Source organism: Chlamydotis macqueenii, chromosome 3 (assembly GCF_036417535.1).
Source record: "Chlamydotis macqueenii isolate bChlMac1 chromosome 3, bChlMac1.mat, whole genome shotgun sequence".
NCBI classification, from domain to species: domain Eukaryota; kingdom Metazoa; phylum Chordata; class Aves; order Otidiformes; family Otididae; genus Chlamydotis; species Chlamydotis macqueenii.
The window spans coordinates 99,269,766-99,558,123 of NC_141558.1; the positions used below are offsets into that span (position 1 = coordinate 99,269,766).

At 40.0% G+C, this 288,358-nt stretch overlaps 5 protein-coding genes across 8 annotated transcripts; 3 read left to right on the plus strand and 2 right to left on the minus strand.

Moving 5' to 3' along the window:
- Positions 1-60,126: 60,126 nt before the first annotated feature.
- On the minus strand, positions 60,127-77,458 carry ERMARD (ER membrane associated RNA degradation). Its single transcript, XM_010120736.2, has 17 exons — positions 77,290-77,458; positions 76,016-76,155; positions 75,061-75,162; positions 73,201-73,290; positions 72,006-72,103; positions 71,285-71,421; positions 69,882-69,996; positions 69,198-69,300; positions 68,714-68,743; positions 68,134-68,202; positions 67,157-67,327; positions 65,551-65,634; positions 64,635-64,714; positions 63,698-63,826; positions 61,990-62,199; positions 61,119-61,232; positions 60,127-60,648 (listed from the first exon to the last, which is right to left on the minus strand). Exons 1-17 carry the CDS (start codon positions 77,456-77,458, stop codon positions 60,489-60,491), a joined length of 2,001 nt encoding a protein of 666 aa, XP_010119038.2. The 3' UTR covers positions 60,127-60,488.
- A 2,354-nt stretch (positions 77,459-79,812) lies between these two features.
- DYNLT2 (dynein light chain Tctex-type 2) lies at positions 79,813-86,566 on the plus strand. The gene is made up of 4 exons (XM_086745259.1): positions 79,813-79,899; positions 83,532-83,738; positions 84,588-84,746; positions 86,079-86,566. Exons 1-4 carry the CDS (start codon positions 79,813-79,815, stop codon positions 86,187-86,189), a joined length of 564 nt encoding a protein of 187 aa, XP_086601385.1. The 3' UTR covers positions 86,190-86,566.
- Positions 86,567-87,537: 971 nt separating this feature from the next.
- PHF10 (PHD finger protein 10) lies at positions 87,538-108,287 on the plus strand. Of its 3 annotated transcripts, none has more exons than XM_086743303.1 (12): positions 87,661-88,185; positions 90,949-91,055; positions 91,616-91,746; positions 92,547-92,630; positions 94,045-94,178; positions 94,272-94,421; positions 95,608-95,717; positions 97,282-97,435; positions 99,924-100,079; positions 104,834-104,942; positions 105,224-105,412; positions 106,894-108,287. In XM_086743303.1, the coding sequence occupies exons 1-12, from the start codon at positions 87,676-87,678 to the stop codon at positions 106,977-106,979; spliced, it is 1,920 nt and encodes a 639-aa protein (XP_086599429.1). In that variant the 5' UTR covers positions 87,661-87,675; the 3' UTR covers positions 106,980-108,287. The 3 variants fall into 3 exon arrangements, with proteins under 3 accessions (XP_086599430.1, XP_086599429.1, XP_086599431.1); XM_086743305.1 differs by having other exon boundaries at positions 88,056-88,185; positions 92,553-92,630; XM_086743304.1 differs by lacking the exon at positions 99,924-100,079 and having other exon boundaries at positions 87,538-88,185.
- On the minus strand, positions 107,956-110,836 carry C3H6orf120 (chromosome 3 C6orf120 homolog). 2 transcript variants are annotated; one of them, XM_086743306.1, is made up of 3 exons: positions 110,589-110,836; positions 110,001-110,049; positions 107,956-108,910 (listed from the first exon to the last, which is right to left on the minus strand). In XM_086743306.1, exon 3 carries the CDS (start codon positions 108,861-108,863, stop codon positions 108,306-108,308), a length of 558 nt encoding a protein of 185 aa, XP_086599432.1. In that variant the 5' UTR covers positions 108,864-108,910; positions 110,001-110,049; positions 110,589-110,836; the 3' UTR covers positions 107,956-108,305. The 2 variants fall into 2 exon arrangements, with proteins under 2 accessions (XP_086599432.1, XP_086599433.1); XM_086743307.1 differs by lacking the exon at positions 110,001-110,049.
- Positions 110,837-115,683: 4,847 nt separating this feature from the next.
- On the plus strand, positions 115,684-187,988 carry WDR27 (WD repeat domain 27). The gene is made up of 24 exons (XM_086744622.1): positions 115,684-115,890; positions 117,244-117,385; positions 119,481-119,605; positions 120,080-120,193; positions 122,139-122,190; positions 123,007-123,080; positions 123,971-124,085; positions 125,403-125,535; positions 127,706-127,809; positions 128,242-128,309; positions 130,418-130,551; positions 132,278-132,354; positions 133,922-134,000; positions 134,538-134,609; positions 135,848-135,951; positions 137,706-137,795; positions 142,097-142,218; positions 142,814-142,947; positions 150,968-151,065; positions 151,369-151,490; positions 156,846-156,943; positions 168,898-169,000; positions 180,672-180,770; positions 187,902-187,988. The coding sequence occupies exons 1-24, from the start codon at positions 115,708-115,710 to the stop codon at positions 187,986-187,988; spliced, it is 2,529 nt and encodes an 842-aa protein (XP_086600748.1). The 5' UTR covers positions 115,684-115,707.
- Positions 187,989-288,358: the final 100,370 nt, after the last annotated feature.

Consider the following 288,358-nt stretch of genomic DNA (forward strand, 5'->3'; position numbering starts at 1 on the left):
TGTGAAACCTTTATGTCTCTTTAACTACTTTGTCTGAGGCAAAGTTAAAATCATTGTTTCTTTGATAGAGTAAGGAAGCCATGACTAGGCTATATATACCCATGTCTGTATTTATCCCCAATCAGGGAAGAATTTAACCACAGAGCTTGTGGCTAGTGTCCTGGGTACTGAGAGATGTCAAGCACTTGCTGTATTATCTCCTGGCATTTTTTTTTTCTTTTTGTGCAATATATATGTTTTCTTTTGGAAAACATGTAATGGATGTGTTACATAGCATCTTTTATTGCTTCTTTTAAATCATCATCTTTTTTTAATAGCAGCAGCTGCTGAGGTTTTATTTGTGATCTGAGTGAAAACCCAGTAGGCCCACCTTTTTGATCTGTTTCTAAAACTCAGGAAACAGGAATCTTTACAGAGGGCAGTGGCTGATTGTATTTTAATAATTACTATTTTACTATTAGTGAAAACTAGCAACAAGGCTATCCTTTCTGTGTGTACGAACTGCTGTTATGAGCAGTAGCTGCTCTCCTCCAGCAGCAGAGACTAGGGGAAAGGCTGGTGACCAAACCTGTCCTACAGAACCAGCTTGCCAGGTGCAGGCATTTTCCAGCTGGATGTAGGTGAGGCATGTATTGACTAAAAGGTTTGGGGTGCCTGGGAAGCAGTTTGTACCACAGCTGCCGAGAAACAACTGCCTTGCTTTGTGGCTCTTATAGAGGATGAATTGTTTGATCCTGGTTCTGGAGATACTGAAAGGAGCTGACAGGGCTTTGCCAGAGGACCTTTTCCCTTAGGTGCCTGGGGAAGCGTGAATATATTGCACTAAACCCAGCAGTATATTAAAGACAAAGTATTAAAATGGTAGTGGGAAGGAATTACAAAGAGATTGTGTTAACCTTTCCATTGAGAAGGTCTTCCTTCGGTTCCTGAACCCTGATGCTAAGGCTAGTAGCCAGCCTGTCACGCTTGCGTTGGGGGTTTCTGGACAACGACACCAATTATTGCCTCTAGAAATGGAAAGGAGCCAGAAATGGTGTTACTACACAGCTTGCTCTAAAATACTACTAGCAGATTCTAAATATAAAGTAGGAAAATGCAAACTACTTGCCAGGCAATTAGGCTGCAGCTAAAAGTTACCCTCTGTTGTCATCACAAAGGTAATTTTCTCTAGCTTTCAATGAAGTCTCTGCTACCAACCTAGTAACTTCCCAGCTTGCCTGTTAGATGCAAATGGCTGCCCTTGAACTCCTGTCTGACTGCCTGGGGTTGGATATCATGCTGCCATGTGCCTTGGCGAGGACATTGCCCCAGATTTGCACTCATGTCTAGCTTTGAATGCAGCGCTCCTGATCACAAGGTTCGAGGTGGATTCCTACTTCTGCTCCTTGAAGGACATTAAAGTCTGACCAGTTTAGCCACAGAAATCTACCCTTGGCTGAACTGCATTTGGTGTGTCTTATTCTTTTTTGGTTTTTTTTTTTCAAAACTATGATTCTCTAAACAAGTCAACATCGTCTGGGAACGGCTGCAAACACCAACATTTTTTAATTATATGCACACATAATAGTGAACAAAGATTTGTCAGTGATCCTCCCGTTGGCACATCTCTACTCAAAAGAAACGTCTGTCTTTTAACCATACCCCTCTAAGCCTTTCTTTTATGAGGCATCCTGTTATGCAAGACCTTGGCTGCGATCCAGACCATATTGGGCCCCTTTTAAGCATCCCTTTTACAACCTATCCTTTACAGTAACACACCAGTCCCTTGTTTCCCAACAACAACTTTCTGTACAGAAAGCTTTCAGCCCCAAAGAAGCCTTTAGACCCAGCAGTTGTGTGATTTTCACCATAAATAACAGCTCTTATTAATCAGCAGCATTAATCTATAAAGGCATTATTCCAAAAACTATCAGCTTTTCAGAATTTGCTGAGAATGTTACAAGAATAGTAACACCTAGAAAATCCTTTGGATTTAATTAATGTTGCATTTATTTTAGGTTGTAAAGTTCAGAGCTGTTAAGATTTTCTCAGTCGTCACTTCTGTTGACCTAGAGGACACAGTGTATATATTAGACATCTACTGATCTCCAGAGAAATTCTCCTGAACTAATCACTGAGCCCGTTGTGGGCTTATTTCATAAAGACTTAAGAACTGAGAATGTTGAGATCTCGGTATCCTGTTACACACTCGCCTCGCGCTGCCATCTGGTTAACAAGCCACTACTCGGGAAAGTAATTCGTCTATCTGTAGGTCTCCATGAAGAAGGCAAAGAGAACAAATTTCTGAATGAAGTACAAAATCAGATGGTTACTTAGGATATAGAAGAAATCAGAAAAAAGAAGACACCATCCAAGACTCAAATCTCTTGCTGTAGATGGAAAAGTAAAATTTAGCAGCCTAGTTAAGAAACATGTCTGTCCTGTAGACAGAATACCACCTGTTCATTACAGAGCCGCCCACCTCTAAATAGTGTGAATGAGTTTTAAACTGTTAATATTTTGATTTTTCAAGTCTTTAATTTAATTTTGTAAGCATAATGCAGTAATAGGTGCATACGGACGCTTTCCTAGGGAAATTACAGTTGCTGTCTTCCAATTTATTACTCAAATATAGGCCTGGAGGAGAAGATATTTTGGCAGAAGGGTAAAATATCACTGGCTGTTTTTGTTATCATAAGTATAAAGGTCAAATGAGTAGATTTTATGCCTGGGCTGGTAAATTTTCAGGCCAATTTGAAAGCTGAATTACTGTACCTAGTACAGAAATTGCTTACTGAACCATACTAGCCACAGTCCCTGGTGGGAATTTGGAGGAGTCTGTGTTTGAAAGACTGGGAAATAAACCATAATGGATTATTAGCAGCAAGTGGGTTACAGTGACAAGCAGAATCGCAATCTGCTACCACATTCTCAATCCTGTGACACAAAAAAGAGTTCTTTGGTCTGACTTTTATTAGAGTTATGCCAGTATAATTTGGAGATGATAAGTTGGATGGGAAAGCAGAATCAGAATCCAAACCTGACATTCCTGCTGCATACATGGAGAGCTACAGAAGTAGGTTATGAATCACATCGATGCATGTACACCCTTGCTGTATCTTCAGCGTTGTCCAGACCAGAATGTCTCTTAGGTTTGCTTTGCCTCGCTGAACTTTAGACCTTTGTCTCTCCATACACTGGGCCAAAGGAAGTTGGTAGAGGAACCTCCACTGTCTTTAAAATGTACATCTCACTGCTAAGGGCCATTGATTCTGCTTTTGGGATAACCTCAGAATGAAACAAAGGAGTGAGACACAGCTCTGTGTAACAAGAAAAATTGGGCACTGTTTGTACCTGCATTGTGCAACTTCAGGACCTCTTGCGGTCCTCTCCAGACTCTCTCTCCAGCCTCCCCAACTATGTGAAGTTTCATTAATTTGTAAGGCTAGTCTTGTCTGGCTAATGTATTTGTGAACAGTTTTCAAGCCAGATTATTAAATATATTTTTGGAAGAGAGTGGGACTAGAAAGAGGGGAAGGGCATTTTTCCTATTAGTTCTTCACCTGAGGCTATCATTGCACAAACATGATTGGAAAAAAAACAAGAGTAAGCGAACACATTACTTCAGCGGGGCTTTAATTCCTTTGCTGTCAGGTATTAATTTAAGCCACAACTAAAACAATAGGCTGTTGGGCGCCATTGGTGCAGCCGAAAGCCTGGTGCACATGACTTTTCCACTGGAATGCTTTCAAGGTCTTTTTCCTCTTCCTATCCAAGCTGCGAAACCTTTATGCAAACGGTCTTAGTCACAATTAGATTACATCAAAGAATGTTTGTCTTGGTTTCAAGCCGGCTTGGGCTAAAACCAAGATAAATTGCAAATTGGCTAAAACCACCAATAAACACCCACTTTTTCTGGTCATTACAGATGAGGAATGTACAGTGCCTTCAGGTCTTATATTTCCACCGCCCTATCCTGTCCTTAGTCAGCAATTTGTTAGGTAATTGGAAAACAAAGTTCAATAGACTGTCTCAGAGTGGGTGGGGATTTTTTCTTTCCCCTTTTGGCTTTTGTGCGTCACAGAGTATTTACAAAGGAATCAGCTCACAACTGGACCCGTGTAAAACCAGCCACATGGGAAGCACAAAGAGAGGAGGCAACCCTCAGTTCATAATCCTCGAAGACCAGTAAAACTTAATATGACAAATGACAAGGGAGGGCAAACCTTTTCTGCCTCCTGCTCTTCCTCCATATTCACAGCTGAGGAAAATAAAGAGATCCCAAGTGAGCTTGTCCTCCTCCCTTGCTAATGTAAAGCTGCCACCCTCAAAATTGTCTATAGGCTAGAAAATGTAGACAGGGATCATTTCAGCAGTCACTAAAATAGAGATGCCTCTGGAGGGACACGCCATGAGACAGCACAGGAACGCTCCAGGTGGGAACCCCTGAAGGCTGGTGAGAGTGGAGTTAAACACCCCGCAACTGGTCAAGGAGGGATGTGAAGAATAGCTTTACGTTAACACAACTGTTTTCCACAGGCCTTGCTGTGAGATAGGTAGTGAATTTGGGAGTCAGGACTGACTTTGTGCCCCGTAAACTGGAAATGAATAGTCGCTGATGGTGTAACTGTTTCTGGAGGCTGAAGGGGGCTGTGCAATCTCACCGTGTTAGGGCTGTGCTGTTCAGCTTTCTCAGCACCATGCCAATTTTGCTACGTAAGTTTTAGATCTGTATAGCTCAGTAGACACTCATGGAGTTATTCTGGACTTATAACATTACTTTTTAAAAGAGGTGGCCAGAAAAAACAAATATGATCCACAAAAAAATGTTGAAAGTACAAAAATACTCTTGGCTAGATATTCACCATGAGGAATATTTACTCCTTGACATTTATATTGGCCAGTCAGCCCAAAATAGACTGTTTTCCCAGAAAACAATTCCATGAAGGTACATTTTTGGAGGCATATTTTTCAGACTCTTTCCCTTCAGTATTCCTGCAAGGGCTCAAGGTGGCTGCCATGGTTGCTAATGCCGTGCTGAAACCTCTGTCATTTAATGGCTGGATGGCATAAAGGCTCCACAGAAAATTTTAATGGCTGGACGTTCAGGATGTCAGACAGTAGTTTCAGCTGTGTGCTGCCATATGCAACCAATTAATATACTGCTCTGGAATGCAGAACAATCATAATTATCACTTAGTCCAAACTGAATGAGAAAAGTGTGGCTGATGGTCAGCTTCCCAGGTATCTGCAACTGTCTGCTTCCTCACCTTTCCTTTCCAAGTATTCTTCACCTCAGGTCCATGTCCTTCACACCAGAAGTTCCCCTTGGTTTTCATTTTTCACCCACTGCCATTCTTTTGATAGCAGAAAGATTATTCTAAAGAATAATGCAATCCTCTGCAGTCAGAGCAGAGGTCTGACAACTGGTCCCTCAGTTAGGATGGAAATTACAGTCCTAAATGTGAAATAAAGAAATCCAGCTTTCGGCAGATATATGTGTAACTACAGTTTCATCTTGCATTAATAGTAACTGATAACCTAAAGGTCACTTTGGACATTTCATGGTGGATTTTTTCTAAGAGGGTCTGGTTTAGATGGTGAAGTGATGCTGAGTTCAGTGTGGTAGAAAATGGCTCACACTGATCCCAGAAGTAACTCTTCCAGTAACTGTGCTGATATTGGTATACGGCATGTCACCAGAGACCAATCAAAAATGCAATATGTCAAAAAATCTCCCAAACCACTTTTTGAACAAACCCATGAAATATAATTCCATCAGACTGATTGGACACGAGTAGTGTACTGTGAGCGTTGCACTAATCTGTATTGCCCCATTTAGAACCACTGTTCACCATGTGTCCCGGTGTCTCGGCCACCTCCAACTCTGCAGAGGCAACAGCAAAAGAAAGCTGACTGAGGAGGATAGTTAGTGCTTTTTCAAGCAGAAAAGAGTCATTAGGTGGGCTTGGTGCTGCAGCCAGGTTGGGAGACTGTCTCTCAGGTGTGAAAACACAGATGTAGTCTAAGGTATGGATACGTCTACTTGATGTGATATAAAAGCTGATAGGTAACCAATCCCAGTGCATTATTTTCTAATTCAAGAAAAAGTTTTCAAATTAATTCAGTGCCTTCCACGACTTTGAAGGCCCATGTAATTTACTAACCTTGTAGGCATTTTCTCCAAAAGCTTGAAGTCCTAGAAAAAGCAAAGTATCACTCTAAAAAATACAACTGACATTAAAGAAAACAATTGTTGCTATGATGAAGTGTTCTGTTTCTAAAGGAGGCTGGCAAATGCTTCTTCCCTGATGCTTTGATAACGAAGTAGAAATTAAGATTTTCAAAAAGTATGGGTACTTGAGGGTGAGTTGCGTCTGTGTGTCAAATTCATGTGTAATTTTAGGCCTGATTTTCAGAAATGCTGGGAAATGCCCCTCTGAAATACAAGTCGTCTAACGCTGTTGAAAATCTCAGCCAGAGTTCAGATCCAAACATAGTTACAAATTTCAGGAGTTATTAAGTCAGTGGTCTGTTTTTTATCCTTCACAATTATTGTGATGACTTATGAGGTTAGGATCTGTTTCCAGATTTCCCGAAAGTGTGTGACAGTTTTGATCTGGCATGTCCTAAGGCCATGTGCCCATTTAAATCACTTACTTGACTGAAAAGCATGGAATAAAATAACATACTATCTTTTAAAGAAAAAGGCATCAGCAAGCTACTGCAGCCTACATACGTATACAATTGCCAACCAGCAAAATGGTTTCAGACTCACAGACAAGGCAATCTGAAGGGTTTGTTACGATCATTTAGTAAGAAATTTCACAGAGCTCTCCAGAGTGAAAATTTTTTACATTAATTTCTACATCGGACCCATAGCTTCTGTTGCACAAATGTTTTCTGATGGCAACGTGTCATCAAGTGGTCTGGGGCCAGGACACAAGCCCTGTGGACAAGGGGTTTCTGGCTCTGTTGTGCTCTGCCTGCCCTTACCTTCTACGTGCGACATAGCAGGGCATGCCTTCCTTTCCCATATCTGCAGTGCACAGCGGTCTCATTCTGTGATCATACGCTTATTTAGGGTGAAAGACAAACAAATGCATGCCTGGTATCAACTAATGATATCACGACCCATGCTAATGGGTCGTGCTGTTGATCTCATCCAATAGAACAGCTCGAGTCAGGTCACGTACAGCAGTCCCCCATTTTGTAACTGTTCGGCTAACCTGGTTAAGGCTGATGGGGCATAGGAAGGTTGTTGGTGGCTGGGTCTCCTGCTTGTAGCAAGGTCAGCTGGTCAGCCCTCCATTTCCTCTCTGTGACTCTGTCTGGGATTTTCTGGATGGTACTCTTGCCTGGAAATGCCTTGATGAGGATATTCAAGAATGTCAAGAATTCAAGATGGGGAGAAACAAACTCTCCTTGTCCTCTCTTTAGGTCATAATCCGAAGCCTACTGCAGTGGCAAGGTTTCTTCTGACCTTTCATCAGTCAAGGGTTTAACTACATATATAAAACACAAGCTGTGTGGAGTCTTTTTGTGATAGTCTCCTAACTGTGGGATGTCCCCGTCTGCAGAATGAAAACCAGCCTCAGTAAGAGATGGATATGCTCAGTAAGACAAAGAAAACAAAACAGATCTAGTGAACATAGGACACATCATATCAGAGACAAAGACATAAGACAGAAAATAATTCTATTAAAAAAAAGTTGAACGAAAAATTTTCTGAAACATCATACTTTTAGTGTACCTGATTTCTCTCTCCCCATGAAACAGATCAATGAACCAATCAGCTCTTCCAATCTCATGGATTAAGTTTTGAGGGAAGGATTTTCAGTAGAGTTGAAAATTAAGTTCGGAGTATGCAACTATATTCAAATTTAAGCATGGAGCACAGTCAGTGAGCTACCAGGATGGTCCAGAAAAATGAACAGTGATTCAATGCTGTGTTTGAGGATGTTGTGGGAGAACTCTGCATTACTTTTTTCATACAGAAACGTTAGTCTTTCCTATATCCAGCCAGTAGCATCTGTTGTTGGAAGCAGAGTGAACTCTACCAGGGAGTGTTTGCAGGACTCCCAGGTCCTCTGTCTCCTGCAAGTTTGACCTGCATGCTGTTTTAACCCAAGTGCAACCGAGGAAGGAGAAGAGAATGATCCAAGCGCTTTCCCTCCCACCTCTGCGTTACATCCAGCAGGGCTGTGACAGCAGCTAAAGAGGCAGCTACCGTTAATGCCACACCATTAATATCACACCAAACAGCACGGTCAGAAAGGGAGAGGTGATGTGGAAATGCCTACAGCGGTGGCTGTAGGAAGGCACCCAAGATTGAATTCCTGGCAGACTTGGGTGTTTTTACAATTTTCTTGCAGGTTGCCAGGGGTTTTAGTTTTTTTGTTTTCCTTCCTTTTTTTTTTTTTTTTTTTGGCAGCACACACATTCTGCAGAGTGATTTCTTGTTCCTCTCCCTCACTTCCCTGCACACTCATGCATCACCGCACAATTTTTCTGCCTTGCTTGGCAGTGTGATGGGGAGAGAAGGTGCGGGGGGCAGACAAGTCGCTGCTTGTGACCCGACAGTGTGGCAGCCGTTGCGGCTGGTGGGGAGCAGAGGGAAGGTTCTCAACGGAGTCATTGCCGAAGTCAGTTTTAATCAATTTAATTGTTAATGTTCGAGGGAGAGAGGGAGGAAGCAGACAACAGACTAGCACGGTGGGGTTAATGGAAAGAGAAGTGATAAAATATAACCTTACAGCCTGCTGTGCAGCCAGTCTCTGAGAGATTAGAAAGTTATCAAGCGAGAGAACAATTAAACTGATTTGTAATTAACTGTGCAGAGAGTAAAATCAGCAGAGTTAATGGGACGCAAAATGCCGCTTGCTGGGTTTGTCCCCAGAAAAGGTTTCGGTCCCTAACTCTTTTCCCCTGTACCCCTTAGCAATCCAAAAGAGGTGGCAAGGGGGTCCAGGGCGAGCTCTCCCTGGGTGCTGTGGGCTTGCTGCAAGCCCATGGCCACACTAGGCATGCTGCCTGGCGCTGAAGAGGAACTGCGGGGAGAGGGAGGCAATTATCCCTGATGCTTTATGCAGCTGCATAAATACTCACCACAGGCCTGGCAGGCATGCGGCCATGACCCGCAGGCGAGGGCAGGCAGGGAGGAGGCAGTGAGCCCCTGTCCCCAACACCCGTGTGTGCAGGCAGAGCCGGCTGGCTGGGCAACTTCGCTCCAAGCAGCCGCCACACAGACGTGGGCTGAGAAACGGCAAAGCCCTGACAATGACCCGGCGGGAGCTGTGTGGACATGGGCAGCATAACACGGATGGATGGCCGGCAGCTGCCAAGGATGGGTCTCCTTGCTCCAGCCCTGGAAAGGCTCCTTGCTGCTCCTGTTCCTTCATGGTCACGTCCCTCAGGCCTCACGCTTGCGGCTGAGCTTGTTGGAACAGCCATGTTGTGCTTGCTTGTGAAAACATTAGTTTCTCCAGCTTAATGTAGATTCAAGAATAACCCTGCTCAGAAAGTAATGCCTCCTCTTGGAGGAGATGTGTGTCTCAGGATGAACCTTGGCTTGCTTTAACCCAGCTCCCATCCAGGCCAAAAATCCCCTAACTCAAGGCTACCAGAGCATTTAACTGAGCGAGTCATCCTGTCTTTGGTTATAAACTAAAACATCACTCGCAGCTTGTTTACTTTGTAGCGTGGATAAAACCTAAACCCCTAAATGCTACCAGTGTGTTCCTGCCTTGCCGTAATTAGTGGGGTGAAGTCACCGCAACCACGCGGCGGCTCTGCGGCGTGACTCTGCTCCCCGGGGCACGCACCACGTGTGTGGTGCTAACCACCACGACCGTCTGTGGGGAAGATGTGCCATTAATTTCAAGCTTCCCACTTATCTCTGTGCTGGTGGTGATGTGCAGCTGGCTCACACGGCTACATGGGCCACAGAGGCGGAGGAAAGTCCCCAGGCAGGGGTACAGGCAGGAGAGATGGGCTCGCCTCCAGCGATTCACATGGGTGAGAAACCCACCTCACCCAGAGGCTCAGCAGCCCTCTATTTCTGCAGGTTGCATGCCTGTGTTTTGCTCTCTTTTGGGCACAGTGTGGGGTTTTTTTTGTTTAGAGCAATTTATTGCTCTAAAGCTGCAAGCAGGCTAAGAAAATACAGGGTGAACCTTTTTTTCCTTTTTGCAATAATAATGTAACATGGAAGGAAGCAAGGGAAGAAACAAAAGAGAAGAGAGGGAAGTAAGGGGACAGTTAAAATAAATACAGAGGGGGAAGTTAATGAACTTGCTCCATCTAATAAACAGTTTCCTTTTCCCTCCCTGTGAACACTGATGTTTCATCAGCCCGCACCAGTGACATTTTCCTGGTATCGCTGCTTGGGCCACCGAAGAGCAAGGTCCATCCAGCATGTACCACTTGAGCGATGGAGTCGGGGCTTTCGCCCTGCCTTGGCAACGCTGGAGGCAGAGGGGCTACTTAGAGGAAGGAGTGGGGAAGTCAGTCTCTGTGGCCCAGACAAACCCCGGTCTCTTCTCAGTGTGCCAACAGGGACAGCAACTAATGCCAAGGGGGGTGGTAGCTTTAATGATGCGGACACCTGTTCTCCGAGAAATGGCCTCAGCTCTATTTGGCACGAGTCGCTGCTGAGGCTCCTCAGCCACAAATTGCTTTTCCATAAAGGCAAAGCAGCTTTGTTTATAAACTGCTGTAGATAGGCTGGAGTTTTCACGATGAGAGCACAGAAGCAACAGTCATTACAGCCATATAAATGAGTTTATTTATTCAGGAAGAGCACATCTGCCAGGCTGTCGTGAGGTAATCTGCTGCCGCTAGAGCCCACAATTAATGGCTGCTGGGGGGACAAATGAGATGAGAGAGCGACTCGCCCCTGGGGAAGGGAGAGATCCACTGGCTTCACAGGGGGACCCCCGAGGTGGTGAGGGTCTCGCCAGGGACTGCCCGAGGAGTTGGGGCGGCAGAACTGGCCCTGACCCTAATTCAGGCATGCAGGGCAGGAGCTCGCTCGAAAGAGGAAGGGGCTGGGAACGCAGCGGTAGTGGCTCCACTCCAAAATGAGCAGCCTGGAGGGTAGGGCTGTCCCTGTTTATTCTGCTGGACTCTAAAACAACAAGTAAGAATAAATCTGGGCTGGAAACAGAGGGTGGATTCAAAACTCAGATTTCAGATCCAGACTGTAAAATTGGTATCCTTCAGAGGCTGTTCGGATCCAGAGCTTTGACTCGATTCACCAAAAAAGTTGGAACTCTTTCTTGCCTCTATATCAGTTTCTTGGCTCTGATTTTGGGGTGGGAGTGAGTGCAAAAGAGGTGTTAATCCAAGAGTTTGTTTTGGACTCTTGCTCAGCTGGAAATGAATACCCTGCCTGTGGCAGAGCTCCTGCGGGCAAGTTGCAGGCGATTAGTCGGCTGTCATGTATTTGACCCAATGAGGCCTGAAGAATTCATTTGCAATGCCACAGACCTGGTCAAATGCTGAAACATGAAGGACAGATGGAAATAACTGTAAAATGCTGTAAGCTGGCATGTCACCAACACTTCACAGCCTTTGTATCAACTGCCAGCAGTAGCAGAAAAAGGCATAAACAGGAAAAGCAAAAACCTAGAAGACCTCAGTTATAGGAGGCAATGCTGAGAGAGGTTGTGAGTTATTCTGCACAGACAGGTCTGTGATCTTTCGAATGGCTGGAGAAACGTGACAAAATAAGAGGATGTCACATGCAAAGACCAGACGAAATCCCTCCGTCCTTTCCCTTCCACCTCCAGGGTGAAGTAGACGTGACTGGCAGGCCCAGCTGATGCTGCTGCTGCTTGTCTGGTCCCATCCAATGGTCCTGACAGATGTTTTAATCTACTGTTTGAAGAATGACTTCTGCACAGCTCTGCTGTTCAAACATCTGTTTCTGTTTAGATAGACAGAGGCATTTCAGACTGCACTGGCCATGCCACACACTGGGAATTGTTTAAACGGCAACCCAAGTTGCTTACATTACTCAGTTACAGCATGAGGAGGATTTACTGCAGCAAACCTTGACATATTTTTAAGCTCTGTAAAATAGATCATTCACGAAAAGGGAACAGTTTTGCTTCCTAAATACATCCTTTAAAGAAGTGGGTATTTACAGTTATAAACCCATAAAGGCATCTCTGAAAAGCCAGGGCTTTTCTACTTGCATCCCTGTTCCCATATCAAGGGAATAAATGCTTGGTTAGTCATGATTTCACTGTCCTTGGTTTGCCTAGCTTTTGTAGCTGAGCGTGTGTGTGTTTTTGCTGTACCACCTCTTGCCCTACTCTTGTCAACACCTTCTGATTACTCCTACTCCAAACCACCCGTGACACATTGCATGTCAGGAGATTTCTGTGCTGAGCTTCCCAGTTTCTCTGTGGAGAGGAATAAGAAGCAGTTACATTTCAGACGATGATAGTGAGAGCTCAATATCACTAAGCCAGTAAAATCTAAAGGACTTTCTGCATTCTTAGGTTTTGTGTACCTACCATACTACTCTTGAAATTAAAGAAGATGTTATCACCTCTCTTCTTTTCCTCTGACTTGCCTAGTTGTTCAAGCCTCAAACTACAAAGCACATGGCAAGACTGGATTTTCAACTGGTCAATAATCGCTGTATATCACATGTAAGGAATATCCCAACTGCTGGCCATCAAGTGGGAGCAGCCATCATCCAGCCCTTTGCCTGCATTCTTGTAACAGGTGGAGCACTTCATTAATGCATTTGGCTGATTTTCAATGGGGAAATATTTCCCTGGGGTTCTGGATTTAAAAATAGCAGAAATCGGAGCTTTGTCTGCAAAGTCATAGAAGGAGCACAATGTGAGCTTTTGCCTCTTTTGTCCTACTGGGAATTACTGGGACAAAACCACATGCTGAAGGATTATGGTGCTTGTTTTCTTTAGCATCATTCCCCCTTCTCTGTGACTTTTCAGATTTGTGAGCTGAGGAGCTGAGATAGAAGTCTCCCTGGTTAGCTTTTCTTTTCTAGTTGTAGGCTCCATTAACAAGCACCTCTCAAAATCAAACATACAACAATACTTTTGTTCTTAAACAGTTTCTATTCTCTGTCAACAAAATAATAGGTTAAAAGGAAGCCCTTATATAAACATGAACACGCTGGTTCGTGGCTGGCTGTGTTTCTGTGCACGAATGGTATTTCTCTGCTATGCGATACTCAAGGGGTTCATTTTCCTTTATGGGTTTGGTTATATGGCTCAGCTTCGTCAAAGTCCTTAGCTACTTGTAAGCCCGTAAATAATCCTAAGCCGGACAAACAGCTAACCTTCCTTAAATTAGATGTGTTCCAATATGCTCCTCATTTGGGTCCTGCAGTAATTAGCCTGGAAACAGCGAATAGCCAGTTGCATTGAGCTGAACTTTTCTTTCAAAGTGCCAAAAACAATCAAAGAGACTAATGATGTTTCCTGAGATCCACCTGTTGCTCAGTTTCCCTTCAATTAAGCAACAAAGGGGAGGTGCGGGAACCGCTTCTTGTTATAAACACAAATTAGTATTCGGACAAATGGGGCTGGGAAGAGAAAGGCAAAGGCAAGGCGAAACAATGAGAGAAAAGCCGCCTCTGCTTTATCACGGGCTAGCCATGCACGGGGGTGCTCAGGAAGAAGCACATTCCGATGTGGCATGAAGGCTGGAAGAACAATGCGGTCCTTCCTCAATAAGGCATTTGAACAGGCTAAATGATCCCTCTGGAGATTATATGGAAGTGAAATACATCAAAATAGGAAAGGAGGAAGAAACACATTTCTGCCTTGATGAGGCACAGCCCACATTTTGCTGAGACATGATAATGGACTTCTAGTAAAAACACCAAGGCGCAGATGAAAGTGTTTTGGGGGGCAATTGCCAGCCTGTGCCCAATGCTGTGTGAATGTGCCATGGGGGCACTAAGCGTTTGGCCATCTGTCTCTGCTGGGGCTGCACTCCTGGCTACCTCCACGTCCTTTTCCTCCATCCTGCAGTTCCTTGGCAGTGTTCCCTTCTCCCTTGCCTTATTCCAGGTGTCTTTAACATCTATGATCAAAACACGTGTTTAAGGAGCTGCAGTGAAGCTATTACTTTAATGTCTGTAGGCACAAAGCAGAAGAGGAGATGACATTCATTAGTCATTCATTTGCAGAAGGCTCAGTGCTGTAGTTCTGACACACTACTGACTATTTTCCTCAGTCTTCCTGATAACACTTTCACATTGCTGCAAACAACCCTGTTGAGAAGAATTGTGAGTGCATCCTGAACTGCAGGAGACCCGTGTCTGCAGAGCGGCAGGTGGCTCTGCATTCCCCCTGCACAGGGTGCTGCATGCAGCATGCTCTTGTCCCTGCCCCTACATGTCCTCATCTAGTCTGGAAGGAAACCCAGGCATATACTTCTTCCCACCTGATGACTGAGGCACCACTTCCATGCTGTACACCTAGCCCCAAGGTATCAGCACAGCCTGGATGACCCATCCTGACACTTGCCCAAAGGTGTTATTTGGGGTATATTTCATATCACATGGTCATATGACTTCCAGATTCAGGTGACATACAGACATTGTTATGCAAAATAACTAGAGGCTGGTGGAAAGACCATCTTCCCATCACTGCTTAACAAGACCCCTGTGACAGAGGCTGTCTGTTGGGAACCAAACATGCTCAAGAGAGGAGATCACAAAATGTCCCAGACGTTTTGTAACTTCAGGTTATCTACATACTGTTCAAAACATCCCTTCTTCTCCTCCAAGGATCACATTGTCCCAGCACTGGGAGAGACACCACAGCCAGGTACTTTCCCAACAGATCATGTAAGAGCAAGTAAATGACTCTTCAGGAGGAGGATATTCTGCTTTCAATTAAGTTAATTGTGATGGCGCCTATACTTGTGAAGCATTCAGCGTTATTTAGCAGATGCCTTTCGTGGTGATGTCCATTTAGGCAACTTTATCCCTGCTTTGACATGAAACAAATTGCTGTCTAGGTGAACATTCAATCAGAAGGAAAAGAAAGAAATCCAACCCTGTCTTGAAAAGCACTAAGGAATGTGCAGGCCAGTGTAATTTGGGTATATCCATATAGGGCTCAGCTGGGGTGGGTATGGAGGTGACAGAGATCTGGTGGAGAGGGATACTGGGGTTATTTTGAGCTGGGATAAAGTAATGTGGAACAAAATCTGCTTACAACCACAGTTCTGGCATCACATTGCCCAGGGAGTAATTTTTCTTTATGTGTATTGTTTGTGTGTTTGCATTCATTTGCATCTTCAGACTGCACAAAAACCATTCATGCCACTCTCAGAGCCTGCTGGCATGGTGTTTTCACACAGCCTGTACAGAATGGGCCAACTTCTACTCTGATGTTACAGCAACTTGTGAAGTTCTTTTCTTCAGAAGTAAAACTTAATTTAAAAATGATGTTTTCTTGATGAAATGCTCTTCAGGACGATTCCCTATTTTACATGAAGGTAGGAGACCACAGAACTATTGCTACAGAAAAAAAAAGATAAAGCTTCAGAATAGATCACATTTATAAGCATATGAAAAAATATCATAGAATCATACAATAGTTTGGGTTGGAAGGGACCTTTAAAGTCCAACCCCCCTGCAAGGAGCAGGGATGTCTCCAACCAGATCAGGTTGCTCAGAGCCCCATCCAACATGGCCTTGAATGTTTCCAGGGGTGGGGCATCCACCACCTCTCTGGACAAACTGTTACAGGGTTTCACCACCCTCATTTAAAAAAAAAAAATTTCTGATGTCTAGTCTGAATCTCCCTCCCGCTATTTTAAAACCTTGTCCTTTCACAACAGGCCCTGCTGAAGAGTTTTTCCCCATCTTTCCTATAAGCCTACATTTATAGAAAATTTTAATACCTTTGACAAATACCCATGACTTCAACTCTCATGTTTGTTGACTTTTTTAATGTACACATATACTAACAGTGTTTTCTTCAGAGAGAAAAAGCGTCTGAGATAGATAGTTCATTCTGCCAAACATTCCCTAAATGATTTATATAATATTAGCATGTGATTAGGAACTAACTGCCTTTAAAGTCACAGTGTAACACCTTCACTTTTTTTTTATTTTTAAATGCTGTATAGTGTGTGGCAGTGAATTGTGAGCACTGGGTTGAGTTTGAGGCTTGGTGCCTGTTGTCTGGAACGAAGATCTTCATGTAGAGGGAATCTGTGATTTCAGCAATATGTCCTGCTGACCTTTGCTTGGGAAGCAATGTGAATCTTTTGCCTAGATACATACGTACATATTTAACTCTGTGGTGTTACAGAAGATGTTTATCCTTACTGCTTGCTGGAGTCAGAGGAGAGGAGCTATCTGCTAAGGGAGACCACAGCAGGTCTGTGAGATGCACAGTCCTTCGTGGGGCCGGAGCAGGAAGTGCTTAGCTGTGCCTCACACAGTCTTAAATCCCGTATGTACTCACAAAAGCCAAAAAGGTATGTATGTCTGGGACTGGGGAAATGGGAACCTTCCAACCTTCTCATTTTACCTTGGCTCAGTTTGACGTTATTTCTACCCAAGTAAAAGCAACAGCTGATTATATATAATAAAGATAAATGCTACATTGCAGTACTGTGTTTATTAAATCACTGCATTTGTAGGGGAGTTCCTTGGCATTGTTTGTCCGTGATATAAATATTTTAAGTCTCTGTCGGTAAGTGAGGCTGGTGTGTGTATATTACATAGTGTGCTCTCTTATCCGGTTAAGAAAAGCAACAGATGCAAATTGTCCAAACAAACATTTTGTTTCTCCCCACAGCTGGCCTGATTGTCATCAGTCCTTCCAGCCTCAGGCTCCTTTTCTGCTCCGGGTTGAACATGTTACTTTTACAGGTGTGGACTGCACTGGTGAGGGACAATCCGAGCTGTGGATTTCCCCCTTTCCTCACTGCTCAGATCGTCTCCCGCAAATTCAGCCCACTGCTCCACCAGAAAGTCAAGGCTGCATCCATCTGCAGTCCTCCACTACAGCCCATTTTTCTTGTCCTGTCCACAGTCAATATCAAGAAGAGTTTATTTCCTTCCTCTCTGCAGCAGCCACTTACATAGCTGCAGTCATGTTACTGCATCTCCTCTTAGTCCTCTCTTTATTCTAAACAACCTCAGTTCTTACAGCTTTCCATTATAGGTTAGAGTTTTGAACTTTCTCATCACTTTTCCATGGACTGTTTCCAGTTGGTCCACATCCCTCTTGAAGTGTGGTGCCGCAGCCTGGACACAAGATTCCAGCTGAGACCTTCAAGCACAGAGGAGTTACTTTGCTTGCCTTATTATGTTCAGCACTCCTGTTGCACAGCGTATTTCACATTGCAAAATTACCCACTACGAAGGGGAAAGCAGGTTTTGTCTGTGTCAGAAACTACCATTTCCTTTCAGAAAGCCAAAAGAAGATCACAATAGCTGCATCTGAACCAAATTGTAGTCGTCTACTATGGCTTACTTTAGGGTCCTGAGCACTTCATAACTCTTAACAAGCCACTTTCTGATGAAACTAGGATGTGAGATTGGCAGTTGGGTCTTATCCTTCTCTAGAGTGACTTGGTAGCATTTATGAGTGCCTCCTCAGTTTAGAGAGAGGAACCAATGATAAAGCTGCAAAGAAAAATCAAGGCTGCCAAAATGACTGGTGAGAGAGGAGGGAGACGGCCATAGTGAGTGGTGGGGTCAAAGCAGCTACCGGCAAAGGACATCCTATTCCTGAAACGCACTTAAGGAAACATAAATTTCACTCAGCACCAAAAGAAATCCCTAAAAAAGGGTTGTTTCTGATCTTGGCCACCATTGCACAGAAATGATCACAGGAAATAAATGTGTTAGAGTTAGAGAAAGTCCCACTAGAGACTGATGTAGAATCCAGTAGTACTGACAGATGTGTTTCCACATCCCAGTTGTGTCCAGGTCCACAGAACAGATTTGAGGTCATCAACAGAGGAAAAAATTCCTTGGTCTGGATGAATTTAGGCATCTGAATGAAATGCATGCAGGGATAGCCAAGAAAAGTGGGATGGACCCACATTTTTAATGGACAAGTAAAGATGAGTGAAAATAGATCATTGGCATATGATACTGAAAAAAACCTGTTAGAGTAAGCATGCTCTGTGTGAAAGACGAGGCTAACACACAGGCTGTAAGACCAGGAGCATCGCTGGTGGGTAGCAGCTGGGGGCTCAGGGTCTGGGGTGCAGGTGCCCAACGAAGGGGTCGGTTCTTCAACTCAGAATCAGCTCCTGCAGCATCCCCAGCATTATTGCATCCCCAGTGCATATGGTGTTGCTTCATTTTAATTGTGCTATTTCTTTAACAAACTAAAAGGCACCCGAAGTACTTTTGTGCAAAGATGAAGAAGTGAACCTTATTTAAACTGCAAAAGGTAGCTGCTTCTCTAGCTGCTGAAAACGTGTTTTCTCCTTCATGATCCAAGCAATTAAGAATGTCCCTTATAAAAATATAGAACTTCAATTGCACCATTTTTCACCATCTTATGTTCTTAGAAAGGAAATTATTTTGGTAAAAAGCCAGATGTCACACTTATGTGCAGTTACAAACTAGAACTATTTTATGTTGCAAGAGTGATTAAGAAAGATATTCGGCAGTGGCAAGTGCAGTTAGAATCCCAGATGGATTCAAGAGTTGTCAAAGGAGTGTCCCAGGATCACTTTACTTCATTCATTCTGATTTTTATTAAATAAATCATGCTGCACAGGAGACACTCTGAAGTACTGTGAAAGATCTTTGTGCTGCTTCAATATAAAAAAATCTAAATTGGATAAGCCTGTACAAGATAGTGGAATGGTTCATATAAGATGCAAACAAGAGCTGCAACTTCATTACTGTAACTAAGGCAATCAACACGGGCTGAAAGGTTTTGCCTAACTACTCAACTTTCAGACATCAAAGTTTAAGTAGCCAAGCAGATGTATTTTAAGCAACTGCTCAGATTTAACCAGCAATGGTGAAAATGTTGCTAAAATTAGTAATTAATTTCCCTGGTTTTATCATGTAATTTTGACTGAAGAAATCACTATGACACATACTGAGGGGTTTAAAACTGTTTCCTTTTGCATTTTACCATCTCATCATTTTCTGAAGGGAAGGTTTGCAACCAGCAGGAGACCCTGCTTTGTTTCTTTGGCTGGGTTATACTCTGCAAAAACCCACCTGGAGTATAGACACTAAAACCTTTTCTTCCTGCCTCATGAGGACAGGAACATTATGGCTATATTTGGAATAACATGCTTCTGAAGTTTTCAGACTAACAGTTTCCAAAGTGCGCATACCAACCAGGGTCTCAAATCAGTCTCAAATCCTGGAAGGCAGCAGTGTGGAGGGGTGGTGACGGGTACCCTGTGCGTACAACAGTGCCTGCAGAACTCCTGGGGCCAGTATCCTAGAAACAAAGAATTAAAAAAAAAAAAAAAAACAAACTGTGAAACTCTAGCAAAATCAGGATGCTGGTCACCCGTTCCCAGAGTATATTTTCCAGCAGGTGCACTGTTCAGTAGATTAGAGAAAGTAAGACTAAAAAATAAACTTGAAAAGAAATATTTCCTTGGAAGGGGTAAAAAAGCTAATCCATCGCAACTTAAGCTTGAAATATTTCCTTGGAAGGGGTAAAAAAGCTAATCCATCGCAACTTAAGCTTCCTTTTGAGAGTGAGAAAACCACCAGTGATTAATATTCCAGCACAAGGTCACATGACAGCATCTCTACAGTAAGACTTACCATATGTATAATAACATGTTGTCATTTGTCAGCCCCTGAGGTAACCTGGCGGCTTTTGTTACTCATGCTTTTGGCAGTCATTGTGCTTCCTCTGAATTTTTGCCATTAAAAAAGAGAGAAAAAAACCCCAGAACGTGACATTAAAAATATAGAGGTATGTTAGAAATGGATATTATGATGTTTTAATTGTGCTCATCATCCCAACTATTAAAAGCACTTTGGATATAGCGGCTGTGCTCAGCATTTGCTCCATGGTGGCTTGCTGTGCAAAGCTTTTAAAAATCTTTCTGCAGGTGGCAACGTGACTGCATTGGTGAGAAGTAAGTGACTGCTTTGGGGAAAACCTCTGTGAAATGTGTACCTGTGTGTTATCACTTCTCTTTTTGCAGATTGCACTGGACCTGAGCAATGCACAATATTAATGCAAAAGCTTCATACACCGTAAGCCGCAAAAGCTGCGCTATATTAACAGTCTAAACGGTGCTACGGCTCATTCCCTGGTCCTGAGGTGGGCTAATGCGGTGTTACAAAGTCCATGCAGCTAAACTCTCTAATTGCCAAAAGCTGCCGGTGGCATCTGAGCTGCCTGTTGGGAATGGCCTGTGTCCCCCGCCAAGCCCTGTGCTGTGCCCGGGACCTATCTGTCACTCCTGGCTGGACCAGGCCAATGCCTTGCCAGGAGACACGCTAAATATTTATCAGTATCAGTGGCTGTGTTCCAGTGGACCTGCACCCCAAATTGTTTGATTTACTGGTACAGATGCAGCCAAAATATCCCAAACCCTAATTTAGTTACCATTGTGACCTGGCAGCGTTGGGCATATGCGGGGATGGAAAGCCTGGGAGGGATCGCAGCACTGGTCCTCAGGAGCAGGCTGGTGTGAGGCATTGCCCTCCCTGTGGGAATGGCCATGGGAGTAGATGCTAAGTTAAATGAAATGCTAGCATAGGAGAAAGAAAAATGGGGGAGGCTGGAAAGAGAGTGAGGAAGGGGTGGGCAGGGTGGGCAGAGTGGACAGTTTGAGGGAATTAGGATGAGAGGGGAGAGCAGAAAGGGCATAGAGGCAAATCATTCCGTGATGCTGGAGAGTGGTAGGAAAGTGGAACAACAAAGCGAAGGAGGACAAGTAACAAATATACAGCAAAATGCCAGGAGACTTCAGGGTGTTACTACCTGCTCCATTAATTCCAATGGCCTTCTGCAAAGGTCCTGCTTGCTTTGACTTTCAGTGTGATCCAGTTAGAAGTATGTTACTAGATCCATTTTAACAGCTACTTTTTCGCATCATTTTCAGGTCAGGCTGCCACTGTACCAAGTCCCACGCAGAGATAGGAGCTGAGGCGGGAGGAGGGAAGAGTTGTAAGGCGAGACTGGGAAGTCAGCCTCATGTGTGGGAATATAGCTGCAGTCCTCTTGTTTGGTAAATAATTCTCCTATGAAAAGTCAGTTTAGTCTTCGGATGACTGCCTTCTTTTGTGTTGTTTCTCAATCCATGACACATTTCCTACTGATATTGCTGGTAAAATTGTTCTTTACTTGACAGAAGATATAATGTTTAACAAACACTCTGCATTTTGTATATTAGTTTCCTGTTCTTCAGCTGATTTTATCCCCAACCTATGTCAACTTAAAAGTGATAGCTGAGCATAGGTCCACAGCTGATGTTCCGATGTCCAGAGTGAATTCCCATATGCTGCTCTTGGCTGCCAACACAACCCACGTGGAGAGTGCTGCAAGAGGGAGCCCAGCCCATGCCTGTGGCACAGAGATGGAAGTTTTGCTCTCATCCTCACCTCGAGCAGGATTTGGCATGGTGTAACGGTCTGGGCATTTGCCAGAAGGCCAGAGGAGAGGCGTCCCATGTGCAGCTTGGCAGGGGTGTGAGGGCAGTTCGTCTCAGCTCCCAGCGCTCTGATGTTTCGCTTAAACGCTTTAGGGCAGGGATGGTGCTGGACAGGAAAGCTCCACTCTTGAACAAGAACTCTAGTGGACAATATCATTAATCTCTTTTTTAATTTACACTGAATTTATTTTTTGCACACGTTACAGTATTTCCTGGCACAGCCTTAAACATGTGGAAATAATGATTGTGGAAGATTTACATGCTTTTTAACTTTGTCGGCTAAATCAAACCAGCCACAGTTTCTGCACCCATTTCGAAACCTCCTGTCACCTGTGCCAGCGGGATTCTTCAAGCTTTTATCTGAAAAAGAGAGACAGAGCAAAGGTGTGATATGATCAGGCCTCTGCCCAAAGCTGCAATAGTTGGAAATGTAAATAATCTGCTTCTAGTCTCATCCTCTGAGCAGTGTTGGCATTAATCAAGCAGGTTGCGTATGCTGGAAATATCTTAGAGCTAGTTTTATTCTGTTTCGCGTCTCGCTGAGCTGCCTGCCTTGGGAAAGTTAAATACCATGCAGAACTGCCCTTCTTGTTCCCAGGAAAGTTTTGCGTTAGTGGTATCCAGTGTAGCACATCTTACAGGGCATTTTCCAGGAATGGATGTTGTTCTTGGAGGATGGCTTATTAACAAGCAGAAAGCAGCCCGATAAATTTTGCATTCACGTAAATCAACATAGCATTGCAACAGATGGGGTCTGTTTAGGTTTGGCTTTTTTTAACGGCACGAGGAAGAGTTCTCAACTGAACTGCATTAGATGATCCATCAGCAAGAGGGTTCAATCGAAAGGACTGAAAGGGGTGGGGGGGGGGAAATCCCATTCATTTACAGCCACAGCCATCCAAGTTAAAGCCTCTCTCGCCTGACAGCAGCAAGTGGCAAACTTAGGGAAGCAATGGGTCATGGGAAAGGTCCCATTAGATCAGTGGGAGCACACACTAAACAAATACAGCCACATGGATGCACACATTTAAATACTGCCCAAGGGAATATGTAGACATATGTTCAGTGTGGCTGAGAGAAACAGGCTCTAGGCCTCCAGAAAGCTATGTTTGAAGAAAAAAAAAATTCCATCAATCAGTCCCTGGGCCCTGTGAAGTACGAAGATGAAAACTGCAAAGGAAACATGTGCTGGGCTCTCTCCACCAGCTGCCCCATTAAGCAGTGCTGCTCTGCCGTACTGCTCTGGAGACCCCGCAACTTCGATTCCAGCCTCCCTTTGAGCCCGGATGAGAGAGAGGAAGGGAGGAGAAAAGACAGAATTAAAAAAATAGCATCGTTTAGCTTCTTCTGTGACCCATTTTTTTTTTTTGACAGTGATAATGAAATTTACTTTTTATTCTGGTCTGTCCTTTCGAGGGAGCTGACTGAAGCTTATGTGGTAATAGAAATGCTATTAGCACAGCAAAGCAGGCAAAAAAGAAAAGGCAGACACAAACTCGAACATGATAATCTGACTGTGCCAACTCAACTGGCACCGGCCGGGGCTTTGTGATGCCATCTGCAGCGATGCTGTCACTGGGGCATTTCCCTGCTTAGGAAAATAAGATCAAATCAAAGTATAAGAAACAACTCTTCATCCCATAGCCCTGTGCCACTTGCAGATGTTAATTTAAGAGTTGACCATGCTTCCTTGCTTCACGTCGCTCAGGCACTCTGCCCCAGTGTGTACACAAAGCTTCCTCCGGGGTCTGCCCATGGGGCAGGCAGGGTGGGGTGGTTGTGTCCAGGGGGAAGAGGGAAGTGGTGGCTGTGCCCACGGGGCAGGCAGGACAGGGTGGCCATTACCGGGGGGTGGAGGGATTGGGTGGCAGTGTCCGTGGGTAGGTTCTGGGCTCAGCTGTGGGGTGCAGACCTTGCTTATTCCCGTGATGATGTGTCAGGGTGCCTTGGTTGGGAATAACCCTAAATGACTGAACCCTCTAGTTCTGTATCCTCCCCGGTGCTTGTACAAAAGCCATAGAAAGGACCTGGGATGTATCGGCATCAGCTTTTAGCAGTAGTTTCAAGGGAGCTGCCTTGCAGTCAGGACACTTTGTTCTTCCCTGGCCTTGCTACCCAAACTGGGCTCAGGATTTGGTTTTTTAATTTATGCCAGGCAGGGACACCACTACTGCAACAGGATTTGCAGGATTATGTCTGAGGATGCTGCAGCCCCTGGACACTTTGAAGGCTGTCCTCTTGCTTAAGGGAGCACCCACCCCTGTGTGCCTGGGGGTATCTTCCCTAAGAAATGGAGCACGCTGCCCTCTCTTTCCAGACCAGCCTTCCTGGTGGGTGTGCACTGTGTCCTTCAAGAGTAACTACCCACAACAGGGCAAGGTCTGGGTTTGGGCAAAGCTGGCTCCTGGGGCCGTGCAGTGTTAGAAGCAGCAAAGTGACCATGGACCTACTGCCTAATTTGTCCCTGCCAGAGCCCTGGGAGTGCTGCTGGCCCGAAGGATTCCTGCTGAGGCAGGGCTGCGGAGAGATTTCCTTTTTGTGGCATGTAGAAAGAAAAAACCCTAACCTTATGTGAATAGCCTACAAGCCTTCAGCACTCTCAGAAAGTTGTGGGGAGCTGTGTTGTAGGGGTTTTCCAACAGGCTCAGCCCACAGCATTGCAATGCTACTATGGGCACTGACAAAATTACACTTAACCTCCACAGGAACCTTTCCTTGCTGAGAGAACGTGCTCTGTGCTGTGGGACCATCAGGTACAAAGGCCAGATTTCTACCTTTACTAAGTAGGAGCTTGTAAGGGACACAGAAGGAATTGCTTGTAAGGGAAGGCATTGCCAATGACAGAAAAATACAGGATATATTGATATCTCAAAAGATTTCCTCCCCTCCTTCCCCCACCCTGGCCCCAGCTATTTAGAGGCAGGGAACCTGCAGAACTGCGGGCACCCCAGGAGCGTCGTGCTGGGGGGACGCAGAGAGAGACAGCCCCAGTGCCTGCTACAGTGCCGGATACCCATCTGCTTGCTTTGGGAGATACTAAACCCCCAGCCTAAGATTTCCCACTACTTGACATTTTCCATCTGAAAGACAAGAGCTTATCTATTGAGAAGAAGAAATATGCAGACATTCACTAGGCTGCAAGCTGGAATACGTAGCTCGCGTCCACTACACACTTACCAAAAATTTAAAATAACTAACTTAATTAAAATATATCTATCTATCTATCTCAATATATGCTTAGAAAACTGCTCACAGGTAATTATCACTCCCATTACACACACAAGAGCGCTCCCCCCTCCTTGTCTCCCCATGCTCACAGCCCTTCATGCACAACAAAGACAGAGGCAGAAGCCTGCATTTCATGTCCCTTTTGACCTACAACATGGATCTGTTCCAATCTAGCAGGTAATTAAGTGATGAGGCATCTTTTTAATCCACATTTTATGTTCACAATCAGGTCTTTGGGGTATTGATATAATTAAATCATGTGATCCCCTATAATGAAATCCTTAATTAGGGAAAATATAATTAATCTGGGTTTCTTAAAAACTGAATGTCACAGTGCTTAAGTGTGTTTTTCTTTTAAACATGCACAGCATTTTCTTTTAAACATGCACAGCAATCAGGCTAAATCTCCTGCTGATGCTTTGCTCAATTTTCTGTTTGAAACAGCACTATCTATATTTATAAGTTTAAATGGAACAAAAGGATTTGAAACTAATTTTTAAATATAGCTTTTAAAATTAGCTCTTACTGCAAGATTATCAGATTCCAGATACTTTAGTCTGCAGAACAGGAAAAACCTACCCAAGCTGAGACCTGCGTTCAGCAAATCTCACGCTCATAGCATTTACGCTTCCAATCCTGAAATACTGAAACTGTGACATATTTTTTGCTTCTTTGTTTGCTTTTTAGCATTAAAGCATTTCTTTATAAAAGTTGCCATCAGGCCTTTGCTGCCAGTCCCTGCTGTGGGGGCTCTGGGCTGGTGGTGACACCGGGACTCCTGTTTGTCCAAGCAAGACATCTTATACTGGTTGAGGCACGAATGAAGAAGGAATGGTGGAATGGAGAAGGCAGCAATCCTAATGCCTTAGCTTGTGTCTGAAACTGGTGAAAAACAGTGTTTCAAATAAAAAATATAATTTTATGCTATGGTTGTGTGGAAAGAAAAGAAAGCTTTCTCTGTTTCTACTGCAGCAAAATCAGCAGTAGCACCTTTGGTACTGAACGATATAAAAAAAATCTGTTCTGTTTTAGTTTGATAGGCAGTGAAATGCACTCTCTTTTAAAATAATTTGTTTATAACTACAAATGCTTTGCCACTTTAAGACAGCGTTTGCCTGGTTGGTTGGGTACAAGTCAATCTGTTGAGAGGACAAACACCACATCTTAGACTTGCCATTGACATTCCCTGAGGAACTGAGCTTGTTAGAAGCTCTTTATCAGTGATAGCTTTTCAGGGCCCACATTCTTCCTGGCTTCTGAAGACAAGTATAGAAAATCTTTGCATTATTTCTGGAAATAACTAACTCTTTAAGAGAGCACAAGCTGCTGACCAATCTCCTGAAGGAAGCAAGTGAATCCCAAACTGGTGGTTGATGCTGATGCTCCAAGCAACATTTGAATTTTAGGATTAATTTTGCAGGAAATCATTTACAGTTCCAAAAAACAACAAACTTCTCAAGACACATGATTTTACCCATAATCACTTTCTGACTGAAACTTGCAGTGAGATTGGCATTTCTTCTATGGCTCGTCCCTGCCAGCCTTCTCCCACAGATGGGAGATCTGGTTTTCCATTGACCTTGTCCAAAACTCCTGCACTCTCCACTTCCTTACTGTGTGGCTGGTCGTTGTTAGCATTTCTTAAAGTGCATTTGTTAATGAGTGGTGTTGAAGCTTACTCCTAACACCTAATAACCTTCCCAAGGCAGCTATAGTGAGTCAGGTTCACCAGATGTCTCTCTGAGCTTCAGCTTCTCCTTGACAATGTAAATATAGAACAGTATCTATCTAAGGTGCTTTCATGTTCATGTTTCGGTTCAGATCTGTAGTGCAATTATGAAGTGGATTTTGTGGTTGTCCCCATTTACCACACTTCAGTTTGCACTTCACACTTCAGAGAGCAGTCCCAGAGATCCCAATTTGGATTTCTTTAGTGTAAAACTAAACAAAAAGTTATATTGCAAGAGCACAATCTAATTTGCTCTGATGACTAGTGGACATTCATAAAATCATAGAATGGTTTGTGTTGGAAGCCATTTTTAAAGGCCATTTAGTCCAGCCCCCCTGCAAGGAGCAGGGACATCTCCAACCAGATCAGGTTGCTCAGAGCCCTGTCCAACCTGACCTCGCATGTTTCCAGGGATGGGGCATTCAGTCCATGGGATTGGATGAAGGCTAGAGTCAAGAAACTCCAAAGCACATATATGGTAGAGGTCGGGTCCTCAGCACCAGCTACCTTTGTCTGTTGGTGCACTTGAGGAGATGCCTCCACGATTCCTGGGCAGGTTGAAACTGCAGCCAGCGCTTCCTCCCAGCCCTGAAATCCCATGCCATCGCTGCAGCAGGACCGCCTGGGTGGGACAGGGCTGCTGCAGAACCTCCCGCAGTAATCACAGACGTGGCAAAAGGATGCTCAGGAATGGGGAGCAAGCCACGCTCATGGGAGTTTGGCAGCATGTACCTAGAAATCTTGAGTGAGGAGGAAGGAGTGCAATCCCAGCACCACGGCATAGTTTCCTGCCTGGCAACTGCAGTACTTGCAGCAAAACCACTGGCAGCTGTGGTTTAGTCTCTGGACCACAGGAAAAAAAAAACCTGTTGTGGTTATATCTGCCTCTTACCACATTGCATCACGTCTGTGGTGCAGTATGAGAGGGAAAAGTGACTTCTCTGCAGCTACCAGCATGGAAACAGGCAGGTGATGCCAGCCTTACTTTAGCACTGGCTTTCAATGGAGGCAAGCAGCGCTACAGGGCAGCCAAGGCTTTGTCCATCTTACGGCTTCTGTGGTACTGAACATCGGCAAGCTCTGGAAACCACGGCCACAGGTCGGCCACGCAGCCCACGCAGCCCTTCCCATTTGGCAGCCCTTATTTCTCAGTAAGACCAGAGCCCCGGTGGGTCACTGCTACTGGTGTCATTGTAAATTAGGACGCAAAATGCAGAGAGTAAGAGGAGGTCAGAGCCAGCTTGTTTGGACTCATATGATCAAAATTGGGTCCCTTCCATGACGGTCTTGCTCTTGTCATGTTGTGTGCTGGAAATAGAAAAGAAAAAAATTTCAGTGGACAGATTAGGTAAACAGTAGCATTGCTGATAATATGTGGTGGTTGCAGTGTACCCCAAACTGAGCAAGCAGTGCAGTGCCGCTTTTCAGAATTTTTTTCTCAGAAAGTGAAAAACCACATCCTCACCTGGTCAACACACTCATCACAGCCATTGAAAACACTTATTTCAAATGCTTCTGAGGTCTCTGTTGGGGTAATGAGCCTGGCTTTGGGCTCTGAAGGCAGATACTAGAAGCCCGGCCAAAAAGATGAAGTTCGGAAACCATGAAAGGCTGCAAGGAGAGGCTGGCAGAACTGGGTCTGCCTTGCCAGGGAGGAGAGAGAGTAAAACAGGCTACAGGGAGCCTATCCCAGAGTATTTAATGAATATGATCAGCTAGCCCTGATCTCCACTGAGGGTATGACAAGATTAACTCATTATGAAGTAACAAAGGAGATATAAGTAATGCAGAGGGAAAACATAATCATTAAAAAGGTATCTCAGCCTCTTTGGTTTGGTACAGTGATTGGTTACATCATTGGAGCGGGGTAGCTTGTGAGACCAAAATCCTCGTCACTAGTGTTTAAGCAGAGGGTTGGGCAAAGCCATGGTCTCAGAGGAGCAGAAGCCGTCCCCTACCAGGAGCCAGGCTACCGGGGTCCCAGGGGTCCTTCCAGCCACCGTTTCTGTAGGTCCCTCCATGAGTGATCTGGAAAGGAATAGGAAGTCTGTCTGAGTTTTTAGCACAAGATTCTTATTTTCCTACTGATTAAGAAAGCAGCAGTCAGGAATTGTGGCAGTTATTAACAAATGTAATGAAAACTAACAGCCAAAGTGGACGCATTTGGATTATTGTTTTTCATCAGTACTGTATTTCAGCAAACAACAAAATTTACAAATTTTTGTTGTCATGAAAAATGGTGTTGAGATAGTAATCTCTGATAAATTATATATGCAATCATGTGTTAAATTAAAACGCTTCCATGCATACAGTGTTGTTTGTCTATCTTACTGTAGTTGTTTGTGTTTAGTAAGAGGCAATTTGAAGGCTGTTTATCTTCAGATCTGATTTGCAGCCTGAAAAGAGCCAAAAAGGAAACCTTCCCATGGCTTTGCATCAGCTTAGGTAATCGAGTATAAAAGATAGTAAGTTAACTAAATGATTCAGCATGTTTCTCTGCTCCAAAAAGAGCATTTTTAGCTGATGATACCAAAAAGAAATGGTTCCAATGCTTCTCTTTGCATTCTACTTTCCTCAGAAAACAAGTTTCCTCAGCATTAGGGAAACTTGTTTTCACCCAGCAACACTGTTCACTGTGGTTTTTCTAAGGTGCTCACCTGCAGATTAATGGAGTAGCTATCTTTTTTTTAAAAAAAAAAAAAAAAAAAGAGATGTTTTAATGATTAACAAAGTACAAAATTAATTTTTTTTTCTGTTGACTGCTTTATGACTTCTCTCATTTCTGAGGAGGATTTTAAGCTTCATCACTTTTAGAGATGTTTTATGCTTCTCCCAAAGCAAGAAAATCAACTTTATTGTCCTCACTCTTGTGTACATTTTGTCCTGATTTCAGCTTAATGAAACACCATGTCAGAGCAACGCTTAGACCACATACAAGTGTTTCACAACAGCAGCATCCTCCACACAAAGATCAAAATAGAGCCTCTTGTTGTTTGCACATTTGAAGATCATAGAGAAATGAGTAATCTTTTTTCCCCAGTCAGCATTGTCTCTCTTTAGTACCATGAGATGAAAAGTGAATTAAATACCCAACAAGCTCAAGTGAGCATGACTCCTAATGTTCGTTTTTATGACACTGAATTGCTGCTGATGCACATGATTTTCCCAGAGAGCGTGTGTCCCCCTAGACTGCTGTTTAACAGCAGGCCCCTAACTGATGCTTCTATTGAATCAATACTTAAAGCATAGTTTTTACACTTAAATTCTGTGCAAAAACTTGTTGCAAAATGTTAGCTGCTAAAGCACTTCTAATACCAGGCTTCCCATTGCACCCTCGAGCTTCTTCAGCAACTAGAGAATAATGGAAACTTTGCAGACTGTCAGCTATTTGTTGGATAACTGTCACATGCTTCAGAAAGATGTATTGTCAAGAGTTGTCATCTCAGGATAAATGTTTAACAAGAAGGCGCGTTTGTTTAGTAAAACAATTGAAGACTTGAAAATGGAGCCCTCTCATAATACACCAAAAGCATGGTGTCTCACAGGACCTCACCCACCAGATTTGCTTCTCTATACGTGTGTCCCACGCACAGCAGTCTCAAGTCTTATGAAGTTTTTTTTTTTCTCAGGCCTTAGTTTGATGCAACTTGCAGATATTATTTTTTCAACTACTCAGAATTTGCTTACTTAACCATTTGCTTTTTTGCATGTTTATGGCTTGAAGCTGTAATATCCACACTGCTCCTTTTCTTCAAACATTTGCTTCCAACTCTTTACACTCTGTGTGATGCTCTTTAGTGGCTTCTCCGTACGTTCCATTCTCACAAACCAGCTTCACATTTAATTAAATGTACATCTTTTTTGCATCTAAACATCAAACTTTTATTGACAAGTTTGTTTTGGCAGGGAGAGAGCATAGTGGAGGAAAGCTAATTACAAATTGTTTCTTAAGCCAAAAAAAAAAAAAAAAAAAGCCACTACAGTCCACCAGTGAGCCTTCTAGTGAGGAAGAGCAGATGGGAAGGGGATTGCTTCAACACAAAGCACAGAATATCTTTATACTGAGTAGCATTTATACTTATCTGTCCCCTGGAGCATTCATAGTAACAGATGATGTTACAGCACACTCACTCATCTTTTCCTGCCAACAGCCTTCTCATCTAAGCAGTGAAGAAACTTCAAGGAGTATATAGCTGAACAGAGGATATTGTAGGGGCTCATCTGGTTATAGAGAAGACAGAACATAGATTATCTGAAAGCTTCAAGGAACATGTCCCTTCCTGTTTTCTCTTCTCCCATTTTCTGATTACACCCTCTTTCCCTCTGTGTTTCTTTTAGCTTATGGACTTTTCCATTCCAGGGAAAAAACACCAGTTAATTTGGTGGGCTCAGAGCTATCCCTGTCAAGAAAGCTGCTATGCCCAAAGCATCTTCCAACACCCAAACAGCTCTACCTTTAAGCATCACATTTTTTCCAAGAGCCCTGCAAATAAATAACTTCTATTCTTTGGCGAGCTTGCAAGCTCTGGTCCCACATCCTCTGCTCTCCCATCTTGTCTCGCAAAGCCTTCATGACCCAATACGTTCCTCAAACATGCAGACCTCTTTCCTTATTACTAAAGCCAGCAACCTTGTGTTCTGCTCATTACACAAAGATAATATCACAGATAAAAAACACATAAATCTTGCTTGCTTGTGCAATAGAATCATAGAATGGTTAGGGTTGGAAGGGACCTTCAAAGGTCATCTAGTCCAACCCCCCCGCAAGGAGCAGGGACATCCCCAACTAGATCAGGTTGCTCAGAGCCTCATCCAGCCTGGCCTTGAACGTTTCCAGGGATGGGGCTTCCACCACCTCTCTGGGCAACCTGTTCCAGTGTTCTATAACTCACATTGTAAAAAATTTTTTCCTATTTTCCAATCTAAATCTACCCCCCACTATTTTAAAACCATTACTCCTTGTCTTATTGCAACAGGCCCTACTGAACAGCTTCTCCCCATATCTTTCTTGTAGGCCTCCTTGAGGTACTGGAAGACCGCTATCAGGTCTCCCCAGAGCCTCCTCTTCTCCAGGCTGAACAGCCCCAACTCTCTCAGCATGTCCTCATAAGAGAGGTGCTCCAGCCCTTTTATCATCTTCGTGGCCCTCCTCTGGACCTTCTCCAACTGGTCCATGTCCTTCTTGTGTTGGGGGCTCCAGAACTGGACACAGTACTCCAGGTGGGGTCTCACCAGGGCAGAGTAGAGGGGGAGAATCACCTCCCTCAACCTGCTGGCCACACTCCTCTTGATGCAGCCCAGGATGCGGTTGGCCTTCAGGGCCGCAAGGGCGCATTGCCGGCTCATGTTGAGCTTCTCATCCACCAGCACTCCCAAGTCACTCTCCTCGGGGCTGCTCTCAATCCATTCTCCACCCATTACCCCAACAAAATTCTCTTTGCTCCCCAAGACTGGGGAGTCTGCCTGTCCCTTATTTCTCTGCACCTGTCCAATTAGCACCTCATTAAGACACACACCTGCAGTGGCTTTACTTCCACCCAGCGCACCATAACCATTAACTCTCTATGGTATGTTGCATGAATTATATCCCCTGCTTCAAAGCCACTGGGACATTTTTCTTGCTGGTTTTTTAGCTGTCAATGGAGAATTAGCCTGATCTGTGACTCTCACTGTAATAAATACACTGTAACCCAAATTCACACCCAAGTAACACTAGAAATTTGTGCTGGTGGGTGTCAGCCTGGCACTATGGGCTGTTTTGTGGGTTGTGTGTATCTCCAACACAACCTGTCCCAGTGCCAGCATGGCTGGAAAGGAGTTACGTCGCGTGGAGGACAAAGACACCAGCACCTCTAGGTAGAGCAACATGAAATTTCTTTTCCTTTGAATTATTTTCTATAAAGCAGCACTATTTTAAATTCACAGACAATAGGAAAGGACTTGAATGATTAATCTCACAGGAAAAAAAATAATGAAGATATTCTCTCTGTACTGCTAGGACATGTAAGTAGAGTTGTCTCTGATCTTTATTTTGTTTTATGTTTTTCTGGTATAGCCTCTGAGAGGCAACAGCCAAGGGAATTTGTAACAGTGGAAGCTGTGCCAGATCACATCACAGCTGACATCGCACCTCCAGCAGCGGCCTCCCGCTAGATGCTCCAGGCAAAGACAACAACAGAAAGCTCCAACCCAAACCTTGCTCCCGGTGGGCAGTCCCTCATCCTTCAGCCGCAAAAATACCAGGATCACAAAGAAATCAAGGGCACCACTAAATAAAACTGTATGAGGACTCAGCTGATTGAAATTCTTAATAAAACTCCTGGTGTCTTTCACGAAATAAGCTTAGGCTCAGCTCCCAGTGAACTGAAGTGGGCTTCTGAATGCCTCCCAAGGCATTCATGGAGCACATATCACTCTTTCTAAGCTACCTGTGGGAGAAGTTTGTTTTTAAACCTTCTGGCAATTGATCTGTGCCCTAGAGCAAGTTCAGTTTATTGTGCAGATGAACACACGATTTCCTGCTCTTCTTTTACTAGGATCCATTCCCCAAAAAATTAACTGCCTGTTGGATTATTTTGCCCCCAATGTAGAGAATTTCACAGGCTGACCATCACTGTATGAACAAGCCTTTCTTCATTTTGGGCTTAAATTTTTCTCCCCATTTATTTAGCATGATGTTATAATTGCAAAAAAAAAAAAAATCTCTAAAAGGAATGAACTAGCCTTTCCTCCATGTTTCTTAACTATCCCACAGATATTTTTTGATAAATGGAATTGAAATAAGCTCAAGATTTTCACAGGTTTATCTTCTATTAAAGTTGTTTTCTGATCAAAGGTATTCATAGTTTATAAGCCAGCACCACTGTGATTATCCTGCCTGATCTTCCCTGTTACACAGCATGTAAAAGTCCTCTGAATCAAGTAAAGCATCTCTTTTTTGGGGGGATGGGGGAAGAGATGAGGAAATTCTGATGTGATTTAAAAGTCTCCAGTGATACAGACTCCATCACAGCCCTCAGTAAGTAATTTCAGGGATTCATTATCCTCTGTTACAAATCTGCCCTTTATTTCTAGCTTGCATCTGCCTAATTTCAACTTCTTGCTTTAGATTTTGTTATACTTTGGCAGACAGAGGACTGTTGCACTGCTAGATTTCCTTTCCCAGGGTAGGTGTTTGGGCAGGGCAGGGAGCCCTTTCTGTTACACTGGAGATAGACGTGTTTCCCCATTTTTTTACTCAAGCTTGTAGCTCTGCCCAGCTCCCTTCCCTGAAGCTTGCTCTTCTTTACTTACCTCCCTTGCAAACTTTGCTCTCTGCCAATCTTTGTACATAACAGGTCTTCTATTTTTCTTCCAAATCACTGATAAAAGTGTTAAAGAACTTGGTTCAAGAACATGTGCTTTGAGACTGACTAGAAACATATTTTTTTTTGCTTTCTATTAACTTTGGAGATCTATCAGCTAGTTCCTGTGCACTTAGAGGATTTTATATCTTTCTAGTCCCTTTGTTAACAAATCTTGCAAAATCAAGGCTTTCTTACACAGCCCAAGTGCCCTAGTCACCCAAACACAGAAATTCATAAAAAAAAAAAAAAAGATAAATCATATTGCTTGGGTAAAATCTGTTTTCCTTACTTCCTAATTTACTGGCACAAATTATACAACTCCCTTCTAATTCCCCATTAAGTAAATCTCACATTAGCTATTTACTCAATATTATTGGTTTGTTGTCACAAGAAAACCACCTGAAAAAATTTAAAGGTCAAACATAGGTAGGAGGATGCATGGAAGAACATCTGTTCTCATTAAAAGCATCATTTATTGCAGAGCATTAATTGCCGGTACCAGGATGATACAGCAGCGCTTCAGAGTGTAACTGCCCAACACTCCAATGTTTTAGCATTGGCACAGGCCTTTTAAACAGCTGTGAGCAAAATGAATGTGCTCTTGCTTCTCTTTGCCTGTGTGAATAACCTTTCCCAACAACGTACCTAACATGGAAAGCAAGGGTTGCTTCTCTGGGAAATCAGAGGGAAAATAAGCCCTGTCCAAAAAACACCCAGTACAGCCTTTTTATCTTCTTCTGCTTTTTCTTTTCTTTCTTGTTAAGGGAGGGAGGAGCTTGGAGGAGGCTCAGGCAGAAACAAAAGACAAGATTTGTCTTCAAATAGCAGCACTTAAATGCTAAGCCCCGACCACGGCAGGTGTTTGGATCCTCGATGAGCAGGTGCAGCACAGTGGCTATTGGGCCTTGCGGTGCCCTCCAGCCAGATTAGACCATTCATTCGGGGGGAAGAAAAGGAATGTGCAAAGCTATCGGGGATCCGGCCAAACACCGGGTGACTCTCAAGACGGGTGGCCACAGCTCCTAGAGTGCCCAAGGCCAAAATAACAGGAGCCTCCGCTCTTGGTGCCTGCCTGGCATCTGTTGCCCAAAAAGAGAGTGATGGGGTGAGGCCAGCAGAGCTACCGCCAGCCACCCTGGGCCTGCACCACGCATAGGCCTCGTCCTGCATGCCGTCCCTTGCCAGCGCCGCCATCTCCTCCTGCCCCGGGGAGGCAAGCCTGGGCAGGAAAGCAGTGAAGAGGCCATCGCTGGGATGCAACCCCTACCCTCTTTGGGGATGAGGGACAGGAGCTGAGGGGCCTGGGGAGCACCCCATAGCCCCGGGGTGTGTGGGCAGGGAGAGGAACCACACCGCTGGCCCTGAGGGCATGGGGGAGTGCAGGACTGCACCCGCAGCACAGGCTTAGCCACCACAAACTGCACATCTGGGTTCACCCGAAATTTTGCTGTGAGTTTCTCTTGGTTTGCTTCAAACCTTCAGTTTGTACCAGAAAAGCATCCCACCAGCGAGCGGGGCCCTGAAGGCGCCCCTCTGATGCACGGGCAGCCCAGCTGGGGTGAGCGTGGGGAGAGGGGCTTCCCAGCATCACCCCTCATCCAGCAGCTGGGACCCACGCCCAAGCAGTTGTGCCTGTGTGGGACAGCAGTGATGGGGGAGACACATGTTTCTCCTAAAACACTCTGCCAAATGCAAAGCAGCTGAGTGCTGCCTGCGGGAAGTGGCCGTGCCGCCAGCAGCCAGCTCTACCCCACGCAGGCCCATGGCTGCCAGTGATAGGCAGCATGCCATACGTGTCCCTGCAAGGGGCACAGTGCTCCCACACAGCATCACTTCGTGCAAGGCATGTCGCTCTTGGCCATGTCCATGGGTGGCACCTTTGGCCCCTTCATCTCCTCTGCAGCCACTGGCCCCCACACAGCTTCCCTTGTACCTGCACCCTGCCAAAATGAGGTGGCAGCAGATGTACTTGAGGCAGACTCCACAATCCTGCTGCTTGCCATTTGTGGACAGGATATGTAGTTGCCCAAAAGCCAGCAAAGAAACCAAATCTGTTGGCAAAGGGTAGGATCTTTCCACCTCCTGCTTATTAACTATTAACTTAATGGCTGCCATTAAAACAGACACCTCATTAACAGCTTGTAATGAAAGTCAATAAAGTATGTGCTGGTAAATAATAAATATATGTGGTTGTCCAATATGGCAATTACAAGCATAGCTGATGTTCTAGTCCTGGAATATTATGGTTGAGCAGGATTGTACTAGCTAATCACAGCTCGGTAACGAGGAGCCGGTGGTTTTGCCAGGCCTTCACGGAGGGTGCTGTGTGCTTTCCTTCCATCCTTACAGGCGACATGAGCTGGACTCAGTTGGCGCCATAAACAATACAGTCAGACAGCTGAGGTTGTCTGTTCCCTACTTGTGGCTTGTCCTTACCATGTAGCTCCTGAAGGATTTAAAAAATTCTGCCCGAACTCCTACAGTGGAAAGTGCAAAGGGTTATTCTGACTGTGCCTACAAAGGGAACTGAAACCTGAAAGCCAGGTCTGTCTGTTGCTCTGCTAGAGGCACTCTCATGAGCTGTTTGTAAAGCAGTCATCAGCTGGGCAAATGGCTGATGTCGCACATTTCAGGTCTGTTAGCTTCACCTGGGACCAGAGCATCCCACCAGGCTCGTGCAGCTGGAGAGGTGCTGAGCAGACCCAGGGCAGAGCAGGCTCAGAGGTGACTCAGGACAAATATTTTTCTCCAGGTTTCAGGTAATGGCAGAGGGAGCCTGGGAGGACTATTACAAACCCATGTCTGGACCCATCAGGGCAGGCTTCCTACGAGCACCTCCATGAAGGAGTACCTTGCTCAGACCCCACCACCTCCGAGCATCCGTGTGCTGCGAAGGCTGCCTGCGGATGAGACATGGAAGAGACACCTTGTACGCAGCCTTCAACTCACCAAGCTTTTTGCCACCCACGATCTTGCTGGCCTAGAAAAGAGGGCTGAATTTGCCCCAGTTGGCCAAAATACTATGAAAAAAGCTATTTCCATAATCTGCCCAACAAGTTAGTGCTAGAAAGCCCCAAAAAGAGCCTGAACGGCTGCAGTTTTCATGGCTCATCAAAGGGAAAGCCTTTAAAAAATGAATCATGGGCAAAGTAATCTGCCTTGTCTCGCATGCAGGGGAAAAAGAAAACTGTGTATCCTTACAGCTGCCCTCCCAAACTGAGCCCCGAGGCTGGACAGCTGCCCCTGGAAGGGTGGGAGGGCATGGGACAGGGACAGTTCAGATCGGCACACGTGGGACAGCAGTGATATTGCTCTGCACCCACAATAAGCATGTGGGGAGAGGGGAAAGGGAAAATGAACAAACTTTCATAGGGCAAACATACATCCCAGTCTGCCAGCAATGCATTACAGCCATCCCTCTCAGGCTCTTTGGGTGGGCATGTTTACAGCAGAGAGAACAGAGCACTAGCAGGGGCATGAGGAAAACATCACAGCTGCAGCAAAGAAAAGTTTGGTTAGACCTCCTGAGTTCATCAGAGCATTCTTGATTTTGGGAGTCAGATGACACCTCCTATCTACAGCAGACGAGCCCTCATACAGGGGGTTTGGCAGAGTGTGGTCTGCCCTCCACACCAGCACGCAGCCCTGATCTGCTGGCTCTTCATCTGCCTTGGTGCACGGTCTAACGCCCATCTCAAAATGCTTTTCAAATGAGATGCCTTGTGTGCCCTGAACTTCTGATGCAGTAACGAATGAAATGTGCAGAGTGGCATGTTTCCCTTTGATTTCTCATGTTCTGTAGATATCTCATGCTTTACATTTTGGAGACATCTTTTGCATGTTTCTCACCCCTTTCATCTACAGAGCCTTTCATCTCTGAGAAATCATTGTTCAAAACTTTGAGAGTTTGGGTAGCTCTCCTCACCCAGTCAAGCTGGGCTGGGAGCAGGACGGGAAGGGAAGAGGGCAAACTCCCACTGCCTCAAGTCACTCTACCCCACCCAGGACCATGAGCTCTGTCTTGCGTGTCTACAACACGCTGGGAGGCTGCAGGTCCAAGTGCACGATGCTACGGGTCGTTTCACACAATCAAAAAAGTGGCTGATGAGGATGAGCTCAGATTCCTAGTGGGGCAGCTTGTGCATTTCCAGGCTGCTTCCTTGTAAGTGTTTTGTTTTACCTCCAAAGCAGTGTGTCTAGAAAGAGAGACCAAAGAAACCTAGGGCTTGAAAAAGCCTGACACACTATCATTTTCACTGCTGGTGCTGCAAACGCCTCCTTTGATAGGTTCCAGACAGATGCATTATTCGTGCTGTAATTTGGCATGGATTTTGCTCCCCTATTTGTATAGTGTGCCAGGTGCCTTGCTGTTCATGAACTCAACCCCGCTGCTACTAAGGAGCCAGGAAAGCAAACAAACAGTGGTGACATGCCCGTGGTACAAAACGCTCTCATCTCCGAAGGCCAGCAGCAAGGGCAGGGGCGTGCGGCGTGAGCTAATACCCAAACGGCAGCCAAGAGGTTGAATGCGCCTTCTCATTTCCTCTGCTTTGGGGGGGTTAAAGGTGGGCCTTTCATGTTCCTTAAGCGTAGCTTTGGTTTTGGTGACTCAAACTAATCATACATGGTTGGACACCCATATTTATAGTCGATTGCGTCTCCTGGTAGCTCTCTCGCCACCGCAGAGCTCTCTACACTTTTAAGGAGGAGCTGAGAGTTATCAGCTAGTTGATACTAATTTTGAATTCTGTATCCGTTTCCAAAGCTTCTTCCTTTTTTCTCCATGGCTGCTTGCTGCCAAGAGCCCGCAATGGCTTGTTGTCTTGCCTGCCCCCCTCACTCGCACGCTATCCCCAGCTTTTCTGGCAGCAAGCTCTGCAGACGCAGGACTCGTCCAAGTCCTCCTCCCAGCTCTCCCAGTAACCTTTGCAGGAAGAAGTGTCCCATTAAATGTGAGGTGTTAACTGCTCTCCTGCCTACATATTCCAAGATGTTTCCTGCTCATATTTCAGGAGCGGTCTGCAATGTTGCAGCCCCCACTGGGGCCGTTCTGTCAGTCCAAGCATTTAATTAGCTAATTACAACCTGCTGACATGAATACACAGAATATGGTGTTCGAAGAGCAATTTTTTTTTCAATTCATTTATTATTAACCCCCAGTAAACATCTGATATGCTCTTCCCCGAGGGGACAGAGTGGTAATTGGTCCCTTGAACACTGAGTTCCCTTTCTAATCTGCCTGAGCTGGAGCCGAGTGTCACCATCTGTCAGTGTTTGCATATACAGCCCACCGCGCGCTTCACGTGGTGAGAGGGGAGAAAGAGAAAAAGCAAGCTGGAAAATCTCAGGGACAGTTTTTGAATGTAGTCAGGTCCCAGCTCTTCTGCCTGTCACTCACCGCGTGCACATCTGCACCCGTCCTGGCGGGCGGTATGGAGGGCCCAGCTGAAACACCATGCCCAGGGTGCTGCGCTAATTGGGCTGGCCCCCGTTAGCCTTGCTTTCTTCCGTGGTTTATCAGGCATCTGGATAATATCTGAGGTAGGGGTGGAAATTACTCTCCTCTTCAGTGCTCTGACCAAAGTGCTACAAAGCAGCAATAGCTGGGTTATGTTTTTGGAAGAGGCAAGGATGCCTTGCAAATGTAAAATGTTATGAGCATCTGATCCTGGATGAAGCACCATAGCTGGAGACTTTCTGGTGAGCCAGACGCGGCTTGGCTAGTCCGCTCGGTGCTTCTGGAAGGAGAGAGACCTGTGTTTGCATTATAACAGCTCCTACAGGCCTCCTCCTATTACGCTTGGAGCCATGGCAGGGCGAGTGTCACATGCAGGGAGACAATCACTGCCCCGAAAAGCCGGCAGCAGGTGGGCAGAAAGGGGGACCAGGGAGCAGGAGGGGTCCCAGCAGGGCAGGGTGGCTGCCACAGTGCACGCGGCACATACAGCTGAGCTTTCCCCTCTGGCTCAGCTGCCTTGCTCCCACCAAGCAAGGCTGCCTCTCCAGCAGTGTTAGAAAGACTTACGCCAAGCTCCTAAATATTGATATAAAAAATCCAGAAAACTGCCAGAATATGGTTTATGGTATTTTAAGGCTTCTGGGCTTCAATTGTATCTATGTTGCTCCGATACCTGCTTTCTATGAATGCAGCACTGGTTGCCAAAATGCAGTAAATGCTGGGAAATATCTAGAAAAAGTGAACTTTTAGACTTAGTGCCAGTAGAGACATTTCTGCTTAATGTGATAAGGAGTTTCTCCATGGGTACTTTGTCAGCAGTATTTTCACAATGGTACACATCAGGGTCCCACAGTCAGAAAGCAATGGCAAGGTGGAGACATGGAAAGAGGCAGGTGAATCCGAGAAACCACAGGAATAAGGGATCTTTGGTTGTGAGTAACAAAACCTAGCTTAAAGTCTCATCAAAGGTTTTCAAGATTTCAACAACAAAAATACACATCTGTCTTTAGGATTATAAAAATGTGATTTGCCCACATCTACCCTGGATGAAAAAGCAGCAGAATCCAGAGGAAACAGAAAAGTAAATAAAAAAATAAAAATAAAAATAAAAATAAAAATAAAAATAAAAATAAAAATAAAAATAAAAATAAAAAAAAAGAGAAAAATAAATAAAAAATTGAGGGAATGGGGGAAGACCGAGTGCCTTGAGCTAGTTGGTTGAAAAGCAGATGCCTGAGTGTAGACAGCTTGTCAGGGAAAGCTGGTGGTCATCCAGAACTTGTCCTGTACAGGATGAATCAAGCATGGTAGATCCAGGTATCATCACCGAGCCTGACCAATGTGAACCCACCTGTTCAACCCTGGAGCAGAAAAAAAATTATAGTGCAGTGGCTGCATGTTTTGGAAAGAGACTCACTTCTGCCTAGACTTCTTTGGCTCCAAACATGGATTATATTAATGCTCGGACTCTGACCCCAGCATGGCTTTTTGTGGCAGTCTATGAGCAAATGGCACAGAATCTATGACAAAGCCAGTTAATAGCATTTTCTACTGCAGGTGTAAAGCCTATGAAAAAGTTTCTGCTTTAGAAGACTTTTTTCTTTAGAAAGCCTTGGGCTGCAATTCAGGTACAAACTAGTGATATTTTGGCATCCTGGAAGATCATTCAAAGCTGCTGAGGGAAAACCTTGTGCTATGCGCAGTGCTCAGGAGGAAAACATAAGGTCTAAAGCAGAAGACCAGAAATGTTGATTTTATCCGGTATAAGAGCAGGGTCCACCTCAGCGTTTAGATCTGGGAACCAGGTATGAACTTCCTCTTACTTCAGAGACTTTTTGGTGTTGGATCTGGTCCATCTCCGCCTGCAAACAAGAAGTTAAGTTGTGATATGATTTTTTGCATGTGGTCCAGTACATCAAAAGTGTGTGCATGTCTCCCTTCATGAAACGCTTTTTCTTGAAGTTCCCTATGGATGGATGGCGTGAGCCTCAGCGGGAGGGCTGGCAGGGGCAACTGCGAGCAGCCTCACCTGAGAGGAACCCTGTAAAACACCTCTTTTTGGTGTTGGGGCATTGCCTTGCACATGATCACAGGTGTCCCATTTTGCCCCCCAGTAGAGCCTGATGGACACCATTTGTCGGGAAGGGGGCAAGCTGTCTGTTTTTGCCCTGGGGGAGGTGGCACGACTGTGGCAGTGGGCGAGGGCAGAGGGTTGCCAGCAGTGGAGTGTGGGAAAGCGTCTGCTTTTGGCAATTCAATTCAAGCTGCCAGGGGTGTTGAGGCATCCCTGACACAGCTCCATCACCTCACTGCTGTTCTTTTCTGCTAAAACAATGGGCCCCCTGCCACCCCTCAGAGCAAGGCTTGGGCAGTCACCAGGCACTCCCAGCTCACATTTTTAAGCCTTCTTTCCATGGATTGTGGATTTCCATGCATGACCCTGGTCTTTCTAGATGGGCAGAGGAGAAGGCCCTTGTTGTGGGCCTTGGCGCATTTGTGCTAAGCAGGTTTTGGGTAGGTGCCATGCACAGATGGATACGAGACATTTCAGCTGTTCTCTTGTTGTTTGCTGCAACAAAGGGACGCAATAATTTCACTGAGCCCTGCTGATAGTGTAGAAAATGTTTCTCTTCTCTTTTAGTTGCCCTGGCCTTCTTTCTTTCTTTCTTTTTTTTTTAATGCAGCATTTTTCAAACAGGTTGGCTATGAGATCATGATGGTAAAGGCAGTTTAAAAAAATATCATGAATTAATTATTTTCTCCCGTGCTCGGCTGTATCACTTATCAGGCCTTCAATGGGAGCACTGGCCCAGCTCTCTTACCATGTGCACGCTAATGGCTTGCTCCTCTATTATCCCTTTTGATCAGACACAGGTGGACAACAAGGCCTCCTTCTTGTCTGTTGAAAAAGGTGCACGCTGTTGTCAGGGTGATTATATCTAATTACATCCTGGTTAATTATCAGACATAAATAATTATAGCAGAGCTACTCTCCTCCAGAGATAGGTGCATCTTCCAGATGTCACACCGCGATCTCCACAGGGCAATTTCCCAAGACATTTTGTCGGGATGCGCTGGCTGCAGGAAGAGGCTGTGGGGGAACCGCTGAGACTCATCAGAGACCAAACAGTCCAGTGGTCTTCACTTGCCCTCCCTGACCTTACGGCTAACTGGCATGGATTGTTTTCTGTTATTTATACTGGCGATAGAGTCACACACCCCTAAGGCCATGTTCAGTGCTCGTGTCGGGGCAGATGCGTGAAGGAAAATGTGTGTCCCCGTCCCACTGCCACACAAACGGTGGCAGGCTGTCAGGCTGGCTACCGCCCAGCAGCTTGGGCACAGCCACGTCCCAACTCAGTCCCCTGCCCACACAGCACTGCCCAGCAGAGCCCAGCACAGGAGGTCTCAGGTCCTCCTCAGAAAGCGGGAACCTTTTTTTTTTTCCTGACAGAGTCCTAGCACAGGTCTAAACACCTTTAAGAAGCCTTCTTGTCACCTGAATTATTGTTCTGGCTTGGCTATGAAAGCTGAGACACTTCTTGTCTCTGCTGGTTGACAGCTGATAGCTGGTAGATAGTTTCAGAATACTATTTAGGCAAAACCTAAGTAAGGAATAAATAGATACCGTTCACATTAATAATGGCAATGCCTACCTCCAGTTAAATAAGTCTAAGGTTGGGAGACCTGTCACTGCATGAGCTTGAGGCTAACTGAAATGCACCCAGTTCTCAAAACACGAACCTGTCTTCAAATGTGTTAGAGAGCCACCTGCGGTGCAGATACCCATTGTGCTGTGGGTATTTGGTACACTGCATTGCTCCCACTCTAGCAACATTTGCAAGAACAACCCTAACGCGGGTGTCTTGATGGACTAGATCAGGTGGCAGCAATCGCCTCAAACTTCATGTGTTCATGTAGCCCACTCCACTGTCCTACTCCTCAGCCTGCAGCTCGTTCTGCAAGGGCTCCTCAGCCTGTCTCTTGTTGTTCTCTGAAAGATGTGAATATCTTTGACAACCTGAAAACAGCAAAATAATTTTTTTTAAATTCCATCTATTGGATTCAGTGTGACATAGGACTGCTTTCACTTCAAAGCCCACTCCAGAGTCTGCACTGTGGCTAAAAGCAGTAAAGAAACAGAGGCACAAAAAACACCCTAGAAATTTATCTAAATAAATGCATAGTAAACATGCACAAGTTTATCAAATAGTTTTTATTAAACACACTTGAATATTTCATTTCATGCCATAACTGACTGGCTGTGAAGAGACATCAGAGACTTCTGTCATAAGTGCCTTCCTTGGTCCTTAACCCAAAATGTTACATCCTCACTGTTAATTAATGTAAAGAAAAAAAAAAGCATAAAGTAAAATAAAAAAAACTATCAGCTTCCAAGCATCTTTATTATAATCCTGACATTCTTTTTACAGTGTAAATGTCAAGCCTTACTTTGAGTCTTAGTATGTTCTTGGGGTCAAAATATACATCTACATTAACACTTGAGTTTGGATCTGAGGTGTGCTTTTGAATTGTTTCTCCCCATGGTTCCCACGTACCACGCTTCAGTTCACAGTGTGGAGCGTTCTTTTCTATCTGGTGCATTCACTTTGGATAAAAATAAACCACAGTACACACCCGAGGAGCGAGGAGTTGCTGCTGATGGATGTTTGGTCTGTGGGATCAGAGTAGGTGTAATCCACTGTAAAAGCCCCAAAGGGGCATAGCATGGGTGGTGGGTCCCCAGCACCAGCCGTTCTCTCCACAAGCCCCCTCCTATCATGCCAAACCTCTTGCTGCTAGAGGCATAGCAAATGATGTCTGGTGGCTTCGAGGCAAAACGTTTGCTCTCCTTAATCAGCTCTGAAATCGCTACTTTTTAAATTCACTCACTTATCTCTTGCTCCTGAACTGTAACACAGGCCAAATAGGCTTTCTAGTAGCCGGCTGTATATCACAACCTACCTTTACAGGGTTTAAAGATGTACCTCTTTTTCACCTTTTTTTAAAGGTAAACTGTTGTCTTTTCAGTCTCTTCTCATGTTGGAAATTTCACAGGTCTTTTTCCATTCCTGTCACCTTTCTCTGAACTCTGTCTCACTTTGGTGCAGGCTTCTTGCAAAACTTGGGAGTATTGGGTGACCAGTCCTGCATGTGTTATTCCAAATGTGAATGCATCATCAACTTACATTATTAATGGCTTGTATTTTACACATTATTCTCTATTCTGTTCCTTTTGCAGTCTAACATCTTGCCTGACCAATAAATTAGAGCTGTGCTCTGCATCCAAATGATCACTGAGCCGTCTGCAGTGACACTCAGCTGCCTTTCCCAAGCCACCGCAGGTAATTGAGAGCCCTGTAAGGCATACGACCACATCCATTTTTTTTTCTCCCCTTCAGTGTGCAACACTTTGTCTGAACAGAGCTGAACTTTGTCTGACACCGTGTCACCCATTCATCTAGCTGGATTAGGTGCCTCTGAAGTTTCTCACAGCCTTTTCAGAATTTGACTAATTCTGTATTCTTTGCAGATTTGGTGGATTCACAGCCACCTTTTTCCAGATCTTTCCTGAATATCCTGAGCAACCCGAGAGGCAGTATGGAACCTTAAATAACCAAAAAGACAAAATTTTTCCCATGATGAACATAGATATTTAAACTCACTTTTTGTTTCCTATCTCAGAGTTAATTAAAACTCTTACATGAGCAAATGTTATATGGGACTTTTAAAAGTTTTTCTTTCTCCTCTCTCAGGACCCAGGCCTGTCCCACTCATATAGATGCAAGCAGATAAAATAAGATTCCATTAGGCTGATGGAGAGGAAGAATCTTTCCCCAAGACCACTCTGAAACACTAAGGATAGCTGTGGTTCCCAGTGGTATCCCACTAACAGCTCTATGCCTCCTAGGGGTAATTTCCCTCTAATCTATTGTAATTAAAACACCACCATTTTCCTTTATTTCCCTGTATTTGCCTGAGGTTTTAGGAGTGCTGTGTGTCTGTCCCTATTTTTACTTCTGTTTTATTTTGAGGGAAGAACAGTGCAGGATACGGTGTTGCCCAAGAGTGGCAGACTCCAACGTGGCAAGGAAGAGAGGGACAGGAAAGGTGCCAAGCATGAATTAAGTCTGCATTCTGCCTGAACAATGCCGCATCGTACAGACGTGTCCTGGAGCACACAGCATCCTAGTGATAATTTCACAGAATTAATTTTCCCAAAACGAAAAAAAAAAAAGGCAACAGCATAGAAAGGACGAGGCAAATTACCAACACTAATCAGTCTCCCTCTCTCTCTTTCCTTTCCCCTTGTATGATAATTATGATAATTAACAAGCTAACAAGCTTCTAGTAAAAACAGTTCCAGAATTTCAATGTATAATTAATATTTACATCCCTAACAAGTTGTCATTTGTGGTGCATGTTGATTTTCTTTTTTTTTTCAAAAGAAACTGTGCTTTATACTCAGGAAAGAAAAATCCTTCAACAACATGAACTAAAAAGGCATCGTAAATTCAGAAAGCTTGTCCTTATTTGCTATTTATTTATGCAGGGATATGCAAGTGTTTTAACATCTGGGTTTCTTACAAATTATGAGTGTACATATGTAAACTAATGCAGTTTCCTTCTTTTTCTTCATACAAAAGGCCACAAATCTACCACCATACTCAGTCTTCCAACAGAAGCATCCACAATGCACTTGTGTTTCAGGTAGGTCCTTGCACATAAACCTTGTATCATTATTTAGTGACCTCTAAAGCCAAGTTCAGGTGACCTGTCATTTGCAGAAATTATGGACCCTTAGTATGCAAAACTCTGCTGCTTGTTGTTGCATGTTTGCTCCAGGAAAGCTGGATCTGTCGTTTTCCACCTGCTGGGAAATACAGAGGAGGAGGCAAATACTTCACTAAAATGCAGGGTGGTAGCCATGCTCAGATACCACTGTGATGAAGGACAAGAGAAATACCAATCAACAGCCACTTCTCTTTGAGTATGAAAGCATCATCTGTGTGCAGCTGGATAAACTGCCTGCAACAAACACCTTAAAGTTGCAGCTTCTGCTTCACAAGTGAAAGATTTTATAACCTGAGGAGTAAGAATGGTGGTATCTCAAGGGCAGGTACTGACTGACTTCCTCTCAACCCGTTCATATGCAATGGCTCTGGTTCCAACCATGGCAAATGGTTGTCCTCAGACTCACAGCACAATGGCACTTCAAAGGAGTAACTGAAGGAGACAGGACAATGGTTTACATGGCATAGAAAAGAATAGGTTAAATGATAAAGAAAATCTCTATGGAGATACAATGAAGAGAAGCAGTGGGAGACAGCAGAGAAAATTTCTAGGAAGACTTGCTGTCCTTATTAATTAATATTTGACCCCAGAACGTATGTTCTTTGGCCAGGTGGCTTTTAGGTTTTGTCTTCCCCACAAGTGCAGTAATCAAATTTTCAAAGGAAGCATGGGTGGTGGGGTGAAGGATTTGTTCCAGCACCCCAGCCCCAGGGGAGGAACGATGCTACTGTGGTGTGGGAACCAGCTCAACCTTTAGCTTCCTCCTGTGGAGACCACAGCCCATGCTCCTGGGGTGTCTGCTTGGCAGAAGGGTTGGGAATGGGGAACAAGGGGAAGAAAAACAGAGGGAATACACACCTGGAAAACAGGGTGGCTTTGCGTCTCTCTAAGATGCAGGTATTCAAGAAAAGGAAAGACACTGCAAATATCCACAGCCTAGAGAGAAATTCATAGAAGTATCCAACTTCAGGAGGGAGTCAGCACTTGGTATTTAAATTGGAACTGAAGGTAGATTTCTATAAAAGGGAAGTTGGCCCTGAATTCTGGCATTTACTTCTTTGCTAGATGAGATGAAACATGTGGTCTAGATATACAGTCAAGTCCACAGAACTTGAACTAATTAAAACAATTCATTAAATTAGCCGCTCACATGCCAGCTGTGGAGGTGGGCATAAGCATTCATGTACATCAAGTACAATATTTTGGGGGAAAAAAAGAAAGAGTCGTGAACTTGTGCTTCTTCCAAACTGCTATGCAGACAGATCCTTGCCAAATTTTGATAGTGGAGTCATCTTATGGTTGTTTCCCAAGTGACCGGCAAACTTTGAATTAATTCTCTACAAAGAACAGAGATTATGGATTACACCCACCATGGTTGGATGCTTGCATAAAATTGATTAAAGATGCATAAAAAGTCAGAACAGAAATAGGTCTCGTGTACAAAGCCAGAAGACTCCTTTTAAGCTCTGACTCCTGTAGTTATATTTCAAGCCTGAAGAAGGGTACTTTGCCATGAAGAAATGTAGAAAAAATATTGTACAGTGAATGCTCAACGGCTGTTGAATCACACGTTCAATTAATAAGGGAAAAATAATGACACAGGAGATTTAGATTTCTTCTACAAAGCATTACACCTGGTACCATATGGCATTTTAATTAAGAAACTGGGACACTACAAAATAAAAGCTCTTAGATTAAATTTATTAAAAATTAACTGATAGTTCTCAAAGTGTAATTTGAAATGGGAAATCTTTATCACAGCCTTCGATCTCCAGTAAGTGGGTGTGACTTTTATACATATAATGTGTATTTATATCCATTTTTATCAGTGGGGAAAAGTGAGTTTTAACATTGCAGGTGGCACAAGGTAACACTCTTCTATTTATCTATGTGAAATTTAAGAATTACAGTAGAAGTTAGGTAGTTCTGATGGCCCTATTAAGCCATAAAATATTGTGATGCACTGGAATTCCTCTTTTACTGTGGAAATCAAAGCATTTCTCTGCTGGAGAGCCAGTCACTTGCTAATGGTACACTGATCCAAAATTGGGAACATTTAAAGGTTGTTTAAGCAAGAAAATAGTTCAACAGAGTACAGATATACAGAGGAAAACTAGTAGCAGCAAAGCAAAGAAGCCTGCTGATGGTAAGGAGAAGGACGCAGAACTGCTTAAATAGGGACTAAATAATAAGCGTCAGATGAAAAAGAGGAAATACAGGCACATTTTGTGGCAGGAATTTCAGTTAAATCAGGGAACCCTCTAAGGTCAGGGAGAACAAGTCTACCCAGATATGATTCTGAAGGGAATCTACAAACTGGAAAAAGAAGTTAAATAATCTAGAGAGCTTCACCCTTTTCCAGCTTTTCAGAAGGACAAGAAATAGAAATAAAACAAAGGTATATAAATGTGCTTATTATTTCTTCAGATTTTTATCTCTCATGTCCTGCTGAGTAGTTTTTAAGACTATGTTAGAGGCAGGTGCAAGGCCTGAGATCACGGAGCCTCTGGGCTGTGAGACCCCGTTGTGAGAAAATTCTGGTTAGAGGCGGTTTTGGTTCGCTTTGGACTGATGCTAAATCTCAAACACACAAAAACTTCTCACAGGTAGGAAACTTTACTTCTTAGTCAGTGATCAGGTAAAACTTTGATATGGTCTTTATAATGTCCTTGGAGGATGCCCCAATGAAGCTTTGCTTACTGGACATGCAAGCTTTATTCTTAGCACAGGCAACTCAGTTCTACCAGGAGAAAGATGACCACTGTCTGGTTTACGCATCTGGTACAGTTAAGATCTTTTAGATAGCCTGGATTTAGGACATGGGGACTTGGGGAACAGTGACTCAGATCTTAAAATCAAAAGCTATCACTCTGCTGTACATCCAGATTTTCAAAGGGGCCTCTACTTGATTGAGTGTGTTCTAAATTAGAGTAGAGAAGGAAACAAATCTGTTCACACACTAAATAAATCTTCCACTTTGGGTGCACAATGCAAGACTTGGCAAACCAAGAAGCTGTTCTTGTCTCAGGACATGGCTGCAATAGGGAAATACCGCAGAGTGGCTGCTCTTTATGAACTTCCAGCTTGGACACACTCATTTTTTACATGTAGCCACTTCTGGAGGTGGGTTAAGTGGAGTGACTGAAAGGTTTTCTTTATAAGGAATAAAGGCATCCATTTAAGAAGTGGGTTCTGAGCATTGTTTAACATTCACCTCCACACACACACTCACTTCTCACTTATTTTGCAATTGCTTCCCCATGAGGACAGGGGCTGAGCCTACAGAAATGTAGGTAGATGCTCTGGGAAAAAACATACAGCTTTTCATCATGACAGATGCACTGATGTAGTGTATTTTGCTCTTTTACTGATGTCATTTTAACAGATGCGCGCTCAGGTGTAGGTGTGTTGTTCCCAGTAGTCCTCAGGACCTCTCTTCCCTTTATGCCATTCTATAAAAACATCTGAGCATGAGGTGGTGTGAGGTCTCCATGACTGCCAAGGCAAGACAGTTCTGTAGACCGGAAGGATGTTGCCCCACTCCAGCGTGCCATCCTTCTGCCCCCAGGGAGGCTACAGCGTATAATGCAGAGCTCCCAGCGTACACCTGGGCAATCCACTGGCTCATGCCATGCTGGCTGAAGCAGAAGGTGGCTGGAGCAGATCAGAAGCTGCAGTAAGGTTTGCCCAGCCGTGCTGAAGGATGAGTCGGGCAGGTGCTGTTAGCAATGAGGAGGACTGAATGGACTTGATCTGCAGTCAATCTCAAGCGTTTCTGAATCAACTCGATGCACTCTTGTGCCTGCTCAGGAACGGCAATACCTGTGATGGGTGTGGGAATGCGTCATCATGCAACTCTCCCTCCAACAGTGATAATACAGTCTGCTCCATGGACAATTTCCAGCACCTTGAGAGAGAGACAAAGAGCCAGTAGCTCTTGATGATCCTGCTCTGGGTGGGATTTGCAAGGCAGTGGCTCCCTGGAACCTCCCTTTTGTTCCCAGGAGATGAAGCCATCTACCACTCCCTCAACTCAGCCCAGGAGGAAAAGCAACCCTTTGTTCTCTGCCAGTGCTACCCCAAACAGAACTTTTGAGTTAAGAGCCCCTCACTGCCAACACATGTAAATCTAAAAAGATTCCTTAAGAATCAATGTAAGGTTTTCATTTGAGTATGAGGTCTGCACACAGCAAAAGAGGTGGAGAGAAGGAGAAGAGAAGAAGAAAGGAAGGAAAGCAAGGAAGTTCATACCCAACACCAGGGACTTCACCTCCACCCATTACAAAGCGTAAGGACAAATAGATTTTTTTTCACTTTACTCCTATGGGAAAGTGACGTGCTGTCTCACTCACATGAGAAACCTCTCTCTTTAGTCACTCATCTTTGCTGTAAGTTACTTTAAATCATACTTGGATAATCTTCCAGACTCTCAAGTGCCTTTTGTCAGAGGAATTCCTGGATGTACAGCCCCTGTTTGGTGAAGCTGAGAGTTGCTAAATTAACAAAGGACTGACTAAAGATATGATTCATTGTTCACAGTAGAAATCCTATATTAGCAGCAACTGCTTTTAAGGAACCCTACAATAAAATATGTATGCTTGTACATTCATATTACTGTATTTTATGTCAAACAAGACTCTGAATTTATGAATACCATGACATGTGCATGTGTCTCATTGGGAATGTGGACCTTAGCCTGAATGCTTGCTACCCTCAAGCTTAGAGATCCTAAATGTGCAGGCACCATTTGAACTAATTTCCCCAGATCTGTTCCATTTCTTCACTCTTGGTGTACATATGGCTCTTAGTCACATGCAAAAAGCACCACACATAACAAGTGAGGTCTCAGTAGAAAAGGAGCACAGGGATGTGCCAGGTACATGGCCACAGCCTCCAGACCCCTGGCCACATTTCTCTGAGCATGGGCATGGGCCCACTGCCCACCTTTCCTTCTACAGCAGGTTGTGCCTTCTTGCCTTCTCTCTGCACATGCATGGAAAGAAAATGCCCATCGCCTTGCCTTCTTACAGGCCATTCACATAAGGGAAATTCAGGAGCTTTGCCTTAGTCGGGATATGCCAGCATTTGAGTTAATGGCAAACCTCTTTTTTTTTTTTTTTCCTCCCAGTAGGTAAGAATGTGCTTCTGTGCCGGGTAACAGAAGATCTCCTCCACCACCCCCTCCTTGCTGCCTGTTTGTTTTCTCCCAGTTAAGTCTGTGAGGAAATCCTCTTGGTAAAGCCAGTTAATAAGATTAGATAAATGTCTTTGAAATCAAAATGCTGATATAAAAATCAGAACAACAGAGCACCAGCTGGCTTTTCTTTTACTCATTCAAATGCAGCTGGAATGCCGCAGCCAGTAACGTGCAAACTGGGAGTGATAATCAATAAGCAGTGAAACAAGAGCAAGATGCCTCTGGAGGAATTTTCCCTTGGTGAGAAAGATGGATTAACTCTAATTCTCAAGGCAACTGAACAAAAACATTTGCTTAAATTCAGACATAATTTAAATACTGCTCCAGATAAACGTGAGAGCCTGAAATAGCAGTGAACTAAGATCCTCCAGTCAGAATCAACGATGTTATTTAATAGTAGCACTGGCCGTTTTTAATGCAAGGTAGCTGCTGCACTGTACAATAGGGAACACGTATTAACGATATATAATGATTAAAGGCTGTTTAGTTAAGGACGCCAGGTGAGAGAATGATATTGCTGACTATTATAGCTCTGTGCATACAGAGGCACACAGTTCTGGGCAGCTTATCCAGCAGGGTGCTGTGTACACAGCAAGCTAAAGACAGAAACATTAACTAAATCACAAGATTCGGATCATTTATCTTATCGTCGCATGGGGGAAGAGTTTATCTTTCAAGCAGGCACACCTGCTCTCCTTGTAAAAGTTTACTCGCGCCATTACCAAGGGTGTTATTGTTTCTTGTTCAAACATGCCGCTGCAGGAGTGGGATGGAGCCGAGGGTGGGTGTCCATCCCTCTTGGACTGAGCACCCAGCCCTGGATCTGCACATCCTCACTTGCGCGGGAACACCTGTCCCGTCTCGGGGCACCGGCGCATGGCAGCAGCAGACTGTGGAGATGGAAACCACTGCATCCTAAAAAGCTGTAAACTAAGAAAAGGGCTGAGTAAAAGCCTGGAAAAAAAAAATCAGGCTGTAAGATCAGTGGCAATATTTTTAACAAATATTTCAAGGAATATTGGAAGAGGCAAGGGAGATCTAAAGAAGTGCACGGCATTGTTCCAGAGAAAAAAAAACCCAAGCTCTGCATGCCTATTTAAGGAAGACCAAGAGGGAAAATACTTTTATTTATTAGATGATTATAGAACGACCAGGACCCATCAACAGGAGATGTTGTGAAAGCAGATATGGTTTTAGTGTGTAACATGTGAAGTAAAGCCAGTGCAGGCGGGCAGGCAGATATTTCTGCCATTATGCCAGATGGTGGTGAAACCTCCACTGCAAAACTGGGAGGGTTGTGCAAGACTGGTCCCACGGAGGAGGAACTGAAACCAGAACAGGTGCAGGGAAAGACAACTGGGTATATCCAGGAAATAACGAACCTGTTTTATGAGGTTGAGCTTGTTTAGCCTACAGGATGAAGTCTGAGAAAGGATATGGTTCCTTATGAATACATTGAAGTGATGTGTAAACACCAGATAGAGAGAAGAGCTACCCGACAAGGGGACAAGAGTGGCACAAGAACAAATTAATTTGAATGGTCCTTGAAAAAAATTGGATACTAGAAGAGGGTTTCTAAGCAACCTGAGCAAGGTTCTCATAGTACAGCAAACAGAAAAGTAGGAGAGAGAAATTTTTTTGCTGCTATTTGATACAGCTAAAAAAAATGGTGTGCAATCTGGTTGGCTGCAACAACAGCGTACAGCACCTAGGAGGCCCCTTCTAGTCCGATCCTTGACATTTCTAAATGCTTTTTGCTAATTGGAGGGGAAACTACAAATACAAAGGTCAAACTCAGGATCTTTGGAAAATTTGGATAAAAACACCTGAATAAATAGAACTTACATTAGGCCAGTCTGTAAAAGTCAAAAGGAAACGATAGCTTCCTCTTGATTGCTAACAGCTGCAATCCCTGCCATCCAACAAGGGTGTTGGCAAGTGAATCCCCAGTGTCACAGACCCACCGATGTACATCACCAGTGCGCTCACACCCTGTTTCCTACAAGCCTGCAGAAGCCACAGCTATAGATCATTGGGCTGCAGACGCAGGGATGCAGGGCTCCGTCCATCATGCGTCCTATCTTTCCCATAGACAGGACTGCACCTTGCTTGAATGTCAATGAAAAATAAATTATCAAAATAGCCACAGCATAGCTTTGACACAGTCTGTATTAAAGTAATCTCTGTGAATCAAGTACATGTATTTGCAGAGGTCTTTGCTCACTCCTGATCTGTATATAGCATCACACAATGAAACTAAGGAATCCAGTTCAGTTCAGACAATTTATAAGCTCACTTAGAACATCCACTCACAGCCACAGAGCAAATAATAAACGAAATGCAGTTGTAATGCTCAGGTCCCTCTCCTGAGATTGGTAATGTCTCTCTTTCTTAGTACATTAATCTGGTTTGAAGTGAGGGATGCGAAGAAACTCAGTTGACCACTATCTCATATTACCTGGTACAGATAGTAAACCAAAAAAAAGCCCAAACCAATACCCACTCTGGCTTTATACATATGCAAATCACATGGGAGATTTCAGCCAAAAAAAAAAAATAAATAAAAGGAAGGAAAGAAGGAAGATTACAAATCAGGTTAAATTGGCCAGTATTTCTAGCATGAATAACAGATTGTAAATAAATAAGCAACAATGGCTTGTGGTAAAGCTTTAAAGCTCACAATGTGATTCCTAACGTCAAGCAACTACTGATTAATCTAAGTAGAAATTAACAGCAAACTGGAAGATAATTGTGTAGTAGCTCCATCTATCCTGGATCCAGAGCGCAGGTGCTGGGCCACATCTGCCCCTGAGGATAGCACAGAGACCATTATTCTTACCCAGAAAACGCCCTGTCCCGCTTTTACAGCGGAAGACTCAGGAGGACAGAGAAATGCTATCAATTTGATGGCCATCAGTTCTGTAATCATCCCACAGCCATCTCCCCAGAGATGTATTTAGTATTAGATGCATTTTTCAAGCAAATAAATATTCCAGACTTCAGTGATAATACACCATTAAAATGACACCATCACGCTACACGCAATACTATAAATTAGACCTCCAATATAACAGGCCAGACAGAAATAGCTATTACTCTCTCCCCTGCCCTGCTTTCCCCATCTCTGCCTACCCTCCCAAAGAAAAATATTTGTAAAGGAAGCAGAAAAAATTGCTTCCTTGTAACAATGCCTTTCACTGCTGATGCAGGTCCATAAATACTGAGAAATAAGCACCGAGAGGGCCTGTCGCAGGACATTTTCAGTTCAGTGTTGAAAAGGTGAACTGAGTTTGCTTTATCTTCCCTCCTGACTCTTTTTCCCCTCCCTCTGCTCTCATCTCATCTCTCCTTACCCCCTCCCTTTGGCGCTATATAAACCAGAGGGCAGGGCATCCAGCTGCTTCCACAGCAGAACAATGTTTGGGCAGAGTCCATGTTGACACAAGTGCATTATATCCTGAAGGGTCAACTGCAGCTTTTTTTTGTTGTTGTTGTTACTTTTTCTTTACCAACTGCGTAGAATTAACCTTCCACTTTTGCACAGATGCCATTGGTCCAAAATTTATGAGCTCATCTAGTTGTCATCTCCTATGACTGTACTATCCTGCAGGTTTAAGAGCATTATTTTTCCATTAAAACAATTAGAAACCCTCCCCTTCCTTAACATTTAATAAAAGTTACACCTAGAAGGTACACGTAAGTCTGGTTAGACAACCAAGACCACCTTCTCCCATCTTTGGCTTTTCTGAGCAAGGATGATCTCAGCTAAAGGTCAAACACAAAACCACAGAATACCAGCCCATGGTCCAAAGAGTGGCTGACTCAGCACCACAGTATCTACCCCCTTGCACGGTGGAGAGCTGTCCCAGGGCTTTATATGCTGTATATAATCCCTTTCCACAGCACACCTATGGTACTTGGTCCTGTGGTCCTCACGAATGGTGAACTTTACATGGGATGGCCTACAGTGCACAGCCTGTTTGAGAAGTACCTAGGTAAAGGCACCATCCCACAGCTTTGAAGGGGCAAACCAGCTTCAGTCACCTAGAGGCAACAGTCGGGTCGAAACACTGAGTGCTGTTTCTGGGAAGCAGAAATGTTCCTCACCTTTTCAGAAAACATCTGGCTCCACACCATGCACTTAAGGTGGAGTTTAGCTAGTGGAGTTGCTTGCAGAGAGGTGTATCCCACCTACTAGACAATCCCACCTACTAGACAAGGAAGCAGCATTATTACTAAAGCTCCTCTGAAACTTGAGACTGACATTCTCAGGACAAAAGGCATGTAATTCATCTAGGTATTTTTAGACACATTTTCTTCATGCTTTAAGTTTTTTTTTCTGGTGGCAACATACTCTTCAGTCTATGAAAAATGGACTATTTGATGGTCCTTTAATTTTCCGTCTCTAATGAGATCTGAAAAAAAATCAGCATAAGGAACATCAGAAACACACCCCCACCCACCCCACTTCTAAATATTGACTTCATGTCAATAGTTCAGTGTCCAGGCATTTCAGATGCAAAACAATTAAACAAATTAAAGGAAAGATTTTTTTTTTTAAAGAAACTTCCAGCATTCATTTTTCCAGGCAAATTCTTTGTGTGTTCACTCTTCCAAAACACAATGCTGTGGTATCTCAGTTTCTGAAGTGGCAGTGTAGGCACTGTACTCTTATGTTTCATTGAGTGCTCGTTCAAAACAGCTGTATGTTCTATATAAAACATGTTTACATAGTAAATGTACTTCCTGTAGACACAAAGAAATGTTAATGAATAACCATTCCTGCATTTCAAATTTTGCAGGGCGGTGGGAAGGATCAGTGCATGACAAAATAGTTAATGTTCACTCACTTTCTGGCACATGAAATCTGTTACTACAACTAATCCCTTACAGAGAAAAGAAAACACGGAAAACAAACTGGCGCTGGCTGGTTCTACTAGGCTTTTCTTTTTCTTTTCTTTCTTTTTTTTTTCTCAGAGAAACTGTGAGATGCATATACATGGGAGAGGAACAGAGGAGGTATTCAGTGGAGAATGCCAGAAGGCATGGATTCCTTTTGGTGTGCAAGGCTGTTGGCTTTAATTGTATATATTGTCTTGGATTCTCACCTTCAGAAAAAACTCCAGTTTGATCTCACGCAGTATTCACTACCCATATTTACATCCTATTGCCTGGGGCCCAGGGAAGGCAAACAACAGGCATTTTAGTCTGTCAACTTCCATCTGAAAATCTATATGGGTTAAAAGACTTCTTAAATAACAGATCTGCATTTATCCCTGAAAATTTTTAAAAGGCAAAAATCAGGTGATCTAGCCTATAGGATTTCCCCTGAAAAAGCCTCAAAAAGAAAACTGATTTCTACACTAGGTGAAGCTCTTTCTGAAACACAAAAATATTAAAGAATAAAGACTTTGGAATATAGCTGTGAAGTCCCACACGTAATCCCCACTTCCCAGCGAAGTAAGCCACTACATTAATTAGGCTTTGCTACACAGCAATTTTATCTGACATGCATAGCTCTTTCTTCCAGTCCTCTGAAAATACGCAAGTCTGAAAAAGAAGCACATACAGGAACCAATCCACTTCAAGGGAAACCCAAACAGCGTGGGGCAGATCCTTAGTGGAGTAAAGGATCTGCACTTAAGTAGATGGGACAGGAAAAGTTTACACTAGCCAGGAATCTGCTCTGCATCTGCAGACCAATTTATGAAAAAAAGGTGATAAACCATACATGGAACAGACGCCCTAATGTAGTATAAGGCAAAAACAAGCTCTGCTGGGGATGTTCCAACATTTCTACAGAAGACTTCACAGTGTACAAAAAGAACTTCATGCGAATGAGAATCCTTTTCAACTGCAACCTCTCCGCATGGTTTGAAAGTGCTACTGTGGACAAGGTTTTCAAAGGCCACCCAACAAGCAATGCTCAACTATATGTTCTTCACAGAGTGGCATATGAATAGCACATTTCAGTTTTAACAGACTGAAAAATCATTACCACAGCAATAAGGCTGAGACCTCAGAGCAATTTTCTCAATAAACACATTCCTTGACAATTATTATTTTTGTTCATAAGATATATTTTGCTTCTGAGATAAGATGATTTTTTTTTTTGTGATATTGCAGCAATTAACAGAGGACAATCTGGAATTTTTTCTTTTGGGAATGTTGATACCTTCTTATGTTTTGTAATAAACAAAAATTGATTAATACAAACTATTTATTGAATTCAAAGAACTCATTCTCTTAAACTACCTGAAGACAGAGGGAATTGATGAACTTCTGACAGATTTGAAAAGTCCTCATATATTAATGTGTTGAGTGTGATGAACCTCTATCTAATTATTAAAATGCTGTTTGCAGAACATTTTTTCAGAGGTGTTCAATTTCTCCAAAAGAAATCTGAAACAAATGAGGAGAGAAAAAATTTTCAACAGAAGCAATGGCCACAATTAAAGACACATATAACAAAGCTGATGAAATCAGAAAAAAAACCCCTTGATTTCTTTTTACAAATTCTAAGAAAAGAGGTAAGTATCAGGATGCAAAGCTATTTTGAATTACCAAACAGTGCCACCACGTGTTCACTTCAAAGACTATCAGCCTGCTTGAAAACAGCTAGATGGCAAGTATTAAAATATAAAGTAAATAATTTTTTTTTGCTCTGTCTCTTATGTAAAATGTTTCTGTATAATGCAATACTGATGACAACCCCAAATGTGTTACATTTGTATAAGAACACATGGTTCTGTTTCTAACCTCTCCTATCACCATTGTGGAGAGCACGAACTAGAGAATGACACAGAGAAAATAATGGACAAGCTTTGTTTCCACACACAGATGCCTACCATAATTGATGTTTCATTGTGTTTGTGCAGTGCCCACCTCAATAAACCTCTATTTCATCTTGATGGTTCCTAGAAGGTACCAAAACCTACAAATCTTCACACAACTACAACATAATTATTTCAGAGATCAGCTCTCTTCAAACATTTATGTGTACGAACAAAAAAATTCATACAATGATGGAGACAATGGATTCAAGGGACTTCCTAAAACAATAATTTTCACTAGTTCTAAAGTAAGCAGCAAAGGATCTGTACCCTTACTTACAAACTATATCCATTCCAATTTGAATTAAGAACATTCAATTTCTTATCACTTAATAAAATTTCTCACCTGAAAACTCCCCTTTGAGGTGGAAGGCAGGCAGAGGAACTACATCTCAGTACTGGAAAGCTAAAATGATTAGAGATGCTCCATTTTTTTTTTTTTTCATTTAAGTGGGATATTCAAGAAGGTGAAAAGAAATTCCAGTGACTTAGCCAAAAAGATGAATACTTGATGTTCCTCCACGTTTTCAAAACCTCTGTCATTTTTTTTTTTTTTTTTTTGATTTGGGATGCCTAACATTAGCTTGTAAGATCAGGAAGTTATTGGAAACAAATTCTCAAAGATTTTTAATATGTATACACACACATAGACATACTAATTGATTAATTGAACTTGGAAGAACTGACTGAAGAATCATCACTCTCTTATCAGTATTATCCAGGTAAACAGACTATTTCAACCGCCTTCCTCAGAGGATGCTGCAGATTCCACATATCTATCTGGACAGACACGCTGAGTGAATACTAGCTCCAGGAAAATGCAGACCAGAAAATGAAATACCACGCTTGCAAGAAAATATTCTTTGGAACAATTCTAGATATTTGAAATATTTGAAGTATCTTACTCACCCCCTTACAATCACCAAGTGTCATCATAAATGTCACTACCAAGCCACCTTTAGCAGAAGTTAACACGCCTGAGCAAAGTCAACAAGTACAAAATAAGACTTCAAAACTATAATTAGGATTTCCCAAATCATATGTTAAAAAATCTGAAATTTCAGACTGTGGCTCATACATTGCACATGATTCATGATTCTTTATTCTTAGTTTTAATCTTTTTTATCTATTTCACGCTTCTTCACATCATTTAGTTCCATAGTAACAAAGAAACTCTTGGAAAATTACATAGATAAATTTCAAACACACACAGTGTATTGCAAGAGCAGCATAAAGAAAGCAGTATGATCTTAGTTTATACCCATGCCCCACAGAGAATAAACCCAGCTAGTAAGTCTCTCACGGAGACTTCCAGTCAAGAAACATTGCAAAGGATCTTATTAAAATGTAACTTGAATCTCTAATCACTTGTACAGCCAAACATTCTCCTGACATTACCCTCCAGTTTTACTCTCAGTAGCAGAAAGCAAATGGATAGAGATCGGTGGTCTTTTGTGAATCTGTTCTTCAGCTGATGCATTCCTTTGAAATTCTACTCTTTAGAATTCAGAAAGGGGAAGAATTTATTTTGAAAAAATAAATTATTCAAATAAATGTTCTGTGCAACAAGAGGATAACTTTTTGAAACACAATAAATGTCTGTGAGCATGTGCATGTGAGTGTTCATATTTAATCTGCACGAAATTAGCTCACTAACTAAAGAGGTATGTATTGGGAATAAGCAGATGTCATTAAACAAAAGAAACACATATCGTGCAAAAGGTATTCTGCTCTGCCTCCTTTAAAACCTGGTATATAAACAACTGGTTACTGCGTTATCAGCTGTACCTCAGTTCAAGATCTGACTCTGTTTTGAACTAATAACAACAGCCACAGCTGCCAGTGAGCACTGCTTTATGCTGAATGTTCATAATTTCTTAACCTGCTGATCACAGTGTCTGACATTATTTCCAGTTTATTTCAAAGTAAAAAAAAAAAAACAAAACTTTTTGGATTTAAAATTTTCCAAAGCTTTTATTCACACTTCTTAGGTATTTTCAGTATAATAGAAAATTATTAAAAAAAAATATCAAGACACAAAACATATAATATACTTAAAGTAGAACTTGCCTCATCCTGACTTAGCTCACAGTAAATCTTTTTCACTGGATTTGGCAAACAGTTCATTCTTTGTAAGCTTGATCGTTCAAGTCCAGTCTCAACAGTCACCTTCTAATCAAAACATTAAATTTTACATCCAAAATTTGACAACTTGATGATGTTTGTGTTTGAATTAGACTTGTAAAATTTGAAGACTCCAGAGCTCTTAAGATGTAACAATATCTAAATAATCTTAAACTCATTTACTTTATGAAGCTAGCTGCATTAACATTAGCTTTCTGTCACTGATTTTCCTTATTTTTATCAAAGCCTTGTTTGTAAGCTCCATGGTTTCATCCCACTTGTTTTTCTCAGGGCTTGTGTATGTCACCAAGTTCTCAGTATACTGCAAGACTGACTTCAAAAACCTACAAGAAATAAAACCAAAGAAGGAAAATTCATTAAAGGATTTTAAAAGAAAAAAGAAATAAAGAAAAATATCTTAATGCCTGATTTAATTTAAAATGTTTCACAATACCTATGATATCCCACCAGCTGCTAATTGACACAGGAGTAAAACTACCAACCTGTTAAATATAGCTTTTATGTATTAATATTTTTTGAGTGTGTGGCAGTTCTCTATCTATACTAACAAAGAGTCTAATAAAAATAAAAAAATGTGAGTAACTGGACCATATATTTTTAACTAAGTTATTTCAGTTCTTGAATGAACATTGTCTGAGATACAATAATGACTATAATGATGGAAGAGAAGGATGACAATCTACTAAAAGTCATGCTGTTCCTTTTTATTTTTGTGTCTACAGGATTTTAATTAAAGATTAAAAAGGAATCTGTATGACTTCCTATTTTCATAAAGTAAATCTTATATACTCACTTTAGATACTGCTGGTAATCAAAAGGACTTTTCTTACAAATCAAATGAATGTTGATTAGTTCCAGAGTAATCAAGACTAAGATGAGTCGCAACACTGGAGACAAAAATTTAATGCTAGAAATAAGCAAAAATATTTTAAAATAAACAAACTAAAACCCAATTAAATAGAAATCATTAATACAAAAAAAAATCCTCAGATTTCTGTATCCACTTTATATAGCTGGATATTGCATAGTGGCAGGGTGGATGGGGATGACTCAACTAAGAAATGTCCTTCAGCAAAGAGCAAAGCAAATACCAAAACTATAAATGAAGACTATAAATTATGAAACCTCAAAAAGAGGAAAAAAACAGAAATTACTTAATACTTAAGGTTTAAAAGGAAACCTCACCAGCACCCATTACTCCATATGTAATAAAGTGGAGTTCAACTGAATTGCAAATATGTATCGTCAGTTGTCAGTTTAAGCTATGTTTCTTTAATAATATGGTTAACATTTTTAAGAACACAACATTTACAGTTTTCACAGTTTTAAAGTAGATTCATAAATCCCTGGAAAACACTTCAGAATAGGAACAAAATTAACAGAATACTAAACAATCTCTCTTCTTCTATCTCTCTTCTATCTAAGATGCTGACCCAAGTATAATGATAAAAAGTAGCAGAACTAAAGTAGGTAAAGTCTTGAAATCAGTTTAAGGTGTTGCATTCAGATAAAACTTGAATGGCATTTATATGCTTATATAGGAAAACTAAGCAACTAAAAAATACAATCTAACATTTAAACAATACTTCTATGTGAAAACTTATAATTTACAGTGATCTAGCAAGGCTAAAAAACCACAAAGTAAAGAAAAACCATCAGCCAACCTGTTTAACATCCGTAGATAGTTATGCCTCTGGCGAGAACGTAGAGTTTTGTTCATCCACTGTTTGTATCTCAGCTCACTGCTGGCAATAACTTGTTCAGACACTCGATGGCACTGTGTGCTTATTTTACGGAGTACAACCACTGTTTCCAGAACCGGTCGTGGAGAATAAAGTGTGCAAATACCCATATCGCAAAGTTCAATCAATAGCCTCCAAAACAGGAAGGAATTGTTAATTTCAATCTTTTGTTAGCTGGATTTAACATGAGATGCATTTCATATTTGGTGTGGTTTAATTAGTAATGTTTTAACTCAGAAAACCCGGAAATGGATTCCTCTTACCTCAAGACTGAATAAAAACAGGGATCTATATAGTAGGGGTAGTGATTGTGTTCTCTATCACTTTACTGAATATAAATACAAAACTGGTGGTGATGAATATGTTTCAGACCATTTCAGACCAAAGAAATACAACCACAATAAACAAAACTGCCTGCCTGAAGTGATACACTGAACACATCAAATCACAGCAGGGTTGTGGTTGAAGCCTCCCACCATAGTTCAATTCACAATGAATTAACATCCAATATAATAAAACTCACTCAAACAAATGGTATTAATTAGTACTCCCATTAGTGTGTGGTCTTTCTTCTGGGCAGAATAAAAAGCAGACTCAACATTTTCTAAAATGCAGGTGGTGAGGCCATTGTTTTAATCACCAGTGCACCAGATTATGCTTTGTTAAAGCACCCAAATATCTTTCTGCTGTCGTATTCTAATCTGCTAAACTAATGTGTCACACATCACTTTACTCTGTTCTTACAGAAATGTTTCTTATTCTCCCTCATGCTCAAATTATCTCTGAGAACACAAAACATTAATGACTAAAAGTGATAAAGGCAGAAAACTCTAAAAATGGTTTTACACTTTCAGAATCAGGCTTCTTTTTCATAAATGAGAAAAGTGCAGATTGATAGGTAGGAAACAAATGCTACATAAGGTAGGAAGGAAACATACATACTACATAAGGAAAGCAACAGGTAAAATCCTCTTTCGCTATCCTGCCCACGCCTAATGACTTTGTTTTGAAGAGTTTTGTTCCAACATATGCATTCAGTCATGGGTCTCTGAATATTGCTACAGGAGTGTCAATTAAAAGTCAAACTGTTTTGATCATTATTCCAAGTCAGATATAACTGGAACTCACGTACCACAGAGTCTGATAAGTGTAATACAATATCTTCTATTTTGGAAATTGGATATTAAAGCATGTAAAAACAGAATTATGTAGTGGCATATTACTGTTTTAAATGCCACCCACAGCTGTGACACCAAGCACATTACAGCAAATTTCTGATGTAGCTGTAGCATACAAAACAGATTAAAGCCAACTTAATCTGGTCAGTACCTAAATATTTAAAATATTTTGCTTCTCCAGCCTGAAATTGGTTATATTTTTCATGCTAATTTCCAAGTAAAATCTCTATTGTAATAATGTCTGAAATCTACAATGTCTCATCTTCATTTTGAAGATGATGTTCAGCCACATTCTTAAGATTTTTAGATTAAATCCACAGCAACATTAGAAAAGTGTATGCTACATTTCAAGCATTGTTCTAAAACCAGGAAAATGAGTAACTTAAGTTTGAAAGTTACTGTGTTGGGCTGCATGTAGAAGCTGACTGCAGGAACCGGGAGGGCAAACTCACCTCTCTGTTAGGACACTATTGATGGGATCATCCGAATTACAGCAATTCTGGGGCATATATTGTTGCAACTGAGATACAACTTCAGATATCATCAAAATTAAAGTACTAGCTTCAGCATTTCCTTCCAACCTTAAAAACAAAAGAAAAAAAAAAAAGATTTGAGATTATAAAACTGTGCAGTACTTATTATTTCTCAAATGACATAGATCAAGATGCAGATTTTTTGGATAGCAGTGTATTCCATTTCCACTCTCATTCTCTGAGATTATGGTTCCTTTCCATCCACCTTTGGAAGCATGATTTTCTTTCTCCAACTAAAGCCAACCTTTTGTCAAGTCTCAGCAGTCTTCTGAACCTCTCTTAATCTTCTATTCATTCACCAAAATCCTGCAGCATATTGAGTATGCACCAGATGCACTGAATTTTCACCTCTCAGCTCTAAAAAAGTACAATTTCCTGCAGTGATATTATTATTATAATGGCTTCCTCCTTTTCAAATAATGAGAGAATGTTACATTCTTTTTCTAAGTAATATCTCATGTAAAGTTGTCTGTCTCTTCAGAATAAGCAATTATTTTCTACTTTACATCTGGTGAGCCATCTTTTTGTTCTTATTGTGATGGGACTCAAGCTCTAGTTTAACTTTCCAACAGACCCTTCAGCCTCTCTTCAGAAATAGAATACGGAGTCACTAACACCTTTATGTGTTTCAGATGTCTTCTGATCCCCTTCAAGTTAGCACATTGTTTATAGTTTTTATAGTATCTGTACTGAGGCGTATAGTACAGATTAAGATAAGACCAAAGAGATCTTCTCACAACCCCTCTGGTGTCTATCATCTTCCTAGTAAAGTATTCAAAGAGACAGTTCACCATTTCAAATCCCATTCTTCATAACTATTTTGAGAACTATCTTTTTTTTAATAGCATATACGTACCCTTTAATTGTTTGAATGTGTTCCTCAGGAACTGTTGGCAATTCAGGCCATAAATTAATGCTCTTCATACATTCCAGCACCTCAAAAATGTATCATGAAAAATGTTATGTAAAGTGTAGCCTTTGACAGACAGGACAACACATTTTACTTCGCTTAATGGCTATTGTAGAAAAAATTGCAACAGGTAGTAAGTAACTTGTTCAGTAGTCATAATTGTGTAAGCTGACATCAATCGTTAAAATTCATGTTAGGGTAGAAAGTCTTGATGTATACTTTCATGCTAAAATATCATGTAAATAAACTAATTTACTATTCTTTTTTTTTCTATTAAAAAATTAACTAACATGACTTTTGTAACAAACTGTTTGAATGCTGTCAAAAATGAAAAGTTTGTCTACTGCAGTATGTCTACTGCAATCTCAAATCAATTGAGGAATATCTTCAAGCAGTTCAGTAATTCATAAACTGATCAGCAGAGAACTACCACGACATTTGAAAACATATTTTACTACAATGGCAGAATCTTCATCAGCTGGCTTTCATGCAATAAAACCTTTAGTTACAGCCTAATCCAAGATTTCTAAATACTTGACCAAACAGAGTGTTGGTGACATAAGAAACAGTGAACATTCAGGTAAGAATAAAGTTATTCAGTGATCTAGAGCACAAATACAGCACCAAACGCATCAACAGGAATGTGCTTAATTCAATCTTTAAAGGTTCCTTCCAATCCAAACTACTCTATGATGTCATTTTAGCAACTGTTAATTCCTGTAAATTCCAAAAGATAAAACTAAAGAGCCCATTAAAAATAAGTAAGATTTTATCTTTTTGGGACAATCAAAGCATGAAGACAACAATTTTAAGGGTTCACAATTTTAAGGACTGAAGTGCTTTCACAGTTGGAAGTACCTACCTGCTTCTTGAGTCGGGAAATTGGATGAAATCGAGAACGGTAGCAACTTGCACAGTTTATCAGTGGTTTTATGACCACATGTTCCTGATTTAAAAAATCATACACAATACACAACAGTTTCTTTAAAACGTCCTAATCATATGCAGACCTAGACTTACACTTAATTTTATGCAAGCAACCTATAGTACTGAAGTCAATAAAGACTTCCAAATGTCTGAGGGCTGAAAGCAGTAATCAGCACAGTGAGCATTTTAAGCCTAATTTCTTTGACACATTTTAACTAAGAAACCTGACAGCAGCTAACAGAAAAGCAACCAAGTACTCTTTTAATGCGGCAGCATGCAATATATCTTGAGAAACTAAAAAGAGCTGCTACTAATAAATGGAATATTTATCTCACAAATTGCTGTATGATATTGAAAGAAGTAATCTCAAATATTAACAGGAAATTAGAAGGAGCAAATATAATAATTGCTAATGTTGAGAAATATGTATCGCTAGACAAAAACTGTTCACAAATTCACATTATAGAACATTGATACAAATCACACCTCCATTAGTGAGCCACCATTATTTATAGCGTCACAGAGAAAGAAAACCTCGAATATTACATGCCTCAGTGGCTGCACTACAGTTGATCTATACACCTTTCAGATAATTCAGCAGATAAACAGGCTAGGTATCGACACAATTTGACAAATTTGACATATCTTGGGCTGCATCAAAAGAAGCATGATCAGCAGATGTGTCTCCTCCTCTACTCCGCTCTAGTGAGACTGCACCTGGAATACTGTGTTCAGCTTTGGGACCCTCAACATAAGGAGGATGTGGACCTGTTGGAGCAAGTCCAGAGGAGGGAAAATGATCATAGGGTTGGAGCACCTCTCCTACAAAGAAAGGCTGAGAGAGCTGGGGCTGTTCAGCCTGGCAAAGAGAAGGCTCTAAGGAGACCTTATAGCAGGCTTTCAGTACCTAAAGGGGGCCTACAAGAAAACTAGGAAGGGACCTTTGACAAGGGCATGTAGTGATAGGACAAGGACCAATGGCTTTAAAATGGAAAAGGGTAGATTTAGATTAGATATAGAGAAGAAATTCTTTACTGTGAGGGTGGTGAGGCACTGGAACAGGTTGCCCAGAGAAGCTGTGGATGCCTCATCCCTGGAAGTGTTCAAGGCCAGGCTGGATTGAGTGACTTGGTCTAGCGTAACGTGTCTCTGCCCATGGCAAGGGGGTTGGAAATAGATGATCTTCAAGGTCCCTTCCAACCCAAACCATTCTATGATTCTATTCTACGAAATAAAATCAAGTGGAATCACTGTAATTTATGGATCAACCATGTGAACAAGGAGGGGTTAAGTAAATAAATTAAGGTACGATAAGAAAGGGTAATCTTTTGGAAAAATTTCTGTACTTATTTCACCACAAAACTAGAAAAAAACCACCATACTTTCACAAGTTTTTACTTGGAGAAATACTTCATTTCCACCAAAAGTTGCTGTCAAGAAAGATTCAGTCATAAGACTATCTAAAATCAGATTTGGCATCCAAAACAACTGGAAAAAAAAAAAAAAACCAAAACTTCTGAGAGTGTAATACTGATTCCTACCTTAAAAGCAAACTTGTCCTTATCTGAGAATCTGCAGAGAAGAGTAATTGCAAATGCAACTATCTGATTAGCTACTTCTCTGGGAAATGCTTCTAGATTGACCTCTCCATGGCTTAAACGATCTCTTATACGTGGACCCTCTTGGTGGTTCAAGAAATCCCAAAGAAATTCCTGTGGAAACATACACCAAGTGCATAGAATTCCATTCTATTTGTATTCACATAGAATAGAATGTATTCAGTGTACAGAATACATCTGAAATATAAGTATGTGATTCTGTCTATAGAAAAGGAGCAGTTAGATGGTCAGAAAAAAAGAATGCAAACTATGCTCATAGCAAAAAAAAAAAAAAAAAGGCAACTCATTGATCTTAGCCTCTTCTGATGAAATTCAAAACTAAGATACATGCTAATTTTCCTTCAGCTTTGTGTCCCAAGTTCTCCACAGCACCACTGCCTCTGACAACAGGACAATAACCTCTAGTCTCCCCTACAGTCTCAAAAGGCCTCAAAATTCAACACCCCAAGTTTTCATGTTCACTATCTGTTTGGGTGGCAAAATGCAGATGTGCTCTGCTAGGTTTGCAGCTATGCTTTTGTGCCATCTGCCCAGATAGTGTAAGATGTGTCCAAAAGCAAGTAGAAAGAAGTTTTACTTTTCCACATATGAGGCATTAGTTTTTCTTCTGCTCCATTCAGCTGATCTTCAGCAGCCTAAAGACAAGTGTCTCTGAGATTTCTGTGTTTCAGAAAGAAAGATAGTCTTATATCCTAACACAATATAGCTTGTCAGGTACTACTTTGTATACTTCACAATGAAAAAGGGTAACAAGCTTCTAGTTCTAGGCTCCTGGAGATAAGTTATGTGAAATATATCAGTATTAGGCATAATCATAAACGTATTATTACATTTAGAAACAAACAAAACAAAACAACAAAAAACACAAAAAAAACCACCCAAACTTTCAAAACACTTGCCATGGCAGGTTCCTCAAGAACTGCAGGAAGCTGGTTGACTTCTTCATTATCCAAATGCTTTGCTAGCATCTAGAAAAAAGTAATTTGGATATAAACTTATTATTGAAAGCCAAACAATTAAAGAAAAAACATCAACTAATTAGTTTCCCTAACTTTAAGGAATTACTTCCACCACTCAAAAATCAAGGTGCCTAATTATTCCTGATAGACAATTTGAGATCATTCAAGAGAGTTGTAAAATTGAGGATTTCTGCTTGCAATGTTTATTTGTATCTATTTTGGACAACTGAATCTATGAAAATGACAAAATGTTTGTTTCTGTGAGACGAAGAGTTTCAAGTTAAAAACATTTAGAAGAAATTAAAGTCTGTTCGTTAAAATTTGTATTAATTTTGATACTTTCTGGAGGATTACAAATTTAAAATGTTTACTGTCCACTATCTTCTATTTGGAAAAAAAAAAATAGAAATGATATCTTCTCCAACACAAGAAAGTGTTTTCTGGTCTCCAGTAATGGGAAACATGCATATGCTTAAATTCTGACATTGATATATACATTAAAAATAAAAGCCGCAAGTACCTCATCGAAAGTGGTGTAGAGAGCAGAAGGCTAGAACAAAAGACAATTAATATTATTTGATTTTTCAAATGAAAACAATAACTAAATATGTATACCAAACTTGTATTTATTTATTTGCATTAGATACTAGAGGTGCATGAACAGCAAAAAAAACCCAACCCTTAGAAATGAAAAAAGGGACTGTTGGATTTTGTGCCAAGTTCTTTAAAACAAATACAACATTGTCTACTTGCCACACTAAACTACTGTTCTGAACACTAAACTTCAAGTACTTAATCAGACCTCTTTTACTGGTAGATACCTTTACAAAAAAAAATAAGAGGCATTCATGACACTCTACTGGAAATCTGTAAATAATGTTCTACAATCAATTGAAAAACTTTGGGGGAAAACCTGTAAATGTTTAGACACTATGCTTCTAGAACAATTATTTTGCAAGTACTGTTAGCAGTAAATCATAACTGACTTTAGATAGAAATTTTACCTCAGCTGTTAGCAATCGACTTGGACATTTATTAGTTGTAGTGAAGAGCAATCTAAGTCCAGCTTCCAGCTGAGGAAGTAAGAGAATCACACAGTCAGCATACCTGAAAAAAATAACAGAGATATCCAAAGGGGTTTTCCCCCCTTATAAATATAACCCAAATGGAAATTTGTGCCATCTCATAGTTATTCTCTAAGGCCAAACAACCCAGCCCAAAATTCCTTTGCAATGCACTTTGTAAACAAACAATAAATGACTACCTGTGCCCAACAGAAATTCAAAACAGCTCAGAGATGAAACTAACGTACAAAAAAGTGGAGCATGGGAGAGGAAAAAAAACCAATGCATTTTTTGTTTTTTTAACTCAACATGTTAATATCTGAAGATTTGTTGCCACTTGCTTTGAAAAGCTTTCCTTTTTGGCTACATCTGCAACAGTTCTTTTTAGGTTTCAAAATACAGTTTCTAATACTTGTTGGCACAAAATAAAGTAGTAAATCCACAAACTTTCTGAGAGATCATCATAACACAATACATAACTATTTGTTGTTAAGCAACAGATCTAGTAAAAAGCTTTGGAATCTGCAAATGCTGCTATTAGTGTATAAATACAGAATATATTAATTTTATATTATATTAATAATAATAATAATTTTTTAAAAAATCTGATAAATCTACTATTACCTGCTTTGCTTGAAAGCTGTTAAAGCTGCCATCCAAAATGGTAACATTGTTTTTAATACAAAACTGGACAGTTTTACTAGCTCTTCAGCTATGGAAAGTGTTTCATGATCAAGATCTGCAAGTTAGCAAAACAACACTGATAAACTATATACAATCTACAGTTTACTAATTCATTCTCAGTATTTCACTGAAAATTCAAGATTATTTCAGCATTTGTAAAGAGAGACATACAAGTTATCCATTTTATTTTAACTATGCAAGTATAATGGTAGTCATATTTAAGATCAGAAACTGAGTTTGTAAGATTGCATTTTTAGTGATAATATAACATTACAGAGTAAAAACGGTAGACTACACAGCAACTGAACATAGCTTCTGTTGAACATAGCTTCTGTTGAGTTGTTCTCCATGTACTCTAAATACTTTTAAAAAGTGTAATATATATTAATGATTTTAATTTGGTAAGAATCAATACGGTAATACAAACATTTGAACATGAGCACATTGTTCCTACTTTCCATTTTTTTTTGTGATGCCACTTAGCATAATAAATTAGCCCTTGATACTTCAATGATACCATATAATGAAACTCACACTTAAGAATTCACATTATAAATATCTCATCCAATAAAAAGCTTAAAATGGTAAATGCAACTTGATTGCAGTAGGTGTTTTTCCTAAGCAAATCAACAGCTATAGGATTTATACTACATGATGACTGGAATGTTATCAGCTTGATTTGGTTCCCAAAAGCCTTGTCTCAGTTCCATGAACAGAAGTTCCACTGGCAAATTGATTAGGTAGCACAATCTGACCACGACCACAATTGACACCAAGATTCCCCATATACTGTTGTTACTTTAAAAAAGTAGGAATAAACCAAATAAGGTCTGTAAACAGGGAGATGAGAAGATTTTAATCTGACACTTCTGGTCCTTCCCTGAGAAAAGCATCAGTATATTAAAGATGTGTCACCATCTTTTCTTTTGTTTCAGCACTACCTTTCCTGCAAGATGCAGGGGACTCCTGCTGGGATCCTTGCAGCTGGAACTTAATCATTCTGGAAAGAACAAGATTTTGTAAAGGCAAACTAAATGATTTATGTGAAATTAACTCCATCACCAAAAAACTGAAACACACTGTTGAATTATTTTAGAAGCAGTAATGTTACACATATCAATGTGTTATAATTATTTTAGAATGTAGATTTTTTTTTTGATTCAATAGTCAGTAGAACTTCCCACATATTAAAAATTTGTCCTGCTAGCATGATTGAGTCATCTAATGACAGCCTGTACAGATTCAATCTTAGAACTCTGGAAAATGCGTTATTTTCAACTGCATTTTTGGACAATGAAACAATAACAAATACAATAAAAACTTACTAGGGGTTAAATACTTGCCTGGAAATACATCAAGCTCTTCTAAGCTAACAAAGATCACATAAGGTCGATGCACCAAAATGCTTTCCGTTTGCAGAAGATATGTCTGTAACAACTGACCCAGTCCTGCAGTTAAAAAAAGCAGCATAGCACAATATCTGGGGAGAATACCATAATATATTAGAAAAGCTTATACAACTAAATCTTTTGCAAAGAATCAACATTTGTGGGTTGGGGAAAAAGGGGTTTTTGTTCTTTCAAAGAACACCCAAAACCTACACTCCCCATCTCTTCTGAGTACAGGCACTTAATAATTAATTGCATTCACAAGCATGAAAAAACAATGTAGAATTAGGAAAAAAGCATCACTCTATTCTACATTAGCTGCTGTTGCTCCTTCTCCTACCCCATTCCCCTGCCTTTTGTTATGAATTATGCCCTGACAGTCAAGGAACTAGGTTTCAAAAAAAGACCTTAAGCTTTCCTGCTTTTCCTGCAAGTAAAATAACACTGGTCCTAAAACTGCCCAGCTTTATAATGGCTGAAGTAATCTATCGAAATCCCTTTCCAAAAGAAGCAGCAGCAGCAGAGGAAAACTGTCAGGATGCTGCCAGAGGTGTTTGGACATTTTTAGAGTTTTTTAAATTTTTTTTTTCAATAAAAGCAGTAGGTTTTACTAATGGCTTTTCAAGCACTCTCAGGTCTGACTAGAAAGAAAATGAAATTCTTTTTGATGACTTACTTTGCAGGAATTTCTTGTGGGGATGCAAACCCATGCCACAAAACATTACGAAGATTCAGGCCATATGGAGATCCAATGAACACCTTCAGTACATTCATCTAATTAATAAACAAAGTGATTACTGCATGAAGAAATCTCTTGTTTATTACCTTGTATATTTCCCTCACAGAAAATTTCACAAGTTGTGGAGAAACTACAAGGTCTACTGTCAAGATGACTGACCACAGCTTGTCATAATGACAGCAACTTACTATTTGCAACTCCCAGTATTCTCTGAAAGGAAATCTTTCAGCTTACTTGTACATGTTATAGAATATAATATGTGAAGGACAGAATTAGTTATGAGACATTCCAAACATTTATGACAGGCAAACAAATGAGATCAAGTTTAGCTCTCACTCCACAATAATTTAATACAAATTAATGTAAAATACAGAATTTGCATTCAAAGCTGTATTTGATTAGATCACTATCGAACAAAAAGGGAATTGTAAGAATTGAACTATTCCACATCGAGATTCAAGAAATAATTCTTATAACACTACTAGTCTGGCTAACAATATAAGTTTCTACAGTTCACAGCAAATATTTTGTTCTAATAAAGAATTTACATTTGTAAAACTGTATGAGAAAGACCACCTCTGTTTACACAAGAGTGTAAATGTCAACAGAATTTTGGCTTTTTGTTGTTGTTGTTGTTTTTTGGTGGTGTTTTGTTTTTGTTTTTTTGTACATGGGGATGAACAAATTAGTTTCCTGTACACTGAAAATTTCTAGTGTGGTAAAAGTTACAAAGCATCTTACTAGAGTGGTGGTGAAGGGGACACAGATTATCAGAAACAGCCAGTGCAGGACATGTATTTTCAAGTAGTACAACTCACAAAGAGGCAGACAGCTCTGAAGCTTGCTCACCCCCCTTGCCAGATACATGAAATTTTGCATTATGTAGGTTTTTCACATAGAAAAGCAAATAAGAACTTATAAGCTTGCCTTAAAAAATATTTCCATTTACAATAGTCACTATTTTTGCCATATATATCCCAGAATGTAATGTGCAAAATGAATTTTTTCCAATATATTACAGAATTTGTAAACCCTTCTTCAGTGCAAGCAAAGGCTATGCTTGGAAATCTGCCATTTGGCAAGAAGAAAACCAGCTCAGTATTTATTACTTGTTTCAAAACTATGCACTTACTACAGCTTGTCCAAAGACAATTGCAAGCTGCTCAGAAGCAAGTAAGTCTCTTAGAAGGAAAGGGCAATCTTTACCAATCAGTAAATACACCTGTTAAAAAAAAAGCAAAAGAGATAACACCAGTTATTCAGTAACTTCTTTGTATTTCAAACATTCACTATTTCACCCAGTAACCATTTTGATTATTGTAAAAATACTAACCAAACAAAACCCACCAAAACCTTAAAAAGGCTTTAAATCATGTAATTTCATGACAAACTAAATTTATCAAGAATGTATCAAGAAAGGGTTACTTAATGTTCCCAGTTAGGCTTTTCACAGTGTCTGTACATGTACTGCTCCTCTCTTCAAAAAAAAAAAAAAAAGTAAAGGACAACAACAACAACAACATGTAATTAAGGGAATAAACTCTACCTAGGACATCATACTTCATTCTTACCCTAGAAATCTATAGCGTCTGTCATTACTAAAGGAAGGACACTTGTGGTTTGTCTTCTGATTCTGCCTGTTCCTTAAACTAGATTTTATCCTAGTTGGGCAACCTTAGCATCTCTAGTCTCAATAGCGATGAAGTCTTCCATTCTATATATTCTCCCTAAGGGTTTTTTTTTCCCAATCTTTGGTCATTTTTCATTTCTTCAAAATTTACCACCCCCCACACTTGGGCAAATTGGTTTGTCTAGGTGTGAATCAGCCCACTGTTCTTTCTCTGGCATATCCTTCTCCAGAGCTCCTCACAGAGATTTAACAACCAGCTGTTTTGTCTCATCTGGGGGCAATATACTCCAGCACTGAAGCCTCTTAAAACAGCTGCTGCTCCCTTCTCTCTAACTTGCATGCCCATAAGTAGTGGTAGCATCTGTTTGTGTGGTTGTGCAGTGGAGCAGATCAAGGAACTGATCCAGCTGAAAAACAAAAATGGAGGGAGGCAGAAAAGGTGGAAAGGTACCTGGATCAGTTCACCAATCTAGCATGCTACTAGGCCTTCTAATATTTGCACTCACATACTGTACAGAATACCAGCAAACAAGGCAGATGGCTGTGAAGACTGATTAAACTCAAGCAGTGCTACCACCAAACGTTGAACCTAATTCATGTTCCATCAAAAGCGATTCACAGTACAAGTTTCTTCATACCAGTTAGAATTCCTAAGTCTAAGTCATATCGTATATGCACTCCTTGCCTGATGCTGGTCATGGAACTCCTGCAGTATTACTCTTTAAACTCAACAAGAGTGCACACCTTTACTAACTACTGCAGGGTAAAGGAAAGAGGGAACGTGTTAACCACGCAAACATTTAGGACTAAAAGATGGATCTCTGATCTATTCAGTTGATCAGTTATATCTAGAAATTAAATTGTTAGCTGACTTCTGGTTTTGCAGTACAAAACTTGTGTTGAAGCACTTAACCAGACATAACACTCTGTGAACAGAACTCTGAGGAAAGAAGTTATGTAGCAGCCCATTTCCAGCTGCATGCTCCTGCCTCTCCTCACAGAAGTTACTACATCATCAGATCTTCTGTGAAAGGTACGCTGCTCCCCCATTTCAGTTAAATAAGTCAAAGTAAAGATGTACTATACAAACACTAATTAATTGCCCTTTTTAAATGAAATTGGTTAGTAACAACACTCACACAAGCAACTCTACCAGCTCAGGTGGAGAAGGCCCAGAAGATGTTTCCATTAGGACAACTGGATCCAGAAAATAACATCTCTCTAGCTCAAAATGCAGCTGAGCTATTTGTGTCCTACTACAGTACAGGGCAATCTCACTTTTTCAGCATGCTATTAAATCCAAGAGCTCATTCCTATCTTATAAAACCAAATCTGCAATAGACTCCTCATGCTGGCACTTACATCACCCAAGGCTCGCTCCAAGCACAATGTCAGTTTCATTAAGCCAAGAGCAACTTCCGTAGTTTGTGTATGTTGTAGAATATCAAATACTTCAAGAAATAACTGTATAATGAGGGAGAGGAAGAATGTTGTGTTAAACATCCAGAAGGAAAAACCAAATTGTTAAAAGCACGTATAAACGTAAATATTCCTCTGTGACAGTCGCTATGCAAATATAGTAAGAAAACCCGACCAAGCAGATAAAACTGTAGATGCCTGGAAAGAAACTGCCCTAGAGTACCTCTTGTATTTTTAGTTGCAATGTATCTAGTGCCTTACATCTATAAAAATTATCAACAATAACTTTACATAATAAAACTTGATATCAAGCACAGATTATTAGAAAACAAAATCCTACCATTTTAGGTTAGAACAGGTCCAAAGCACCTCCTGTTGTCTTTGTGATAACTTGTAATTACAAAGTCATGAAAATTAGAATCAACTATGTATCAGAGAAGGACAACTAGTTACAAATTCTAGGCCTTCCGATACCTAAAGGGGGCCTACAGGAAAGAAGGGGAAAAACTCTACAGTAGGGCCTGTTGTGACAGGACAAGGGGTGATGGTTTTAAAATAGAGGGAGGTAGATTTAGATTAGATATTAGGAAACATTTTTTTACGATGAGGGTGGTGGAACACTGGCACAGGTTGCCCAGAGAGGTGATTGATCCCCATCCCTGGAAATATTCAAGGCCAGGCTGGATGGGGCTCTGAGCAACCTGATCTGGTTGGAGATGTCCCTGCTCCTTGTAGGCAGTTGGACTAGATGGCCTTTGAAGGTCCCTTCCAACCGCAGTGAATCTATTATTCTAATTCTAAGCATTTTGGTTCCTTGATATATCTTGTATGTTCTTACTTAAACTTCCACAAAGGGTTCTTGTGCCAAAATACAAATTGTCAACAGACATTTCCATACCTCTGTGTAGTTTGTCCAGTGGAACCACAATGCATACTGAATTACAAATTGCTCCTTGGCTAGAGATTTGAAGTGCAAATTAACAGATTCACATACAGGTCCTAGTAATCGTATGCTTCTGATATAATCCACACTTTGATCTTAAATTGAAAAACAGAAGGTGATTAGAGCACCAAACTTCCCAAAGGTCCAATATTTTAAAACTTACAAGGAGTAAAGCCTGCTACAGCTTGTGTACATCTTTAGCACAGACAGTTTCATCCAGACTATTTTAACATTACTAATACACTATAATTTACTGTCCAAAAGACCACACAGGTAAGATATAGAAAAGTAAAAGTGCAGTGTGAAACTAGGTAAGATCAAGTACTTTACTCAAACCAAAGAAAAAAACTTAAATGCAAGAAAATATGGAAGTAAAGAAGATTCTTATGTTCTGGTTTTGCTGTAATGGGAAGAATCTACTAAGAGTACATAAATTCTACATGACCAAGCTGGAAGTTAGTGCAGGCTCAAAGGGCTCAGCCAAGGTGCATCACTTACACTCTCTAAAGAATGCAGATGGATGCGGTATCACAGCTCCTCTTTGGTGGGACACTTTTATAAGAAAATAAATTCTTCTGATTTACTGAAAGATATTATGGAATCATAGAATCATAGAATGGTTAGGGTTGGAAGGGACCATAATGCTTGAGGCAGAAACATGTATAATTTTTGCCACCTCTGGAACTTATTAATAGAGCTTGCACGATGCAATTTTGCAAATTAAAATTCAATGAGTTCATCAGGGCATAAACACTTTGGTTTCGTTATAAACAATTAGAACTGTTCTACGTATAGAAGGGAAACCAATCAGTACTTCTGTACAAGTTAAAATTGGGGAAACAAAACCAGAAGCAACGGTAGGAATACTGATGGCCTCAGAGTGTTTTCTACGTATTGCAAAAGGAATATAAAGAACACGGAAGAAAGCAATTATGATGTAGGAGAGAAGTAGAACAGGTACATGACGTTGGGTACTAAGATGAATGAGAAAGTAAAGGAGCAGCTACTTACACAGCACAGATTACACGAATCTTAGGAGCTAGCAATAACCAAATACCAAATGTGGATGAAAAATTTAAACCTCCTTGTAGATATGAACTATAGGTACTGCAATCCGCAGCAAAGCTAATGTGCTGTAATAAAATGTTACAAGCTAGGATTGCTACAAATTGTACTGAGATTCTGCATCAGTCTTCAATGTATCACTACCACAGAAGGTAAACACCAACCTGATTCAAGGTAACACACATGCTCTGTAACAGCTTGCCAACATACTTCACCATTTTCAGACAAAATATTGTTGATATCATAGGTCTCTTTTTTCTCAAATCCAAGTTTGCAAATCACGTAATGCACAGGTGGAGAAAGACAAGTAGTGACCAAGTCTGACAATGCCATCTAGAACACAAAAAAAAAAAAAAAAAAAGAGTCCTTGCATTAAGAAAGTACATGAGAACAAAGAAAATTATTATTATTAAAGCATACCCATAAGCACAGATATACATATAGTAATACAGCATTTGTAAGCAAGTTGTTAAGTTTTGCAATGCAACTTCCATCTAAGCATATGATGAAAGGAACTCTCTGAGCAGAAAACCACCTTGTGGAAAACTGAGGGGAAGAAGGAGGGGAAGAATTGCTCTATTTGCACAATGCCAGGATGACATATTTCTGAATGGTTATATCTACTAAACTGATGCTAAACCAGACTGAAGCAACCAGACTGAAGTTTATACATATGTTGTGCCTAATCTCTGAGCTTGCATGGAAACTGATGCTACTTCAAGTAAAACCAAGAGTTTACTCTTACTTATGATCAGCAAAAACCATTGGCAGGGGCAGGGGAAACTGAATTCTGCATGAACTGGTACTAATGGTAGAACAATCTAAGCATAAATGTTTTTTGCATATTCATCTAAACAGAAAGACGGACTGCTTCAGAAGCACACTTTTAAAGTAAAGAATTGGCAAAGAAAAACTGCTCACACTAACAAGGAGGAATATGCTTCTGATTTAGTAAAAAAAAGTCATGCTTCCTCATTAATCAAACAGAAAAGACAGACAAGAAATTGTCTGAAAATGAAGGATCACAACAAATATTAAAAGATTCTATTAAAGTTAAAACAAAATATTATTCTTTAATTAGGTGGTGGAATTGTGCTTCAGAGTACATCATTTCGCCCGAAGGATGAGATGCCATCCACAGGGACCTGGATAAGCTTGAGAAGTGGGCCTATGGAAACCTCATGAGGTTGAACAAGACTAAGTACAAGGTCCTGCACCTGGGTTGGGGCAACCCCCAGCATCAATACAGGCTGGGGGATGAAGGGATTGAGTGCAGCCCTGACGAGAAAGACTTGGGAGTACTGGTGGATGAAAAGCTGGCAATGTGTGCTTACAACACAGAAGACCAGTCGTATCCTGGACTGGTCAAAAGAAGTGTGGCCAGCAGGTCAAGGGAGGATATTTTGCCCCTCTACTTCACTCTGGTGAGACCTCACCTGCAGTACTGTGTCCAGCTCTGGAACTCTCAGCACAGGAAAGACATAGACCAGTTGGAGTAGGTCCAGAGGAGGGCCACAAAGATGATCAGAGCACCTCTCCTATGAGGACAGGCTGAGAGAGTTGGGGCTGTTCAGCCTGGAGAAGAGAAGGCTCCGAGGAGACCTTATTGTGGCCTTCCAGTACCTAAAGGGGGCCTAAAAGAAAGACTGGGAAAAAATTTCAGCAGGTCCTGTAGCGATAGGACAAGGGACAAGTTTTAAACTAAAATAAGGTAAATTTAGATTAGATATAAGGAAAAAAAAATTACAGTTAAGGTAGTGGAACACCGGAACAGGTTGCCCAGAGAGGTGGTGGATGCCCCATCCCTGGGGACATTCAAGGTCAGGCTCTGAGCAACCTGATCTGGTTGGAGATGTCCCTGCTCCTTGCAGGGGGGTTGGACTGGATGGCCTTTAAAGGTCCCTTCCAACCCAAACCATTCTATGATTTTATGGCTACAAGGAGAGACTACATATTCATAGGGGTAGCAGCACCAAGCAAGTATGACAGTTTCTATAATGAACTGGTATTATGTGTCATCAGGAGTATCCTATTCGCTATTAAAAAACAATCTAAAATGTTCATAAAACACGTAATTCAGTCTTTCACCTTATTTTGAGGCACTCCACATTTCACCGTCAGAGACGGGAGGCCAGAGCAAAACTTGAGCTACCACAGCCAGCCTTTATTGTCCAAAACAGACGAGACAAGGAGCAGACAGCTGACTTTTCCTGGGAGAGAGTACGTCACCAAGCCCCGGGTTCCTATTGCTGAGGGCGCCGCGCCGCAGAGGCAGGGCTGCCCCCGCCCCGCCGCCCACGGCGCCGGCAGGGGCCGCAGGGAGCCGCACAGCCCCGCGGGGGCGACGGCGGACAGCGGCCCCCAGCCTGAAGCCCCCGATCCATCCGCCCCTCTCGTTCAGGGAAGCCGCCACCGCCCCGCTCCGCCATGCGCCCCGCCGCCGTTACCTCTGCCACTGCTGGGCCCGCCCGCCCTACGTCACGACGCTGTGCTGGCGCGCGGCGTCACGCCTGGCTCGCGCGGGAAGAGCCCCGCTCTGGCACGGGGCCGCTCCAGGCCGCGGAGCGCGAAGGCTGCGGCTGCCGGCGGTCCCCGTCGCCGGCAGCGGGCGGAGCGGAACGGAGCGGAGCAGAGCAGGGCAGGGCAGGGCTGGGCTGCGCTCGCCTGGCCCCCCTCGGCCGCAAGCCATGGAGAAGCGCACCAAGATGCCGAAGCACTCCGTCGCCGCCCCGGAGGGAGGAAAGCGGCGCGAGGTCCTGTTGAATAAAGGCACCGTGAGCGGCCGACGGGACGGGACGGGACAGCAGCCCGAGGGCGGGGTGGGGGGTGTGGGGGGGTTCAGCTGCTGGAGGCCAGTGCCGGCGGCGGCCCCCGGCCGGGCAAGGCCAGCTGTGGGGGGAGGGAACGGCCACAACGGCCTCGTCGCGCGCCCGCCCGCCCGCCCGTCCGTCCGTCCGCCCGTCCGTCCGTCCGTCCGTCCGTCCGTCCGTTCATGACGTGCCCCGAGCGCGGGGGAAGGAAGCAGGGATGGGGCTCGGGAGGGCCGGTACCGCCTGTGCGTCGTTAAAAGCTGAGCGTGACCTTGTGAAGGCTTGTGTCAGAAGCGCTTTTCTCTTTGTTTTATGTCCGGTTTGGGACAGCTTGTCCCCTTTCTGCTGGGCCGGATACCATCTTCCCATCCACCTTGGTGTGCCGCTTTCGGCATTGGGAGGCAAAGTTGTTGAAGCCTTGTGAAGGTAAAAAGGAAGGCCAAGGTGGTCCTGCCTTTGGTGGCACGGTCTTTCCAACTTGGGGTGCTACTGTAAGTTGTCTAAGTTAGGAGGTGTGTCCTCCTTTGAAGAAATAAACAAGAACTGTTTATTTAACTTTAAAGCAACTATTGGTTGTTAAAACAGACTAATTACCAAACAGCATTTCTTTCAAATCTCAAAAGCTTCTGTCTGCATGCTTACTTCCATATATCCAAGGTTAAGCCCATGTGGTAGAGTCCAGTAACATAAGAACAGGCTTTTGTATGGTCAAACATGAAGTAGATTCTTGAATTTCTGAAAGATTATTTCACAAAGGATGTAAATATTATATCGAAATGTAATTGCAACGTTGTGCTAAAACTTGGAATCACACTATTGTGAAATACAGAAGTAGATTGGTTTATTAGCCATTTGTGTAGAGATATCAATAAGATTTTTGGTTGCCTCATTAGTAAATGGCTTCTTGCACTTGAGGAAATGAAGAAATGGTTCTTGAAATTTCTGGCACTAACAATAGCAGTTAAACTTGTAAGTAACAGCATTCTTAGAAGTCGTGCTATAGGCATTAATTTTCTTCTGTCTGTAATTGTACAGGCTGAAGACCATAGAATCATCATAGAATCACAGCATGGTTTGGGTTAGAAGGGATCTTAAAAATCCAGTTCTAAGCCCTTGTCAAAAGTCCCCCTCCAGCTTTTGTGTAGGTTTAGATACCGGAAGGCCGCTATGAGGTCTCCCTGGAGCCTTCTCTTCTCCAGACTGAGCAGCCCCAACTCTCTCAGCCTGTTCTCACAGGAGAGGTGCTCCAGCCCTCTGATCATCTTCGTGGCCCTCCTCTGGACTCGCTCCAGCTGGTCCATGTCCTTATGTTGGGGGCTCCAGAGCTGGACACAGTACTCCAGGTGGGGTCTCAGAAGAGCAGAATAGAGGAGGAAAATCATCTCCCTTGACCTGCTGGCCACACTTCTGTTGCAGCCCAGGATGCAGTTTGCTTTCTGGGCTGCAGGCATACGTTGCCGGCTTCTGTCTCACTTTTCATCCACTAGTATCCCCAAGTCCTTCTCCTCAGGGCTGCTGTCAATCCATTCTCTGCCGAGACTATATTTGTGATTTGGGATTGTCCCAACCCAGGTGCAGGACCTTGCACTTGGCCTGGTTGAACTTCATGAAGTTGGCACAGGCCTGCCTCTAAAGCCTGCCAAGGTCCCTCTGGATGGCATCCCTTCCATCCAGTGTGTCCACTGCACCACACAGCTTGGTGTCCTTGGTGAACTTGCTGAGGGTGCACTCTATCCCACTGTCACGTCACTGACAAACATGTTAAATAGGGTTGGTCACAGTAACGACCCCTGAGGAACACCACTCATCACTGCTCTCCACTTGGATATCAAGCCTTTGACCACCACTCTTTAAGTGCGGCCATCCAGCCAATTCCTTATCCACCAAGTTATCCATCCGTCAAATCCATGTTTCTCCAGTTTAGAGACAAGGATGTCATGCGGGACAATGTCAAATGCTTTGCAGAAGTCCAGGTTGATGGACTACTTGTGACTCATGTTGAACCACATTAACAAAGAATTGTTGTTTGAATAGCAACCTTTGTCACAGGTTCATTTCCTCTGACATGGATTGGGGTGCTCATCTGAGCAGCTCACATGGCAGTCTTGAGGTGTTTTTTATTCTGTTACGGGACCTGTGATGAGCAAGGAGGGGCTACAGCCTCTATAGATCTGAGTTTCTGTAAGGAGTTTCTGTCAGAAGATAGTGAATGTCCACAGCCTAAGTGCAAACGTGTTTGCTCCTTGCATTTTTAGTGTACTGTAAGTACTATTCAGAGTTTGTGGTGTTGGCATGGTAACAAGAAACACCTGTAGCAAATTTGCGCTAGGGTTGCCAACATCACAGGTTTTTGACAGAATTATCTTACCAGTAAGGAACCAGAGGAGAGGTGTAGGTAACATCCACAGTGTTGACAGGGCTGATGTGTAAGTAATTTCATAGAGAAGAAACTGCATAGCTTCCCTTTTTCTCAGACTCCTTTGACTGAAAGATTTATGAGCCCTGATGCACTACACAGTGCATCTTTTCGAATAATTCTCACTAGGCTTTCATATTATCCATAAGAGTGTGATTTTTTTTCTGTACTTCCTAGTGTAAGCCTTGCACTGTGTTGTTAATCACCTTTGTGTTATTTTGAGAAGGAACTGACGATTTTCTCTCACCTAAGTTCTAGCTGTAGTTAGGAAGTGGAGCAAGCGACTGAAGAGTCAGCAAAACTTTAAAGTGATTAGTTAGGAGGTAACTGGAATGGAAGACCACTGTCTGTAACATTTGTTATAATCTCATTGGTTCCATGTGCTTTTCTGTCTCTCTCTTGTTTTGTTACCATTTTACAGCTCTGTTTTAAGCCAGACATGGAGGACAGCAAGTGGCATCTTTCGTGTGCATCATCAGATGTGATGCCTGCATTCAGAGAGGGACAAATTTTGTTATGTGTGTTGAAAAGAATTTCAATACACAAGCTGGATGGAGAGAGAACTTGGATGTTCAGAGTTCTCATGACAAATAAAAATGTTTTTAAGTTCCAAGCAAGATTACAAAGCTTGCAAATTGAAGCATATTTTTTCCTTTTTTTTTAATTAATGAGGAAATTAAGTCACTAATGCATAAAATGTTTGTTTAGTAGCTTCATAAGTAATGAGGACAAGTAAAATTATGTAGTAAATGAGCCAAGCATGTATTTTGGGTTTTGTGTAGGCTGTTTGAATGAAAAGCTTGAAGTTGTGGTTAACAGTCTTGGACAGGTATGTTAATACCTGCGTGTTTTTACTTGCAAAATAGAGTGGATTCAGACTGCTAGTATGGTGTGTCTGATTGTCTCAGTTTAAATGCAAACTTCATTTGGATTTCGGTGGAAAAGAATTTAAAATTAAGCAGAAGTTAACCACTGTTCTCTTTTATCAGTCAAAGCTGAGGTGTCAAAACAGCCAGAAGAAAAGATACTGATTTTCTAGCTTTTCTGCTTTTTTAATGGCATATTCCTAGACTAATTGTTTTTTTTCCCTCTTAACTGTACACCATAAAGTATTATTTAGAGACTGTTAAATGCTAAAATATTGACATGTCATGTGGTCTTTTTTTATTATTTTGTGCAGATGAAAGTAAAAAGGACACAACCAGGTTATGAAGCTTTAGGTATGGCTCCAGTGGAAGAAGTGAATGTTAGTGATTCAGTGAAAGCTAAGCTATTGGCATTCAGAGCTAATAGGGCAAAGATAAGATATGCTAATACATACAGACTGGAGCCGCATAATAAATTTCAGGATTATTTAGTAAGAGACAAAGCTCAAGCAATACTAACGGTATAGTATTTTTTAAAATTAATTGTCTAATTATATTGCAAAATAACTTATCTTGCAAAAATTATCTTAATGGAACAGTGTAAGTTGCATAAACTTAAACATACGTATAGAAGTTTGAAAACTTCAAGTTTTGGCACACAAATGTAATGTGAATGTGCTCCATTTTGCCAAGTACAGAAGGCCCTTTCCAAGGTCATCACTGAGCATGTGCTATTAAGATGGAGCTGAAGCTTCTTAAACTCTTACCCATTTTTAAATCAAATTGAGCTACAGCACAGTTCAAAGTACCCTAATCTGCAAAATATCCAGTTATCCAAAGATCCTGACCTTGAATTTGTGGGATTCTACTCCTTCATTTACTTCTAATATCCCATGACCTCCATAAAATATATTTGGTGTCCTTGACAGTCTGACTGCCACATTCAAAAATTAAGCAAAAATGGAGAACAATCTGTTGAGATAATATGTAGCTGGTAGTGACACCTTGAACAGTTATAACCAGCTCTTGTAATTCTACTCTCTGGAAGACATGCCTTTGATATTTGGAATAGGTCTTTGCAGCACTGTTTTCCAGTGAACAGCCCAAATGATGGAGAAGAATACATTCCTGTTTGTTAAACAGAGATTGGCTAAACCTGTTTGTCACTTTCAAAAAAAATAGATAAAACATTTTAGAGTAAAAATATTGCAGCCTTTGCTGTTTGAGAGCATAATCTATATTGACTATTCTGCTCATTAGTTCTAATGTTCTAGTAATGGAAATGACTGTAAAAGGTTTTTTTGGTTTTTTTTTTTTTGTGAAAGACTACCAGGATGAAAACTAAGATCTTCCAAAATTGTTTTTGATAGAATAAACTTCAACAAGCCAAATACGATGGAGTTTCTAGTCCCTTCTTGTGTGCTTCAATCTCGGAAGAAATATTAAAGGCAGTGAAGAAATTGGGCTTTGATCGTTATAAGTACGTTGTATCAGTACTGATTGTGGAAAAGGCAGGTCAGGCAATAAAGGTGAGCAAACAAATTATTAATAATGTCTTTTGCAAATGTAAAATAACTTTTAGAAGTGCATATTATCTCCTAGGCATTCATCTGATTCAGCAGCTCAACTAGTTTGACGTGGTCTTGAAGCCTTTACATTCTTTATGGGGAGTAGTATGCCAGGTGACAATTTAAGGTACTGCTGTGATTCTACGTAACCCTGTGAAGGTTGCCTTTTTTTTTACTTCAGTAACAGTTGTAAGCAGCCCATGCTGCTCTTCCCTGCTGACCACTTATTTCTGCTGTGTGCTGTGCCAGTACAATTGCATGACTGCAGTGAATTTTGTTTTTCTTTTCCCACTGTACTTTGATTTCCGGTTGCATTGTCACATTGAATGTAAAATGCTGTGCAGCTGTAGTATGGGGTGACATGGAAAGGAATGGGGGGCAAGGAAAGGGATGGAAACTATTTCAACTGTAGCTGCCACCAAACAGATGGGACTACATATTAACATCAGTGATCTGAACTTGGCACACAGAAAACAAAAGTATTCTAGACTTTCCTGTGCTGTATATAAATTTACACATATTGCAAGCTCCCATTGTCATTCAGAACACTTTTGAGTGTCAGAGAGCACTTCTATTTAGCTCATCATCAGCTCTTAAAGCCTGACGAAACCATACCCATTGTTAGTGGGTTATGTGAAACGATGTTTGAAGGGCTGTCAGCTTCAGTAATGAAGGCAGCCTGTGAGGGGCCTGCATCTGCCTGCTCTTCTGGTGCTGTCTCACACTACGCTGCCTCTGAAGCTGTGCTTTGACTGAGGAGCTGTAGGTCAAAACAGATTACTGAAATGGTCCCAGTTAACTTTTTTCTCTTGAGGAATGTGCTTGTTCCAGCGCTCCATTCGCACATTTTAGCTTTGGAAACAATGTTGTCAAAAAAGTTGAGAGCCCAGTAAACTGTCACAAGTAGACTGGAGTAAGCTGGAGGTGGAGGAGTGGGGGACGTGACTTCTTAGTTCTATATGTTCCCCGAAACTAATGTCTGTTCACGTTGCTTTTGGAGAGGTGCTGTTACAATATGCTAAAGTGTGAACAAGTGAACATAAGAGAGAATTGAGTTTTTGGTGTAGAGATTTTTGGATCTGTCAGGATGGGAGCTTTACTGTGAAGCAAGAACGTGTATTGTAACATTGAATAGGACTTGTTCATTTTCACTGTAATTTTGCAGTTGTTATTACTTGTAACTCTCGTAATGAAATTCTATCAGTAAGTATATAATGCTGTGTGTTCTTTTTAAAAAATATAAAACCTGCTGTATATAGATTCACAAATCGCATTTTCTTTTCTTTCCTTTAGGTTGCCAGCAGATGGGTCTGGGATGCGCAAAGAGACACTTGGGTTTCAGCTAAATGTGAAACTGAAACATTTATTGCACTGGCTTTGGTAATGGCTTGTTATTACGACTAATACTCTGAAAGCCACAGCTGGTTTTGTGCCTCACAATACTTGGTATGTTTCAAAATTTTGAAAATGTCATTATTTTAGTACTAATTTTTGTCCTAATGCTGTTGGCACATTGAAATTAACATGTGGGAGACAATTTTGCTCATTTTTCTCTGTTAAAAAAAAAACACTCCAAACCCAAAAAACTGCTTTGGAAATGTATAGTGTTGAGTACATATGGGCTTCATCTGTCGTAACGCTCTGCTGTGGAAGTTGAAGCAGCTGGTGTAAGGCCAAACTTTGCAAAATTTTGAGTATTGCTTGTCTGTTGCATGCCTAGAGTTGTTAATGAATGTTTACAATAAATTGCAGGTATCAGTATTCTTAAAAACACTTTTTTTTTTTCTAAGGAAAGGCAGTGTTCCGTTTTTGTCCAGTTGCATATATGTTAAAATGCCAGTTTGTGTAGAAACATTGCCGGGAGGGAAGCCATCTTTTGCACACTTGAAAATTTGTGCAAATTCCCAGGCGTTTGCCTTGAATGAAGTATGAGTTCAGTCATGAGCTTCCCGGGGCATTAAATGTCAGCTGGGTTCAGGCCGCTGGCTGAGTACTGCATTGGGTGAGCTGGATGGTTGCAGTAGCGTGGCAGAGGCAGGAGGACAAAAGTGTCGGTCCGGAGGCTATTGGTGACGGGTCGGTGGCTGGTAAGGACAGCAATGGTGTTATTTTGACACATACGACTCGGGCAGATCTGTGCAGTGCGTAGGCATCAGCTTTTGGAGCTGCCGTGTGTGGAAATCGAGCGGTGATGCCTTTTCCAGGCCAGTTGTATTGTTCAGAGCCGAAAGCAAACGCTCGCGAACGCAGACAGGGGCGGTTGGGGGGGGGCTCTGAACGCCCCGTGCCCCGCTCGGGTTTCGGGGCGCCTTTGGGGCTGCCTACGGGCAACGCGCGAGGGAGGGGGAACCCCCGGGGGCGGCGGCCGGGGCTCCCGCGGGGGCGCGGCTTCGCGCTTTGTTCGCCGGCGCGGGGGCCGCGCGCGCGCCCATGGAGCCCGGCTGCGCGCGTGCGAGCGGGCGGGCGCACGCGCCGCCCCTCTCTCACCACCCACCCCCCCCCCCGCCTCCAACCCACCCCCGGCGGGACGAGGGTCCCTGCCGGCAGGGAGGGTCGCGCGTTGTGTCTCCGCCCGGTTGGAAAGGCGGGAGGGGGACGCGGGGCCCCGGCGCCGCCCGGTGCGCAGCCGGCTCGGCGCCTCCGCGCAGCGGCGGGGCTGGCGTCAGGCGCCCTCCTCGCAGGGGCGAGCGCGCTCGTGGCGGCTCCTCCGCCTGCGCCCCCCGCCCCTCGTACACCCCTCCTGCGGGGGCTGATGGTTCACAAACGTAGCTCGTCCCCGGCTGACGTTCCCGGAGACGGGAGCCTGGCGGCGGAGCAGCCCAGCCCCGCTGGGTGCCAGCTCCCGCGCCGGCCAGCGGCAGCGGCGCTCAGCGCTGACCACCCTTGGGGGATGCTGCCCCTCCGCCCCGCGCTGCTACCCAAGCGCTACCGCGGCGGCTCGGCTCCGCGATCGCGGCCGGGCCGCGCGGCCGCCCGAGCGGCGGCGGCAGGAGGAGGAGGAGGAGGGCGCGGCGGCGGTGGTGGTGGCGGCGGCGGCGGCGGCGGCAGCAGCAGCAGCGGCGGCGGGGCCCCGTCGCTGGGCCCGCGCGGCGGCGTTGGCGGGTCGGGCCGGGTACCGGTCCGGCGGCGCGGGCCGGGGTCGCCGCGGGCTGCCCGGAGGGGGGCGGAGCAGGAGCTGCGCGAGCCGCCGCGCTCGTGCGCAAGCTGGCCGGTAGGGGCCGTTGCCACCCCCCGCAGGGGAAGGGGGGGCGGAGCCGGGCGCGGCGCGAGGCCGGGTCGCGCGGCGGCGGCGCTACTCCTCGCCCAGCCGGCGGCGGCCCCCGCGGCCGTCATGGCGGCCGTCCTGTCCCCGCGCCTCTGCGACAGCGACCCGGCCACGCCCGGCGCCCAGTCCTTGAAGGTGAGAGCGGGCGGCGGCCGCGGGGCTGCGGGCCCGGCGCGGCGGCCTGGGGCTGTGGCGCAACAGCCGCCTCGGCGGGAGGCCTCATACGGCCCCCCTGCCTGGGCGCCGTGATCCCCGCCCCCGGGCTCGCCTCAGGCTTCCCAGGGGAGCCGGGCCGCCGCTTGGCGGGGGAGTTGGCGCCCTCCCGCGCCCCGGGCCGAAGTTCGGGTGCGTGTCCCCGGCCGGGGGACCGTCTTCCTACCTAAAAGTCTTTACTCGCCTTCCCGGCTGGGGCGCAGAAGCTGGTTCCGTACGGCTGACAGCGCCTCGGCGTCGCACCCGGCAAAGTTTGGGGTCTGGTGGCGGGCTCCTCTGCGGAGGCCTGCTGAACTGTGCCCGCTGTTCCCGGGCACTGCTTGGGCTTGTGGCACCGAGTGCTTGCTGCTGTTTCTGCACCCACGCTCGGATGCAGATCGGCAGTTACTTTTTGAAAGACGTCTTGGTAGTTCAGGCTTTCCGATTACATAATAAAGGATCGTTACGTAGATTTTGTATTGATAGACATACCAGGGATTCGTCATGTAACTTTATTACCTAAGAACTAACAGGCGTTTTACAGGAACATGCGTTTTCAAGGGAAGAAGGGGCTGGCTTTGACAATATTTAACTTTCCGTGTAAAGAAAGCCACAGGACCATCCATAATTATTGTTTTCGCTGCAGTAGCAGTAGTTGAACTACAGCATGTCTTAGATTGCAATGCAAGTGTTTTTATTTTTTTTCTGCAAAGTCCTCTGCAGCACACTGTCTCGTTTCCTAGAGCATTTTAGTCTGAGAGCCTGTGTGATTGAGTTTGCTGAAGTTTTCAGCAAATAAGAAAGCAAAGATGGAAATAGAGGACATTAATCTCTCCTGTAATATGAGTGCACATATTTTTTAACAATACCAGATTTAATAAAATAAAAATTCAAAGCAAAAGGAGAAACTGTGAGGCACTTCCTCTTAAAGTGTCAGGTTCAGAACTACTTTTTTTAAAATGTTTTGAAGTCTCATGGTAGCTTTGTTATAGCAAAGAATGACTTTGGCCCAGCTCGTGTTTTTCTCATACTAGTTGAAACGGTTTGGAGTGCATTAATGTTCTGTGTGGGAAGTAGGGATGAACTGCTGATGATTCATAGCTGGTTCACAAGATACTCTAGCGTGATGCCGTTTTGATAGGGAACTGCTACTTGATTTGTGTAATTAAGTTTATTCAAAGTGTTCTCAGCATTACTAGGAAATAGTATTAATAGTAATACTTGTGGAGGTGCTACTTAGCTGATTCTTTAAGTATAGCTGCATTAAGAAAGCACAGTTTCATTACATTTTGCTTTTAAGTTTTTGTTCTTATTGTATGAAAGATACAACTCCACAAGAAAGAAAAAAAAATGGTAAAGAATTGTGAAAAACGTGAAATAAACCAAAAACACAGGAGAGAAGTGGTTTTTCTCTGTGGCCTGTCTTGCTTACTGTACTGTGAAGTGTTACATAACAAAAGTAATGTATTCTTGTTTGCTGGAATCTTTTTAATGATATTTTAAGTGATATGATATGCAAAACGTAGTAGGATGAAATACATTAGCTAAGGTAAACCTTAGTAATTGTTCTTGTCATTATTAAATACATAAGTATAGTTGTGGGCTTCATCCATTTATTTCCGACAAGTTAATTGTTCTTTCTTAAACTTTTCACAGAAGCTATCAATCGTCATTCTTTCATACTACTCCACTTTATAGTTTCAGATACTTAAAGAGCTATCTTGTGCTTGCCTGTACTACTGGTGACAATAAGCGATTCATTTGAACACTTCTGCGTTCTGTTTCTCGCTTGAAGTCATGCAAGGGCGATTATTAAACGCTTTGAGAGTTGTTGATGGTGAGCACTAAGTAGGAGTGGTATAATGTATAGACAACAAAGAGGTGAAAAGCACAAGAAGGCCAGTGGAGTCATTGGTCTGAGAGATTTTACAGAACTCTATTTTTATCTTTTTTTTTTCTTTACTCTTTATTCCCTTTTTGCTATAGATCTCATGAAATCTGAATAGTGACACCTGTAAGTTAGCTTCTCAATGTTCCCTTGTAATAGCTTTGTTCTGAAGATGAGATTTGTCTTCTGTATCCATTCTGATACAAATTCAGTTTTTCTCTTTTTTTTTTCCCCCAAAAGACAAGTCTTTGCTACTTGCTGTAATCATATATTTTTGTAAACTGTATACAATTCCTTTGATTTAAACTGTATTTCCATAAACTCCTCTGTTGCTTTTGGTAATATTTCCCTTGATTTTATAAGCGTCAGCTCTCAGCAAGGGCTTGGTGTTTTTGCTCTGCCCTTGCTTTTGCGAGCTAGCCTGATGAGGTGAATTAGTCTTGTCCCTGACTGTCACCAGCGAGGGAAGTTTGCTGGGTCTGCGGCTGTCTGGCTGTGCTGATGCCATAGGTAGTTTACATCGAGAATGATGAACTTGGTGGTCAGAGCCACAGCTCTGTCTATTCAGTGCTACACCTACACAACAGGTGAGAAACTACCAGTTCTCCTTCTGTGCTCCTATGCGTCATGCAGCTAGTTTATAGCAATGAATTATTTGTGACATAAACTCTCCTATGAGTATGTTTGTAAAGACAGTTAAATAGCTCAGTAGTTCAAGTATATTTAAATTGTGGATTGCTTTACAATATTTTTTATGTTTTACATTATCCACTGAATACTCTTAACTTTTAAAATTTTTCCCTTAATTTTTGTTTCAGGATGACACAGAAGAAAATTCCAATGACGGCAGCCAGCCATCCAAAAGACGACGTATGGGCTCAGGGGACAGTTCTCGGAGCTGTGAAACTTCTAGTCAGGACCTCGGGTAATATAATTTTTTTAGGATTCACACTTCTTTATTGCTAGTCTTATTGTATTGTCGGATGTGCTTAAGTATTAGCTCTTCTTCTCTCTTTGCTTGTATAGTCTTCATATATCTTTCTGAATTGAGGCAATGTCCTAGGAGTGGCTAGGTGTTTTTTTCTTCCAGCATATTTTAAGACATCTTATTTTAAACCAACGCAAAATGTGATGCATCTTAATCTGCAATCAGAAACACAGCTTACATGTTTTAAAAATATTATATATTTTTTAAATGAATTTTGACAGTGTAATACCTGCTTATCCTGTCTGCTGTCGTGGTTATCCCTTTCTTCATGTTCAGTCTCGCAGCATGTTGATGAATGCTGATTTGGAGAATACATGTGAAGCGGAGTACAGCTAAATGACTCTGAAATGGGTTAACAAGATGCAGTATTCTCAAGTGCTTGTCTAATTTCATAGATGTTTTTCATTGCCGTAAATATGAGTTAGTGAATTTCTAGAAATGAAAGTATCCCTCTTAAGAAATCTTTTAATTTGTTCTGTCATTGTTCCTATACTTAGATACAGTTATTTTCCTGCTGAAAACTTGATAGAATACAAGTGGCCGCCAGATGAAACAGGAGAATACTATATGCTTCAGGAGCAAGTCAGTGAATATTTGGGTGTGACTTCCTTTAAAAGAAAATATCCAGGTATTTATCTTTTAAAAGTTTTTCTTCCAAAAAAACTTTCTTTCTGTCCTCTTACAGTTTGGATGTAATCTATGTCTTTTTGACTACAGCATGAGCTAACTGATTTTAAAAGGCCCTGGCAAAAGTAGGTCTAGATTATGTATGTTGTACTTCTTGTTACTGGCATATTGAAAATGTATCCTACATTTTTTGAAGTAATTTAAGACTTTTTGATATTGACACTGAAAATCTGTAAATCAGTCTTATTTGGGTTTTAGATCAGCAAGTACCTTTTGAAAATTGACCTCAGTTCTATTTTTAAGTATTTTGTTGGTGATTTCTTATTATGTAGCTATATCTCTACTGTTTCCTGAGCTGTGGCAGCATTTCTATGCTGTGGAAGAGTTTAAAAGAATGAATTGGGGAGGTTCTAGAATTTGAACCTGCATTATTAAGAATTGTCAAATCTGGTTCTTCTGTCATGGAATTTATTTTTAAAAGGTATATTAAAATGAAAAAGGAATATACCTTTAGTGCTTGATAGTGTTTTCTGCATCCAAACTAATATGTCATGTTTCTTTGGTATTTCTGTAAGTTTTAACTATGGGCAGGGTACTTAGAAAAATTGGCCATGTCCCTACAGCATATATTAAATTTAAAATTAATTTATAAAATTATCATGTTTGTAGGAATAGTAGTATAATACAGACTCTCACTGCCTGGAAATAAAATAGTCAGAGTACTTTGGTGTTTTTTTTATGGGGGAGTCTACATAACTGCACACGTTTTTATTGATTTTCTTTTGTTTGTTTTCTTTGGAGATTTAGAAAGACGAGATCTATCTCACAAAGAGAAACTCTACCTCAGAGAACTAAATGTTATCACAGAGACTCAGTGCACACTTGGTAAGAAAATAAATTGTTAGATGTCTTGTTACAGTATTAAAAATATGACACACTAAAAAAGTGATTCGATTTGTTAGAGAAGAATTGCATCACTCTCAACTGAAAACATAAATTCTGAAATGAAAACTAGTTTATATTTAATTTTTAATTTGTGTAGATTGACTGTGAGGTATCAGCATTCCAGATTTACTATAAAACCACGAACTTTGGATCTATTCTAATTACTTAGCAAAATCTGTTCTATGTTGTAAATTAACTTTTAGAACTTTTTTCTCCTTCTAGAATAGAGAACACCTTAATTTTTCTAATGAAAAAGTACGTCAGTCTTATTTTGCTGAGTTAGTTGGAACTCAGCAAACATTAGTGTATCTTACACAGTTAGGCTTACATGTTAGAAATTAGAAGTGTATATTAGAGCACTTGAATGTACTTGCAATGGAACAATGCCATTTATACAGCTTATATAGAAAGAAGTAATTTTTTTTTTCTCTGCTAGTATTCGTGACTTGGAGCACAGTAGAGATTAAATGACGCCTGTCGCATTTTCTTCTGTGGATCAAGGATCTATGCAAATGTTATGTCATTTTGTATACTAATGTTCTTTGGTATACCACCTTTATTTCTCACCTGCCAGCTGTCTTGATTTTTTTTTTTTTTTCAAAACTTAAATATGCAGGAGAGAACAGTATCTAATTTTTATCAATAGAAGCAAAATATTGTGTTCTTCCTCCTATATCCAGTAAAAGTGTGGGCTGAGTTAACTATCCCTATTTTTAAGTTTGTATTTACAATCAGTGATAGTAACATAAATCAACCTCCATTCTGTTGTCAAGGTTTGGAGATTAGTTGTGTTGAAACCTTTAAAGGAGGAGTTCTGCATTGTAGCTGTAGAGTGAGGCATTGTGACTTCTGGACTTCAAGTACTTTAATTAGGAGTCAGGGGTCTGTGTGCAGTTTGCTGCTCTGAATGGCCCTCACAGTGGTTCTTCCTTGATTTGTATAGAGAGGTTATGTAAACCTCATAATTTCAGTTAAGGTTCTGCAAGGTAATGGAACTAACACTTCATCAGTATTGGAAACTGAAACTAACAGTTCACCAGGTTCTGCATAGAACAAAGATTATACCACACAGGGGAGTTTAGTAGGTGGCTGAGTCCGTGTGAAGGAGTCTGTAGCTGTAAGCGAGAAAAATAAATGAGCCTTGGCTCCTTGGGTAGAAGCAAACTCGTAATCAGCCTTAAAAGCTAAACAACGCAAGTTCACTCCTACTTGAGAGAGAGAGAGAGAGAGAAGCATTGTGCACAGCAAGTTGTTGTCTTTAGCTGCCCAAAAACTTGAGTTGATCATTGTGGGATATAAATAACCTACAGTTAATTTTGCCAGATAGCATCATTATTGCTTTTATCTATTTTAGGTCTAACAGCTTTGCGTAGTGATGAAGTAATTGATCTTATGATTAAAGAATACCCTGCCAAACATGCTGAGTATTCTGTTATACTGCAAGAGAAAGAACGTCAGCGAATAACAGATCATTACAAAGAGTACTCTGTAAGTAACTAGCATATAATGTGAGGAGTGTAAGAAAAGGCTGTTCGGAACTGATAGTTGTGTATGAATTAATAAAATGATTTTTTATTCCAGCAAATGCAGCAGCAGAACACACAGAAAGTAGAAGCCAGTAAAGTTCCAGAATATATTAAAAAAGCTGCCAAGAAAGCTGCAGAATTCAACAGCAATTTAAACCGAGAGCGGATGGAAGAAAGAAGAGCCTATTTTGATTTACAGACACATGTAGGCAGATTTAAATTTCTTATCAATGTCAATAGGTAGTTCCTTGCTTCTTTTGGTAAAGTTGGTTTTGGTGCCATTAAAACTATTTTATTATCAAGAGTTTTGGTTAGTCTTGTTTCAGACATGTAGGGACTTAAGCAGCTTTGCTGTTAAATGGGTAATACTGCTAAAAATAATATCAAATATATTTAATGTGATTTTTTTTTTTATTTTAAAAGTGAAAAAGCTTGTCTCCGGAAGCTTAAAAAAATTCAGTGTTACTTTGTTGTCATGTCTTTAATCTACTGGTAGTAGCATAAAACTAAGTAATGTTTAGGTTACTAAGAAGCTTCTGTTGCTGTTGCATTTATTCATATAAATGGCTAATTCTTTTTTTAAACACCTCCAGAATTTTTGCTTAACAATACATAGAGTAAAACAGTAAACTATTTATCCTCTGAAAGAGTGCTGCTTGTCAATGTTATGCCCTTGTTTTTGTTAGGTGTTATATTATTTTTGTATTAGATGTATTTCATGTTTCTGTGCCTGATTTAAAAACAAAACAAAAAGAAAAAAAAAACGGCTGGCACTTTAAAGCAAGACTGTTCTGCTTGTGTAAAGGCAGTAAAGCAAAAATTTTCTCTGTGCGAATTATTACATGGCAATCTGTCATGGAAAGTAGACATTTTTCTGGTATTGAACCATGTTAGAGACAAGATAGTGTATCATTAGTTTTGATTCTTTCTACGGGAAAGAACAGTTCTGTGTAAGCTGCTTCTTTCCTTATATTAGTTTCACTAATAGGATTTTTTGTAGTACGGTCTGGTTTCAGAATTAGATGAACATACTCTGGTACTCTCTACCAATATGGACCAACAATGATAATTCATGATAAAGATGTCAATCACAAAAGTTAATGTTTACTGTTTCAGTTGTTAGAGTTTAATTTTAAAATTATTTTACATAATATACTGTAATAAGTAGTCTTATTTAATATTCATTCAGTTCACTAGATGCTTAGTGAATGGACTTGATCTGTAATCCTGTTTTGGGAGTGAGATTTCTTACCATTTTAATTAATTGAATGTCCCATGGGAGAACTCGGGTAACTGTTCCAACTCAGTAAAACTGGCTAGGTAAAAAAATACTTAGGCTCAAACATTTGTATGTGAAACAAAAATGTAATTATTTTATATTAACAATACAGATTATCCAGGTGCCTCAAGGAAAATACAAAATCTTACCTACAGAGAGAACAAAAGTTAGTCCTTATCCAGTGGCTCTCATACCCGGCCAGTTCCAAGAGTACTACAAAAGGTATTTTAAAAGCATCCTAACTGCCGATTCTGTTGCATTTACCTATTTTCTCTACATCTAGCAGATGGAGAACATTTCTTAAGAGTATTTACCTTAAGGTTTTGAATTAATTTTATGTTTGAGACACTTGCTAGTCTAGTAGATGCATAGTGTGACAGCTCTTGTCAAGAAAACAGTACTCGCTGCAAGAGTGCTGTCTCCGCTGATGTATTGCAATGCCTGAGGTTTAGCCTGCTCAGATATTTACTGTGGTAAAAACAGACATTGATTTCACTCCTGTCCCCCTTCATGTGTTTACTTATCATCTGCCTCTGAGTGTGTGCTAAGATTAATGTTACTGTGTCAAAATGTTGTAATGCTGGCTTGTGATCATGTTTTCCACGGGACAGCCTTACTGTCCTTTTTTACATTTTAGAAAGTTTTTAATTAAAAAAAAACATAATTGGTTGATCTTGTGGGCTAAGTTTAATGTTGGATTTGTAAGAAAGAAAGGTATTGCTGGTTGGATCTTTATATTTAATGAAAAATGTGTACTTTACTGTCTATACAAATTTAAGACTTTACCTAGTGACATTTAACAAATACCAATTGATCTGAAAATTGTTACCCAAGTCTTACCATCTACACAACAGAGATGGTACTCCTCCTATACATGCACAATTTTCTTTAGAGTTCTTTGTCTGCATATGCCTTGCTCATTCCAGTGTGTGTACATACAGCCTACCCCAAATTTGCATGGTACGGGCCATTCTTGAAGGACTTGAATTTTATTAATTAATTGAATTAGAAATACTACGTATCTTGGTTTTTTTGCACTTAGAAGCTGCAAGTGAAACTGTTTATCCTTCTTAATGAAGGACACAAGCTTTCAAAACATGCATCAAAATAATATCCTACTCTTTACAATACTTGTCCTTAATACTAAAGAGGACTTTCACTTTTTTCTTAGTATTTAAGGTTAAAAAAAAAAAGGGTAGATTACACATGGTAAGCTGTATATGGCTGTAAGCAGCATGATTAGATCTTCACATTTTTGTGAAATTATATTTTTATATACATTTTTTTTCTCCTTCAGTAATCAAAGAACTCCAACATATAGCTGTACTCTGAACTTACTTTGCTTTAGACCCTAGCTGTTTGTGTGCCCTGGGTTAGAATTGTTATGCTCGTGCTATGTGGGCACTGTATATTTATAAACAAAGTAGTTGTTATTGTTACAGACAGAATAGTCTGGGCATAGCAGTGTGGACTGGCTAAAGATTTTTAGGGGTTCTATGGCCTCTTACGATTATGTAGGATTAGAACATTGCAAATACACTCTTCCTGTGTTGCACGAATATATACTGTACAAAGAAGACAAGTACTAGATGGTACCACGTTTGGGAAGAGAAAAATTAGTATGTTTCCTATGTTTTCAGAACTGCATGTTTTTAGGTGCCTTCCTGAAAAAGGGGAGTTTTTCTTGCTCTTTCTCATTGAAGTTCTCGTATGCTGTGTGACTTAATAGTTATACATAAAGTACATGTGAATTAATTTTCTTTATTTATTTATTTTTAAACTTTAGATACTCTCCAGATGAACTTCGTTACTTGCCATTAAATACAGCTCTTTACGAGCCTCCTTTGGATCCAGAGCTGCCTGCGTTAGACAGTGATGGAGATTCAGATGATGCAGAGGAAGGGCGAGGTGATGAAAAGCGGAAAACCAAAGGCAATTCGGTGAGACAAATTGAAAGTATTCTTCAACAAAAAAATCCTTTCCCTTCACTTTTGTTAGTTTCAGTAGTTTCTTAGTAGAATGTTTAACATTTGCAAAATGAAGGAGAATCATAAGCTAAAAGTGTATTCCCTTTCTTAGTACTTCTCTTTATTTTATAACATTGCTCTCCAGCTTTCCGTTTGATCCATTTTTAAAGTAAATCAAACAAATATTTGAAATTTCAGGCTCTTTCTTCCTTCTTTTTAAAGAAAACTTGAAGAATCTTCCCAACTGCAGCTCTTCGTTATGCCTTTTTCCCCAAGAGGAAGTTGCTGGTATTTCTGAGGGGAATGAACACTGTAGTTCAGGTCACAGCACATTTTGACATTTTGCTATTTGAGTGCCACAGAATCTGTCACTAAAGCAAAGGTATTGATAGCCTGATAACTTTTTCTTTTTTGGTGTAGAAGCAGGAAGTACTCAATACAGAAACAGTTACTTTATTCCAGTTTAAAGAGAAGATAAAAAAGCACTGGTTTTTTTTGCTTTACAGTACATCTTTTAAAAGATGTTTATGTTCTCTCTATGTATGCAAACACAAGATTAACTGTTAATGAAAGTTAAGGGAAACTTTCACGTACCTATCTTAATAGTGTTTTAAGTGCTGAAGAGCAGCTGAGCTTCAGATGAGTTGTCTGAGTACAACTGAACCATTGATATATTGCTGTAGGTAGTATGTAGGTGACAACCACTTTCCAGCAGCTTAACCCTGATTTTAAGAGAAATAGAATATAAAATCACAGGTGCATTTAACAGTTGCTAGTTCAATTGATGAACATGTTAGATGGTGGATATATATAAAAAACTAAATTTTGCCATAGAAACATTTTGAATATTTGTTTGAATATTCATAAGATACTCGTAACTGAGGAAGAAAGGAAGGGGTCAGCTTGTAGTCTAACAAGGGAGAGAGAGCTGTTAATACACCCTTCCTGTTTGTGTTTTTTGGAGAAGAAGAAATCATATAAACTTAGCATGCTAAATGTCAACTCAAAATTTTGATGTAATCATACTCCAGCTTTTTTACAGTTGATCTTTAACCATTTCTTCCCAGTTCCCTTTTCCACTGACTTCCATTTCCCTTAATGGTAAAGAAAAGTAACTGGACTGAGTAGACTATCCTTTAATTTTTCACAGAAGTTCAGAAGTCTTTTTGGTGATGGAATGCACAAGGGAAAATGTCCTTATGTTGGAAAAGTGTAGGGAAAATTTAAAATGAGATTCCTGTCAAGTGGGTTTGGCTATGGGAGCAGGGGTTCTTTGCTAGTCATTGGGGCCTACTGCTTGGGGAAAAATACCTGCCGAACACAAAGGTGGGCAGATGTCGGGCTTCTTTTCTGAGCTTTGGGCTACCTATGTAGAGGTACCTACCAGAGATTCGTCGATCTCCCTGGTGAGTCCTACAATATGCTTTATGCTTTTTCCTTTCTCACTCTCCCCTTTGTTGGAGTCAGGTAGCAATTGTCCTGTTCTGTAGTGTTTTGATGGGCCTGTCCTAAATAACCTTTCCCCTAAAATAACAGTGAGCCATACCATTGTCGCCGCATCGTTTGCTTTGCTTTTGTGTTATACTCCTCCCTTTGCCCTGCATCTGTTTTGTCTGTTTTGATTTTAGGCTCTGGGACATAGACTGATTGCTGTTATGTTTGTAGAGCGTGCCTTTTACTGTAGGGCACTGTTGTTATTTGGCTTTTTGGTTTTTATTTTAATAAATGTGATTAATCATATTGCTTTCTTCTGGAGCTTTTTGGAGGCCTTTATTAACACTTCTCTGAGAAAAATCTTGTGCTGCTGCCTGCTGCTCTTAATTATGCTTACATTGATTTCTCACCCTCTTTGAACCTCTTCCCCTCTTACTTCCCTCCTCATTCCTAAAAAAAACCAAAAAACAAAAACCAAAAACCTTTAACTGCAGCATAAATTCTGTTGTTTGGTTCTGTGTTAAATATTGAAGTCTGTTTTGCCTTTGGCATTCTTCTGCTGCAATTCAAATGAAATATTTAGATTGCTCCTGGTGAAAACAGTAGATGAGGGTGTCACAAAAAACCTTCACAGGTTTAATTCAAGGCAGTGCTATTTGGTAGTACAGTTTAAATGCATGGCAAGAGCACTTTTAACTTTCTGCTGGCCCTTTAGTTTGTAAACAACATCTTGCATATAGTGGATTTCTTGCTGACTTAAAGGAAAACGGTTCAAAGAATTACACTGTTGTGCTCCCCACAAGACCAACTGTAAAACATGACTGCTGTTGCTGATGCCAGTCTCTTAGCATGAGAACTAGTAGATAATGAAGGTTATGAGCAAAGGTGTTCTGGATTGTGATGTACACCATGCTTTTGCAGAAGGAAAGATGTATCCTTCTCTTACCTTATTTGACTAAAGGGCATAGGAAAGACTTGTCTGTCTATCCAAAAAATAAAAAATATAGCTATGGTATTTTTATTATAGGACAATTCGTCTGGCAATGTATCTGAAGGTGATTGCGCCACAGACAACCAGGAGGATTCTTTTCAGGGAAGACAAAAAACAAGAGACAAAAGTGCTACTCCAAGAAAAGATGGTTCCAAACGTTCTGTCTTATCCAAATCAGTTCCTGGGTACAAGGTAGAAGAAAAAAGCCCCTGACTGAACTTCTTTACTGACCAGCCTCTCCCTGAAATACTTCAATAATATGGGACTTCTGCTTGCTGTACTTCACTAGCTGCTCTCCTGTTGTGTGCTCCATCTGTTTTCTTCCTTAATTCCTTTTTGCTTTTATTTCATGTGGGGCTTTCCTTTACCCTAGCTATACGGTGGCCTCTGTTTCTGTTAACTTCTCAGATTCCCAGGCAGTAAGACCAGAAAAATCCATTGTGGATTTGTCATTGGAACTCTACATCTTTCTGTCTGCCTTAGCACAGCAGTCAGAATTATTTGCCAGTTCAAAACTAGGATTCAGTATCTATTATTTTATTTCTACTATTTAGTATGGCAGCATACCAAGCAATTAGTGCTGTAACGTGCAGCTATGTGGCTGAACATTTTTTTATGATGTTCATCTTAAATACAGTCTTTCATCCTGAGATTTTATTATGTATATGATGGAAGGCAAGAAGCTTACTACAGTTGTATAGGCAACACTACATAACCACTTTAACAGTATATGGAAAATAGCTTTTTATGTAGTTCATACTATGTAGATACTTCTGTGGGCAATATGCTTTTATCCAAGCTAAAAGCTTGGTGAGGATGTTAAGACATTTCAGCTGTCAAGCTGCGATTGCCAAACCTAAGATCCAAACGGTCAGTATTACTGCATCATAATTTCAAAAATTAAGATAAAAATAAGGTTAAGATAAAAATACTTTTCAGAAGAAATGGGAATTGACATGCATTATTTATGTGTTATTGTTCTGCATACTAAGACAGGGTCTGAATATGATATAACACTTTTAAAGCACATTATTGCCTAGTCCTGTTCCACTGAAAGGAATGACAATTTTCCATTGACTTACGTGGGAGCAGGAATAGACCCATGAAGAGGGACAACACTACATTAAGACAGAGTCTAGTATTTAGCAATCAGGAATGCTTGTTAGGAGAGGTAATGGAAAAAGGAACATTTCTGTCAGTGACAAGATCGTACGTATTGAGAAACTGTCACAGCAAAAGTGAGTTGTTAATGGCTTGCATTTTATATGCATAAATATTTATTGTCTGTATCTACAAAGGTAACAGTAAACAAACTATAACTTACCTTAAGAAGCTAATTTCCAGCAAGAATTGGACAGCTTTGATAAATTTTCTCTACATACAGTATCTGTACAAGTTCATAGCAGATAGCAAGCTCCAGTTGTGTTTTTTCTTTCCATGAATTTACTAAGAAATATGCAAACTATGGAGATTTAGACTGTGATACCATATGTATATTTTTTTATATGAACTTTGCAAATCGTTGTAGACACAGAATGCATAACAATATTCCTGTGAACATGAAATCCAAAGATGGAGCTTGACTTTTTTTTTAGCTTTGTTTAACTTGATGTTAGAGATTGTGTACTCCTGATTTACAGAAGTTTCGCTTAGCTGTGAGATGCAAGTGTTTGGTTAGTCCAATCTATTAAATGGCCTTATGAATGCACAGAGAGAGAACTGATGGAGTAGAACTGTCTGCAAAGTTCTGAACTTCTAATTGTAGAAGAGTAATGGTAGTATACAGTATTGCATTTTGAAAATGAATTGTCGTAGCAATTAATTATTCGTTCAGAATCACCAATTTTGTTAGTAACAAGGTGTTACTGTAAACTTATAGTGCCACATCTTTGCAATGTCAGCGTACCCTGCCTGCATCAGCTGTCAGGCTGTTGAGAAGTCAAAGGTGATGATGTTGTGTTGTTTGGGTGAGAGGATTGGCTTTCTTGTTTGTGGGAATGTTTTTGAATGCTTTCAGTTAATGCAATTACGTAAGCTGTTAACTGGTAAGACAGAAAGATTCTTGTTTGTTAGTCTGTAAAAACACCAGACAATGATATACCATGTGTGCCTAAATGTTTAGGCACTTTGAGCTGAAGGCTTAACTGATGTAAAATGTTGTCCCTGTGAATTCTAAATCTTTGTAATAATTTTGTTCTGTATTCTTAAATATTTGACTATTTTTGTAGGACAGTAATCTTTCGGTTACATGTAGCTAAAATTGAAGGATAATTGCTATGGCATCAACATGTAAATGTATAGTTATAGCCACATGATGAGTATTACAGGATTCACACATTTCCACTGAGTTATTCTCGAGTAAAAGAAAAAATGTATTTTATATGGAGCAATTTTTATTGTCAGTTCTTTAACAAAGAACTGGTAGCGTGTGTTTTACATTTTTTCATGTTATGAATGGCAAGTCTTTGTTGCTGCAGGACTGGCTACTACAGTTGCACACACAGGGTACTGTTGAAAGTACAGGAAATGTTTTGCACATAAAACTGAAACGTTTTGAGAAACTATATTTTACAACACTTCAGTTTTGGGTCACTGTATACATTAAAGTGGAACACTTTGCATTCAGAATAGGACCTTATAGAAATTGTGTAGTTAGAATGCTTACTTTGGGACCCGCAGCACAGCAGCATGGAAGTGAAAACTTACAGAGCAGGCAGCCATCGTTTTGACCCTGCATTCATTTTCTTTCCCAATAAGATGGGGACCTAGAAAGCAAAATTTGCTCTAATCAGATGGGATATTATGACTTCCCATTTGGATTTGGTAGACTTTTTTCATAGCATTTCTAAAAACCATTTATGGTGGTAGAACTTGAACTGTTTTGAAATGTGAATAGTCTTGCTTTTTTAATTATTATTTTTGTAAAAATACTTCCATACTGTTGGAAATTTATTATTAACAGACTGTGATTCTCACCCCCCAAGATGCATGATGTCTAATGAACACAATTTAGTGAAGTAAGAATAGATAGAAGCATTGTTAATAAATGCATCTATATCAGTGTCTAAGTTTAGAATTATGTGTATCAGAGTATTCACTGCACGTACCCTAATGCAGGTACAGTGACCGAAGAGTAGCTCACTTTAGTTTTGCTGGAGTACAAGGGAGTATGCTGCTGTATATTAAAGGCAGTAAAATACAAATCAGTAGTAAACTAGAAGTCTGATTAGAAAAGTGCACTTGCTATTCTAGAATGGCTTGGTTTACTTAGAAATAGATAAAAACACAATTAAAAAAAAATAGAACATAGCCTAAACAACGGAAGGGTAAATGCTGCAACACTGACGAGGTTTAAGCATGTGCCACTTTTGTTGGGAGGAGCAGGGTATAAAGGCATACATGTAGGACACACAGAATAGTTAACAGTAAAAGAGTTTGTGTGGTTTTGCTTCCATTATATTTATTATTTTGTAGAGACATTTGTGAATGTTAGACTTCTTTTATTGTTTTATTATATTTATGTATAAAACAGGTTGACTCTGCTTTTTTAAAATAAATAAGCAAAAAAAAAAAGTCTGTATGAATGCCTCTGTCATCTTTTGAAGGAAGTAACCTATAAACATCTGGTATGGTCTTTTGTTTTCTTAAATAAAAATCTTTAGACCAGACTATTTGAAGCAGACTGTAGCCGTATTTTAACTTAAAAAGCAGATTGAAAACTTCAGAAAAGTAATGTGTTCTGACTACTTAAAAATTAGTTGAAATATTAATTATCTTGCTAGGTGCTAGAAAAAAACTGGCAGCGGAAATGGACACACTTAAAGATAAGTTGTGTTGCAAAAGATCTTGGTCATTTTTTTTTTCATATATATAGTCCTGTTTTCACTTCTTAAATTTACTTTAAAATTAAACTCCATTCTTCTCCCCACATGTGATTAGTAGTTCACTGGAACTCACCTTGCTTACTGACAAGCCACTTAGTTCCTTAGAAAACAGGATAGGTCTTGAACTCCGTGCACTAGCTGCATCTTTGCAGGAATTTTTTTTTTTTTTTCAAACTGGCACTAGTCGATTTAACATCAGTGAGTACTATATTAATTTTCAACTGCATTTCTCACTGATTTCATTATGCAAAGGTCAAAGCTCAACAATGTAACTACTGACGTGTTTCTGAAATTCGTAATGCCTTACTTCTTCCTTGGTCCTCATCAGGATGAAACTCCGTTGGTGTATCTCTTGGGTTGGGACACGGAATACGTACATGAATGTTACTCACTCAAACAGCTACTGTTTCTCTCTGACCTTTAAAATGGATCTCATGGACCCAAAGACACTCCAGATGATCACTTAGAAAGATTATGTGTGTAAAGGTGTAGTTAAACACAAGGGTGTGTTTTTCTTGTAGCAATTATGACTGGATACAAGAAAGAATGCTAAAACAGGTACCTGTGTACAGTGTAGCTAACCAGATGTTTTGAAACTTTTTTTTTGTAAAAATCAAGGTTATTGCTTTTGCAATTAATTTTTTGTATTTAGGGACAAATGTAATGCAGATGGAAAATTCTATTTAATTTCTTCCATAGACAGGAAATCTGCATGGAGATTCATAAATAAGTATTCTGTCTTGGAAAAGAATACTGAAATTTTTAATGCTATGCCACATTTAATTTACATTGAGGGGCATGTTAGCTGATGAATTCATAGGAGGAAGTGAGTACATGCTTTTGCTCCAATTTGATTTACATATAACTCACTGCATGTGCCAAATGCAAAATTTTATGTAGTTAATCTACGATTTTTTTCAGTGCCGCTGATCCTGTGTATTAAGGTTCACACATCATAACAAGTAGTTCATTACTTTTAAGAGCTAAGGAGATATATGACATTTCCTGTTAAATCTGTAAATTCTTCTGGAATGAATTTATAGCCCTCTTCTACCCTTCCAGCCAAAGGCCATTCCAAATGCTATATGTGGAATTTGTCTGAAGGGTAAGGAGTCCAACAAGAAAGGAAAAGCTGAAGCTCTTATACATTGCTCCCAGTGTGACAACAGTGGTAAGTATCTGCATACACTAAGCGGATTCCTAAGGGAGTTTGTTTGACACACCTTTCTGCAGAAGTATTTACTGTGTTACAGTTGCCTACCAGCAGTTCAGTTGCCTTTTCTGTCCTTTGTTAAGGCTCCATCTCTAGTTAATGTTATGTGTACTGGCACGTTCAGTGCACTGCGGGATCTCACCAGGTGAGCTAAGCTTCAGCTTCTGTCGAAGCAAACAGCCTAACTAACTTTACATTTTGTTTCAGACACAAAAGTAACAATATTGGTTTTAATCTAGGCCACCCTTCTTGCCTTGATATGACCCCGGAGCTTGTTGCTATGATTAAGACTTATCCTTGGCAATGTATGGAGTGTAAAACGTGCATTATATGTGGGCAGCCTCACCATGAAGAAGAAATGATGTTCTGTGATGTATGTGACCGTGGTTATCACACTTTTTGTGTGGGCCTTGACGCTATCCCTTCAGGTAATAAAGTAAGAGTTAATTGTTCCCTTCCCACCTCCTCTGAGTCCTGGGCTTTCTCTGTCAGAATTAATACATTCATTGCTTTTGAAAGAATAGTTTAAAGCAAGTGTGAAGGGTAGGAATAAACAACAGTGTAGGACTAGTTTTTTTTAATAAGCTTTATTTCTTTATATTTGGTTGTGCACAGTTTAACCTGGCAATTCCATAATAGGAAATATAATCAGCTTTTACCACAGAATCTGAACAGACTCATTCAGAACTAGGGTGGCTTGTTTTTTTTTTCCCCCTATATCCACAGAATACTGAGAATAATTACTTCTCATAAAAGAAACCTGTAAAGAGGCTGTATTGCTGCATATTGCTGGAGTATAGCTTTCACATTAATAAAAGTGTTTGTGCTATTATTTCAGTTCCTAAATTTAAAAAGTATGCTGAATTTAATATTTGTAAACACCTTTTTAAACCCCTTCCTTCCCATTTTTTTTCTTAAACATCAAAGCTGGAAGTGAAGTACCTAGATGTCAGGCAGCCTGTACCTTTAAATTACCTGGTCACTTGCATCACCCAGCCAACTCAAGGCAGTGTAAAGAAAGCTTCAGACATAAACATAACTGGTAGTACTGTTGCTTTTCTTGTCATACTAAATCGATGGTAAGTGAGCTCATGAATAAGTATTCAGTGGCTGCAAGTTCTGCAGTAACAGTATTCCCTGTAACTACAGCACTTCAGATGAACTGTAAATTCCTATTTTGGGAAGCACTGGAGCTAGCTGTCACTTTAGTATACGTTCTGTGGCCAGTTTAACTTTCAGGCTGACCTAAAGACAGAATCTAAACAAAACAGATTATATGCCTACAGAACTATAAAATTACCAAAGCAGCCTTTATGATTCCAGCTGTTGTAATATAAAGGGTTAAATGCTTGCTTCTGCTCTGCTCAGCCCTTTTATTGTTCCCTCAGTAAATGTGTTTAGTACAAGGTCTGGTGAGGAACCCCTGCCAGCAGTTTCATTGGTGCTGCCTGAATGCACTGAAATAACGGACATTGTTTTGGGGAATGGGACCCCCGTACCTGTGGTAGAAGAGCAATGTTCCCCAACTGCCATTCACTTCTGCTCGACTCAGCTGCCCGTAACCTCGAACAGTCATTCCCATGGAAATACAACGTGCAAACTCAAGCGTGGTTTGTCAAGTTCTTTCCTAACAACCACCTCCTTAGCAGCGCTGGCGCTCCTTGAGAGCCAGAAAGATGAGTGTAGCCAGTTGTTACGTGCAGTGAGCCCACAAGGGAGGGTGAATTTGATATGCTGCTTTCTATACCTTTTAGAAAAGATGCTTACATTTTAAGGAAAAGCACTGGTTGTTTACCTTAAAGGAAGTACTGCAAATAGAGGAGCACCTGTTAGAATGGTGAAAGGTGCGTAACTAGATGAGTGAGTAACAAAGGTAGTTTCCCAGTAATTGATAACTTTCTTTTCTTAGGTCGCTGGATTTGTGATTGTTGTCAGAAAGACCCTCCCGTACCCAGAAGAGGAGGAAGAAGGGGGAAAAACAGCAAGGAAGGTTAAAAAAGCCAAAAAACTTGCTGTCCAAAACTTAACTGCACAAATTAAAGTGATACTTTGGTGCTATTTAATCAACCACTCTAAGAGGAACAATACCACTTTTTGTTTTTTTAATTTTTACCAAATAAACTTTAAATTTTGGTTATATAATGATTTTTTTTTTTTGTGATACAAGTCACTAATAAGGTCCTGTCAGATGTCTAGACAAGAGATAGACAAGCCCAATTCCCACTGAAAAAGAGGCAGCTTTCTGTAATGAAATTTGAATTGTACATGCACCATTTGTATAAAATTATAGTAAGGTACTTGTTTGTTTCAGTGCACTCATCAGTAAGCTCTGTGAAAAGAAAATTACAGAGCAATTTAAATATACACTATTTGCATAGCAACTGGTTATTTTGAAAGACTCAACCAAAGCAAAAAATACTGGAAAAACTAACTTTCAAGGAAGAGTGGGCACGACCTGACCTTCTTACAATGTACTGCAAATTCCTTTCAGCAGAAATTTTCTTTGCAAGCTAACGACTTATTCATAACGATGTACTAAAAAATCAATCACAAAAAGCTATAAAGGGAGGTGTAAGAAAACACCTCTCAAGTTCAAGATACTGTATGCTGCGTTGCTTTGAACGAGGAATGAAAATGTCATATTGACAAATACCAACAGCTGAAGGCTTACTCTCCCCGCAGCAGTACTGAAGAAGTAACGTGTGCTCGATTCAGGTCATGGATCCGCAGAGGCGATGAGTGGCTGGACAGACCTCTGCTTGACAGATGGCTGACCTGATGTAGAGCACATGCAGTCAAAATACAGATCATCTATCCCCTTCAGTGACTGACTGGCATTTCCTTCCTTCACCCTCGGCTCCTCGAGTACACTCAAAAGCCATGGCTAATTAGTTTTACTAGACATAGTTGTTCAGCAAAGAAGTAGATTTTATTCCTAAATATGCTCTTAAATTGAGAGGGGCCACTGAAGTGCAGCAGTTTATTTCATTTTATTAAAAAAGATAGAAAATACTGAATTGGAGCTGATTTCCCTAAGCACCTGTTTAAAGTGAATTTAACAAGATCCCACCTGTACATTCATTTTAAGCCCTGATCTCTGAGGAACACTGCAAATACTGGGCTTGCTGCTCATTTTACTCATAGGGGAGGATTTACAATATAAAATTAAATATGGCTTTTTCCCCCACTTCCTTTCTGGTTTAGGAAAAGTAACCTGAATACCTCTTGAGAAACCATAACTAAGAGTATTAAATATTACAGCAAGCCATCAGTGTTCCATTTCACAGGATGAAGTGTGACTTAGTCCAGTGTGTTACCAATTTAAAAAAGAATTTCAAGTATTAATTTTAAGATTCCAATAAGTATAGTCCAGAAAACAGACTCCTCATCCTGAGATTCATCTTCTGTAGACTGTGAGTATTTCTGGTTTGCCTCCATCTCCTCGGGGTTGTAAGAAGCCTCACCAAACGGATACTGCACAACTGTTCGATCGTAGTATACTTTCATTTCAAACTCGCTCTCCAGGTGAGAGGGGTGACCGTAAATCCCTATTCCCACTGGGCGGCGGAAGTGTGCTGGTACGTGGACAACGTCTTGGCCGCAGGTTACAGACTGTAACTCGTACTCATCAAAGCTGGGGTGAAGAGTCACATCAGACACGTACAAGTCTGCATCACCTTTTAAACTCCGCATCTGAAGAACTATCTTTCCCTCGTGATTTAGTCTCAAATAGCTGTAGTTTCCTGCTCCAATCTGACCTTGAACAACATGAAGAAGAATCCATTCTTCAGGTACGTCCTCTTCCTCAAAGGTATTTACCACAAACAATACTTGAGCTGCCACAAATATCATCAGGATTCTTCTCCAGCGTGCTGCCATGGTCTTTTATGTTCTAGTCAGGCTCTTCCTGCGTCCCGTGCACTACCCTGTGAATACAAAACATAATTCAGATTTTAGCATATTCCATTCCTGGAAGGAATTGATTTTTTAAAATTTGGTAATTTTTAGAAATCCCCTCTAATCCATCCAAAGTTAAGCAACTTCAATTAAGTATGTTCATTAACTTTTCTTCTTTTTTAACAGTAAGAGAAACCATGGCCAAGATTCAGAGCTCTGTAGGATTAAAATGGCTTGAATTTCTTAAAGAAGTGTTCTTTCATCTGGAACTGACACAGAGACTTTAATTTCATTCTACCTGTATACATGCCAAATTTGACACATACCCAGAAGAGATGAAACCCAACAGTGATCTTATCCTCAGTTTTAAAAAAAACATTAAAAAAAAAAAAAGGCTTTTGCATGCTTGAAGAAGCTTAACTTCATATCAGGCATCCTGTTTGTTCTCCCATCCTCTCATCTTAACGTCAGAAGACAGTAAAGGTGCAAATCTGGGTGTATGCATGAAGCAGTATACGTTCTGACTTGCACTGGGAAGGGAGTTAGAAATAAAAAAAAAAAGATCTAGTGAAATAATACATTAATTTACAATTCTGCTGTGTGGATTGTTTCTAGGACTAAGCTTGGCATCGTTTCCCCGAAAAAAAAAAACAAACAACATTTCCTTTCCTGAAGACTTTGTTAATGTGCAAATGCTCAGCTCTTTACAGCACTTCTTACAAAACAGAAGGCTGAAGTTACAGGGGCAATGGGGAGATGGAAAGGACTGCTGCAAGATTAAGGCTCTCACACCCTCTCCCTCCCCGTTGCACGCTCCCTGTCAGGCAGCCCAAGCGTGCCTGCCGCACTCCTGTCCTTTGAACAGTTGCACTAAGTGCGCGTGTACAAACAAGCGAGCTCTGAACCTTGCTGAAGGCTTCCAGAGCTGTACTATAGCTGACTGAATTTCACACGCAAACCACGGTCAAGCGTAGGGGCCACAAGTATACACACTTCCATGTTTCAGATGAAGATTTTCATCCTCTCATTCGTTCCATAAGGACACTACAATTATCTTAAACGTGAAAGCTACTAGTAAGTTGTTCCGTGCCCTGCTAGCATCAAAACAAACGGCATTACCTCCACTGAGACGTCACTTAGAACTTGGAGGTTTTCCAGTTAAACAGATCTAGGGAAAAATGTACACACATTTCTGTAGTTCCAAGTTTTCTGTCCCAGAGGCCTCTATAACAAATGCAAGGTCACAATTCTGCAAAGACAGCATAAAAGAAGGAAGCGCAGCATTCGGGGAACCTGCCAGGCTGACAAAACCCCCGCAACAGCGGCAGAAGAAAATGGTCTTCTGCCTCTCGTCTCCCCGTATCGGCGAACTGACTCCCTGCCGCTTTTAAATCCAAGCGCTGGCGAAATACCCGAGCGGAGGAACAGGAAGAGCTCCGCGGCCGAGCGGAAAATAACCAAGTTACCGCGGGACGAACGAGCGAAAGCGCCCCGGCGCCGGGGCAGCACCCGGGCGGAGAGGCGGCGGCCGGAGACCTTGGACAGAGCCACCCCCCCCCCGCCCGCTCCCTGCTTCCCGCCGCCGGGACACAGCCGCCCCCTCCCAGCGACGCCGGATCGGCTCCCCCGCCCGCCCCGGGCCCTGCCACGGGGACGGCAGCGGTTCCGGCGTCACCCCCGCCGACTGACGGCCGGAGCACGGCTCACCTCCGGCCTGCCACGGGGGCTCCGGCAGCGGCGAGGCCGGGGCCAGGCGGGAGCGGCGGGCTCGGCGGACGTGCGGCGGCGCAGCGCTGCCCGAGTGCCGCGGAAAAGCCCCTCCCCGGGGCGGGCTGAGGCGGGCCCCGCGGCGGCGGCGGAGGGGAGGCGGGCGGGCGCGGAGGCCGCCCCTGAGGAGCCGCCGGCACCTCGCCGAGCTCGGCCCGGCCCAACGGCGGCGGGGGGGGGGGGGCTGGGGGGAGCCTCCGCGCCACTGACCACCGTCACCGCCGAGCTCTCCCGCCCCAGCCGCGCCCCCTCCCTGCTATCGCGAGAGCCGCCGGCGGGGGCGGGACCGTCGTCATGGCAACGCGGAACACCCCCCCCCCCCCCAGCCCCCCCCGGCGCCCCGGTGGCCCTGTCCGGTCGGGGCAGTGGTCACCCGGCCTTCAGAAGCTGCCTGGGCCGTGGAAAGGTTCGCTCTGCTGTCGAGGGGTGTGTGTGTGTGTGTGTGTCTGGGGGGAGCACGGCTTCGGAGCACCTGGAATTTGTGGAGTCCAGAAAAGTGCGATTCGGTTAGTTGCAAGTTCCGAGCTAAGGATGAGCTGAGGAGGAGGAGGATGGTGAGACACTGAGTGACTGGGTATGTAGACTTTTCTACAACACGCTATGCATTTTTCACAATGAAGTCCTAAAATTAGAGAAATCTCTTTTTTTTTGGGGGGGGGGGGGGTTTCTGCATGGAAATTGGATGTAAAACACTTGCTGGAAGACAGGTCGTCCTTCAACAACTGGTGACAGTTTCTGTGGCTGTCAGCATAAACTTCACCTAAGATCACAGAACAGAAAAACACAGTGTGAGGAGGAAAAAAAAAAAAAAGTCATTGCTTTTGAATGCCCGTTGATTTCGACGGTTATCTTGACTGAGCTCTTCAAAATTGTAAGCACGACCAAAGGATTGAAATTAAAAAAAAAAAACAAACCTGCATGGACTGAATTGCATACTGAGAGATTCAAGAGGATCTGTGCGTGTACCCCAAGGGTCCTGTATCAACAGAATGAGCTAATGTTCTGTCTTCAAACCGTAGCTCCCTAATTTCATAAAAGCCGTGTAACTTGTTCTGTTCATTCCTACCTCAAACAAACAGGCTGCATGAACCCGCCAAATGTGGATTCTGTTAAATCTGAGCTTTATTAAAATCAATTTCAGTTTAAAATGCGTTAAATAAGCTGATAAATCTCATTATTTAAAATTGTTCTTATGATGATTGAATATTGAGACAAATAGAAATATACTCTTGGACACAAAAGCATGACATGATAAAGAAGAGGTGTTTCCTTAAAATGCCCTCAAATTTTAACAGTCTTTTTTTTTTTTTCACATGGCTGATGGTTCCATTTGAAATGGGTGGACACCCAAGCTGTGGTAACATGCTGGAGCCAAGGTCTTTCAGCATTGCATTGCACAGAAAGAGGACATCGCTAGGAGGTATGCTTCATAGGAGTGTGGTGTGGTACAAATTTCTCACTGTCCACTTACATGTCACCAGTGTTCCCTTGCAATGCCACCTTGTCCCAACAGGGCGGAAATCTGCTTCTTGTCACGTTACTGGATGAGTGGTGTCAACACCCGTTGAAAGGCCAAAAAGCAGTGGTGGTGGTCTATGCCTGTCTGAATTGGTTTCCATCGGATCGACTTTACTGGCTCAGGGTCCAGCTGCAGGGAAGGAGTTGATGTTCTAACTCCTGTTCAATCAGTCAAGAAATCAGTCCAAGATCTCCGATACTTCTGTGGATTTCTACTAGTTCTCTAGTTGTTATGGACAGTCAGCTTGTTGTAGCTACAAGCATTGAAAGATGAAAATAAACTACAGTGAAAAGAAATGGGAAAAAAAAGCATACTAAACTGACTAGAAACAGTTAAAGACAGAGATGCAACACGTTTCAGAACAAGTTCTTTAGTCCTAGGGGTTGTTTGCCTGTCCGAACAACACCCTTTTTCTGAATCAGCATTTCTCTTTCTTTACTGATGACTACACTGTCATAACCACATTAATGACTGGATCACTCATTAAAATTCTCATCAGCATATTACAATAATTTTTTTCTCTAGTATTCTCAGCCATGAATCACAGCTTAGACAGGAAATACCGTCATAGGCTGTGCGTTGAGTTACCTCTGTGCAGCTGGTGCTCAACACAGTGGTTTTACCTAAATTCACAAGGAGACGTGAAAGACGATGTGGACTGGTACTTTCTCCAGGCAAAACTAACACAAGGAGATTGTGTTATCATCTATAATATATATTAGATGCTTACAGACAGGCACAGGAAAAGACATTTCTGTAGAAAGTATCTGAAATGCAGTTGAGGTAGATACTGGGTCCACGGATTGATGTGTGTCAAAATGGTTTAAATTGGCACGGATCAAAAACTTTGTCATAGAATCATAACTTGGGTTTAAAGGGACCTCCAGACTCCTCCAGTCCAACTTCGTGTTCCAAACTGGTCTAATTAAATGAGGTTGATCAGGGCTGTTTCCCATTGACTCTTGGACAACTCCAGGGACAAAGATCCACAACCTCTCTTCAGAAACTTGTTCTAGTATTCAACCACCCTCATGGTGTTTTGAAAAAATAATAAATTAAAATCCTGATATCTAATTGGATTTTCCCAGTTTCCAGCTTATAGAATCATGGAATAGTTTGAATTGGGAGGGACCTTTAAAGGTCATCTAGTCCTCCAACCCTCCTACAAGGAGCAGGGACATCTCCAACTAGATTAGGTTGCTCAGAGCCTGTCCAACTTGGCCTTGAATGTTTATCTTACGACTGTGCACCTCTGAGAAGAGTCTGGCTCCATCTTCCCTGTATCTTCCAATTAGGTAGCTGTAGGACATTATGAGGTTCCAGCTGTCTCTTCTCCAGGCTGAAGAGGCCCAGTTCTCTCGGCCTCTCCCCATATATCCAGCCCCGTGACCACCTTGGTTGCCATCTACTGGACTTGGTCCAATATGTCAATATCCTTCTTGTACCAACAACCCCAAAACTGGGGTTGGTACCAACAGCTCCAAAATGGACACAGGACTGCAGATGTGGTCTTACAAGTGCCAAAAAGAGAGGAAGGATCACTCCTGGGACCTGCTGACTACTATTACTAATACAGCCCACGATGCAGTTGGCTGCCTCTGCTGCAAGGGTGCAGTGGTGATTCATATTCAGCTTCTACAGCAGGATCTCCAGATCCTTTTATGTGGAGCTGCCTCCCAGCCAGCCATCCTCCAGTCTTTCCTCTTCCATGGAGTTACTCTGTGCTGTATGAAGGACTCTGCACATACTCTTGTTGGACTCCGTGATTTAACCCCAGCTGGCAATGAGCACCACACTGTTGCTCGCTCACTCCTCCCCTGTCAGTGGGATGAGGAAGCGAGTCGGAAGGGTAAAAGTGAGAAAACTCATGGGTTCAGATAAAGACAGTTTAATCGGTAAAGCAAAGGCCATGCACACAAGCAAAGCAAGGCAAGGAATTCATTCAGTACTTCCCATTGTCAGGCAGGTGTTCAACCATCTTCAGGAAAGCAGGGCTCCATCACACGTAACTTGGTTACTTGGGAAGACAAACACTGTAACTCTCAACATCCCTCCTTCCTTCCTCTTCCTCCCAGCTTTTATTGCTGAGCATGATGTCATACGGATGGAATATCCCTTTGGTCAGTTGGGATCAGCTGTCCCAACTGTGTCCTCTCCTGATTTCTTGTGCACACTCAGCCCACTTGCTGGTGGGGTGGTGTGAGAGGCAGAAAAGGCCATGACTCCGTGTCAGCACTGCTCAGCAGTAACGAAAACATCCCTGACTTATCAACACTGTTGCCAGCACAAATCCAAAACATAGCCCCATACTAGCTACTAGGAGGAAAATCAACTCAACCCCAGCCAAAACCAGCACAGACCAGCTCGTTTCTCCTGCCCGGCAAGTCCTCTGACTACCAGCTCTGCCCACCACCATGGTGCCTGCTCCCCTCAGTTTGACATCATCCACAAACTTGGTGAGAGCCAGATGTATGTTTCACTTTTCAGTGATGCTGCTTCACACACTGTCATGGGCTGATCTGTGCTGTCCCTGCTGCATCACAGAAACACAAAACGGTTTGGGTTGGAAAGGACCTTTAACAATCATCTAGTCCACCCCCCTGCCCTGGGCAGGGGCAACTTCCACTATGCCTGGTTGCTCAGAGCCCCGTCCAACCCGGCCTTGAATGTTTCCAGGGATGGGGCATCCACAACTTCTCTGGGCAACCTGTCCCAGTGTCTGACCACTCCCATTGTAAAAAATGTCCTTCTTATGTCCAGTCTAAATCAACACTCTCTCAGTTTAACACTGTTGCTCCTTGCCCTGTCCCTACAGGTCCTAGTAAAAAGTTTCTCCCTGTCTTTCCTGTAGGCCCCCTTTAGGTACTGGAAGGCTGCTGTAAGGTCTCCCTGGAGCCTTCTCTTCTCCAGGCTGAACAACCCCAGCTGTCTCAGCCCGTCCTCACAGGAGAGGTGCTCGTGGCCCTCCTCTGCACCTGTCCCAAGGGGTCCACGTCAGCCTTGTGCTGGTGTCCCCAGAGCTGCAGGTGGGGTCCCACCAGAGCCGACCTGAGGAGGAGAACCTCCTCCCTCGGCCCGCTGCCCGTGCTGCTTTCTATGCAGCCCAGGGCCCGGCTGTGGGGAGCAAACGCCCGGTGCCTACGCCGCCATGTTTTGGAGGAAAACAGCCCCACGTGCCTACGGCCGACGGCCGCGGCCTGCGCTTCGCTGGGCGCCCGCGGAGGGCGCAGCGGAGCCGTTCGGCCCGCGCTCAGCCGTTGCCCGGGAGAGGGGGCGGCCGCCGCGCTCCGCGGGCGAGGGAAGGTTGTCCCTCTCGGCGACCCGTCGGCGGCGTCGCTGCCCTGGTTACGGGGCGGTGGGGCCGGGCAGGGCGAGGGCCGCGTTGTCCCGTCCTGGGGGCGCGGAGCCTGGCGGACCCCGCCGCCTCCCCGCCCAAGGGTGCCCCGGCGGCAGCCGCTGTGGCCCTGGGACCCCCGCGCTGTCAGGTGAGGCTGGGCCGGAGCCCCTGCGCTGCTCGGCGGGGCCTCTTTCCGCCGTGGGATGGAAGGCGGCGGGGCCCGTTGTTCCTCTGGAGGAAGCTGCAATCCTGACGTTGTCTGCGAAAAGCGCTTGTTTAAATCCAAACTATCAGAGTGCCTTGTTCAGCTGGCGTGTAGTCACCATCACTGTGCTTTCCCTTTGAATCGAAATGAGTTATGCATCTGGAACACAGCAACTGCTCAGGTAAAACCAGAATATAGAATCATAGAATGGTTAGGGTTGGAAGGGACCTTCAAAGGTCATCTAGTCCAAGCCCCCTGCAAGGAGCAGGGACATCCCTGACTAGATCAGGTTGCTCAGAGCCCCGTCCAACCTGGCCTTGAATGTTTCCAGGGATGGGGCATCCACCACCTCTCTGGGCAACCTGCTCCAGTGTTCTAACACCGTCAGTGTAAAAAAAAAATTCCTGGTATCAACTCTGAATCTTCCTCCCTTTATTTTAAAACCATTGCCCCTTGTCCTATCACAACGGGCCCTACTGAAGTGTTTCTCCCCACCTTTCGTGTAGGTTCCCTTGAGGTACTGGAAGGCCGCTATAAGGTCTCCCCAGAGCCTCCTCTTCTCCAGGCTGAACAGCCCCAACTCTCTCAGCTTGTCCTCATAGGAGAGATATGTTCTCACAGGACATATGAGGTGTCCTCCTAGGAGAGGTATATCCCTTCATAGGCTGCCTTTTCAGAAGGAAGCAAAAAAGGACTATATAAACAAAATATTTGGGGGTAGTGTAGGAGGGTCAGGTTTTACTTTAATGCTGGGAAGGTACTAGAATTTGTTATGAGCTTCATTGTTGTGACAAGAGTAATATAAGCTGTTGTGGTGGGCTGACCCTGGCTGGCAGCTAAACCACCACTCAGTCTCCTGCTCACTCCTTCCCAGCAAGGTTGGGGAGAGAATTGGATGGGCAGAAGTGATAAGTTGTGGGTCAAGATAAAGATAGTTTAACGACTGAAGGAAAGAGGGAACAAGAAGTGATACAAAGGCAATCACTCACCACCTCCTACAAGCAGAGCAGGCCTCATATAGGCTTCGAGCAATAGCAACCATAGAAGACAATCTCCCAGCCCCCCCAACATCATCTTCATCCATTCCCCCAGTTTATTGCTGAGCACAACATCATATGGCGAGGAATTTGCCAGTTTGGGTCAGCTGGTCCAGCTGTGTCCTCTCCCGGTCCCTTGTGCACCCCTCGCCTGTTTGCTGGGGATGGGATGCCTGGGACAGAGTGGGAAAAAGAGAAAGCCTTCATGCTGTGCAAGCAGTGCTTGGCAGCACCCGAGACATTGGTGTGTTGTCAGCACTGTTTTTGTCACAAAATCCAAAGCACTGCAGCATGCAAGCAGCTATGAAGGAAGTTAACTCCATCCCAGCCAAACCTACTGCAGCTACATTGTAGCTTATTAAGCGATTTTGAAACAATAAAGAAAAAATAGCTATTGTTTTGTTAATTGCATGTACATTATCCATCTGTAATTTTAAATGGTTCATAATCTTAGTTTGAAGTGACTCATTTATGTCTTCTTTATCTTAATTTATAAGCCGTTACGTTTGTCAGGACATCATTACTCAATTTCTGCAGTGTCCTTTGGAAATAAAACCAATCCACTTCTTGTCTGCTCTGCGTCTTGTGAACATGTGATAGTGTGGAATCTTGATGAATGCATAGAGAAGGTGCAAGAAGGTAGAGTACCATTTATATAACATACATATATATTATATATAGAATCATAGAATCATAGAATAGTTTGGGTTTGAAGGGACCTTTAAAGGTCATCTAGTGCAACCCCCTGCAAGGAGCAGGGACAAAAAAGAAGTGATGCAAAGGCAATCACTCACCACCTCCTACAGGCAGACCAATGCCCAGACAGTCTCCAAGCAGCGGCCACCTTAGAAGACAACCCCCAACACCTCCTTTTCTTCCACTACTGCTTCTGTAAAAAGATTGTTATTTCAGAGTAGCGTGCATTAGCCGCTCAGACTCAGCAGCCCCGGCAGTGATAAATTGCGCTTTATGCTCTGTTCCTCTTCCTGGGGAGTGCCAAGCCGAACCAGGCCAGTAGTCCAGCTAGGCCGGTCATCTCACCTCCCCAGAAGACCCCACGTTGACACCCGCCGGTGCAGCCCCCACGGCGGAGGCTGTGCTGGGGGCGGGGAGCTGGGGGGGCAGGGGCGGCCCCGGGAGCTGGCCGTGGTGCTGTGCGGGGACAGGGCGGTGCTAGCAACCGCCGGAGGCACGCGGAGAACCACTGCAAAGGCTGATGAGTTCCGTGGAAAAAATGGAGAGGAAGATGTTTAATCATAGCAGCACTGCATAACTAAACATGCAATGCCAAAATAGCTAACTGCTGCCTTTTCTGGAGTACCTGTAAAACTAGTGTTTGACATCCTGCTTTGTCTGGTCCTGCCTCTCCTTCTGCCTCTGTCTGGAACACTGTTCTCAAGTGTGTGGAGGAGCAATGTCAGTATCTGATTTGGGAGGAGAGTGCATGAGTGAAAGAGAGTTGTGATGACACATCAATACACAAAGAAAGCAGAAGTTCTAGTATCCCAGCCACCCTCTTGGATTGGAGCTTCAACCAACGGAGTTAGATTCTAGGGAGCAGTGCTAACTCCTCTTCAAGCTTAAATCCATTGGAAAACAGAGGAATAATGGAAGAGAAAGAACGAGAGATAGAATCCCAGAGTCATGACTCACTGGAGTCCCAATAACACTCTGTCCAAAATAGATTGTTATGGCGTGATAAATGAGAGAGATTACAACTTCCCTTTGGTCTCAGTGTTGAGAGTTGCATGACATTGTCCAACACTATTAAAAGTTTTCTCTTTGTTACCTGTAGTTAGAGATCTTTCTCTCCCCAGACTGTGCTCTGCACTATCTTGGCATGTTTTCTCTGATTGTATTTATCAACTGTATCAAAGTAGTTAAGGAGGTTTTTTTTTGTGTGATCCATCTCTCCATCCTCATAGATCTTGACACATTAATAAGTTGTAGAAAGACTCTGCAGCTTCTAGGATGAAACCTAGAAAAGGACATGTATAGTTGTTGTGCCTGTATCCTAGTTAATTTGTTGCCTATGAAATCCTAAAGTTTAATGAGATGTCCAAAACCTCCTCACATTGTTAAAGGAAGCATCGTAGAATAGAGATCTGCAGAAACCAGCCTGCTTGAACCAGTGAGATGGCCAGAATGAAATCGTGATGAGAGGAATGGAACGTGAGCCTGTTCTCAAAGCTAGCCTTATCATCCGACTCTGTACTGATATTTAGTGGTGTACTTCCTCTTTCAGCCCTTTCCCACAGAAGAATTCAAACCAAGAGAAGGAAAATACCCCTTGCTTGATGGCTGAGCAGCTGGGATATTCTCCTGGAAGTATTTTTTCAGACCCCTGTTTTGCTGGGCTTCAGTCGGGATTTCTTGCCTCCAAAATGAACGTGGCACTACTGAGTTCCTTGGGCATGTCACCGTGCTCCAAAAATCCTGTCCCTGGCAGTTTTTGATGGAAGTAGGATTGGGTGGGCACACTCATTACTAGTATCTCAAAGAGTACCAGATCATGTCTAGGGAACAAGGCAGATGGAGGAATCCTGCTGGTGCATAGCTCTGTGCTTTACTTTCCAATGGCCTGGTATAGTTAAACTATGGGTTGTTCTGTCCGTGTTCCTGACAGAAATACGGATAGCTCTGTGCTTAGATAACTGCTATGCAAAGTTTCTAAGAATCTCACTGCACCAGTTTTATATTTCATTGAGTCTCATTAACAATAAAATTGCTGCAGGGTTAACACCTCAAGGAATTGTTATAGGAACTCTTTTGGGAATGGTGCTTCATGTAAAATTTAGCCCGGATGATCAGCAAGTGGCAGTATGTGCTGGAAATCAGATCTACATGTTAAGTGCAAAGGTGAGATACCATTCTTTGTAGCCTTGGTGCTTTCTTTAACTTATTAACTTTCAGATAAAGTCATGATACAGAAATGTCCGTATAATTAAGCCAAAGCATTCATTTTTCTCAGACAGGTGAATATAAGTATGAACTGCTGCTTGATAATGTATCATGTACCAGATAGAAGACTAGATTTAAAAAGTTGAAAAGAAACAATATCTCAATAACTTCGAAGAAGAAAATATTCTGAGGACATCTGAAAAATTACTCCAATATAATTAATTCTGAAGAAGCAAATGTAATGTGTAGTGGTTTTGCAAGCAGAATGATATAAAGGGCTTCAGTTTCAATTAGAAAAATCTTATTGAATTAATATTATGAATCCAAATCTGACAATTTTTGGCAACAGTTATTAATTATGAAAACATTTAACTAGTGGTCATTTTTACTTTGAAATCTAATCTGCTTCTATTTTGAATTGACTGATCACAGAATGAAGCCATACTAGCTGAATTGCATGGACATCTGGCTCCAGTGACTGCTGCTGAGTTTTGCTCATGGGAGAAAAGTATGCTTATATCAGTGTCAGAAGACAGAACCTTTAAGGCAAGGAAACTGTAGAGCTTCATTTTAAAAAAACTTATTTAGTGAATATGTGAAGTAGTCTGTTTTTCCCATTAAATATTTTCTGAAGATTAAGCAAGAAATCATAGAATCATAATCTTTGACTTTATAGAGATCAGGACATTGTTCTTAGAGTTGCTTGGGAAATTATTGTAAAAATTAATTGCTCCTTTTAAAAGGAACAATGCAGGTTTTGTGTATTCAAAACTTTCTACAGTGAAATGTTAACTTTGGTGATTATTATCATCTGGCAAATAGAAATAAAATATTTTGATCACTTTGACTGTAACTGAAATGTTTCAGGTATGCTGAACTGAATTAAAGCATTTCACTTTGAGTGTGCTGACATTGATTGAAATTTTCCCTTTTGGGAGTATTCGTCCGGGTTATTGCATGCAATGGCTGGTTTATTGCATACTGGTAGGATTTTTTGCCAGACAACATTTTATATGATGGCGTTATGTATTGCTGCTACTGTACATGACAACCATTGAAGACAACTTAGACAGTAAGGGGAAACAAGGAACCCGGGTGAACCCAGTATCTTCCAGGAAATACTGGGGTTGGTACCTTGGTTATATACAGTCTAGTCTACTACTGATTATCCTCTGTGTGATACTAAACATAGGCCAACTTTTTTTTTTTTTTTTTTCTTAAATTTAATTTTTATGTAACTCTCTGTTCTGGAGAAAATGTTATTTTGTCCTAGTCTTGGACAAAAAAAAAAAAAGCAAAGATTGAATTGGAATTTTAGGAAATATTAATAGTTCTGACTTTCTGATTGATTGTTTCTTCTTTAGTTTATGTTGATCTAAGAAATTAAGTCAAGATGAAAATGACCAAAGGAAAATATCTATATAGGTAATAAAGACTTGATAAATTATACAAAATCCTAATGAATAAGTTGTGGGGTTTTTTTAACCTTGATAAATGCTAGGACTAAAATGATAATCAAATGAAAATATTTTGCAAGTCTCTCAGATAATTTAGTAAGTCAGTCTTCAGGTTTTATTTCCTCTGCCTGATTCTGCAGATCTGGGGTAATTCTCTCAGAGCAGCCATGCTAGAGTCTATGATAGCTGGCTCCTGTGATTGCAGGACTTGCAATGTCCAAAACCTTATGCTCCCCTAGCCTTTTTACTTGGCTAAAGAAGTGAAACAGACGAGAACCTCTTCACATAAATTTGTGGAACAAGATCTTAGGAAACAACTTTTCAGAAAAATGATGTTTACATTCAGAGCGAAACGAAACTTGAACAAAGATAAAAGCTTGGGAGCTAAGCGACGGTTCACAGCCACGTTCAGAAAGCAGTGACTGTCTGGCTGTGATTTTTTCCATCCCAGCTATGATAGCTATGATAAATGTAGTGGAAGTAGTTGTAGAGAGGAAGGGTCATAGAAGTAACAACATGAGAGGGAAAATTTGGTTTTATTTAGCTTCCTTAATTAACTATTAAGCATAGAATGCATCACTTGGAAACATGTTAATATGTTAACAGTGAAAGTTGACTTACATGTGGGCCTAGAGATCATAATAAGTATCATTATTATTAATAAAGACCTCTTATCCCAGAGCCCAATATAAAAATAGTGCTCCCTGTGGGAAATCTAGAACCAGTTCAGGTATGGCTTTTCATTAATTTAGCTTAAGTCACCAAGAGATCAACCTAAGCCAAGATGATAATAAGTACTTCGAATTACTTTGTGTATCCATACCAGGTTTCACCTTTTTCACTATGGATGCTTATCAACTGAACAAAGCCCTGTGCAGTTAGAAAAAAAAAGGTGAAAAATATCCTGACCATATTGCATCACTTTCAATGGTTGCATTTCTCAGTTTTCACCACATGATGGCCATTAAGGTCTGTGTTTTCCTTAAAGAGCTAGGTGCCCATCTTTCCTTTTTTTTCCCCTCCCCCCCCTAAAGGTATGGGACTATTCTACCAGCCAGTTAATATATCAGTCAGCAGTATTAACGGGTAAGTTTTATTTTTATATATACTTTTTCATGGGAAGAAAATCCTCTCTCTAAACAGTAATATAAAATTATTATAGAAGTATTTAGTCAATTTAGTGAAAATACTCCTAGTAGACTAGGTAGTAGTAAGCTTATTATCCTTTAAAGCCAGTGGTAAATATATTTTCCTTTAAAGTGCACTTCTGTGTAGATAGTTTTGGTGTACTGTCCTCCAGAAACCATACAGTTCTCAGCAGGACCTGCTCAAAATCCCCTTTGGTTGTTTCTGCACGTGGTACTGTTAATGGTGACTGGAGCACACTGGGAGTGCATGTGTGGAGACTGGTTGTTAAGCTTTGTGCATACATATTATTGGATGACCTCATGTAAACTAAAAGCTAAAACCATGTGGTAGGAAAGGAAAAGAAGAAAGGGTGATTCCCCCCTCATTGCCTGTCGCAGTTGCTTCCCAGAAAACTTGCCTTAACTGCAATATCAAGGTTTGCAGGTGCAAGGCCATGAAAATAACAGCATGGGAACAACTAGAGAAACCTACTGCCGCAGCGGCTCTGAAAACCATGCCACAGCAGCTTGGGTGTAAGGCTACAGAAAACCACTGCTATGGCAGCTTGGGTGAAAGACAGGCCTCAGACCTGCAAATAGAAAGCCCTTAGTAACACCAAGGCTGAGGCGCACAAAGCATTGTTCGACCGTAAGAATTGCAGTAAGAGTTTTTTTCACCTGTCTTTATGAATAGGAGGATCCAATTTTGAATACTGTATTTTAATTAAATGTCTGATTTGTGTCTATCTGGAAATAATTTTATTTTTTTTTGAAGCAGCATTTCCTTTGCTAAGTCTGCTAATTGATGAAGGAAATAAACAAATTATCACTGGATGTGCTGAGGGACAGGTAAGGATTACCCAATCAACTTAGTCTCTATGTCAAAACAGTCAACTGTTATTAATGTATCTATAAAAAAGCTTCACAATCTGCATACATGTTTCGAACTGTTACAACAGTTATTTTCACAAGCATAATTCAATGCTTTGAGCATAAACAATATATGGTATCTAAGAACACTATTACAAAACGGAAATGTTTTCCTGAAAGCCAGGAAAGATTTTAAGAGCACAATCAGTGATTACATAAGAAGAGTGCACTGAGAGGCTACAAATATATCTGTTTTAAAAGAAAAAAGGTGGGAAAATGGGATTCTCCTACTATGGCCAAGAAATGAAACACTTGACAATAAATGGAAGAGAATATGATTTCAGCATGTTGGAATTGTAATCAAAATGTAAAATATGTGAATATGCATATTCACCTCCTCTTTAATGTTAAGAATATATTTCCATGAGATTTTACAGCTGTTTTCCTTCAGTGTTACTGTTCAGTGAATTGTGAAGAAAATGAAAGATTTAACTATAGTGATGCCTAAAAAGAGAAGGGTATAAATGAAATTAATGTACATGAGCCAGTGAACAATTACATGCAGGTTACCTGTGATTTTTAATTGTGGGAAATAGTTCATGAGGAGTTTTTTTGAAAGACATGAACATGTGGGGATTAGATGTGCAGTTCAAACTGATAATGGCTGCTTTTTCTAATATTGAATATATCCCTTGATAACCTTAGAAATGCATATAATTGAATTTCTGGTTGAGGGTGAGATTCCAGAAGAAAAAAAAATTCATTTGTTACATCAACAGTTTTAAATATTGGACCTTTAGTTTGTACTCATGTAAGCTTTATGTTTAGTGTCGAAAGGTTATTACAATTGTTTTTTCTTTTTCTTGCAGCTTTGGATCTTCAGTTTAATCAGTGATCATAATTACCGTTGCATAGCACATATCAACTTAAAGAAAGAGCAAGAGAAATTCTGTAATAAAGTGAGGAAATCTGGAACAGAAATAGGTAGCACAGTGCTTCTAGAATGCTGTTTGTGGTATATTCTAGTTGTTATTGGCTACTGAGTGTGTGCTTTTTATACCATGAGTATTTATTGTAAGTGATAGAGTTATGAGTCTCAGATTGTGGCATGGGATTCTTACTGGAGCTGATATGAAGTTGGATATTGACATATCTGGAAATAATTATTTGACATATCTGGAAAGAATTGTGCATGTATGTCTGTAATAAAATCTTGGCCAATGCATCTGCTTATAAAACATTGCATGATGTGAACTATTAAGTATTTCTGTTTTATTGAATTCATTCCCCAAGGCTTTAGTGAGAACAAAATCAGTGCCTAAAAATGAATCCATTGTTTAAGTGGAGTACCATTTCTCTGTTGCCTTTGAAGCTTCTAGGAATCTCTCTCTCTTTTTTTTTAAAAAAACCAACTGTACCTCCATGATATGATGTTTCTCTGGCTGTGGTATTTCTAGTGGTATAACACAGACTACTTATAAGTCTTTAAAGACAGCACTGGTAACCTTAGCAAGGTGATTCCATGTTCCCAAATGAGGCATTCAAACTATGTGCACACTAGCTGAAGTGAGTTGAGGTTCTCCTAAAGGCAAGCAAGAGGGGGCTTTCTTTAGGGAAAGGGAGATCTGGTTTCCCTTGTTGTCTCTTTTTCTGACTCCAACGACACTTGTATTCTTAGCTACCTAGTGGTCCAGCTTCAGTAATCCTAAGCTCCTAACCTAATGAGAAAGACTGCTATGTTACTTGTTATTATTTAAAATATATGGATGTCACTTTCGTCTTTGGATGTTTGAAAGAGAGTGATGTCGTGTCTGTGTCTAATGCTGAATTCGGTACTAGTAGTTCCTAGGTGTGAACTGCATGTGCATGATAGATTGGAGACTCCTTGGGAAGGTGAAACTGAGGTGGCTTTTCATCTTGTTTTTGAATTTTCTCGTAACTTTAGTGTCAAGAGACTTTTCAGGCTAAGTGGAAAAGTACCCAGTTGTTGGAATATGGCTTTCAGAGTCACTTTTTTTTTTGTCACCTACATTCTGCCAACTCCTTTTCAGTCCTGAAGTAGGCACTTTGTATTTTATCTCTAGGTATTTGAAGGATGATGGCACTAAAAATAACATGCTAATGAGGAAAGAGATTTCAAGAGAGGTGGCTCTTAGGATATATCCATCTTTTCAGATAGAAGCTTCTTGTGTGTGGTCTTAGTTCATGCTACTTTACTATTTTCAATTTGCTGTTAAACCCTATCTGTTTCCCTTATTTCATTATTTGTTGATAGCTGGTATTGTTTATTATCTTTCTTAGGTGAAGGGCAAAATACTTCTAAGCTTTGCAAAACAAAAAGCACGAGACCAGAAGGATCAGTGGAAACATCATTGCCTATCCTCTTAATTGAACACTGTGACTCTTTAGTATGTTTCCATAATGAAGAAAGCATGTAAGTCCTTTAAAATACCACCACGCATTCAGCTGGAATTTATTCCTAGGAGTTCCTGTTGGTTTTTGCATTATTTTCACTGCAACTTACTATTTTTTTTTTAATGCAATAGGAAAATCAAAGAAAGCATTTAGTGATTTGCAAGTTTTTGGTGTCCTACTCTTAGTCAGATAATATAACACAAACTGATACAAAGTTAAAACTGTTTTCTAGTCTGAAAAATAATTTTGTTAAAATGGCAATGGGAACATCTATTTTAGCATCTATTGATACCAGTTGATCAGAGAAGATCAGTTTAAAATAATTAAGAAGCTAATTAGAATTAAAAAGGCAAATTTATTTTTACTTTGCTTTCCTGAGGAAGTAAGTCTGATGCAGTCATTGTGTGCCCGTGTCAGTTTGCCTTCCAAACTTTTGAACTACATAACCTGTTGTAGACAAAATTATATCCGAGACAGGCATTTTGAAGCATGATGTTTTTACTCCTTCCCATGGAATGGATTGGCCAGGTAGAGGAGGGATACTTAAATTAATTAATCCTCACATTGCATTTCTTTCCTGAAATTCCATCTCCTTTTTCAATGCCCTTTTTGGACATGATTGCCTGAAATGGATTCACAGTTATAGGTTAACTGAAATAATTTTTTGAATTCAGATAATATCGCTTTCCAACACCCACCTGATACTGCCTGGCATTGGACATCTAAGGACTATTTACCATTTCAGTTATCACATCATAGTTGAAGGGTTTGTTTGCTTATAAACAACCATGACCATTAAATTCTTACTGTTAATCTAGTTCAATTATCTTTTGTCTTTAGAATTTTTTTATTGAGAAGTATTTTTCTGTTTAATTTTTAAATTACCATGTATTGGTTTTAGCAGATGGTTCAGATTTGTCTGAACAACTGAGCAGTTCCCGATTTGCCACTTTTCCTGCCTGCTGTGAAATTCAACAATGAAACACTTTTGCAACACTGATGCCCAAAAAATTACAGGTCTCATACTGCCCTAAGCTTTTTGACATGGAGTAATTTCATCACAATGGATGGTATTTTATTATTGTAAAGTGAGCGTGAGACCAACTTCCTGTACATATCACTTGATGTCATTCATTGTTCATAATAACTTGATAGTGCCACTTCTTTATAAATAATTCAAAGAATTCACAAATTAAATCAGTCTGTTACTGCCGTGCGTGAAAGTAGTGCAAACCACAAATAAAACTATACAGAGCACATACAAGTATCACAAACCAGAATTGAAACAGACTTTCCAGTCAGCTTTCCAAAGTATTTGACTGTTTCTGGTGGGTTTTTTGTTTTGTTTAGGGTTTTTTTTTGTTTTCTTTTTTTTTTTTTTTTTAAATTAAAAAAAGTATTAAGCTACTGTGGTAAGTCTTTTTATGCCAAGTTTCAGTTTTATATGTTTCATACCCTTACTTCAACTCTTGTGGTCTGACTTTACAAATAAAACCAATAAAAAACTCTTATTTGGAAAATTTATTAAAATGTTGATATCAATTTTTATTTACTGTGGCATCAAAAGATTTTTAGTTTTTGAGAATGACAACTGTTATTTTGTTATAATCATCTTATGCTTGATAGCATTTTTCTTCTGTGAGGGTGTTGACTGAAAGTGTAACCAGTCAGTCTACTCTGTGGTGTTTGTAAAGGTTGGATTTCATTACCTAACTGCAATACTACCACTAAACACAGACTGAGACAGAAACCAGACTTGCCTGTTTTTTTTTTTTCCCCTTAGTTTGTGCTATTTTTTCTGTTGTACTATAACTATGTACAAACAGACCTAAATTTCACTATTTTTTGTGAGTTCATGTTACAGGTGGTAAAAGTAAGAATATATGTGGATTTGCCTCTTTGTTTGAATTTACTCTTCGTGTATACCATGCTTTTACAGCATCTCCCAACTATTACAAAACCACAGTAATTTTTGAAGAAAAATGTTTCCTATGCTGTTTTAGACTTGCCATGAGCACTTACCTAAAATCAAGGACTGTGTTCTGTTCTTAGTTTTCAAAACTTCACCATTTTGGTTGAAATGTTTTACTTTGAGCTACAGATTTTAAAAAAAATCTGTGTCTTGTATGGTAATAAGAAAAACTTATGTATCATACTCAGATCACTTTTTCTCCTTTTTTTTTTAATAGATATTCTGCCCTGAATACTAGCTATTTTTGGATAGGAAGCTCTACTGGCTTCTTCATAATTAATTTGGCGAACTTTGAATTAGAAGCTTTTTTATCTTACAAAGGTATGATTATAAGATATCTGACTACACCATAATGTGATTGCTTTCCTTTGTTGTATGATATAAATAGTATAAGAATTAGTTTGTGAAATAGCAGAATACAGTAGAAACAAAGTGTTTTTTAAAAAATGTTTCTTCTAATTAATTATTGTATGCTTTTCTGGCACTGCTGGCTTATCTCGGAAGATGTGTCAGCACTAGATTTCTATAGTGGCTAGCAATGGATTTTGCAGTTCATGAGTGTTAAATACAAGGAATATTATTCTACTCCTTCTTTACAATGTGAGGCTAAGCTAGAAGGATATACATTGAAGACGGTGGATTATGATGGTGTCAAATTAGTATAAATAACTTTTTTTCCTTGTCTTAAAGATGACAGTTTTTTCTTTCAGAATGCAAATACAATTTTATAGTGCTATATTTTCTTTGGTAAAGATTACAGTGACCTTAGCATTCGGTTTGCCGGATCATGTGCATTAACAAGGAAGGCAGTTAATGGAAAGGTGAGTATACAGGAAACATTGATTTAATTAATGTTTACATTTCCTGTTATTTTTAATAAATATTAATTATGCATTTTGTTTACAGATTAATGTACACATTTGTGTTGCTTGATGTAAATTACACAGTGGTTTCTCTGGAGAGAGTTGATTCATCTTTATGGAATCCACTGGTTTAAATAGCTGGGTAGTTTTAAAGCTCTCACAGTTTGTATACTATCCAAAGTGATTAATAAGCAAAAGGTGAATTGTTTTTTATAGTGTTCAGTATGTACCTTGAATGTAAGAATGACCATTGGGGGAGCAGAGGCAATCTTTTAGGGGAAAAAAATATGTAAGCATTGTTATGTCTAGTTTCTCAAACATGTTAGGATGAACTGCTTTTGAATCTTTCCAAGAAATCTGTGAAGACTATTTGAGTTGTGAGAAAATTTCTGTGGAAAGTCACTGAAAGTACTTTTAAGGAAAAGAAAAGCATTTTTGTCTATATACTCCATTTTTGAAGTTCCAGTTTTCCTACAGAACTGAGCTCACTTTAGGCCTTCCTACATGTTTGACATAGCAGTGTTTTGTTATTAAGAAGGATTTTGTTTTAAATTCAGCTCTTAGCATGTTCTCAGCATGTCTCTGAAACCAGTCCTTCTTCCATGTATGCTTGCATTGGTTTTGTTTAGTGAGAGGGGGATATGGTGGCAGCTTCTGTGAGGAGCTGCTAGAAGTTTTCCCTTTGTCTGGTGGACTCGGCAGGGTCTTGGGCGGACGCGCCGCTGGCCAGGGCCAAGCCAATTGGTAGCAGAATGTTCCCTGATAACGCCTCTGTGATAACATATTTAAGAAGGGGAAAACAGAAAAAAAAAAAAGAAGAGAAGATGTGAAGAAGCTGAGCGGGGGCAGAGAGGGGGAGGCGCAAGCCTTGTGGGCCTTGCAGGCCTCACCCTCTGGCCTCCCGCCAGGCAGCCGACTGGGCCCGACTTGGCCTGACCCGGCTGCAAGAAGTGGAGAGGAGATGAGGTGTGAAGAGAACTGAGAGGCATCTGCCAGCCTGTTGTGAAGAATTTTTTGTGAGAGGAATGGCTGCAGACGCCAAGGTCAGTGAAGAAGGAGGAGGAGGACTAATGTTACTCTCAGCAGAGATTCCCCTGCAGCCCGTGTTGCAGCCCATGGTGAAGCAGGCTGTTCCCCAGCAGCCCATGGAGGACCAGAGATCCACCTGTAGCCCATTGAGGACCCCATGTCAGGGCAAGCAGATGTCCAAAGGAGGCCATGGTCCATGGAGGGCCTACACTGGGGCAGCCATTCTGGAGGGATTGCACCCCTTGGAAAAATGACCCACATTGGAGCAGTTCATGAAGGACTGTGCCAGTGGGAGGGACCTCCCGCTGGAGCAGGGGAGGAATGTGAGGAGTTCTTCCTCCAAGGAGGAATGAGCGGCGTAAAGTGACAAGTGATGAACTGTCCATAACCCCCATTCCCTCTTCACCCCTGTGCCACTCAGGGGGAAGGAGGTAGAGATAATTGAATATAGTGTAGCCTGGGAAGAGGGAGAGGTGGGGGAAAGTTGTTTTGTTCTCTTCTACGTTCTCCTGCTTTGGTTTTAATAATAAACAAGTAGTTTTCCCCACGTAGACTCTATTTTGCCCGTAACAGTAACTTGAATCATCTCTCCCTGTCCTTATCTCGAACCTTGAGACTTTTCTCTTATATTATCTCTGCCTATTCCCTCAGAGGGTGAGGGGAGTGAGAGAGAGACTGCATAGCTTGGTCCTGAGTGGGACTAAACTATGACAGCTTCCAATGGAGACTATTCTATGTTTCTTTTCTTGCAACTCTTACTGCAGAAATCTCTCTCTTGTAGAAGATATTGGAATTTCTGTGACTGTTACGTATGCAACTCTGTTAAGACACACATTTAAGCAACATTAGCATATTTTTTAAGGATAGCATTAACCACTTTTTCCTTTTTAATGCTCTGCAAGACTAAACCCATGGATATTTTTGACTAATTTTCATAAATGACAGAAAGTGATTTAATTTTCCATTATAAATGCTTTAGTGTTGGAGCTTGAATTATGAAGTAAATGGACTGTTATTTTATGGTATAATTGCTGCAGGTTTTATGCTTGATCACCTCAATGTTTGAAGATATGATTGCAGTGTTGGAAGTTAACCTTGCTGCACTGGTGAGAACTCAGCAGAGTGATTTTCTCCTATGTGGAAATGAGAACAGTCTATCGGTTATTGCTAGGTACAGAATAACTAAATGTTTTTTCTTCTGAGTTGGATTATCCATTTGTTTTCCTGACACTGAAGTGCATCACATGGTTTTGCACTGTGCTATTTGTCGATATGGTTTTATTTTACTTGTTTTCCTGTCGTGCTTTAGTTGTATTGAGTGGGAGAAATTACAGAATCACAGAATGATTGAGGTTGTAAGGCACCTTTGCAGGTCACCTTGTCCAACCACCCCGCTCAAACAGGGCCACTTAGAATCAGTTGCCCAGCACCATGTCCAAATAGCTTTTGAATATTTCCAGAAAGGGAGACACCACAACCTCTCTGGGTAACCTGTGATAGTGCTGAGTCACCCTCACAGTAAAAAAGCATTTCGTGGAGTTCAGACAGAACCTTCTGTATTTCAATTTTTGCCCATTGCCTCTTGTCTTTTCACTGGGCACCAGAGCCTGCGTCTAGAGTCTTCCTTACAGCCATATACTGGTGCCTAGGGTTGTTCCTCCCCTGCTGCAGGACTTTGCACTTCCCCTTGTTGAACTTCACTGGGTTATTGTCAGCCCATTTCTCCCGCCTGTGGATGTCTCTCTGGATGGCAGCACAACCTTCTGGTGTATCAGACACTCCTCTCAGTTTTGTGTCGTCAGCAAACATGGTGAGGGTACACTCTGCTCTTCATTGGGATTATTAATGTAGATGTCGAACGGAATTGGGCCAAGTATTGACTCCTAGGGTACTCCACTAGTTACTGGCCTCCAACTAGAGTTTGTGCTACTGATCATTACTGTTTGGGCCTGGCTATTCAGTTGGTTTCAGTCCATCTCACTGTGTGCTGATCTAGCCCATATTTCATCAGCTTCTCTGTGAGGATCTTATGGGACACAGTGCGGAAAGTCTTACCTGAAGTCAAGGTAGACAGTATCTACTGCTGTCCTCTCGTCTTCCAAGCCAGTCATTTTATCATAGAAGTTTAAGAAATTGATCAAGCATGGCTTCCCCTTGGTGAATCCATGCTGGCTACTACTTTCTTGTCCTTCATGTCCCTGTAAATTATTTCTAGGAAAACTGTGACATCTTGTAAGACAATAAAAATCCTACAATATACACTGAAGTGCGGATTTCAATGCTTATAATAAAATCATCAGTTAATATTAACTGATTAGAAATGAGAGTTAACATGTAAATGCAGTGCTCCATGAACCTAGTAAGGGCCAAGGCTTGTCTGAGCTGCTGGGTATCTGAGCTGATAACTAATCCACTGTGCCTTACTTGTATTTATGAAAATCTCACTGGTATCATACATATACATACACACATAGAATCATAGAATGGTTAGGGTTGGAAGGCACCTTTGAAGGTCATCTAGCCCAACCCCCCTGCAAGGAGCAACCAGATCAGGTTGCTTGGAGCATCATCCGATCTGGCTTTGAACATTTCCAGGGATGGGGCATCTGCCACCTCTCTGGGCAACCTGTCCAGTATTCCACCACCCTCAGTGTAAAGAAAATTTTCCTAATATCTAATCTAAATGTCCCTCCCTCTGTTTTAAAACCATTACCCCTCGTCCTATCACAACAGGCCCTACTGAACAGCCTCTCCCCATCTTTCCTGTAGGCCCCCTTGAGGTACTGGAAGAGTGCACATGCACACAAAGAGCTAAAAAGGAGCTTTGATATCTTTTCCAAATCTGATACTTTTGTCTATCGCATTGATTGATTTTTGTGCTTGGTTTTATAACTTAGGTGTTCTTTATTGACAAATTCTCCGTTATGTAAGAGTTTAAAGAAAACCATGAAAGAACCTTCTAGTAAAACAGTTGGTAAGTATAAACCAATCTTGAAATGAATTTATATTTTTTAATAACAGCAACTGACTCACAAGTGGCTGGTGGCCAATACAACCAGTATATTGATTTCTGGTTTAAATACATGTTGCATTATATTTTTATTTTAGTAGGGAGAATTTTATACTTCTACTAGTATTTCATATTGTGCATATGTAGTGAAAATGACAGTAATAAGGTACTTTTCTTATTTCAAAAACTCTGAGAACTTTCTGTGGATTTTAAGAGTTAAAGAGTGTAGAATGTTTAAATTTTTCATAAGTCATTATTTTTCCACAGCATGCAATATATTTTTTTTCTGTATAATTTGTCATTTCTTTCTTAACTTTGATTACCTGTTTTGGTTAATTTTATTGTCCTGAATAGTCTTTCGTCAATAACTACAAGTTTAGGAAGTTAATTTTGGCCTCAATAGCCTGCTGTTTGGAAAAAAAAAATCTGACTTCCAGTTGCTGTTGAAGCCTGCTTAGCAACAGTAAAACAAAGTCCAAAAAATACAAAATAATTTTTTTTAATAATCACCTTTTCTTTAGGAAAGATGTAAAAATACTGGTAGCTGTAGATATGTAGAAATAATCTATTTTTACTACGTTGATTGTTCTTGTTGTACCTGTTGGATTATCAAAGGTTATGTCTTTAGTGTTGTATGGTATTCTGAGAATGCATCTACAGTGTTTTGGGTAGAATTCCAGGCTGCTTCAAACACCCAGCACTGATATCTGTACTACCCTTGTTAACATCTCTCACACTCAGATAGATTAGGTGCTGTAAGGAAATCCTACGGTCTTTTATGCAAGTGGTATTGGGAGCTTCCCAGGAAGGACCATTTTGTACCTTATTGCTACATAATGAGAAATGATAACTAGTGGGAGCTGAAGGAGCTTCTATCGTCAGCATAGGTAAATGTGTCCACAGGATCACTCCCAATGCACTTGAAGTTTTTCCCCAGGAACGTCAACAAGATTCCGCCCCCCCCCCCCACTTTGCAACATTTATTTGATTAATTTTTTTCTGCTGATATGAAAAACTCCCATGTAGTTTTGGGATGGAGGCTGTCCTTCAGGCTTCTTACAGCAATGTGACTGCAGACATTATTAATGACTTAAGCCACGTAAACCCCTAGACATACATGTGTACCCATATAGCCACCAGCCAGTTTGTTAGTGATCTCTAGATGCATCCTGTATTCTAAATAGAAGATGTGAATACATTATAGCTAGTGCATATGAAGTCTAAGCATAAGTAAGCAACTAGAAAATGAATGATGAAAAAAATTTCTCAGGACAATATTCTTGCTAATTCAAAGTTTAAAGAAGTTCCTACTTACTGCTGTTACTGGAGGCGGGATGTTATGCAGTGTAACAGTTCAAATTTATTTCCTTTTCTCGGTAATCATTATTCTAGTGTGATTGGTTATAAATTTGTTTTGTAACATAAGGAGTCATCAAATATTTCTACTGTGCTAGCCTGTCTACCTTATTTGTAAAAATATAATGTTCAAAAAACATTTTTGTGAAAATTAAATTAAGTTATTTTGCTCAAGGAGTGAAAAGCACGGTGAAAGATCAGCCATTGGTTTTCCATCGTAAAATTAAGTCATCAGGTTATACAGCAGCACCACGGTGAGTAGATACATTACTGTTCTGTCTGTTTTATTGGTGTGTGGTATTTTGTCACATAATAGAGCCATATAGTCTCGTGACTGTGAAATTAAACAGATATGAAATGAAACAAAATAATAAAATGAAATAATTTTCAGAATATGTTGTAAAACAAAATTTTCACAATTTCTGGTCAGTGTTCAACTGCCTTTCAAAATCTATATTAGACATTCTATTTCTTTCATATATATGATTAAACTCTTGTTTCTTCAGCTTGCAGAAAGAAATGTTTGAGAACTTTATATGAATGAATTTTGACCTTCAGAATGCATTATCCAACAAATACCTCATAAAAAGCAAAACTGAGGTGCAAGCTCAAGAATTAGATCATTAGAAAGTTATCTTGTCATCAGTGTATGTACATTATCTTACCTGCTGACATTACTAGTAGACATTAATAGTAAAGAAGGAAATAGGATTGGTTTTTGTTTGAAATAAACTACTTCTCTTGTTGACATTTAATGCTTCATATAGGAGAGCCTCTGTTTTTTCTTGTAGAATGACCATGTTTATTCCAAATAATAACCTGAAGAAAAATGCAGTATCAAAATGGAAGACCAATTATAAATGGTAAGTAATCTAGCAACTCCATTAGAGGACGAACAAATTGAAATGAGGAAAAATACAGTTCTGTTGAAATATGGTTTGTAGGGGCTTTTCTCACTGGAACCTTTTAGTTAGGGATACCGCTGGAACTAAAAGGCTTTGTAAATTTGCTATAAAATGACTGCAGCAAGTGATTCAGATTATGAGACTATCAATTAAATTTGAGTAAATCTTACATATAAAAGAAAATATACATAACTTTTCTTAGATTTTTGATGCTAGAAAGAATAACAGGTGCTAAATATGGTTGGAAGCCTACTTCCAACATGTTCTTAAGCTGCAATTCTAGTCAGAAAAGTAACTGAATGGGGCACAGTGAGACTTAGTGATTTCAGGTCATGTGTCTCAGTCACCCCTAAAATCATGTTATCTTAAGCTAATGCGAGCTTACTCTAATTAACTTGAAAAGAGTATACATAGTGGTACAATTTGACCAGTGGATTCATCACTACTGTGGGCACAAAGAATAGAGCTGGCACTTTCATGTTAATTGGTGTGGCCTGTTAAATGGGGATATTACTTAGGTTTTTTTTTTCTCTTTAGTGTTATGTAGAGTCTTTGTTCTGCGTAGTACAAACATAAAAGTAAAGAATGATTAATGCCATCGTTTTTCTCTTTTTAATAAAGCTGTTAAAGTGTTAAAACCCCACTTAATAGCTGAAGACTAAGTTTTTGTCATCCTTGCACATATAGGGAAGCCTTTAGATAAGCACTTCAAACAATTTCAAGTTCGGTTTGTGGCCTTTTATGATAGGTTAAGCTACTTAGCACTTTAAGTTTTATGTGGTTTTTTTTAGTATCTTGTTAAATAGATGATCAGTGTAATTCTTATTTTTGTAATTTTTATTTTTGGAATATGGAGATATTTTTCATATTGCTTATTGTCACAACAAGTTAGAGTTTGCATTCTTTAAATACTTTCATTAGATAGTTACGCAACTTAAGTTTGATTTTATGTACCAGACCATTTTTGTTCTTGATCTCATGAATTCATAACAGTTGGTGATAGGAGTAATTTAGTATGAAAATTTAAAAGTAATTCTGCCTCTTATCTTGGATTTAACATAAGTTATCTAGGAAATATTTATATAAAGATGTTTAGAATAGCTCCCAAAGCACATTTATTTCATAATTGAAATGAAAATGTACTGGGTTTAGATATCTTAATATTTTTCCTCTTTCTCTTCTTTTTTTCTTTGAAGTAAAATTAAAGAATATCCATTTGAAAATTATCCTCCAACCAAATATGAGAAAGAGACATCTGTTACTTGTAAACCAACCCCAATTCATTGCATTCAATATTCTGGTATGTACAGGTTTTATAAAATGTACAGTTGTGTCAGTGTGAAGAAAGAAAAACAAAATTTGTATGACATTGTTTGTTAAGACCATGGATTTACTAAGGAAATTCCCAGAAAACTTTCTGACAATACCATGTACACTTTGATCATCATTTTTTAACTTGCAAAACCATACAAGGTGCTAACATGTATGCAAAAGGATTCTAATTCTCTGATTTTACATCTTGTTTCCTTTTGGACTTATTCTATGACTTTCCCACTACAATTTGAAAATTAGTAGTCTAACAAGTTCTTTTGCTAAGGAATTTATTTTCTGAGACATTTGCTTAGTTTCATTAGGGTGTATTAAAAGTTGGAGTTCTATTTCAAAAGAATCAGAATACTCCAATTTCTTATGTAAAGATTATTCCATTTTTATGTATAAAAATGTAAAAAATAATTCTTCCATATAATCCAAAGAAGGGTATTTTTTCTTAACTATTTTGGAGAAGGGAGTCTTGTAATAGGTTTAATCAATATATGAATTGATTAATGGTTTGGAAATCAGTGGATGTCTGTATAATTATATTTATATAGATTGGAAATCAGTGGATAAACATATTTAACAGTATTATTTAGTATGTGAATTACTAGTACTTGGAGAAAAAGTTAACCCAAAATATTGCTTATCAGGTAAAATTAGAAATATTTTTGTAAGATATTCTTTGCCAGTCTAGTGCTAGCATTTAATAACTGATAACAGGAAAAAAAGGCTTTGGAATGCCTCATCTTAACATATATGTCTACTCCAATTTGTGTCTCACTTAAAATTCGCTTATAGTAGATGGTTCTCAGAGATTAGAAGTACGAATCTCTTATCTGTTTATGTTGCCATAATGTGGGAAAAAATGTTCTGTGGAATACAGTATTCTGAACCTGCAATGTAGATGGTTCCTGGACAGTGGATAGCAGTGTATAATGTTGGTGAAGTCAAGCATGACCTTTATTCCTTCTCCCTTTGTAAAGATGCTCAGGAGATTTATGAAGGGAGTGTTCAGGTGGTACCTCTTTAAAAATACTTTTCACAGTGAACCCGGTAGCATTGATTTGAATTCTGCGCTTCATTTCCTTACTTTTTCTCATTGCTTCTTCTCTTGCTCCACTCTCCGTTATTTTTTCCCATAGGTTTATTTATCTACTTTTTATGATTTTATTTTTTTTCAGAAAAAGCTTTTAAACGAACAGTTACATTTCACAAATCACTGCCATTATGTAGACATTAAAGGTGTCTATCCTGTCATTGTGTGCTCCCAGTGATTGCCAATATAAATGAACAATCTGACTATGCTTGGATAATTTTTAGGATTACCTTATGAAGAAAAATTATCTTTAAGAAGTTATCCAAAATGACTAAAATGTGCTTTTTATTCTAATATATAAGAAAAGTGTAAGGAAAAAAAAGAGTAAGAATTTAAATGACTGCTTAAAATTTCTGCATTTAAATTTTGTAGCACTTTTTAAATGAAAAGTGAATTCTGGCCTTGTGATGAGTAACTGTTTTGAGACTATGTCAGGACAAGAAATGAAACGTGTAAAAATTCCTACCAAATTCTGCAACCTGAGTTTGTGATGTTCATATAAAATATGCGTTAAGCATATGAAATTATTATCTAGTTTGTGTTTTGTTGTAGTGACATATGTGATTCTTACGATTAAAAGAAACAGCATATTAGGTCCTTGTTGCTTTCTAATATAAAAAATTAGACACTCTTCTTTATAGGGGATGGAGAGAAGCTGGCTTGTGGCCTGGCTGACAAAACTGCACAGATATTCAGTTCCAATCTCACCGATACATGTAATGTTTTTTCAGGTAAATATGAATTACATTATTAAAGACATAGTATATGATTTAATTTAACCTAAGATGGCATAGTAATTAAAAGATTCCGCTTACATCACCTTGAGAAGAATGATGGAGAGCAGATACTGCTGATTCAAGATTTAGAAGTTATTTCTCTGATTGTTTAATTTTGTTCTAGAATTACACTGTCTGTCAGGTTTTCCCATTTCTCAATATGTTGTAATGATGATGCATGTGTATATTGCAGCAGTATAGTGTAATAGATAATAATCTAAAAAATTGATTGCGATGACTTAGCAAAAAATGTGTTTGATTTGCAGCTCCAAACTTTTAAAGAACAATTATTTGAAAAAAGGAGAGGTATTCCTATGGAGAAATGTATATCTGAAAAAGTGTATGCATGTGCAAACACATGTGCGTCACTTAACATTGTAAATGAGCCTTAAATATCTCTTAAATTATCTCTTAAATTTTTAATAACAGTAAATCAGTCCTGCTAAGTGAATTTTCTGTGGAAGTTCGTAATGGAAGATGACTGTCATTTACTAGTGGATCTTAACAAGTATAAAAGTAGACTATTTTAAGTTATTTTAGAAAATTATTTCTAAATTTATGAAAACTGAGGTTATTTGAGTAATTTTTGTTGTAAATACAATGGAAGAAGCTGTGGTATTGTGACAACTAATGGAGGCAACATTACTGATATTTTCCTCTTTGTGTGAGGGAATTGATGAAAATATGCCTTATAAGCAGGGTAGTAAGGTCTTTTTTTTTTCCACAATAGCAAGTTCATAAACTTTAAAAAATGTTTTTATTCATATATCATTGACTACTTTGAGCAAATTATTAGTGCAAGTCAGATAAACTGCAGGCAGGAATAGTATTTTGAGGTTTTATTGACATAATTTTGTTATTTAGGTAGTACTGGAACAAAAGCAGTAATTTTGTCCAAAGGGACCCCATACATCTGGAATATTTAACATTGTTTTAGAAGATAAGGATTTCTAAAAAATGCAATTAAACAAAAGAGAACAAAATTCTTTATTTCCTTCCCTTACTTGTTACAAGGATCTATAAAAATGATATAGTACTGCTACTCTATTTGGTACACAGCAGCTTAACAAAGCTCTGCCCAAAGGATTAAAATTTGGTGTTTCTTCAGATTACTAACGCATCTTTCTGAAGAAGCTAAGATGTGAACGATCTTCAAGAACTTTAACACCTTTTATTTTGGGTATCAGGGCTACTCTGAACATGAAGTAGAACATAAATGTTGTGAAAGTATTCCATGAGGCTCTAAATTATCATTGTACCGTATGTGTTCTGTAGCTGTTCTTTGCAGTTTGTCTTTTGTATCACAGATCCAGCTTCTCTTTATGTGAACCACTGTCAAGAAGTTAGACAAGCTGGTTTTAGTTGAAGGTGTATAGAGATTATGTGCTGCAAAAAGTGACATTTCAAGTCTGTGAAATACTCTTTTTTTTTTTTTTTCTTCTTCCCACTGGAGTTTGTTTATATGCAGGCTTCATTGATTTTGGATTGGTAATAGCTGGGTTTTATCTTTGTTTCATCTCAGGGGAAGATACTAATTTAATTGACTTTGCTGCATCTATACCTCCATATGTTTGCTGCGTACTAAATAATATCTAAGGAATGGCTTGATACTGGCAATAACAGAAAACAGACTTAATAAGAAAAAAAAAAGATTAATCTAAGTAGACATATTCAAAATCAGAAAAAAAAAGATTAAAATTTAGACAATTCTAAATTTGAAAGAAAAACTTAGTTCATGTTACTCTGTAAATCGTGAAGGAAACAGTACTTAGGTTTTGACACATTATTGACAAAAAGCTTTGTCTTTCTATGAAATAAAAGTAAATATTATGATATTTCATGTTTCAACATTCAGAGCTCCCTAAAATACTGCAGTACTCTGCAAATGCAGCCTAATTTATTATGGGTAGAAGAGTAAAGTGAAGTGCACGAAAATTCATGCTTCTACAGAGAAGCTTTTTCTGGTGCCAGTAGTTAAGATATCAAGTACTAGTTCTTTCTCTTGCTTTAAATTTTTTTTTTGTTTTATTACTATATTGTTCTTTTGACAGTTGGCTGTGTTCTATTAGTTTTCTTAGGTTTTGCACTACTATCTAATTTATTTCACTGATGCCTTTCATTCTTTCTACATTCATCTACATTTCAGACGAACAGTCTGAAAAGAAGTGTAAACCGCACTCGACTTCAGGCTCTTCAGGCAGCATAAGAGTGCAACCTGTGCTTGTAGTTCTTTTCAAAAGCAACACAGATCTGAAACTCAGATACTGTACTGTAGGGGAGCAGAAACTGCAAACCCTCAGTTACGTGCTTATTTCCTTCATGTAATTCTTCTGTACAGTTCAGATTATCATGAAGTCACCTATTTGTTTTCTACTTTAGATGCATTTGGTTTTGAAGTGTCATAATAAATGTATTTTCTTTTCATTGAAAACCATGATGCATTACTCTTATTCAGAGCTGCAATCAATGGTAATGTAAGACTTTTCTTTTTCAAGAAATGGCAGTGTTGTCTATTCTGTTAAAAAGTTTCAATTTCAGGGCAGCATTCACATCTGAATATAGCTGATTATCGAAAATCATATTTTTATAGTGCGCCATCAGAGAGAAATGGTATAGCAACAGCAGTTTTGCTATAAGCCTCATTTGTTCAGTTTTGTTCCCTGAAGTGCTCAGTTACAGTTTTAAGTAGTTCTGCATTCCTTTTCAGTTTTGGCTCTTCAGGTGTCTGTGTCCTATAGTGAAGTGCAGGTAATGTTGACCAGCTTTAAAAACAGTGACAGTTAGCATGGCCTTTCTCAAGAAGTCTTTTTACAAAACCAGCTACTGTCCTTCTCAATGAGCTTCAGGCCTGGGGAGCCCTAAGTCATGCCTGTTTTGAAACTTACTGGCCTCTTGCAAGCCAGCTGGCATCTCCTTCACTGTGCGTTGGGATTGGGGGACCTGGAGTGCAGAGATTCTTAAGCTTTTTGCGTGGCTCTTCCAATTTTCCAAACCTCAGATTTTCCTAAAGTTTCTCATGTTCCTTGCCATTTTGGAAAACTGTTTTGTATGCTGATATGATGTTATTAATTAATTAATTTATGAATGTATTTATTTTTAAAGTGCAGATAACTCAAGGCTTCCAAATACTTTTACAAAACCAAAGCCTTCAAATAAATCTTTATATTGAGAATAAAATAAGTATAGTACTTATAGTACTTAACCAGTACCTATGCAGTTTTCTGGTGAAAATTCTACAGGTCTTTGTTAACTGGGAATTAAAATATCTTGTTTATAAGTCTTTTTATAGATACATGTTATCATAAAAGAGCTTAATTACTGAGATAAATTGATTAGCCTTCCTGTAATTTAAAGCAATCAAATTTTCTATTTAAAACTTCACTTGACTAAAGAGGAAATGTGCACAAGAGGGCAGCATAAGAACTTGGAATGTTTTAAGCTGGATGAAATTTATCAGACTTCATCTGGATGAATTAGAATAATATGGGCCAAAGTTTGTTAAATTTGTTTGACATATTTTCTTCTTTTTTAACCTTTTTTGTCAGCATCAATATTATTTTAGATCAAATTAATAATTTTAGTTTCTGGTTGATGTTTCTGGCTTTTGAAGTTCTTTCTTTATAAGTTTCTATGTTGCTTTTGACTGTGTGACCCCATACTGGAAAAGTTTGATTCTGTAGAAGCTTTTTGCTATTAACTGGAGATGATAGCACATTAAGCTACGATTTTTAAATGGGCAGTTACATTTATATTTTTTTTTTGTACCTAATGAAACAGCCTTGCAGAAGCTGTTGTAGTGGCATGTTCATTATGTTTTTGTGAAAACAGCTAGGTCAGTAATAAAAGCCTAATGAATAAAGTAAAGTATTGCAACTGTTTGCAAGGTCTTAAATGGTTTCCAGATCATGTTTAATATCAAAATTAATTATAATATAATACTCAGATTCTCTTTTTGAGTAATAATGTATCTTTACTTAAATTGATTTTCAAGGATGTTTCTTGAAAATGCTCTTCCAATAACTTTGAAAAGTTAGAGTCAGAATTATCGTTGTCTGATTATTAATGAGAGACATTTTACCATGGTTTTTAGTGGAAGAAAAAATCAATAACTGGCTTTCTGTTACCAGTTTTAACCCAACCATTTGAAGCCTGTATTTAGAATGTATTTTAACATTGTATATAGTTATATTAACTCTGGATAAATGTATTAATGCAAGAAATAAGCTTTATGATATTTCCATTATTATTTTTATTAGGTCATGATGGTGCAGTTAACTCTGTCGGCTGGAGTCATGACAAGAAGTGGTTAGTTTCTGCATCAGAAGACAGAACTGTAAGAGTCTGGTCAGTCTGCAATAATGAACCTGCCCTAATTCTGGTAATTAGAAACTTCTGTCAGTTTGGTTCACAGAGGACACTGTTCTGCACCTTCATCTACTTCCATTTTAACAGCTCTGTAGAAAGAACGTGCAGCCTGATTTTCAGAGCTACTGAGTGATGGTGATTCCAACTGATACTATGGTCTGGGTAGTCTCCATTGGCTTCAAATTAGGCTTTTATCATGATAATTTATGAAAAGAAAAAAGCAAACTTTGGTAGACAAAGCTAGTGGGCATGTCTGAAAGTTTTGGTTTTCTTATCTGCTCTGTATGTTCTGTTTTCATTGACTCAGCTCTGCTTGACTTTATAGTTTACTCCCCAATTCAAATGGAAGTTTAAAGTATGAAGCTAGACTGTATTAGATTCAGTTGACTACAGATACTATTAACTTTACTGCCAACTAATTTAAGTAGGATGAAAACTTTATTTTGAGATTAATAGATGTCAAAAATAGGAAGGGCCACCATATAGCAGATTAACCTCCTGGCATATGATCAGGATAACAGGGAGACTATGCCTTAACACCAGGAATCTCAGGCAAAAAATATTCATTATCTTAGAATCCATTCTTAATAATTTTCTTTGCATTTCAGGGCAAAGAAAAGTTCCATAAGTCTGTACGCTTTGCACAGTTTTATTTCATAGATGCTTTTATATTACTGTGTTGTGGAGCTGAATTTCATCTGTTAAGTTTCCATCTAGACACAACCAAGGATGACCTCAAACGGTGAGTACAATTTCTCGTTAACAGACCAGTGAAAGTACTTGTACTGTTTAATCTGGGATTTTGTGTGTGGCAATAATATTACAGAAGAAAAAAACTGAATATATAGTAAAAGCTAATTGTAAAAAATCTTTGTTCTGGCACAATAGAAAAAGAATTGAAATGTCAAATATTTTTATTTTATAGTGCATATCTTAACTGCTGCAAATACTGTTTTACTGTTACTGTTACCATTTGGGACCTTCTGAGCTTTACCTTCTGCCTGTTCCCATCCCAGTGTGCATTAATGTTTAAGCAGCTATTGCAAGTCTTTGTTGTGGGAATATTCTGTATACTTTTTCTTTCCGAGACTCCAACATGCAGCAACTATTTTCATCCTCTCTGTCAAATGGAAGTAGATAATTTCCATAATTTTCACTGGCTTTCCAACTTATTGTCGGAATATTGTTATGTGGTATCTAATAAATTTTGTTATATATATAGTTATATTGTATCTAATTACTTTTCTTGTTGTCCTATTTTGTCCCTGTGCTTCTTCACTGTTAGGCATCCCTCATACACCTTTTCCTAATACTTCTGTTTATCGTTATGTAGCTTCTTTCAGACTTAAAATATGCTCTTTTATTACATGTCAGATATACCTTTTCTATTCTTTTATTTTATAAGTGGAGCTAAAACTGTCCTTGTATCCTTTTACTACGTTTCTCTGCTCCTCATTTGCTATTGCTGACTTTCAGCATTGTTTGCGTATATATATGTATATGCATGTATATATGTGTATGTTTAGGCACAGTAGCATTTAAAAACACCCTGAAAAGCTATTTTTCTTTGCCTGATATTCAGATTTTGAGTGGAAGAACAAACAGAATTAAGGTTACGACACTGAAGTCTATTAGTTGATATTGTGAATGGTGTGTTCTGTCCATGATATTAAATAGTCTTGTGCTGCATCCTTGGATGGGAAAAACTGGCCTATTTCCTTGGTAGTTTTGCCACTGCCCAGAAAAGCATGCTAAGCACAGGCTTAAATACATTTTCTAATAGGAGCGCTTTCCTGGATTGAGGCATGAACCTAATAGGTGGAACTTCACTGAAACTTTAAATGGTTATATAAAAAACAAAAGGAGAAAAAAAATGCAAAATTATATCAGTCCTTTAAAATACACTTTTTTTTTTTTAAGAACAGTAATTCCTTCTTATTTGAAAAAGTAGCTAATGTATTATGGTCTAAGTTCTGTTTAAAAATTCTTCAAAATGATTAATTAATAGCAGTTTTCAGTCACTTGCTTGATGTTACAGTTAATCCACTGTCACTTGTGGTTCTTTATCTTCCGTTTCTGATCTAAATCCTTAAAGGAAGGAGTTGTTGTGGCTCTTATTATTTTAGTCACACACTCTATTTAGAATGGGTATATAGCAAAGAGACTTGACTTTCTTTTCTCATGACGTGTTCTCCAGAGATCTTGTGTTCTGAAGTGCTTGCCCTGTAGCAATGTATAATAGTGCAGGAGGAACCTGTAAGACATGAGAAGTGATTCCTGTTTCCATTTTTGCTTGAAATATGTTGATAATGTAAACAAGTAATATTTGGAAACTGAGGCAGGCAACTGCTTCTCTCATACCGTTCTTAACTCTTAAAATTTATACAGGCAATTGTGGAGGAACTTAGAAAAAGAAGATGGAAAACAATATTCTGATCTTTTAGATCCCTCTGTCTTCTGATTATTTTTTCAGTTTTAAGATATAGTTAAAAATATATTTTCCTTCTGTTTGTGGGGGCTTAGGCTTTAATAAGGAACTTTTCTTGTAGTGTATAATGTGCTACTTATCTGAATTACCTTTGACCTGGTTAGTTAAGAAACTAAAGGTATTATGGAACTTGATGTAATTGTACAACCCACTCAAGCAGTTTTGCAAGGACTTGGACAGTGAACTTCTGCTGTGTCCTGTGTTCTTCCAATTACTTTGTTAGAAGCATATAATATCCTGGTTTAAAGCTGTTAAAGTATGTATGTAGGGTTGTGCTTATAGCGGAATCTCTTTATTGCCATGCTCTCAGTATTTCTTGATGCATTAACACTAACTCAAAAAATAAGCAATTAGACTCTCTGGAATATTAGTATAATGCCAAAATACCAAACACACAATAGAAGACATTACAACAAATCCATAAACCAGTCTGAGGCCTGGTTATATATATCTATAAAAAGAGGTATTAAAGGTTAATTTGCTTTGACATTTTCTTGTGGGTTCCCTCCAGCTCATTTCCCAGCATTTCTTTCTTTTGTGGAACTCTGCGTCATTCCTTTTATTTCTCACAACTCTTTCATTCTTCCTTCTGAGTCAAGTTTGGAAGAATGCTTGAATGGAACTGATTCAAGAAGATGCTAGATCTAACCCCAAAGCATGCTTTACACCCTTAATTAGAGGAGCATTGCAATGCAGTCTGGCCAACATTGCTACTGTATGTCAGAGGTGAAGACAGTACAATGACAAATCATATCGCGATTTCTTTGTGCAGAGTTTTCAGAGAACTCTCCATAAGTATTAATTAACTAAGCATCACAACAACTTAATTAAATGGTTAAATATTGGTTCAGTTTTAAAGGTGAAACTAAAAAGTGGAAATGAGAAAAAAATGTTATATTCCTTATTGGCTTAGTTAAATATATCCTTGTTTACAAATGTCATAGAAGAGATTTATTGCAGTTCTGGGAAGAGGATACTTCTGCTTCTATGATTAATCTCAAAATGATTCACAACCTAAACAGTTTTCTTTACGTTCTCCAGAATTACTAACTACTGAATTTCCACTCTCAGCAGCAGTTGTGCATGTGGATATGAAATGTAACTACTTGCTTCTCAGTTTATTTTTAAAAATTCTTAATTATGTTTAATTCACGAAAGAATTTGAGCCGAATAAAACATCTATGGGTTGTTATGCCATTTTTATAGTTTTATGTATTGTTTTAAAGATCAGCACGAACAATTTGAAAGGGGTTCCATTGACAGAAACAGTGCCTTTTAAAGCCATTGTATTTAACAACTGATTGTAGTAATAACCATACATACAGTAAGGGAAGTAATGATAAAATATCTACTCTGATGAAATGAGAAGCTGTATCAGAACATGTTATTGATGGACAAAGCAACGGCTATGCTAAGTGGGTTTAAAACTTAGCATGCTAATGATATATAGGAGAGTATTCATTTTAAATACTTCTGGAAAGTTAATGTTTAACAGGACAAGTATTGTCATGCAAAACCCTTTAAGCCAGTTTAAACTTCTTAAGTAAAAGGGCTCCACAGACCTGATTCAACAGTATGATAATAAGAATATACTAAGCTTGGTTCCTTTGAGCTTTAGCCACTAGATCGTTAGCCACTCTTCGTTTTTTATCAGAAATAGAATAGAAACTAGATGAGAAGTATGTAAGTCATAAGATTAATTCTAACAACATTCTAACGACAACCATCTCTAAATGCTTTAAATTTTCCCATTCTTCTTTTCTTATGTCTAAGTTTTGTTACATAGGGTCAGTGAATGGCATCCAGCCTCTTCTGTAGTGTAAGAGAGAATATTTTTCAGTTATGATAAAGTCTAAGCATTCCAGAAGATGAAGTGATTATTTTCCTTTTCATGTAACTGATTTTCTTATTTTACTGAACTCAAGGCTTTTTCTGGATATATATATCCAGAGCAACCTGATTTGGTTGGAGATGTCCCTGCTCCTTGCAGGCGGGTTGGAGTAGATGACCTTTAAAGGTCCCTTCCAATCCAAATGATTCTATGACTCTATAATGGGACTGCTGTTTGAAGATTAATTTTTACAGTGTATATAAAACTTTTTTAATAGCCTGAAACCTTATGATCTGTTATGCTGTTGATGTTTGTGGTCTGGCACTTAGTTTTGGCTTTGCCATGTGCAACCATTTTCCTTAAAATGTTGAATGTCAGATCTGCATCAAGCTGGGTTATTGAGAAGTTTTTTATAGGTGCCTGTTCGTCTTCTGGTTTTAGCATAGTAACATACTTCCATACATTGAAGTTTTGTGTCTGTCATCAAAATGCTTCTACTTTACCTTGATCTCCTGAAAAACGCTTTCAGCAAAGGACTTCAAATCTGCTGGAAAGTAGACACATCAGTCTCTGCAGTCATTGCAGGAAGTGTTTGTATCTTACAATCTGGTTTTATATTTTGTTTCTGAAGATATGCCAGTCTCCTGAAAATAACTATGTACTGTAAATATATTCCCCAAAAATGATTACATCCCCAAATGTAGGTTATAAGAGATTACAGAGATTAGTCATTTTTATTATTGTCAGAATTCTAGTGATTGAAGGCATGAAAGGACAGAATTGCAGCTTTGAGTATATGAAGACAAATGTGATTTTATTTGGATATCTGACATATAGGATTGTCAGCTGAGACTGTGCTATGCATAGAATTGAAGACCTGGAAAAAATGTATTAAGAAGATACTGTTCATCCCTTTTTTCTGCCTCCATCACAAGCTTTTCTGTGGCTTCAGGAGATGTTGGTCTAATTTAGACAATTTTTAAGGCACGTTTGTACTACATAGCCTCTCCAGTTGACTTATGAGATGAAGTTTGCCTATATTCATTTCACGTTCCTGGCCTTCATCTGTGCAGCATTTTTTAGGGCTTGTAGTGTTTTGTAATAGCTGAAAACAACTTCACAACTGTGACAGTGCATTCATATTGGAAACCCTGCAACAAAGGAATTAGCTTTGCTAATGGCAGACTGTCAAATTCATATCTGGAAAGTGGCTAGACCTGAGATGGTATTCTTAACCTAGTTATATATAACTTTATTTTCAGAATTCACTTCTGATGGGAAAATAAAAATATTTTTTCTTTCCTTTTGAAGATTTCTTATCTTATTTGCTATTACCTTCTTTTTTTTTTACTTACACAGCAATCCTTATTATATTCACAGAAATCTGTTTTTTTTTCCTGCAGCAAAAACACAATTATTTTTTTAATGTGCCTTCTTACTGATAAGTTGTAATATTTTTCAAAAATCCTTTCCTTTGTGTGCTTTTCACACCTTTATCTTGATAAACATTACAACACTTTCTGACCTTTACTGGATTAATTCATAGAATAACAGAATGGTTTGGGTTGGAAGGGACCTCTAAAGGTCGTCTAGTCCACCCCCTTGCAAAGAGCAGGGACATCTCCAACCACATCAGGTTGATCAGAGTCCCATCCAACCTGGCACTGAATGTTTCCAGGGATGGGGCATCTACCACCTCTCTGGGCAACCTGTTCCAGTTCCTCTGATTAATTAGTCAAAGGAATTAATTAATTCATGATCAAATAATTATTTCCTCTTATTAACTAATCGACAAGCCCTTCATAAGATATATAACAATCCTTTAAATAACCAACAGGAAATTATTTTAAATTAAGATGTAGATTGTGCAGTTGTACTTATGTTTCAACACACATTTTTATTTTCAAATGCTCTTCTTATCTTTAGAAATAAGTGGCATTTAAGCTTTTGTCCTGTGTCTGTTTGAATTATGTAACATAATCTGATTACCTGCCTTATGTGTTGCCTGTTAATTCTTAGTTTATGGAGGTATTATTAAAGCAATAAAAAGGTAACCCACATTGTTTTAGAGACTTTAATCTCTAAAAGGCAAGAACTAATGTAGAGTGTCAAGCTCAGTGTGTCTACAATGCCTGGCTGAATTTTAGTTGACTTGCACTTTGAACTGAACGTGTACAGGACATGTGGCAAATGCATTGTGCCAAAAAAAAGACAAGGTCTTAAATATACTAAAATTCCTTTTTTTTTTTTTTTTTTTTTTTTTTTGCAAACGGGTACTCTTGTTCTATTTTTTTCCCCTCTGTTACTTTGGTTCAGTTTTTCCCTCAATTGTATTTGATGAACTGTGTTAGCTGAAGATTTGCTTTCTAGGTGAAATTCTATCTGAGAAACACCCTGTGAGATGTTTATCTATGTAGCAGACTGCACTGTGGAAGAGAGATACTTCAGCTAATTCAAAACAATTGTTCTTGCATTTAGAGCAATCTAACTGTTAGGGTAAGCTTCTTTCAGCAGGGTCAATTAGACCAGAGGAAGCTTCATTCTGTCTTCATTAGATTATTCCTGTTATCCCAGTCAGCTTATTTAAAGTTGACTTGGATATCTTTACCCAAAAAATGGAGATAAATCAGATGTTCCTGAAGTCTACAGCAGTTTATTTTTGTAGTATACTTGAATAAAATACTTCTGGAAACAATAAAAGGTTCTGGGATTAAATTGCAAAACACTGTATTTTGCCTTCCACTTCACCATCACTGCGGAAGTAGCTCTAATGTCTACCTGGAAAAACTCAGCAGATCATTGTTTGAGAATGACAAAAAAAAGGGCAAAAGCAAATAATTAACCTTTTTTCTTTTAAACGGATCCATCTGATAAACATATTGCTTTTATCAAATGGTCTCAGTTTTGTAAACTTTTAGCATTGTTGGAAAGAAACAGTAATTATTCCTACAAGTATGTCACGCATGGACTTTTGTATTGTCATTGCTAAAATGGAAATATAATACTTAGTTACATTGGAATTACTTTATTGCGTACAAATGTCTGCATTTAGAATATAATGTAGAAATTTTGTGTTATGGTGATGTGTTCACTGGCAAATAAGCCTCCACCCAGTTGCTGACTCACTCTCCCTCAGTGAGATCCCTCAGTGGAATGCAGGTGAGAATTGGTAAGGTGAAGGTGAGGAAAACTCATGGGATGAGATAAAAACCATTTAATAAGTGAAGAATAAAGAAAAGAAAAACCAAACCCTGAGTGATGCAAAAGTCATTAACTCCCACCAGCAGACCGATGCCCAGCTAATCTTGGCTACTTTCAAAAAACTCCACCCCTCCTAGTTTTATTGCTGAGCTTGGCGTTATACGTTATGGCATATCTTTTTGGATAATTCAGGTAAATGGTCATGGCTATGTTCCCATCTGACCTCTTGTGCTCCCCCAGCCTACTCACTCCGGGAGCATAGTGAGAAACAGAATTTCTTAATGCTGGGCAGACACTGTTCAGCAATAGCTAAAACCCTGGTATGTTATCAACTGTTTTGGTCACAAATGTAAAACACAGCACCATACAAGCTACTATGAAGAAAATTAACTCCAGAGCCGGTACAGTTATTAACAGCTTTGTTTATATTCCTTAGATAATGTCTCCTATGGAAATCGCACTCTTCTCGCCCAGCATATCCATATCCATATCCATATCCATATCCATATCCATATCCATATCCATATCCATATCCATATCCATGGAGGAATGTTTTCTGTTGACTTTGGTGGACTTAAGATCAGATCCACGTTGTCTGTGCTGATATATTTCAGTAAACAGAAAGATCTAATCAGATTGAATCACAACACAGTTCTGCGTTATGTGATATAATTAAGTTTGAAGCCATTTTAGAGGGCTTGGCATGTCTGCAACATTTGCATGGAGCTGGCAGATATCCCACAGAACCTTGAACCGTTCGCTGCATATTGGAAAGCCGAATTTCTTTGGTAGTCTGTGATCAGCCCCTTGTTCTGTTCCCATCTAAGTGGAAATCATTCTTTCCTTACTGTTTTCTCCTCATTTTCTTTCTTATGGGTCGTATGATCAGCACGTTAAATGCTATACTGTAACTAATGGTATTTCTGCTTTTTGATCATAGGTACATGACAGATTTTTTTTCTCTTAAACATTTTTGGTATTTATACAGAGTTATTTTAGTATTTCATCTTGATGGAAGATCTGTCTTATGTATATGAATATAATGTTTATTTTCATCCAGATAAGTTTTGATATCAAGTTTTTTAATAGAGTTCAACAATGAGTTAAAAGGTCTGTGGCTTTAATTTTTAATAATGAAAGAAAGCATTTTGATTTGCTTTGTAATTCCAATGGGAGTTTATTGGTGGCCACAAATAATGACTTCTTTCATTAACACTGGCATTCATTTCATATTTTTTGCAGATACAAACAGAGAAGTGTTTGCAAATTGGTACAGAAATTTCCCATGGCTTCAACAATGGAGATAACCAGCCTTTCAGCAGTAAATGATTTCTACTCTTGTATCCTTTGTCTTATTTTCTTTATAGCTCTTTGGACTTAATGACATGGGAATAACTTCAGTTAAAGTAATTAGCATTTGATTCTTTACTACTTTTTTTTCTACTAGAGTCAAAATGCTGTAATTTTTTTTGTGGTATTGAACTTCAACCTTGGACATAAATTTTTTAGGACTGTAAGACAGAGGACTGCTTATAGAGCACTAAATACAACAGAGTCTTGACATCGATTTATCTGTCTTTTTGTCTATCTGTATGCTTTTGTTCCTTTAGATCAATTTAACTTTAACACAGAGAACTGTACAGATCTTGTACTTACAGCTGGAAGCAACCGAGCATTGGAAGTTTTTGACCTCAACGCAGGCTGCAGCACAGCAGTGATACCAGAAGTTCATACTAGATCGGTCCATCAGATCTGCCAAAATAAGGTATATGCTTTACTGAATTTTATTTGTAGTACTGCTACAACTCCATCAACAAAGAAATTGGAGGCTAAAAATATAATTGATAATAATCAATAGAGTTTTTTTCTGTGTTGGAGAGGATGATCGTAAGTCTGTGTGATAAAGGCACCCAAATCTCATTTGTTCTCTACTGGAAAGCAGGGAGCAGTGAGGATTACTGAACAAGCTTGCTATTAGGGAAATGTGTATTACCGTTTGCCTTACTTGTGCCAGACTGTAATACTGTAGTTCAACAGGAACTTTTCCTTATGTAACTGTTCTCCTCTAAAATTGAATCTGAAGCCATCTGATTTATTCCAAAACTTCAGAAACAACAACTGAAAAAAGTAATTGCTCAGCACTGCAATAGAATAGATGATTTAATAACCCTCATCCTTGCTCTTTTTGTTTTTTTTTACTTGAAGATTGATTTGAAAGTTTAGGGGTCTTATGGTACTGTACATGCTGGAATACCTACTGTGTTAGGTTTGGTTGAGTATGGTTCTTCATTCCTAGTTGGAAAGTCCTTGCCTCTGTGGGTTTAAAACAGTTCCTTATTACTACTTTTGTAGAATCCTTTGTGGGTTTTCCTGAGAGATGTGATCTGGTAAAACACTTAAAATCATGCTAACTATTTCAGTACTATTTCTAACACATATAGGCTTAAAGTTCTGGCTTTTGTTTTTGCTCAGTCAGCTTAGTGGCTTCAGGTTATTTAATCAAGAAAAACTTTAAAGCTGTGGGCAAGTATTCACTTGAGGAAAAAACCTAGAAGTATGTGGTATAGCAAAGAAAACTGACAATTTTTTTTTTTTAAATTATAGATCCAGGTTTTTTCAGTTATATAAGATTAATACTTCAGATAAGTCAATAGGAAAATTGCACAGCAACGATTTTGTTGCAGTTGTATAGTTTAAAGCTGTTAGAGTAAATATAACTCAGTACATTTGCATTAAGATAATATGCTAAAATATTTTATAGACTTACAAAAATGTGCAGAATGCAGTGTGTAAATTATCTCCTGTTTAAAGTGTGGAACACATTGGAATCTAAGGTTAGCTAGTGATGAGGGGTGCTGCAATAGAAGCAAATCTGTGGAGTGGAATAGTTGATGCTGAAGATCTAGTGCCTACACACAAAAAAAGGAAGACTTTCGTTTGGACTAGCTCTAGTCTTGTCTTGTGGACTGAATGCTCATTGATGATTGCCATATATGTAATTTCGAAGTGCATTTTATGGTTTAGATTCATGCAAATCAGTTGCCATGTTCCAAGACTGCTTTGTGATGCTCCCTGGACAGTAGTAAGTGAGGACTATCAGGAGATTTTTTTCTTTAAATAAATAAAAAAAAATAAAATCTTGCCACAGCTTGTCTTTCTTCAGCAGGAATGTTTTGAATCTTCCTGACTGTAATTAAGTTGCAAAATCAGACTGTATCTTTACCTGAGATACTCAGTCTGCAGCCTCTGTGCAGATGTAAGTACAGTTGATGAAAACTTGTCCCTTATCTGAAGTTTGAATTATGCAAGATAAAGTCTGTTCTTTCTAATACTTTGTGGAAATATTGCAGATGAATGTAGACTACATACTCATACAGTGTACATATATAGAATAAGTACATGGACTGTTTGCTATTATAGGCTAGCAAACTGCTGCTGTGGTCCTTCTTTTCAAGTAAGGTGTGGTTCTGCACATTTTTACTGACTCTTCTCCCTCTTTCCTGGAGACAAGAACAATGGCAGCAACCAGATCGAGCTTCTAGCTTGTCTTCTGTCTTGTTACCCTTCCTACTCAGCTGGCAGAAGGCTGCTCCTCTGATCCTGTGCCACTTAGCCATTTTACATCTCCAAACCTATTTCACCAGTTGAAGCTAGGCTGTATCTCTCTGTATCGTTACAGGTGCTCTGCCTCGGCAGCTATGAGTCTTCATTTCTCCACCTCCTAAGAAGTCTTTTCGTTCTTCTCCTTCTTGCACTTAATTCCTTCACTCTAGTAGAATCCTCCCTCCCCATCCCATGCTGTTTCAGTCATCCACAAGCAATTACTGTTGTTCCCAGAGCTACTTTGCCCTGATTATGTCTTTCCTTCTCATGTGCTTGAACCTTGGTGTCTTGCAAGGGTCCAGAGGAGGCAGATGCAAGGACTGGAAGAAACTAGGTTTGAGGAGGTAATGGCCATGAGGGAGGAGAAGGATGCAGGGAATTGAAGGGAGCAGCATCAGTAAAGCTCACTCCCAGAGGTTGTGAATTCTGCTTTATTATTAAGAACATTTCTAAACGTCTTTAAAATAAATACAGTAACACAGTTAGAAAGTCTTCCAATTTTAAACTAAGCTTTTAGCGCAAAGGATTACTTCAGAAATAAAAAATTCAATAGTATAATGCTGAAGAATAAATACAAAAGTTGTGTGGAAGCTGCAAAAAAAGTCTTGGCTGCTAAATTTTAAAATACGGTAGTTTCCATATTTGCACAAGATAAGCTGTCCTATGTTGTTAAATGTTTATAGTGAGATGAAGAATAATGTATACAGTGAAAATACATCAGCGCACTGATATGACATCATAATGGAGAGTATATATTGTTGTACTTAATCTTTCCTTTATGTTTGCTATCTGTAGGAATAGCCAAATGTCCTAAAACTACCCTGTTTGATTTGAAAACCTTAAATTGCAACAGTGGTTGAAAGTTTGTCTGGATATACACATTGTGTGTGTGTGTATATATATATGCTCCAACAGATATAGAAAAGTTTTCACGCTGTTCCTTTCCGTTTATAGTATTTCAGTGATCTGATTGTGTTTTCTTCAGCTCTTTCCTTATATTCTACAGAACAGTATTTTGTGTTGTGAATTTTTGATGGCTTATGAAACAAAATCACTTTCCTTAATGACTATACTGGTTTGAATTTCTGTCTGCTAAGAAACATAATAAAATAAATTGATTGAAATGTCAAACTTGTTTTCCTGTCTTAAAGTTTAGGAACCTGTGAGATACAGAAATAAATGGCAATTTGAAAAGAGGCCACAAAGATTCAGAGTTTTAGTGTTAGCAATACATTTGTAGTGCTGCAAAACATTTTTTTGAACAGGAGTCTATCAGTATCAGCCACAAATATTTGGATGGTGGTGTGTTCTTCTAGCAAACACAGTTATAGATTACAATAATTTTCAGAGAAACAACAAAGTTTCTCATTTTCTGCTGTGGCCCTTTTATTTCAAAATTCATCAGTTCATTAATTAGGGAATGTACATGATGTGAAGGCTGAAAAATGTAATAGGCATCTCAGAACTTTCAGCCATTTTACTTTTTTTCTAGCCATAGTGACAAACCTGTCTGAAAATATGTGCTTGCCTGGAAAATGTGGAGTGTTTTCTGAGACATCAATTGATCAACGCCTTTAGCATAAGCCAGCTGCACTGTTTTGATGATATCAGTGGTGTTGATATGGAATTAGTGAACAAGACAGGGATTCTGTCGAACCATGTCCTTCTTTGGGCCAAATTTTATGTGGAAGTTGCCATGTAGTCTAGATACAAGCTGAGAAGGGATTACAGTAGGAGAAAGAAGATGGGGCATAGGCAAGTTATTTACCTTTCAGGATGAAAGAATATAGTTTGAATAGTGTGTTGGAATATGCTACTTTTTGCATTAAATTCTGATACATTATAGATTATTGTAAATTAATGGACTGCAACACAAAGTGGTAAATAAAATTCAGCTTGCATATTATCCCAACTAATACATATTTTCTTGTCTTCTACAGCAATATTCAGTAGCAAGTGTAGTTTGAGTATACAAATATAGCTTTATATTAGTAAAGTATATTACTGACAAAATGTAAGGGCAGGGAAGGAACAAAGGGATTATACTTCTTACCTATATTACTGTGAGTATATTCTAAAGTAAAGGAGTAGTGCATGAACTAAATGTGTATGTGTCTGTGGAACTTTTTGTATTGACTCTGTGACTATTGCTGACTGAAGAAAGGGATGGTGAGTAAAAGTTTCAAAAACACAGAAAGAAATTATGCTCTGTAACTTTTAATTAATATTTGGACAACTACTGTCTGTCTTTTACAATTATTCTTTTTTTAAGTTATACACAGCTAATGTGAGAATGTGTGGACTTTGTTGGGAAATCTGTTGCACAGTGCATTTTAGTTCATCTGTTAGAGTAGGTTTTGGTAGTCCTTAATTTAGGAAGGAAACCTGCTTAAAGTAAAGTAAGTTAAAGCTCCTGTAGTCTTTCTAATGCTGAGTGCCCCACTTTGTCTTGCCATTTGGGGAATTCCATTGACTAAATACTGGAGCATTTTCCAGATATACACCAGTTTTCATAACGAATAGAAGATTCCTGGCAGTCAAGCACTGATTGCGGGAAATGGCCTTGAGGTTTCAGTGATGTGTTCAGCCAAATCAAGAATGTGAATGGTGGGGAAAGGAAAGAAGGAGTTTTAAATGTTTCTATTTAGTTTCCTGGAGGAAGAAGTTTGTAGCCAGCAAAAAGGCCAAGATTTGCTAATGTGGATGTTAAAAATCCAGAAGTTTAAAGATAGACTGGATTTAATTATTTAAAGGTATGAAGCCAAAATCAGTCCTGTTATGAATGAAGGCAGTTGCTCCTGAAGTCAATGGAAAGTGTGCCCACTTATGCCAGGGCTAAGCATGGCTTATAATTAAATGTTGGACTACTCTTTGATCCCTCCTTTTCCCCACACTTCTTTCCTCCCCTAAACATCCTATAGTGTATTGTGCAATCACAAAAAGGTCTTCCCCTACATCCCATAATGGCTCCCATACACTGATAGGTAGTGATCCCCATCAGTCTGTGAGGTGACCCAGAGAACCTCTCCCATCATGGTGGGTGTCACACCTGGACCAAAGGGCTAATGGCTGTCCTGGGACAACACTGAGAAGAGCTGAGGCAACGCTCCATTTCTCTGGCTGGGTTATGGGGATTCCTCCACATGCCAACTTTCCTCTGTGCTCCTTTGTGTGTGTGCAGACAAGCTTTTAATCACATAACCTAACAAACATTTATTGCTTATTTTTTAAATGAACTAAATTCTTCACTGAGAGGGTGGTTGGTCACTGGAACAGGCTCCCCAGGGAAGTGGTCATGACATCGAGTTGGTCGGGGTTCAAGAAGCATCTGGATGACACCCTTAGTCATATGATTTAGTTTTAGGTAGTCCTGTAAGGAGCTCCTGTAAGGAGCAAGGAATTGGACTCAATGATCTCTATGGGTCCCTTCCAACTTGAGATATTCTATGATTCTATGAGTCTATAAATATTTAGCGTCATGAGAATAATTACCTGAAACTGATTTCATATTTTACAGGGGTCGTCCTTCAGCACTCAGCAAGCCGAAGCTTACAATCTTTTCATGACAACAGCTACAGGTGATGGCATCAAACTGTGGGATTTAAGAACACTGAGGTAAGGCTAATTAAGTTCCTCAGAATAAAACGCCATGCTTTATCTTTATTTAGAATTGTCATACTTGCTGTGATATTCCAGTAGAAATTTGGATGTGGAATCAGATCTACAGTCAGACCTTCAAAAAATAAAATTGAAGGCTAATTGGAATTTACTGGTTTCTAAGAGACAAAAAAAAAAAAAGCTAATTCCTCAGTTGTAGTTAGTTGTATGGAAGCCATTAAATGGTCAAGATTTCTCACCCATGTTTACCTACCTTTGTGGATCTGTATATATAAAATAGTATATTGAACCAGATGCTAATAGTATTTCCAAACCCATGTGTCATTGCTGCTGACGTAGGTAAAATTTATGATCCAGCTTTTAAAACACAAATGAAATCGTAACAACATTGTTACAAATTCTGTAGGTAGTGCTATAAGGTTGCATAATACGTTATCATAAACTCAGAATAAAATGCTATACTCCTTCTAAAAACCTTTCAGTGTGGTACTTGGGAAAGCTGTGGGACAAAGGGAAAGAGAGGCAGGGAGGGAACATTGCTCAGCAAAGGAAATACTTGGGGCAATATCTCTTTCATGCAGGCTAAAAGAATTATGTTTAAAAGAAAAGAGGTTTGGACAGGAAGATGTTTAAGTTTTAAAGAATAATTTCCTATTTGCTTTGTGTGTATGTAAATATATATTTATTGAACGACGTAATATCATTTTTCTGGTACTGAATTTTCTGTTTAGGAAGTGCTTAATGAACCTTTCATTTATTTCCATTTTTCTGTGGTAAGAATACATTAAACCTATAGGGGGCATATATGCTCTTGCCAAAAGCTTTGCTGTGTTCCCTGCACTGAATGTCAAAAAGTAATGAAACTAGAGACTGCTGGGGTTGGAATCTGTTACCTTCTTATGTTTTTCTAATAAGCTGCTCAAACTGTGTTGCTGAAGAGTAATGAAAAAGTAGAAAGCTTTTCACAGATCACTTATCTGTCTCTTTGTTTCTAAATACTAATATAAGTAGAGCAGGTGAATGGTAAAATAGTTAAAGTGTAAAATCTGGGCAATCAATTAAATGAATACGTCCTGGGAAGAGGGGAATAATTTATGTATGTCCTTGCTCTATATTTAATTTGGCAAAGTCAGTGTATTCTATGTCTACTGAGTTCTATTAGCCAAACTTCAAAAAAGCAATTCAAGTCCTTAATGACACATATTTTAAGAGTGCTTATTAGGTATTATGTAAATGTGTGTGTTTGTTACACATGACAATTGCTACCATTGATCACTGTAATGGAGAAGAAATAGGGGACATAAATAATTATTTTTCACTTGCTAGTAACTTTCAGGGAAAAAACCACCAATTTTTAAAAATGTGATTTTCTCACATTGCTCAAACCAGAGGTTGAGTCTTCCGTATTTTAATATCTATTCTTGAGTTCTCATAAGGAAGAAAACTGTTCACTTTTTCCTAATGTCTTCACCAGGTGTTTTTCACATAAATAAATCTGAAATGACTGAAGTTGGAAAGCTCTATCTGAACTTGGAACAAGTCTCCACTGAAGTGTTAGGTCTACTATACAGTTACACAGACTGAATGCTTTTTCTTTTTTTTTTTTTTTTTCCCTCTGTTCATAGGTCTTGTCTAATAAAATCCAGTCGATTGCTTGCACTTTTGGGTGCTTACAGGAGAGATTAGTTCCTAAACAATCTTATAGTGGGCCACTACTTTTAATCTCTTAAAGCTGTTGATTTGTAAAGTTGGTACATAAGCCATTACAGTGTTTTGAATGGTCCCTCTGGAATGACCTCTCTTTGTTTCTGCTTTGGGTTTGCCAGAATAGGGTTTGTTTCGTGAAATCTTTGTCCAGTGTTCTTGAAATGCAGTAAAGGTAAGTTCATCTTCTCGTTTATACTCTTTGCAATGTTGTGGAGAGTAACACTAACTGCAAGATCTCAACTTTGTTGATTTTTGCCCTAGACATCCACAGTGAAAACTGTTTTGCTTTTGTGTAGTGTTTGTTGCCCTTAACGAGTTCTGTCCATTGTTACTTTATTTAATAATACTGTAAAGTGTGAAATTTTGATTAAACAAGGAAAAAACCTCCAGCATGGTGCTCTTGAAAGCTGCAGTTGAAAGCATGGGAAATAATTTTCAGAGTAGCTCTGCACAATTTCCCTGGGTCTTGTAGTTCTTTATTCAATTTCTTTGATGATAGTTCCTTTTTTTTTATTCTTCTGACATGCATTCCTTCTCTCATAATTGACTGAGGAATCATAGCAAGATGCTAAAGTTCTTTTTTGATCTTTGCTTAGAGTAAATCTTCAGATGTATTGTTCTGGCCTGCAGCTTTATGGGTTTTGAATATATTCTTTTTTTTTTCTCTGAATTCAACAAGAAATTTTCCATTCAGTCTGTATTATCAAACTACATTTTTTTTTCCAGTGAAAATTCATTTAACTTATATTTTCTTTTGTTCTTGAAGTTGGTGATAGTATTTTGGATCTTCCATTTGCATCATCCTTACTGGATAAAGCTGTGAATCTGTCTGTCTCTTTCACTGTTGATGACCTGGAGGCATTCCAAGATTGCTTCAGAGAGTGCCAGAAAGTCTTATGGGTTCCTCTGAAGGTGGTACAAGAAAAGACATTTTAACTTTCTGATGTTGTCAGCCAACCTCACACAGCCAGGTCATCTTGCCAATAAAGGAGGGAATCTTGGACGCTGCTAGTCACTTTTGGATTTACTCAGACTCCTGCTTCATTTGCTTTGAAATGTATGGATTTATAAAGTTTCATCTGAAGATTTTGAATATTTTTATATTTCTCCTGCATTCTCCTCATTTAGAACTGTAGCTAAGAAAAGCTCCAGACAATCTACAAAGCAGGCTTATGAATAAAGAACCAAGGAGAACACATCTTTTTGGAAGAAGAACCATCTCTGGCTACTCTCTTTGATTAGGATAAGGAACTATGAGGCTTTATGAATACATGCATTCGGGTAAGATACTGACCAACTTCCAAGACCCTGTGAAGAGCAATTTAAGTCTGTCTTGTCTAAAAGAATGGCTCCTTGGGGAACAAGTGAAAATACTTTTTCTTGTGTCCAAGGTGGAAGCAGTGAACACAGGAGTTAGGCTGAGCAATGGGAATCTGAATGAGAAGAACATGACAGTCACTAGCTTTGGGATTACCAAGAAAGAGTCAGACAAACATTCAGTGGTCAGGAGGTACAAAAGGCTGATGCATGCTTACAGAAAAGGCAAGAAGGAGGACCCAGGGAAATGCAGGCTGGTCAGCCTCACCTCAGTCCCTGGGAAAGGTGATGGAGCAGTTAATCCTGGAAACAATTTCCAGGCACATAAATGACAAGGAATAAAATAAAAGTAGTCAACATGGATTCACCAAGGGGAAGTCATGCTTGACCAATTTGATAAACATTGATGATAAAATTACTGGCTTGGTAGATGAGGGGAAAGCAGTGGATATTGTCTACTGTGACTTCAGTAAGGCTTTCGACATGGTCTTCTGTACCATCTTCATAGAAAAGCTGATGAAGTATGGGCTGGATGAGCAGACAGCGAGGAAAGTTGAAAACTGTCTGAATGGGAACCTCAGAGGGTGGTGATCAGTGGCAGCAAGTCTAGTTGGAGGCAAATAATTAGCAGTGTACCCCAGGGATCAGAACTGGTTCCAATCCTGTTCAACATCTTCATTATCTGGATGATGGGGCAGAATGTAGCAAGCTTGTGGGTCACACAAAACTGGAAAGAGTGCCTGATACACTGACAGGTTGTGCTGCCATCTGGAAGGACGTCAACAGTCTGGAGAAAGGGGATTACAGGACCCTCATGAAATTCAACAAGGGGAAATGCAAAGTCCGCTTGTCACAAAGCGCAACCCCCCAGACACTGGTATGTGCTGGGGATGTGACTAGCTGGAAAGCGATTTTGCAGAAAAGGACATGAGAGCCCTGGTGGACACTGAATGAGCCTGAGCCAGAAGTGTGCCCTTGTGGCAAAGAAGGCTGATGATGTCCTGGGGTGCATCAGGAGAATTGTTGCCAGGATGTTGCCAGCTTCCCCTCTGTTAGGGTTGGTGAAGCCATACTGGCTCTATGTGAGCAGCGAGGTTGGATAAGATGACCTCAACCATTATGTGACTGTGATTCTATGAAATTAGTATTTGCTCTTTTCTAGTTGCCACAGAAACATGGGGATGGGAAACTTGCTGGGGGAACTGATGTAAAGTTGAACAATTTGGAGGTCTGGGCTGCTACTATGGCAGGTGTGGAGAGGTGGATGTGTCGTAGTTCAGCCCCGATCGGGACCAGACTACGCAGTCTGTTTAGTCCCACTCAGGACCAAGCTATGCAGTCTCTCTCTCGCTCCCCCCACCCTCCGAGAGAATAGGAGGAAATGATATAAGAAAAATGGCTCGAGGTTTGAGATAAGGACGGGGAGAAATCCTTAAAGTTACCATCACAAGCAAAACAGACTCGACTTGGGGAAAACTATTCATTTATTTCTAAAATTAGCAGGAGAATAAGACAGGGAACAAGATAACCTCCCCCCACCCCTCCCTCTTCCTGGGCTTAACATTATCTATACTACCTCCCCTCCAGAGCGGCACGGGGTGGGGGGGAAGGGAATGGGTGTCGCAGTCAGTTCATCACGCGTTGTTTTACGCCGCTGTATCATCGTCAGGGGAAGAACTCCTCGCAGTCCTCCTCTGCTCCATCGTGGGGTACCTCCCACGGGCCACAGTCCTTCCTGAAATTGCTCTGGCGTGGGTCATCTCTTCCACGGGGTACAGTCCCTCCAGAACAGCTGTCCCAGCGGGCCCTCCACGGGCCACAGCCTGCTTCAGGCCTCCACCTGCTCCGGCATGGGGTCCTCCACGGGCTGCAGGTGGATCTCTGCCCCTCTGTGGACCTCCATGGGCTGCAGGGGGACAACCCGCTCCACCATGGTCTTCACCACGAGTTGCAGGGGAATCTTGGCCAGGAGCAGCATTACTCCTCCCCCTCCTTCTTCACTGACCTTGGTGTCTGCAGCCGTTCCTCGCAACAGGCTGGCAGACATCTCTCAGGATACTTTTTACATCTTATTCACTTCAACTTCTCATCTCCACTTCTTGCAGCCAGGCTGGGCCGAGTTGGGCCCAGTCTGCTGCCCGGTGGGAGGCCAGAGGGTGAGGCCTGCAAGGCCCACAAGGCTCACGCCTCCCCCTCTCTGCCCCTGCTCAGCTGCTTCACACCTTCTCCCTTTTTTTCCTGTTTTCCCCTACTTAAATACGTTATTGCAGAGGCGTTATCACGGGACATTCTGCTACCAATTGGCTTGGCCTTGGCCAGCAGCGGGTCCGTCCTAGGCACGGCCGAGTCCACTAAACAAAGGGGAGCAACTTCTAGCAGTTTCCTACAGAAGCTACCACCTTAGGCCCCCCTTCACTAACAAAACCAGAACAGGATGTGACAGCTGCTACATTTCTCTTGCAGGTAATGAGATTGGCAGGGTCAAGGTGTTAGGAGGAGCTCCCAACCACCACCACATCAACACCTTTGGTGGCAGAAGCAGCCTGCCTCTGACTCACTCTCTGAACACTTGAGGAATAGAAGTTCAGCTGCTCTAATGTTGCTACTGAAATAACCGTTCTTCATCTCTTGCTGGAAAAAAGGCAGTGGGTGATTATTGGACCGCAGTGAAGATATTTGAAGAATACTGGACTACTTGGACATACTGAATTTCTTCTGTAGAATACTCAGATGCATAATAATGCTTTGATGCGTGATCCCAGGGAAAATCAGTTTCACCTTCTTTCAGACTCTGAGAAGATTTGCCAATTGTATAAAGATAGTTTTTGACATGAAGATAAAATCTCCACCTAGTATTATGATCCTGTGCAACTAGATTATAAACTCCCCTGGCAACATACTTTAGTAGAATTCCTATAGCCACATGGAACTAATCTCATATGTTTTCAAACAATTACATTTAGAGAGCCTTAGGGTCAGACATGCAGTTTGAATGGAGAGCCATTCAATTGTCAGATACTTTTCAGTTTGCATCTCCACTGTGAACTAACAGCTTGACATCATCATGAGCAAGATACACATATACACATACTCAAAATTTGATTACTTCTTGGTCTCTTCTGAATGTAATGATCTCATGGTTTGCCATCTTTTTTTTTTTTTTTTTTTTTTTTCATGGAGCTTTGAGTCTTGTTATCTGGATTTTGAGGGAAAAAGGGATAAAGCACTGGTTGAAGTTCCTACAAGTTTGGGACCAGGGATGCATGAAAGTATACAGAATGCCGAACATGTGGTTTCTTCTGGATGCTGTTGGTGAAAACATGATGAGCTCCGCTGTGAAGGGTTTGGTGTATGTTTAAAATGAAATCTATGTGTACAGAACATCTAAGGTAGCTACTACTACTGTCAAGTTATACTCAGATTTTGTAGAGCCTCAATGGATCTGCTGGTACTGAAGGGTTTCTGAACAAATACCAGAGCACTGGGACAAAATAATAAAATACAAGGAAAAGTGGTTAAAAAAAAGGAAAATTTTTATTTGCAGCCAAGATACTTTGTAAATGCAGCAAGTAGAATGAAATGGACTTATTTGTGACCGTACTCCCTGATTTATAAAGACACACACCATTCTGGTATCTTTCTCTTACAGAGACAGAAAACATATAACTTTTTTTTTCTAATATTCTGCAAGTTTTTTTTTGTGACATAAGAAGATACATATTTTGGAATGTAGACTAAAAGCTGTACAATGGAGAACATAGGGAAAACTTGGCTGTTTGCTCTCCCCTGCAATTACCAGATGTTTGTCATGGTAACTCCTGAAAAGCTCTGACCAGAAAAGCATTCTTAGGAGGCTGGACAGCATGCCAGCTGGCCACGTAAAGCTTGCAATATCCAAAATAAATTTGATCACCACCTGTTGCTACTTAAAAAAAAAAAAAAAAAGAGGGGAAAAAAAAAAGCCTGAAATAAGAGATCTCCCACAAGCTCAGCAGAGGTGCATCCCGATGAAGAACAAGTCAGGCAAAAAGGCCAGGAGGCCTGCATGGATGAGCAAGGAGCTCCTGGACCAACTGAAAGTGAAGAGGAAAGCCTATAGAGGGTGGAAGAGGAGACAGGTAGCCTGGGAGGACTACAAAGAGGCTGTGCGAGTGGCGAGGGATCGGGTGAGGAAGGCTAAAGCCCTGACGGAATTGAATCTGGCCAGGGATATAAAAAGCAACAAGAAAAGCTTCTATAGGTATGTAGGGGACAAAAGAAAATCCAAGGAGAATGTAGGCCCCCTCCAGAAGGAAACCGGTGTCCTTGTTACCCGGGACATGGAGAAGGCTGAGGTACTCAATGACTTTTTTGCCTCAGTCTTCACCGATAAGGGCTCTTGTCTCACCACCCAAGCTGTGGAAGGCACAAGCAGGGACTGCGAGGACGAAGAACTGCCCACTGTACTCAAAGAGCAGGTTTGGGAACATCTGAGGAACTTGAGGGTGCACAAGTCCATGGGACCTGATAAGATCCATCCGCGGATGAAGTTGCCAAGCCACTGGCCATCATATCTGAGAAATCATGGCAGTCTGGTGAGGTCCCCGATGACTGGAAGAGAGGGAACATAACCCCCATTTTTAAAAACGGGAACAAGGAGGACCCGGGCAACTACGGCTGTTCATAGTCATGGAGCAGATTCTCCTGGAAACCATGCTAAGGCACATGAAGAGCAAAGAGGTGGTTTCAAGGCTTCACCAAGGGCAGATCGTGCTTGACCAACTTGGTGGCCTTCTATGATGGGGTGACGGCATCGGTGGACAAGGGACAAGCAACAGATATCATCTACCTGGACTTGTGCAAAGCTTTGACACTGTCCCACACGACATCCTTCTCTCTAAACTAGAGAGGCATGGGTTTGGTGGACAGACCACTCAGTGGATAAGGAGTTGGCTGGATGGCTGCACTCAGAGAGTGGTGGTCAATGGCTCGATGTCCAAGTGGAGACCAGTCACGAGTGGCATCCCTCAGGGGTTCGTGTTGGGCCCGGCCCTGTTCAACATCTTTGTCGGCGACATGGAGAGTGGGGTAGAGTGCACACTCAGCAAGTTCGCCGACAACACCAAGCTGTGTGGTGCCGTCGACACGCTGGAAGGGAGGGATGCCATCCAGAGGGACCTTGATGGGCTGGAGAAGTGGGCCCGTGCCAACCTCATGAAGTTCAACCAGGCCAAGTGCAAGGTCCTGCACCTGGGTCGTGGCAGTCCCAGGCACAAATACATGCTGGGCAGAGAACGGATTGAGAGCAGCCCTGAGGAGAAGGACTTGGGAGTGCTGGTGGACGAGAAGCTCAACATGAGCAGGCAATGCGCCCTTGCAGCCCAGAAGGCCAACTGCATCCTGGGCTGCATCAAGAGAAGTGTGGCCAGCAGGTCGAGAGAGGTGATTCTCCCCCTCTACTCTGCCCTGGTGAGACCCCACCTGGAGTACTGTGTCCAGTTCTGGAGCCCCCAACACAAGAAGGACATGGACCAGTTGGAGAAGGTCCAAAGGAGGGCCATGAAGATGATAAGAGGGCTAGAGCAGCTCTCCTATGAGGACAGGCTGAGAGAGTTGGGGCTGTTCAGCCTGGAGAAGAGGAGGCTCCGGGGAGACCTTATAGCAGTCTTCCAGTACCTCAAGGGGGCCTACAGGAAAGATGGGGAGAGGCTGTTCAGTAGGGCCTGTTGTGATAGGATGAGGGGGAATGGTTTTAAAATAGAGTGAGGTAGATTTACATTGGAAGTTAGGAAAAATTTTTTTACAATGCGAGTTATAGAACACTGGAACAGGTTGCCCAGAGAGGTGGTAGAAGCCCCATCCCTGGAAGCATTCAAGGCCAGGCTGGATGAGGCTCTGAGCAACCTGACCTAGTCAGGGATGTCCCTGCTCCTTGCAGGGGGGTTGGACTAGATGACCTTTGAAGGTCCCTTCCAACTCTAACCATTCTATGATTCTGTGATTCTATGATTTCTGCGAACATTGTCCATATATGACAATGAGAAAAAGCACTGAGAAGGATTGTGTTTTAGGGGGACTCTGAAATTCATAAACAATGCAACTGGCTCTCTGGTAGAGACAAGAAAAGGTGTGATTGAGGCTGAGTAATGGGAGACATCTGCTCTATGCAATGAATGTTTAGTAACAGCCTAACTGAGGGCAAAATCTGACCACGAAAGGGAAGAGCAGAGACATGAAACGCGTCATGATTTATTTTTGTTTCTGTCTGTCTAAGATATTTGAAGGAAAGACTTACCCAAAGTTACAATAATGCCTTTGCAGCTTCGTCACAGATCACATAATGATTGTTGCTGGATGGCATCTTTGGAGGTCATCTTGTCCAACTCCCCTGCTCGAGCAGGATCACCTATAGCTTCTTATCCAGGACCATGTCTAAGTGGCTTTTGAATATCTCCAAGGAGGGAGATTCTACAACCTCTCTGGGCAACCTATGCCAATGCTTCATCACCCTCACAGTAAAAAAGTGTTTCCTGATGTTCAGACAGAGCCTCCTGTATTTCAATTTTTGCCCATTGCTTCTTGTCCTGTCACTGGGCACCACTAAAAAGAGCCTGTCTCTGTCTTTTTTTTATTGATGGCTGATGTAATTGTGAGGCCACTGTCAATTATATTTGAAAAATCATGGTCATCAGGAGAGGCATCTGAGGACTAAAGGAAAGTGAATGTCACTCCTATCTTCAAAAAAGTCAAGAAGGAGATCGCAGGGAACTATGGACTGGTCAGCCTCACCTTGATCCCTGAGAAGCTAATGGAACAACTATTTATGGAAACTGTGTCCAGTGGCTGAGGTCTAGCACAGATTCTCCAGATTGTGGAGTTTCACACCTTGGAGATACTCAAAAGCCATCCAGACATAGTTCTCAGCAACCGACTCTAGGAGAGCAGGGAAGTTGGACAAGATGATCTCCAGAGGTGCCTTTCAACCTCAACCATTATATGATTCTGTGAAAGCTGTGGTATGGGAAGTGTGCACTACCCTTTATGTTTTCTTTTAAGTTACTTCACAAAAAGTAAAGTTCTTTGAAACCATAAATCAAATACGTATTCTGTCCTCCATTGCCTAACCGTTGGAGTCATATATATTAGAATGCTGGACTTGAGAAGAGACTGAGGTAGCTAGTATTCTCCTTTACTGTGGATAGGACGCTTGAATAGAGGCAGGTTATTCAATGAATGCAATGCAGCTACTGCTTATTGAAAATCTCTGAATATTCCTGCAAAAGCTATGTGCAAACTGAAGTTGAAGAATGTTTTCACATCTTTGTCACAGAAATTGATTGTCTTTCTAAGTTACCTCTCTTTGAACTGCAGTGCTTTCCTAAATTGAGGTGAAAGATTTGGTTACTGTGTCCATTGATGTCAGTAATTCTGTTACACAGAAATTCAACCAAATGTGTTATCTGTGAAAGCTCAGAGTTAGGCTCTGTAAAATTATCTATTTTCATGCATTCAAAAGTGTCTTTTTTAATACTTTATTAATTAATAGGCATTGGATCAGTCACAAAGTAATGTTTTTGTTTAACTATGCCTGTTTCACCTGGGTGAACAAAATCAACTTGGCATTCAGTGCATTCATACACATACAAACACGTCTAAAACAGAACAACGTGATCTAAAAATTTAGAGATTTCTGCACATGGGTTCAGTCAATTGAATTAACACAGCGTCTGTGATTTCACTGGCCAGGAAAAAGTGTATATCACAGGTGTTGGCGGGATATGTTACTCTTTCAAATTTGTTCCTGGACCAAGCATACATTAAGAAAAGAATGTGTAACAGCTGTATTATGGTGAAGTATATGAATTTGTTTTGTAAGGAGAAAGGCAGATTGATAGCATTTATAATGAAGGCAAAAGAAGAATAAATATTATTATAAGTTTATTTCAAAATGGAACCTTGTGGATATAAAAAAAAAAGCTCTGAAATGAGGTTTACATATGTAAATGATAATTGTGAATGGGACTGAAACTTGTAATAAAATATCTTTTAACATTGAAGCAACTCTAAATACTACTTTTTTTTTTCCCCTTAGTTTTGTAGTGACTACAACATTATCAAAATTCTTTACAACCTTGGATTTTTTTTTAGATGGATATAACTCTTAATCTCATCAAAAACATTATTTTTAAATGGGCCAAGTGTCCTCAGCTATCAAAAACTTACTCCACAATGCTACCTTGCAATATTAACATGAAAAGTAGGCAATTAATTCCTTGTGTTAAATTTAAAAGCATTCTTTCCTTTAGACTGTATTGGCACAGATAGGTAAGAAGTTATATACAGTTGTAGGGTAAATAGCAGTTTAGAAAACCATTTGGATATTTCCTTTCTTGAATTTACAAGGTATAGTAAATTAGAGTAGGAATGTAAATAGAGCAACACAGATTTGGGTATAAGAAAAACAATGATTATTTATGTTATCATTTCACATACTGGATCTTTATTAGATATAAATTATGTGAGAGATTTCTAAAGCTTCACAGAGCAGACTGGCTTTCACAACACCCTCTCCTTAATGCAGAGGAGTTTGGCTTACTCTGCTGAGATGGCTAACTGGGAGTAGCTTAATGCTAGACAGTGCAGCTCCTCATTTCTAAATTTTGATGACATTTCTATCTTTGTAAACTAAACAAGGCCAAAGTATCATTTGGGGCATTGTCCTGGGGTAGTTCTGTGTGTTCCTTTTATTTTTGATTGGTCATATTCTTTAATGTTTTCCAGTTTTGTCAAAATCCTACTGCAGAAATATTTAAAACTTAATTTGTGGATTAACATTAGTAAATTTGTAGAGTAAGAAAAATGGGCGAGACTTCATCAGCATTTCATTAAAGTGGCAGTAAAAGATCTAGTTTTTAGTTGGTATTAATAAGTCTGAAATTTCTCTGAAGGTGTGAACGTCGTTTTGAAGGGCACAGTAGCCGCTGCTATCCATGTGGAATTGCAGTATCACCGTGTGGACGGTTTATAGCCACTGGATCAGATGACAAATGTGTAAGTAATGTTTTTGCTTATTTTCCTCCTAAACTACAGGAGTACTCATATTGTACACAAAGTATTCTTTTTATGCATTTATCTAGGATTCAGCTTAATGTGCAAAACTGAGTTGACTCTGAGTTATCACATGCCATCAAAGATGAGAAGAATGGTATCCCCTGTAGCACAGCTTTGTTATGTGTATGTATCTGGCCACTAGGAACTATGTAGAAACTACACATTAATTTACTTAAGCTCCCAAATAAAGGCTGATGAATCTTTCTTTACTGGTTTCTTATGAATCAGTCAGCTGAATACAAAATTAGACTGTAATTAGAACTTTTCATAATTCATGGTGTAACTTTCACTGTGTGTGTTTCCTCCCCAGACAGGTTCTATTCTCCTTCAAGGTCAACTGTATTTAAATTATTACATTTAGCAAAGAGTCCTGAGTAAAAGTGTATTACCACCTTCTTAAGTATGCATGTAATTTTATTTCAGTAAGTCCTGCGTTGTTTGCAAAATATTTTTCTCTGTGTTTGCTAAGAGATAGAGAATTGCTAGCTTGTAGTACAAGCCTTTGAAACTGGGCTGGGGTTGGGTTCATCATAAACACATCCTTTAAAACAGTTGGGTAGGAAAGCTGTTTAATTTTCTTCTAGATCTTTCTAGGTGACTCATGAGGACTATGACACAGGGTTTCTGGTCCACTTCAAATTCAGAAAAAGAAGAATTTACTGTTGTGGCTAGTTTTGAAATACTGTCTCAAATCATGTGTGAAGGTTAGAGATTTTATTGGCAGATTGCTGGAGGTTTGGCAATAGCTAATGTGTTCTTGACATTTCCATGATAAAATACATTTTTCAAGTTTCTGGTAATTTCATTTCAAAATGTAGTTTGCAATACAAAAGAAAAGCTTTTTACTTTGTCTGTGAAACAAAATGCATCTAATAATGATCTCAGCTCATGACATATATGATATAAATATATTTAGTTTAGATTACTAATTAAGGTTGATTTTGAATAGTATGAAAAGAGTTGCAGTCGCAAGACCATTTTCTTCTCTTTTGCATTAAGACTATAGTTCGGAATTACTGCTGATACAAGAAAGAAAGGCATAGAGCATGATTTTGCCCTTACTCCAAATTCTTGTCACATGATTGCTTGTCATAGAAAGCTGAATATCTAGACTTCATCCTGCCAGTTGGCATGTGGTTCCTGGTGGGCACAGTGCCAGTCAATACTTCTTAGTGTGGCTCCTGGGTTGGAATTTTGCATAATTTGCATCATGTGTCTATAAAGAACTTTCATTGTTCTTCTTGTCCCCTCAGGAAAACTGAGTCAAGTTTCAGACTCTTGCTACAACTGTACTGTTAGGACAAAATACAGTTTTGGGACATTTTTAGGAGGCTTCTCTTTGAAATGTTGAGACTGGATATACTTCTGTGTTTCCTTTTGAAAAAGAAAATTGAACATAGCACTGAATAGTCCACTCATATTGTTAAACTAATAACATCCTGACAGGTGGACTGATGCACAACTGGAACAGTTTTAAGACTATCAAGAAGCCACATACCTTTGGAGATTGTATTCTATGAATGAATGTCCATTGGAATTCAAAAAGCTGCATAAAAATTCAGCAGTGTTGATACAAAGTGTTATCTTGAAATAATGCATTCTGGAAATAAGTTATGTAACTTTCCACTGACCAGCAACTGCATCCTCGATCATCTTGGAATTTAATTTATCAAGTGAAATGCTTGCACCCTGTGGTTAACGAATATGATTGATTTTACAGCCAAAAGAGGCAGAAGTGGAATATAATTGAGACACATGAATCTTAAACTGCTTTTTATATTTCCCAATATCTGAAGTGTTTGACAGAGAGGAATATGTTGGCTGCATTGATTAGTAGCAAAATCAAAACCATATTCCTACAGGGCATAGAATCAGAGAACCGCAATATGTTATTGTAAACAAAGACATGCAAATTCCGTCTGCCTTTTTCTCTGCTTACAAAATATAGGACCTGTTTTATATGAGAACAGCTTGGTATAGCTTCTAGTAGCCACTTGTTTTTGTTTGAACTACTTTGTGTGTGTTAGTATGAGATTTGTACATACTGTAAATTATGGGTTGAAAGTGTTCCCCTTATGGATTACTCGAGCTTCTTTAAGACAACCTTTGTCAAGACCTATGTAGTACCTGACAGTCTCATCAAAGCAGGTACCCACAGTACCCTGGTTTTGAACTGTGATTATCCTTTCCATAATTCATTGTGGTTAGAAAACATAGAAAGTTAACATTTCTAATATCAGATCTTCTCTTAATCTTAAACAGCTTGAGGTGGCAAGTGGCATGGGTTGACTTTTTCTTAACTGAATACACATAATATTTTAATTTCTAATCATTTTACAAGTGGACAGTTTGAGGCTTCTGACTATCAGACAATAATATTAAGGATGTTGGACAAATACTCTAATTGGGTTTAGATCTCTGTTTTCCTGGGCTCTGTACAAAAATGTTTACCTAAACATTTTTGACCAAAGAAATCTTAGTCTAAAAAGGACAAAAATATCTGGAGAGTTTGAAACTGTACTTTAAAAAAAAAGAAATAGCTAATCTTCTCCTGTGCTCCATGCAGTTTTAAGTTAGTAGTTTTGCTTCATGTCTAATTAGGTTCTTCATTTTTGTCTTTGAAGAGTTTAGGGCTTTTTGAATAAATTCCAAGTTTCCAGAAATGAAGTAGGGAATGCAGAAATAAAGATTTGGCACTTTAATTGTTTTCAGATTAATTATTGCTAGCTCTCTTTGAACTGTAGACTTTAAGGGGCACATTTTGACCCTAGGGCTGAAAAGGAATTTGCTAACATAAAACTCTGTGTCCATGTCAAATCTCAAAGCCTGGGCTCACAATTCACACTGACTGAACCATACTGCAAACTCAGAAGTTTTTCAGCATAACAGGTTGCTACATCAATAGCAAAAATGCATGGATAATGTATGAAGTTTTTTTCCATGTTATTTATGCTTTTCATCAAAGTATAGGATTTTACCTAAAGCATTGTTTGAAACACATTCTAAATTAAGAATTAAATTTATGCCTTCCAACTGTGGAGGCACCAAAGCTAGAGAGAGTACGAATATTGTTTCTTAATCTCCAGAGGGCATCAACACTGAAAGGAGTAACAGAAGGCAGAATAAGGCAATTTGATGCTTGTACGTGACACCAGTGTACTAACCACTTCTCAATCTCTGGATGTTAACATTTGTGCAAAATTGATTTTAGAGTAAATTCCCATTACGCAAGTGATGCTGGAAAAATACTGGTCAGGGGACCAGAATCCAAAGGATTCTGCAAACCTGTGAGTGGTGGCTGGATGTAAACCTGGACCTGGTAGTGCTTGCAGACTCAGTTGTTTTCAGATACAAGATTCTGCATCTGGCATAACACAAACTGGAGAATTTGTTTATAATTGACACCATAGTTTTCAATAGTTACAGAGGTTGATATTCCAAATAGAATGTCTGTTCTCCTGAGCAATATACTTTAATGTTTTTCTACTAGATGTTTATTTGGTTGTAAAACTCACTGTCTCGAATCACATAATATTGAGTTGAGTTTCCTTATTGGAACAGACTAATAACTTCTTTGATAAGGACAAGAAAAATATGTATTATATAACAGAACTCTCAGTTTTATTTTTATCTATTCTTACATCAAGATGAGTAGCTGTAAAAATATTATTTCTTATTTTATCGCAACTTTGTGGTACTCTTGAATCTCAGACTCCTGGATTATTTGGTAGTGTGATTGGCTTTTAGGCCTGTTGTCCTAGGAGAGAAGAGATAAAGATTGCTTTCTCGTTAATACAGTCATGACTTTACAGTGTGCTGTTACTTTGCTGTCTCTTTGAAGATGATTGAAAATCTTAGCCTTGGTAGATTATTTTACGAACCGTGGAATTATGTGAGCATGAGCACTTCAGCTGCTCTTGTTTGCTTCTTCATCAGTTCAGGCTACTGCTTTATCCATGCCTATACACCTCAGACCTAACCACCATAAAACCAGTCTCGCCGTTGAGAGTAGTGGAGGATTTTCTGCTAGCTGTAGACATGTGCTTATTTAACTACTACAGAACATCTTTTTTTTTTTGTAGTGGCCTCTTGAACTGAACTTTATGAGCCTGCAGTGTGTTACTGTGTTATCCTTTAAGTTTGGTAATGCTTCTGAGAGCTGGGAAGAAGTATGAGAAATTAGCTTTTTTTTTTGCTAAAGAAAAATAACTTTAGAGAAAATAACCTGTATTAAAATATAGGCAAAACAGGAACTCAAAGTAGATATGAATACCCAAGCTTCGTTTTGTATGCATGCAGCAATGAGGTGCTAAAAGTGACTATGTATAGATTTATACTCACAGGGCTTGTCTTTTCTGTATGCATACCCCTTAGTCTACAACTCTGACAGCAATTGAATTTTGTGTATCATCGTACATGTGCCTATAATCCTACTAGTTGATTGCATTGTGCTTGCAAATTTATTAAAATGGGGTAATCCTTCGTAAAGCTAATAAAATTCCCTGTTATGCCTAAACATCTGAATGAAGATCCTCTGCATCATGCAAATCTTGCAGCATTTCTGCCAAACAGTCAACATCAGTGCACAAACAGGGAATGCAATTATTGGCACAGCTGATATACAAGAGAATCTCAGCAGCAGTCCGAAAAGAGCTGTTCCCAGAGTGGGTGTGATCTGACTGTGCTGCTTCATAATGAGAGGTGAGGTAAATGTTGTTAGAATAAAATATTCAAGTAATAACTCTGCACTCTGCCAATCCTAAGTGTGTTTAAAAAGTAAAAGCACCCTAAATAAATAAATTCCACAGGCAGACAAATAAAAACAATCACATACGTGAGGCTTTGAAATTGGCTAATGAAATAGAAACTAAAATCAGGAAAAATACAAATTGGAAGCTTCTAAGAAGAGTGACTGACACAGCATATCTGAGATATGGTTTAGATCTGTTTATATAATCTTTTTTAGTGAGGAAAATTCAAAGAGTGTTAGCTATAACTGTCAGCATTCTGATACATTTGAAAAGTATCCCCTGCAGCTTGAATGATGTCTGATCTTGATAATATTCACTGTTTTAATAATAAAGAGCATTATGAATTGTCACTGTTACTCCTTTTGTAGTTGTGTCATAGGAACTCAGATGGAAACTGAGATCTTACTGTAGTGGGCAATTTCCTGTGACTACCAGAAAGGCAGACTCCATAAGTGGCGTTAGAAGGGGAAGGGACTCTGAGAGGGCGTATTGTACTCGATGTTTTGGTGACGGGCTTGAACAGACTTTCCATGCTACTGTGTGGCAAGTGTATAAGATATCTTGGGACTGAACAGCATTAATCAGTACTTAGGATACTTGTGCAATCTGTTATATTATGTGAGGATTTGGCACTGATGCCTATGGTTAAGGTAGTCTGACACTTTCCATTATCATTCTGTTTTCAGTTGCTTATAATTGAGAACATTTTGGGCCGAAACTTTCCATGATGGGTGTCTGCTTCAGGTTGATTGTTATTTTTCATTTCAGTATAAGTAGTTCAGGTACTTTTTCAGCTTGAGATTGAGGAAAAACACATGGTTCAGTGGGAGATGTGCCCCAGTGCAAACAGGGGATGGTGGAGTGCAAACCAAACAATGATATAATGTGGGAGTGTGCATCAGGTTTGATGGCACTAATGGAGACAGATGGAGACTAATCCCTTATTAATAAATCCAGATGTCTTTCATAAAAGTGTAAGTATGATTTTTTATTTATTTTTCTATCAAGAATCTTTAACACTTCCGTCTTCTGTAGCTCATTTGAAATATTAGAAAAAGTAGTTGCAGGAAAGGGATGTCTTCGGCTAATCCATGCAAAACCTCAGAAGAAAAAAAAAGATCTGTATTTGCATAAGGTCAAATTAGGTGTCTTAGATACCGGTGTCTTTTTTTTTTCTTCTTATTTTTCTATGATCTCTTTGTAAAATATGTGCTCCAGCTTAAAGCCACAGCAGTTACAAAGAGTTTTTCTTGAAACTGATGTTCCTTTTCTAGTCTCTGTGCAAGAACTGATAACAAGGACAATTCTTCTGTTATGCTTTCAGTGTTCTTCTTTCTGATTTGCTTCCCCCTCTTTTCTTTCCCGGGAGGGAGTAGAACTGTGAGCAGTTTGACTCAAGTGCATGTGGCACCTTGTTGACTCAAGTGCATGTGGCTCCTGGACTAAGGAGCAGTAGGAACAGATGGGGACAAGTTTGCTTTGAAGACAGTGTAAGAAACACAGAGGAAAGAATTTAAAGAGAAGATTTGCAGATAAAGGGTCAATTTATTTAGCAGACTCTCTCTGCCAATGCAGTAGAATAAAGTAGTTTTCCATTTGGATACAAATTCTTCCCCTCAAGGAGGGACCTTCACCCTTCTTCCCTGCCTCCTGCTACAAATTTAAAGAAGAAAGCACAAGCTTGTATATACATATAAAGTGCTAAATATACTCTCACACTGTGGGTTAATGAAAACTGACTACTCCAAATTTTCTTCAAACTTCAAGTGAAAGGAAACACAAGTAAGTATGTGGTTATGGGTGCAGGAAACTTGTTTGGAATCTATTGGTACAGGTAAATTATTTTTACTTTTGGCTGACCCTTGGACAGAAATGGAAAGGAAATACCAATATCTACTGAATCAGTATTTTTATTACAAGAAATTGGTCTTAATATAAAAAAAAGGGATTGACTTTGGCTAAAGTCTATAAGGATTATATGCACATATGCATTTTGGGTATTGCTGAGTACTTCCTAAACTGCTTTGCTTTGTTTTTTATTACATTTGGTTTGCTGAAAATCTGTTCTTCCACTGTCACTGAATTAATATTTTCAACTTTTTTTTTTTTCTTCTGTGGCTAGTTTTATGGTATCATTTATAATTCACTTACTGTTCTTTTTTTTTCTGCAGAGAAGAATATGCTAAAAAAAAATTTAGTAAGTATAGAATAGAAAAACAATTTGAATTACATCAGAAATGTAGTAAAACTAGAATGATGGCAGACTATAGTAGGAAAATGTTTATACTGGATTTATTCCACTTCTTATGAATACCTGAATGTCATTTCTCTTAAAATACAATTTCCTTTGGGTTGTTGCTTTTTTTTTTCTTTTTTTTTTCTTTTTTTCACTATTGAAGTTAAAAATAAATTTACTTAAAAGTTTGTTTTGAATCTTGCACCAAGTTAGCTTTTATTCTCAGAATATAGACTATTACTGGCTAGTTTAAATATCTTTGACTAGAATTACTTAAACAGAAACATACACTTTTGTATGGCAATTTTTTTTTAATCACATTTTATTGTTACGTGTCAAAATTACTCTTTAAAATATTTTTAAAATATAAGTTTAAAATATTTGCTATTACTTTCCTTAAACACACAGTTATTGGAAGAGAAGATGATAACTACGACAACACAATAAACTATTCTAGGATAATACAATTATGATATATTATAATATAACATAACAAACTATGCTGAGACTTTGCCTTTTTTTTTTGGTTGAAGCTGAATCACCACCACACCTAAAATATTTAAGATGTATAGGGCTAGAAATCCAGTATCAGAAATAAGCTTAACACTAGTTCTGTTAGGATAGAATTGTAGGAATGAAGTAGAGCGGGAAAGTTGTGTTACCAGCCGTGTTCTGTGTGTTTTGTCTAACAGCTGTTCAATACTAAAGTAGTCTCTCTAGTCAAGATCAGAGTAAAGGTCTTTCCCATGCTGACGAATGCTTCGATGGTTAGCTACAGGTGGGTTTCTATCTGTACTTCCTTGTCATTACTTCTCTCTGACCCAGCAAATCTTGTTACACAATATGACGATACAGAAGAGCGCTGCGTCCCAGCCTAATCTCTGCCTCAGGCCTTAGAAGCATTCCTTGAAAGGTGGGAAGTAAGAGTTTGAATGCTTTTTAGGTTGAGAAGTGTGATTAGCTAACATTTCTTTTTAGACAACCAAATAAACACTTGCTAGATTCTACTGAAGCTGCACAACTGCTTCATAGCATTTTTTGTAAGAAAAGTAAGAGCCAAATGGTTGAATTAGGAACTGTGTAGAAGAGCATAAATTACTAGAATACCTGGGTTTCACAAACATTGGATTTGTCTTCAAAAAAACAGTGAAATATTATCACATCTATTTTACAGAGAGGAGTTGGGACATAGAGATTAAGTAAAAATTTAATGTGCTCCTCCTCAAATTACACTGAGAACCTGGAATGGAAGATTATTTTTTATTGGATAAATTTGGCAAAGTTGTGTAAGACACTAGATTATGACTGAAAATTTTCAGCTTCACTAACCATCTCTCTCTGTGATATGTTCTCTTAGTTAAAACGCGGAGCCATGTTTCTTCTTGGCTCAGAAATTATTGGAAGGCGTCGTAGATCTGTGATTCAAGAGCATTTTTTGCTCTTGACTTTTGCTGTCCTTGTCCTTTCCTCGTTCAGTTCTACTCTGTTTAAGTTCTTATAGCTAACAAAGTTCTGTAGTGTGTTAAGAATGTATTTGTGATGTGTTTGCCTTGTTTTGACCATTCCCACAGTTCCAACGGGGAAGGACATGTGTACAATAGCTATGAGGAACACGATATGAATCTTTCATGATACAAACACCTAAAAAGTGTCATGGCATTACTGAATATTGTGATGCTATTGAACGATTTTTACAAGAAACCCGCAAGATTTTGTGGGGCTGTCTGATAAGAATGATTTCTTCCTGTTTTCATGAACCATCTCTTTCTTCAGTCAGATAGATGTGGAGGAACATCCTGTTCTGGAGACTGCAGTGCAGCTTGCAATGCTTCTCGCTCTCCTCTCACGTAGTGTACTCCTTTCCTTTCTGGAATTTCTCTGGAATATGGACTTCTACAGCATCTCATCTCTCATTTTCTTGAGATTTGCAGATCTCTATTAATTATGTGAGTGTGACCATTGTAGTCTGCTCTGGCAGTGTAGTGGGGGTGGTGAAGTACAACCTGACTGCAGTCTTTACAACTCACCCTTGCTGGAGTAAAAAGTTCATTTCTAGCACTGTCTGTTCGTGGAAGGAAGTCCTGTGGGAAGTCTGGACTGTAGGACCAGGTGATATACACTGTGACAAAGCTTGGCTATGAAGAAAAGAGGACAATGTTACGGGTACTGAGATAACACACAGGTGTCAGCATTTGATAATTTCGATACCAGTTGAGTCATAGGATAGCATCCTCAGAGTGAAGAATGGAGAGCAGGTATGGAAGAAGAATGGCAGCCCTATAAAATAAGGGAAATTTTGAAGGGTACTGTTATGTTAGAACTCTGAAACCTTCTCAAAGCCTCATTGCTTGTCAATATTATAATCTGTTTAGGATATGAAGTAAATAACAACACTACCTACCTCTTAATATTTTTCTGTCATTAAAGAGGAATCTTATGACTAACTGGAGCTATTTACAAACAGCAATTGTGGCATTTCGGTATGGAAAGAGCAAGAACTTGAGTAGTCCTTTGTGCAGACTGGATTTAGTAATATGGTCTTGTACGTTCTGTCAGAGAAAATGTCATGTCTACAGACGTGTCAGAATACTTTCTTTTGGGTCATTATATCACTCCTACCTTGTTTAGATTCCCCTTACCTGTCTGTTCCCTTGTGAACTGATCATGTCCCAAGTTGTCTAAGTCACAGTAGCTGTGGTATTGCTGCTTTTTTATTGCTAGCAATCAGATCATCATTATTATGACCAGTTTCCTGAGATGTTTAAATAGTAGGGAGGTGAGTCGTACTTTTTTTTAAGGCAGAATTTCCAATTAACAAGTATTTGCTGTATCTTTTTAAGAGGGACGCAATGATTCTAACACATTATTGGGGACTCTGCTACTTTCCCAGTTAGTATGGCAATAACTGTGTGGAATGCTACAAAAGATCCAGAGGTTAAAAATGGATACTTTAATTTCTCTCTGTTTTTAGGTACTTCAATTATGCCAGTAGATGGTTTTAATTCCATATCCTGGACTGAATCCAGAATATGTGAGGTATATAAACTGGATGCAATTAAGTGGATTTCTAGTTGGGCTCTTGGTTTGCCTCTTAGTGAATATGTTCATGAACGGAATATTTGACACTGAGGACTATCCAGTGTTTCTCCAGTGCTGGTTTGAACTAAAGAATCTTTGGAGTTGGCTGACAAGATTTGTTTTCTGAGTGAGGCATTAAGTGTCTTTCAGGACCTGCATTGATTCATGACTCTTTTACTAAATGGGGAAGACTGTCAGTTAAGTCAATAAGTTTTCGGGACGTATATCTTGGAGCAGTTGCTGTCTGCTAGGGGAAGCTCAACTGCATTGGGTCTGAATGATTAAACTCTTTTTAGGGTACTATTGACAAAAAGCTTAAGACAAGTCAGAGAGTAATACATTGTTGTAATGGTGCCTATGCACAGTCTGGTTTAGTTTATGTTAGGCTGTGCTCTGAATTCCATGTTCGTAGTCTTTAATTGCAGAGATTTAGTAAAGACAAAGGAATATTTTTAATTTTTTATTGAAATTGTAAAGTTTGGATTATCATCTTTGACTATTTTTTGTGTACTTTACAACTTATTCTTTCTTTTGAGATACACATTTTATTTATAACGTAGCAGATAAGTCTGCATATTTTCTGCATATGTTATGTGTCTTTTCTGATATGCCTTGTGTAGGCACACTGTCTGATTTTATCCTGCAAATAATTGTTATTTTTAGTAGATAAAGCATATTCTAAAGCAATCCTACAAGCCTGCATGTGACTCTCACAAGTGTTTCTTATGTGGAGGACCTATAATACAGGATTTATTTAAAAATATTTTCTGTTTTGTTTATATAAGATAATGCTAATTTAATATCACAATCCAACCATTTTCATAGTATCAGTATGTCTATAACTTTCACTGAATTTTGGACTGGTTTCTTAGTGCATTTTTGCGTTGGCACTTTTTCATTATTTGATGCTGCACCAATAAGAATATAATTATTTTGCTACTAAATTTAATTTGCTCTTTGGAAAGCACTTTTTCCTTTATCCTTTGAGAAGCAAAGGCAGGCAGCATGCTTTTTCTCATTGATGTATACCTGCCTCACTTGTAATATTATTGATTTGTTATTGAATTCTATGCTGTCCAATTAAAAACTGCAAAGACCTATGTAGAAACTGAAAAATTGTATTTAATGTAGCGACAAACATAAAGAGTCTTCAAATTTAGAAACCAAGGTTTTAGATTCTACATATTTCTATGTAAATGAAAGGGTTTAAATTCTGAAGAACATCCTTAAAAATATATTTTAAGAGTAATTTTTTTACCTGCCTACTTGAAATATAACTAATGTTTAGTTAATTTAAGGGGAAAGGATTGCATTATTACGTCTAAATATTTTTTTTCCATTTGAATTAACTTAAGCGTTTGCTAAATTATCCTGAATTACAGAAATAAATTCTAAGATGTTGATGACTTTTATATCTATTTAGCTATTATGAGAATTTTCTTACTTCTCTGTAAGCTGAATCTTTAGTCCTCCTGTACTATAATTTAGTGCTTCTAGAATGCAATGTATTTCTTTAAAGTGAAAATATAATCTCATTGTTTTTTAGGCTTACATATATGAAATGCGTTCAAGCACTTTCTCACATAAATTGGGGGGACACACAGAATCTGTCATCAATGTGGCTTTTAGTCCCTCATCTCCACAGGTAAGTCATTGCTTTTTTTTTTTCTTTTTTTTGTAATTAAAATATGTAAAATCTTCACTGTAAGCTTGCTTTTTACTACTCTTCTGTTTACCTGCCAATATGCCGTGCAGTTATAAGGCTGTTCGCCTACTTCCAACCACAGTGGTTATTGTGTCAATTATAAAGTCATGCAAATTCTACATGCTACACAGACAAATGTTCTAACAAACTGCCTACAAATAAGAGTACTGGCATGGTAACTGTTGTAAACTTGTGCTTGTTGAATGTTGAGAAACTGTACATCCACCTCATATTACTTGAGTAGACTACTAAGTCAGAGAATTTAAAAGAGAAACAAGGAGGGGCAGGGAAATGGCAAGGGGCTCAGGCCTGCTGTAATTACTCAAAGGCCTGAAAGATTTAAAAAGCAATGTTATTTTAAATGTGCTGTGTCAGAATAAATAGTGAAATCCCTTTATCACAATGTTTTGAAAAAATATTACTGTTGTGGTTTGACTCATTTCTATATCTGTAGATATAGATCTGTAGTACTCTGAAGAATCTAGACATTAGGCAATGACTATTTTTTTTACCCATCATTAATACTATGCTGTGTTAACAGTATTATATTTCAATGCAATGGTTTAATTATAGTGCAGCAATATATACACAGAAGTCTGTTTTCTAAGTTTTATCTTGAAACCAGAGCTTCCCTACAGCTAGTTTATCACGAGAATTCTTTGTATACTGTTTTCAGTCCTGTGGAATTACCTTCTTTGTTTTCGTGTATTGAAACGGCATTGAAGCTTTCTACTTTCTACACTTCTTACTTTAAAGAGACAACAATGGTCACTATGTATATGTAGTGCACAGTAGCTCCTCTTTACCTCTCTACTTCCTCAACACTGGCAATTAAGTAGCACTTAATTGCTACTATTAAAATATTTATGGAGTAAGTATAATTTCTTTACATGAGGGAGTATTGTCATATTTACATGTGTCCTTCCATTTGTAAATAACAATGCTAGCCTTTCTGTGATTTTAGAATTTCTGGCAGTTTTATTCCTTGTATATATGTTCTTTGAACTGTGAAGTTGTTAATTGCTATCTTGTGGTGAACATTATGTATTTCTACTCTTTGGATTCAGCAATGCTATATTCAACGAAATGGTATAGTTCATTAAATTTTACACCCAGATTAAGACTAGTTTCATGTTTAGCACTGAACACAGTTCTGCAAAAAAGATTTTACATACTGAAGGACAGAGCTGACTGTAGTCTTGCAGCCTCCTGATCTGTGGTCCAGCTGTTGGAATGCATTTAGGTGGAAAATGTCTTCTTAGAGTTTAACTATTCAAAGTTTAGTGGCTCAGTTGCAATAATACTATGAATCAAGACCCTGAAGTAACTAAGTTCAGGCAAGTTGGTTGTTCATCAGGGGGCAGAAAACAAACACTGGCTGTGGATCCAGGCCAGACTGGTCTAACTCTGAAAGTGTGCCTTGGGGCACAAAGCTTTTAGTACTGAACTTTATGAAACATCACACAGTCAATTTAGTATTATGGTTAAGAGCCTAATCTGAAGTTCAAAGACAAGAAGCCCTTTTCTTGAAGAGCTCTTCCCTGAGAGGCAAGAGCTGTGGATTTGAACCAGCTTACAAATTTCTCCATAGATATAGTTCTGGGGGAAGATTTTGAAGCTGATGTTATGAGGAACACTTTACTAAAAAGCAAAGAATGTTCAGAAACTCTTCCTTTGAAGGATTACACCTGAAATGTAAACTCTATTAACCAAGTCATTCTGTATAATAAGCACTCCAATATGCTTTCTAAATAAGTATTTTTTGGGGGGAGTTGCAGAACCAAAAAAAAACAAAAACAAAACCAAACCAACAACGGGGCTTTCCAATATAGGATTTAGCATGAAGTTACATTCAAAGGAACTAGAAGAAGGCAGTAGGAGAAGCAGCTGAGAAATGCAATGGTAAGTTTGTAGAGTGGAAAAAGGAGAAAACCTCAAATTAATCAGAAAAGAATAATCCCATGCCTTGAAAAAAAGACTTCGTATTAGGCAGCCAGAGTTTCCAACACTGGGAGATTTTTATACGTACTGCTACCACTAGTTAGGGATTTTAAAATTGACACTATTCTTGTTTCATCCAAAGTTTGAATGAATACAGTTAAGAATTATATTGGGTTTTGAATAACCTCTGCATGAAGCCCCATTGCATTCAAAGGGAAACACTGGCAGGGGAAGGAGAAAGAGGTGAAAAAAGGGAAGTGGCTGATGAGTGAAATTTGAATATTGCGGCTAAATTTTCTGCTGTGGAAAGATCCAGCCAAGAGTGAGGTGTAGTGGCAGCACTCCAGTTCAGTGGTTGCTTGCCCAGCACCTGTCCATGAGGTAGTTTGTTCCAACCATTATTATAACTCTCACTTGCATAAATGTTCTTCCAGAAAAGAGGGAGAAACCCTGGATGGGTATAAGAGTGGTTTTTTTAACTGATTGGGGGGCATTGTTGCTTTCATCATATGGTACTCTGGAATGATTTATAAAATGGTTGCTATGAAAACTGGTGAAGGGGAATAAGATAAAAACTTTGCATTTATTTTAGGTTTATTTTCAACATATCTCCGTTTTATCTTCTCATCATTTCCTAATTTTCACTCATTGTTCAAAACTTATGTAGGGAAAAGTGTGTATCTTACCAAAAATATTAATTGAATTTCAATCTATTTCAGGGAATATACATTAAAGTATATTATAGTGTTTAACTATAGTAATTGTAACAACTAACTATAACACATTTGAGTCATTCTAAGTTAAAATGGTGTGAGAGTCTTATCCTCCAAATATGGGAACAGTAAATTATGTCTCTTTGAAATGTTTTTGAAGCAGGATAAAAGCAAATATATTGACCTGCTTGAAGGGAGACATACTTCATGTTCCCAGTAAGGACATTTTCTTGTGGGTCTCTCAGATAGCAATACAATTTAGCACTAAACCCACCACTTTGGTCAGAATTGGCTACAGGTGGTTTTGGTGTCTGGAAATACGAGTTATCATCTTTTACTAGCTACTAACAAAGTATACTTTTCCTGGTGGTGACATCTGGAGATTTCACTTTAGAACAACTTGTATGAAAACTCCATTCTTTTGTGATTTTGGTTCACCATTAATGGTTTATGTAATCACAAAATTTTCCAGAATGGACGTAGCTTTTGTAGTGATGTGGAAAATTTTTTTTTCAGACTTTAATTTGCTGAGTTATGGCTTTTGTATTGAATCAGTCTTGTCTCATCTCTACCTAGGGCACATTTTTTCCAGTATGATATTCCTCCTCAGGACTCAAGACTATCTTGTCACAGACTAAAATTCCAGTTTCCTGGAATTTTAGGAAATTCACAGATCATCCTGAGCTGAACTGAATATGCCTCTACTATATATGTTAAACAATTACATTTAATTTGCTTATAAAATGAAATTCTCTAAATGTAGTAATGTTCTGCTTGAGAATTATTGGTAAAGGAGAAGAGAGATGCTTTTTTTTTTTGGTCAGAAATGGACTATTGAATTGTTAATTATTCTTGAATACAGGAATTCCCAGACTTACTTGTTCTACTGTAGAGGTTTTTTTTTACTGTAGGCCTTTCTTCTGTAAAGGCCTTCAAGCATCTGCTATGCTGTGCTCCTATCTTAACATTTGTACTCATATATCATTGTAGATGTTAAAGAAAACATCTTTGCAACTGCAGTGGTTTAAGCAAGTATATTCTGCTTCATTATTTTGATGAGCTGGGGCTGTATATGCAGTCAGTCAACTGACTTGGCTGAGAACCTTCCAATGCACAGAGTGACAAATCAGAGAAGACTGTGGACGAGGGAGACTATTTATTGTTTTTTCCAGTATGTCTTCATGTGTCTTAATGTCAAGTCTTCAATTCTTCATTCATTTCACAAACCTGTTCTCTTTCTACATACTACTTTAACCTGCTGAGGAACAAATGTCATCAGACTGTTTCTTCATGAGCAGTCGTGTGCATTACTGCAGACTGTACCGCAGTTTGTATCTGGTGAGAACATATTTCGTTTACTCTCATCCAGCCAAAGAAGACAGCTGCATTAAAATATACGTGCTTTCTGAGATTGAATGTGTTTCTCTCCTTGTCTTCTCCTTGTACTGTTGGCAAAATCTGTGTACTCTCATTGTATAATCTCAGTGAATTGAATGAGGATTTGGAGTGGATATCTCTTAAATATAATGAACACATCAGTTTATTTTTTCTATACAATTGTTCTGGTTTTGTTTAGTGCGGGGGGTGGGCGGGGGGGGGGCTAAGGTGGTAGCTTCTGTAGGAAACTGCTAGAAGTCGCTCCCCTTTGTTCAGTGGACTCGGCCAGGCCGAGGGGCAGACCCGCTGCTGGCCAAGGCCAAGCCAATTGGTAGCAGAATGTCCCATGATAACGCCTCTGCGATAACGTATTTAAGAAGGGGAAAACAGAAAAAAAAGGAGGAGAAGATGTGAAGCAGCTGAGCGGGGGCAGAGAGGGGGAGGCGCGAGCCTTGTGGGCCTTGCAAGCCTCACCCTCTGGCCTCTCGCCAGGCGGCCAACTGGGCCCAACTTGGTCCGGCCTGGCTGCAAGAAGTGGAGAGGAGATGAGAAGTGAATAAGATGTAAAAAGGATCCTGAGAGACGTCTGCCAGCCTGTTGTGAGGAACGGCTGCAGACGCCAAGGTCAGTGAAGAAGGAGGGGGAGGAGTAATGCGGCTCCTGGCCAAGATTCCCCTGCAGCCTGTGGTGATAACCATGGTGGAGCAGGTTGTCCCTCTGCATGGGGGAACCATGGAGGTCCACGGAGGGGCAGTGATTCACCTGCAGCCCATGGCTGCTGTCTTTAAGTCATTGATTTGGTTTGGCCCTTGTCTTTTTAAAAACTGCTTTAGTGGAAAAGAATGTAGAGCTTTGGGTTGTACGACACTCCTGCTATAAGGATGATTGAGCCTGAGGAGAATCTATTAGCGTGACACACCAGACAGTGCTACTGAGTTTATTCTAATCCCTGAGAATTCAGAATCAGAGTTTCTCACTGCACATGTATGCCTCTCCTTATAGCAAGAAGACCATTTATTTTGCAGTCTCTAACAAAACCTAGTAATGCTGTGTGCCCATTAGTGTAGAACTTGATGTTGTTTAGCAGAGAAATTTGTTTATACCAAAGGAATTCTTATAAGTGCATATGACAGCTATAAAAAAAGTATAGCAGATTTTAAAAAAGAAAGAAAAAGCCTTCTGTAAGCTAGAAAGGACAATATAATTCAGTTTAATCATGGGATACTCCAGCCATTCTAAGTGTGTTGCCAGCAAACAACAGCTGTACACCACATGATTTTAGATAAATATGCTTGCGGTCTTCTCAGTTCATAGTACATTTGTTATAAAATCTTCTGTACTTCTTACAGGTATAGATATTTTCTTGAATGGCACTACTAGGCTGAAAGGGGTGGTACTAAACAATTGGTTACTCAGCTGTTCAATGTGAGTTCTGTTTACTAACAATCTAGATAAGGAGGGTGGGGGACACTTGTGGGCTGGAAAGATGTAGGATTGGCTGGAAGTAGGAAGGAAAGGCACTAACTTTAGTCATTGGTGTATTTTGGAGAACGGACAGCTTTTTGGAAACTATCAGATAGAAGAAGAGAGTGAAGAGGGAATGGTGGAGACTAACTGTGAGCACTGGAGTGAAAGAACATATGTGTAGAGCGAAGTGATGATACTGGAGAGATTAAAAGAGTGCCTAAGGTGAGGGAATGAAAGCCCTGTAGAAAGAAGAGAAGATAGCTGCAAGGTTAAGAATTATAGTTTCTGCACTTTTAGTTAAGCCTTTTTTTTTTTTTTGTGAAAAAGATAGCAAAAGTGAGATAGAATCATAGAATCACAGAATAGTTAGAGTTGGAAGGGACCTTTAAAGGTCATCTCGTTCAACCCTGGGCTTCCTTTTGTCCCCAAAGTATCTAAAGAAGCTTTTCTAGTTGCCCTTGATGTCCCTGGCCAGATTGAGTTTTGTCAGGGCTTTAGCCTTCCTTACCTGATCCCTGGCCGCTTGGACAACATCTCTGTATTCCTCCCAGGCTACTTGTCCTTGATTCCACCCACTGTAGGCTTCCTTTTTATTTTTCAGTTATCAACTGGTGCAGGTCTCCTGGTGTTTTTGCCTGACTTCCTCTTTGTTGGGATGCATTACTCCTGAGCTTGGAGGAGATGCTCCTTGAATATCAACCAACTTTCCTGGGCCCCTGTTCCCTCCAGGGCTTTATCCCATGGCACTTTACCCAGCAGATACCTGAAGAGGCCAAAGTCTGCTCTCCTGAAGCCCAGGGTAGTGAGCTTGCTGCATGCCCTCCTCACTGCCCTAAGGATCTTGAAGTCCACCATCTCATGGTCACTGCAGCCAAGGGTACTCTTGAGCTCCACATTCCCCACCAGCCCCTCCTTGTTGGTGAGAACAAGGTCCAGCATAGCACCTTTCCTCGTTGGCTGCTCCATCACTTGCAGGAGGAAGTTACCATCCGCACATTCCAGGAACCTCCTGGATTGCCTGTGCCCTGATGTGTTGTCCTTCCAACAGAAATTGGAGTGGCTGAGGTCTCCCATGAGGCCAGGGCTTGTGACCATGAGGCTGCTCGTATCTGTCTATAGAGGGCCTCATCTACTCAGTCCTCCTAGTTAGATGGCTTGTAGCAAACGACCACTGTAATATTGCCTGTCCATGCCCTCCCTTCAATCCTGACCAATAAGCTCTCTGTCAGCTCCTCATCCATCCCCAGGCAGAGCTCCATGCACTCCAGCTGGTTGCTGACATAGAGGGCGACACCCCCTCCTCGTCTCCCCTGCCTGTCCTTCCTAAAGAGCCTGTATCCTTCCATTCCAATGCTCCAGTCATACCACCACACCTCTGTGATGCCAAGAAGGTCATACCTCTGGAGGTGTACACACATCTCTAACTCTTCCTGTTTGTTCTCCATGCTACATGCGTTAGCATAGAGGCACTTAATTTGGGCCCCCAATGAAGCCGACTTGCTGGCTGGAGCAGCTGGGGTTCCCTTGGGCGGCACTTTATGTGCTCTCATACTTACCTGCGATCCTTCCCCAGGTTCTGGGCACCTGTTGGTGGCACTGGCGCCATACTGACAGTAATGTCATGGATTGTGGTTCCCCTCCACTGGCACCATTAGTTTAAAGCCCTTTTCACCAGTCTGGCAAGCCTTTGACTCTTCCCCCTCTCTGTCAGGTGGAGCCCATCAGCCTCTAGTAGACTAGACTTCTCAAAGCAAGTCCTGTGGTCTAAGTAGCTGAACCCCTGGCTGTGGCACCATTCCTGTAGCCATTTGTTGATTTGGCAGATTTGACTGGCTCTTTCAGGCCCCATCCCTTTGACTAGGAGGACAGATGAAAATGCCTGGTTTGCAGAGTTGCTGAGAAGCAGAGATTGCTTTTGACGTAACAGTTCTGAAAATCACTGTGCTTAATGCCCCAGAAAAAAATGCTTTTCAAAGGACATGAAGAGAAGCAGCCAGACAAGATAAACCTCTCTTGCTCCCTTCACACACTTCACAACTGTCTTCCAGGAACCAATAATACAATATTGAAAGGGATAAGCAAGTAAGCATCCACTTTTTATGCTCCATGAAGGGGCATGTAGAAAAATATTTTGTGACATGTACTTTGTAATTTGAATACAGTCTCCTCCTCTGTCCTGAGAAGCTAAAGTGAAGAAGCTTTGCCAGGCAGGAAGAACTGAAGGACTAATCATTAGGAGTTTGTTCAGCTGTTTTCCTTATATAGAAGTAGGAATTAGAATTTCATTGTCTTACATAGCCCTCTAGGAAGCTTTTCTCATTTGTTTTTCTTGCCGTCTTCGAAAGAGTGTTGCTATCATGAATTTCTCTTGCTCAACAAATAATATTCATAGAATGCAGTCAAACACTTGCTGGTACTAGAAACCATTCTGGGGAAAAGTCAGTTCTAAAATTTCTAGGCTTTCATGTAGAACAGGTACAAACTTCTTCCCTCACTTTGATTAAAATTCAAGCATTTATATTTGAAGAAGATTCTTCTTATATGGTCTTTAAGAAACTTAGTGCCAAATCGATTGGCAATTATGAGATCAATGTATAGAGGATGTGGCACAAAGCAGAGTCCAGCCATTGAAAATTCAATTAGATGATATACAAGGAAAATGAATTATGGAATAAACAGCATTCTAAATGAGCTTTTGGAAAAGGGAAAGCTAAATCTTAGCTAACAGATTAAATATGAAAAGAAAAACAGACACAACTGCTGTCTCAAATTAAAATAGCAACACAAAATGAATCCAGCTGTTCAATGGAGTATGATACAGCCACACCAAACGTTTTGGCCCAGCTCCTGGCTGTATCTGAACTGTGTACAGCATAGCGTGGGGAAGGCGGGAAGCAGAAATTCTTTAAAGCTGCCTTCTGTGCCTCTCTTCTTCCAGTCCACTGCATAAAGTGCAGTGGGCTCAGAAGTACTCAGTTCTGCACTTCCTAACAACTTTTCCCTGTGAGCTGATTTGGCAGCTGGGAGGGGGCTTCTGTTTTGCACTCTTCCTTTCGGGCCTGCAGTCTGTGCTGGAGTAGGCAGAGAGATGAGGGGATCCTGTGACTCATTTTCTTATTCCATAGAAATATTCAACAGCTGGAATCACCATTGTTTCTAGCCACTGTGTTTCTGAAAAGTAGTATTTGAGACGTTTAACAATTATAGTAATTGTTGTGGCTTAGCCCTGGTCACTGCACAGTTACTCGCTCTCCCTCCCCCTCCCCAGAGGGATGGGGGAGAGAATTGGGAAGAAAGGAAAATTTGTGAGTTGAGGTGAAGACAGTTTACTAAAATAGCAAAGGAAAATTACAAGAATAACAAAATATAAGGGTACTAAAATATACAAAATGAACAACGCACGATTTCTTACCACGTGATGTCCCTTGGGCCCATCTCAAGCAGCAATCATGGAAATGAAATGGAGCAGCAAGCAAAAAAGAGGGAGAGAGATACACCTCCCGGCCAACACCCACATGTATATTGAGCATGACGTTTATGGCATAGAATGCTCTCTTTGGCCGGTTTGGATCAACTGTTATGGCTATATCCCTCCCAGCTTCCTGCATCTGCACATTAGTGAGACCTGGAAAGTCAGACAGTGTCCTTGTCTCATTAGCAACAACTCGTAACATCAGTGTGTTTATCAGCTAGCACACTGACTCTTGCCACTGTCCTTTTTGTCTCTGATCAGGTAGTAAGTGACTTATACTGTGCATTGAAAAGAGACGTTAGATCTGGAGAAAGACAAATTATAAAGCTGCAGTTTGTCTTTTAAAATGTCACCTCAGTATGTGTGTCATTCCTTGCCTCAATGCAAATGAACCACTTTTTAGCTCAGGTAAGGACTCTGAAGAATGATAAGCAGAGGATGATGGCAGCAGCATGAAATTCTGGCTTGAACTGATATCAGTGGCTTTAGTAATTTTACTTCTGGTTTTCCAGAGAAGCTAGACAGAACAGTGGTTCATTTTCTGTTATTACTGGAAGCAGAGAGAGAGTGGAAGAAACCGAAATGTGATACAACTTCCAATTATAAGGGAATTACTTGAGACAAAATACACATTTAGCATTCTTTCTAAGGCAGATTGACATGAAATTAAATAATGTTTTAGTTAATTTTATTAAGATCTCAGGAAGGTGTCCATCGTTTACCTTATTATAAGGTTCTCATTTGATCATGTCGTATATCATAATAAAATATTACACATAGTTGACACCTGCCATGCAATAATCTAGGATGTGAACTTAAAGTTAAAAAATGCATTGTAAAAGAAACTAGGGCTCAGTTCTTCCAAGATCTGCTCCTTATAGTTGATTAGTGTTTTCTTGTAATTTCCTAGAGTTCCTACTCCTTGTTTGCTAGTTGCTCTGTCATATTCACCAATAATGAATGATGTTTTCAGCAATAGCAAGATTATCAGTGTAAGAGTGTAATAACTTCCTTTCTAATTAAAATTTCTGGTTTTCATCCTTGTATATCTGTCTCTTACCCACACAGCTGGTAGTGTGCTTTTCACTTTTTGGTTCCCACTGTACCTTTGGAGGGGAGCTGCCTTCCACGTGTTCCAGATGATCTCTCAGACATATCAGGATATATTTTCTCTAGATGTTCAGCCTGAAATCTATAGTCATATTACATCCTAGTAAGTCTGTCTGTGTCATAGATCTGAACTTTTTTTTTCTGATTCCAGTAGTTTCTGTGTTGGTCTGGATGCAGGAGTTGAATGCACTACTAGCAAGTTTGCTGACAATACCAAAAGGAGACTGCGGGGCAACCTCATTGCTCTTTGCAGCTTCCTGAAGAGGGGAGGTGACTGCTCCAAAGTACTGGGACCTTTTGCAACATCTCTGCATCCTATTTCTTATGGCTGCTGCTGCAGGCTCTGCAGGAGATGATGATGAGCTCTGCAGTGCTCCTCAAGAAGGCATTCCCTTGGTCTTGCCACTCCTATCCAGCTATCCACTTCTGGGCATCAGATAAGCTTTGAAAGTGGCCCCCCTGGGAGCTATCCTTGCAGCAGAGAACCTCCAACAGCTTCACTCAGCCTCCAGTCTTTCTCCCTCAGCCTCCTCCAATTAATTCCACTGGTTCCTCGAGGACTTCCTATCACATGTCTTTGAACTGTCCCAGGCCAGCTGTGTCCTGAGGGCAAAGCTGGGCAGGCTGGCAGTGTGATGTGAGAGGATACCCTCTTTATCCTTCCCTGAGTCGTTGTGATTGCTGTGTTGCCATGTGATGGTACTGTGACATGGGGGTGATGGGGCTCCCCACAGCCCCACCCACCACCCCTCCACCCAGCATCCTTCATTTGGACAGTGACCTTAATAATATGCTTAACTTTTGGTCAATCCTAAAGTGGTCAAAGAGTTGGACTAGATGATCATTGTAGGACCCTTCCAACTTAAAATATTCTAGTCTATTCTAGTCTATTCTATTAAACATTAAAAACAACTAATTAAGTATTTAATCAATGCTTCATTTATTTCAGAGGTTAGTGCAATTGTATTTTGGAGACAAATCCTCAGCAATTTATTTGGAAAACAACATAATGATAATGGAAAATTCACACTAAAAGGAATGTTTTCAATGTTTTTCAATAGAAGCAAATTTATATGTTAGGTGATATTGACAGAAAACATTGATTGATTGATTCATTCATTCATTCCAGGAGAACTAAGAAAGATTTAAAGAATCAAAGGAAAAACAATTGCTTTATATTAAAATAAATGTTATTGCTTGAAAAACAGATACCATTTAAAAAAACTTGATTGTCAAAGATCTATGTGTGAATATTTTAAATAATTTTGAAAAAATTTTTAGCCTAACACAATTGAAATAAATATCACAGCATGTTCTCATATTTTATTCCTGAGATTAAAATGTGTAGAGTTGTCCTGGTTCCGGGTAGAATAGAGTTAATTTTCACCTGAGCTAGGAGAGGAACTGGAGCTGGTGGCACCTGTGACTGGGGGACACAGCTGGGATAGGTTACTAATTAGCCAACAGCTGGGGTGGTTTGCCCAAATTGGCCTAAGGGCTGTTCCATCCCATGTGACACCATGCTCAGTGTATCAGTGAGGAAGGGGCTGAGGGGAGTCTTCTGCTACTTGGGAGGAAGCTGGGCATCAGGATCTGTTGTGAGGTATTGTACTGTGAATTATGTGCTTGAGTATTTTCTGTTATTGGGTTTGGTTTGTTTGTTTTCTGTCTTTGTTTTCTTCTGTTGTTCTTTGAAACTTTTTTTTTTTTTTTTGTCTTGACCCATGAGTTTTTCCTTCTTTTCTTTACCAATTTTCCTTCGTGCCACACTAGAGGGTGTGGGGAGTGAGCAAGAGAGCTTGGTCCTGAGCCATGCTAAGCAACGACAAGAGTATAGAACGTAGAAAAGGACCTGTCAGCATAAAACAAATCCTTTGCTTCTCTACCTAGGTCAATGCCTTGATCCAATTCACCTTTTGAGCTAGACAGTAAATACTAAAAAAAATGGAACACTGCTTTCCCTAATATTCTATTTTAGAGAAATTGTACACATGGTGAGGAAAAAACAACCCAGCTTTATAAACTGATGAACTTACAGCCAGCCACTACTGATGTAGAACAAGATTTTGGGGTTCAATACATGCTTATAGATGTCAGTTTAATGTTTAATAGCAGTGAGTAAACCAAAAGGTGGTAGGAATTATTGGGAATAAAAAGGAAAGCAGAACAGAGACATCATCGTGTCATTGTATAAATACATGATAATCTGATTTGTCAATCTCAAAAAACATTTAATAGAATTGAAAAAGTTTCAGAAAAGGCTCACCAAGTTGATCAAAGATGTGGAATAGCTTTGACAGAGGAAACAACTAACTAAATATTCTTCAGCACAGAAAAGAAGCAACTCTGAGGTGTTGTATGAGATATCTAGAAAAATCATAAGTAAATTTTATAGACTGCAGATGATGAATAAGGAATGGTAGTTCATCTTCCAATACAGAATTAATGGATATCACATTAAGATAATCTATCATAAGTTAAAAACAGATAAAAGAAGATGATTTTCTATAACATGTAATTAAGCTTTGGAGTACTTTACCATGGGATGCTGTGAATGTTGAAATTCTGTACTGTTTTAAGGGAAGACTGGACAGGTTAATGGCTAAGAAATCAGTTAAAATACATAGAGATCCTCTTTTCTGCAAAATGTACATGGATTCTACAATAGTAGAATAGTAGAGTTCTACAAGCAGAATGTTAGAAATTACATACTTAGTATATTCTTGTATTATGTCTTAATATTCTTAAAAATTCCCCATCTTTCTTGTAGGCCCCCTTGAGGTACTGGAAGACCGCTATCAGGTCTCCCTGGAGCCTCCTCTTCTCCAGGCTGAACAACCCCAACTGTCTCAGCCTGTCCTCATAGGAGAGGTGCTCCAGCCCTCTTATCATCTTCATGGCCCTCCTCTGGACCTTCTCCAACTGGTCCATGTCCTTCTTGTGTTGGGGGCTCCAGAACTGGACACAGTACTCCAGGTGGGGTCTCACCAGGGCAGAGTAGAGGGGGAGAATCACCTCCCCTGACCTGCTGGCCGCACTCCTATTAATGCAGCCCAGGATGCGGTTGGCCTTCTGGGCCGCAAGGGCGCATTGCCTGCTCATGTTAAGCTTCTCAATAATAATTCTTCTACTTCAGTAAGACACAAGATACCACAAGATACAGGTGTCTATGGAGTCATGCCGACAGAAAAATGGCTCTTTCAACTTGTAAAGTAACTTTTATCTTAAATGAATTTGTACTAAGTAATTAATCATAAGGAAAAAATAGATTTTAATGCATTTTTGGGATTCAAAAAAGTCCACTAAAATACAAAGTTTTGGCATGTCTGCATTAACTGTAAGAATAATGGAATAATCTGAAGATTATGAGGCTATTTAACGAAGCTAAGAAATAGCACCATGCACAAAAAAATATGCAAAACTCCCTCCTTTTAGTTATTAGGTTTATTGGGTGGACATCTAGAAGACACCTAGCCTAGTAGGCAACCTGGGTTTCAATGAACAGTTAATGAAATAAAAGACATTTTTTTCAGAATATGATAGAAGCATTTGTGCAAAGTACATTGAAATATCAGAAATACTTTCTTGCTCTTTTTTTTTAGTACTTATTAAAGGTATCATGAACTCAGGATCCTCTGCGTATAGTTCTAGGGTTAAGTAAGCAAAAACATGAAACTTTCTCAAAGATTTTTATATATAAATATCTGATTAGTATAAGCTTCTGTAGATTTTTAAGATATATTATACAGATCATCTGGTTGTGGTGATGACAGTCTACTTGAAGAAATAATGAAATCTAGTGATTCCTTTCCAAAAACTTTGTATGAAACCCACAGGGAGGTTTTTTGGGGTCACTGTGATAAAATGCAGACTAAAATGTTATCAAAGGAGAGTTTGAGTTATTTAAAACATACTGTACACTCATAATAAGGCAAGAAAAGACTCCAAGATTTCTGCTTCCAAAAATGAGAACAGAACAATGATTCAAAATTGCATGCTACGCACAGATAAGTTTCAAATCATACTTTAAGATCACAAGAACTACTGGACTTTTTTTTTTTTTTCCTCCAGATTTTGCCTTAAAAAAATGTCTGAATGGGTGTATACATTTGTCATCTATGTGCACCGTATCCATTATAAATAGAGACATGAATAATGCATTTAAAACTAATTAAAGCAGCACTTCTCTGTTAAACTCTGAAAGCTGTGAAATTCTACATTTCTTTAATGAAATTCGACCTTGATTAGATGGAACAGTTTTATTCCTATGCTTGAAATATGTTATGTTCTTTACTTTCAAATTTATTAATGTAATAAATAAAAAATTCTTGAAAAAAATCAGAAATATTATTACTTTGTTGTGCCTTACTTAATAACACAGCTCTTAAAAAGTGATAGTGCAATAGGAATCTATTTCTCACTGTTATGCTGAGATAGACTTCAGGCAAAGGCTTTTTATTAGTGTATCCAAAGAGATAAACAAATTATAGTTTTAAATATCAAATTATAAATGTGTATATTAATCAGAAATAGATTTATTTTTTCCTTGCTTATAGTTAAGAAAGAGTCATCTATGGTCTCACAGTATGTACTGAGAACTCATGACAATAAATTCAACAGTATTTTTTAGGAATAGATCTTGTATTGTAGGTACATGATATGAAGTTTCCTGAGTTGCAGCACAAGTCTGTGAAGTGTGGCATTTTCAGGCATAAACTATGTGGATAATCTAAGGATTTAAGGAATCTTCTCTTTCTTACATCATATGGCTCTTATTTTGCTTACCTTTGTGTTTTTTGTTGGTTTGTGCTTTGATTTTTCCCTCCTTTTAAGCATTTGAAAAAAAGTTAAGCAGAACCTTTCAGAACACTGAGATTTGCAGGAGATATTTTGGTATTTAGAAACTTAACGGGGAAGGTGAAAATTAGTACGTCTACTATCAGTATGAAGATGTCCTACACTAATAAAAGTGTTAAAAGTAAAATTATTCATATGCTCATAATATATTACCCAGGATGAGTGATGGCCTCTGCAGAGAGAATTGTTACTGCAGTTCAGAAGTTTTGAAAGCCAACCTTTCCGCACTGTTTCTTTTCCCCTAGTTCTGTAAGGTCTGGCATACTGCAAGCAATGAAAAAAATGTATATAACGTGGACACTTTTATTATAGGCAAGGGATTCTGGTACAGATACTGATCATATATAGGCAGCTTGAGTTCATTAGACTTTACTAGCTCTGCCTCAGCAGTAGCCCCACACAGTCTGTGTAAAACTCCATATTGCTTTGTGTTAGCTTATTAGTTTATTATTTGCATAGAGATAACTCATGTCTTGCACTTTGAAACGAATTAGTTCTCCAAAACCTCAGTCTCTGAGAAGTACGGTGAAAAGACATCTGCATGACCCTGCAGAGAGCCAGCTCTTGTCCCTCAGAGTTTATTAGTGCAAGCCTTGTGCATTTACTTCCTCTTTCCTTACCTGTTTCATGAACCCTCCTCGCCTACCCGCTGGCCAAACAAAATACTTAACCTACTGCATTTTGTGCAGTCTGTTCTAAAACTTTCCAGGTGCCACTTAAAATTTCTCCTTTGCCTGTTTCCATCCTAAAGCCACCAGTTGGTCTTCACGGGTTTAAAATAGCTCACATTAAAAGGTAACATGTGCCATTGAAGAATGAGATTATGCTTTTTATAAATAGACCTCTGGGTTTGAGATGTGATGATGAGTGTAGTATAGCAGCCTTTGTAGAACAGGATAATTGGAATTTAATTGCCCAATTTGAATTTGGACAGAACACAGGGTGAGAAGCCTGCAGTAGTGAAAAGCGACATGTGATTCCAATTATCAGATTTTAGCTAACTTTCCTAAGGTTTTGTTAATAAATGCATAATGCCAAATATAAAAAAATAATATAATAATAATAATAAAACCCCCAAATCATGGAGCTATCATTCTAAGGAAAGGCATAAAGGAAGATTACAGTTCATATAGATTTATGGAGAGTATGACACAAAGATTACTCTTTCAAGTGTACGTATTTGTGTTAGAATTTCTTAAGAGTAGTAGATATAGAACCAGCAGATCCTGAGAACTTCCAGGAAATTGCGCTGTAAACCAAATGTCACACTCAAATGCTGCCAGAAGTAGTGTATCTGGAGCACATAACACTTTCTCCTGTGATTCTAACTGAAGTTGCATTCCTTCCATTTTATTTTCAGGGCTGTTTTAATAAGAAGTCTGATACAAAATTAAGAAATTTATTTTTTTTATTTTGCTCAAGAAGCAATTCAAAAGTCTACAGGAATACATTAATGATAACAGTATATGCCTATAAGCATCTGTCACGTGTAGTTTACTTACTGTCAAGTAATAATAATTACAAAATAGTGCTGTTTGGGAAAAATAACTTTTTCACTGGGCTGTTTTAGTTAAATATCTGTTAGGACTCATGTTAAGGTTAAAAGAATACCTAATGAGAGACACTCAAGTTGTGATTCATTACAAAATTCATAAGAATTTCCAAAATTTCTTCTCTGCCCTGCAGAATACTGTATTTTTAGTGTGAAGTATGAATGTGGATTACTGTTTTGTTTTCCTTGTAAACTATACTTGATCTAAAAGTTTTGAATCGATTTCAGCTAGCATCTGAAATGTTGGTATCTGCACTGAGATGAAACTTTTGAGGTTCTTCTGTCAATAATGTACGTACGCAGTTATATTGTGATACTTATTGAATAAAATGTTGTTCACTTCTACGTGCATTCTCTTTCCAAATTTCAGATTTACTCTATATTTGAAGGCTGGAACAAATTCTGTCTGTGAATGACTCAACTTCAAAATGTTTTGTTTGCACCACAGAATATGATACACTCTCCATTGGGAAGCTGCTAGTCTGGCAGGTTTAGCTGATTTTCCCACTGACTTACCAAGTGTTATGCAAGCATTGCTATCCCATGACTTGAACAGCTCCTGTTACTTTTACTTTAGATACAGAAACACAGAGTTTTAAAACATCTTGTAAGTAATAAGGTCCTTCATGAAAGTTAAGTACATGATTTCAATATTCATATACGTGATACAAAGGTCTGTATGGCATAAATATGATTCAGCTTTCTTTAAGTGGAAGTTATATGCTGTATTATTTTTAAACAGAATATCCTTTTCTCTTGGAAATCTTTAAATATGCAGTATGTCATTTAAGACCATGGTTTGGCTTTTGAATCTGCTGTGATCTGCAAAATATTTGCCTGAGTAAAAGGTGGATTACCCAACACTAAAATGAACTTTCTTTCTGTGGGTAAATAGATATGGGGAAGAATAATTGAGAAAAAAAAATATTTTGAGTCCAAGGCTATATCATCCAGACACATGAAAAACCTTTAAAAAAAGGAAGTGCTACTGAATTAGTAAAACAGTTGTTATCTAAGTCATTCAGATGGAATGATGAGATTGTGTTAAGGTGCTGCGGGGTTTTTTTAGAATTGCAGAAATACTTCTTTCAGATAGGTTAATAGTAATTTGCCTTTTAAAATAACCTTTCATGAAAATGTTTATTATATAACCAATAAAAATGGACCAATGAAAGGGATTTTATACATTGGAAAGAGCCATCTTATGTCCTGTTCATGTGCAAAGAGAGCTAATAATGTTCCCTGGAGTAGAGCAAGCGTTTCTGGCCTCTTCAAAAAGGAAATGCAAACAAAAGAGACCATGGTGGAATCTAGAAGGAAAGGTGCTGTTCTTTGGTTCTCCAGAAGCAAGTTAAAGAAAACAAATCTTAATACAATCTTAATCTTGTTTAATTACATAATTAAGATTTGCACTAGAACAGAGAGAGGCTTTTCTTTTACCTATTGCACTACATGGGAAATTGTAAAGAAGCAGGAGGTTTTTATTTATTTCAATAAATAATTTTGTAAATAAACTATATGATATCAGGTCTGGAATCCATTTAACTGACATCACTAGAGCTGGCCAGCGTGTCATAGTGCTTACGGCTGAAGTGAAAAACAGTCATAGTTTTTAAGCTCCCACTTCTGTAAACATTTCCTGTTCCACTGAGTTATTTTTGGAGTTTTCATGTGCAGTGGTTCCAAAGAAGTGGTGCCAATGAGTACAGTATAAAAAGCAGTATTGAAAATCACTTACTTTAATTTAGTAGAATATTATATATTACATGGCAAAGTGCCTTTCAACTTAACTATGTATACCTTTTTTTTTTCTGAAAGTATTTAATTCATTAAATGTTTGCTCTTCTGTGCCTGATGGGCATAAAGTATGGCCTCACAGTTCAAAAGGAGAACAAATGAAAGGGTCCATCAGAGTTATAGTCAAGACCTAGAATGACAGGCTTCTTGAGAGCTAAACTTAAGTTACTGGTCATTAATGGACAATATTCAAACCATAGCCACTGTGCATCCTCTTGTTTCATTTTCATTTCCACTATGCTTCTAAGTTGCAAATTTCTAGACTTTAAAAATTGGAACAATTTAAAAGTAAAAATAAACACTGCTACAATTAAAACTAAGAGAACATCAAAGTGACAGATTTACAGACTAGACAGTAGGTACAGTATTCTGTAGGAACTGTAATTTTGGAGTGTAGATAGAGTAGGTCATATGGCGATGTTCATAAGACAACAGTGGCACTTTATGAATAGTAATATTTGAGTCTGGAAATATAAGTAGATTGCAAGAACATACAACTTACATTAATGTATCAGAGGTTTTTGTACTTTTCCAGGATTTCATACATAAGAGTGTAAGGCATCTGCTACCAGATGTTGGCTTACAGACTAAATAGCAGGATATAAAAACACTCAAGTGATTTAGGCTTCTTAGACCTTACGGATCCTTTTTGAAGATGGGATTGGAACCTACTCTTAAGTCAGTTATTTAGTTATCATTTATTCATTTGTTAGATCTTTTATTCAGTTTTTGAGCTTTTAATCCTTTAGCTCAACTCATGGAGGCTCTTACTGTTTTTGTTAAATGGCTTGAGTTGCATTCCTCAGACAAACCTACAATGGGTGGTCGTAATATGTTGGCAGTCTGGGAGAGTCCATCAGTAACAAATAGCTTCTTCATAGCATGTATCATGGGTGGTCCAAGAGTTTCCTGGGAGGGACAGTTTCAGGCAGACACTGTGGCTAGAATGGCAGTAGTGCTCTCTGCTTATAGATGTATTCTCCATGTAATTCTGCTAAGCATGGCTAACCTTGAGACAGTCACTCCACTGGGAAGGAGAGAGACATTATAGAAAAAGAAGATTCTGTATCCGTAATAAGTCCATGTGAAATGGTCTCGTAAGCCACAGTCTCATTTAAGGCTTACTTTGGTTACCTGGCTTTTTGTTTTACAGTGAAGAAAATCAGAGTTTACAACTCTAAGTTTGTAACTGCAGAGGCAAGTATAATTACTGGATTGTTGTAAGACAGTGAAAGATCAGAATATCTGATTGCACATCTTGTAAATCTTTAAAATAGATAAACTCTTTACATTAATTAGTACAGTCACGTTCTTCTGAAATAATACAATTTTGCTTTGTAGTACTGTATACAGTTGCACCCTTGTGTTGCTCTATTGCCAAACCACAGAATTTTTCCAGACCTTGAAGGGAATTTGTGTGCCAAACTGCTGTAGGGAAACATTGATTTGAATTATATTTGCTTAGTATGGGAGCAAATCACTTCATTTACCTTGTTATTAGAGCAGAGTTTCTTTTCATTGACAGTTTCCTAAGAATGGCACTACCTCAAATAGTATAGCTCGTTTTGTTTAAAGTATCAGTGGTGCTGTTGCTAATGGTTTCAATGTCTTCCATGTATTCCCAATATGTCAGTGCATTTATCCATTCTTAGTGGTTTATATTAACATACTTCTGTCTAAATTTCAGTTTACCATCTCTGACATGACAAATTGGTGAGGTAACCATTTTTTTCCTTTCCAGTAGTCTGAGTAATATGTTTATTCTGCATTAAATGTAGTTTTACGTCTGTATTTTTATAAAATGCCAGTCCTACAACAGCGAAAACAATTATGTGAAGTGAAAAAAACCAGAAAAAGCATGTTGCTATAAACAGCTATTAGAATTGAATCATATTAGAGTTTTGTGAATGTTTTCAGTTTAGCATGTCAGTTGTTTATTATTTTGACTTTTTTTTTGCTCTTTAGACAAATTATTAACACGTTTTTCTTCTCAGCTCTCAAGAAAAAATGTTTAAATATTTTTTTAAGTAAAAAGTGAGCAAAAAGACTTGCACTTTTTGTGTGCTTGTCCTTGTCTGTCTTGAAAAATGTGAATACAGCAGCAGCATGAAATAGATGCTAAAATCATAGCAAGGATCTAGTGTTTTCATGGAGTATCTTCCATTGGTTTTTGAGAAGAGACAGTTACAGTTTTCTACTGCATCATATTGCATATGTGCAGCAAACCTGACATGAGTCTTTATGCTGCTTAATTTTGTAGAAAAAAAAAAAAAGTATCACAAAGAAATAAACAATAAACTACACTGAGTTAGTTAATTCTGGCACACAAAGTGACCTTAAGCTTAGATAGGAATGAGCTATTCGTAATTCCGTGGTTAGTTATGCAAACATATAAGTCAGTACATTTAGCTATTGAAATCTGTAGCATATCTCCATTTGCTGTTATCCTCCTATTTCTCTGATAATATGAGAACAGAAACAGATTAGCTAAAAGAAAGACTTCACTATAATTAGTGTTGTTTTCTTTTGTCATTTGCTGTTTAGAAATCCATGGCTATTTAGGCTACAAAAATGAAAGGCTGTTCCAAGGTCAACATTGATCACTGATTTTGCAAGTGCAAATTTGACAATATGTTTGAAGAATTCAGAAAAATTGTATCTTGGTTTCTTTTGTTGCCAAAATTCCAAATGTGAATCTGAAACTAGCTGTTGCCTCACAGCAGGCTGATTTCACAAGTTTTCTTGGATGGTATGGTCACTTCTCTGTATACTAGTATTTACGAAAAAGTAAACTATCCCTTTTTGATTTTTTGAATTCACATTGCTGTTATTTGGTACGCGAATAAGTAAGACTTTCTGTATGTACACACACCTGTAGAGATTATTGGAAAAACTAGAATGTACCATCTTACTCTGAAGAAGGCTTCAGGTCTAACTAATATTGCCAAACTACAGATGTTCAGGCATGTTCAGAGTTTTTACATGGCATTTGAATGTTTGTTCAGCAAAAATATTTGTCTCTGACTGAAGATGTTGAAGAGGGGTGGGAATGCAGTGTGGTAAACTAACATTCTTTGTAGGAGACATATTACTAGTATGGAGGAAACAAAGCTGTTACATAGTTTTGATGGTCCAGTTCCATCCCAGGTCCTGAAAATGTTGGCCTGATCTGTGGTGAAATTAGCCTCATAGATTTAAGCATGTTAGGAAAGTTGTTGCTTACCATGTGTACTTGTGTACCTTTAACCATTTGTGGCTGCCATTACAGCCTACTTACAATTGTGATGCTATAAATACTGTCCCTTGTCATTGAAGACATTTATTCCTTCATGCTATTTAAGAAAAGCAGGTATTTTTAAAGAGTTAATCAGTTCTTTGGTCAAAATGAAAACCTTTTTTTTTTTTTTTTTTTTTTTTCCTGATGGATAATGGCAAAGAAATCTTTCATGGGCTTTCAGAAAATGAAAACAAATTAATAATCCATTTGTACTTTTACATGTATTTGAATATTTCTAAATGGGAAGTCAATTTAGGCAGCAATCTTTTCCTGTTAGTACAGCTGAAAAAATATTTTTACACAGCTAGATCCCATATATGATTTGACACTATGGTGAGGTGAACAGGCCAGGTGTAATTAAATCTTGCAGAACTGTTGGCAGTGCTTTTTGATTTCCATGTGTCCTTATCCGAGCTGCTCCATCGTCATTTCAAGTAGTTCTCTGATTGGTTGGTGGCTCTGGACAGTGCATAACCTTGACTTGAACACTACTTTGCTTTGGAAGTTCAGCATTGATAATATGCCATTTTTTACTTACTTTTGTAAGTCATTGCAAATACTGACAAATACAGTTTGAAAAGTAAGTATATGTTGGGTTAGTTACCAATACAGCTCCTGATCATAACTGTCCCTATCAAAAATCAGCTTAATATTAATCTTGCCTGTGATACTGAGGTGCAGCGTGTTAAGTGTTTCAAGGAATGTTCATGAAATCTCTTACCGGTTCACTAGTGGATTTTAAAAATATATCATGCTAACAATTTTTTTTTTTTTTTTTTTTTTTTTAAAAGTAAAATATCTGCAGAATGTGTGTCTCTTATACTAATGGACCATGGATGCTGAGGATGGATAATGAATGGTAGCCTGATGTTATCAACAGTCTGTACTTTTGTTCTTTGCCTGATGTCAAGTGTCAGAACAAAATAAAACATAAAAGTATTTGCAACAAAACTGAACTGTTACCTCCATCTTTGCTAGTTTGTTTTTAACGACTTTCTATGTAAAAATTATAATAACGGAAAACTGATGAGTTACTGGGTTCTCAATAAATTGTTGTATGCCAAGAACTGCATGCTTTTCAAAAGCTTTGACAGGGCAGTGGGATTGCCAGAAATATGCTCACTGTCTAGGCTTCTGTGTAACGTTTGATCTGCAAGGAAACTGTGCCCTTTGGAAACTGCATGGGTGCTGAGTCAGCAGTGGAGCTGGAGAGAAGGGGGCAGGAAGTAGGTCAATGAAAGTGAATTAAATGTAGGTAAGGAAGGAGTAGCAAGGAAAGAAAACAAAGGGAGCCACAAGAAAAAAGTAGACAGAATTATTCATTTTGACTGAATTTCAGACACTTATTGAGGATGTATTTCTTTGGGACTAGCACTAGGGAATTTTCTAAACCTCTGACAGATGAGCCAGAGAGTTTGCAATAAGGTAAAAACATATGTGTTTTTAAATAAACAACTTCATGAGCATCCATTATGTGTCTGCTTGATTCAGAAAGATTCTTGCCACAGCATGTAGTTAAAAAAAATTCAGAGATTGCTTACCCGGCCTTGTTATGGATTGTCTTTGTGCTATAGAGGGATTCTGTGGTCAATGTGTGGGCAACTGTGAGTGTTGGAATTGCACATCAGAGTCACATTCAGCATGCCCAAAGCTAAATATTCTAAGTTCCAGAGAAACCGAATCTGTGTTTGATGTTAGCAATTTGTGTTGAATGCCCATTTTAGGCTATTTTTGGAGACGGCAAGGCATATTATTATAGCTGATGTAATATGGTCTTTTTTTTTTTTTTTTAACTGAAAGGTTATATAAAGAATAATAATACAGCTATAGATCAAATGTTTTGAAACTAGTCAATCTTTTAAATTTAAAGAATTGTGATAGTAAAGAATAATAGCTGTCTGTCTATCTGCATTTTTAAATAAGTCATTTTTTTCCACTTGCTTCTGAGTCCTTATTATGCTACTCAGAGTAAACATACAAGAGTTTCTCCATACCTGTCTGTCTGTAAGTCTGTACAGAGTCTTTGTTCATTCTGTGAAAGAATTTTGTCCAACATTGACGTTTTCTATTAATAACCTGCAAGAATTAATAAGCTAGAAGACTAACAGTATACCTTACATGCATGTTCTTAGACTCCAGGTTGGATGGGACTCTGAGCAACCTGATCTGGTTGAAGATGCCCCTGTTCCTTGCGGGGGTGGGGGGCGGTGGCGGCCTAGATGACCTTTACAGGTCCCTTCCAACCCTAACGATTCTATGATTCTGGGATTCCTCTTATGGTAATATAAAGTAATGGTAAACCTCAAAGATTATTACAATTTTGTCTTTTCAGCAGTAATTTTCTTTGGCATTCAAACATCATCTTTTTTATTTTCCCATTTTTAGCTATTAATTTAGTTTCAAATCAATTAGATTAATTTCTCTCTGTGAATGTCAAAATAGATCAGTGTAGCACTAATAAACACTTCACAGCTTTCCACAGTAACTGTTTTATTCTTTTAAATAGAAGGGCAGGCTAATGAATTGCGAATATGCCTGATGCAGATCAGTTGTGTTCCTGTGTAAGCAAGATGCTCAAAGCTTGGTGCAGAAACAAACTGCAAATTTGGTAGTGAAAACAACTAGCTTAGGTATGATGCAGTGAAAAAAATGAAGGGGAGGTGGTGGCACAGTCAGAATAATAGACTTCTGATTTTTGTTTTGAATCAAGGGGTGACAATAGTAAAGGAAAGGAAGGATAAAATCAATCAGCAAGTCAAGGAAAAAGGATATTATTACAATGAGATATAGACCTAGAGACATGTTTTAGCTGTTTAAATGAATGTGGAAGAACGTATCCTCAAGATCTTAAGCAGAATGAATTTGTGGGACTAACACATAACCTAGAGGTGATGATGTAGAAGGAAATTGAAGTTGCACATGATCTCCAATTTATCTGTCTCAGTGACAAGTTGCTGTATACAATGATGGAGAAGGCTTGAGCAAAAACTGTGGTGAAATAGAAATGAAGATCCTTTTTCTAATCTTGTTGGACTACGGTGAGTCATTAGACAAGTGTGGAGATAGGTCTGGAATAGAGGTTTAACTGTGAGTCATGCTTAGAAACAGTAGTTTGACATCTGAAGTTAAGACATCAAGGGGGGGGGGGGAAGAGAAAAGTAAGGGCAGACTTTTGTGAGATACTGTAAGGAATTGAATGGGAAATGAGAATCACCTTCATAAACTGACCCTTCAGAAGAGCAAAGATAATCAGGACAGAGAAGAATCCTGGAAGCCAAGTAATGTCTGGACTCCAGGAAAAGCATTGTCAACTATATTGAAGGCAGCTTGATAGATGGAAGCAAATAAGAATGACATGTTTGTTCTCAGTTATGGCTAGGAACAGATCATTAGAAGGATTGTCAGGAATCATTTCAATGAAATTCAAGGGCAAAAGGTACATTAGACAAGAGGACTGGAAAAAAACCCCACCAAACCTGACTGCAAACAGTACATTCTCTGTTATTAAGTAAATGAGAGATGATCTGTAACTGGAGAAATAAGTGTGGACAACAGCAGGCCTTTTAAGGACACAGAAACTAAGGAATGTTTACATTGGAAGCAGGAAGAGCCAGATGACATTGATATGTTAATAAGTAATGGAGAGAATAAAGGAAATAAGTTAATGCGTGAGACTGGGCCTCTGAGGCAAGGGAAGGAGAATAGAAGAGAAATTTCTCAACTGACAAGGAAGCAAGTATTGCAGTACGGGAAAAGAAAAAGAAGACAGAAATTGGAAAATACTGTCGCGAAATAATGGTAGTTAGGAAAGAAGCAATGAGGATCACAGACGTGAAATTTCATGGTAGAAAAAGTAGCATTATTTAGCCAAGGTAATAACCACACCAAAAGAAGAGAGAGAAAATTCTCAGAATCTTAATTAAAACACTTGACAGGTCCTACAGTTAAAGCTATTCTGCTCATCTGCTCAACTGAAGCAGCACAGTTAGCCAGGTCTGGGTTAGATTGGTGCCTCTAGATCCACGTACATACCAAACAAACTTCATCTGTCATTAGGGCAGGAGCTTGTTGGGTTTTTCTATTGCAGTTTCTGGGAACCCATATTTTATCTTCGGTAGAATTTGTCTTTCAGATCTGTCCTCATAAAGGTAGAAGAGAGAACCCTTCATGAGATATGTAGAAATCTTTACAAATGTTCTTTTTTAAAATCTTTTTTGGTACTATGTATCATTATGCAAAGTGCTGTGAAACTTATGTGTTTGGGAAAGAGGATGGAGTAGAGTTGTCTTCTCTAAAAGTCTCTGGAATGCTTTCCTCTCAATTTTAACATAGATCAGTTTGAGCCTCTTAAAAAAATTTCTTTATTAGCTATGTAGAGCAATATAATATTCCTTATGGATGAAACTTTATAGGAATGATGGCAACTCTAGGACATGCTGTTCCAAAGTGATCCATCAGTCTTACAACTTCTTTAAGTTTTGACTTTTTCAAATGAAATAAGAACCAAGGGAAAGGATTTGCTTTACAGATACAATTCTTACTAGTGTTACCTTATGCCATTAATAAATATTTGGATAATTACATGTCAAAATAGTTACAATTAATGTTCTCTCATATGAAATACTAGATTCCCAGAAGACTACTCTACACTTTTATATGGAACATATTATTAATCTAGTTGCTTGTGTTTATTCAAAAGGTACCTTTGAAAGGTGAGGCATTAGCACTGTGCATACCTTTCAGACCTTGACAGTTTAATGTTCTTGACTTTGTACTGGCACTTAAAAAAAAAAAAAAAATTTTTTCCATTTGCAAAATCTTTTGTTCCTGAAGGAAATACATCTACTAGGTAAACAGGTAATGAGATTTCTCCCTGTTTCTCATCTGTCTGTGATCAACAGGAGAAAACTTAGTCAGGCAAAAACTGCACAGGAAACTGTATCTAGACAACAGGTTTGTTCTTTGGAATAGATTGGAATATATTTGACAGTGATTTGACTGAAAATTATTCTTCAAAAGAAGTATTAGCAATTTAGCACATCAGAGTGCTAAAACATGTGAAATAATTGTATACAATTAAACTCACCAAATATAACAAAAACCAAACAGAACAGAATCTGCAAGGAAAGAAAGAAACAAAGAACAATTGTGTATTCACACACAATATTAACACAAAGCTTTAAAGCGCAGGAAAAGGTAGAACTGATATTTATTTTTCTAAGGTGAAAAGTTCTTAAAACATGAAAAAGTAATGAAAAAATACTAAACAATACTAAATATGAGATGAATAAAAAAAGAGAGATACCTTGTGTTTGCAAGACAATGACATTAGATATGAAATACATCTCATCAACAGTAATGTTTAAACAGAAATTGAATGTAGCTCTAATAGCCTTATGGGAGAAAGTTGGTGTTATGGAACAGTGGGTTTCCATGTTATTGTTTACATGTAAAATACAAAGGATTATCTGGATCACCGTGCATAAGGATGGACTAATAGTAGTAGTAGCAGTGTCAGAAATACTTCTGTGACTAGATCCAATTTTACGACTTTTAACTTGAAAAATACAGTTTTAAATCCCAGAGTTCTGGAAAGGAAATAGTTTTAGTAGGTATTCTAATTTAAAAAGAAATAGCATACATCAGAGCCACTTTCTAATAAATGTAAAAATTTTGAGAAAAACTGGAGAATAGCTTAATTAATTATACCAGGAATTTCAGTCCTTTAGAAGACAAAATAGTCACAGGATTGAAAACTCTAGGTTTGACAAATTTCACCAAATGTTTAAAGCAGATCCACAGTGCTATTTTATTTGGCTGTGGAGTCTGCTTTTCAGGCCAAGAGTTTAGGGTTTGATTGGCCTAAATAAGACATTATACAATACATATGGTGAAAAATCTTGATATTTGGAGACAGGATCTCTTTCTAAACACAAATCTTTGTTTAAAGGTTAATTGTTGTAGTTGTACTTAATTTTACAGTGATTTCAAACATAAGCAAGGGTGCTTTCATGTTTTCTGTGCTCAAAATAAAGGATCAAAACTATAGACCTTGCTCTGATTGACATTAGTGGAAACAGGCATGTGTTTCATTTGTGTCGTAGTTCAGCCTGGATAGGGACCAGACTACGCAGTCTGTCTCTCACTCCTCCCACCCCCCAAGAGAAAGGGGGAGATCATATAAGAAAAGTGGCTCAAGGTTTGAGATAAAGACAGGGAGAAATCCTTAAAGTTACTGTTATGGGCAAAACAGACTGTACTTGGGGAAAAATACTCATTTATTTCTAAAACTAGCAGAAGAATGAGACAGGGAACAAGACAACCTCCACCCCACCCCTCCCTCTTCCCAGGCTTAACATTATCTCTACTACCTTCCCCTCCCACAGTGGGGAAGAGGAAATGGGGGTCGCGGTCAGTTCATCACGCATTGTTTCACGCTGCTACTTCGTCGTCGGGGGAAGAACTCCTCGCATTCCTCCCCTGCTCCTTCGTGGGGTCCCTCCCATGGGCCACAGTCCTTCCTGAAACTGCTCTGGCGTGGGTCATCTCTTCCACGGGATGCAGTCCCTCTAGAAAAGCTGCCCCAGCGGGCCCTCCATGGGCCACAGCCTCCTTCAGGCCTCCACCTCCCCCAGTGTGGGGTCCTCCATGGGCTGCAGGTGGATCTCTGCCTCTCCATGGACCTCCATGGGCTGCAGGGGGACAACCTGCTCCACCATGGTTATCACCACAGGCTGCAGGGGAATCTTGGCCAGGAGCCGCATTGCTCCTCCCCCTCCTTTTTCACTGACCTTGGTGTCTGCAGCCATTCCTCACAACAGGCTGGCAGACACCTCTCAGGATCCTTTTTACATCTTATTCACTTCTCATCTCCTGTCTGCTTCTTGCAGCCAGGCCGGGCCGAGTTGGGCCCAGTCGGCTGCCTGGTGGGAGGCCAGAGGGTGAGGCCTGCAAGGCCCACAAGGCTTGTGCCTCCCCCTCTCTGCCCCCGCTCAGCTGCTTCACATCTTCTCTTTTTTTTTTTTTTTTTTTTCTGTTTTCCCCTTCTTAAATATGTTATTACAGAGGCGTTATCATGGAACATTCTGCTACCAATTGGCTCAGCCTTGGCCAGCAGTGGGTCTGCCCTAATCCCGGCCAAGTCCACTGAACAAAGGGGAGCGACTTCTAGCAGTTTCCTACAGAAGCTACCACCTTAGGCCTCCCCTTACTAAACAAAACCAGAACAATTTGGAGCAGTATTGTGTCCAGAGGCTGTCATGAAATTATAATAAATCATAGCAAAGCCTACCAGAGCAGTACCTAGAGCCACAGTCATGATGTTATGTAACATAATTAATAGGGAACCCAAATATGCAGAATTTCTGTTCTTTCTGAAAAGGTGCATATACAATAGTGGATTTTTTTTTTTTTAGAACTTATTCAATAAAATGTTAAAATCTTGAAAGTGTGAATAATGATTCTTGTAATTATTTTCTGTGTAAGTAGTCCACACAGGTGCACTAGGACTGATTTCCATAAGGTTTCATGCACATCTGGGCATCTGCTTATTAACTTGGCAGAATTAGATGTTTAAAGATAGACTTAAAACCTGACCTGCAAGCCTTGGCAGCAAACAAGACCCCAGACTTTTATAGCCTCTGCAATACCATAGGACATATTCCTAATTGTCTCTTTACTGTTTTAAACTCTTTGAGCATCTACCACTTCCCTCCTTAACTATCCATTGAAGGTAAAGGTTTTCTGCTCTAGTGCTTTAGTTATACTCTGCATATTCATCTTCTGCCTTAGTTAGTGGCTTTTGGTTTCTGTTGCCCGTCTTGACTTTTTAGTGTTAATTTTCAAATTTTCTTTCATTCTTGGCCTCTCTATTGTCTCCTAGATTAACTGATTGAGATTCACCTGTGCCTCCATTTTGGGGGCCCGGTTCCACTCTTTGTTTTTAAAGGAAGAACACATACAGCTAAATGTTTGGGAATCCAAACCCTGAATTAGGCAGAAGTATCAGGAAAAACTGACATTCTCTCTACTGCTTGTCTTATCAGGAACTCATGGATGTTCACTTTTGGATTCTTTAGTTACTGAGAAAAGTTTGGATGTTTTCAGTGGAGTCTTTGGTTCTAGATTTCAAGGACTTTTGTTGGTCCGGGCTTTGTAAAGAAGGGCATTCCCACCTTCTGTCTGGCTGGTGTACTACAGAAGGAACTTGGGAAGCTCATAATAACTTGGATCAAAAACTGACACTTCTGTATGTTACATGTGAACCATTCAGGTGAATATAGAGGAAAGAAAAAGTACAGAGCTCTGCTTCTCCTGAAACAGCTGGTGTCTGCAGTGGCCTCTGGCTGTGCTTTTGACTTGATGCCAGGAGCTTCTGCTGCCAGCCAGGGTCTGGCCCCAGAGTTGACCTTTTCCCAGTTTCCCATTATTGCTAGCTCTCCTGCCAGTAGGACTACCTATTCTGCTCCAGGACCTGTCTAGAGATCCCTGTTGGATTTATCTTTTGTCTTTATCTGAGGCTCTAATACGTGTCCTTTTGTTTCTGCTTTTTCAAACTGTTTTCCTCTAGCACTGTAAATACAGAGGAAAGCAAGGCAGTGTGTTTCCAAGAAAATTCCTTCACATGCGTGGTAGTGATAACTCTTGATGTCAGGACCTACAGTGCTTAGCCACTGCTGTCTTTATCTTCAGTGACAAACTTGTCTAATGGCTTGGAATGAAGCTTCTGTACAAACTTTATAAATCTGCTCCAGGCTACAGGTATATTGTATGACTCTGAGGGTTAAAACAAGTTTACTTGGCACATAATTAATAATGGAAAGGAACCTGCAAATATGTAGTGAAGTGGACTGGTATTCTAATGTGGAATGTAATCAGATCCCTTTCAATCCTGGAAGACCCATTTCTTTCTCCTTTAGCATGAGGAATTCTGTGAACTGTACGAAGATGTGCTTAGTATCAGTCTCTGCTCAGTACTTCTGTGGAAGTTATTTAATTTTTTCATAAGTTGACATCCTTAACTTTAGGCAATTGACATTTTCTCCCTCTAGAGACCATATCACAGAAAGGTTTATCAGCTTACTGTGAACCTTTATGTCTGTAGCCTGGTATCTTAATCTTTTAATGAAAATGACTTTTTGGTAGCCATTGTCTTCCCTGGAAAAATGCATAGATTCAGACTTTTTAAAAAGAACTACTATGTATTTTTTGTTTTCCTTATGTTCATAAGACTTTCACTAAGTTCCTCCCCAAAACAGTGCCAGCTTTGTGCGTATCTGCTATGAAGGTCTTGGAGAGAATTATCAGCAGCAAGAAAATTCTGGAAATGTTTCTAAGCTAGTGATGTGTATACTTCCTGCCTGAAGACTGACCCATTATTTTATTCTGAATTATTTCACTGCTAAAGCAAATATGTCCTAGTATCTCTGAGTTTGTCTAATGAGTTAGACTAGGAATGATACTGCTTGGGGTGACCCAGAGCATGAGTATGCATGGATAATAATGTGAAGCAAAAGATTGTTTCCTTAAAAACTGAGGGGTATTCTTAGGAAAGTGTTGTGCGTATTCACTGCAGTATTCCTTCCCTTTGGTTTGAAGTCTTTTTTCAAAGTGAGAAACAAAACTGTTTGAACGTATCACCTTGATTCTTTGTTGACTCAAGGATAACAGCACCATGGTCCATTTCACAGTATAGGCATGCCATAAATTTCATGCCTTGAAATTATTCATTTTTGTTTCCATTATCATATAAATAGCAGACTTCTTATAAGTATTACAGTTGTTTTAAAACTTGGGTTTAAATTTAATGTGTACATTCTAACTGCCTTCTGAGTTACTTAACGCAAATGTTTTTATATGTATATTTGAGGTACAGCATACTGAGTGGGCTTGTTACTCGACATGCTACATTTAAACTTCTCATTTGGCTGCACAGATCATGCACTTACAAAAAACACATTTTAAGAAAGCTATTAATCTAGTTTCTCTTCTGTTTTTCTTTTATAAGCTAAGAAATTCCAGGAAACTAACTCTGGTTAGTCTTCTGTTAGTGTTCTGAGTATTTTGTGAGTGTATATTATTTTAGTAATTTTTTTTCTTTCCAGATTGCAATGTGGCATTGCATTTCTTTCCCACAGATAATTTCTCCATATTTACAATTTTGAAAAGTTAACGAAAATGGGTAAATCTTCAGTGCTCTGAAAATTAAAATATTATTAATATTGTGTGTTCACCATTTCACTTGCTAGCTACAGAGAATGTTTGCTATTGTGCATATTTAGGGGCTTTCATATTGTATAGGATTATAGTAAAAAGCATATGTAGGAATCAGCTATTATTTAATTGGCAAGTATGCAAACATATATCAAAGTATTATTTTTAAAATTGTATTTTGTATTTTTACAGAAAGAAATTTTACATGGTGTTCATATAAATAATATTCTATTTTCTTCATTACTGTAGGATAAACATTACATTATTAATAGAAATTACATTACAGTAGAAAAGAAAAATATAACTCAATGAGTTGGTAACATCTTAGTTTGAAATGAAAAGAAAATTGTGGAAAATCACAAAGAAATAATAATGTGTATAGAGCACCAAACTGATAATTGATATAGCTTTTTTTTTAAATTCAGAGGGATTATGTATATTAAGATTGAGGGTGGTGGAACACTGGAACAGGTTGCCCAGAGAGGTGGTGGATGCCCCATCCCTGGAAATATTCAAGGCCAGGCTGGATGAGGCTCTGAGCAACCTGATCTGGTTGGAGATGTCCCTGCTCCTTGCAGGAGGGTTGGAGTAGATGACCTTTGAAGGTCCCTTCCGACCCTAATGATTCTATGATTCCATGATTTTAGTGTCTTATATTAAATAATTGTTTTTCACAACTATAGTGTACCAGCAAAATTTTATTTTAGAAATGAAATATGGTCTACAAAAGTATTTGGTTTTCTCTTGTAAAATAAAAAAAAAAAATCATATATGAGTCTTTGTCTTAGTGACGCTTCTGTAAATGCTTGTATTTGAAGTCCCTTGGCTTTGGCTATGCAAGTTGATTCAGATTATTCTTTACGATTGTTGATCTAGTATCTGGCTAGTGAAAGCTATTTGTTCCTAATAGTCTGGCAACTCACTCCGTTCTTCATGTGCAGAGCACTGGGATCTCCAGCACTGAGTGCACTGAAGTCACATCTGAGGAATGTGTCAATGGAGTAGCAACCTTCTGTTCTGAGAATTTTATTTCTGGGCAGTTTATAAACTCAGTACATAGTATGCCTTCTCGTCATGCCGCTCTTCCCTCTTGACCCGACATATAATCCCTTTTCAAAGTGCCTGACTTCAGATACATTAATTGCAATTTTCCAGTGTGATATGTATTATATATGCTGTCCAAAAGGTATCAGATTAAGGAGGAACTGACAAATAGCAAAGCATATCATTTACAGGAACTTAAAATATAGTCCTTATTTCACAAATAAACAACACTATTTAATGTTTTTTTTTTAATAAATAATCCTATTATGAAATAAGTAATTCCACATATAGAGCCTACTGTTTCACAGACAAATTGCAATGGTGAGGAATCTGGAAACTCCACCTTTGATGGGTTCATTTCATCTAGCAGAAACACTCAACATCCTAATTTAACAAAATTAAAATCTAAAGTGAAAAGTAAAATCAGTTCATGCTTTCCTTCTATTCCTGCTTTCTTTTGTGGGGGAAGACATGAAGAGTATTCCAGATGTTATGACCTACTCTTAGTAACAGTGCCAGGTTACAAAGAAAAAAATATGTACACTCTCATCTCATATTTTGCACAGGAATAGGAGACTATTGAAGAGACATTTGTATTTAAGTATCACTAAGACTTACAGCATGGATTTAAAAGATTTAAAGGTGAATCTGCACAAGATTGCAATCCTCTTTAAAATTTCTTTTAAAAATTAAATTTCATCAAAACACAGGACTAGAGATTCTTTTTCATATTATATATCTAGGAATATATTTATACTTTCAAGAAAACAACACTTTAAAAATATCTTGGCCTATATAACACATGTAAATTCTCACTCTTTCTTGCTTGTGGTATCTAGAGTGGTACACCAGTATTTTTAACTCTACCTACCTTCACACCAGCCTTAGGTGGTAGCACAGTCGTCTTATCTCTGTTTATAAATTGCATAACAAAAGGCACTAAGAGGCTGGTGTTTGCACTTGGTCCAAAGGTTTGGTTTTCCTGATGAAAATCAAAAGCAGACTGAGTATATAGAGGGGTATTCAAATAAAGATTTAGAGTTATTTCCTAATCTAACTAGTTTAGCTTGAACTTCAAGACACCCATGAGCTGGTGGCAGGCAGGGTTCCTTGAAGGTGGTTCTGGAGAATGGAACTGCTTTTTGTTGCTGTTCGGAAAAAGAGCTATGTGTGGTCCCAGAAAACGTATTAGGTGGGACAGTTGTTTCACCAGAGCAATACAAGACAGAAGATGAGCTGACTGCATGGCAGACGAAGTCCCATTGGCCATTCAGTGCACAGGCTGGTAAGGTATCTGGTCCTCTTAGCATACCAGGGATTGCTAGACAGGCACACTGGTGTGCATAATTTTCAAACTACTTGTGAATCGATAGTCTGAGCTTTCATCTAATAGTCTAGAGTTTTCCAGCTAAATGAGTACTTTGCACTCAGACGAGCCAGAGGCAGCCTTTGTTGACTGCAGATAAATTACATTTGTAGTCTTTGAGAAATTCCACTTGACAAGAATGATCTAGATGTATGGGTCCACAGTTTTTCTTTTAATATGATATGTGATGCTCTATTTTGCCATTAAAACTTTGTACCTCAGAACACTTCTTGTAATCACTAATGTCAACAATGATCATCTCAAAATGTAAGTCTATTTGGAAAATTTTAGAATAATCGTCTATGGAATGGCAAAAGTGTAATGAATGTTCCCTGTCCTTAAGATGGTCATACATTCTGTAGTGATCATGAATGGAAAATTCATGCCATATGCCTGATCCTGCCATAGAGTCTTCTAGCTGCCTTGTAGCTGCCTGCACTGTAAAAAATCATCTTCCATTCTCTGACAAGTGGGCTTGCCCATTTTAAAGTCAGGAAAACACTCAGATTTAGGGCTAATCCATGATTTTTAGTGTGTAGATTCCAAGCGACAATAGCCCATGACTCTGAGATTATAGTCTGTGGAGACTCTGAAGGCACTTTCACATTGTTCTGAATGAGCTACCTGGACTTTTTCATGTACGAACTGTTGCAGTGTGTCATTACGTAGTGAGAAGATACTTTTTTTTTCACGTGGTGAAGTCTCATTATGTTTTGTTTTTTTGACTGCCAACGACTGTGCTTCATTATACATGGAAAACACATTTGGCTTCTCCTTTTCTTCAGGGTTCCTCTTAAGAATTACGTTCAGTAGTTGCTTCTGGAAGTATTTTTGACACAGTGGAATCACCCTGGGATTTCTGTTTCTTTCTTTGGGAAAGTTATAATATAATACTAGTACAATGATTTTTTTAAAATGAAATTGCATTTCTATGATTCGATCAGGAAAGTACAATTCTGCAGTTCATGCATAAAGTTACATTTTAATCTCAGGTTAAACATTGTTGCATACATATTTTTATGAAAGATGCAAATATCATTTCCTTCTTTTCTGCCATTTTAGGACAGAGGAATAGATATCTGGATTTTTAAAATTTAATCATTGTACTTTCACTTTAATAAATTTTGGAATACATATGTATTACTTAGTCTGCCTAAAAGTCATTCATAAATATTAAGAGGCTTCAGTAAATTTAACTTACATAAAAAGATCGTACTATATTTTGTTGCAGCAGGGCAGAACTGAGGTTGTTTAGCATTTCCATTAATTTAATGTTCTTTAAAAATTACATTGGTGTTATTTTTACTATAAATTATGTGTTTAAATAGACTTACTATATCTTAGCAAATTTTTTGATATGATCAAATTAGAAGTTTACTATCTAATCACTGTTTATTTTCTTTATTTAAATTGTTAACACAGAAGTAAACTAAAACCTGACAAAATTTAGGTTGCCTCCTGTTACTGTGGTAACTGCTAGATTTTTTAGTGATATGTCTTCTTTTATACCTCTTAGACAACTAATCTGAGAGAATGTTGATTTTCTCTGAATAAGAGGTCTTTGTATCTTTTAAAATCTTTTAAACTATGGTAACAATTTGAACTGTATATGTAGGTACCCTTAAGAAATACATCCACTTGCAGTTACTTTCAATTGGGTCTAGATCTGCCAGGCAGAAATCATTTCATTATGCAGCTTTGTGCCTATGTGATCTGTAGTTGACACATACTTTTTTTTTTTTTTTTAAAGTTGCTCTTTCTCACACCTTTTGTAACACATGAACTTTATGCCAGTTTAAGAAATTTTGTAAATAGCGTGTCAGGATAGAAAGAACACTGCTTAAGATGTGTTGAAATATTGAAAATTTCCATTTAGTCTTTAATTTTATTTTAAAAGTGTTGAATGCATGAAGTTCCTTCATACAGATGGTTTACTCTTGATAGTTGTCTTTCACTTATGATACATTATTCATGATGAAGTGACTATTTTAAATGCGGAAGTTGTATAAGAATGTCAAGGCTTTAAGAAAAAAAGGAAAAAAGCGATATACTCTAAATAAACGTGTTCAGTCACTTGAGTGTGGAATAATAAAAGAAGAAATGTGAGGCTGTGAAGTTCTGATACTTCAGTTTGAGGAAGAAAAATCCTTTCCTGTGGTGTATCAAGAATAAGTAGGGGTATGAAACAACTACTTTGAAAGAGACTGCCTAACAATGCTTGTGTGGCTAGGTTTGCATGAAAGAATTTTTGTTTTTTAGTGTATTTTACTGTGAGCTAATGTCCAGATTTTAAAGTGGAATTTGAAATTATACACCTGAGTAGGACACTAGTAAAAACTCTTTTTGATGTTTCCCTCAGTTTTTCTCGTTACTGAGTGAAGAGACAGGATTGTAATGACAATGATGTCATGCAAACATTAGCAGCCTCAGAGATTAAGGCAGTCTTTTGAAGAATGTCTGAGATTACGTTTAAGTTGTTTCAAACCCATCATTAAATTAAATGATCTGGAAACCATTCCTATCCTTTGCCCGGCCATGTGAATTCTAAGTGTATTTTGCAGACTTTCAAAAATTGCTATTGTAAGAATATAGTAGAAGTGTTTTCTACATTAAAAATTGATTTATTACATGTTCTCATACTGCTAATTATATATTCTCATTCTTTTGCATTTAATTGAATTTTGCTTTAATGTACCCAAAAGTTTGACTAACCTTGACATCCTTCTTTCTCATATAATAATGATTGAGGCCAATAATGTACTGTGCTTCATTACATTCTTTGTTGTTGTTCATCATGCAGTATATTCAGATCTCTGCTTCACCATTCTGATAGCACAGAGTTGCAGAATGGTTGAGGTTGGAAGAGACAGCTGGAGGTCATCTAGTCCAACCCCCATGTCAAGCAGCACCATCTACAGCAGGTTGCTCAGGACCATGTCCAGTCAGCTTTTGAATATCTCCAAGGATGGAGACTCCACAGTCTCTCTAGGCAACCTGACAGCAATGTGACTGCCTCAAGATTGCTCTCAATATACTTTAATTATGACAAATCCTTTATCGCAGTGCCCCACATTTAAAGGAGAATAGGTAAGAGATACATGTGGATATATGGCTGAAAAAAATTAGCAACCAGATTAGCAGTTGTCCTCTAGTTTGTACAAATTTGTGTCTGCAGCACAGAACTTGAGCTAGGGAACTACAAGACAAAGAGAATTGTATGGAATTGTGACATACTCAGGAACATGAAATATGTGGAATTATTAAAAGAATTCTTAGTCCAGCCATTAAACTTTCAAAAAGGATTCCTTAGGAACAGTAATCGTGGAAAAACTTAAACTCTTTCCTAGTTTCCTACCCAATAATCAAATGAGTGGGTACCTGGAACAAACTTCTAATTGGAGGTATAGGGAAAGAAAATCTTTTAGTTATAGAATGGATCTTGATAACATATGAAACAAATCAGCATTTCTTGATCTAGAATATTACTTTTATTCCATGTCCTGTACCCTTTTTGTGGTGAAATGTCAGTGCAGGTTATTTGGCTCATCTGGAAATGAGTGACACTGAAACAAATGCTATGCACATAACTGCAGCCACATGCCATAACATATACTGGAGATTCTCTTACTAGCATCAGTTTCTCTTATGGCAGCATCAGCTCTTTGATAGTACCCAAAAACATGGTAGTCCTTGTCTAGAAAAGCTTGCTGTTTGAATTAGATATATATGAAGTGAATAGTGAACAAAACATTCAGAAGCAAAAAAAAAAAACCAACATCCCTCCCTCAGGGATCAGAGTCATCAGCCAACAGTTACAGCAATGCAGCCTGTAAACAAATATTTTTCAGGGAAGTGTTCTAGACCACGAATCCTGAGTGAAGTGAGCTTCCCACTGCCTAGTCCATGGTAAGACACTGAACCCTGCGAAAGGACAAAAGTTAAGGCATATCCTTGATTTAATAATTTCTTTATTGGCAAACAGCTCCCTACTCAGCATGCTGTTCTTATGGATTCCATTCTGAGGTTCATACCTTTTCTTATGCCGTTTTATGGAGACCTGAGGTGACCATCTTGAGAATTAATTGCATGGTCAGATTTTGTGGTAAAAGGATCATTTGCAACTGAGATGTAACTGACTCTGTTAGTCAAAACAATGACAATTTTGAGTTGCAATATGGAAACCAGTAGAATTATCCAGTTTAAATCTGGTCAGAAATGAGAATCTCTTCCAAAGACACTCATTGTTCTTACAATTGAAAATATTTTTGTGCCATCCCTGTTTCACATTTCAATCTTCTGAAGATTTTTAAGCAAAGATAATGCTCTGTGAGTCTCTTTTTGTGACTACAAAACAGATGTAGCAGTCGATACGAATACCTAAAGGAGAAGTTATAATCTTTGGTGGTGGTATAAACCACAAACCCTTAGAGATAAATTCCAGCTTTTTGTAGTGGCTGGTGACTTTCCTTTTGATTCCAGTGGGAGCAGGGCTTCATCCAGGAACACAGACATTCTTCAGCTTTTAATCAGAAAGCAAAGAAACACTGACTTTTTGTAGAAAGTCTCAAAGGAAATCTCAGATATGAATGCTTACAGGCTGTTTAGATACTGTAAATTTTGACCAAATAGTATAGGTTTAGGTTGTGTTATTCTAAAAATGGAAAGATGTAATCATTCTACTGCTTTTATGTATTTAAACCAGCAAGGTAAGACATTTTTAATCCCCTCAGCATAATATCCTGAGGCAAACCAGCTGTATTTTACATTGTGTTGTGTGTTTTTATATATTAATTGACGTGTATTTATAAAGACATGGGAATACTAACATACCACTGGTGTTTAAATGCAACTTTCTGAACCTTTCTGGGTTCAGTAAGAAAGGCTCTGAGGTGTTTTTTATCTGAAACACAACCAGCAAGTGGATGTGAACTGATGCATATATGCCCATACAAACGTGCATGTGTGTGCGTGTTAATGTATGGCCTGATTTTACCAATGAGGGGTTAAATTTAGGTTGTAGTAGAAGAGGAAACATTTGCGGTATGTTGCCTTTTTTTTTTTTCCAATGGGAGCACATACATATGTTCACAAAGTGTGTGGGAGTTCCATTAGGACTTTTTGGTTTGGTTTCTTAATTTGAGACATGAAGTATGCAGTAAGGCATTTACCATGATTGTCTTTTGAACAAATGCTTAGCAGACAACTAAAACTATTATGTTTTTCTTCAACTCTGAATTAATGTTCTATGTATTGAAGCATTCTCCAATGTTGCCACTGCTCACCCTATCCTTTTATTAAATCTGAATTATTTTTATTTTCAGTATTTTTCAAGTTGTCTCCTTTTATTTCCATTCTGGCACCTGGGATTTGATGAACTGATATGTATTTAGTTGTGTAACGAACATTGACCACTGCTTTGTCCTAGTGCTCTGCACACACGAGGGACTACTGCCAAAATGGCATGCTTTCTGAATGGAAATATTTAATATGGCCTATTAAAAGGAAAACAGCATTTGGGGGCCTATGTACGTTGTCATTAATAGTATGGTAGCAAGCAGTGAAACTGGATTTTTTTGATTGCTGTAAGTTGTAAAGACTAACTCTAAATTAGTGTGTTGTTCCAGTTATTGGCTTTTTAACATGAAGATTTGATTTCATGCTTCTTGAAGTTAGAGGAAACTCTTGCTGGACTTAACAAGCATTGACTTGTATCATAAACCTGGAAGATATGCAGGGCTTTCCAGAAAATCCTTTTCTGCATCACATCTGTCCTCAAAGCATTTGCATTGCTGCGTTGTTAACCAATCTTCTAGTAGTGGTATAAGCATTATAACTACCTTCTCTCGTGTATTTGTTTCTCCACTAGCTCTAGAGGCAGAAAATGATGAAGTGGATTATATTATTTTAGACGAGGGGATTTAATTTGCTTTTTATTATCTTGCTGATTGGCAATTTTCAATATATTCAGATTTTTATCTATGTTTGAGAAGGCAAAGTCAAACAAATTAGATCCATTACAGGAGTTTGTAATTATTTGGAGTAACTTATTCCTTCAGGTTTCCATCTTCAATATCAGATTTAAATTAAAAAGTTTTCTGAATGTTAGCATATAAGCAAGAAGATAGATTTAAGATTGCTTCACATATTATATTTTGGTGAAGAGAATTTCACACATCAGAAAGACTTATTGGGAATCACTGGTTTTACTCATATATAAAAATGTCATGTTAAATATAGATGAAAATTTTGCTTTTTTTTTGAGCACACAAATAATACTTACTAAAAGCTGAGAGCAAAGAGATGCAGATGCTGAAATGAGTAATACATTTAAAAATATGATACCTTAGGGAAACTGCCCAGGAGGGTCCAGAACAATCTGTCCAGAAGAGGTGAACTGAATCTGAGTCATAAGGGAACTAAGACTTTAAAACTGAAGGTGAGGCTTGGGATGACACTTCTATGAAACATTAAGATGCAGAAATATTGTATTCTCACAGATATGTCGGAGGGTAGAAATTGTCAGGTAGAAAATAGAAGTTTGACTGCTAAAAATTGAACTGGTGATACACTTGCACAAATGCTAAAAAAATTAGATGGGAAAATGGAATGGTCAGCACTGAGTGAATGCAACTCTAGGTGAAATGTTAGGCTTATCACAAATTTGTTGGAAGAAGGGTAATCAGTGAGACGCTCCAGTACAACCTTACAAAATATATGGGGAACATAGACTAAACCTTGCTGGCAGTGGAGGTATATTTTGTGTTAAGACAGCTTAGGAGACAAATTAATAAATCTCAACAAGTAATAAGAAGTCCTGCACAGGCTGAAATTCTGGGCCTATATAAGAAGAGAGTATTGGACTTACATCCTGATAACAAGACCAGGATGGCAACACTGTCTGTGTTATCAGTGGGAGCAGGAAGGCCCGTTACCCTGTCATATCAGGATGTATGCAGAGATCAGATTTTAGACTCTAAGAATGACTGTTTCATAGTGAAGGAGACTGCCAGAGTCTAGACCACCCTTAACTCTAGATAGGCAAGCCTTCTCTGATATGTAAGACATATCAAATATAGATGTTAGAGACACTAAAAGTTTGGGGAGATGAGTTCCACTTAAAATGACAGCCCTTGTGATCTAAGCCATGTGGAATTTTTTTTAGACATGCTTGCACTCACTTTTTGGCAGTTTTCTTTCTTCAGTGATTTCTGTCTGGAAATCAGAGATATGGATTCCGTGTTTGATGAAACAGAAATAGAACAATGTACTCGATCAATCCTATCCAGGCATTGAGCATAATGGGAGGAAGAATGTGAGCATATCATCTATGGGTACTATGAAGACAGAGAAGTCCTCAGCTCTTGGATGACACTAGATGTACTTACCGCCTATATGATTATGTATGTGTGTGTATGCCACACCTCAAGGAATTATGATTAAAAATGGCTAACATGTTTTTCATATTTTCTCCTCAATTCTCATTTTTGCAATAGGACAACTGTCTTAACAATAAAAAAGTCTGTCTTCTGTCTGCAAAAAAACATGTGGTTTTGATCTGATTGAATGTTTAGAAAGTAGCTGTCAAATTAAGCAATCATCTTTCAAGAAAACAAATGTTTTCAAAGAGCTACTTACAGGTCTTCTGTTTTTGGGTTAAACCACAAAACCAGAGTTGGTAAAGCCTTCATGTACTGTAGATCTTCATGGATAAAGGTGGTGAATGCTACATTGCTTTAGACACTGCTTTCAGAACAGGAAAAATATAATAAAAGTCAGTTCCATAATGTCTCCTTTTCCTCTTGCTCTTGATTGTTGCTATCTGTCAAACCAATACAAAATTAAAAGCAACAGTAAGTTGTGTTTTCATTGATAGGCACTGGTGTTATTGGTATTCCTATCAATTTCATTTCAGCCACATCATTTCCTTTCTGATGGTTTTGTATGGCAGCTGTGAGTGTGCCACCTGTAAATTCAGAGATTATGTATATCCATTCAAAGGTGATAAAAATAAAACTCTATTGTAATTGACACGGACTATATCCATTGGAGAGAGACCTGCATTGTTTCCTAAAATGAGTACCAGTCCAGGTATGACCAGTATTGGTTAAGAACCTGGAGTTTTATAATATTGTATGAGGATTGATAGGTATGTCATTTAAAAATAAATGCAAATATCTACTTAATTGATGTTAATCATTACAGTTACAACAATTTAATTTCTGATATAAGCTTAGTTCTGAGTTAACTCCAATTTTTACATTTTAAAAGCCTTGGCACCTAAAGATTTCTATTGGCATTTAAAGTTTACAATTTTAAAAATAAAAACAGTGGTCAAACTCCTGTGGGATTTACAGCACTGATTTGAAACATGGCTTTTTGCCAATGGTCTGAAATGGAGATTTATTGTATCAGGGAGTAATGTTTGTCTAGTGTAATATGTAGAATAAAAGATGATGTTCTTGTGCACCACACTTCAAAGCCATTGAGCAGTGCCCTTTTTCCACGTCTCATAATTAGATAAAAATAATGAAACTAATGATACTGCTGCATAGCAATACAGAGATGTGAGTTCTATCTATATTTTATCTATGTGAGTAATTTCAAGTTCATTTTCAAAATAAATACTTGCTAAGATGATATTTGGTTGTTCTGACTTCTGTGCAGGTTACACTTGAAGCCATATTGAGAGGTTGTCTTGTATTTGGTTATCCGAAGTGTAAAAGGCATGGATAAGAGAAGTCTTATTGGTCCACATTGACTGCTTCTGGCAGTTTTGGTTCTACATATGCCCTTTTATTTTCAAAGAATAGTTTGAATAACAAGAACTAAAAATAGTAAACCCCTAAAAACTATATTCCCTCTGGTCTGCCGAGATTCTGGGTTTTTGGCAAGAGGGTACTTTTTGCTGTGCAACACTGTGGACTTTTTCAAGATTTTTAAACTCTATTTGTATATTAAGCATATTTATGTATCTATACTATTTAAAAGAACGCAAAATCATATTATGTGCCTGTAATATAAAACTAGCTGGTATTGCTTTGATTCTTCTTATTTCCTGAAGTACAGTATGTTTTGAAGCTTGCACTATATACACATAAGCGTGTTGTGTGAAATATTTAAACAAAATATTTGTTACGTCCATTTCTACAGAAAGCCAGCTGTTTGCGTCTGTGGCTTATAAATGTCTACGATAGTCTAATTTACAGCACTGGTTTTTTTACGTGACATCACTACTGAAACATATTTCCCACCCTTCAAAGATAATTTAAAAAAAATATATATACTGTGTTGCTATAAAAGGAAATGCAGTAGGCAATATCTTGAACTTCATTCTGTTAGTTAACTGACAGCCTTCTCATGCTGCACGTCACTGTTTTAACTTTTATTGCAGTAAAGTCTTACATCTTCTGCAGCCCATCAAGTAGAGGAGGACTATGTTCAAGAGCTTGTTCTCTCCCTGTTCGGGCACCAGGTGTCATAGGTGGTTTCTAAACCATGAAGCTTCCATAAAAAACTCTAAAATGCACAAAACCTATACCTTCTTCTCTGCTCTACTTGAAGGTTTTTTTCTTTGCTACTCATATATCCACCGATATGAAAAATAATCTATGCTTTCATATGCTCTCTAATATCCAATAACGTTCTAGTATTTATCTCATAGGTTTGCACAGGCTTCAAATTATTCACAGAACTGAAGCCAAAATTTGAATATGTAAGACAGATTTATTTTTTTTTAAGTGGTATATTCACTTAACTACTATAGAGATTTAAAATATAATTTAAAACACAATTTTGTAGTAGCATCTTTGAGAGCTGAGGGGTTGAATGAAGAAACATGTTTGCACTTTTTTGTAAATGGAATGTTGGCATAGGTTAAACATCTTTTTTCTTTAAAATCTTATTCAAATTTCTATGGATTCTAAATACAGCTGAGCGCGTTCTTTATTTATCAGTTTCGATAGTTCTTAAGTGTAATAATTGAGGAATTTCAATGGTCCTACAGGTTAGATTTTTAGTAGCTCTTTTGATCTATGTTGATACAGATTGCAGTTAACTGTGTACTGTTATTGTATTATTATTGTACTATTAACTAAAATTTCTATATTGTCTAAAATGTAACACACTAAAACTGTTATGGGTATTCTGCATTTATCTTAAGTCACTTCTGAAACAAGTATACAATTTTTACAAATGAAAATGCTTTTTTAGCAATCAGGCAATCTGAAGGCTAAACTGGACTCCCTGTGAGTGTGTATTAACAATTTAGTTTGGATCAGAAATAAACTTTTGAAGTGAATCTCCCAGTTGTCCCTGCTTATACAACTTTGCTTCTCATCGCTGTACACTCACTGAGGATGTGAATTGGATTTGTCTCTGATAAAGTCAAACGAAAAGATGAACTCCAGGGATGCATCCAGTGTACTAAAAGACTTTCAATCTGTAGGAACAGAGTAAAGCTAGTCTACATTAACCCCATTAACCCCTGTAATGTCTAAAAATAACCCAAGGAAACCCCAGTCTGAGGAGAAAGAAAATCCCCACCATCAACATTGTACTCTTCCTAGGGAAGAACTCAGAATGCTAGTGACTCACTGACTATCAAAAACTCTATTTTTTATGAAACTTTTCTGTAATAATTAAGCAATATTTGGATTGCAAGTGCCAGTTTAACTGTCTAATAATTGTTTTATTTTGATTAGGCTTTTAAAACAGTTCTTGGACTGGCTCTGTATATAGGGTATATTCCTTTTGTCCATGGCAAGATACTGAGTGTAACACTTTTCAGGGAAATGATGCAATCAAAGGGCAGCCTCTTTAATCTATTGCCAAGAAAAGCAGGTTGAAAAAGCAGGAGAAAGGGAAAGGGGAGGAGGAGGACTGACTTGTGAAACAATCAATGGTTTAGAGCATATGACCAACAAGGAGAGATCTAAAAGCCAGAAGGTGGGCATTTTTAGTTCAGCCAACATTTCAATGATCCTGTGGTTTCATGTTGTAAAAAGTGTGGAAGGTGGTTAGATGGAGTAGAAAGATCATTTTTAATGGATAATCAAAACAGAAGGACTTGGAAGAAGAATGTAATAGTAGTGAATACATTTACATTTAGCAAGTGGAAGCCAAGCAGTGTTCCAGTACTGTCAGAGGATATGACAAGAGGGATTGACCACACGTTGCAATTTTTGAGGTTCAGGTTGGACATTAGGGGAAAAAAAAGGTACTAAAGGGGCAGTGCAATCCTAGAAAAAGTTGTGAAATTTTCGTTGCAGTTTTTCAAGATTTAGCAAGACAAAGCCATAGCTAAGTTCTAATGTTTTCAGTGGCTGCACTTAGAGCAGGAAGATGGACCAGATGACCTCCTTGGGTCTCGTAAAAATTCAGTTTGTTTACAATTATTTTCTTTTCAATTGAAAACTAAATAAGATTTCTATATTATCTCCTGTAATAATGAATTTTCAATTAGAATAGAATCCACCTCTGATTTCTCTTTTGTGATAAGATAAAAACCATTTTTTTTTCCCCCACAAAATAAATGGGTACAGAAACTTAGAGAGGATACATTAATTAGGTATTTTATAGATATAGCATCTTTTCCATAATAAGTTACAGAGGTAGATAAGGAGCTAATGGAAGTCTTTGGAAAGATGCAATAGTCTTGGATAGCTGTAAAAAATACAATTGGAGGAATTAGATTGGACAGTTCTGGGTAATCTCTACTTTAAGATTACATAAGTGAGAGTGAAAAGAAGAAAATAAGAGAACAAAAGTCACTGTCTTGGGAGATATCAGTTGTGAGAGATTAAAAGAATTCATCGCTGGAGATGTTGAAGGAGGAAGTACAAAGCCAAGAAAATAATTTATTGACTACAGAGCCACTTTATCCAAAGGAAGAAAACAAATGAGTAAACATGTCAAACAAAGAACAGATCAAGAAAAATGAGGATGAGAAAAGTTAACCAGATGAACCAGTTAAAGCATGAGACACATTTTTGGTTCCAACTCTTCAGATTTTCGTCACCAGTATGAATAACTGTAAATCCTAATATGCAAGGAGTAAACATCTTGAATAAAAGGTGCCATTTGTAGACCATCACTTTCTGAGCTACAGCAGGTTTTCAAGTGCTTGTTTGTACAGTAATTGCAGAAAACAGTATTTGGTCTTCTTTTATACTTAAGAATTTGTGAGACTGGCAAAAGAAAGCAAATGCAGTTGAAGGCTCCTTATGCATGTCTGAGATGTGTCTCTTCATAAAGGTTTGTGGCCTTTTTCAACATACTTTCTTATGAAGGAAATTCTTCTACTACATTTAACACCAATAAAAATCAGAAAACTGCATTTCTTAGTACGCCTTATTTAATTCATAGTATTTTCCATCTTCATTTATTCCAGCTCTTTCTTATTTCTTCCATGTTTCCTTCTTGAGTCATACACAGTGAAATCTGTTTGACTTTCTATGTGTTTTAAACATATGCTTTGGTTTTACAGACTGTTGATGTGTTAGTGGATGTTGACAGAAATTTGAAAATAGTTAGAAAAGTCTGAGTAAAGTGGAATTTTCAGGTTAGGTTGTTGAGAAGAGTCTATAGGTTAAGTTGTTTGTTTTTTGAAATGAATCCTGGACCTCTTAACATAGAAGTAATTTAACTATCTTCTTATTGATCTTCATTCATTTTCTTGCCCTAAAGCAAACCTCACTGACTGGAAAGATCTTTATTAAAGCCGTATGTTCTTTTCTTTTGAACTGCAGCTCACCACAGCCACCTTGGATGGCAAACTCCGATTATTTCTGCCGTGATATTTGCCAGCCTGTGGAGCTTTGGCCCTGGTGCTTTGAGAATAACGACTTGCTGAAAGAGAAAGGAGGCTGGTAACTGGCCATACGCAAGTAACGTATATTCCCTTTTAAACTACAGTTTTCTTCTTTGTTTTCTGCAAGTTCCTCAAGCTGTTCTCAAAGTTATTCTTCTGTTGTACAATTGGTTAGCTTTATTGCAAAAATAAGGGTGAAAGATCAAGAACAGAAAGACACTACTCATTTTGACTTCATTCTAACAAATCACTACAGAAGTGGGTTTTAGATAATTTCTTCGGAGCTTATAGTTAGCTGTATTCTGTAGTGCTTTTCTAGACTGGGGCCACTTTATTCTAGATTGAAAATGCAGTTAAAATAACAACTGTTCCATTTTTAAAGCTAGATCTGCCTGTGACCAAATATATAAATTAATTGGAAGGTGAGGAGCATAGTATGTCCTTCTGAAATGCCACGAGAGTCCTTCTGTTATAGTCCTTTGGGGTTACTGGAATCTGCATGGATGTTGTTTGAAGGTAGAATTTTACTGTTTTACCCTTTACACTGCATTCTGTAAATTTCTTAGGGAATATGTGAGAAATATCTTATATTTAAAATATTACATTGTTGCTACAGTCTGATATTATTAAAACAGCTTTAAATGTAAAGAAGCTATTTCTGTCTTTAATAACTGTTTAAATATTTTTTAAAATAATAGGTAATATGAAAATAAAGTTATGGGAAAAAAAGTTCATTTCTTGTATTCTTCCTAGTTTACTTGTCTTGATCCTATAAAAGATTTGTTAGACAACTGTTTGGTTTTTTTTTAAGCTAGGCATTCTAAGTGTTCCTTGACTCTAGGTAAGAGTAGAGAGCATGTATATGACTGGTGGGGAAAGAGACAGATTTTTTTCTTTTCTTTGCAAAATTGTGCTGCTGTTTCAGTTAAATTTGCCAGAACAGAATCACTAAACTTTATTAATCAGATTACTTTATTAAAAAAAAGGAATTCCCAACACACTTTAACATCAATCAGTATGGCGAGATCACTTTCAGTACTGTACAGAATGTTGTATTTAATAAGTATCCTTAATTTATACATATAGTATTTAGTATAAGTAAATAAATATATTTCTTTAATTTGTTTAATTTCCATAACAAAATGGTCTTTTGAAAAGGCTTTAGCTGTTTTTTACTAAGTAAAATCATATGCTGTCACTGTGTATTGTATTCAGATATTCTCCACCACACAACGGTCTCATAAATAATTATAGGAGTGTAGTGCAGCTAGATCATTATCTGTGGGAGTCTGAATATCAGAATTGGGCCTGGTATGATCAAAGCAAATGTGCAATAACTCACTTGAATAGTTTTTCAGTTCAAAATCAGATTAACCAAGAGATCACCTTCTATGCTGTGGCTGCACACTGGTATACTACACTCATGAATTATCAGCAAGATTGGAATTTTTATCTCCACTACAGGGATCCTCAGGATGGTCGTCTTCAAACTTCATTTTGCTAACTTTCTCATCTGCATACTCTGGACTCCAGACCAAGGGTGACTATTCAAATACAGAAAAAATAGCATGGCCCGTAGCTCTATTTGCAACGAAAGTGTTCCTGAGCCTGGGGTTGCAACTTGCTTAGTAGTGATCGGCTCTGTGGAGAGTTTGAAACTTCTGCTAAGGAGATCTGAACTATAATTATTATTTTTTTTTTTTAAGTGTCACATTTTTTAAACGGAAGTGTAACCTTCTCAAGGGAGAGGATGCAGTTGGAAAAACTTTGAATCCTTGCTGCAAGCATGGAGGTTGTCACAGTCCCCATGGGACTGAAGTAAAAGGGAAAAGCTTCAATTTTGTAGATCTCCTGCCTTCTAGGACTAACAGTCATCAGTCCTCAGTCAGCCAGTGTGCATCCCAAAACTCCTCTTAATCTTGGGCTAGTTTGATCTCTGCAGGAGGAGCTCTTCCAAATCAGATGTATTATCTCTCTTTCCTTAAAGTGAGATTCAGCTGTTTGTTGCTTTCTGGTTACTTTCATCAATGACTTTTGCTGAATAGAAAAGCCCTTTGGGCCAATTTGTCCATGACCACAGCATGCTCAATCCATGCTGAACAGAGACTTTTGTCTCTTCAGGACTTGCAGATGTGCAGCTCTTCTGTAGCCCAATAATTTGTTAACCCCTTTTTTTTTCCCCTCAGGGGATGAGAGAGAATCTAGCCTACCACACAGGCACTAGAACTTTTCAAATGGAAATGCACTACAATTTTTTCAGATGTTTGGAAAAAAAAAAATCCCCTGGGCTCCTCAGAAATGCTTGAATGTTTGTGGTTTTGAGAATGGAAAACTTTAACTGACACACTTCAAGTCTGGCGAAGTTAAATGCATGAAAGCAGGTTTTCTAATGGCAAACAGGAGGAAAAAAGAGTTGTGGGTGGTGCCACCATCTTATAATATAATCTAAATTTTCATAATTACTACGTTTTCCTTCTGAGATCTGTTTGATAGAAGGACACAGGAGACTGTGCTTAATTGCTAAAGTTTTACAGTCATAAAAGATTACTCTTCAACATAATGCTGTATCCACAGAAGCACTATACCTTTGGTTTTAAACAGGCAAACCTGGCAGTTTGTATTTTCAGTTGCTGGCAGAAAGACAAGACTATTTGAAATGAGGCAGTCCTAAAAGCAGATAGGAAAAGTTCCTGGTTAGCTAAGGCGGATAGCATATCTCAGCTATAAAAAATTGACACAGACAGTTGTAAGTGTAAATATTTAAGAGGTCATTGTGAGGAATTTTGAGTATGCTTTCAAAGTGCTTTTGGAAAAAAGTGACTATCGTATATCTCCAAAATATCTTATGAAAATTAGAAGTCTGGCTTTTGAAGGAATATGTGGCAATGTGTGAGGAAAACAGTTGGCAGGAGAATAACCTAGTTTCATTAAATATTTGCTGTGTCGTTATGTAGCATTTGTCCTTGAATGTCCTATATGTTGGGGAGAGGAGTGGTGTTTTTGTGACTTGCTGTGTGCTGTTATGTGGGAGACTTTCTTAGCTGAACATAGCCTACCAAATGTTACAGAACTCTTAAAATGGTTTTACACAGCAGTTTGATCTGGTGCTGTAAAGGTCAGAGAGCAGAGGAAGGGAGCCAGCACCATTCTGAAGTGGATCCTGTTAAAAACTATTTGAGTTTGCAAAATATCTGGTATTATTCATTTTTCTGTATAGACTGAAAGGAGAGGTGGGCAAGTTTGGGTTGCACTATCAGGAGGAGGGGAAGAGCAAGCCCATGAATGAACTCTGCTTTCCCTTGGTCTTTTCCATTTCCTTAATTCACCATGAAATGAGTGCTCTTTGGGTGTATTCTTTGAGACTATATTGCTTTCCATTACAGAAGATGATTGCATTTAAATACACAGTTAAATACTCCAGGAATATCTGGAAGTAGTCAGTGGCACTTATTCTTTTCTTCCTTCCATTATTCCTTCATTTAATCATACCCAATTATCTTTTCAAAACTGCGCTGTGAATTGTATTTTCCCTTCAGTTTTCTCATTATCACTTCAGCCAAATTCTGCTCTTCAGAATTCTGCACTTTAGTAAAGCAAGAGTAATTCTGCTTACTTTTGTGAACATGGTGCTGCTGGGAGTGGACTCTGTCTCAGGTATTTTAATAACTTTCAAGGGAGAACAGTATACCTCTATTAATAAAAAAAATTTGGTAGTGGAAGCTTTGAAAGCTAGATAAACCTGAGGAGGTCTATGGAAGCTTTTGGAAACTTTGAAAGCTAGATAAACCTGAGGAGGTCCACAGAAGTTACTGATGGCAAGCAAGTTCTATGTTAACTGTTTTATAACAAATCTTTGTTTGGTGTGAATAGACTATCTTTACCTGAAAAAAATATCTTTAACCAAAAGGCAGTGTTTAGCTGAAGGCGTTTCTTGTATACGTTTTCATGAAAGCCTAATGTTGGTAGAATGAAGGTATTGGAAAAACACAGTGTAAATTATGTGGCATGAATGAGCAGAATTATAGCTACAATGAATTTGATTTAACATAGTGATATACATTCCATTCCCAGATTAAGAACTCCCAGATTAATCTTATGTTGTGGCCAAAGTTAAACGAACCACAATGAAACATTTAAACTTTCTTAGCTGATATAAACAAATGAACTCATGCCTTCCCTTCTGTTCATACAAGAGAGTTTACGATTTGTTGGGTTTTGTTTTGCTTTGTTTGGTATTGAACAAAAACCTATTCCAAGCAGAAAAGTCTTGTAAGATAATGTGGCAATGAGGTTGATCCTGTCATCCAGTCACAGAAGAAAGATGAATCCTTGAGAGTTCACCTTCAAAGACCAGCCCACAGCATGTACTTCTAAATCATTCTTGACAGATGTTTGTCTAAACTGTTCCTAAAAACCTCTAGTGATAGAGATTCCACAGCCTCCCCAGGTGGGATATCTCCATGGTACAATTTAAATCCATTATTCTCTGTCTTAATCCATTAGGCACAGGGGATAATTCATTACCTTCTCCATGTAGCAACCTTCTACATACTTGGCAATTGTTATCATGTCTCCTTTCAGACTTCTCTTTTCTAGTCTAAACAAAGCTGGTCTTTCAGTCTGTCTTCATAGGTCATGTTTTCTAGACCTCTGTTAATTTTTGTTGTTTTCTGTACTTTCTGCAGTCCTGTGTTCCTCTTTCTCCAAGTGCAGTGCTCCTAGAAGGTTACACCACTATGCCAGTGCTGTGTAGGCTGAAGGCATGGCTTGGTGCATCTTAAATACGGCACTCGTAATTCAACATTCTGCTGTGGTGTTGAGTTTATCTACACCTTTGTGACATGACTGACTCATGTTCACCCCCTAGGTTTGCTGGATCCTGCACAATTTCAGCTCATTTTTCCAATTGGCCAACATCACATTGAATTCTGATCCTGCACTCCCAAGTACCTCCAGCCCTTCCTAATTTATTATTGTCTGTAAATTGAATAAGTAATGATTCCAGAGGGTAGAGGAAGTAACTTGCCTGATGACTTGGCTCCTAGCTTACATATTCACTGCCAAGGAAGGTGTTCTTTTTATTTCACTTACTCTAGATGGGGACAGAGGAAGAAGACAGTCAGTGAGATAATTAGCTGAAATTACTCCCTTATTCTAGCAATCCAGTGAAGGCAGGGCACTTCAGATTTTACTGATTTCTTTTTTTTTTTTTATTTCTTTTATTTTTTTTTTTACTATTTGACTGTTGAGGTGAACAACATCTGAGCATCGTTATTACTTTACTATGTCACAATGCAAATTTCTTGTTTCTTCACTCATCTTTGTGTAGATGCATTAGTCCCCTGCTGCAAAAAAAACAAACACATCATGCACATACTTACATGCACACATTTTAGTTTTATCTCAAGGCATGGACTTTGAAACGATTTGTTGGCCTGACTCTCCTGCTGGGTTCATGGAGGTTCCTACTATACGCAAGGCAATTGGCCCTTGGACCAAGCATGTTAGTCACAGTGACTTCATATTTGTTTTACACCTCATCTCTGCATTCATTTTCAAAAAGCCATTCCTCATTTGCACTGATAGAATTATGATGAGTTAAATCTCTGACTTTTCTTCCCTCCAAAGGCCTTGTATTAAAGTAGCACCAAATGCTGCAGTTTGGCTGTGTTAATTCAGACTCAGAGAATTCACATCTTTTGGAAAGGGAAAGGAAAAAAAAAGGGTTACTACTCTATTCTTCAAAACAGTGTTTTCTGATTTTATTTTATTTTATTTTTTTTTTTTAATGCAGCTTTCATGTAAAGGCTACAATATCCCACTGCAGGACTGGCCATTCTAGGAGACCTACTAGAGGCTCCCAGCTGCTGTTTCTCTCATTAGCTGTGTCAAGTACAGAGAGCTTGGATATTGCATAATATTTCTCTGAGCAGTTGAATTAACAGAAGAAATGAATTATAAAATTTTCTTAAGACCAGAGGAAAAATGCAGACTATCTGAAGTAAGCATTTTCCCCATTGTTTCAGGCTTTTCATGTGGCAATTAATAGCAATAAAGGCAAAGGATAAAAGTTAACCTGATTTTGCTGCGCCTTGTTTTAATTTTAAAACAAGGCAGGATTTCAAAGTTCTGAGCTTTATTAGTCTTAAAGCCCTGCTAATCCAAATTTTTTTTTAGTCTCTACATGAAAGAAGACTTCTAATCATCTACAAGCATTGCCTAGTGTCTTTCTGCTTGAAAACTGCGATGCGGACAGTTGGGCTGCGCTCTGCTCCTACAGCGAGTAAGCTTATGCACTGCCAAATCTTCACAGCACATTCCATTATTTTAAGACACAGTGAGACAGTATATAAGAAAAGGCAGCTATAGCTTAAATATAGGCCCAAATTCAAGTTTCATTGGAATATACTGATTGAGTACTTCCCATTTGTTTGTGGAGTCTGTAATGGCAAACTCATCCTAGAGCAGGCTTGCAACATGAGCTGTGAAAAATAACAGCACATGGTAATGCAGCTGTGGTTCTGCTTCCATGCTATTACTCAGAGATCTGCCAAAATGCCTGGATTAAGCACTTTTTTGTTTTCCCAGGGCAGTACCTGCCCCTAAACTTGCCATTTAAACTCTCATTTTGGAAGTGAGAAACATCTATGTATAGTTCACTCTCCCACAACACCCAGAGGTATCTCATTTTACCAATTTGTAGACGCGATTCAGAGGCAGCTACCGATCCCTGGGCAGAAAGCGTTGCCTCACGTCTGTGCATGCTGGCTAGCTGACCCAAAAGCTGTGCCTCGGAGGAGGATGCTAGTTTCAGGTGGTAATGATCCCAGAAAGAGGGAGACCAGAGGCTGAAAGTGTTCCTGGCCCAACTCCACACACTTGGCTAGGGTTACACCGGGGCGAGCTTGGCCTGATGAATATAAAACACACTCTCCGCAATTGTAGATAAAAAGACATCTTGAGGAAAGGAAATAGAAGCTGAAAAAAAAATGAATGAAATGCCTTCCACCAAGTGTGATCCTAGGCTATGAAAAACACAGTTGGAAGGAGTTTTTTTCACTCCTCTAGTTGAAATGACTGTGATCAGTGGTCTGACATGGTGGGATGTTTCCTTTTACCCATTCTTCCTCTTTGCTCCCACCCATGAAGTCATAATAGAGAATGTATTGAAGTGAAGCATGATGTGGAGCTGTGGGATCCAGCAAATGCAAATTACCTTCTTCTGTCCGAACAGAGTAGTATGATTTCTTTTTTCTTTCACTCATTCAAAGACTGCTTCATGCACAGCAATTTTTTTAAATTTCATAATAGTAAGCTATACTGAAATTGCTTAAGAAAACAAAGTTGTATAATAAGACAGTTGTAAAATTATAATTTCAAGTTTCATTAAAGAGGCATACCAATGTACCAATTAAAGAGGCATACCAATTAATCATATTTAGAAATATCTTATGCTTTTGAACTTTCCAGTTTGCCAGTTAGTACCTTAATACAAATAATCTTATTTATTATCTCACTTTTAAGCATCTTCTAAAATGATCTGCATGCTGAGAACAGTTGGAATAATCTAATATACAGTGATTAAAAGAAAGACTATAAAGATGATGTAAAAACAAATATAGTTTGGGTGGAGGAGACTGGAGATTTAAGGCATTTTTCATCAAAATGTGGACATTCACTAAGGGTAATGAAGTTGCATACCCTTTATATATGTCATAGTACACACACACCACCATCATCCTACATAGTCCTTTGGCACACAGACTGGAAAAACATTTTAATGTTATTAAATGACAGCTGGAACTAACACCCAGCATCATCCTTATGCATTTCATATTTTTTGTATGAATTTGATACATTACTTAAGAAGACACCTATAAAATATATAATTAGGAAGGGAAATAGCTTTCTCCCAGAAGGAAACCTGTAAGAAGGGTGAGGCTTCCTCTTCTAGTGCTTTTTCCAAATTCCTTTCGGTAAGTTGCCAAATTATGTGAAAGATACAAGAGCTTCAAGTCCCAATCTTGTCTAAGATTCACTAGAAACACAAACTCCCTGTGTTTTCTCTAAATGAAGGAGAGGAAATTAGAAAATGAGCCTAGTTAAGTGACTATGTTCAGATATTTATTTTGGTCTAGTTTGTGTTAACAAGATCATATATGATAGCAAAACCTACAGCCAAATCTCAGAAAGGGTTTTTTTGATAAAAATATTGACTCCAGGCTCATGGGTCCCTAATATCAGGTCACCCACTGAAGAGTCTTCCCCATAAAACTGGCCTTCTGTATGATAGAAAATAGATGTTTCTATAAAAAAAAGGATACATAAAATGAAGTTAGTTGTTACTGCCGCTTCCTCTCCAAACCTAACCCCTTCACTAATATTCAATTAGAAAAACGTCCTAACATAAAAGTCTAGATTCAAAAGTAATGTCAGAAAAAGACATCCTGAGCTTTCCTTGGTCTCTTAAGACTTTTTATAGATGCCTGTCGTCTTCTGCTTTTGCAGTTTGCAATTCACCGCAAAATGGACTCTTCTAGTCTTTATTTTGAGCAACAAAATAAAAGACTCAAATGAAATGCTTGAGACTCCAGAACTCATCATTGGCATTTTTTTCCTTAAGGAACAGAGCTCTGCAGAAATTCAAAGTTGCAGTCACTTTCCTCTCTGCTTCCCTCGCCCTTCCTTTGTGTGCACACTTCAGAGAGAGATGGAATGTGTATCTGGCTCTCATCTGAAATGGAATTAACAAATAGCTCCATCCGTGGTGCTGGCAAAATGAGAGTCTCTTCCTGGGAAATGTTGCTGTATTGTAAAAAGAGCTTTGTTTTGAATGAGGACAAAATGTCAAAAGGCAGACTTTGGGGTTTGTTTCCCAACATGGGGGGATTTCCAGGAAGTTCTACTTCATGAGACAAAATATGTAATGTTCTGCTCTCCTTGCTGCTCCTGCCTGGTTTCTAGATAGACAGACTGCCTGCCTTCACATTATCTTGCTTTTCAAGATAGGAGGGATCAGGGAAAGATGGTTAGTTGACAAGTCAGGTACCTGGGAAGGGGACTCCCAGAAGAGTTCTAGGAGCCAGTGAAAAGCTACTCTTGTTCTCAAGCAGCGCAGGGAACAGCAGAGCCTGGGAGTCTGAGAATCCAGATTGCTGGGTGGACAGGGAGATCACCATGGAGTCCACTGCTTGCCTGGCGCATGTGGTAGGGGAAAAAAGCCTGGGAAACTAGTGAGCTGCTTACACAGCTTGGAATAGTCCCTGACATCTGCAAAACTGAAGGCCTCCAGATCCCTGGCATCTTCTTGGAGAGCCTGAGCAAAAGTAGAGAGGTGAAGGCCTCAAAGAGCTAGCCTGCCAGGACACAGAGTCCAAAGCATAGGTGGGCTGAATTGACAAATAAGCAGTCAGTTCTCTGTCAGAAATGTGACAAGTTTATTTCTGAAGTTGCCACAGTATCAGCCTTTCTGCATGGAAAATTGTCTCAATTGAAAAACTTTGACCAGATCTAGTTACCTGTCCTCTACCAGAAAAGTCCAGAAATGTATAGGATTTCAAGGGGCTGAGTGCCCATTTGTTCTGACAGGATGTGTCTGCAAATCCAGCCTAGAAAAAAGTACTACTACTCTGCCCTTTCAGAGCAAAAACTCTGCTGATCCATATGCTATTTTAATAAGTTAATTGCTTTCCTTTCCACTAGTGTTTTTAGATGGCCTGAAATCCTGAGTTTCCAGGCTGGGAATAGCCTATGCTCATCAGCCCATTCTCACTACCATGTTCTATTTTGCAGGAGAATAAAAAGATTGCATTTTTCACATTTTTGTCCCATAAATCATTGTCTGTTAAACCATTTTTCATTTTAATGAAGGTTTCAATCAGAAGATGAGGTTATGACTAGACTAACTGGCAAAATCCCAGTGAAAGTAGTAGATTCAGATTGCATCCTAATGCACAGCAACCGCAGGGGATCTCCGGGCACATTCAGACTACGAGAAGTACATTTGCTCAGTACAACCTCCTGGACAGCTGCCAGACCTGGTAGATCACTTTTGTGTTCAAGTGGCCTAAACTTAATAGCAGAACCACAGCTTCAAATTGTATTGACTTTGTTTTGCTGAACAAAGCAGGAAGTGGGAGAGGCTTTCCTTGAGTCCAACTGCAGTTTTAAAATCAATTGCTTGCCATGGAGAGACGTCACTTATATTATTCCAAGATCTGCTCATAAAGGACTCCTTTGTTTCTGCCAGGAGATCGGAGACCACAGTGGATTTACAGAGCTTGCTCAACCCGTTGCCATGCTTCACGCACCAGAAAGCCAGTGTGCTGGGGAACGTCAGCCATAGCACTGACATGTTGCCATGATGGTCTGCGCGAGGGCAGGGTCTCTGCCTGCAGTGTTAGTTGGAATAAGACTAAGACAGATCTGTGGGATATCTGTTAGATATCCCAAGTCCTCTGATTCTATCCGGATGTAGCTTCCAGGCAATATGGTAGGAGACCTAGCCCTCAGGACATCCTCCAAGACCCAACTCAGAAATTCCTCCCGTGCAAAACCAAAGGCTTTTCCTCTGGGCTGGAAAACAAAATTCAGGCATTGGCGTCAGAAATTTGTCCTGCTTTACAGATGAGGGCAGTTGGAATGCATGGAGGTCTGCCTTGGGAAGAGTCAGGAGCCAATCAAGAGCACATGGGTCAAGATCCTGGGCAAAGTGTGTTAGGAGACCCTGCTTGAGCAGGGGGGTTGGACTAGATGATCTCCAGAGGTCCTTTCCAACCTCAAGTGTTCTGTGATGAGCTAGGTAAGCATGAAATACCACTGCATTGCTGTGATTATCTAGTCACAGGGAGGCTGGAAAATGCTTCTAATGGTAAGCTAAGAGAACTAAACAGCTGTTTGGAAGGATGAAAGCATTTCAGACTCCAGCTTGACTTAGTTGCCCTGGCGTAAATGCTACCTAAAGGGTTTGTCAGCTAATTTGAAGGGCTACATTCAAAATTACTCATATTAGCCAGGTTTGAAACTTACACCACCTAAGGAGTAGAGTTGCAGCAGTCCTGACACACATGAAGTACACAGAACATGAGAGTACTTGCTCATGTTTCCTGCAAGTGCAATAAAGAAATTCCAGAGCTATTTCTTCTTCTGAGTAATTCAGTGGGTGGCTGAGAAGAATTTGTTTGTATCCCAGAAATTAGAAGTAAGTTAGGTTTGAATATTAATTCTTTGGATTTGATTGTTTTTGTGGCATGTGCATGCTTCTCAGATAAAAAGCCAATTTTATTAGTAACTAAATCAAATCCAGGAGTGATTTATTCATAGCCTTGGCCATGTCTTTAAATAGGAAGGACAACCCATATTCAAGTCCTTCTAGTCTACAGCCTTATACCAGTTTCATTTGGAATCTTTCTAGCACTGGCGGACCTTTGAAAATCCAAGTTAAGAGGTAAAATATTCAATATTAATTTCTTAGGAGAATAAAAGCAGTAGATTTCTACTGACATGACTTTCAAATGCAATCTGAAAATAATATTCTTCTTGACAGCATTTTAAGTTTCCTACCACACAGATTTTCTATCTCCAATCTTATTTATATGACGCGTATATACAAGTCTGAGGTTTGGGTTTCTCAACCATTTCCAGGCAAGGGCCATTCATAGTACAGAGATACTCACATGTGAATTTTTATACTGCTACAAATGTAGAGGTGAAAAAAGTTAAAATTCTTGGGTCTGTTGGACTTCCTGGCCTCAAGGCAATCAGATTGTTAACTAGAGACTAGTACTTGCCGCTACTCTATGTAATGTATGTGTTGAACTTGGCATACTGCGGCATTGATTATTCTCAGGTTCTATTTTAAATTGGTTGAAATGTCTCTCCTAGAAAGTTTTAATTGTTTTAAAGTCTTTCTTTCCAGACTGAATAGATTTTTGATGCGCAGAGGGAACTTGCAGGAAGGTATCTATGTGCCAGGAAGCTTCTGGTTTGCCCAGCCACCTCCTTCACTTCACTGAGGTTGCCTTAAGACAGAAGCCACTGAGACTCTCCTCTGTGTCTCACAGAGGAGAAATGTATTTAAGTGAACGACTCAGAAGTGTGTGTCTCTTACTGAGGAATCAAACAGTATTAATGGGTGTCAGCTTTTCCTCCTGCATTCATTTTGACTATTCTATACAGCAGTACAAGCCTTGTATGCGTTTCTTCCAGGCACCTTGCCTGGCACCTTGCCAAGGCACCTTCCTGCTTTGGAATCACTTCAGTGAAAAAACAGTCATATTCATGACTCCTCCACATGAAATTGAGCATGGATATACTCAGTTGATGCAAGATTCAGGACTACTGCAGTGTAAACCATTGCAAAAGACCAGAAGGGAACAGGGTATATCCATGGATTAAGATAACACTGGGACATCCTGACTTTTTCTCCCACCATCTGCCAGCTTTGGTACTGACAATTGGTCTAACACTGAGCAGTCAGGCTGGCTGAGTACGTTGTGTCTGAACTGAAAGGCTGCATAGCACAGTCAGAGTTGATGTGTCACATAAGATTTGCCCCAAAGTACAGACAAAACACAATGAATCTGTGTTGTTTTCTGCATATCCTGTGTTGCTTCTTATTGGAATAGCGAGGCTTTGCTTGGGACAATATCCTGTTTCTCGAGACTGTCCTCGAAAGCTGAGGAGAGGAGACCCTCCTAAATTTTTTTGCAATGACAATCTTTTTGAAGGTTTAAATACAGAATGCCAAAAAAGCAATGCATGCAAAAAAGAATGTCACCTCCAGTTCCAAATGTGAAGGGTGATAATGAAGTTCACATAACATATGGGAAACGGTACTGCTTTGTTTAGCCCCTTGGCTTGAGATGTAGCCTCTATGGTGCTTGCTATGCAAACAATGCTCAGTTGATCCATCAAAACAAAGTCATGGCCATATATAATAGTAACGATTAAATGCTTATTCTCCATGATCACATACCATATGGCTTTGTGCTAGAACATGCACAATCCCAAAGGACATTATGTGAATATAAAAGATTGTTGACTCATGATTCCCCGGTTGTGTTCTCTGGCAACGTCTTTTTAAGAACAGAGAGACACATACACAAATACGAAGACCCTAATGGGATTTTTTTTCCTTCAGCTTAATGCATTACTGACAGAAAAGTTTAGGATCTTTATTAGCAAAGATTTACATAAATATATTGGTAACGTTGAACTCCAAGTTGCATCCATGATCTAAGAAGCTGGATTGAAGCACAGGGTCTTTACATATTGAAGTAACTTTGAAAATGTTTCCTTTTTTCATTCTGTTTTGCATGATGCTTTTCTTCTGGTTTCTTATGCCTTCATGAGATAATAAATAAAGAATAGGGCAAGAATAGCTTGCTTTGGTTTGTACAGATCCTCAGAAATACTGTTGGTGTTAGCCACAGGCTTTGATGTCAGTCACAGACTTTTCAAGCCTGCATCCTCATTCTGTTTTTGCTGCTTCTTGAGGAGTTTCTTTATTCCCCTCTGTTTGGACCCCATTGTTTTCTTGCCAACTTCCTTTCATCTTGTGCCTCTTTTCCTTATAATTCCTGTTAGCCCAGCTTGGCAACTAGTAAACCTTTTATTTCCTTAGCTAGGGATGGATGATGGCAGGAGTCCCCAACAGTTTTCTTTGTGTACTTTCTCTGCCTAGGCATTTTTTCACAGGTCTGGACCAGGAGGAGTGTGGGCTATGTTGCTTTCCACCAGAGCGGAGATGCTCAGAGGCAGGAGTGACATGATAGGTACAGGCAGGTCCTCTGAGGAGCTTGGAGACAAGCATGGGGCAGAGGGTAGGGAAGGAAAAAAGATCTCCTGGACAATTCTATGATGGGAGTGACGGCAGCCAGGATCTGACAAATATGCTATTACTAAGTGCACAAAGCTACTGAAACCTCCTACCAGCAGGGACAAGTGTGTCAAATTTCCTTCTCCGAGGTGGGAATAACTGCCTGGATGGCCACACAAGAGTCCTGGCTGCTGAGCACTGCTGTACATCTGCCTGCACCCACAACCCCAGCCTCACCTTTCTCCTTTCCAGAGCAGATTGTCATCTCCCCAGGTATATTTAACACCCAAAAAGTTGGGTTAGCAGGATTTACACAATAATTTATACACAAGCTCTTGTCCTTGCTTTGTTAATTATTCAATCTGAAGTGTCTCTATCTAAATATAGGCATTGTAAAGGTTTTTTTTTTTCCTGCATTTCTTGTGCATGTACATAAGCAATATTTTTGAAGATGTGGTTGGCTTTTGTGACTGATAAACTGTGTCACCTGCAGCTATTTCAGTCCTTAGATTGAATGAAAAATTCAATTTCTTTGAATTTCATGTCTTCCAGTACAAATAGTGAATACTTGTTCTGCCTTAGAGGTCTCCCTGTCTGAGTCACATATGGGTTTTTGCAGGAATAAAGAAGTACTAGGTGAAAACCTGCTTCTATGGTACTCTGCTGCTGACTGACCCAGAAAGAAACATGGATACAAGAAAATAAAATCTTGAAGTTTACAAAAATATTTTTGTAATACTCAACAGTTTCTGATCGTGGTATTATCATTCACAAATCATGTTCTTATTCTCCAATTATGTTCCTATTAATCTGCCAGCTCTGATGCTTTCAGTTACCTGCCTTCACAGTGCTCTGGAGAATCAGTGAAGTCCTTTACTTGCCCTCATTCTGGCAGTTTAGTTCCTCCACAGAAGTGTAAATAGCACAGAGCTATTTCTTTTGCACAGTAAATCTGTAGCAGAGTCTGGGGGAGACTTTCAGATTCGGTATTCTCCCTCCAGCCGATTTACAAGCTGCCTTACTGTAATGGTGTCTCGGCTGTGAATTGGCCATGTCACTGGGGAAAAAAAAAAACCATGATAGTTTGTCCAGGAATTAAAAATCCTAGGCTCCACAGCTGTTGATATTTCACTCCCTGAGCCAAATTGAGGCAACATTAGTTTGTAAAGCAAATCTTTTATCCTTCCCACCTCCATTCAGCTAAAGCTGTAAACAGGACACGTTGTGTAATTATTCTAAGCTGAGCTGAGTGTGGCTGCAGCTCTTAATCAAACTGAGTAACTGTAAACATTTGGTTGTCTAAAAAACCCTGAAAGGGCTCTCAGTCACAGTCAGCAGCACTGACCCACAGGAGCGTTGCAGTGTGTCTTCTGGAGTATGGTCTTAAGAGCTATCAGATGGACGGAAACCCAGCTCTGGGTTTTGGCTCTGACAGTAAAAAACAAGGCTGCAGGTGAGGCAGGCAGATCAATTTGCCCAGAACTTTCCAGTTCACTGGGTAAAGTCTGGAGGTCCCCATTTCAGTGTAAAATGTTCAAATGCTAAGACATAAAGCTGCGTATGAAGTGCAGACATCTAATTGGCAGGCTGTGGTAACATGCTGGCCAGGTCAGAGATTTATACTAGCCTGCACTGTGATTAGGTCACTGGCAACCTGTGGAAACAAAGCAGGTTGTACTACAAAGAAAGGAGTTGCTTTCCAGGTCCTAAGGAGAGGTCTGAAGTTTGCCAAAACTTTCTGAAACCTCAGAAACAGCCAAGTGGAGACTGACATAAGTTCTTTATCTGAGACACTTTATCTTGTCTGCCAAGTCCTTGGCTCCTGAAAAAAAGAAACTCTGTCTTTGTTCATGCAGAGCGTGGCATCTACAGCCAAAAGCTAAAGGTGACTTTGCCCTGTCAAACTGCTCGGGTCTGTGTGGCTGCCAGGTCCTTTCCAGAGCCATGCTTCTGGCGCAGGCTCAGAGCCAGGGTGAGCCTCAGTGAATGGAACGGGCCGCAGGCGTGTGGTGGTACCAGAAGTGATGGAGGAGGTGAAGGTGTTATCCACACCAGTCTCCAGGTGCTGATTTCTTAGAGAAAAGGCCAATTCTGCTTGAGGGATGCAGATACAGGACCAAGAGTTAAGAGCATGAATCCACGGGGACCGAAAGAGGGACAAAAGGCTCAAGGAAGTCAGAGAAACGGTGTTTTGCAAAGCATAGAGCAGGCAGCCGTGTGTAGAGAAGGGCCTCTGAGGCCATATGACTTACAAGAGAGCCAAACAGGAGTTATGAAGCCACATTTTGAAAGCATGCCAGGCTTACATTTGGCCAATATATTAAACTAAGCAGACCTACACTGACTGGCTGCTTAATACAGAGGCTGACTGTTTTGCAAGCCATTGGTCAAGCCCAGGTTAGCCATAAAGACATGGGTTTGAATCGAGGACCAGTTTTGGGGCTAGAACAAGATGCCACCAGTTTCTTCACGACTGAGTGGGACCATTCCAGGATCAAATGGAGACACTCAAGGGCTTCAGGGACCTCTTTGGTACAACATATCTCCTTTACTGTGGTAATCACCACCCTCACTGTTCTGCTTTGCAAAGAATGTTCTGAAATAAAGCAGTTTACAGTGTGAATATTTTTTCCCCATTATTTATCATTTTTTTTCATCATGATTATTATTTTGTCCATGTTGGTTTCCTTCCCACATTTTTTTTAAGTACTTCCAGACAACCCTGAAGCTCAGCACCCTTAGCACACATGCTGTTGTATTCTCGTGGATCAGCTAGCTATTTCCTTACAGGGACAGTTTGTGTTGGTTAGTAATGCACATTTGAGATGATCCCTTCTCTTTAGAAATTTTCTTTCCATTCTGAGGCATCTTTGCTGAGTTCTCCCCATGTTGATAGTTGAAAATGCCCATTTGCCTTGACAGGGAGTTTGGTTTTCATTGTTTTCCTTTTGTGATTGAAGACATGTGCTGATCTCACAAGCTGAGTCCTGTATAGAACAACATCTTTCAAGTATACAAAATAATACTGATAAAAATTATGGAATTAGAATTCTGAATTATGAGTAAAGTTCTATTTAATGAATGCTCTTGGAGGAGCCATACTATATAAAACAATAGCAGATTAGGCTTTAAGAGCCAGACAAATGTTATTTAAAATCTTATGTTACATTTAAAAATAATAACGGAAAACGTAAATAAAATAAGTTGACTGCAGCCCTGATCCTCAGAGCCATTGTCTCCTATCAACATTAGACTACCTAAGAATTTCAGACCTTAAAAGAAATGATCCTCCTTTCTATAAAATCCTCAACAAACACTTCAACCAGGCAAATACAAGCAAGAGCTGCGGTGGGTGCATGACTCATTTAATACATAAATATCATCTGGGCAATGATGAAGACTTGTACTAATACTTATGTACGAAAAGCTTCAGTGTTAACAGATCAAGAAACAAAAACGAAACTTTACCATCCTAAAGTCCTTAACTTTGAACAGGCAAATATACCCTTAACATCAAGAAAACAATGGAACATGCTCTCTGAGGTCATTGTGTCCTAAACACAGCTACTCTATAGGATGAACGGCGTGTTGCTGAGCAGGAGCGTAGTTTTAGAAGTCAGATGCTTGTAGTTCCTGGAGAGGCTTGAGATGACTACAAGGCTTACTTCTGCCATCAGAAGAAAAGGATGTCTCTGGCCTAAAACCACGGTACAGTGGCAAACTCATGGCACCAATTAAAAGGAAAAAATGTAATAATCAGTAATTGTAAGAGGAGAAAATAGACTGTTGTGGTTTTGTAATTTTTTTTTTTTACATTTTTATACCTTCAGAAACGGACAACTTCTGTCCAGAAATTCTAAATCTGAGAATCTTTGGCTGCCTGATACTAATTTTAAATAATTCTTTGAAAACTGAGGACATTTCAGAAAATTTAAGTGTGTTAATGTTCTGCCAATATTTAACAAAAGTACTACACTGTATTCAGATGAAAAAATATTTGATCTGAATTAGATCTTGGATAAAATAACAGACAAATTGATACAGATATCAAATGATGGTTAAAAACCAGGGCTATAAATTATGACAGCATAATGCATGAAAAGTTATTGTTAAACAAAAGCTACATAAAGCTTTGATGAGGTTTCTAGTGAGTAATGCAGAAGAGATGCATAATGGAGTGTATTTAGACTTCATAAAGCAATTTGCATAGCATGGTGTGGTATTGAAATTAGTACTGCACAATAGCAACACATTTTAAATGGATTAAGGATTGTGTGTGAGATGAATCTCACAAAACACAATGAAAAAGTAATTGTCACTGGAGAATCATTATCAATATTTCAAAAGGTGCTTTCCAGTGAGCCATTGTTGAGCTGGCAATCTTCAATATATCTGTAACATGGAGGAGAAAATGTAAAATAGATAAAATTTGCCAGTGGAGCCAAACTAGCAGTCGTATACAAAAACGAGAACACGGCAACTCGAAAAGGGATCCTAGCAGACTTATAGCTAAAGATTAACTTGCAACATGAAAGTGGTACACAGATGAGGAGACCTAGAACAGCAGCAGAGTGATTTTCCTTTGAACATGTCAGACATTAAAGATTCAATGCTGCTGTCAACCAGTCATCAAGAAAAATGAAAAAAAATTAGAGAATGTAAAAAAGAACATCAGAAACAATTGAAGAGGTGGACAAATGAGTCATATTGTGTTATTTAAACTGCTTCAATAGTTTAAATTATCAAAAAGAAGATGGGGCTTGGTTGCTGTATTTGAATACCTTCATGCCTAGGGTACTAAAGTAGTAGTAAATTTTTATTTAATCCATACAAGACAAGATAACAAGAATCTGTGGCCATATGTTTTTAACAATGCTTGAGGAAAACTATCAAGGGGAGTCATGGGTTCTTCATCTCATGAAGTCACCAAGCTGAGGTGCCTTTTTTAGAACTGAGGGTGAGTCAAGTGCCAGAAGGAGGGGGAAATGACGTTCTCCACAACAAAGCCATGGGACCTGAATTAATAGCCTGCTAGATTGCCTTTAAATCCAACCTAGTCCTCTGGCTGTAGGGAAGCTGCTTGGCCATATTGCTTCACTCAGATCCTTCCTAGGAGGCAGTTAGTGAACTCTGGAAAAACTTTGAACTATGATTTCCAACTTGCTCTTCATTTTTCTGTAAATATAGTAAAAGTAGTAGATTAGGAACAAAGTTTCAAGCAAACCTTGTCTGCTCCCACGTCCTTGGCTCCCCAGCTGTTGGTTTTCATTGAAAACATGCAGTTATATTTGAGAAGACAAAGATCTGGATGTTGGTGGTGGTAGTTACCAACACCAAACTCTGTGTCTGGGGAAGTATTCAGCAGTGTGAATAAGACAGACAATGGAGTTGTGAGCCACCTGCATCCATTTTAATCTTCCTGCCATTCAAGAGAAGTTACAAGGCCACTGGTATCTTCTGCAACTCCACAGAGGACCAGCAAAAACCCCAGAGGTTCTCCCCTGCTCCCATCCACTATTCCTGTCTGGGCTGGTGGGTCTGAAAAGGCTGATTGAGGTATAGATGTAGTAATTTTCTGAAGTGACAGAGTTCTGGGAATCAATTAGAAGCTCAGAGACATCCAGAAAGTTTACTTCAATCAAGTAGAGGCCTAGCTAGTGTTTCAAACCCAGGGGGTGCCCTTGGGATGGGTATTTTGCAGTTGGCAGTCAATTACCTCATAAGTCATGGCTAGACCGAATTTATTATTAAAGGTAAATCAAGCAGTAGGGGATTTATTGAGTGTTGGGTAATTGCTGAATCAATGTTATGCAGTTTCTTTTAAACAGAGAATCAGATGCCAAAGTTGTGCCTGACAGCTAATTCAGACTCATGGGGAAATTGTAGCTCTGAGGTTTTCACCTGGACAAGCAATGCTAATTGGATTTGGGAGATGGTACCGAAAGAGGCAATGCCAATAGGAGTCCATTCTCAGCCCTGAGGTTGTGGTTACTTGGAAGGGTGAAGTCAGAAGAAAGGGATGCAGAACCTTGGGGGAAGTTAGGAAAGATACATATTTGGGATAGTCAGTGTTTCAAGCCCTTCAGAGGAGGTGGTGCATAGATTTGGAAGTGAGCACACTGAGAGCCTGGGAGGCTGCAGACTGAAGCCTTGGGCCTGGGTTAGTTTTGTCTTAGTGCAAAGTACCCTTGAATATTCAAATGTGTGTTTTGGAGTTACCGAGAAACATATTCCTCTTTTGTCAAGGAAATTCAGTTTCCAAACTGAATATTGCAATCCATGACACCGTGGGTACAGTATATGCTGATATCATATCTACTTTGGGGTCCTCTGTTGAGGAGTCCCCTTCATAGGAGGATTGTAGGTTTTTAATTGCCCTTGTACTGGGATTTAATTGTGTTACTGTGGGATACCAGACCTGTGCTCATGGTGTCTGCTCTTTTTTTCTAGGTGAGACACTAATGCCATCTGCTTTGTTTTTTTTTCTTGTGTTGGCTACCTGAATAGTAAATTTCATTTTTACAGCTTTCTTCACAACAGAAAAAGATCTGAGGTTTTAAAGCTGCTTATGACATATTTTCATGAAGTGTTGTTATTTTAAAAGCTTTGCTTAGTCTTAACCCTCACTTTTTCTCCAGTTGTAGCCATTTTACAGGCATTTCATGGGTTTTGGTCTCTGTGCAGCATGCCCACAGAGATACTTTTGGCCAGAACTGGGAATAAACACTGAGAACCAGACTGTATTTGCCACCTCGTAATGACAAGGTTATTTTCAGGAATTGTTAAATAGTAAGTACATGCTGCTGGTTTTAGTTGTTTCTGTGAAAAATGAAACATCCTTGAGGCATTTGTTCTGTTACTCGGAATTATGCTAATGAAGACATGATTTACCCTTTTTTTTTGGCTAAGAATCTAGTCATTCTCCACAAAATGATCTCTGTCTGAGAAGTGGATCTATAACTTCAGAACTCAGCAGGGCTTTACTTCTGTCCTGTGGATGACATATAGCAGGGAGCAGGCAGGTGGTCTGCCAGAGCCCATGTGCCAAAGTCAGAGTGCGCTGCACATCGTGAAGTTTTTAATGCAAAAATAAATAGGCTTACTTTAAAACATGGATCATTCTACTGTCAGTAAGCATGCATGCGCTGTTGTAATGCAGTACGCTGTACCTGCACTTCAGAGGGTCATTCCTGAAGAAAGGAACAGTTCAAGACTAGCCCTCCATTCCTCATTACCTGTCAAAAAAACAATAATAAACAACTACTGCACTCTGCAACACATTTTGGGGGCAATACTGAACTCTGTTCTCTCCATCCACCCAAATTTCTGCTCTTCTTTCAACTTGATGAGAAAGTTGCCCAGAAGCACTCTGTTAGGTAATGTTGGTTTTAAGCAGGATAAAAATTGAGGGAGCATTGTGGTATCAGGAGCCCATATAGAAGAGGAGGAGTTAATTTCAGAGCAAAGGTACTGAAATTTAAAGTTCACAAATTCATTTACTTACTATAATTTCATAACAAAAAATGAAGCAGGAGGTAATGCCATTTTGCCAATGATTCTCACTGAACTATGGGTCATTAGTTATTTTATGTTGCTTAGCAGGATCTGTTTACATCTACAGAAATCCAGCTAGTTCAATGAGTCCCTTCTCTCTGCACAGACACCCCAGTATTCTTGCCCATCTGCCCATGCCCTGTGGGTTTGCCATCCATGTGCCGTGTATAGAGCTGAGCACATATGCTTATTTTGATGAGGAAAATCAAAACTGTGAAGATCCATTCCAGCTACATTGGCACTCATCTGGACTATTTCAGACCAGGCCAGAAAATATTTCACCATGATTCACTCTACCTTTTCTATATTTTTATGAGCCCAGAGAACAGAATCATATAACTCAGGTCCAAGCCTCTTAGAAATGTGACATTTGAAGAATACAGTTGAAATCTCTTTTTGTCCAAGCCATGGCTCTTCCAAGCACTCTGTTTTGACATAGATTAAAATGACTTTTCCAAAAGTTCTTCTTACATGTGTCATTCCTGAGGTACTTTGCTGCCACTGATACGGAGCACACATTGTGCCCTTGTGTCAGAAAACAGCTGATGGACCACGCCAGGAAAGCACTTTAGTCATGTGGAGCCTGGGGAACAACTTGCTGGATGCTTTGAAGAGGCAGCAGAAGACCACATGGTAGTTGACGAGCAGATTGGAGTTGTTTAGGAGCAGATTGGTACTTCCAATCTGACCTGGGCCAGGAATGCTCTGGGATTACGCCCACCAGCTTGCTTTTCTGTGTAATGATCTGGTGAGGTCCCAGTGATCCTTCCTTAGCTGATACACATCTTAATTACTGGCACAGACAAATCTGTTTGTTACATGTTTATTTGCTTTTTTTTCCTAACTTCAGGTCTTTACTAATGCCGATGGTAGGAACTAGCCATGGTATTTCATAACATGTTCTGTGTGTCTGCAGCTAAGTGCAGATACAATAATAGCAACATAAGTAGGCAAATAGAAACATCCAAGCTGATGTTTTCCCAGTACTTTATGGTTTTCAGGAAACTTTTGAGTTTGATTTAAGGAGATACTTGTATTCCCCAAATGGTTTTCCAGTGTGATTGCTTTCAGACGTGACAACGTTCTCATTAATAGAAGAATGAACCACTGGGACAAAAGCCATCCCAGGATTTAGTTTTACCCAAACCAGTGGTTGGTATTATTTCCATTGTAGAGTTCAAAGTACACAAATCACCAGCTTAAAACTATAGTTTAAAACTAAACATTCCAAGCACACTAAATATTATGTTCACTCGGTATTCAAGATATATTTCCTCAGCAGCACAGGAATATAGTCTTGACTCGGTCTCCCATTTCCATCAAACTCTTTGTTTAAATCCTTCCACAGTGAATTCTGTAGGCGAGGAGCCAAGTAAGTAAGTGAAGGAATTGTTGGCAATTTTTTGAGTGCACTGAATGGTAAATTACTTTAAGATCTTAACTGTATACCCATTTTCAGATCTTTACATAATTTTTATGTAAACTGGAAGGATACTTAAGAATGCCTCTTCTTCCCTCGTTCTCTCTGCGCGCACGCACACACACACATACAGATAAACATGTCCAGGATTTCATGTCAATATTTCAGCCAGTGAAAGTTCAGGGAGGCCCAGCTCATCACCTTAGGAAAAATACCATGATGTGCCACTGGGCTAACATTTAATACGTGCAGATTCTTATCACAAACCCACAGCATTTTTTCACCTGAAACATCAAGGACCTCCATACATGGCTTTCTCAGATTTCAAGGATGCTGAAAACACAGCTGTTATTAAGACAAACTAGGCTCTGCTTAGCAAAAAGCCTTGCTTTCTTGGCACCAGAACATCCATCTCTCTCTCACCTTGCAGGTATTTGAATCACTGCAGATTGGCCTTCTCACCTAGACTAAAATAACAAATTGGAAACCAAGCTGGAACAATACATTTTTTTCTCCTTTCTTCCCCGCTAAGTTCCTGCACATACCAGAATGAAGCAAAGGGACAAAGCACAAATAAGCAGTTGGGAATTGAATTAATTGACATCCTGAGCTAAATAACAAAGCTTTAAAAATAAATCAAACCACCCTTTTGAACAGGAATGAATAACATGATTTAACTCAACTAACACCCCAACAATAACAGCAGCATCTTTCATAGATCCTAGGCAAGCAAAGTTCAAGCCAGCAAAATACTTTCCAGTTTATAAAAGTTTTTAAAACTGCCAGGGGATATGTCCTGGCCTTCTCAGCAATGGAGCAAGAGTCAGCTCCAGCAAATCACATGGAAAAAGCATAAGGGGAGCAGTTTTTCCAGGCACTAATTCAGTGCAAAAGGGGGTCTCCCTTCCAATAGTACAGAACTCTGATGTGTTAGTGGTCTCCTTTCTCACATCACTGAACCCTGTTGGATGGATTGCAGGGGGTCTCTTTCCAAATACCATTGAGTCCAAAGACAAGGAAAGTTCTCTCTTCTCTAATATCAATCAATTGAGTATTAACAAATGGATATATAGCAGGTCACAGGTTTAGCTGGAGATTTTTTTTGCTGCAGGAGAACACGGGAGTATTTGCTATAAGCACTTTTGCACGTAGCCCTTATGGAAAAAATATGATAGATTTTAATAGAGTGATAGTCTTCCTACAGAATTTAAAAATCAATTTATAGAATTGTATAGGAGGGATACAAAAGTTGGATAAAGTAATTTCTATTGGACCATTTGGGCTTCACTCTTATTACATTCCAGAGGATTTTTCCATAAGTGAATAAAGCTGAATATACTGTACTGGATGCTTCTGCAGTTTACCTACTTAAATAACTCTGAATGAGCTTTTCAAATACATAGAGACTCTTTAAAAGGTTGTAGTTACTACAAAGTGCCTTCGCTTTTAGATATTTCCATGAGACTGATGTGTGTGTGCTGCTACAGTTTTCTTGTAGTACATTTTCATGATCTTTTCAATCATTTGAAAAAGCCAAACAAATCAGCAAATCAAAGAAAAAAAATATTTCTATGCTTCTTCTGATTTGTCTCCTCCTTTCTTTTTCCTCCAACTTCGTTCAACTCCTCTCTATTTTGTCTCCCTTTACATCTGGGGAAGATTTGTGTAGCGTACCTGCTGGTAAGAAAACTTACCTGTTATTGAGGGCTTTTTTCCAATACTGAGAGAGTCATTCCCCTACCAGTACACAGGAAAATGAGCTGGAAGACTTCAGTGAAATGATTTATTATTCATATGTCTGCTTATTGACAACAGCCTGCTAATTTTCTTAGTTTGCAAACTAGCAAACATAACAATTACAGCCATTTATGATATTGTGAGATACCAGCAAAATCCACTGGGCAGTCTCTGGAAGACTCCTTATTCTTTCACTTTGGTCCTTTGGTGCCTTTGGCGATAAGATCATTGGCTCCCTCCATCTGTGTATTCTCTTACTGATTGATCAGAGCCTATTTAGAGATCAAGGTATGTGTTGACTTGTGATTGCCTGTGTGTACATTTACAGAAAGCTTCTTACATAATTTATATAAAAAATAACAGGCTCCCAAGACTCAGCAACTAGTAGTTTCTCTTTTTTTTTTTTTTTTTCCTTCTTGCCTTCGTAGGAGAAGGAATCTCTTATCCCCATTATCTCTGCTCTGTTGTTGTTAAGGCAGATCTCTGAAGTTACTCTAACTTTACCACCAGCCTCTTCTAGTCTGGTATCCCTCATACGTGTATTTTATTGGAAGAGAGAAGTAGTTAGTGCTTTTAGCTCTCTTTTGGGGACAATGCAGGAGACATGATCAGTTTGTGTAGAATGTGACAAGATTACTTTGTACAAGAAATGCTATTTAGACTGATAGAAAAAAACACTGCAAACACTCATATACAGCCCTGATGGTCTGTCATAGTTGTTTTCTTAGACTTCATGCTCACTTTGCAGCAAGCTTTCTGCTCTTTCCATCCAGCCTGCTCAAAGAGAGTGTGCTGGGAGTCCAGGCATGGCTGAGGGAATATTTAACATCCCCATGCCCTCAAATAAATGTTGAGCACCTGGTTGTACTGATAGCTCTCAAAATAATCTTGTGAGATTTTTGGACAGAGATAGATTGCTAAGACCAGTGAAATGAACTATTCTGGGAAGATATCTAGCATTCTCCATTGTCTGTGGAAAATGTATAGATAACTAACTTAAATGAGATGTCTGGTTTTGAGACCTAAAAGCTAGGTGTGATGAACTCAGCCCTAAGTGGAGACTGATGCACTGGATGTTGCCACCAGTTCTGAAGGATTCCTCAGGATGAACGCTCTATAGAAAAGTATTACTTTTTATTACCACCAAAGAAAGTATTTTTCTTATAGACATTGTGCTACTAAAGCTGAGCACTCTTCCATTCACTTTGGATGTGCTCTGTAGCAAGGAATAACCCAAATGTATAATTCAAACTTTCCTATCTGACTTAACAAAGTAAATAACTGAGTTAACATTTTTATTCTCTCCCATTGTTCTTGTATTTCCTTCTTGACTTTTCAGACGCTCAGACATTTATAACAAACCCTTCTGTTTACCACTGTGTTCTAGACAACACTTTTTAACTGTAGGCTTCCAGCTGTCCAGCTCTGATCTAACAACCAGCTGCTGAGCACTACTGCGGTCAAATGCATTTATTTTTCAGGCCATGAACAAACTAGAATATATTTCACAGTTTAGAACCTGTGGATGTTTACACCTTAACCCTTGTTGGGTCGCAGAGCCCTCCCTACATCTGTTTTCTTTGATTTTGTAGCATCTGGAAGAACAAAATGTGAATTTCAACTTTAGTTCTGGTAGGGCTGGGGGACAGACCCTTCTACCTCCCAACCTCAAATCTCCTATTTGCAGACCAGAATGAAATCTGTCAATAGAATGTCAAAAGAGAGAATCATCTTGTTCATAGAATCATAGAATAATTTGGAAAGGACCTTTAAAGGTCATCTAGTCCAATCCCCCTGCAAGGAGCAGGGACATCCCTGACTAGATCAGGTTGCTCAGAGCCCCGTCCAACCTGGCCTTGAACATCTCCAGGGATGGGGCATCTACCACCTCTCTGGGCAACCTGTTCCAGTGTTCTACCACCCTCACTGTAAAAAATGTCTTCCTTATATCTAGTCTGAATCTACCTCTATTATAAATCCATTACCTCATGTCCTATCACAACAGGCCCTGCTAAAAACTTTGTCCCCATCTTTCTTAAAAGACCCCTTTACATATTGAAAGCCTGCTATAAAATCTCCCTGGAGCCTTCTCTTCTCCAGGCTGAACAGCCCCAGTTCTCTCAGCCTGTCCACACAGGGGAGGTGCTCCATTCCTCTGCACAAGTCTGGGTAGATTACTTCAGTTGCTCTTCCCTTATCGGTCAACGCTGTAATGCCATCATAGAAGGTCACCAAATTGGTCAGGCATGATTTGCCCTTCGTGAAGCTGTGTTGGCTGTCACCAATCACCTCCTTATTTTCCACATGCCTTAGCATGGTTTCCAGGGGTTCTGCTCCATGACTTTGCCATGCACAGAGGTGAGACTGACTGGTCTGTAGTTCCCTGGATCTTCCTCTTTTTTTTTCCTTTTTAAAAATGGAGGTTATATTTCTCCTTTTCCAGTCAATGGGAACCTCACCAGACTGCCATGACTTCTCAAATATGACAGACAGTGGCTTGGCAACTTCATCTGCCAGTTTCCTCAGGCCCTGCTGATGCATTTCATCAGGTCCCATGGACCTGTGCAGCTCCAGGTTCCTTAGATGATCTTGAACCTGCTTTTCTGCTACAGTGGGTGGTTCTTCACGCTCCTAGTCCCTGCCTTCGCCTTCTGCAACTTGAGTGATGTGGCTAGAGCCCTTGTCAGTGAAGACTGAGGCAAGTCCTGTGTGTGTCAGATGATCATGGCTGGTGAAGAGAGAGCACCTAGTTCCCAAACTGTAGCTCATGGATCAACATGAGCCTCAGTCTTCACCGACAAGAGTTCCTGTCCCACCGCCCAAGCTGTAGAAGGTGCAAGAATGCGAGAATGAAGAACTGCCCATTGTACTCGAAGAGCAGGTTCGGGATCATCTGAGGAACCTAAAGGTGCACAAGTCCATGGGACCTGATGAGATCCATCCGCGGCTCCTGAGGGAACTGGCAGATGAAGTTGCCAAGCCACTGGCTACCGTATTTGAGAAGTCGTGGCGGTCTGGTGAGGTCCCCGATGACTGGAAGAGAGGGAACATAACCCCAATTTTTAAAAAGGGGAATAAGGAAGACCCAGGTAACTACAGGCCAGTCAGCCTCACCTCTGTGCCTGGCAAGGCCATGGAGCAGATTCTCCTGGAAACCATGCTAAGGCACATGGAGAGCAAGGAGGTGGTTGGTGACAGCCAACATGGCTTCACCAAGGGCAGATCGTGCCTGACCAATTTGGTGGCCTTCTATGACGGGGTGACGGCGTCGGTGGACAAGGGACGAGCAACTGACATCATCTACCTGGACTTGTGCAAAGCTTTTGACACTGTCCCGCATGACATCCTTCTCTCTAAACTAGAGAGACATGGGTTTGATGGACGGACCACTCGGTGGATAAGGAGTTGGCTGGATGGCCGCACTCAGAGAGTGGTGGTCAACGGCTCAATGTCCATGTGGAGACCGGTCACGAGTGGCGTCCCTCAGGGGTCCGTGCTGGGCCCGGCCCTGTTCAACATCTTTGTCGGCAACATGGAGAGTGGGATAGAGTGCACACTCAGCAAGTTCACCGATGACACCAAGTTGTGTGGTGCCGTCGACACGCTGGAAGGGAGGGATGCCATCCAGAGGGACCTGGACAGGCTGGAGAGGTGGGCCTGTGCCAACCTCATGAAGTTCAACCACGCCAAGTGCAAGGTCCTGCACCTGGGTCATGGCAATCCCAGGCACAAATACAGGCTGGGCGGAAAATGGATTGAGAGCAGCCCTGAGGAGAAGGACTTGGGAGTGCTGGTGGATGAGAAGCTTAACATGAGCAGGCAATGCGCCCTTGCAGCCCAGAAGGCCAACCGCATCCTGGGCTGCATCAAGAGGAGCGTGGCCAGCAGGTCGAGGGAGGTGATTCTCCCCCTCTACTCTGCCGTGGTGAGACCCCACTTGGAGTACTGTGTCCAGTTCTGGAGCCCCCAACACAAGAAGGACATGGACCAGTTGGAGAAGGTCCAGAGGAGGGCCACGAAGATGATAAAAGGGCTGGAGCACCTCTCTTATGAGGACAGGCTGAGAGAGTTGGGGCTGTTCAGCCTGCAGAAGAGGAGGCTCCGGGGAGACCTGATAGCGGTCTTCCACTACCTCAAGGGGGCCTACAAGAAAGATGGGGAAAGGCTGTTCAGTAGGGCCTGTTGCAATAGGACGAGAGGTAATGGTTTTAAAATAGAGGGGGGTAGATTTAGGTTAGAAATTAGGAAAAAATTTTTTACGATGCGAGTTATAGAACATTGGAACAGGTTGCCCAGAAAGGTGGTGGAGGCCCCATCCCTGGAAACGTTCAAGGCCAGGCTGGATGAGGCTCTGAGCAACCTGACCTAGTCAGGAATGTCCCTGCTCCTTGCAGGGGGGTTGGACTAGGTGACCTTTGAAGGTCCCTTCCAACCCTAACCATTCTATGATTCTATGATTCTATAACATGTCTTCACCACAAACTTGCTGAAAATTATTTGATCACAAAGATTAGCTGAACCTCTCCTTGCTTCCAACTTATAGGTCTCGTTGAGACAAACTAAAAGTACTGTTATTTATTAAATGCCTAAATAATATTCATTTTCTACAGTAGCTATCTTTGTGGGTTTTAATAACAAAGACACTAAAAACATTCACATTGCAATCTACCTGCAGTTCAAAATTTAGGCATGAAAGTGTGTGCTGGAATCATGTCAATGTGGTACATGTGTGTGCATGCATGTCTAGGTGAAAAACCAAGGGGTGACAGATAAGCAGAGAAAGGAGCAGTTGAGAACATACTCTGTGCATGTTTTTAACTAGATCTGACACCAGTTCTTAGGCTGTAAATTACTTTATGCTACCAAATGCAGATGTACTTGAGTTACTTGCTTAGTGATCAGCCTTTTTGTTTAATTATAAATGTACAATATGAGGTTAGAGTGGCTAAAAAGATCTCATAGCAATTTCTGTGAAAGAGTCTGTCTTTCCTAATGAAAAACCTTGCTTATTGAAACTTTTTTCTCTGTTTTTAGCCACTGAGCAAGCTTGGTCTGAACTTTCTGCCTGATGTGCCTTAAATGTTGGAAGAGGCTAAAAAGCCAATAGAGCTGCTTTCTCCATTTCTGCTCTGAAAAAAATAAGCAGCATGGAGTCTCATTGCAGTGCTTACACTGTATGAGGCCAACAAAATGCTTCCCTCGTTAGCCCCTGCCCAAAAAGCACAGCCAGCCTCATTTTGTGCAACTACTACCATTAACAGCAGAATGTACCTGGCTGTGCCCATGCCTCCTGCAAGGCTCACGACAAGGCTCTTCCGTTTCTGTCTTCTCACGTGCTGGAACTCACACCTGGGCAGTGCAATCAAAATACTTGTTTCCCAGACATGCTGCTGCAAAGCCAACCAGGACAAGATTCAGCTCTCAGTCCAGCCTTGGGAATACAACTCCATTCATTCGCAGCCCCAGTGCCTAGTTAAGGTAGGAGGTGACACTCTTTACTATATTCCCCAATTTAAAATAGACCTCCCACTTTTGGAAACAGTGCTCCTTCATGGTAGGAAGTTGGAACTACAAGGGTAATGACATCCGTTTCACACCTTCATTGTGGCCATTGCGTGGCTGAGGTGTCTATGGCTCTTGCGAATCAGTGGAATAATTCCTTAAGCCAATGTTGAGAGTGGAGGTTCTTCACTGTATTTCTATACAGCAAGTAAGGCAGCCTGTCAGTAACAGTAACAGCACTGTTCAGTGTCCTAAAGATTTCCTTACACTACTTAGCTTGTATCAACTCTTGAGTTGATGCTGCACTTACAACATACTCTTTCACCTCATACTGTGCATCTTAAAAAAACATCTGCAGGGTAGAAATCATACCACAAGGACACACACATCCATCTATGCCATATTCCCAAATTCAGATACAACTCCTGACTGTGGTGATCTTTTTTTCCCTAATTTCATCTCTATTTCCACTTCCACAGAGCATTTCCTGTTGGAGGGAATTTATCACCCCAGACCCGTTGGATTTATTTTTATTACAGCTTATGCGGAGCCACTGATCTGTCAGGCACCCCTCTTCTGAAGAGAGGAGAGAATGGGGATGGCACAGAGTCATAGTTCTTACAGCAACAGACCCTAAACAGCAAAATCTGGACTAGAAATAACTCTTGCTTTCTAGCAAGAGTCTCAAGGACAGACATGCAAGGTGAATGATCGGTTTCCATTTTTCTTGCTGTCTCCACAGCAAAAAGAAAGTACAAACCTTCATCACATACATGTATGCAATGAGAACAGAGGGCAGCACTAGCACTTGATGTGGTTTCAAAACCGCAGAAGCAGTCCCCCAAGGTCTATTCTACTTGGCAGGCAATATTTTTTTCCTGTATGAAATAAAACCAGATACAAATCCAGTTGCTGCAAAGAAGAAACAATGTACCACATGGTTCATTATTTGGGGTTGATGAAGATCTGCCAACCTGGAGTTCTAACTAACATTCAGATGGGTTTTCCCCCCATGCTGACTGGAAAAAAACCCACATCTCACAAGATTTCTGACCCATTTATGCAAAGTGTAGTAGTGTGGATGGTTTAAACACAGGTCAGCTGAACATTCAGCTTTGTGGAATCGCGGAGTCTTGCCCCACCACTGTCATCCAGCATTGCTAATTCTATGATCACATCAAATTACCTACACTACAATGGAGGTATTTGCAGGTGGGGCTGTAAAAAAACCCAATTTCAATGGGAAACAATAGGAACCTTTTACTCCAAGCAATATGCAAATAAAAATGGACTGTTTTGCACAAAATTTCTTGAAGGATTTACAACTGATTTGAGTTCTTTTCAACTTTTTATTTCAGAAAATATTTCTCCTATTTACAAAGAAGAAAATATTTTAAATTAATTTTCCAGTAAACTCTAGTTTCAAGTTTGTTATTAGATGGAATTAGGCAGTACAAAAGAAATGTGTACTGTGCTTATTTTGGAAATGCAAATGATAAAGACTAAAAAATGTAATGTTTTTTTTTAAAACAGAGAGTTTGGATGATTAGCAAAAGGGGACCACTGTATCACTACAGTTGACAGAAGACACTAAACTTCTGTGCAGCTTCCAGGTCTTCAAACACTTTCTTTAGTTTCAGAACAGTCTCAGAATATGGATTAAAAACATTCAACCCAAATTAAATAAGAAGGCAAATATGAACAACATGGTCCTCTTCAGACTGCCCCAAACTGTTCAGCAATGTGTAGCATAGAATCTCATGCAGATCTTGGAGTCTTTGGCATGTTCCCCAGTAGCTATCTCCACTAAGTGGAGATGCACAAGGTAGAAGAGTTTCAAGACACAGAAACTTCCAGTGTTGCTATTTTCCTGGAAAACACAAACTTCTATTTGCACCTTTACCAAAGACGACCAAACAAAAGAAATTGCACCCGATATTGAACTGAAAGCAATGCATGACTTCCACCTGAATTTCTTTAGCCTCATTCGCTTTTGTGTCTTGCTAATCTTATGAAGTCTTTTTGATTTTGAGTGTGTGGAAGATGTCCAGGATGCCTTTCATCCCAGAATCTGCAGTTGTGTGCTCTGAAGGATCAGTCAACAGCAATAGCGATATTGCCTCACTCTTCAAGGACCAACACAAACATGCCCTTCTAGGATTGTCCTTGCAGAAGTTGCAGCTAGACATTACTGGTGCATATGATTTGTCAGGGAGATAGAGGTATCTAGAGAAAGAAGTCAAAGTTTGGATATTTCACAAATATATATATAAAAAAAGACAGTTATATTTTGAATGCAAAGGGAAAGATAGCTCCTTCCTGACTTCTCCTTAGCCACAGGTCACAGACAACAACAACCTCCACTCTGGTGAGAGTCCACTTGGAGTACTGCATCCAACATAAGGAGGACATGGACCTGTTGGAGCGGGTCCAGAGGAGGGCCACAAAGATGATCAGAGGGCTGGAGCACCTCTTGTATGAGGACAGGCTGAGAGAGTTGGGGTTGTTCAGCCTGGAGAAGAGAAGGCTCCAGGGAGATCTTATAGCAGGCTTTCAATATGTAAAGGGGTCTTATAAGAAAGATGGGGACAAAGTTTTTAGCAGGGCCTGTTGTGATAGGACATGAGGTAATGGATTTATAATAGAGGTAGATTCAGACTAGATATAAGGAAGACATTTTTTTACAGTGAGGGTGGTAGAACACTGGAACAGGTTGCCCAGAGAGGTGGTAGATGCCCCACCCCTGGAAACATTCAAGGCCAGGCTGGACGGGGCTCTGAGCAACCTGATCTAGTTGAAGATATCCCTGCTCCTTGCAGGGGGATTGGACTGGATGACCTTTAAAGGTCCTTTCCAGCACAAACTATTCTATGATTCTAAAGCCTAATTCCAAGGATGACAGACTTCCAATACCCAGTCTTGCCTTTTACTGGTGCCCTCTGGGGAGTCTAATCAGTCAGCTAAAAGATAAGGACAGGAGGCATTTGCAAATTTTACACTGTTTTGAAGAGGACATTATGTACACACAAACACACACACACATATATATATAAAATAATCTGCAGAAACAATAAAATAATTTGGCTTTATTTCTGTGTCTGAGGCCTCTCATTTCTGTTTACCAAATATCTGGATCAATGCAATGAGCAATTTAGGGGGAAAAATGTCCTATAAATAGCAACAGAACACAGCAGAACAGCCATGCTGAGATAATGAACTTGACAGGAGAGAGGCAGCGATGAGGGTTATGGGACACTGGTGCGCTCCCTGTGAACCAGATCCAACTCCTATTATTTTGTACCATTTAAGAACATGTACGGGAATTGTTTATGGTCCATGGAATGAAGCAGAAGGGAAGACAGAGAGCGATCTCCTTTGGCTGGCCTTTCTCAGAAAGCCTGATACACTTATGACTCAGAGAAACAAACACATTGAAATCCTCAGCCCAGTCCTTGTTTTGAAGGTTGCGTAACCAACCAGTCACTCCTGTCAATTGGACACATTTATTTGCTTTATTCGCTTATATTTCAGTTAATAACTGAATGATTCTGTGCTGTATTTTGGTATTTGTTTGGACTCCTTTGTTTTTGTTTCTTACATACATATTTTTAGTCTTAGACGTTCTGAAAATCCATTGAGCTGAGGAAGTTCCTGCGAGGTACTACCTGGCGCTGCAGAAGGATTAAAGGGAGGATCAAGGTGCCAAGTCTGTAAAGCCCAGCATGGAAAGTAAATGGTAAAAAAGGTGTGGAGGGGCAGACTTCTTATTTTGGGACATGCATGAAGAAATGTCTGTTTGAGATGGGGAAAATAGACCCACCGTAGAAATCCTTTTAGAGCTCAACATCCGACAGCTCTCTTCCTGCATGTGGCCACGTTGTGCCTTGGCCCTTGGGGTGAATAAAACAAATCCTGCCTCAGAAGAATATGAAACAGAGTCTCAGGCAGTCCACTCTGCTGCTAAAAGGTAGAAATGAGTTTCCTTTGCTCCTCCTGATGTGTGTAATGTTTTGCAGCTTGCTTGAGAGACCCCACTCCTTCAAATGAGGTGTGGCCAGAAATGAAGGAGACAATTACTTGCTGATGGCCAACAGTTTTATTTTTGTTTTTCCTTCATACTTACTGCAGAGACAGATCTGGAATTGTCTCTAAGAAGTAAATGAGGGAGAGGGTCTCCAGGGAGAATGATGAGGCATATAGGTGGACTAGGAGGCTCCATTCTTTTTCCCTTATTTTGGTTCTGAGAGGTATTAGCCTGGGTGGGAGCAGCTTCTGCTCCTCTTCTGGGGACATCTACCCCTTTGAAGAAGCCTATGGGACACATGAGCACTGTCTGTGAGCTCCTGGGCTCAGCTGGGGCTCCTGCTCAGACCCAGTCACCTTGTCTGAGCCCCACGGGAGCAATCTCACTGAGAGGTGAGAACCTTGGTGCCTAGCTGGGCTAGGAAGGCTCCCGAGGGCATGGGTGATGTCTCAGCATGAAGCTCTGCAGAGATTCCAGCAAGGTATTGCAGTGAGACAAACAATAAAATGACTCATAATAAATAGACATAACTTCAATATGTAAGATGAGTTTACCATTCCCCCCTCCTTCCTCGCCTTCTCTGCTAACGTAATGAATGCACTCATTGTCACTGCCTTTTGGGGTTTTTCAGTGTGTTCTGGCAGAAAAGCACTCTGAGTCATAAGCAGAAACAGATTAGTATAAACAGCAAATGTCTATGATTAAGCTATGAACTTTACCCATCTCTAACAGATAGACTCTCAAGATGTGCACAAGTTGGAATTAATCCAAGATTGCTACTGATACTCTGGATTTAGCCTGACTCCTATCTCCTTCTAGGAGCACAATAAAATTATAATGATCCCATTATAAACTTGATCTATAGATGGTTTTAAACACTTTCACACTCTGGGAAGAAAGAAAGGAAAGCAACCCTGAATCTTACAGCGAAAGTTCTTTGGCTTAAAGCTTATTTTTTACTTAAGTGATGAACCATCACTACATTTAATTAGAAGATAATAATATCCCATGTACTCTAAATCTAATTGGCCAATCAGATGATGCAGAACATCACAGAAGTTTTGTTTAAAACTCTTATGTACTCACACAATAAGCACAATTTAAAAAATATTAAATGTAACATAAAATGTAGTGAAACTGAGAGAAGAGAAAAAAGCCAATGAATGACATTCATGAAAGCATTTTCCATAAGGTTAAAATCCTGCCAGAGACAGTGGTGTGGCGAGGCAAGGCATGCTTTGCCAGAAATGGCTTTTGGTGGAAGATGCACACCAAGAGGACATTTCTGAAGCCAGTGGATGGATCCTGTGCTCACAGTGTGGTAGAGAAGACCAGAATTTCCCAGGTGTTGTTAACTGTTAAATTTTCCTCTGGTATGAAGACAAGGTAAGACGATCCCTTGGCTCTGCCCCATCACAGGAGGTTCATTCCTGCTCTTGTGCCGCAGCTCGCCACCCCTTCAGGTGTGGTGCTCAAGCTCTCTGTGGGATGTCCTGGCTGTGACCACTGGCATGCCCCCACCCAAAAAATCAACTGTTTTGGGAGGGAATGGAGAGGGGGAGGCCTGAGGGCCAGTGAGCCGTAGCCCGGGGACAAGTATGAGTGATGGATGAGGAAGCACGGAATAGGAATGGAAGCCATTTTTGCCATTGCAGGAAGCCTTCCTCATATGTCAGCAGTTGCCAGTCCTTGATGCTGCAGAGCAAGCAGACAAAGACATGCCAAATAAAACAAGGCAGTGGCATGCTGTGACACCACAGCCCCGTGTCACCCTGGAAGTCGTTTCTGCCCTGAGGAGCAGCCAGTTTGCACCCTGAGCCAGCACAGCTGGTTGTCTCTTTAGACTGTCGAAGGCCCCCCCCCCCCCGCCCTCCCCAAGCAATTGCTCATGGTGTCCAGGGCACTGAGATTTGTTTCTCCCACACTGTTCCTTCCCCCTTGCCTTGCCCCCCTCATCCCCATGTCTTTCTAAGCTCTCAGGTGGCCAGGGAGTCCTAAACCCCTGCCAGGAGCTGGCCTGCTGAGCCATCAGCACACTCCTCGTCTTGTGTTTGTAGCCAGAGGAGACTGAGCACTGTCTGGGGACTGCTGATGTTTTACACAGAGTGAGAGGATAGTCCCAAATGTGGGATCCTCCTGCTCGGTCAGAAGCTTTGGCTGCTCAGCTGATTTAATTTTGTAGCTGAAAATATTATTAGTGGTAATAAATTTGTCCGCCCTTTTGGAAATCCAGCCAGTGAACCTTTACTCTCCTTTGTAATGGGACGTAAAAGGATGGGGAAGGGCTAAAAATCCTAAAAAAAAATACTGCACCAGTAAGCTGCAGAAATTACAATGCACCAGTCATGTGAGAAGAATGTTTGCAGTCATCCTTGCGGGTATGGCTAGAAACGCCTGTTGAAAGGATTCAAATAGAAATAAACACACAGATGCACACAGGCTGTACTGGGTCAGATTCTCTTCTCACCAGAAATTAATACCAGGCAACCTGCAGTGGCTCCTTTGTGCATTGCACCTCTGCCCAAGTGAGACCAGACTCAGTCCTTACTGGGGAAACTCAGAGGAGCTGTGAAGGTCTAAACCTTGGGCAGACTTGCACAGCACAGTGTGTTGTAAGGAGATAAGTAGCACACAGCTCATATCCTTCCACAAGCTGTCTTGTGATGGTCCCTTCCCAAATGATGTTTGCACAGCACCCACTGAAGTGTGTTTTTTTGGCATGTAACTGCAGGACTAAGTATGAGGGACTTGGAGCTGCTGGAAGTGTCTCTGTGCATTCAGTAGGCTTTGTGCTTTGCTGGAGGAAGATGAGAAGGGACGCAAAGTCTTCTGGCTTTACTTTTCTTCTCCATGCTGTTTGTTAGCTCACAAGTCCCTCTGACACATTTGCAGTTTTGCCTAGGATTGCTTGTAACAAGTGATCACCACTTGTGAGGAGGAGAAAAGTGAAAAAGATCCTCCAGAATGATAGCTTTAACATGGTGACAGGAAAATATCTAAATATATAGCTAGAATAGAAATACAATAGAAATTGTAATCATGTAATGCAACTTTACAAGCCAGGAATAATCCTGCGCTTAAGAAACAAACCCTGTCTTCATAGCAATGGCAGGATCTGTAAAATATGAGGCGATTGCCCCTCTGCATGGCAGGAGGACATGGCTTTCTGCACCTCCCTGGGCATACAAGACCATGGGCTTTGCTCGTGGGAGCTTCCTGCAGGCCCATAGATTCTGCTGGGCTGCAGTGCTGTCAGAGAAGCCTCTCTGCCCTGTCATTCTGCACATCTCCTCAGCTTTTCTTCTTGGGAGAGATGCCGGATCCAGGTCAGATACCGGTGGCTGGGAAGGAAGAGAAACACTGATGAACCTTGTAGGTGAATTGTCAAAGCAGTCACAGCAGCGTGTGCTCATGCCTCACTTGGAACAGGCTCATCTTCTCAATTATATGCATTGCTGCTGCTTTTAGCCATATTTTTTGTTGTTGGGTCTGGGATCTTGTTTTTTTTTTTTTTTTTTTTTTTTTTTCCTGAAAGGATAAATGAAAGAGAGGTGTGAATTTGCAAGATAAGTGACAGACACAGCATTTGGAGGGTGAAGATGGTTTGTTTTTAGTGAAAAGTCTTTTGCTAGGCGAACTGCAGACCTTCTTCCTGTGCCATTGGTCTGATGCCAACTCCATCTTTAAATCTTGTTGAGACACTTTCCACAGACACGTCATTTCTTTAAAACAAGAGGCCAAAGAAACTAAATGTATTGCTTCCAAAGATGTTGGGGTGAACCTCCCCTTATTTCCCTGAGAGTAGGATTAGCTACTACAGGAAACTCTGGATGCTCACAGCTAGAACAGTCCTGGAAATATAAATTCACATTTAGAACATGCCCAAAAAGGCACGTTCTAAAAAATTGTACAAGAGCAGATCTGGCTGTGTGTGAGACAGCAGATCTGTGATTACCTGTGAAGTACCAAACCTGTTAATCCTTCTTCTGCAGCCTTGTTCCAACAGTCCAGCTTGAGATAACCAATATCTCTAAAAGTAAAAAAATTTCTTACCTCTTAATATTTCTCTTCTTCTCGTGGATGTGAAAAGTCCTGAACAAATTACACTAAAGACAGAATTAATTTAAAGGCAAACTACTGCATTTCAGAGAGCTGCTCTAGGCAATGCAATTGCTGGTGCATCTCTTAAGAAAGGTTACAAGGATCTGTGTAATGGATTTGTTCAGTCAAGGATTTGTTTGCCGTGCACTGAAATTGGCATTTAATAGGCTATGCTGTAGTGATATAACAACACACATGAAAACTGACAAATGATTTTGCACAAGTGACACTACAGTTCCAGGCTGCTGTTGCTCTCTCCTTACCATCTGAATGTCTTCTCTGCCACTTTTCTCAATTGTCTTGTTTATTTGGATATCTCACATGGGCTGAGGTCACTTGCAACATCTGGCTTTTGCCTTAACAAATTAATAACTGCAACGAAAACCAATGTGAGGCCTCAACAGGTTGAAAGTTTTGCTTTACAACAAGTTTATTGTGTTGAGGATTCGTTCACATCAGGAAGCAAAATGAACATATTGTTGTGCTGACCAAACTCTGAAGCATGTGTGCTAAAATCTTTTCTATTAAGTGGTCCTTCTCTGAGGTACAAAGCGCTCCCTTCCAGGCCTAACAAAGCAAATGATGGCTCTTCCTTATGTAAGGAGACAGGAAAGCTATTGTCATATCTAAAGCTGGAATAATAACAATTACTTGTTGCAGTAGGAATGTCAAAGAGCTTGCCTGGTTATGTCCACTTGGCATAAAACACCTTTGTTTATGCCAGGCTCAGAGAAATGACTGCACTCATGTCTTTTGATTGAACATTTTGCACACCAGATTTTTCCTAGGATAACATAAATCATCCAGAAGATAGTAACGTGATGCTAAGAGACTACTCGTAACTTAATAAAACTACCGTCTGTCTGGAATTGTTTTCAATATACCCGATGAAATTCTAGCACTGATACTGTTTTTGTCTGCTAGCCTTGTCTTTCTCAGACTTTGAGGTATTTGACTCCTTGTGTGACAAGTGATCTTACCAAGAAGCTTTTTACTGATATGGGAGGCACTTGCTAAACTCACACTCTGCGATCAGCTTCTTTGTTTTATTTTAAAATCTACATTTCAGAACACGATGAGACGCATGATGAGTTTTTGCAGCAGGCTTGTCTCCTGTCTCCCTCCCTGCTGGTACAGCACACTTTCCACTGCAGAACAAGCCCTAACAGGTGTTCTGCCTTTGCAAAAACGCTACTTTTCGTCTTAGTGCCAAACAATGTTTTTGGGAATCTTTCAATCCATGGAGATTCTTGCCCTTGAAGTAGCACTGGAGCCTCATCAGTGTTCCAAGGATGTTTTCACTGGTGGTACATCAGGTCCAGTTTCCTCTTTGACAATTTTACCCAAGGCTTGTTTCAGAGTGGATATTTGCATCTACATGCTTGTGAAATTGGGGGATGTGCTCTGCCCGTGACAACTAGACCTATGCTCCTGCTGGAGTTAGTAACTCCTTAGTTTAGTTCTATTGCCCACTTGGAAGAAACCCTTCAAAAATCTCCTTGGTGTTAAATGACTGATTTTGAGATGCTCCAAATGCACAGCACCTGTTAAGGATTATTGGGTATTTAGTTTAAGCTGTGTGTCTGGTTACCAGTCCTCCTCTTTTTAACAGCTCCACACTTTTGTAAACCCTCGCATCATTGTTTCTGTTTGTGTTTAGTCAATGCTGAGGACCATAGCCTGTTCCTGGTAGCAGACAATTAAGTTACTCTTCAGCTGTAGTTTTTGACACTTTATGGTTTCTAACCTTGTTTGTGGGCAGTTTGTGGTGGATAAAGGTTTTGACGGACACCCTCTTGCAATCCTGCTGGCCTCTCAACGTGACTTTGATGCCCTTGGAAGCTAAATCAGTGGCCAGCTCACATTTCTTCCTGGTAAACAAGCAAAGCCCTCAAGAAAGACATTACCTGGGTGTATTACTAGGTGACCTTGCGGCAGAGATATTTTGAAGTGCTGGCACCATGAACATGAAACCCCAAAACTTGTTCCTAACCAGGGTAAACACTCTTAGACTGTTTATAAGTAATTCTGTAGTAGCTGCTTGCTCCTGTGACAGCCAGGGCTACAGGAAATCTCTTTGCAAGGATGAAACCAGCAAACATGGGCTTTGGGGCAGAAGGAATGGGGGTAAGATTTAAAGAAAATGCAAGGAAAGTATCCTTTCCCCTGTGGTCATTTTCTCCTAAATAGAAGCAGATGTGTGGTTAAAGCCTGTCTATTTTAAATTTTTCAAAACCAATTTTTACTCTGAACTTCCCAGGAAAAAGCAGAGGGACACTGATGTTTTTGGTACCAAGGGAAAAATGCTTTTTGGTTTCAGAGGTCCAAAGCCACAACATGTTAATATCTGGGAAACATCAGCTTCACAGGGAAAGGAGACCTGCCATCTTGACACAGCAAAAAAGAGATCTAATATTTCCTCCAATTTCTGTCCTGCATTATTCCTCCAAACAAAGCGACCGCTTCCTACAGTCAGCCCTGTGCTGCCCATTGCCTTCCTCTGCTTCCTCCCTGTCTTCTCCCACTGTAATGATGCTTTTGTTTCTTGTGACTTGGCTCCGATCACTGTTTCCCTTTCTCTCAGGTTTACGGGACATTCTCATAAGAAATTTGGATATGAAACATGTTGACCTAGACTTCTCAGATGGGCTGAGGGTGGTTGGAGGACCAGACTCCGAGCTCCTCAGGCAGGACACGTAGCTAGGCCACTCCAACACTCCCTGTGCTGTCGTGAAGAGTCAGTCTGAACCACACATAGCACAAAGGAAGCTGGCACTCCTCTCCACTTCTTAAAATGGACACTAGGCAGCTGGGTTTTTATAAATTATTAATATTATTCTTTTATTTGTAAAAGGGCTCAGTCTGGCAGTTGCAAATAAGTATCAGCTTGGTGACGCAGTCCAACCTGACCCCTGACTTTCTGGTAACAGTAGCACTCGTCATGTCTCTGTTTTTGTCTAGTTCTGAGTAACGGATTACGGGTAGCTTGTGAATAGAAGCCCTGAGCATATTTCCAAGAAAAAACACAGACATGGGCAAACATGGTAAATTTAATGCATCTTTTCATAGTTTTAAATTGTGGGAAGAAACCTTTTACAGAACAAATCAGTGGGGTATTTGGGAACTGCTACCGACTTGGACCATCATTACGGGCAGTAGCAAGAGAGGAACACGCAGGAAGCAGTGAATCTCCACTGTTGTGTAAACCCAGCTGTCACACTTGACCTCTATATTGGTGATGAATTATGTTTTGGAGCTGAGGAGTTAAATGTTACATTGCAATAGCAAAGTCTACTGGCCATGGGTTTCATGCTGCGCTTCAGGCCGCTGGATGCCACGTCAGCTGCAAAGTCTTTGCAAACCCTAGGGATCTCACTGACAGGTCTTTATTGCTCCACGGGAAGGGTTTCTTGGGAAAATTAGAGGGAAGCCTGGTGAGCTCATGCATTACAAATGACCAGTGGTCTTGAGCCTTCTATGGTGTAGGCAGGAAGGGACAGCTATGTCGACCATGGCTCTTTCAGTGACAACCACAGCCTACCCAAGCAGGCCTCTCAGCCATTTGAGACTGATGATTTCATTGCTCCTTTCTGAGTTTTGCTCATTTCCTAAGGCCTCAACTCTTTTTTAGCCAGATCTCTGGAGTGTTTTACACTATGCTAGAATATTTTTCAAATGTCTCTCTTCCCCCAAACCAAAACCGTCCAATTATCCTAGGAAGAAAGCCTTTGTAAACATGCCCATCAAGCTGAATCTATCATACAGAATAATGTGTCTCAAGTATGATGGATACACATATCCTTGGGTAGAATAAACTTCTATATTATTAGCTTGTCTTTCAAATTACGGGGTTACCGTTCATGCCTAGCCACTAAATAATTTGGTTTCCGGAAGCTTCTCTGGAATAGGACGCAGTAATTCTAGTAGCTGTATATTATGTAATGTAAATACTGAAAATCCAGCCCCGCAGGATGGAAAATACCCCATGAGTTTATTGTGGCTTTTCTCCTTTTCATATTTTTTTTCCCTTTTGCTACTCAGAAGTACATTAAGTTCCTACCCTTACAGAACTGAAAAGAGGGAGTGATTGTGGTATTCTTTCAGGTGCTTGGAGATAGAGTTAAGGGCTATAAGAGGCTGCTTTCTTCTTCCTCAGTGCAGCCACCACTTCACATTTCTGTCCAAGCAAAATGGAAAATGCAACATAGACTGCTCTGACAGAGATTTTTTTCCCCCCCAATAACTGCAGTTTTATTAAAAGATCAGTTTACATGTTGTTACATTTATTGGTACTTTGAGTCCTAGGCCTATAAAACTACATGAAAAATCATGGCAGATCAGACCACAGGGATATCTACCTTCTGAAAAAGTAGAGTTGTGCTTGAGCATGTGGAAATTGGTTGGCAACACATGAGAAAGCCAGAAAATGCCATTGTGCAAGCTGATGGTTTTCTTGGCTTATACGTGCCCTCTAGCCAGGCTGGTTTTATGGTATAGTCTTGAGCATTGATTCAGTATGGGAATTCTTCATGATGTTATTTATAGCTTTATGTCTCTGCCTTTCTGCAAACCACATTCGGAGATCTCCAGTCTGACACCTCAAAGCAAAGAGCACACGTTGAGCACCACCTGAGAAAAGTCTGGCTTAAAAGACTAGATGTGTCCCCTGGGCACACCGGGGGAAGGAAAGATGTAGAGTCCCCAGCTCTGTGGCATCGTTCAGCTGCCTTAGCCATGAGCTCATCCCCTCCCACAATCTCTTGCCTACACAAAAGGCAGGCACAGTCCCCTATAGACAAGTCTCTTACCCTCTTGACTTCTCTCTAGGGAGAACATCTATTCATTTAAAGCCTGCGGCGAATTAGGAAGTGTAGGCAACCCTATCCAACAGTTACTAATTTTTGAGAGCTCAGGGCTGGAGCTTTAATCTTGCAGTATAAGATAGGATTTATATTGTATATTCATTTATATTATATACAAATAATGTACCGTAAGGTTTGTGCATGTACGCACTTCTCATGTACACATTCAATTTCTTAAGCCTTTAAATAATCAGACTGAAAACCAGAATACTGACACATGCATGGTCATAATTCGGCAGTTACCTTTGACACTTGCCACAGGCCCCATCCTCAGCAAATCCCCATGAACATCCATTCCAGCCTGATCCAATCCTAGCTTATTTGCAGCTTCTCAGTGCTACTGCTCAAGCCAAGACATTCCCATTTTCTATCACAACTTCTCAGGTGAGCCACAGCGGATTTGTGTGTCTCCACTGCTTTTGTCTCCCATTGCCTCACTATATTGTCTATCCCTACTCTTTCCAGTCTTGCCATCCTTCATTTGGCTCTTCTGCTAATTTCATCCTGCCTCCCTGAGCAGGCACCCATAACATGGTCCTCGAGCCTTGCTTTGCTGTGTCTCCATGTATTCTTCTGTCACGCCTCCAGTCCTTTTGCTCCTCAGCTCTGTCCTCTTTGCAACCTCAGGTTTCCCTTCCCCAACCCTCTTCCCACCTCCCTGCCCAAGTCCCTTACCTAGTTGGTTATTCTCCTTATCCACTCAATGTCTGTCTCCTTCCCACCTGCACACCATCCCCAGCATGGAAGATTGCAGTCACACATATGCTGACTCCACATTTCTAGGGTTTTTTGAAGGGTGGGAGGTACCATCTACATCCATCTAATCTGTTGCGGGCTGTGGAGCTGCCATTCACTTTCGGCAGTGTTACTCTTGGTAGGCTGGTAAATCACTCTGGAATCAAGACTTTGGCCTCATTTTAGGAGGAAAGAGCTGGTCTGGCTGGACTCTGAACACCAAAAGATGCAGGAAGGGGTTTATATGAGAAGGAAAGAAAAGCCTTAGTGAAAAAATAAAAAAGCATTGTAGAAATGATTGACGTGGCCAGGCTCAGTGAGAAGCTCTGTGAAGAAGTCTCTGTCTCACTAGATGGCACTGCAGAACAGTTTGGCAGCGGTTTGCGGGTGCTTTGACAGGCAAAAAGATCAAGGAAGGCTTTGTATGTGATGGGGCAGAATTCTGTTTCATGCGTGAAAGGGTCTGGGTGAAGTCTGAGCAGCTTAAAACATTTTATCTGCACAGATGGAGATGGACCTGGGAGCAGAGAATGGGTTTCTATCAACCCTAACTGAAATTTGAAAGAGAAATTTCCAAGAAGTTCTCCAACTTTGGGATCTGACAGTCCTGAAAGAGGACAAACTGAAGCATCAGAGGGTCTTTGGGGCCAAGAAAGAAAGGTGCTGAGCATCCTGGTAATAACCTCTGCATTCTGGCTACAGGAGATACTGCAGTATGGGCTCTTACAAGCCCTTGTTAGATGCCTTGCAATTCCCAATTTTCTTCTCCTGGTGAGTGGCCAGGGGGGCAAAGACTTCTCCCAAATTTTCATTGTGGAGCTGAGGATGAATTCACCTTGGAAGGGTGAGAGCTAGAGAGATTATATATATGTAGACTGAAATGGAGCCATCAAATAGGAAAGCTTTGTCCCCTGGGACTAAAAGAAAGCACAAACTATTCCCCCTCCAAACACAAAACTGAGGGGGCAGGGTTTGAAGCATCTGTTTGGGTCCTGAACAGGTGAGAAAACCTTTAAGGCTTCACAGGATTCAAGTGGACAGAGAAGTAGATATATATTTTTTTTTTTTTTTTTTTTTGACTCTTGTTGCAGACCAAGGAACGAGCATCAGCTCCCTTCTTGGTGGCCTGCTCATCTTGTGCATCTGTCAGCGTGCTGCAAAGCTGCCATACAAAACTGCATTTCAATAATAACTCCTGCTGCCATAAGCAGGGTCATATTTTGGCTCCATGGCTGTGGACCCCCCTGCCATTCTCAGTCACAAACACACATAGAACTACATCAAGCAACCCGTGTTTAATGGAGATCTGGGGGAGTTTATATCGTGGTCTATCAACACGTGAAGTGATCTGCGTCGACACAGCCTGTGAGCCGGGCTGGTTTCAGACAGAGGAGGTGGCTTCACCAGCAATAGGAACCAGGTGAGTGTTGCCCTGGAAAAAAAAAAGGACTTTCTGTGTTCCGTTTTTTTTTTTTTTTTTTCTGGTTGGGATTCCTCACATAGCAGTTCTGCTTAGGGACGCTCTCAGATGTGCTCTCTAGAAGACAGTGCCCTGGAGGGAGGAAGACCGTAAATTAACTTTGCCTGTTGCTACAGTAAAGCTAATAGCAGCTTTTATTTCAGAAACAAAAGGAGTGCTGGTTTACCATGTAGTAAATAAGATTGTTTCCCTTCAATTCCAGTCTCGCTAAAGCACCAGGAACTAGAGACCTCATACGGACTTTAAGCTTAGCAGTTCTGTGAATGAACACGTTGCATGAGTCAGGACCTTCCCCAAGTACCATGTGCTGTGTTACTGGGATGCTTATCCATCTTGGGGAGCATGTGCTGGTTCCCCAAGCCTTGTTCCCATCTCTGCAGGCATCACAGCTGTCTCCTTCGGGGGAAGGTGGCAGGAGGAAGCGGTCCCTTCTTTCTCCTCTGTCTCTGGTCTAGCAGCTGAAGGCAGGGGGAAGTCTTGCTGTTGGGCTGTTTGTTGGCCCCTGACAAGCACTGTCTGGGCTGTGTGTGGTCGATGCACTGCTGCGGGAGCCCTGGGGCAGAAAGGAGCAGTACCGCGCGTGTGCTGCTTTGCTGTAGACCGTCGCTTTATGACTTCCCAAACAAGGAAGTGTCCTCCTTTTCCCTGGGTTAAGTTAAGCTTCCAAAAAATGATGTGACTGTTCTAAAAACCTTGAGATTCAAATAAACCCATTTGGGTTTGCTTTGTTGCTCTTTCGTCTTTTGGAATTTAAGTTTTAACTACGTCAGATTCTTCTGCTTTTCTCTGCAGCTGTAAGGGTGAGAAGCTTTGTGGGAAAAATAAATTCATACCATCCTTGTCTGTAAGGCTTGAAATAAACACCAACATTTGTGAAATGTGAGAAAAGTTCCTTGACTCAAAATAAAAGGCTAAGAGTTGGTAAAAGTTGCCTGCTTGTCAGGGCAAGAACAGCATGTGGCTGCTTTCCTTTGGGAGCAATTAAGTTGCCCTTTGCTTCCTGGTGCCCACCAAGCTCGCAGTAAGCAGGTCCATATCCAAAGCTGTGTGAACTGTCTGATACTAAGACATGGCTACATGTTATGGCTACATCAGCTGGTTTGGTGTGGGAGCCAAAACAATGCTGACCCTGTCTACTTTGTCCAGAGAGTAGGTCCCTGAAGCAAGGAACAATTGAGAGTCTCAGAGTGATGCAGATGGAGCTGCTCTGGAGTGATTTCTTTTTGTTGTTGTTGAAACTCATTAACATAATCCAGAACATAGGTTGACTTATCAGCTTTACTTTTTATTTCCCTGTGGCTCACAAGTTTTCTGATATTATTTGATGCAATGTTGTCCCTACAACATAACATTTTTGTGTGAGAGATTGCAGCCTGATTTCACCTGAAGGGCTGTGGTGGGTTGACCCTGGCTGGACACCAGGTGCCCACCAAAGCCACTCTATCACTCCCCATCCTCAGCTGGACAAGGGAAAAAAAATAAAATGAAAGGCTCATGGGTTGAGATAAGAAGAGGGAGATCACTCAGCAATTACCTTCACAGACAAAACACTTGATTTAGGGAAAATTAATTGAATTTATTACCAATCAGATCAGAGTAGAATAATGAGAAATAAACCCAAAGTTCTCCTCCCCCTCCTTCTTCACTGACCTTGGTGTCTGCAGAGTTGTTTCTCTCACATATTCTCCTCTCTCTGGCTGCAATTGTTGCTGCATAGCAACTATTTTTTCCCCCTGCTTAACTCTGTTATCCCAGAGGCGCTACCACCACCACTGATGGGCTCAGCCTTGGCCAGCAGCAGGTCCATCTTGGAGCTGACTGACGTTGGCTCTGTCAGACATGGGGGAACCTGCTGGCAGCTTCTCACAGAAGCCACTGCTGTTAGCCTCCCCACTACCAAAACCTTGCCACACAAACCCAATAAGAGGGCTAAACCACTCTAGCAGCACTTTTATTTTAACTGATGTGACTAGTATTGTGTGCTCCTGTTCTTGAAGAGAAGCAATCAAACAGCAAGCAGATAAACCTCCCTAGCTCAGGAGGTTTATCTCCAGTATTTCAGTATTTCCTGAAATACTGAACAGCAGCTAAGAGCTAGGTATGTGCAGCAACACCATAGGTAATGTCATCAGAATTGCAGGTAATGTCTTCTCTAAAATTTAGTTACATGTGATTGGATTGTTATCTGACAACTTTACTCACAGTACGTATATCTTTGACACATCCCACTGAGATCAAAGAGTGAGGACTATTTCATACAAGCACATGCTTGGAGTTCAAGAATTTAGCATGTTCCTTAACCTGAACTTTAAATTGCCCTGTGCTATCTTTGCTCACACATTGTACTGTAAGTTTAAACAGCACTCCTGGGTTATAAGATACAATTACATGGCATAACTGAACCCCGATAGTTGCCCACCTCCAAAACATTGAAGAAAGTCACTGTCACCATGATTTATGGTTGTATTCAACTCATGCATAGCCAAATAGGGAATGAAAGGAGGAAGCAGGCTAAGAGGACAAAGCTGAGGTGACCAGCTCAGACATGACTGGGCAAATCTCTCTAGCGTAACTTCCTCAGGTATAAACTAGAGGTGATGACTACAAGCATAAAGACCTGCAGAGGAATTAATTAGTTAATGTTTTTGAAGAAATTCGAAGACTCAAGTGGTGTTTTTAAAAGCACAGCTTTTGCTCTCTCTCTAGTGAAGACAGCAACAAATGTTTACAAAAACATTTCCTTTCTCTGGTTTTCATATTCTAACAAGGTGGAAGCTACTTTTTACCACACCAGATATAGCAGTGGAAGGATGAATAAAAGAGCTGATTTACGTCATGGAGTGAGCAAGTGAGGAATGCTGGCTTGCATGGTTGTGGTAGTTACAGAAGCTGCTGAAAGAACATTCGACAAACATGTCCTCAGAGGTCCTATGAAGGCTTTGTATATTTGAAATTGATCTTTCTTCAGTGTTTGCAGCTGATTTAATGGGGTAAGTAATTTGTAACCCAGGTAGAGCTTTCATGGAAGACAGTGGACTTGTAGATACCATGCAGAAGCAACTGAGGACCAGTGAAGACATATGAGCCAACAGACAAGAGAAATATTTTCTTTTTATTTTTTCCCCTGCAAAATAAGTCAAGATGGCTGCTACAATACTCTATCTGTAAGTGTACTGCTAGGGTGAGCTATGCTTTCTATAGCAACCTGTGTAGAATACCAGGTGTTCACAGCTTCTGAAGGAACATTCTTATTTCCTTCTTTCACCGTGCCAAAATTCTGCTGGGCATATACCATACTGCTTCAAGATTAATGAGGTTCATACCAGATGTGCCTTAGCATTGTAAGCTCCAGTTATTTCTCAGGGGTGAAATGGGTACTTTAACTGTTGGAATAAAGGTCTGTTGAAAGGCTAATTCGGTACCGAGGAATTCAGATGTCCAGGGTAAAATAAAGGTGACTAACTGCAAGAGGAGAGCCCTGGGTCAGCTGACCATCACCCTTTTTTGGGATTTTTCATGGTATCATGCCAAAAAGTCACACAGGATTTGGGATAGGTGTTAGCATTACAAGGGTGTCGGATGATCTGAACTCCACATAACTGGCAGATGCACACGTGGCTTGTTAAGAGAGAATCAAATGTAATAGCTTCTGATAGCGATGGAATAACTGATTAGCTAGGGCTCTTACTCATTGTATTATTGTAGTCATGCCACATGTAGAGTGCGACACAGGGTGTGGGCTCTCTTCTGTTCCACTTTCTCACTGCTCAAGTTGCTTCTTTCTTTACAGTGAATAAGGGTGTTGCAATCCAGGCTCACACTAGCCTGTTCAATTAAGTAGCCACAGGGATCAGGTGCTGCTCACGAATCACATCTCTACAGGTTGGGAGTGCACCCCTGTACATCTGCTGAAGAACCAGTGGCTCCTGGTTCTTCAGCAGATGTGCTACTGAAGTTTTCTGGTATAAGCAGAGTCCCTGTCTGCCAATGCAATGTAGCGTGAGCTATGAACCGCCACGCATTTCTTAATCACTTTTCAGGTGCCCATTGCAAATGGTCTGCAGACATCACCAAAAAACAGATCAAAACCTCATGGTTCTAACTGATGCAGTGCTGCTAGTGTTAGTTATCCTGTATGTACTGGGTGTGCTGAGAACAGCCAGCCCTGAACAGCTACACGTTTAGCAGATACTCACAAAGAAGAAGTAAGCAGAGAGGTGATGAATGTCCCATCCCTGGAAACATTCAAGGCCAGGCTGGACGGGGCTCTGAGCAACCTGATCTGGTTGAAGATATATCTACTCCTTGCAGGGTGATTGGACTAGATCACCCTTAAAAGTTGTTTCCAAACCAACTATGTTATGATTCTATGATTCTATGGTGCACAGTGGGTTAGAAAAAAAAGTGGAGCAGCTCCTGTGGGGTGACTGACTGACGCTTCCACAGCTGTGACTCTCTCTTTTTTTTTGCTGCCTCTTTTGTATCACTGAAAGAGGTACTGGCCCTCCTGCCTGTGAGGGAAAGGCTCAAGCTGAAGCTGGTCCCCACTTGATTTTCCTCACCAGCTAAGCCTGCTAGATCCATCCAGATCTGGGCTAGGATGCAAGCCAACACACAGCATGCATTGTTTGATTTAGCAGGGAGTTTGGGTTTCGGTGTGAGCACAAGACCTGATTTAAGGTGGTGAGGCAGAGCATGTGGGGTTCTCTCCCAAATGTACTGAATATCAAGATGTTTCTGCTCATACTGCTTACACTGCACATGTGCCCTTTACAGCCAGTCTTGGTTGTGCATATTGACATGGATCTAGTGATGGATTTGCTTCTTAGTGAGTAATACAGATTTTCTCTGTATAGAGGCACTAATTTGCTGCCTGATTTTTTCTTTTTCTTTTTTTTTTTTTTTTAAATGTACTCAACAATTCCTTCATATCTAGTTTGTCCATCCACGGGGACATACTTGACTCATTCAGTATAATCAGAAAGCATGGCTGGGAGGGGTGGGCCCACAGGTGACAGCTGGTGATAGCCCCAACTGTACTGGAGTTTGCAGGCTGCAGATAGCAGGAAACAGACCCTTGTGCTCTAGGGCAGCAGGAGAAAGCAGGCAGACAGTCTCAGAGTCCATGTGTCAAGCATCACACTCGATTTGTTATGCTGAGGTCAGGGGGTGATTTGTTTTTGCATATGAGATCATTATGTCAACAGGACACGGAGGCAATGAAACGCAAAACAAAATTCCCCGTTCCTGGGAATCTTATCACTTAGCTCACAAGCCAGACAGCATGGAGTCCCCAGAAGGGGAAGCGGCTATACTGGCAGAAAAGCGCCTGTGCTCTTACATACCATTTTATTTTTAAACATAAATAGGCTGCAGAAGAATGAAAGCAAATCAGCTCCACTGCTGTGACCAGCTTCTAAGCACGAACTCTCAGCCATGCTGTCTGCATCCAGCAGCCGTCATTCAGCCGCAGTGCTTTAGAGCCGGACGAGCAGAAATCACCCTTTGTACCCAGGGACCCCAAGCCAAGGCTCCTCCTCCAGAGCTCTCCTCCGTGAGGAGCTGGAAGCTCTGCTCTCCGCAGCGGCAGGGAAGCCTGCTCCGAAATGCAGCAATTCCATGTGGTAGCACTTACCTACTGCACAAAAGCAGAGTCCCAGGTAATAATTTTAGTTTTCCAAAGTAGCAAATGCTCTGGAGCAGTTGTTTTGGAAAGGACTCTCTGCTTTTCACCCAGCTTGTGTCACCCTTACGGAGTCTCTGTTCTCCACTAAATGCTGGTGGGCTGAGTCCTCGCCCCCAGCATGGGGGCATGTTAGTGACTCCACTGATCTAAATAAGTATGTCCTGGTAAGATAAGACCAATTCTCTTTTTTTTTTCCTCCAAAACAAGATATAAAAAAAAATATTTACAGTATAATTCGCTTCAATTTACACCTGTATCAGTGCCAGCAGAATTGGGTCCAACAGCTGTCGGAGTGTTGGGATGAGTTTAACCGAGTTTGTGCTTGATTTTGTGCCCTTCTAAGGAGCAGAGAGCTGCAACTCCATGCGGGGAACACTCGTTGTTTCCCCACTATTTCACTCCGCTTTGTTCCTTGTCTCCCCTCCCAGGCAGGGGAGGGTATCTGGCAGGAGGCGCAGCGCAGGTGACAGCTGGAGGGACACCGCAGTCTTAGTGCTGGTGGGAATACCTCACCATCACATGGGTTGCACCGGGAGGGTGGAGGAACAGGGTGAGAGGAAATTCCTCCCACCACTTCCAGCACTCACTAATACGCACCTCTGCAGGAATGGGGCAGAGTCTGACCCTTGGTAAATAGGTTCCTCGGGGATGAAAGGTGCTATAAAAGCGAGACGGCAAGCACTCAAAAGTTTGTTGCTCTCTTTTTCCCCTTCCCTTGATCCTTTGTGGATTTGGCGAGTTGGATCCGTGCTGTTACCGTGTCAGGATTCAGAGAGCAAGCAGCAATGAATTTCTCACTGCTACTGCTCCAGCCTTAATAGCAAACAGCTGAGCGAAGAATGAGGTCCCGGCTGAAAAACAAACAGAGCTTTCCCTCCCCTTGCCTCGGCTGTTGCTGGAGCAGCAGCAGCTCCAGTGTTATTGTAAGCCCCTGGTGTTAGATGCCAGTTCTGGGACTGTAAGCGTGGTTATATTTAGCCTGCCGCCACTCTATTGTTGGGGAACAGCCCAGACTATACTGCCTTTTTCTGGATAGGTAGAGCCCAAATTTCAAGCCAGGAACAGTCAAATTCGTTTTAAAGGTAGTTTCCCACATCCCATTTTCCTGAGCAGAAAAACCACGCGGCACAAAGAAAACAAAGTAGAGTTTGATTGAAAGCGTATTTGCATTATTTTGGACCTTTTTTAAAATAACTGGTAGCTTTCTAAATAGGTGAGGGCAACTTTATTTTATTTTTTTAAAGCAGTCAAACGTTTTAGCATGACTTACCTTATTTGAACAGAGTGAAAGTTGGCAGATTTGCTTCTAACTCTCGGCCTCATCAACTTCTTGGGCTGCTCTACAGTAGTTGAAGTTATGCCAGCCTTTCCATTATAACATTCCCCTCTCTTCTCATTTTCAAGGGTTTCAAACTTGGCTGTAAAAATTTGCTCAAATATAAAATCTTGGCACCTGAAGTCCCAGTCCAGGTGTGACTTCTTAAAATCACCATGGGCCAAACTTTGAAATTAGTTTCTACTTAGTCTTTAGTCACTGGCATACAGCTATATATTCACTTCAGGAGAGTGCGACATGAGAAATTATAGGGTATGGATTCAAGGAAGATTGCATTTCCTTGATAAAAAACTAACTAGAATAAATATACAAATACTTGTGAGATACACATCTGTTGAACTGAGGTTGTACAGTCACTCAGGTTTTCTAAAGGGCTTACGGAGATGCCATTTGCTTACTTTCCACAGACCTCACAGCCATATTGTGTAGCTCTACACGAAATGAATGGCATGCCTTGTGCTTTCCACAATTCTTGGCAAGAGGGAGGAGGGAAGGCCAGCCAGGGCCTGGGTTTCTGCAGTCCTCCATGCTGTTTCCCCCAGGCCAATCTGGGCTACAACCTGTATTTCACAGCCCATCCTGTGGTGCACGCCAGTCCAGAGGCTCACGCAGAGCAGCGTGTCCCTGGTCTCCTTACATTATTCCCTGGCACTGAAGCAGGGGCTGCTCTTTCAGAGAGAGGTCACAAGCCTGGGGTGATCCCGGTTGAAGTCAGCTGCACCCAGGCAGCATAGTACCAGCCCATTTCAAGGCTTTTGCGGGTGTCTGTGGAGAGGAACAATCCCACTCCAGTCAAACTTTGACTGGAGTCAAAGTCTCCAGTCCCATCAGGAGTCAAAATTTTATTGTTGTTCAAGACAGAGAAATAGTAATTTGCTTTCTTTACCTGTACATGAAAAGAACAGGTCCTCATATTTAACTCAAAGAGCAGCACTCCCGTCTGGTGCCTTGTAAAACATCCAGGAGTCATACTGGAGGGAACCTGTTTTGATCCACCTGCAACGCTCTGAAACCAGGTGCTCTGAGACTGGGAGTTAGACCTAGGCTGCCTGCACACTTGGGCAAAGACTCAGCAAAAGACAAGAGATATTAAGACAACCCATGCTGACACTTCCACAGAAGCTCTTTACTTTTCCTATGCTCCCATGCTTTTAACATTTGGCTCTAATTAGCATAAAAAGGCCATAGTCTAGTCTGTCATGCAAGGCTGCCTTGCAAAAGAAGACAGGTCTGTCTGCCAAGGCACATAGAGAAGTGGCAAGGAGAGAATGATACAGGCTTCCTATCCCTCCAAAGGAGAAGAAAAGAAAGAAAGAAAGAGAGTGTCCATCCTCTCTCATCCCAAACATCCTTCCTTCTTTAAGAGACATTTCAAAATTTAAGGTTTTAGACCTTGTTACTATAGCTGTCCCAGTGGCCCATTCCTATGTTGGTCTACAAAGACCTTTCCGGGTCCAGAGCTATGTTAAATGACATAAGACCACAAGGATGTACGTACTGGGTCCAAACAAAGGCTCATCCGTAGCCTATATTCTGTCTCTGACAGTAGCTGAAAGCAGATGTACAGCGAAGAAAAGAAAAAAGTAGCCATACTTCCCCTAAACACTCTTCTAGGCCTCAACAGCCTGTGGCACACAAACTTCCTCACTTGTAGATGGAGTCCTTGTATTTGATGACCCTTGATAGCTTTTTCTTTCATTAATTTGGTAAATTTTGAACTCATGTAGACTTAGCAACAACCAACAATTCCACAGTATAATTACACACTTGGTCAAAAAAAAAAAAACAACAAACCTTTCTTTGGTTTTACTGGACCTGTCACTTAAAGTTTCTTGTAGTGGAAGAAAGAGTGAGCAGTTGCTCCCTCCTCACTGCTCTGTGCTTTACCAACCGCTGTGGCACGTGTCCCTACAGCCGGCTGGGGTATAGCTGCGTGACTGCGCGGGTGCTGTCAGTCTCAGCCTGAATCGCTGGGGCTGTGTACTTGAGTATGGGGACATAGGAACTGACGAGTAGGCATCTGGAAGGCACGTTGCCTGTTTCCACATAGATTGGTAAACTTCGTTGCATTTATGATTTTCAGGGAGCTTCTGAAGGAACATTATATAGGATTAACTAACTCGGGGAAAGCTTGTGTTGTGGTACAGTGCTCAAAAATACTTCAAAATAACTAAGTGGCACTTCCAAAAATATTCCTGCTTTGAGAAGAGAAATGAAAAAGCCAGAGGTATAATTTCAAGGGAGTGATGGACAGCCAGGCCCTTGCTGCTTTTGTTCTCCTATTCCCCATGGTGGCTTTGGAGTATGTAAGAGGGGGAAGTGTTGGTTGTCATAGCCCAAAAAAATGTTTGCCAAGCATCCTTCCCTGGGGACTATAATTTCAAAGAAAACAGATTCTTTTGCTCTACTAATCGCTGTTGCGGTTATCAAACCTTTGTACTTTAAAGATGAGACAACTGGAATCATTCAGAGGCAATTTGGATCTATGTTCTCTAACCTATGTAAACCATAGAAATGTTTTACATCACCTGCTAACACTTTTCTGTAACCTCATACTTTCCATAGTTGCGTCTTTCTTGTGAGGGAAAAGAAATCTCTTCCTCCACCCACACTACTACCACATATACCAGCCTACATCAGACAGCAGCTGTTTCTAGTTTCAGTGAAAAATATAATAAAAAACAAAATGTCTAATGTGATATGCCAAAAAAAGAAGTGTTGTTCCAAATTACCCAGAGGTATGAATATTGTTAGAAGGAAAACGTCCTTTTCCAATCAGCTTTCCGCGAAACATTCATACTCCATCACTTTCTATTTATGACCTGGTGCTAGTCACTTCTCTGGTTGAGTAGGGGAAAAATCTGCAACAGAGGAAAATGAAAGGATATGTGCCTGGTATTTGTCTATATGGTGTCTAGAAATCTTAGGGAGCACATGAAAATATAATGCTAGCAGGCATATGCTCAACCTGACAGACCGCACTATAGGCACAGAGAAATAAAAAACCGTTATGAATAATTTTAAGTGGATGAAAATCCAAGCTCCTAGCATTCACTTCAGAATTTCTTTTGTTCTTTTTCTTTTTAGCTAAATATTTAAGTTGTCGATTTTTTTCTCCAGTGGCAGGCAATTTTGGAAAGGTTGCTCTGCTGACACCTTTTCATACTTGCACGTTTCCCTTCCTCTTAGAGATTTGCAGTTTCTTTGCAGAAAAATAAAGTCAGGAATTAATTACTTTTAATGCTCAGCTGGTAGCTTCAGGGACTGACTCTCAAAATTTCTTTTTCTGTTGTTGCAAACAAATGGATATTCATGAACATCAGTGGATTCCAGTTCCTTCACTTTGTTCACACTCCCTTTTACAAGGAGCCAGGATCTCTTCCTCTGGAGAACTCAAAATCAAACCAGCTGCAATGACTTACTAATTGGCTGGAGGATGCCATCTTTGCTGTGATATTTATGAGCCTGATCTTTGGTACTGATGATATATCAAGCTCCCCTCACAAACATCTTTTGTTCATTTAAGCACAAAATTAAATGTATTTAAAATTAGAGGCAGAATATATACAGTTGCTTAATTTTCAAAGCAGGAAAATCACAAGAGGAGGAAAGATCTATGTGGCTAGGGCCAGATTTGCAGCCCCACCTTTAGCTACATCTAATGTAAACTGAGAATCAAGGGATTGACTAATAATGGGACTCGTATGTGAGCCAAATGAGGGTGGAGTATACCATGTACTAATCTTTAATGTACACAAAGATGAAAATTGAGTTTCTGTTCTTTTTTTTTTTTGGTACTTTGTTTTGTATAAAGAAATCTTGCAAAAATTTGTTTAAATATTAATTTGACATATTTCTAATTACTTATGCCTCTATATTTGGATGTTTATGTGGAGAGATAGAACATTGTAGGTTTCATGACTCAGTTTCTCCAGAGTAATGGTAATGGCTTATATCTTAACATAAGGATAATATAGTTTCTAGTGACTTAGTTTTACAATATTTTGTGACAGACTGAACAAAAAGTTGCAGTTTTCTATCTCTGTTTTATCCCATGAATGAAGAATCCTTTGCTCTGGGGAAATAACTTCAGGATTTTCCTGTGCATACTAGACGTAAGAAACCTGCAGCTGCCTTTTTATAATGGATAAATGAAACATAACAGGAAATTCAAAGAATTCAGGATAACCTCAGCCAGAAACTAAGAAATATGGACCATATATGAACATGGAGAACATTCATTAAATGCTAATGATAATAATAATGCTTGAAAAACATCTTGAAAAGGAACAGAAAATCTCTTGAGAAAGACAGTTCTTCCAGGAAAGGAAACATTCCTTTGGTGGTCACATCAATCTGGTCCCTTTGCAAATGCACGTAATACATCACGGCTGACTGGCTCCTCAGGAACGTCTCGGGAACAGGTTCAGAGGGGTGTTGTAGAGGTCAGGCGAGAGGTGTGAGGGCTCTGCTGCCTGCAAAGAAATATGCACAGTTCTTGCCAGATTTAGGGCACTTCTATCTAAAATTGGCGGTTTCATTATATCAGGAACACCTCTAAGTCCCTACTGTAAAACTAAGTGAAACCTTTTTTTCTCCCTCCCTTAGGCAAAGAGTTTCACTAGCAGTGTTCAAAGAAGTAAAAGAATACCTCATCCATTCAACCAGCCTGAGATCTGCCTAAGACAGTATTCAAGGCTGTCCCAAAGGGTTTGCTGAATCACTTTTTCCCCCTTTTTTTTTTTTTTTAAATGTAAGCAGCTCTGTAAACCAATGTTACCAGTGGTTTTGAAGATTTTCATACTCTAACTCTGAGTTTCAAGAGAAAAAAAAGGTTTATTCTATGCAGCTAAAAAGAAACTGAAGGGAATCTGAGCACTACAGCTCTGAAATTCCCTGGTTGAGATTTCTATTACCTGTGGTTGCCTTTTATTGCCATGTCTAGCCCTGGAACACTCTGCAGCATCTTATATTATGCTTTTTACAGTTCTTTGAATAGTAGCAACTGGATCAAGCACCATGATTGAAACAGCTTCGAAACACTTTCTCTCCCTCACTCATGTTTTTGAAAATCGGCTACCATTGGCAAGAGTATGCCAATTATTTCCTCTCTGAGATGAGGCTTGGGATACGAGATTGTATATGTACTAACAAAAAAGAATCCCAGAAATTCAAACCCAGCTAGGATCTTGCTGCGGGCAGGTCTGTGGCACCTGGCTGTAACTACATCAGTGATGAGAATTGTTCCTGGGTCTGGAACTTCGTGCCCCACATAGTTCTCCGTGGCTTCAGCGTGGAGAAAAATGTTTCCAGCATATTAACAGCTGTAGGTGACTAGGGAGTTAGCACATCTTGTTATCATGCAATTAGCATTACAGTGTTTGAAACTTTTAAGCAACCAAAACTTACATCAATTCCACTGCTTTCCCCAAAGGCACACGTCTCTGGCTGCTCTTGCCTGCGTGCACCTCCAGCTTTAACCTTTCGTTTCCCTACAGCTGCCTTAATGTGTTCATGACAATGATGGTGGTAGGGTAGGGCAAGGGAGTTGAAACTTGGTAAAGGGGTCTTTTAGCAATCAAGAACACTATTAAGATACTACTGTGGAAGATCTAGGAGTTGTGATAAATTTCACATTGCTGGTCTCCCATTCTCAGTAGTTCACTAGTACAGAGTAGCAACAATTGCTCTGATTTTGGACTGTAGCATGGGGGTGGTGGTGGTGGTGGTGTTTGAAAACAAATGAACCATAATGCTGACATATTACCTTCTCTCTTCCTTCCTCCCCTCCTCTATTCCCCTGGGGAATATTTCACTGATGAGGTCTCAAAGATGATCCACATCCTAGACATGTTTCAGTCACTGGGTTTCTGATCCTTACTGTCACATCCCTTCTCAGCTGAGGTCACACACAATCACAACAATAGTCTTTATCTATCAACACTCCATATTCTTTGAATTTGTTTAATCGAGTGTTACTTGTATTTCTGTAATCTGTACAAAGTCCAGTTAGGGTTAAAGCAGTGTGCATAAACAGCAAGGGATGACTGCCCTTAAATCCCGTAGGAAGCTTTTTATCAGTATGAGTACAATATGAGGGCATATTTGTATTTGAAAAATAGTTTAAGGTCAGACTGATATATCTCCTATTCAGAATAGATCTACATTATATACAAAGCTTATCATTTATACTGTGTTTTGCACTGTGTTACATATGCGTTTCCTCATAGAATGCTGCAAAGGACATAAAGTGAGGAAATCTTTTCCAGCAGAAGCTGTGAGGGTAAAGCTGAAGACTGTGTTTATTCTGACTTGGAATTTGGCAAGATAATTGGAATAATGTCAGATACAACATAGATCAAACTTGTGTTTTATAAAATTGCTGTCTTAAGGGTAGCACATCCCAGGAGACCAGGGTGTGCAGTAGGAGTTGTTTTAGCACCAGAAGGGAATTACCAGCAATATTGTCTATGGCATCTGGTTTCCTTTGGAGGCATTCAGTCTAAATGCTATCCATTCCTTATGTTATGTTTGAGAGCCACAGAATTTAATGGAAGCTGAGCAATTAGGTCTTAAGCATAAGATCACGATATATCAAATTTCATTGTATCACTTTCTGCTGGCCTTGAGCTGAGTCTAATAACTTCTGTTTGGTGAAAGCAGCTTTTAGAAAGGTGGAAAGTTTGAAGCTGGAAGTATGAAGATTCAAGAATTCCTTGGTGCTTTATTCCAGTTGCTAAAACCAGAGGAACTATGGCTTCTTTCTCAATTGCACTTGGCTGACCTCAGTCATCAGACATTGTTTTTCTGTCATTGCTTTCTCTCCTATATTATATTCTACTTCACATTTTTTCTTCATACATACTTTATACCTACTACAAAGTACCTGTCAAGTTTCTTTTTGCAAGACAAATTTATTAAATGTTTCTCATCTCTTACAATAAATCACTTTTTCTATCTCTTAATCCTTTTTTATGACTTTTATCTGAACTGCCTTTTCTCAGTACTGCCGACAGTATGGATTCAGTTCCTGTCCTTTAGCTCTTTTTGGATTGTATTGCCACCAACTCTTCTGGAAACTCAGGGCACCAGCTTTGTGCATCTCTAAGCTGCATTTTAAGATGGATTGTATTAGGAGGAAAATATATTTTTAAAAACTGCTTGCCTGGGTTCCTAACCCTATACTTGAGAAAAATGCAGTAGAAACCCAGATCTTTGCGCACACTTTTGATGTTTTCAGCCTTGTGGATGAAAGTCGGTCCTAGCTGTCTAAGTGGCCTTGCGGCTAACGATCATCTTGCCTCAGGGCAGGCAGGGGAATAGACCACCTCAGATCATTTCAGATGTGTTTTATAAGCTTCTTCCTTTTTTTTTTTTTTGTGTCAAAGATTGTTGTCACGCTAGCTGACCACTTCTCTTGCCCCTCTGCACATACTGGCACAGCGTTACCACTCTTAAAGTCTGCTGGATTTTCCGAGGAGCACGAGATTGGCCACATACAGTGAGTAGAGTGAAAGGAAGGGAGGAGGGAGGGAGGATATAGGGAGGAGGGATATAAATTTTCAAATGGAGACTTTTTTGACTAAATAAAATACAAGCAAAATCCTTCTCAAATCAGAGGAATTACTGCAGTGGAATTATCTGTCCTTTCATTATTTACCTAGCATTCGGATCAATATATCTTCTGCAGGCATTTTAATTAGATTTTTTTAAAAAACAGATCTTTATTAAAATAGCAGAAAGTGATAAAATCTGCTGCTTTCAGTTACTTGTTCAGATTTTCTGACAATACACAGGGCTGCTTATGAGACAATTGCAGGGGCTAAGAGCCTTGCACTAGAAACTAAAAACTGGCTCAACTGCTCTTTACTTTGGCATTATTTCTCTTTTTTTTTTTTTTTTTTTTTTCTGATCCTGATGCCAGGCTCTACAGCAATGTTCTAATCCTTTGCCATGACTTAGGTAGAGGAAGCCTTATAATAGAAACTGGCCAGCTTTGCATGTGCTGTAGCCCAAACTGAAATGAGCTGATGCAGAGATTGCTGGCTGCCTCTCTACCTACACTTTGCAACCTAAATACCCGCATAAGCGACCAACTATACTGGTGTAAAGAGGGTGTAACTTAATACCGCAAACAGAAATTCTCTTGACTTACATCAGTACAATTGAGAACATAATTCAGCTCATCATCAAGTTGTCTTTAAGTCTTTCCTCTTACAGATTTTTACATGTGACAACTGTTCCGAATTATTCTTCTGTAAATCAAGACTGGACTTACT

Excerpts from the sequence above, each read along its gene's own strand:
- ERMARD (XM_010120736.2), bottom strand. The coding sequence starts at position 77,458 with ATGGCATTGTCAGACTTGGTCACTACTTGTCTTTCTCCACCTGTGCAT. Across the intron at positions 62,200-63,697 it reads AATAGTGTCCTAACAGAGAG|GCTATTGATTGAACTTTGCG; the intron begins GTGAGTTTGCCC and ends CCTGTTTTGGAG. Across the intron at positions 61,233-61,989 it reads TATCTACGGATGTTAAACAG|CATTAAATTTTTGTCTCCAG; the intron begins GTTGGCTGATGG and ends GCTTATTTCTAG.
- DYNLT2 (XM_086745259.1), top strand. The coding sequence starts at position 79,813 with ATGGAGAAGCGCACCAAGATGCCGAAGCACTCCGTCGCCGCCCCGGAG. Across the intron at positions 79,900-83,531 it reads TCCTGTTGAATAAAGGCACC|ATGAAAGTAAAAAGGACACA; the intron begins GTGAGCGGCCGA and ends TATTTTGTGCAG. Across the intron at positions 84,747-86,078 it reads AGGCAGGTCAGGCAATAAAG|GTTGCCAGCAGATGGGTCTG; the intron begins GTGAGCAAACAA and ends TCTTTCCTTTAG.
- PHF10 (XM_086743303.1), top strand. The coding sequence starts at position 87,676 with ATGCTGCCCCTCCGCCCCGCGCTGCTACCCAAGCGCTACCGCGGCGGC. Across the intron at positions 91,747-92,546 it reads CTTTAAAAGAAAATATCCAG|ATTTAGAAAGACGAGATCTA; the intron begins GTATTTATCTTT and ends TTTTCTTTGGAG. Across the intron at positions 105,413-106,893 it reads CCTTGACGCTATCCCTTCAG|GTCGCTGGATTTGTGATTGT; the intron begins GTAATAAAGTAA and ends TTCTTTTCTTAG.
- C3H6orf120 (XM_086743307.1), bottom strand. The coding sequence starts at position 108,863 with ATGGCAGCACGCTGGAGAAGAATCCTGATGATATTTGTGGCAGCTCAA.
- WDR27 (XM_086744622.1), top strand. The coding sequence starts at position 115,708 with ATGGAAGGCGGCGGGGCCCGTTGTTCCTCTGGAGGAAGCTGCAATCCT. Across the intron at positions 115,891-117,243 it reads GGAACACAGCAACTGCTCAG|CCGTTACGTTTGTCAGGACA; the intron begins GTAAAACCAGAA and ends TTAATTTATAAG. Across the intron at positions 117,386-119,480 it reads CATAGAGAAGGTGCAAGAAG|GGTTAACACCTCAAGGAATT; the intron begins GTAGAGTACCAT and ends AAATTGCTGCAG.